The sequence below is a fragment of the Vidua macroura genome, chromosome 5, assembly GCF_024509145.1.
Source record: "Vidua macroura isolate BioBank_ID:100142 chromosome 5, ASM2450914v1, whole genome shotgun sequence".
Classification (NCBI taxonomy): domain Eukaryota; kingdom Metazoa; phylum Chordata; class Aves; order Passeriformes; family Viduidae; genus Vidua; species Vidua macroura.
Genome location: NC_071575.1, coordinates 19,279,998 through 19,568,355, shown reverse-complemented (window position 1 = coordinate 19,568,355; position 288,358 = coordinate 19,279,998). Strand labels below are relative to the sequence as shown.

The following is a 288,358-nucleotide window of genomic DNA, read 5'->3' as shown; positions in this document are numbered from 1 at the left end:
ATACTCCCCCACATCCCACAGGGGACTGTACTGCAGGCAGTTCCTGCCAAGGTGCTCTCTGCTGTCATTAGCCTGATATTGCTCTGTTTTATCCATTTGGGCTTTAGCGGGGGCTTTTGTTTTCTTTCAGAGGTTTTTGTGAGGCCTGTGTAAAGGACTGCACACCACCATCCCTCTGTCAAATTCTTATGAACTGAGCAGGACTTGGTGGGAGGGGAGGAACTGAAACCATTATTGAGCAAGAAAATAATTTTCCAAATAGAAGAAACATAAAGCAGAAAACCTTGAAGTGTTTCAAGGAATTTTGTACTTTTCCCACCAAAATGGCTCTCACATTCAAAATGCTCCCAAAGGCCATCACAGAGGTATTGTGGCCTGGTTGGCCTCTGGTGACTGAATCCTCAAGATCCCAGGCCAGTTGTCCACCTGATGGGACACTGAAGATGGGTCCCAGGCAGTGAGGTGCCTGCAGGAAATATGCCCTGCACACCCACTGTACAATCAGAGCAAAAGCTGTCCTAACAACTGGATCAGAAGCAGAGATTTATTTTTAGCTAATGTAACTAAAACCTCCACATTTATTATGGAAGATATGGAGGTAAGTGGCTTGGGTTCACTTGGGTTCATCACAAGAATTCCACAGAGAAGGAAAAAATTAAACCCTGTGGATTTTTTAAGTAGCTGTGACACAAAACACAGTGAACCTTGTAGGAAGAGCTTAGTAGCTTGCAAAGTCAGGCACCTGGATGTCTGCCACCCAGTTCAGTTTATCTATTTGTGACCTGACTTTCCAGGTGTCTCCCTTCTCTGCTTTTCACAAATACTTTATGAGATCTGCCTTGCTTCTCCTTTTTTCCATGTTATTTTTGTTCCTTGCTAGGGACTGGTTTACAGTAGGAACTCACTATCTCCATATCTTTGAGTTATCACTCATTTCTTCCACCTCATTTAGATATATATATATATATATTTCTTCTCTAGCACTTTTTCCTTCTTCTGCATATTTCCAAGCTCCTGTTTACATTTACATGAGATCCTGCCACACAGGAGCTGGAGCTGGCCATCTGCTATTCAATATTTATGCCTCCCGGCCACTTCTAGAGCAGATGTGCTCAGTTTACAGGGAAGGAGCTCTCCCCCCCACCAAAACCAGCATCCCAGACACTGGTTTGCAGCACACCTCTGCTTTTGTTCCAACATCAGCTGCAGCAATAAGCAATAACAATCTGCCCTTCCCCTTATGCCAGCGATGGGATTGCAAAGATGAGCCATACGGTGGGGTTCGTTCTCAGCCATGCTTTGCGTGTCAGCAGTGCTGCTGAGCATCTTTCATGCCCATGACATCAGTAAGAGCAGGGAGGACTCCATACCTCCTGCAGTTGCTCCCATGAGCAGCTGGGCTGTTGCCATGAAAAGCACAGCAGGCTCCAGCTCACACTCCCCTTTGCTGTGCAGTGCTGTGGACACAGAGGAATACAAATCTTTTTCCTTAGTGGTTTTGTCTGTACTCACCAAAGTCGACAGATACGACTCTCCCTTTGTCTTATGGTCCACAGAGCAGAATGATAGCAGAAGGAGAGGTACTGTTTTTCCAAGGACATTTTCAGACACCAGAGCACTTTAACCTTCTGTCTAATGGTGCTTTAACTATCTGCATTATTGTGGAGAACTTTGAAACATGCTGCAGCTGTGTTTTGTTGTTTTGTTCTGTTCTGCTTCTGGTTGCTGGGGCAGTGTCGGTGCACATAGTGCACCATGCAAACAAAGCATCTCTTCCTGCAGCCCTTCCCCTTTCTTTCCTCCAGCTGACTCATCCTGGATGAAATTTTTGAACTGTAAGTTACCTGCTTGTGCTGACCACAGTGAGATGGGATTTTTTGTAGTTCTTCTGCCACAACTTTCTTTCTGTTCTTCTATTTCTTATGCTGCTAAGGGAATAGCACTGTTCCTTCACAGAGTCTGGCAGAGTATCTTCAAAAAGCAACCACTCAGCACAAGCAGGCAGGCCAGCCACACTTCCTTCACTCAGAAACATTCAGAGAGGCTAAGATGCTGCTTCAAAACAAATGATCAGTGATACCATGGGGCTCTGTGGATGCAAATCTGAGGAGAAACTATTTTTTAGTGAAACATCTTTAATCCAAGATTTGCTCTTAAATTGAAAAGTGCCTGTTTAGGAAAGAGCCACCCACACACAAGGAGGAGAAGCATCATGCAAGAACTCAAGGTATGTGGTCCACACACGGGCAAACATTTTTATTACCCCACAAGTCCTTGGTATAAGACTTGCTTTTGAGCTATCACAGCTTTGGAGATAAAGCACCAGGTGGACCTTCCTCTAAAACTACCACTGTCATCCTTAGCTGCATCTAATAATCACTGGGATAACAATGAAAGTGGGTGATCCCATTTCTCCTGTCAATTACTTCACCAACACAGTTCATTTATTTTTTCACTTACACACTCCTTTTCTCGCCTCCTTATCTGAATCATATGAAGATTCATTTCAAGATGATCTACACACATATTCTAGTTAATAATAGATATTTCTAAGAAGAAGAGCTGAGTGCAGTGTAAATGGGGTTGTGTAGATAAAAGATCTGCTTTTGTGTGTATAATCCCTCTACATACATACAAATACCCCATCCTCCCTGTACACTAATATTTTTTGGTAATTTCTTTGAAATTACCTTACTCTGAATGTAGAATTAATAACACATGAGACTGTTAATCATCATTCGCCACTGATTAGTTTCTGCTGTTATTGTGAGCCCAGGCATAGGAAATAAATCAGGAAGGCAAAAAAAAAAAAAGCAGCCAACAACAAACAACATGGCATTGAATAAAAAAAAAACCAGAGAAACTATTCTGAAAATCCCTTGCTGTCTGCTCAATATTTATTCATATGCTTCCATAGTCACTGCTGCTTTGTGTATGTGCGTGGGCGTAGGCATATACTTGTTTCAGGTTGGCTGTGGCTTATAAACAGATCTCCCACTGGTCTCTTTTTTCAAGGATATATTAAAGCAGCCCAAACTGCTGACTCGGGACACTGCTCACCAGCAGAGCCCACAGTACTGAGACAGGCAATGTCTGGGCAACACTGTCTGTAATGAGTTGCAAAGGCAAAGGTCTCTGCTTGCCCCAGAGCAGTGAGCCCCATGTCCAGCCATGTACTGTGGGCCTGGGACAAGGGGCAACCTCAAAGTGTGGCAGCCTGAGGGGCTGAGCACAGCTGGGCTGCAACCAGTGCTAGCCCAACCTGCCTCTGTGGGCAGGGGAAAGAGGGGCATTGGGTTGGTAGGGAGCTGAACTGATCACGTGGTGGGGCATGAGGGGACCTGGGGCTGTGGGAGGCACCACGTGTGTGTTTGTGTGCGTGCACTTGCACTGTTGGGGACCAGCAGGACCCTCCTTATGCTGTATAAATTGCTACTCCATCTGCTAATCAGAACTGAAACTCTAGCACTTCAGCATCATTGATTTGCTCAGGAACCCAAAGAGGTCACAGATCCATGTCAAAACACGTTGAAATACTCTCCCTTTTGGGCAAGGATGTTCAGGCACCTACACAGGGAGGCCAGGGAAATGGCAGCTCTTCCTGAGGTAGAAACCACCAGTATGCAGAGCCCTGACTGGAGTGGGAAAGCGTGGCAGTCACCCTTGTGCTGCTCACAGATTTGAAAGGTTATTTATTGTCTACCAGATGATGGCTCCATCCCAGCCTGACTGGTAAAAAAACAGCCTTTCCTTTTAGGCTTCTGTGGAAACAGCATTTTAATGTTTATTTGTGTCCAACCAGCCTAGGTAACAAAGAGGTGAGAGGGCCTGAGGGGAATTTGCAGTAATGATGGAGAGAGCTAAGGGTCTGGAGAAGAAGATCTAACTCCTGGCTTCCTATGGATGATTGACCTTGAGGGACTGGACACACCAGGGGTGCGCGTTTCTTCCCTCCAGCCTCACCCCCGCTTGCTGCTCCATTTTTCTGCTCTGTAAATACCACAGGAGTCAATGCAGCAGCTAATGTGGCATTTTGACATCTGAGGGAGGATTATTTCACCAGGAGTTTATAAACCTGCTTCATCCAAAGCTCAGAGTCAGCAAGCAGATGCCACCTTGCAGCCCTTGCCTGTCTCCTGGTGGCAGCCTCAGAGGGACAGGCCCCACATGTGTGGAAAGCAATGGGGCTGTTGCAGCACTGGATGAGTCCAAGCATGCAGGTAGGGAAGGAAAGAGGCAGCCTGGTTGGTTGTGTTGTTTGCTTTGCACTGGTGATGATGCAGTGGTATCATTTTCATGCTAAATGCTAATTTTCTGCTTTGCTGGCCTCAGAATAGCCTACATTCATATCCTTCATTGCAGCAATTAAAGGGCTGGGTACTCAAGCTGAGGCACTTGTGATGAGCATGATTTTAATCAGTGTGCACGAGAGAGAAGGAGGAATGTGATTGCCTTGCTGCTGCCGTGGGAACACGTGACAGCCCATGAGGCATAGGAGAGCCCCTACCCTGGTATGAGCATGCATCAGCTCCAGCTCAGCACTGGACCGGGAAGAGTGGGTTTGCCACACCTTCCATTTCTCTGTCTGGTCAGGAATTGCTGTTTGACTTCAGCAAAACATTGGAACAAATCACCTGCTCCCCTGCCTCATGTTTCTACCCCGTGATACCACCCTCCAAGGTGCCATGCATGTGGCACAGAGATCCCCAGCCGCTGCAAGACAGGCTGAGCATCACTTGCCTGTCCCCCCCTGTGGAGAGGCAGGGCAGGAGGAGAGGGCCACACTGCACGTGCAAGATTTCCAGGTGTGCCTGTAGGCAGAAGGATGGAATTCCATAGATCCCTGCTGTGAGACTGCATCTGAGACTGCTCTGCACGGCTGGGCAGCAGAGTCCATTGTGAGAGTGCCAGGAGCAGTATTAGATGTAAGTACTTAAGCATTTACGCTGTTTGCCTAAATCATAAAGCTCATCCTGCTGGATATGCTCCCCTCTGCCTCTTCAGCTGGCTTAAATGTCCCTCCAAAGGGGAACAGGGACTGTGTCCCTTGAATCCCCACTGCTTTGCTTTTCCTCAGTGTGGTTCAGTGACCATGTTTGCAGGGAGGGGACCACCCTGCCAGATTTCCGAGCAGACCTGTACCTCTCCCTGCTGCTGCCACAGCAGGTAACATGGGTAAAAAATCCCTGAGAGGTGGAGTGGGGAGGAACACTGGGGCTTGGTTTCCCATGTCAAGAAATTTGTATGTGCAGGGATATCTGCAGGAAAGGAACATGTAGGGAGAGACCAAACTCGTATCAAAATTGCAGGAGCCACTGGGAAGGAAGCAGGGGCTAACAATATTTCTGGGACACCACAAGCTTGTTTCTACAAGTTTCCTAGTTCATATTTCAGCTCTTCTTTGAATATGTCCCAATTCCTTCCTACATGGGTGGGGACACCTTCCACTTGGACCAGGTTGCTCAAAACCCTGTCCAATCTGGCCTTAAATAATTCCAGGGATGGAGCAAGTCCCTGTCTGTCTCATCTCCCCATCCCAGTGCCTACCTACTATTTTTGGCACCCAGAGGTGGTAATTGCAGACAACACAAAAATCAGAGGAGTGGCTGGTTTTGTTCTCTTCACCAGTTCAGAGAAGATCTTGAATCTTTTCTCTGGATTAGCCACCATATCTCAATGCCTGTCTTGCTCCCACAGGTAAACATTATCACAGACATTTGAACACTTACCCTGTTTTTCTGGAAGTTTTAACACTGCCACTCCTGGTCAGGCAGAAGGCTGGGTAGCCTTTGTAGTCAGTCAGTGGCAGTCCTGGGCAAACAGCCCCCACATACCTACAGCACAGCTTCACAGAGAGAAGGTGGATTCTTTCATCTACTGAGCTCACAGCTCATGCCCAGCAGAACCCTCTGCCAGGCCCCATCTGACCTCTCTAAAAAGCTCCTCTTCTAGGCTGGCACTCCTCTCTGTCTAGGCTTGCACTCAAGAGGGGAGGACAGGCACAGCAGGCACAAGTGTGTCATAGGTGTATGTTCATTGTTTAAAGAAAAAAAAATCTGTTTTTGACCTGCAGCATCTGAAGCAAGCTGCTATTTCTCTTTTCCTCATGGATAGATGGGTTTCCAGGGCTCAGGTATCTCCAGGACAGGGGCAGGACATGCTTGCAGTGTGGAGTGAAGGGGCCACATTTGAACCTGCTGCACATCCCAAAAGTCCATGTCAGTGAAGGCTCACTACAACACAGGGAAGAACAGGCAAAACTCTGGCTTGGACAGATGGGCAGCAAGTTCCCTCTCCCTCCTGCAGAAGCTCAGGTGAGAAGGGAGTTTTCTCCCTCACACTGACTGAGCTTTGAGCTGTGTACTAATGACAACACAAGGAGGAGAGGAACTAGAGATTGACAGCCATGAGATTTTTGTTGCTGTTTAGGATAGACCTCTCTCCATCTCTTCTTCTGTCTTTCCATTTATTCTGCACCTCCCCCTTTTTCCTTCCTCCAAACCCTTTCCTCCAGCCCAGCCCTCCTCTTCCCTTTGTCCTAGTTCTCCTTGCCTTTTCAGTAAGTGAGGAATTAAATAAGCCTCTATGGAGACAAAACCAAATGCAATAGCATCCCTTGCCTCCCTGGCTAGGATGTTGATGAAATTAGTGAAGAGACATCTCCTTAGGATGCTGCTTTCATTTTATTATTTAGTCCAGCATGCACCAGGTCAGGACTTCAGGAGCATCCTTAGAGCCACATGCATGCTTGCAATAAAAAAGCTCACTGTGAAGTCCTAGAGCATCCACATACCCAGGTACCTGTCACCTGAAGTGACAATAACCTCCCCTCAGGCACTGCCCCACACACAGGAAAGTTGGGGTCTGACCAGCACCAAGGGCTCCCATCACTCAGATGAGGCCCACCTGGAAACAGCAATAAAGAGGGGTCTAAGGTACCAGCCTCAGGGTGTTTGTGTTTAGTAGGTAATGAAGGAACCAGAGGAGTAAATTAAAGAAGGAACGATGCAGAGGAAGGGCTTCTCTGCTTTACAGTGTGCTTGGCTGGGGCCATCCCTTGGTGCTGCTATCTTGTATCTGTGCCATCAGAGTAAATAAGCCTCCTCTTGTAAATGCTGACCTCAAGCTGTGTAGTAAATTCTGGTGCCAGCCAAACCTGTGTTCGGTCGCTTGCAGCAGTGTGTTCTTCTCAGTATGATGCTGCTGTATTGCTTTTACCACAAGCACCAAATGCTGTTAGATGCTTTCCTTTGGGACTCAATTCCAGGTACAGTGCAGCATCTTCTCAATTTTTTTTATTGCTTGCTCTCACTCCTCACATTTCAAAAGCAGCAAAGTTTGCTGTTATATGTTTTGCCATGTTTTTACTTCAGAGCCAACTTAATCTTCGTGTTTTCCTTTCTCTGTTAATCTCAGGATTAAGGAAAAGCTGTGAAAGTATGATTTGATCTTTTAGAAATATTTTCTGCTTTAAAATAAAATAAAAAAGAACAAATTAACCTGCAATGAGCAACCCTTTTTATTTAGAACTGAATTAATGAACTCCCGCTGAAGATGGGCATGTTGGACATTAATATATGTATAATTATGCAAAACCACTGTTATGCCTCTAATGAAAATTAGATTCTACCAGTGAGGCTGTGTTTGGTGATAGTGTATATCTTCATTTGTGCTATATTTATTCTTTTTTCCTAGCTGCATGACCTAGGATTACAGTTGCTATGGCAATAAGACAGTTAGTGAAGGAAGGAGTGAAAGGTAAGTTTGTGTGTCTGCCTGTGCTGCGGGGGCTGGGGGGGGGGGGTGGGGCTGGCAATCTCTGTCCCCTGTGCTGCGTCTGCCTCCTGCTACTGCTGGCACTGAAAGGCTCTATTGCACGAGTGATGATCGTTTCTCAATTACTCAGGGATGGGTGCTCAAGCAGCAGAGCAAATCGGGTTGGATTTTCTCTTCCCAGCAGTGTGTGTGCATAACCAGGCCATGGGACTGCTGTGCTGGGACTGTTTGAGTGGGGTGGGGAGCTGATCCTTTGTGTGCATCTTTGCTGCTGGCCTTGGAGGGATTTGGAGGTGGATTCTGGGGCTACTGGGACCAGAGTGAAAGCCTCCAACTACTCAGTATTTGTTGAGATGCATTTGTGATCTTGTGTGCCCTGGGCTTGGGGCTGGAGGTGCTGAGCAGATTTCAAAGGTGTAGCTGTGGTGAATTTGGCAGTGCTGGGTAAGCAGCTGACCTTGATGATCTTAAAGGTCTTTTCCAACCTAAGTGACTCTTTGGTTCTATGAGTGGCAGGTTTGTCTCCCTTCAGCTGAGTTACATTACCAGCCCCCTTGCTGGGGTTTGCTTTGCTGCAGGAGACGCAGCATTCTCCAAACCTTTCCAGAGCCAGTGCCACCTCCAGACCTGAACAACGGGCTCAGGAGTGCAGGACTTCTTTCAATAAGTAGTTGATGTGGAGGAGAGTCTGTCCTTGGTGCAGCTTTCTTTGTTGACAAGGAACATGTTTCCCTGAGCACAGTTGCCCAAACCTCTGTGTTTCTTTCAGCCTTAGCTTGTCCTGTATGTGTGGGAAGTGCTTCCCTGGCTTCCTGCCTGCCTCTCCCATCCTGCTCTCTCTGTTTTTCTCTGCACCCCTCCATCAAAACTGCCGTCACCATTTGCTTTAAGCTCCTGGAACGGAATGCTTACCATAGGAACTAGGGCTGACCAGCCTTGGTAATTGCAAGACTGATTCAGGCAGATTTTTTTTTTTTTTTTTTTTCCTTGCAATTGTCTATTTCAAAATAGCTGGACAGCTTCTTTTTGTCTTTTTTTTCCTGAAGGAGCAATGGCTGCTATCACCAACAACTTGAGAACTTTTCACCTGATCCTCCCAGAAGCAGTGCCTTAGACACTCTGCAGCTCTGGGTCATGTTCTTCCCTCAGAAACATTATGAATTAGTTAGTGAGTAACTCTCAGGCTCCCACCAATTGGTTTCTGTAGCCTTGACTATTTCCTTGGACTTGCTAAACTTTTAATTAGGTATAGATTTCCCCCCAGAGGTCTTATAACTTTGTTTAACAAAAGACAAAAGTATTTTAAAAGAGCCTCTCCTCTCCTGCCCTGCTATGCTTTGCATTTTTCCCCAAGTGAACCCTGACTGTTTGCAAATTATCAACAGTGCAACCACCTTAATGCAGGCAGACAGTGCTCTCTCACTCTCTTGGACAGGGGTAAGGAAAATGAGCTGTCTGACAGGGAAAATCCTGTGCTTGTACTAGTCTGTCCCCTTGAGGAAAACTCTTCCAAGCCACTGAACTTTGCTGGGGTTCTCTTCATGCACAGTCACCCTCTCATCCATGACAATCAGCATCCACAGACACAAAATGCCTGTGCTTACAGAGGACTCCACAGCTGGGGGAGAAAGTGGAAAAACCCCATGGGCAATGCTCATTGTTGATTTAGAGAGCAGGGGGAGTTCTTGTCAGTTCTTGTCAAGGTGGGAGCTTGAAGGATCTGTATCTTAGCCTGTTGAAGAGTTGCTGCCACGCCCTCATGGGGAAGAAGATATCCTTGTGGCTAGTGCTTTTCTAGCTCGAAAACTGGGGAGGAGCTGGTACCCTTGCTCCTCCAGCAGAGTCTGTCTTCCTTCCAAACCCCAACATCATGGGGCTGAGGGCAGAACAAACCTGTGGGACTGCTTAGCAATGTAAACTCGCTTGCATCTACTCCAAACCACAGGGCTCAGCAAAGCACAGGCGCTTGGCTTTCCCCTTGAGGACTGTTGTAAAGTGATGTTAAACGTAGCCTGGAGATCAGGAACGTGATTCTGTGCGCACAGCCTGGAAAAACGAGGAAGAATAGAGAGCTGAACAAGGGCATGTGCAGCTCAGATAGATGAGAAGGAGCAAAACAAGCTCTCTCACATTGACTCCCCTTCCTGAGATGAGGAAAACAGGATTCTGTTGGGAATCCATCCTGGCTAAGTCCTGCTTCAGCTGTGCTGTATCTCAAGATGCCCTTGCACAATAGGTACAAGGCTCTGCAAGTGGAGCCAAGAAATAATGAGGGATGATGGTTCATCTAGTTTGGAGGAGTCAGTGAGGTTAAATCAGCCTCCACCCTCCATCAAAACTGCTTCTCCATGAAAGACTTGGTCATTCTCATAGGATACTCCCTTCTGAGGGAACAAAATCACAGAAGACCCCATATGCAGGCTGGGCACACTTTTTAAGGAAGTCTGCTGCCTTCCTGGGGCCCAGGTTAAAGATGTGGAGAGAAAGCTTCCTACCCTGATATGGCTCTTGGATTTTCTTCCATTATTGATTTTTCAGGTAGGCAGCGATCAAGTTACAAACCCAAGGGCACTCAAGAGAGACTCTGGTGCCTTGGGACAGCTGGTTAAGGGACCAGGAGCACAAGTGGTGTCCTCATCTATCCTTCCAGTTGCAGGGAATGATGAGGGAAGGATGAGGGAAGAACTGGGAAAAACCAGCAGATCAATACAAGCCTGCTGTCACTGGCAGAATGTTTGGATTTTGATCATGGATCAATTTACATAATATCAGGCCTGCTGGTGATAGATGCAGTACACCTGATTCAAAACGGGGAAAGGATCTTTTCACAGGAGTTAATCAGACTTGTGGAAAGAGGTTTAAACTACCTTAATGATGGTGACAATAGGGTTGGGTTTTTATGGGTCAGAATCAAGGGTAAGGCCAAGAAGCCAAATAACTGCTGTTTGTGCCTTGGGTGGGTGTTCACTTTGCTGGGTAAAAAACTTGCTGGATGACCAACCCCAAAGCATGCTGGTGAATGGAATTGCATCCAGCTGGTGGCCACTTATCAGTGGTGTTCCACAGGGCTCAGTACTGGGGCCAGTCTTTAGAATCTTCACCAGTGCTCTGGACAAGGGGATTGAGTGCTCCCTCAGTCAGATTGCAGACAATACCAAGCTGGGCAGGAGTGTTGATATCTGCTTAAGGGAAGAAAGCACTAGAGTGGGATCTAAGCAGGCTGGAAAAAAGGAGGCTCAGGAGAGATTTTGTTGCTTTCTACAACTACCTGAAAGGAGGTCATGGTGTGATGGGGGTTGATCTCCCAAGTGACAAGAGGAAATGGCCTCAAGTGTGCCAGGGAAGGGGTTGATATGAAATGAGGAAAAATTTCTTCACCAAAAGGATTCTGAAGCACTGGAACAGGCTGCCCAAGGAAGTGGTTGAGTCACCATATCTGAAGGTATTTGAGAGGCATGTAGATGTTGCATTTAGGGACGTGTTTTAGTGGTGGACTTGGCAGTGCTACATTAACAGTTGGACTTGATGATCTTGAATGTCTTTTCCAGCCTAATTGATTCTGTGATCTCAGTTATGAGATGAAGCTTGCCAAGCCATGATTTTCCTGCAGCCAATGGCTGAGGTGAAAGTGAATGCCCAGGAAAGGCAGATTTATTGCATGACCCCTGGGGTTTTTGGTTAATGCCTCAGGTTGCCTTCTAGTAGGGAAGTGTCAGATGATAAGCCCTTGGAGGGGAGGCATTAAGCCTCTCAGGCTTACTTGTGCTGTGGGTCCAGCCCAGGTCAGCAGTGTAACAAGTCATCAACACTGGGCTGAGATTTGACATTGTCTGACAGCTTTGGGCTTCAGTTTAGAGCTGTCAGTGCCAGGTCAGAAAAATCAATACAGTATTAAGCAGTGTCTTCATCAGCCTCTGACTTTTGTACCTCCTCCCTTAGCCTTCTGCAGGGCAGTATTGAGGTGGGTGAGATGTGTGTACACACAAACTTGCAGTGCCTCAGCCAGCTGGGTATATACAGAGGGCTGGAGGCAGCCTGGATGCTCTCAGGCTGGCCTCTTCTCTGGAAGAAAACCTTCTGGAAAAAAAATCCCAACAGGTACTTCCATGATTTCTCCTCCTCTTATTCTGTAAATATTCAAAATAAGCATTTAAAAGGGAGCAGCTACAGTGGATGAACCCTGAGTTGTCACTGTCCTCTCAGGACATATTGGAGTCAGCACTCCAATATCCTTTCCCTCTCCCCAGCCCCCTGCCACCTCTGTGTGCTGCATCCTCATGCTGCCAGGGTTCCATAAAGAGCTTACAGACAGGGATGCAACAAACATATGCTGTGCCTGTAATCCCAAATGAGCTAGGTGCTTAAGGACAGAAGCTGTTACCAGTAGGAGCAGTTGGACTGCTGCAAAGTGTTCAGTGGGGAGGGATTGAGTTGCCATTGCAAGTTTTGGCGTCTAGGAGGGAGGAGTGGGCAACAGGGTCAAAAGAGGTTGCCCGACTTTTACATCTTCAGACATCAATGTAGCAGCATGTCTTCCTCACAGTCCTTGTGTTCAGTTCAGAAAAGTGACTTCAAATGCAGGCAGGTTGCATTAAGGACCAACAGGTAACCAGGAGCTGTGGGGCTGTGAGGGTCCTGTGTTCTTGTTAGAGAGATGAAGGAGCTGGCAAATTCTTCTCATTGCAGGACAAAAGGAAATAGTGGTGCTTGGGAGGATGCAGCTGGCTGATGAATTGCCCACCTGCTTTGTAACTGCAGTGTTTGCAGGCAGGTTAGCAGCCACAGAACACATCAAAGAGGTGGCAACTTGGGGCCTGGAGGTGTTTTGGCATTTTTGTTCTGTTTATTTCAAGAGCCATGAGATGTTGTGATGTCCCTTTGCATCGGATGCCTGTACTCTCAGGTTGTCCCAAGTCATCAAGTTTCTTCCTAGGCTCAGTTCTGGGCCAGCAGGGATATGGTGTCTCCTTACCCTCGTGGGATGATAGGGGGATACATGTTTGAGAGCTGCAGTGAGTTGTCAGGAAGGACAGGCTGATAATCTGTGTACTTGCTTTTGCATTTCTATTCCTTCTTAGTTGGCAGAAAAGAAGTAGCTGAAACCTGTTGATTTTTATAGTGCATCCTTTTTCCTTATCATGTGGAGAGATGGGAAGAAGAAAGGGATGCAGGAAGGACAGATGGAAAATGAGATGAGGACTACAGTCAGCTTTAGTCCTCTTTAAATAGCAGTTTACCAATGAGGGCAACTTCTGTGGCTTTACTGTGTCTCATGAATTTGTTTCTGATTTGAAGCACACAGATCACTTTGAGTGCTGCTTGTTTTCTAAAAATTGGAGTAAAGTTAAATCCATGTGAAAGATGGAAAGCCTTTCTTAACCCCCAAATCAAGGGAGAGAGTTCAGAACAGCCTACCCTGCAATGTAGTAATGTACCCTGTAACCCTTGTACTCATTGCTGGTAAGTGTTTGACACCCTGAGACTCCTGCTGAAAGCAAATAATTTGATGGATGTTGGGAGCATTTGGTATTTCTTTTCCTGTATCCTTTTCAAGCTCCTTTTGTCTTTGCTCTTTGGCTCCTATGTCTCAAGATAAATTCTAGTGGTGAGCTTTTCCAAAAGTGAGAGAGAAGCAGCATTTCAGCTCTCCCTATATCAACCTCTTTGGCATGCCTAAAATACAGCACCTTGTACAAAGGACATCTGATTAAATTAAAAGATGGCAAGCTTTGGAACCAAGCTCCAGATCATTGCTAAGTAAAAACATGCTGTAAAACTAACTCCCTGTTCCAGCACACCACTGAAAGCAAGACCTCTGCAAGATCCATTTGTGCTGGATGTGTGAGAGCTGACTGAGAAAATCCAGATATTTCAGAATATGTAATATTTACTGGTATTATGCTAAACCCTATGCTTCAGGTCCTTGGGCAATTCCTATTTACAAGAAGCCTGATAAGACTAACACAGAAGATCGATGCTTTTGCATCATTTACCTTCTCTGTAGCATCAGGCAGTGGTCAACAGGAAGACCAAACTTTGTGAAGGGCTTGACCTGGGACAGTAGAGCCATGCTTTGCCAGGGAGCATCTTCTTCCCTTCCTCCTGCCTTCCTTGTGCCTGCCAGAGATATTTACAGGAAGATGAACTGAACTGGAGGTTGGCTGATCCATGACAAGGTTTAGAGCTTCGTCTTACAGATGAGTGAGCAGCTCACTCATCTGTAACAGGAAGCTCTAAACTTTGTCATAGTAAATGGAGATTCCAAGGTTGCAGCCAGGACCTCTGGTTGGGTAATTTGTACATCTCCCCTTCAGGGGCAGGTTGGGGTGCCTGTAAAAGCAGGGGGAACCCTTTTTGGAGGTGGAAGCTTTTTTTTTTTTTACTGTCTCTCAGCAGCTCCCTGGGAACCAGAAGCAGCTTCCATGCTGGGGTACCAGGGGCATTTCTGAGACAAGCTAAAACCCACCAGCTCAAAAAGCAAATCAAATAGCCTGTGCTTTGGCATAGCAGCAATTCAGGAGGGAAGGCTCAGGAAATAACTGAGTATCAGTTGGCTCTCTTCGTGGGTCCTGAAAGGTGGCTGTAATGATGTCACACTAGTGAGGACAGTGCAAGGTGGGGAAGAAGGGCGGGAAGGGAGATTTAGGGTGGTGAGAGCAGATATAACCTGGAATAATGATGTGGGAAACAGAGCCTACGGGTCAGCAAGGGATTACTGCTTTATTAGCCTCTGGATTAGTGTCCCCGGGCCAGAGAGTGCAGAACAGACTGGATTGAATTATTCCTTATCAGATGGTGCTGACGGACTCGTGTCTGTCCCAGTAAGCTCCCTTGTTGAGGAGGTATTTTCTGTGTTCAGGATGGTGTGCCACAGTAAATAGCTTGGACAGGGATGGCTTTTAGGAACAAGAAAACCAACATGGAGATGAGAAATTATAAGAGTACTTGGAGGTGAAGGAGTCACACAACAGTTTTCTTCCTTGAATTGGAAGGGCTCTCTTATTTCCAGATAAAGTGTCTCAAGACATAGCTGGAAATCTCCAGTCTTTGATTGCGATAGCTTTTATTCCAGCACCTTTCCATGTTCCTATTTATTCTTCAAAGGTGAATTCAGACTAGTCAAATCTACTTTGATTACAGGTCTAAAATGTCTGGGGATATAATCTGGGGATACAAAAAACAGTCACCTTATTGATATATCTGTGAATGAGGAAGAGAAACAGACTGTGTAAAGGCAAGAGGGCAAATATACCTGCAGCTGTCCTGTAATTGTGCTGTGATGCTGGAGGAGGCAAGGACAGAGACGAAAGTGGCAGAAAGTGATACTGCTTCAGCAGGGCCTGCACCTCACTGTGAGCCAGTTCCTCAACAGACAGGAGTGTTGTGATGAAACACCAGCCCAAGTATCCCATTTACTTCTTGCCACTAGCTATGCAATATTCTCAGGAAAAAGGACGTGCAAAGTGACTTGCCTGGGGAACCTCTGGTTGGGAAGAAGGATAAATAATACTTGGTGTTTCTACTGTCTTATATTTCTGCAATCTTCTGAGCCTGCTGAAAGTGTAAAGAGGCAAGGGAATAGCTGTAAGAGGAGTTCTGGCTCCAGTGCTGTGATAGGCCATTAGAAGTGCAGCATATTGTAAGATAAAGGAAGTTCCCAATGCAGGACTATTACCCTTGCTCTGTGAAATAGATTTATGTTCTGCTGTATCACAGGTGATGTTACACTAATGTTTTAAGCTTTTGTTTGCAAAGGAAAACATCTACATGGGAACCATTTATAACCAATGCTCTTTGAAGCTTGAAATGGCGAATCACCACAATTAGGGCTTTTCAGCAGAGCTGACTCCCCCAGACATCCATCTTCAAAAGTTTCTGAATAAAATGCTGGACACTTGAATATGTGAAATTTGTTATGATGCAAATATTTGAGAGCTGGGCACTTGAAGACAGTGAGGAAAATGAAGAGCCATCTAAGAGCAAGGCTCCTCCCTGTAATGTGCATTTTGTGATGGAGAATGCAACAGAAATTTTCTATGTGAATAACACCAATTACCATCATAATTTTGGATGAGTGTGGTGCCCTGTCAGCAATCTTTGTGCGGATCTCCAAGCACCAGAAGCTAGAGGGGGTCATGCACCTTAACTAGCTAATGTGATCCACAGCTGGGAATATAGTCCCACCTTCTCCACACAGTCACACTGGAATATGAGGGACTTCATTCCCATCATGCTATTAACCACAGTATTTAGAGTAAAAGCAACCACATCCTGTAGCCTGACTGGCCTCTCTCTGAAACTCTATTGAGTGCTCCTGGCTCAACAGAAGTGTTAGAAGCAGTTTTGTGCTCGGGCTATGCTCAAACTGGCTCTTGAGAAATATTAATCTTCACCAGGCTGCAGTGATTGATAATAAGCTTTGTGGACACTTTTGAGAGAATGCAGGTGATTCAGTAATGAATGTTGACAACTCACTGGGTATCACCTGGGCCCTCTCTAAGGCTAGTTGAGACATTGTGCTGCCAGAGGTACTATATTTTCATTTAGAAGTAAACTCAAAGGCTGGGTCATTAGTGATGCCGCGATATCTTCCCCATGAGTTTGAATGCAGTCCTCAATGTTCCTCTAAATTTCACCTAGCTAGAGTGGTGTTCTGCTGACTTCACATTTGTTCTGTAATCTAACTAGAACAGTTGCTTTTAATTTTCCTCTCTCTGACTTTGCCATATAGTTTTATTGTCTGCGGTTATACAACTTAGTTCTGAAGTGAAGCCAGCTATATTTCAGCTAGATGAATGATCCCTATATAATATGCATATATGGCTGCAAAGCGCTTTGGATAAAAGATGCTAAAAAACCACAAGTTATTATTTTACCTTTTCCTGGGTTTTGCTTTGTCACATGTTATTTAGTAGCTTTGCTGAGGTTCCGTCTCAATGCATTGCTGAATGAAGTGTTCTGAACAGTTTTAGGACTGCTGGTGCATTTTATTAATTGCCTTTTACAGGTTGTTGTTCCGACTGTTTTTAAACTCCTTGTTTCACAGACATAATGAAAAACAAAAGTTTTAAACAGAAGTTTTAGCTATGAAGGCAGGGAGGGAAAGAAAGCTCAGCAAAATATTTGGCCAATCTTAAGCTCAATGTTGGGGATGATGTCATACCAGAGACTCCTCACAGTGAGGATTTAGGGTTCAGGAATAATAATAATAACTGAAAAGGAGCACAATGCACGGTGTTCCAGGAAGGGCAGAATAAGCCAGTAACCCATCTGGGTCTCTGACAACTTCTCAAAGAAGGGTTTTGTAGACTGAGATTTGTTCTGACAGCAGTGTTTTGAAAATGTTTAGGACCCTTGCCATCACATTTCTTTTAAGTCTGATTGCCTTATGTGACACATTCTCAGCTGTAAGTTGCTCCCACTTCATCACTCTAGTGACGTCTCGTCGGTGTAGGTCGGCAGAGGATTAGCCCTCTACTTCCAGACACGTTGTCTTGAGCTGGGTTGGAATCTCACCACGAGTCATTATGAGCCTGATAAGAATGTGCTGAAGAGAAGACATAGGCTTATAATAGGTTGTGGTGAGGACTGACCCAGTAAATGGAACTCATTTTGGATTTATTACTAATTCCAGTTTCTCTGTATGATTTTTGTCTCAGCACACATTATCTTCTGAGACAGAAAGTCTTGTAGCTACTGAGACCTCTGTGCTACCCTTTGTAAGAATTGGGCTGATGTTGGTTCTGATGTACTGGCCAGAACCATTGCACTCATCCTTCCATAATTCCCTTTGTAGATATTTAATACTCATCTCTGCTGCTTGTCATAAGGTCACTGTGCAACACTTATGTGCTGCAGTGTTTTATCATAACTCAGGTATAAGACCTTCTCTGTGAAAGACCTTTTGAAATGTCCTTTGGTATCCATTAGTGTGAAATGTGCCATAGAAATGTAAATCATGTCACTGGCTGCCAAGGAGCACCTGGCCTCGAAAGAGTGTCCTGCTGCATTACTGAGAAGGGGGAAGAGGAGGCCAGCAGGGCAAGGCAGAGGAGAAACTGAATTTTTCTTTTCACTTGAAGGACTCTTACTGGCAGAATGGCATAGCTGGTCTTATGAAACAACAGAGAGTTAGAGTTTGAAAATTTTATGATGCAGTTTTTGATGCAGTTTAGTCAATTGCCAGGTTGCAAAGTTCAGACTGGGGCATCTCTTAACACATGCCAGAATACTCTGAGTCATCTCTGTAATAAGTTTTAAAAAGACATATGAATTTTTTGGAAATTTTATATTATCTTCATCCAGTCTGAACTCCAACTTATGCTATTCACCCAAGAAATGTTATTACTGAGTGAGCCTTTGTGTTGACAAGCTGCATCTTTCCCTATTGGTATCCTATTCACATCCTTTCACCATATTTTAATTTTTGGCTGGCTTTAGGTCAGGTGGGTAAATTTGCTTCTTAGTGCTTCAAGGATTCCAATGCACATATTAATTTCATCAATATGAACTGCTACAGCCTACAACAAGTCTGGCCATCACAAGGATCACGAACTGAGGATATTTGCTATGTGGTCCCAGAAAATAAATCCTAATCTTCTAGGCTAGACACAGGCTTCAGGCTATCTTTAGGCTAAAGGAAATATGTTCAAGTCTTGCTAAATGGAGCATTTCCCAGTGACATTGGGAAAGCAAAGAGTGGACTACTCTGCCTTTATATCATGTATGTCTTGAACCTACCAATGCATGCGTGTCACTCGGGAAATGTGCAGGTCTTTAGGCAAGAATTCTGATTCATTCAGCCTTGCAAATGTCTCCCTAATGGAGTTTGCTTGAAGCCATATGACCTTGAAAGTGGGAGCTCCTATAAACGTACTGCCTAATGTCTAACAGTTAAACTAATATAGATGGGGACAAGTGCACACTACACTATGAATGAGGGCTGTTCACCCCATTAAAACTCAAGCTTATCAGAGAAGGAGCCTTTTCCCTTGGCAGAAGTGTTTTCCAACAATATTAGGCATGTCTATCTTACAAAAAGATGTCACAGCTGAGAGAGGATTTGAAAATATTATTCTTGCTCACATATGTGAAGTGTGTTGTATAACAATTTTGGTGCATCTGCAGTGTTTACTTATTGATCAAGCTACACAGATGATTTAGCAAAGACTGTTATACTCTTGCTAATATTGTATGTGCTTCTAATATGTCAAGTGCTATTAAACAAGTCTGGTGTTGTCAGAGTCTAATTTTTATGAGAGCTGCAACGAGGGATTCCTAATCATGTGTAGTATAATTCCCTCCTTGTCAGGAGAACATATTGTGTCTCTGAAGTAAACATTCCTGATAAAGTGGAATACTGTCTTTTACTTTCTCTCAGCCTGTTGGCCTTTATGACTGCACAACTGCAAGTGTACGTGTGCATGCAGTGTGGAGAATTGGCGACGCCTATGTGGTAATGATTTTAACTAGCTTTGCTTCCAATTTTGAAGCCTTCTAAATCCCCTCAGTAACAAAGTCCATTCTCGTGATTGTTTGTTTGTGTGATATGTGGCCAATAAAACATATTTCTGGCAATTGAAAGCTCTTTTGATGAAAGGAAACCCTAATATCAACTGTACTGTTTGTGTTTCGCAAATGCTTATTTCTCAGGCTCTATCTGAAAAGTGACTTGGCCTAGAAGTTCAGTTCTGCAAGAATCCTTGATAATATGCTGGCATGAAGCGTGACTTCAGATCAACTTAGGAAATGGGTTTTTTTAAGCATTTGCCAAGGCCTCTTCTAATTTTTGTAATACCGACTGCAGACCTTAAAGGCAGAATTTTTCAGAGCATCTGGCACTTACCTAACTTTTCTCATCCTCACCTGCTTAGCTTTCCACAGAGCAAATTCTGGACAACAGCAAAGCCTCCTTCAAGACCCTATCCAAAAATTGTTCCTTAGGCTGGTGCTTCTGGGCTATGGACGAGGGAGTGATGTTCTCAAACCATATAAGCCCTGCCTCTTGGTTTACAGAGTGGGCAGTTGTTCAAGCTGCACTCTTGCAGATAGATTATATTGCGGTAGCTGAACACTTGGGTCCAAAGTGGTTATGTGTTCTCCTAGCACTGCCTGTGAATTTGAGCCCTTCTCCCTTGACAGGGGACTACTGCACTCTGCCCAAGAAGTAGTGGAGTTTGTAAACAATCTTAGCCCAATTTTACATTTAATGGAAAAATTAATGTCTAATTTCAGATTTCTCTAGATCTCTAAACTCATTTCCTGCACATAATATCTCTGCAAAGTAGATTCAGGAAAATGTTCCTTTTGCTTTAACAATCTCAGAAATATCTTCAACTCAGTACAACAATTCTTCAACAACTGTACAATGGTACAAGGACCAGCACAAGGGTCTGAAATGGCATGAAAATCATGGGTTTTTCCTATGTGTGTTATTAACAGGCTATCTTTTTGGTGTTGCTAGATCAAAAAAGCAATGTTATTTTTTAAAGGGAAGCCATACTGCAAGGAAAAAAGACTTTTCCTTTGCCTCTCATGCACCAGCTTCTAGCCAGAAACATATCAGCTAAACTGAAGAAAGAGGGCTAGGGGAGTGTAGACTAAGAGAAAGTATGAGGATGTAAAGATTGTATTCTGTATCTCTTGTGCCTCAGATGTTGCCCTTCACAGCATTGCTTTGTGTCCCCTGCAGCTGTGCTCTGAGCTGAATCAGAAGCTGCTGAAAGCAGCCTGGAGTATTTGTTCTCTTAATAAGAGATGAAGCATATCCAGCCTGCTTTTCTCTTGCTTTCCCTACCTATCCTTCCAGCAGAAGAGAAAACATGAAATTGAGTGGGTCTTCTTCCCTGCATAATACCCTGCAGCCTTCCTTGGATCTTGCTGCTTAGCCCACTCACACCAGTACTACAGTTTAGATGCAGGAACAGTTTTGTGGTATGACATGTGAGCCAAGGCCAGGGACTGCAGGTGTCCCCATGTCAAGAAACAAGAGGACATCCCCACTGCAGTGTCTGCATTCTGCTCTTTGCCCATGTTCCTGGTGGGCTGTGCTCAGTCAGACACCCGTGACTCCAGCACAGCCACCTCACAGCACGTCGATGTGCCCACTGTAACAGAGCTGCGGTTTCTCTAGGCAGTGGCAGGAAGCCCAGCTGCAGCCCACAGAGGCGTGCCCCAGGTAGATTAAACCACAGGCAGGAAATATCTGCGAGGAGAGCGCGGAGGCGCAGCCGTGGCCGCAGGTGTCCCGGTAGCTGTCGCCTCTGTGGAAGCCAGGCCTGCATGGGTGGCAGTCACGTCCCGGCTGCAGGCCCAGAGGAGCAGGGAGCTGAACAGCCTGAGCCCCATCTGCACCTATCAGTGAGAGCGGTGTCCGCTGGGCCCAAGGCAGGGAGGCTTTGTGCCAGTCTGTCCTGCTGCTGTCCCCTCCTTGGGGATGGCATTGTCACTGCCATTGTCGGGCTGGCGGATTGCTGATGGCTCATTGCAGCAGTCAGCGTGTTGCATGGTGCAGCACAGTGCTTTGAGGCCAGACATCGGGAAAGATGGCTCCTAAGGGGAGATCATCATTGTTGGCACAACTAGGGCTGTAAAAATGTCAGTGGGAGAAGTGGCCAAAGCACGGTGCACAAAAAGTAATTTTTCTCCAGTTCTTTGCCAGGAGATGATGTGATTCTTCTAGTGTGGGCTGCTCTTTGAGAGAGGGTGACATCAGAGGCCTGAAGATTTAGCCATGGTTCTCTTTGCTGAAGGACACCCTTCTGTGTTGTTCTTGGACCTATTCTTTCAGCTCCACTCATCTCCAGGCTATACAATGAGATAACTTCCCACTTGGAAGTGCTTCATCGGGCTAAATTCAGTGATGCCAGTAATGGCACAGAGATGATGGAGAGCATCAAAAGAACATGATTGATTCACCAAAATTTGTGCAGCACAGGGGAGTTCAAGGGAAAATCACTCTGTTACACTTCTCTCTCTGGTCTGAATTCGTTCAGATGGTATGTTATGGCATAATTGTGTGTGTATATATATTTTTTTATATATTTTATTTTTATATGTATATTTATCATTTATTTCAACAATGTGGAAAAATGACCAATGTAGCTGGCTATATCTAATGTAGAAATCTATAGGTTTCTATCCTTTTTGCAAAGAACTTTGGATTTCCTTTTCTTCCCCAGAATGTAGCTAGTGGCGATATTCCTCTTGTCATCTAATCACAAAGGAATCTTCTGTTTTGCTTAGTAATTGAAATTGGCATTTTTGCTTTTGCTGCTCACAGGCACTGCACCACATGAATCAATATAATATCTGACAATAACAATTGATTTGCAAGCAGTTGCACCCACACTGAGGATTTCAGGCCTCAGGGATCAAACACCTTGAGAGAAGAGTAAAGTCACTTTAAATTGAGAATTACCACAAGTGTAACTTCATTATACTGTAACTTTTGCACCATCCCAGAAGCACCTTGAGAGGTGTCATGCTTGTTGCTTTGGTACTGACAGCTGAGGAGCATAAGCCAGACAGATTCTCAGTGTACACAGACACAATGTAGGCAGCAGTTGGCTGGAGGTGAACCCAGGCTCAGTGCTGGGCTCCTTTGCTCAAGGAGTTGTACCTCAGTGAGCTGGTAGGTAGAGGACAGTCCAACCTCCAAAGAAAGACTGAAAGGGGTTAAGAAAAAGTTTCTTCAGTTGTCTTCTTTTACTGAAACCATATGCGAAGGTCCATCAGCAATATGATTCTTAACTGTTGTCAATGAATGAATGTCAGTGGCAAAGTCATTAGATTTACAGATGCTGGTTCCTTCCTCCTTTGTCATGCTGGCAGCAGTCTTCTCTGATGAATTGTGCAGTACATAGCTTTTCATTAAATTTCTGTTTCTTTTCTCGATGGGCTTGCAGTAGATCACAGCATTTGGTGGTATACTCCAGGCTTCTTTAAACTGGCAGGGGAGAGTCATGGATAAACGGAAGGTGGAAAAAGCACAAAATGCTACCATAGATGTCTAGATCAAACTAGGTAATACTTCTACTGTTTTCAGCACTTCCAATTGAGCTATTCCTAGCCTGCTGTTCTTTTACATGTATTGGTATTATGCAACGTGGCCTCTTCAGATGAAGAAGCAGGGATTAATGAGCTGCAGAGAAACTCGAATTTGTCTGGGTTAGAGGAGATTAGCTTTGTTTAGACCATTAATGTAATTTATCTTGAGACTAGAAGTATTCATCTAGTATTGCAGTCTCACTGGGATTTGTTTCAGAAGTTGTAGCCCAACACTATTAAATGAGAATTTCAAAATATATTTCAAAACGTGATCTCTGTTCTTTGAAAGTATTTAGAAGTTATGTATGTTCTACAGTTATGTAGAAAAATATATATGCCATTGCTCTAATAATTTGTCCCAGTATAGTGTCTTGAGGGACTCCAAACTGGGCAGTTCCTCTGAGAGCTCCAAATCAAGGGCTGCATGTAAGGTTTACTACGTTAAGGACAGAAGGGAAGAAAAACCCTCAGGTAACTTGCAGAGCTGTAATACTTGGTTGGCTCTATCCCATCACACTGTCTGGGGAAACATTTATGTCTTTTAACATTTTCTCTCTTCCCCATTGCTAAGTCTTTTATCCCTCGTAATAAAAATGAGCTGAAGTCAGACCATGGGAATAATTTTTGGGCAACAGAAGGGGACTGCTATGAATCTCAGAAAGTACTCATAGTGATTAAACTGCTGCCTGTAAGGGACAAAGAGTTATGGTATAAAAGCTTCTTGTCCAGTTAGAGAAAGCCATTTTCCTTGCATTTTGTGGGGAAATAACTGGCTTGGAGGAAAACTAGAAAAAGAAAAAAGTGGGGCTGATGAGAGAGGGTCCATCTCTACCCTACGAGACTCCCAAGTATGGGTATGAAGTTAGACCTGTTTCTGTAGTTTTGCACCTCCAACCATGGAATAGTTTTCCTTCCTTACTCTTCTTGAGATTGGGATCAATGAAATACAGTTAGTTCAGCTTGCAACCAGCTTGGCTTAAAAAATTCTGTTTCAAGAATTCTACAGTTACAAATCTAGCTGAAAAGGTATAAAATATTAAGGCACTGGTGTTAAAATGAGTGTGCAGACTGCTGCTGCTATGGGAAAAAGCATTTGCAAAAATGATATTGGGATATAGCTTGTGTTGGTCTTTGATCTAGTTTGAGGGAATTCAGAAACTCTTCTGGAAACATTTTTTAATGTGGAGCTGCTAAGCAAACTCATTCTAGCAATTTTCCAAAATGGAGAGTTGTGCTTTATAACCTTAGAAATAGGGTTTTATTTCCAGCTCTTTGAGAGGAATGGGAGGAGCAGCTTTCCTTCTGACATTTACTTTAATTCATAAAAATTACAGGCATCTGCCAAAATATCCTAAATTGTGGAGGAGGTAGAAAATGGGTCATGGAGAAAGATTAATGTCGAGCAAAAATATTTGCCAGTAGTTTTATATGAGAAGGGGAATACTGTGTATGCTGCAGAAGAACTGTCTGGCTGTGGGGTTTTTCTGCACAACCACATCTGGTTTGTTACTTTAATAGAGAACAAAGAGAGGGGGCTAGAATCAGGATAATTATATTTGTGCTTGTTTGCTCTTCATCTTTTATCTATCATTAGATCCCCATGTCCTGCCTTGTTACTTGAATTTATTTTGGCCATCTTTTTGTTCAGGGAGAGGGGAGGCCAAATCCTCATCAGGCATGCCTTCCACAGGAGTCATATCTTATAGATGACAAAAGCTTTATGCAACACACTAGCAGTGGCCTCAGCAGAAACCTTGGAACTGTTCTCGGTGGAAGGAGGGAGCTCTCACAGGCTCTTTTGGATGGAGTTTTGTAACCTGCAGGGTGGAGTGTGCGATTTGACAGAGGTGGAGCTGCTCCACCAGCTGGTGACAGCTATGGGATTGAGGGCCTGTCGCTGGAGAGCAATGAAACATTCATCTCTTAAGGGTGGCCTGAGGGTATCAGAATAAGGGAAAGAGGGTTGAGAGTTAAATGGGAGCTGCTGTCAGCAAAAGTGCCTAGAGATTTAATGAGGATTTGGTTTCTGTTTCCCAGAGCAGCTATTCACCTATAGAAAAAAAAAAAAAAAAAAAAAAAAAAAGAAATCCTCAAAAAGTCTAGGCACAATAGTCTCACTTGTCACAGTGTGCCACACTGACCTTGGCACAGTCCCAGGCTTGATGTTGGCCTCACTTATATCCCAGAAAGAGTTTACCCAGCCCACAGCATACTAAACAGCAGCATATCGAGGTACAGGCAGAGCAGCTGCTTCAGGAGTCACGTATGATTTCATCTCCCTCTCCACCTGTGAGTTTTATCTCCTACACCACTCCTATGAGCACTGCCTTGCAACCCAGTGACAAGATTACACTGAGGACTAACTGTGCAAGTGGGAACACCACCTTTATATCCTTCCTCTACCTCCTAGGGCCAACTGGGGATGTGTTCAGCCTCTTAGCTAATTAATTATGCTGGCTTGAAATAACCCTTCAGTCATTTATTACTGTTCAGAATATTTCTTCTTTGGGATGCAGGAGGGTGTCTGAAACAGGTGTAATTCCCTGCCTGTTAAGGAATGCAATGATGTCTCTTTTAGACAAGTTTTATGGCTCCTTTTCACCAGGAGACATGACAGAGTCCTTGTGGGCAGTGATCTGCCCTTGTCACACTGTAATGTGCTGATTAAAGATAATGGTGCATAACAAGGCACTGATCTGTCTCACATGAGAAAGCACATGAGATGTAATAATTTTGTGAGTTTGTTAAGTATTTTTATTATTATATTATGCCTATTAAAATAATATTTGTAATTTAAATAGAAATCCATTTCTTAATTTCAAAGACACTTCAGATAGATGCAGATTTAAACTGTCACCTTGGCCTTTTCCAGCAAGCAATATTGGCTTTTTGACTGTGTACTTCCAAGTGCCAGTAATGATACAGGATGCTTTTTTTTATTTTTTATTTTTTCTTAGCAGTCTATTTGAGACAAAAGCTTCTCTTCTATTGTAATGGCTTCTCTTTTATTCTGGGTACGTGCAGAATTTTCTTGCTGGCGGTAATGTCTCTCTACTGGAATAAAGTGCATCTTTCAGCATCTTCAGAGTGGCCACTCTCCCTAGGATGCTCTGAAATTATTTTCTGCATGCTGCATAACAGCCATGTGAGGATATGAAAATTTATCTGGCAGAGTTCCCTCTCCTCCAGCAGCATGAGTGCTCTGAGTGCCACTGCCATTTCCCAGTGGTGAATGATGCTGTGGTGTGGCAAGGAGAAAGCAAGAGGCAGTTTCTGAGCTCAGCTAACAAAACAAAGGCATTGTTTGTTTTCATGTCAATCTAAGTACATCTCTCTCACTTTGCCAAATTAAAAACTATCATTTTGAACATTTTCAATACTTAATGTCTAGAAATAACTGTAAGATTTGAATTCCCTCAAGGACAGAGGAGTCTGGGGCAAGGAAGGGCTTTGTTGTGTCCCTGATGAAGCTGCTTATATAGTATCAGTAACTGAAGAGGTTTGTGATTGGTAAGCCAGAGCCTTCGCATAGAGTTAAAACCATCTAAGTGCATACAAATGCATCACCTGATTTTGAAATGCTCTGTTAAAGATTATTATTACTCATTTTCATTATCAGATTTTAGCCTTTACTAAAAAGACCTACTGTTGAAAAATTAAATTATAATGATTATTTAAACCCTGGACAGCCTGAACTGTCTTGAAGCAACTTAGCATATTCAATATTGCACTCACCTGGGGAGACGGTAAGAATTGCCTACAGCACAAAAGGTGATGCTGGTAACAGACACTAAACTGTGAAGGGCTAATGTTGTTAGCTGAGCTAGCAGAGAATTCTCATCCAGCAAACCCTAGGAAGTAGACTGGGAGCAGACAGATTTAAGAAATGCATGTAGCACTAACTGTGTAAACTCCCCTTGCCCTGGAGAAAGATGGAGAGATTTGCCAGATGCCTGCATGCTGTCCCAAGAGGAAGGAGTTGGCTTTAGAATCGCTTTGCTCGCTAAAGCGTTTCCAGAGATTGAGAGGCATTGAATGATATAGGCTAGATGGTCTTCACAGAAGCTTTGCTACTGTGTGGAAAAAGATCCCTGACTTTGGGTTTTTATGGAAATTGTGACATCTTTTGGCGCTGGCCATCAGGGATCGAGTGAGACAGGTTGTGTCTTTCTTTTGCTTGCTAACTAACTGTTTCTGGGAAGGAGGATTCAGGGTGACATAGGAAGCTGGGTTTGAGGCAATATTATCTCCTTTTCTGTTTAAACCCCCTGCTTGAGAGGTAGCTTGGTTTGTCTCTGAAGGGCAGGAAGTGGCACCTGCAAGGCAGCAAATGAAAATAATGTCACAGAAAGGGAATGTGTCACAGGTGGGGTGTGGGGATGTTTTAATCATGTGGGTCAGAGTGTAAGTGTCTCAACATAAAAATGATCATGTATTTTGATGTAATCTGCTAATAGGATTGTGCCAGAAGTACATCTGACCTGACAAACCAGACAACCAGCTAGCTCCATTATTGCTCAGGGACTTTCTCAGATAGAGGTGGTGCTTTTAGATATGGTGATACTGATTAGATTATTTCTCACACATGTATTCAGTCACTTTTTGCATCTAGGTAAACTTCTGGTGTTCATAGCATCCAGAGCTCCACAGATCATCTGTGCCTTACTGAAAGGGCTACTGTTTGGGATTTTTTTAATGTTACTTTTGTTTGCTTTTGTATTCAAGTCATTACTTATTATTTTACCTGTGGGGTCTGATGACTCTCTCTAGCTTTCACAGTTCTGTTACATGACTCTGGGGATAGCTTGGGGTGGGGAGAATGACACATCAGAACATGATGCAATATGCAAAATGTGGGCGCACCGTAAATGTGTACAGGTGCATAACAATGATCCCCTTTGGTCTCTATTCCATTCCTAATTTACTTTCTGGCCACTGATGAGCAATGAACTCATGTTTCCACAGTTCTCTTATGATGCTAAGCTCTTGTTTCAAAGGAGTGATTGTCAAAACTACTCACAGTGTGTGTAGAGTTGTTGGTTTTCCTCATGGGGGGGGCACCCCCTCTGCCTTTTTATAACACTTCTGTTCAGTATTTTGGCAGTTCTTTGTGGTCAGTCTTTGTCTTTAATAATCTGATTAATTTATGCTTCTCAGAAAAGTCTGTCATTACATGATATGTTTTTTTCCTAGATCATTTCTGTATCTGATGAGTAGGACATATCCCAGTGCAGATTCCAAAAGGACTTTTTTGGTGATCCCTTTCTTCTCTTTTGCCTGTTACATGATCATTTGAGGACTGTTATGAAATGGCAGGCAATATTTTTAAAGAATCTTTGCTGAAGATCTTGTTGAATTCCTTTGTATTTCTGGAGGAGGAAGATATGAGATTCCCACAGCAAGTGTCTGCTCCAGCTGTGCCATGCCACAACTGGTCTAAAACTGACTGCCATCAAGTAATTCTTTGGAGTAATTTAAGGGAAACTGAAATGAACAGCAAATTGCAATCGCTATAGCAAATTGCACAGAAGTATAAGTTGCTAAATCTGGGTTTATTTTCCATTAATAGAGCATCAAGAATCGAAAAGAGTTTGTTTTGTTATTCTGGTGCTGGATTACCTAAGAAAAATGAGATTTAGTATTGCAATTCATTGAGATTTAGTATTACAATCAGAAGGACAGTCCTCCTGATGTACTTAAATGGGGAGAGAAGGTGTCTCATCTGTAAATATTCTCTGTTAAACTATCTCAACTAATCAGGCTATAGCGTTTACATGGCTATAATCTTAAATTTATGCTTATTCTATGCATTCAGAATGAATTCTGCCTGCTAAGGTATTAAACTCAAAAGAGTTTTGTTTCCTCACTGATATGATCAGTCTGAAATTTAAAAAAAACATTGTTGAATCATGACCGGGGTGATCAGAGGATAAAGCCTGACCTGCTGATAAACCATATGGTACTGTATTATATTATAATGATGTCACTCCCTTCCCCCTACACACACAGTGACTGTTAAGGACTCATTTCTTAATACTAAGTGAACCCAGGTGGCCTTGAGAGTGACCCAAGTCTCTTTTTTGGTCTTCTCCAATGATGCATGTTAAGATCACTTAGATGTTTGCATGATGTGAAACGTGACTGGAATAAAACTGCATGACAGACTTCCAGCTGGAGAGACACTGAACCCACAGGAGGAAAGTGAAATATATTAAATGAGATGAAAATTAATCATTGCTCCCCATATATTATTGACTTATTCCAACTCCAGTCCTATCAATAGAGAATTTTGTGCAATTTTATGAAAAAGAGAGAGGTGAATGAATACTTATAACTGACATCAGAAAGGGATATTGCAGTAAGCCTCTACATGTTCAGAAATTTAGGAAAGTGAATTTTCTAGTTCAGCTACATAAATTACTTGAAAGCCACCTCCTTGCCTAATAAATGAAATTATGTAAGTCTTGTCAGTTATGGTACAGCTCAACAGGTTGGAAAGGCTTGAAAAGTATTCAGACTGCTGTGCAGTCTAAAGATCCCTGTTGCCAAAAAGTTACCTACAAGTAGTAATATTGATGGAATAGGTTAGTAAAAGGAAAAAAAATAACATAGTGCAGCAGTGGGGCACATCACTCTCCAACGTGCCTTGACAATCCATAACAATACAGGAAACATTGTGTTCAGGTGATTGTTGCTACTTCTCAAGATAAATCAATTTGGAAAAATTAAGTGTGGGGTGACATGAAGGCAATAGCAATTTATCATGCCAGTACTCTTGGTTCTTTCTGAAACAAGGCAGTACAGCTAAAAAGGCCCTTTTTAGTGAATTCTGATGAAGTTGAGAATGATTTAGCATTCCCTGGGATTTTCTTTTACTATTGAATTTTTAAAAATATGATAAAACAGCTATATTTAAGATAGCTAAATTGCCATGGATTAAACTGTCTTATTCTTCTGCTAAATGGTCTGTGTTTACAGAGAATGGAGGCTTTTCTTCTTGTAACTTAGTTACCATCAGGAAGACCCTGATGGCTTCATTACATTTCAGCCAGGACAGAGCTGTGCAAAATTTAGGTCCAGGAGGACAGTGAGGGTTTCTTTGTCATGGGAAAATTGTAAATACAGTTTAGAGATTTGGAATCTCTTAGCAATTTTATTTAACTCTCACTAGGTCAGGGAGAATTGTAACAAATAAATCAAACACAACTATGAAAGCGAGAGAATATTCCAGAAAAAAACACATTGGTTTTTGTAATTTGAACACCTTTTAAAAATACTTTGTAACTACTGAAGTTGATTTTTCTTATTCAGTATCAGTATGCCACTGTGGAGATAAGGAAAATTATGTCCATTCAGAGTGGATTAAGATGTTCCCAGACAATTATTTGTAATAGGATCCAGAGGATTGTTTAGTGCCAATAGTTCTTGACCAGCAAAACTATGAGAAAGCTTTCTTGCAATGGCATTTGGGGAAAAAAAAAAAAAAAGTGAAGTTTTAACCCAATTCATCCACAAAATAGATGCTTTCCACAGGGCTGCAATCCAGTATCTGTATAACAATAACTCTTTATGAATCATTTTTCATTATCTGTTGAACCAGAATTGCCATTATGGTGTTCCAATGCAGTGCCTGATTTGCTGAAAAAGGTTTTCCTTGTGGATCTCAGAGTGAGAAAAATAAGTACTTGCATAGTGTCACTACTGTGGGGTTTTATGATCAATGCTCCAGGAAGTGAGCTGAAGTGATCAAATTATTGCAAATTAATCTGCAGCTTCTGAACACAGGCCTCTCATCTCTTCATGATTCATCATCCTGCGATCTTTTGAAACAAACAGGTCTGCTAGTCTTGGTTAGACAACAGGGATAACAGCTGATTCAATTGGTTTTTATATCAGAAAGAGAGCGATGAACCTTTCCAGAAACTTCAGCGAAAATAACTCTCTTATAAAGTTTAGTGGCATTTATGTCATGTCTTAGTAGCTGACTTAAAGACATTAGGTGAACTGAATCCCAGGAGAAGGTGAAAGTCATTCAGAGCTGGTTTTTTCCTGGTGAAAGCATTCACAGTAGGACTTCTATGCACCCATGGGATCACAGAATATGCTTTATTATTGCTTCCTGAGGAAAATAAGGAAAATATATCTCCTGCTCCTCTAGACAATAACCTTGAAACTTATTTTGGAGAAATATTTTAATGTTAAGGAAGATCTCATGCCTCACATGTTTGTTCTGTCCTTTGAGAAGGCAATTCCAAGGCCCACACTTGAAAGCATTTGTAAAATGGCACATTTCTTTGTCCACCCACAGTTAGCCCTGAACACTGTGTGCCTTTGCTTATGTGATGGGACCTGTCATTACTGGAAGGGCAAAATATTTTTTTTGTCAGTTAATGTAGTGCACTGTGGAGTGATACAGAAACCTCTGGTTAGTTCTGTAATTCCTTTTAATTCAAACTATCAAACTGTAAATGCTTTAATACATCGTAATACAGGTGATTTACAGAAACAGTTGGCATGAAAACAAATACCCATCATGGTTTGGAAATAATAAACTAAAACCAACCACTAAAATTGATTTCACTCAGCTTCTTGCAAAAAAGGTTTTTCTGATTATTCTGTTGTGGTTTATTAATGGAGTAATTTCCATCAACACACTAAGTTCCAGCCAGAGTACAGAGTATTATGCATTAGCAGTGAAGTAAAATGGCAAGATTGAGGCTCCTGTTTGTTTATAAACTAAGCCACAAACATCAAAGCTTGAAGTCAAAGAAGATGTGTGTGTGTATATAAGAAATGTCCTAATCAGTTGACAGTACCACAGATGCACAGAATGTAGCTGAAGTGTGTTTGCTGTGAAATCTAATGAGCAATCTTGCTGTTGCTGATGAAGGTCTTGTCAAGACTGAACGATTTGTTCATAATCACTGTGTCCGTACCAGTGACAGCACAACTGTTAAAACCACCAGATTAGTTCTATTTTCCCCTAAAAAGTGAAACAGTAGAAAACATTCCACCCACTCATCCCACATTGATACAGCACTCTCACTAAGCAGCCCTGGAAGTTAGCTGCTGGCACCAAATGGTCTTAAATGTGATCGTTAGCAAACTCAGATCCATTTGGAGAAGGAAAGGTAGCAGAGATTTCCAGCCTGCACAGGAAATTCTCCCAGAGCAGGAATCATTGGAAGCTGCTTGCATAAAAAGACTAAAGAGCCATATATAAATCCAGAGGCTGCCCCACAGCATTGTGCTGTCTCACCATGACAGAATAAAATACAGCATGCAGCTGTAGGCATGCAAGGCAAGTGTGGAAAATAAAAAAAGAGGAGTAAACATAACTTCTCCTACTGTGCATACAAGGGATGTGTGCAAATTTTGTAGAATCTGTGTAAAAAATGAGTAAAATCTTTCTGTTTTTTCAACTGTGCAACAGAAGGTACCATCTGCAGAAATCCAAAAGCCATATAGCATATGGTAGTATTTTTTCCTCCTTTCATTTAAATGATAGGAAGTCTGTTAATGTGGCTTCTCTCCCTTACTAAGTTCTCTCTCTCCCTTACTAAGTTCTCTCAGTTACTTGTGTTGTCTCAGTTAAGAAAAAGTATCGTAAAAGGCTTGTCATGACTGATGTGCAGAAGACCCCAATGCAAGGAGTTTCTCAGACCTTCAATAGGCATCTCCAAACCCAGAATATCCCCTGTCACTTTATGCATCACTGCAACAGCAAAGCTGCATCTTCTGTGGAAGAGTTTGGTGGTGTTCATGGAGTGCTTTGGCTACAGAAGTACGAAGCACAAATTTACATGACTTGGAGCTTATATTCAAATCAAGGCTTCTTTAGAATTATGAGAAACTGTCCTTTATGGGGAGACAGCTCAATTTGTCATGCAGGAGATGACAAGTGATCCTGTGGAGTCTCTTCTAACAGCTGAAATGTAATTCTGGGCTGCACAAGCTGATGCCATGTGAGTCCCTGCACCTGCGGTTCGGGCAGACCTGAGCTGCTGTTTCCTCTTGATTGCTGATTTACTTTCATTATAGGCACACACCGTGGTGTTCTTCATGTGCTGCTAACCGGAGCTTGCTTTCAGAAAGCTAGATTTTTTCAGAGATTGTCTCTGTAAGCAATTTCTCCAGTAACCTGATATGCCATATCCCATTAAAGCTTACAAAGCAGAGCCAGCAAGGATGACTAGGGATTAAAAAAAAAAAAAAAAAAAGAGAGAGTTTATCTCTTGATTTGTAAATGTTCAAGTGAAGAAAATCTTGCCTTCAGTAATTATATTGCTGAAAGAAATAGAGCTCAGAGATAATAGAAAGGCCAGTGTAGTAATTGCTTGTAGTATTAAACAGTTGATACAGTGGGGAATTTGAATTGCTTAATGAACTGATTTAAAGGTAGAGATGTTATGTCCTTTAACAGTAACTGCAAATGTCCTACCAGACATCTCATTTGAGACAGGGTTTTAATTCTCTCTTTTCTCTATCTTCCACCTCTTACACAAAGATGAGGCAATGATATCCCTCCAGTAATGGAAAGATATGAAATAACTGTAAAAATCTACACATTTCGAAAAAGCTTTAAGCAAGTAAAATTTGGGTAGATGTTTTAACTCTGGACTTGCATGCTCCAGCATCAGCAGAAAACACATCCAAAGGTCTTTCAGTTAGGCAACAATATATATATGCCAGCTGATGCCTTCTGGCTTTCTTTCATGGGGTGAACCTGGTGTGAAATGGATGAGTATAACCTTTTTAAAGTAGAGTTCTGTCTGAGAAATGTCATAGGTGCTGGTCCTTTTCTCCTCTTGTAGTTCTTCACTGGACTCTAGTTCTTATGCTAGTATGTTGTAGTGTATCTACAGGCCTACCCACCCAAAACTTTCCTACAGAACATCTGATATCAGGAAAGGTGGCCTTGATTATTCACCTTCATTTAATTTGTCTCCTTCCTTTCTCCTCCTCCATCTTCATCCTTCTCCCTCCCCTCAAACACTCATTTCCTTTGATATTAGAGGGCAGCAAAGACAGTTAAGCAGGTAAATGTGCTATCAGACAAGCTTCTGCAATTCTGTGAAGCTCTATAAACCTCCTGAAAAAAAAACCCAAAAAACAGATTGTGTGCAAAGGGCTGGCTACAGCTTCTGTGCAGGTCTGTCCTGAACTTTGTGCTCAAGGGAGGTGGCAGCTGTCACCTTCTGTGAGCAAGGGAGCAGGCCTACTAGAAAAATATCAAGGTTATTAAAGATCAAATGTTTGAAAGTTGGGGTGCTAAATTCTTCTGTGGATTTTCAAGAGTGCTGGCAGTCTCAGCATTTCTGTCAAAGCTGAGGCAGGTGGGCTCCACAGCACAGTTTGCCCTGCTTTGTGTGCCCAGACCCCTGCCCAAGCTGCAGGTTTAGATGAGAACGTGTGTGTGGTCCTTTTTATGTGCCCAGGCAGGAAGGAGCCGGGGTGTGCTGTGATCTCAATATCCAAGGGATGAGATTGTGCAGGACACTTCAGGCTGCACCCTGAGCTCTGCACCAGCTCTGGGATACAGCCTGAGACCTGCACTGCAGGGCTGATCGTGGAATTCACAGTGCTTCAGGCTGGGCCAATGACTGCCAGGCATTCTTGAAAAGTCATGGTCCATTTATTCCTGCTTTTTGTATAAATACTTAGGCATCTAATTTTAGGCTTCCGTGATGGGATTGCAGGGGGAAAGGGCACTTGGAGGAGTTTAACAATCACTCACTTTGTTCTTCTGTAAATCTTTTCCAAAAGAACAAAAGGTATGTTTTAATCAGCACACAAAACTTCAAGTATTAGGGCTCAGTCCATTTGTTTTGGGTGACTCAAAAAGTGGACAGGAGAGGGGGAATGGCAGAGTATTCTGCCATTCATTCTGCTGCCTTCTAGCCCTGATTTTTTTAGTGACTTCAGAAGCTCTGGCCCAGCCACCTGAAACAATTAGGTCACTTTTCTTGTGCAGGGTATGCAGTTCTAATAAGAGACTCAATGAAGCAGATTTGTATTAGGTATTAAATGACAGCTAAGTGACAATAGTACTAGGAGTTAAGTGAAATTTTAAAATTCCCCGAATGGAAAAATGGCACCATTAAACGCCTCATCTAAGACAATTATTCTTTTTGCCTAGAATTATGGGAGAGAGTTGGAAAGAATTTAAACAGAACTTTGTTGCTGCAAGGAATAGATGCCAGAAATGGAAGGCAATCAGAATAGATCTTTATTTTCTGACAATAGCTGGGTTTGAAGCACTAGATGTATTAAATAGTTTCAACTCAAACAGTAAAACTCAGTTATGAAACCGTGTACAAGAAATCTGAAAGGTATTACATTTGCACAAAGATGGAAGTCTGGGAGATGTGAGGGTGGGTTGCAAATGGTTTGAGGAGGTAATCCATATTTTTGCCTACCTCTTGATATCCTTCATGAAAAATCAGGCAGTAGTAATGTTTCAAGGCCAAGAAAAAGACATCAGAGAACCAAAACTAATGGTTAAAAAGAGAAGTTTGGTAGCCCATACAACAGCTCATGGATCGTGTCCTTGAGATGTTGATTTTATTTGGATTGAGAGAGACTTGGACAGGTTCAAATGTACATCTATAGAGAAAAAAAATGCTCTGCTACACTTTTTGTGTGCAAAAGGTAGTTATAAAATTAGTGTCTCATTGCTAAGAAAAGGTTGGGCATTCTCTCAAGGAAGTTCAAAATGCTGTAAGAAAAGATACTGGAGAAAATAGAAAAGGCAGAGTCCACACAAAAAGATGTGTAAAGCTATTTATGTTATGAAAAACAAATAAGAAAGCCAAGACAATCCCTTACCTTTAGAAGAATAGCTGTGGTTCATACAGATTCTGTTGTTTGGCAGGAATTTAATTTTGGCAAAGCGTATTCAGCATAAACCAAAACCACAAGAAGTGTAACTGTCTCTTTGGGACTTGGGGGACAGTGCTGCAGTGGAAGATTAGTGGGCTATCAAAATGAAGTGTGTTCAGTTTCAGTTAAAGGCAAGAGCAGAAGCCAGCAAAGTGGGACCTTGGAAAGCAATTATAGGCTGTAAAAGCAAAACAAATAAAAAAGTGTTTATAGAAATGAGCATATACCCTTTTAAACAGAATGTGTGGTATACAGCCAGGCAGGAGAGAGGTGTATTTTGTGGTATCAGGAAAAAAATATCTAATTACTTGAGGATATTCAAGCAATATCCTCTTCTCAAAGCAGGAAGCAAATAACAGAGAGAATATTAAGTTTTTTTCAAAGGGATGCAGGAGCTCCCACTGAAAAAACATTTTTTGTCTCTGTCATTAGAAAAGTTCTCTTAAGCCAGAGGTGCCAGGAGGAGCTGGGTAAGACCTCCTGCTCTGTAACCAGAAGGGGTTTGGAGCCTTACTCTCTGCTCACAGCAGGCTTAGGGACAGCTGCTCGCAGCCTCTTGCTGCACGTGAAGCCTCAGATGCTCTTTTCAAGTACATTCACATGCTCTCCACTTGTGAGAAGCACAGGTTTGTTTGTCTATCACAAGCCAGGAGTGTGAAAGTGTTGTAAATAACACTCTGCCATCTTGCCCACGCAGGGCCCTCCCTTCTCTGGGCAAAGACCTCCCAGTGTTGCCTCCTTCCCTCGAGCTGCTATGTTGCCATCACCTCCTGCTTGAGTGCTGCTTCCACGTGGGCCCCAAAGGAAGGCCCCATGTTCAAACAGCCCTTGCAGTTATTGCAGGTGCTATGAGGCTTCAGCAAAGTCTCCTGGCAGCTTCTGAAGTGTCCAGAGTTGCCTGCCTTGGACTGAACAAATGAAAATGCAAACCCTCCATACTGTAATATAGTGAAGTTCTTCAGTGATATGTGATATGTCAACAAAAAGGTCGAAGTCATTGCCAATTTGTCTTTTTTCACAGACAAGGGTGGAAGGCAAGACTTCCCAGATTGCTTAAGTAGCTTCCTGCCCAAATTACCCACCGAATCAGCCACTTGACCATGCAAAACTTTCTAGTAGCCAAGGGGTTAGAAAGTCTGATAAAGAGGCTGCACTTCTGAGGTAATAAGTGACAAATCAGTTGTTCACACCTCTTTGAGCTGAACAGAACCACAGTCTTCATAACAGTGTGGTTAACATTGGAGGTTGGTGTTGTGCACATCACAGGTGCTAAGAAAAAATGAACATCCATGTGTTCAAATAAAGCAGAAGTCAGTGGCCATGATCTACAGGGGTAAGAAAGGGTCTTACAGTTACCTGAGAGAGGAGCAATAGCTGAAACCAACCACAAGGTGTAGGTGGTATTGTGATGGACAGAAAAAGCCTGACACAACTTACTTATTTGTGACCGGGAATAAAAATTGCTCCTTACAATAGTCTTACTATTTGAACACAAAGCTGGATGCCTCCTGGCATAAATTACTGTTTTTCCCACAGGTCATGAAATTAATCTTACTGACAGTATACATTACAAATGTTAGTTCCCGAGTTCTTTTCCTCTTTGGTGACATCTTGTTGTCTTGTGAGTACAGACATAAAGGTTTGGTGACTTTTTGTTCAGTAATTAATTTTATCTTTTCAAAACAACTTGAGAATTAACATTGAATTTGCTGGGCAAGGAATTTGAAGGAATTAGTGTTTTCCATTTTCACCCAGGATCATCCAAAAAAAGAAAATTCTTTTTCTTACCCGAGGAGACCTACCAAACCCACAAGGAAATCCTAGATGTCAGGGAGAGGCTCTATGAGACTAGCTCACAAATACATTTCAGAAATTTCCTGGTTTGACTTTTCTACTTTGCATGGGACAAATGAAATATTCACTGAGACAAAAACTGGGGGTGAATTGCCTGTCACTAATCTGGGAAGTGGGATAACTGTAGTTGTATCGTGAACAGTGTTTTAGTCATGAATGCTTGAGTGAACACATTTGTTATGGTTCATAGTCATTCCCTTCCTTTGCTTTAATTTTGGTTAAAGATGCCCAGAAGGAAAAAAAAAATGTGGTTTGAATTGAACTTTTAATTTTTTTTTTAAAGAAACTTGGTTTGGATCAGATAAAGGAAGGTACTTTTGTTCTGCATGCGGAAACAGATGGGTGAAATTTTTCATGCAACCCTAATACCAGCCCTTTTTCACTGGGGGTGAAAAAAAGAGAGACCAGGATTTATCTGTGTTCAGTGATCTTTCTGTGACTGCAAGATCCTTAGCTAGTGATGACTTGCCATAATCCATGATGTCAAATATATTTTAGGAGTCAGGTCTGTTCCAGTGGCCAGCCATTTGTGTAGCAAGAATTCAGCAAGCAAGGACAGAGATTACAGAGACAAATCTCACATTTGGATTTTATGCACTGCTCTAATTGCTTCCTTGTGCCTGGCTCACAGCCAGAACAGACAGAGCTGGGCATGGGAGGTGGCATGGAAAGAGCAGGGCTCTTTAGCCCTGAGTCAGCCATCTGTGGATGTGGCACTGCTGCTTCATCCTCACGAGCTCGTCTGCGCAGCGCGGCGTTGGGCTTGGTGAACCCTGCCTGCCCTGGCAGCAGCTGAGGGCACCCTGCACTGCACCCTGCTGCACATCCCCAAAGAGCCACAGGAAGTCAGCAGCCTGAACAAATGCTCTCTGCAGACCAGATCTCTGCATTTAACAGACCTGTAAAAATTAAAGGAAGGCTTGGCTCTGTCTTTAGCTGTGAAGTATTGCTCAACAGTCATTTTAGACCTTTTTTTTTATGTTATGAACAAAAAGGTATAACTGAGGAGAGTCTTTCTCAGAGAAGCACAGTGCTGGGGATGTGATCTGAAAATGCGGCTTTAGTCCCAATATTGATGATGGAAGTATTTGGCTGTTTAGACAGTTCTTTTCAGTTCTGTCTCTCAAAGGTACCTGGAAATTATTTTAAATGCTTCATAGTACAAGATGCAGAGCAGCTCACTGCACTTACACTGTCAGGGAGTTAATGTTTAAAAAACACTTATTTTTTGTTTTACCTCAGAAAAAATATATTCTCTTTTATCTAAATAGAAATACATCTGACAACTTTGCTTGCAAAAGCTGCCTATAATGTAGTTGAAGAGTTTGCTACTCATCCTTTTTCATTTTCAAAATGAAATAAAGAAGAATTAATTGCTCAGCTGCTACTCTGACATCAAGGGAAACTAAAATGATTGTGACTGCACTTAGAAATGGGCTGGGTGCCTGCAAGGAGACATAGGAAACTAAAAGCAGTATAATTTTGCTTTATGCAGTTCTCTTTTTGCTGCACTACTGCAGTACAGCATTCTGGTTAGGGCTTGAGTGTCTCAAAGTTGTTTTTTCTTGCTCCTGAGGCTGTGAGAAACTTTGGTGCATCTTAGACAAGGGTCAATGAATTTGGTATTTGTCATCTTCAAGCATCCTTCATGTCTCATGGGCTGGGAAAATTAATTAAGAAAAAATTTCATACTCAAGTCTCACTGATGTCCCAATAAAGCCAAAATTTTTAACAAATCCATAGCAACTTTTAAAATAAGAAAAGAACCCCAGAGTATAACTAGGTCAAGGAGAGCGGTAGGACAGTGGGTTTATTTAGACTACAAGTTTCAGTAGCTGAATCTGGTTTAAGTCAGGGAAAAGTCAAGTTGCTCTGGACATTCTGAAAAAAAAAAAAAAAAAAATCTTACTGTCACTGCCTACCTTGAAGAAAGCAGCACTTGTAGCATCAAACTTACCTGTTCTAGGAGAAAGCTTGGAAGACCAGGCCAGTGGTCTGACTACCGTAATTCATCTATGCTGAGTCTGAGCAGAATATTACAAGAAAGGCTGCAGGTCTGACTTGCCCCAATTTGCAGTGGGGAGAAATCTGACATTCAAACACAGAATTACTTCTTTAGTGTACTGGTACATGAAAAAAATTGTATCTATAATTGCAGCTGAAAGAATGGCTTCCCACTGCAGGTCTGTTCCAAGGCTCATGCTTCAAAAAGATACCTACTGGCAAACTTGGGGCTGCTTTTACAGAGCAACCACTGAAGATGCTGGGGGAAAAATAGAGGCTGAGAAGTCTCCACTTTAGTCATAACCGATCAAAAAAATCCCATTTCTGCGTCATGACTGGGGGCCATCTCCAGTGCTCATGATGAGTTTTCTTTAAGGGCAAGGCAGTTTAGGAGGCGATAAAATTCAAGTGCTGTGCTGTGGGTAATTTAAGACAGGGCAACTTGTGTTCTGGAGACTTTCTGGTGGCAGCCAGTGCCACCAGAGAAAGGCAAAAGTAAGCTGCTAGATCTGTTTTAAAAGTTACCCCTGGGAAATGTAACTGTTTCATTTATAACCCATTTTTTGTTTTGTTAAAGAGGCCAGCCTTGAATTTTACTGCAATGCACCGCAGGTAGCAAACCTCCAGCATGGGAAATGTGAGCAACAAAATTAATTTCATTTTCAAAGAACAGAAAGATCTAGAAAACGAAATAAAGGTTACTTAAGTTTCCTATGACCGCAGTCATACCTTGCTTACAGTGCATCAGGAGAGGCAATTAAATCTGCAGGTTTTTTTGGATGCGCTCCTGATTCTCAGCCATTCTCTCTTTGAGGTTTTAACTGTGGTTTAACTGCTGTAGCTTTATCTGGAGCTAAGCAGCTTGCATCAATTTCAGGTGGCTGCTGCTTATTAAAAATTGAATTATACCTTTTCTCTGTTCTTAAGGGATGTAGCTGAGGTTCTGAGATCACATTTGTGAGGAAATACACAGGGCAGTTACTAGACTGCACAAACAAGAGTGGCATTGGGGGCTGCATTTGCAAAGCTAGAATGACTTTAAATGAGAGCAATGCTAGTTTTCCACCATTTTGTCAGCACAGAAAACGTGACTGAAATAGAAGTATTCTTGTTTGTACTGTTGTTGTTTCTAGCAATGAAATTAGGTACTCACCAGTAAGCTGCAACTCAGGCAAGAACTGTTCAGGCAGCCACAGTCAATTCTGCTGTTCATGAATCTAATCAAAATCGTGTCACTTGCTCCCTTCCTCTCCTCATGATTTGCCTGTTACCTTCTCACAAAACAAAATTATGCTTTTCAAAGACTGATTTTTAAATCATGGCTCATAGCAAATGAAGACCTCATAGGAGTCCCTAAGTGCTACCAAAGTACAAGTCATTAGTTAAGTAAATTACTTTCCTCATCACTGGCTTTTTTTCCTAGAGTTCTTGCTTTCCTACCATAGTGGTAATCAGGGACAAAATGCACAGAAAAGAGTTTAGTGAAGATCAGGATAGAAAATCAAGAACAATAGCCTAATTTATAATAACCTGCCAAAATACAAGTTCTAACATTTAAAAATGGTAATAATTTAAAAATATTTTTAAATTTCCCTACTTCTAGTAACACAAAAACACCTTTTCCCATTTCAAGTGTGGATATTCATAAGTAAGCTAAATTGCTTCAAAGCCTCACCTCTTTAAGCTAATGAGCTAGCTTCACACTGAAGCATGGGAAAAGTATTCATATATTTTGTTTTGCAAGGTTCAAGTGTACAGGTCATAATCTCCACCAAAAAGATGGTAACAAACTGTTTGGGGAAGACAATGTCTTGATTTATTTGAGCTTATTGCCAAGTGAATGTGCATCCAGCAGTTAGATGCAGAGCTGTTTTCTTTCTAGATGCTGGTGATATAACTGGTAGTATATGAGATTGATGATCCAGTTTCCAGATTAATTCCAAGTGATGGCAACATATAAAATTTGAGGTATGGGAGATATATGAGAAGAAGTATAATTAATGCAGATGACGTGTTAGAGCTCTGCATTTTTTATTAATTTATTAGGTTATTTATGTTGCATTCCTCCCTCTGGCTAGATTCTGTTCTATGCTTTTCTTGTGTGGTGAGGGCAGGAATCTGTATGTGATACAGTGAAACTGACAATAAGAGAGATAAGCAACAATATATAGAACAAAGTGACAATTTCCTGCATTCCATTCAATTTACTGAAGGCTTTCTAATATGATAGAAAGATTATTTCTCTCTTCAGGATAAATGCAAGGGGACTGCAGTGCTATGGTGTATAGTTAAGCTTTCCCCATTCTTTTGGTTCCTTAACTGGTTTTTACTGCAGCAGCTTTTGTGATGACTTATTGCATTAACAGGAGTAAAAATGAACCTTTTTGTCATTGCAGCACCACCACCACCTCCACCCACAGTTTTTTCACAGACTTTTTGGAAAGAAAGTTACAGCCTGCTTTATATGCACAATTAATAGTAACACATTCTCCTATGTTTTTATAGTCAGAGGAAAGGAATAAAATTCAATAGGATTTTTTTTTCTGTATACATTTGCTGTACGCATACCTAAAACAAATTTTACAGCTAAGCTAAGCCTTCCGTTCCATATCTTCAATTTCATGTCTTCATTATGAATGTAAACAGTTACTGGAATTTCTCTGAATACATAAAAAAATTCTAAATGCAATTCACTTTCTAATCACTGAGATTTCCTTCATCTGACTCCTCCTCATTTTTCATCTCTAAGGAAACAAGCATTCATTTTGCCATGAAAATAGGCTCTTGGTTTCTTGATAGTTGACTAGTTCCCACAACAAATATTTTTTTCACCCCTTGCCTTAATTTATTGTCTAAGCCATCTGCTGGTGACATCATTGGTGATGTTCCAGAGGATTTTGATTGGAGGTGCAGGAAACAAGGCAACAGGAGGCAGAGGTGGACTGTCCTCAAAGAAGATGAGTGATTTCCCAGTGAAGCAGAAGGAAGGAAAGCACAGAACATATTGGGGAGAAGTTGAACTGCTCCTACATAAAAAGATATTTTAAGCTCACGTCAGCTGTTAGAAATCCATACACAGAAAACTCAGTTTCAGGGACTGCTTCCATCATGCTAACACTATGCAAAACTGATCTTAAAAATATTAACAATAATTTATTCTCGATAAACATAAAAAATTTCAGGCATCCTGGCCTTAAACCCTCTTTCATGTAAGTTGGCTCTGATCCTTGATTCTGTTTTTCTGCCCTGTGTTCCTCTCTCCCTATGACTGCTTCCAAAGAAGTTCCCCTGCTACACATCCTTCCCAAACTAGTCTTCATTATCTTTGGAGAATGCCCCCTGTGGTGTACTGGATGTCTCTAGAGGCTGAGTTTCATGAACAATACTTCAGTGTATTGTCCTCTACTTTGCAATATGTAATGTAGTGATAAGCTTTTGAACACGAGAAGCTGGAAAGTGTAAAGGTAAAAGATGCCTATGGGCAAGCAAAGATGTCTGTTTGCTCCAGGCACTACTGACAGCATTGTTAACCACCTTTCATCTGCAGAGCTTCTGGCAAAACAGTTTGATTATATTGTGGGAGTGGAAGCATTCTGCTCACCTTCACTGAACACTGTGATGAGAAATAAATACAGAAATTATAAATGACACAGTGAATGTTCATACACAAGTCACTCTGTTATGAGGATACCATTTCATCCATTTTAAGTTGTGAGAGGAGGAAGAAGGGCAAGGTAGTTGCAAATTGCAATGTATTTGATTGGTATTGGTGTGTAATGAACTAGTTGGCCCAAGTGCCAATGTTTGTAAAATGCTTAAGACAGGAGATGATTGCCTGTGTAGCCACGAGAAATTCACATGATGAGACACAGATATTTAACTGAGACAAAAATATTGACTGTTTATTTCTCTCCTCTGCAACAAGGGCTCAGGAGGAGTAGGATGTTTCCCCTGCAGCATGTAGTAATATCACCAGTGCTTCTACTGCAACTATAGCTGATCCTCCTTTGTGTTGTTAAAGAAGACAGCACCCTTCAGTGACCACTCACAGGCTTCTCTGATCACGTTTAAAACAAAAAGGGGATCTATTTAGTAGGCCTGATCAACTAAAGGGCATCTTTCATGGCTACAAAAAAATTATTCTAAAAGATATAGAATATTTGTAATGCTTTTTCATAGCTGTTATTGAAAAGCTAAATTTTGAGACAGTTGTCTTTGAGCCTGTTGACAGTTTTACTGCTGTTGGTAGTGCTTCTAATTAATGCCTTGCATTTTATCATCTCCTTTGGGTTAATGCCCTTCAGAATTAAATTAAATAAGCTGCATTGCACTACTGTGTAATATGCTATGAAAGGGCTAGACATATCTAGAGTGGGAGAAGACACTGTGTAATCACACCCAGAGCATCTCCAGTAACTAAGGAAGGGAATATAGTCTTTATCAGGAAATTCATACCTGAATAGGAAGCTTCATCACCTGTCAGTGAATTCTATCTGGAGTCACACAGAGACAGGTCTGATATCTCCTAACTCTGTCCAAATGGTAGACCAAGTCTTCAAGTGAAATGAGGGGGTATTGACCCAGTAAAGTCAGTCAATTAGTGTCTGTTTTCATGAAGTGAAATTCTAGTTAACTGGCCCTGGAGCTGGTTTGATTTTTAAAAGTAGAAACAGGAATTAGTGACAGGTTTCTCTGCTTATGTACTGGCTGATAACACACAAAACTATTATCCAAGCATGTAGTATTTGACATGTTTATCTCTGTTTACAGAAAAGACTTAAAATCTACAGCAAGCCACCAGTTGTTTAAATAGATTGGGTTTATCAGTGCACTGCTGACAGCAGTTGAACAGGCAAATAAGGCTTTTTTTTCTATGCTACAATAAAAGTAACTTGCTTAAAGGATGATAAGAAAGCAAATACAATTGAATCAATGGTAAATAACCCTTGTGTATGTCAGAACAAGGACCCTTCCAACCCAGACCATTGCATGACTCTACACTGCTAACACCTGTTATTAGCAAAGGATATTTCTGTCCTACAGTCGTGATGAAAGGCATAAATTCTCAGAGTAGGTGAAAGTGATTCTGCCCTGGTAACAAATTGACAGCCACCCAGTGTAGACAGGGAGTAACTGTGATTGACATATTACTGGAAGCAGTAGAATTTTGAGTGACATAAATGTGTATGATTTTATAGGACTGCAATGTGGGTGGATTAACAGACACAGACACGCAGAAGTGAAAAGCAGTTTCTTGATGCTGCACAGGATACAAGTTTGAACACAAAGCTCATCAGGAAGTGCCCTGAAATTCATACTTGTCTTGTCTTTGTTTATCTTTCTTCAAGACAATATAATAACAAGAAGAAAAGCTGACAAAACCCCAAAAAAGAATAGCCCACATCCTTGTCTGCTCCTTTTTGTCACAACATAGAAAGAGCATATCAGAGAAGTCCAAATTCTTTCACACTGCTCTCACACTGGCACAACTTTAAAGTCTTAGTAGTTTAATTCATGTAAGCATCTCAAAGTTTGGCTGATCTCTGTTTTGCCTCTTCCTCTTAGTCTTGAAAAATTAGCCCAGAATTACTGGGGAAAGAGGGGGATTCATTCCAGCATTTCTGTGTTTTGTTTCACACTGAAAAGAAAACAAAGAACTTCAAAATAAAAAACTAGTGGAAAACCTGACAAATCATTCTTGAGTCTCTGAAATTATTTGTTTAGGTTGCATTCCAAATTAAGACAATGGGTTGCTATTTTGTTTTGTTTCTAAATGAGACTCGGGCTACACTTGACAGGCATATTATTCCAATGGCCATGCTCTATCCTGTCAGGATCTGCTGGAAAGAAAAAAAAAACAAAGGAGGCTGCAACTTTTATGAAATGCTAAAAAAGATAAATTAACAATGTTTGGGATTTAAATCACTTTGTATTTTAAGGTCTGTCTTAGTGCAGAGTAGTTGTAGTTAAAACAATCTGAAGAACTGATATAATTACAAAATGATAGGTAGTAGATATTTTTAGTTAATATTTTGCCCAATGTCTAAATTTTTCATTTTCTGCACGTCTGTAGCTGCTTAATTCTAGACTTTAAGTCCAAACTTCTGGCTTTTCTCTCTGACCTGATGAGTTCTTAGAAGTCAGCAAAAGAATTCTTAGTTGTTTTTAAGTAAGCAGAAGCTGCAAAGTCAGCTACAAAAGTAAACAAGGAAGGTCAATACCAGTGATAACTCCCATGTTCAGAAGGACATCTTCCTGCAATTTCAGTTCTTCTCTCCAAAGCTGTCAAGAGCTGTGGAGTCCACTGCCATCCATCATGTAGCATTGCCTGCATTGGGACTGATGCACTGGGCAACAATTGAACTCTTTGAGTTCAGCACTGTAGTTTGTTTTGTTTAAATTTGTATGTGTCTATGGAAAGTCTCTTTTTGGAGTTGCCTGGTCACTGTTTGCATTTCTTTCTCATTCCAACACTTTCCTAGTGTTATTTCTGTTCTTCTGCCTGAAGCCTTCCTATTTGTCCGCTGCATCTTGACTCATCTGCAACAGGCTTGAGAACAAAAAGTCCAAAATCAGTTTTCTGTACATATCTGTGTTCCCTATAAATCCCTATAAATCTAGGTGGCACATCATGTGTGTTCTGAGATGTCTGCTGTCAATAAAATAGCTATGAGTCTGTAAAGGCTAATTCCACATTTGTGGCAAAATAGCCTTGTCCTCTGCCCTAGATTTCCAGTTCAGTGTGGAGGCCATTTTCAGACTTCCTAAGGAGATGTTTTAGAATTTACACAAAACAGTAAAGAAAAAAGAGAGTGTTAGATTTATATGAGAAAAAAATTGAGCCCTGGCCATGATCAACAGAGAAACCCTCAAACCATTTAGTTTTGAAGGTTCCAGCAAGAAAGCAAAAGCATGTTCCAGACAGTAAGGAAAAGGGCTGATCTGCTTCAAAATTCAGCATCTGTAAGGGTGATGTTGTAGGTCCAGCACTGTGTGGTTGAAATGTATTCCTTCAAAGCTAAATGTTTAAGCCAAAATATTTGTTTTTAATGTGCTTTTTTATTTTTGCCTTTCTTTCTCAACTTGTCTTCTGAGACCTGCACTGGCGAAGTAGGGGAAGTGGGAGATTTTATACTAAATTAATGAACATCTTTGAAATATTTAAAAATGAGTACTTTATGAATTGGTGTTGCTAGTTTAGAAAACATTATGATTTTGCTCACTCATGCTCTGCATTGATTGTATATCACTTTTCCAGTAAAATATGCTTCAGACTTCTTTTCACTAATTAAGCATCAAGAAAAATTTAAACCTCATTACAGAAGTAACAACAGCTAATTAGTTACCCTACCCGGAATTTAAAGATACAATGTTGTATAAACAAATTGTCCAAAATGTTCCTCCTGTTACTTCCTGTTGTAATAATCTCTTCTCTTGACACCTTTCCTACCGTGGTTTCTTTTTCCTCTGTAATCTTCCACCTTTTCTTTTGCTCATAATATTTAGTCTAATAATAAATAGTGTTAGTCTCCAGTTGTCCATGTTACAAAATATCAGCTTAGTGTTGCACAGAGATGAAAAAGTCAAAGGGAATGTTAAGAGTTACTAAGAAAAGAAAAGAATAGGATAGAAACCATCATCGTACTACTGTACAAATTCCGGGTGCATTTTCAACATTGACTATTGCAAAGAACTAGAAAGACTACAGAGAAGGAGTGCAAGTGTGATTTAAGGTATAGCATGGTTTATACACGATGAAGTACTCAATAGTTTCATTAGCTTGGCAGAAAAAAAAAAAAAAAAAAGCAGGATATGTTTTCCAGATCTATAGAAGACATGTGGAGCACAGAAAGTGAATAGGAAATGACTTCTCATTATTTCTTGCAACACAGGAAGTAAAGGACATGCAGAGAATTTATAAGCTCTAATAAATTTGCTTTAATACAAACTCAAAACAGCAGCTGTCCCCACAGCACATAATTGAAACTCAGCACCACAAGGTTTTGAGGAGGCCAAGATCAGAATGGGTGTCAAAACCAGCCTGAACAAATTCAGAGGAGAAATGCATTTGTGACTACTGAACATGATGCTCTACATTCACCCCTTATGTTAGTTCTTTAAAGCTATTACCTGGCTTGAAGTTACCAGATTATTTCAGGAAAAGATCACTCAGAATTTATCCTGCTTTTTGTAGTCCTTCCTAAAATAGTACTTATGTTCTCTTACTGCTGAACAGAGGATACTGAACTAGAGGAACCTTTGGTCTAATTTTGTGTCATTATTGTTACATTCTCTGAATGATGTCATTTTGACAGTATGCTCAGAAACCTGTTCCTATATTGAAGTGTAGTGAGTGATTTATCTCCTGGAGATTTGGGCTTCATCTTCCTTGACATCATTTGATCTCACCAGAGCAGACATATTGGTCTTGAGCAATGTAAGAATCACTAGGAAAAGTTTTGTTTGTGTGAAGTTTTAAAAAAAGATTATTATATTTCCAAAAACTAACAAGAAAATGGAAAGAGAAGTAACTCTGAGTAATCTGGGAGATGTGTTTCTAACTGAACTTTATTAATGGTAGTTTCCTGCTGTGGTTATTTTCATATATTTATTGAGCAGAGCTATTTTCCTCACTCTGGTTATGTCTTATAAAATTCCACAGTATGGAACTCTCACTCACACTTGCCAGGGATAAAGCATTGGTGTGCTGTAACTTAACTATAAACAAGGTGGTTTAAATAGTGATTATGGTTTGTCGGCAGGTTTAGCATATGCATTTTTGTTTTGTAGAAAATTTCAAATTTTCTTTTACATCTTTCTTTTCCCACTGCAGCAGTAATTGCCCATGTGCTCCTTAGTGGTCATAGGACCATGCAGCTCCCCAGAGGAATAGGCAGGGCTCTGCTAAAATGACAGTTGTATTTGGGGTAGGAGTCAGCAAAATAAGAGCCTGTATTTCTGAAGGCTGATTTTTGCCTTCAGAAATAGAGAGATCCTCATACAGTGTGAAGCAGCACTGTGTTAATCTCAACAGAGCTACTTTGTTTAATGGGGGGGTAAAAATCTGGACCCACGTGTGCAAGATTCTCTCCTTAAGTGGATGCAATTCTCAGCACCGTGCCTGGGTGAGGTTTTGCTTCTGTCTCCTCCTCTCTTTATGGCCCAGCAACCCTACAATTGCACTGTTTATCCTGTTGCTTTTCTGGAAGTTTACCCATGCTCATATAGTGAGCTGCATTTGTGGCTGCATGTCGCTGGTTGCACAAGTTTTGATACCACAGCCTTGGTGGCAGTAAAGGCACAGCAGCACTGCCTTTGCTGCAGCCTTACTGCTGTCATCATGTGACACTTGTTGCTGAGACTTATGAGTTTGAAGGCTAAATTTTGGCAGAAAATACCTTGTCAAGTTGACTGAAGGTAATACTTTACACCTTTGGTATAAGAGACATGGCAGATGCCAAACCTTGCATCCAGAGGTGACTGATACATTTTGTGTCATCAGCTTAAGACACTTCAGCTGCAACACTTGCATCTTTCTTTCCCTGAAATGAACCCAAGATTTTGTGAGGGATGGTCCTGTGCCACACGCTGCAGTTGGACACTGGAATGAAATACATGGATTGGCTTCTACCTAGCTGACTCCCTGCAGGCTACTCCATCCCCTTTAACTGACAGGACCAAAGGTAATGGGCACAAACTGAAATACAGGAGATTCCATCTGAGCTTCAGGAAACACTCTTACTGTGAGTGTGACCAAGGGGACACACATTGCCCAGGAAGGTTGTAGAGTCTTCCCCCTTGGAGATATTCAAAAGCCATCAGGACGTGATCCTGGGCAGTCAGCTCTAGTTGGCCCTGCTGGAGCACAGGTTTGAACCAGATGGTCCCGCAGAGGTCACTTCCAAACTCAGCCATTTTGTGATTCTGTGGCAGAGCCCCATAGAACATGAAGGCTGATATTTAGTTTACCAGCAAGTAAACAAACCAACCAGTTTGCTGCTGACAGGATTTCACACGTGCTCTGAGCCGCAGCAGGAGGGACTCTCAGGACACATTAGAAGAGGTGGCTCTAGGCATGGCCCACAGTCATATCTGAAATAGGATCAGACTCTCCTTACAAGAAGAACTTCTGCATTTGGCTCTAGCAAGAGCTCGGGAGCCTGCAAGCAGCTGGGCAGCTGGGGAACATGGTGCAGAATGCAAGACTGGGAATGAAACGACCTGATAGTGTTCAAACACATAAGAATCTCTTTATGTTGCCTTGCAGTAGTGCTCCCATCAATAAGAACTAGGCCCCTAACCTCAGGAAGAGTACCACTTAATGTCATTATTGTCAAAAAGTCAGCGTTTGCCTGCTGCTGTCATATTGTGAGAAATCACAGCGATTTCCTATTTTTAGAACAAGTGCAAAACATCAGATAACATTCTGCAGTACTGTGCCTTGACAACTGCTATATTTTTAGGGGACTTAGTATCGCACAGCGATATTTAATTAGACAGTGAGTTGAAACAGTAAAGTACTTTCTAATGCTAAATATTAGTATTCCAAAGCATGAAAAAACAGAAAAAGGAAAACCCTGCTTTCCTAAATTCCTGCAGCCTATGCATGGAAATCAAGATGGACTGAAGCAGATTTTATCACAAGCCACTTAAAAAGAGAGATGTGGAAGCTTTGCCCGTGCTGACTGGGCAACCATAAAGATGAAACCTTTCCAAAATCCCCTTTTGTAACCAGTCTGCACATCTTCCTCCAGCACTATAGATCATGTATGAGTCCTTGCACAGCACGTGTGGGCATCACTAATAAGATTTACTCTTTATCCATGCCAAGTTTCATCATCCACTGAGAAGGCAGCTTGCTGAGCAGAGGGAAGAGTTAGATTGTGTTGGATGCTGCTGATACTAATAAGAAACTTGGCAAGAATATGATGGAATATTGCTATAATACAATAATGATTTTAGAACAAACAAACAAAAAAAATCATTACCAAACCTCTTTGAAATGCAGGAGGCACAATTTATAGGAAATTATTTGTATTCAAGAAAGTGGCAAATCAGTTACAGCAGGTTTTCACAAAGCCCATTGAAATGATCATCACAGACAGGTAGGAATAATACTGAGATGAGTTTGCCCTCCTTTTTCTTATAAGTTGTAAAATATTTGGGGGCATATTCCTACCCTCCTGAGTGCACAAAAAATTACCTGTCTTGGCTGGAGACTATGTCCTCAGAGTCATAGAGCGTAGAGCTATAAACAGTTACAATTTGTTTAAAAAGTGCTCCTCTCAGGACAGATAAAAATCTTTCAGGCTTGAATTTTCTTCCCCTTTTTTTATTCCTCTCTTCTCCTGCTGCTCTGCAATTCAATGGCTGAAAATCTCATTTACTCAATGTCTGAATTCAGATCCAGCCATGGTTTGTATTCTCTACTGCAAAAACTCTAAGGAATGAATAGCTGCTTGATAATTTCATGGGTTTTTTTTTCCAGTTTACTAGTTTCAATATAGGTCATACCAGTGTCCTTCCCTAGTTTTGGCATCAAGGGAGGAACACAAGCATGTTTACCTTATGTGATGACTGTTGGTTCTCCACTGCTTTGAAGTCTTTCAGCACTCTGTTATTATGTACATACCTTGAGTAACATGGATGACATATTTATGTATAAAACATCTTCTAAATTGAACATTTTAACTAGGTGAAATATTTCTCACACATGACAGATGTAAGACACTGATAACTAGATACTAATTAACTGGTTTAAAAATAGTCTTGTGCAGAAACTAGAACCCAGGGATCCAATGCAGCATGAAGCAGGTAAAGAGTTTTTCTCTAGAATACCAAAGCAATTTTATAGCTATATATTATTATGCATTCATTCACTATTATTAAATGTAATTCTGAAAATTAGAGAGCATTTTACTTTCTAGAGGGCTTCAACTCTGCTGACTGGTAACCAGATGCCAGATTCGTCAACTCACATAATTTAGTGAGTTAAGCAAACACACCTTTTTTATGTTGCTGAGTCAAAATGTGATATTTTATTTGTATTAGGTAGCACCTGGTCGATTTAAACAGGATTACCAATGCTGTAAGACAGTATTAAACATGAGTGAGTACAGGGCACAATTCAAAATGGGTGTCTCACTGGGATCTCAGAGTACAATTTAGCAATGTGAAGGAAAATGAGCTCTAGCCCAAGATACCACAATGTCTCAGTAAAATCTATTCTGAAGTATTCTGAGCTGCACATTGTTCTTTGCAGTTCCAGCAGAGCAACAGAGGACATGGAGAAAGTGCTAATGCCCAGACTACAGAGTTTTATCTCAAACATAATTTTTAAATGGCAATTTTGTACAATTTTTGCAATGCATGTTTGATTGTTGTCAGTGGAAGTCAGGCAGGAAACTACCTCAGTCCCTCATATTCAGTATTATGGTAGTCACTCATGAAGACATGTTTAAATTCTTGTTCTTACTGCATTTATACCAGAGGGAATAGATGACAAAATCATTACATTGATTTCAATTGCTTGGGTCCCACCACTCTGCCCCTGAGAAACATTCTTATTTGAAGTATTTGGCTGCTAACACCATTGGTTTGATATTTGTTAGTTAATTACTTGGAAGGTAGGGGAATAGAATGATGATTAAATAAATATGTTATATATCCATCACCTCTTCTCTTCTAAGTATGTCAGTGTTACTTATAAAATAGGCCTCTGATGATTTCACATTTTCAGAGAACTTGTCTGGCTTGGGCTACTGCAGCTTTTGTCTAGGTGCTGGAGAAAGCTGATTTTGATATGACAGGGATGCTGCCCTGGAAAATGTTCTGCTGAGAAATATTTTTTTAATTACTAGGGGGAAGGGGTGATTTTTTTTTTTTTTGCACAGATGCTAAATTTCCTAGAATTAATCGGGTAGAAAAATGCCTTTGAGGCATCATTCGGTCCATTAACTGCAATGCCAACAGCCAGTGGCTGGAGTTGAATACTAACAGACTTTATAGCTCTTTACAGTAATAGATAAAGCCAGACAGATTCACAGCTCAGCCTGGCCCTCCTGTTCTTACCTGCTGCCTTCAGTGTTTATATCCCCAGTGTCTGCAATGTGCTTTCTTTTTGAACAGGGAGACGTGAATACAAGAAGCTGTGTTGGTTTGCTTATTTGTGTAAAAATTATACACTCAGCAAATCAGGATCAGGCCCTCCTCCTCCACTTTTTAGTAGGTACTACTTTAGTAGGTACTACTTTAAAATTAATGCTATTGCAACATTATGTCAGACACATGTGCTTCATAACACATGGAGCAAAACAGAAGAGTAGGCAACAGCTGAAAAACTAATTTTAAGGATGAAATTTCTGGAGAGAAATTTTGTTCATAAGACAAATGGGAAACAAATACCAAAGGAAAAGGAAAATATGTTGGTGTTATATCGTGTATGCATGTTCTTTTTTTGGCTACATGAAAGCTTTTACTAGTTTTTTTTCATACAGAATACAGAATTCAGTGTTCTGAATCATGGCGTCTTTCCTAGGGAAGGTAGGCAGTCCTTGTACACCTCTGCAGAACTGAGCTCAGCACAGAGGTGTACAGCAGTGGGGATACAGGCTGGCACAGGCTGTATGTGCACCTATTTTGGATTCTTACCTCCGTATTTCACTTAGGCTATTAGGACCATGCCTTCCTCCTTAGTTCTAAGCTAGGAGTCTCCAAGCCAAACTTGCTGCAATGGGTTATCACAATTTAGTATGCAGATGACTACTCTGAGTTTCTACTACACCGGCATTCATAGAACATGCTGACCTTGGAATCAACTTTGGATGAGACATAAACCCCAAAACACTTAATACTTTGAGTGGGTAATAATCCTAAATTAAACTTGAAAGGATAAGTGATTAACTTTAGGACCTTGATAATATTACATTATACACAATTAAGAGTTCCTCCCTCTAGTTTCTGTAGAATTTATGTTATTTCTTCTCCAAGACTTTGCATGTTGGGTGCTTGGATATGATAACAAAGGGACCAAATAGCTAATTATTTAATAGCTGTTTATCTGTTTGCTGTGTGGTATCCCTGCAGCAGTCTTATTTCTTTGTTTGAAGTCTTTTATACACATGCATTTATAAGACACTTGGGAATGTGAGGAGAAAAAGCAGCAAATAAATATGTTTGGAAAGCATATGTTGTACTAAATCGGCAAAGGGTAAGTAGCTTCAAAACGGAGAAGGGAAGAAAATGGGCTCCAACTTAGGAAAGCAACGTAAGAGATGCTGAGTGAAAAAAGAACAGTCATCCAGCTGGGATTTATTACGTGGCAAGCTTTGGGGTTTTTTTAACAAAAGCTGTGGAAGACCAGAAATCAAAGCTCACTATATATTTACCCGTTTTTTTTTAAAGTATCTCTTCACTGATATCAGAATATCTCATAAAGACTAATAACTGATCTTCAGAATATCCTTATGAGTTTGAGAGATTTAAGCCTTGTTTTATCATTGGAGGAATAAAGAGATTATTTATCTAAAACCACACAGGAAATCTGTGATACAAATAATAAAGCAGACCTGCATTCAGTGCAGTGACTCAACCATAAAACCAGCCAATCTTCTTTCGGGGTTACAAGGCACTAAGGGAGGGCTGTTGGTGCAATTCACAGCCAAAGGAGAGAAGCTGATAAGAAACTGCCCCCAGGTATAGATGGAGAGGGTTATATAATTCTGCTTGTCAGGGAAAATCTACCTTTTTTCTTATGTTTTAATTAAAGGCAATGCCATAAATGGATTTTCAGCTAGCCCTTTCTGGGCATCTCTGATGGTAGCCAGTCTTAAAAAGCCAAGACCCTTATAATGAAATATGAGACTGTTTTGAGCTTTGTCTTCATGTGATCATTTTATGAGAAGTTAGAAAACTGGTATGCAATGAAGATGATAACACCCGTGTAACTGAAGTTAAAACCCTTTAGATTGATAAACGACAGATATAACTGACACACACAAAGGAAAAAATGTCCTATTTATTGATCCAGCTGGAGTTTAAAGCAGACTTACTAATACTTGAAAATAGGACAAAAATAATGTTATTTGAATAAAATTTTCCTATTTTTTGTTTTCCTTCAGTTTTTAACCATACATTGCTAAGGTTGTATACAAGCATTATCTCTGTTAAAACTTTCAGTCATTGGGACTGCTGGGTGAGCTGACCACATTTTGTGCATAGCTCTGAAGGAGATAGCTGTCATGCACCGTGATCTGAACATATGTCATTATTTACGTTACCTCCAGTGAGAATCACCTTGTAACTGCATTCAATATGGTTAAGTGAGATTTTTATGAAGGACTTGCACATCCATATTGAAACTGCTGTAGTACATTGAAGAAGATTGATGCAGCTTTTATTAGCCCTATTAACTCCCTCTAATAAGGGGTTCTCTGTCTTTCATCCATATTTTCAAGGTACATCTACCAATTGCATCATCTGCTTCTAAGGGATCTGAGAGCTCAGAAAAAATAAGACTACCACCATCATGGTCATATCATACCTTTTCTGGGCAAAAGATTGCAAGTTAACTGTGCAATTGTTAGGACTCCGCTGATTAAAAAAGTTTAAATTCACCACTTCTAGGACTTCTGAAACCTAAAATAGAACTGCTATTATTCTATCCAGCAAAATATTATAATACTGCTATTATAATATCCAATATGATAATAATATTATAATACTGCTATTGTAATATCCAGTATATTCTTTAAGGCATTGTGGGGCACACACTGGAGGCTCTCTCATTCTTCAGTTTCTTAGTTTTGGTTTTTCCATAGATAAGTGAAAACAGAATTCAGTGTAGGCAAAAAAAAATCTAATGATTTCTAAGACTGTGGTAATTCCCAGATGGTTTGAAGTTAATATTACAATATAGAACTATTGACATGCAACAACAACAACAAAAAAAAGGACAGAAGATGTTAGGAATTTCTTTTATATCAGGATGACCTAATCTCCCATAGAAAATAAATTTCCGAAGTTTCTTCAATTAGGAGCTACACAGTGTTCCAAATATTTGAGAAACAGATCAGCTGAAACTACTTGTGTGAAAATGTTTCTTTTCTGGAAGAGGCAGAAGGTTGTAGCTCACGTCTGGTGGGAATAAGAAAGCAACTCAGGGAGGCAGAATGCAGAAATGCTGCAGATTATAGTGGTTTTCTCTGCCTTGGTTTAAAAAAAAAGAAAAATGAAAAAAAAAGACTAATAGTGAATAGCATTTTGAGTGTTAGCTAGTTTTTCATCAGCCAACAAATAAATTGTGCTGAAACATTAGACTCTACTCCCATGGTGATTAGATATTACAGTACATATGGTATGGAAGCATTAAGGGCTGTTTGAAGACCTCACAACGCCTAAACACCGCATGCCAGCCAACTGGTGACCATACGCTGCAGCTGACATGAACACGGAGCTGCCTCCTGCTTTCCTGCACCTGGATTTGCTGCACAGATAATTCCTAGATGTTACTGCAGAGCAATGCCCAGCAAGCACTTCATGTACTTCTGTTAGTAATAGATGCAGCAAGTACACCATACATCCCCCACCAATAAAAGCAGATATAATCTTCTGTTTGAATGGAGTTTGTCACATCACAAAAGATTTGTTTTCACCCTGTCCAAAAATTGCAGCACTTCTGTTTTTCTCTTGATGAAACTAGACAACATTACAACCTTTATGTTATACTGACTCCATCTAAAATACAAAAATGCTTAGGACTGATGGGTAAGGCTCAAAAGTGCAGCAGTAGACTAAATGCTGTACACAGTGACTTTGGTTGGTTTGGACGGTATGTCAACTTGAAGAGTCATGTCCTCTAACTTTGTATTCAATATCTGGCATTTCAGTCTTAGAAAATCAAGGCAAAAGTTCTGAGTAATTTTTTTCTCATATTAAAGACTGGACTGTTTTGAGAAGTTTCCTACTGCAACTTCAGCTCAAATGAAATTTACAGCATCTTAGAAGATTATCTGAACAAAACTAACTCCTGCTAACACTAAGTATTCACAAGCTTCTTCTTCCATTTTACAGTTTAAATGTTATGTAGAGTTATTGACTCATTAGTAAATAATCTTGATGTTTTTTAGACTTCTGTTGTATCCAATATATTCAAAAGCTGCACAAAAATAACTAAAAATATGCCACAAGTGGGCAATTTCTTTGTTTTGTGGCACAGAGCCATAGTGATTTAGCTAACACTAGCATCCTATTAATACAGACATCCTATTCCCATGTTACTCCACAGTGAATATTATCTGACATTTTATTCTGAAAGTAGTGACCTACCTGGAAAATGGTTGACTTTTTCTGAATCTTGCCTAGAACCCAAAGAATTAATTTCTCCTTTTATCTATATATCCTGTATAGTTTGTGTGAACACCAGTAGTCTAAATTACGTAAGACATCTGTAGCTGGAATAAAGCATAAAGAAAGCTGTTACAAATCTGCTGTAACCACTCTATTGATCTTTACCCACCTTTTCAGAGCATTTAGTATGGTTTTACAGCATGTCTGTTCTTGTAGTACTTTTCGGTCCCAGTGCTATTGCACAGTTCGAACAAGAGTCCATTGCACTGATTACTTGTTATTCCCTACTGATGCTCTATTTCTAGTTCTGCACGGGCACCTCAGTCTTGACCCAAAGCAAGACTTTGTCTTCCTAGCTGTGGGATCCCAGAGGACTTTCTGTCAAGCTATTTTAAGACTAATCATCAATAGGCTCTGCTCTCCCAGTTTTTTAATTAAGTCTTTTGGTCAAACCAAGCTTTATCAAATAGGAACTAATACAACAGAAAAATAGGTTGAGACAGAGAAATCTTTGCTAGATTTAAACACCCACAAGTGAATTTGTGACAAAAGAGTACTATAACAGGCCCATTACTTAATTCCTAAAGACTTCCATTTTTCCCTTTTTCTAAAGCCATTGATCTACCCTTTTTACATTTTGCATTATGTGGATTTTTAACCTTTATTTTAACAAATACCACTTTTCTTAGCATGGAACACTTTTTCATTTTAAAACAACTGAAAAATTTAGTAAAGATAGTTTTAAAATATAAGATTGAGTTCTTTAGGCTGAAGTTTGTAGAAAGAAAGTCTGGTAGGAGTAAAAAGAAATTAAATATTGGTGAGCAGCCTTTGATAGTAGATCTCCTAGGGGAGAGTATAATAAAAGAGATACAACATCTAATTATGTTTTAGTTGTCTTGATGCCTGTTTGTCATATTACTACTTCTGATACCATCAGAAACCACTGGAAAGGGAAGATAAGGCAGATTTTTTGGGGGCTTGGGATGCTGAGCAAAGTCATTAACACATGCTATAAAATGCCTCAAGAGACAGGTTGCAGACACAGAAAAACCTCTGGTTCCCTCCTCTCTTGCTACTGTAAACCTGAAAATTCAGTACTAAGATCTCCTTCTCTGTGCAACTTTACTTTTCCTCTTTCATTCCTGATCTCTGTTGTTAAGTTTTACAAGCCCTGAATCTGACAACATCAGACTAATTAAGTCCGGGCTGAGCTAAATACAGTGACACCATGGACAAATATAATGAGTTTGTAGATGGTAATTCAGGTGGTTACTTCTGTTACTGATGAGTACAGGGCTTTCAAATTCCTTCTCAGAGGGATTTTGAAGTTGGGATACTTTAGTTCACAAATGGGATGGAGTAAGACTACATGTATTGTCACTTAACAAAACTCAGATGAAGGTCAATAGCAATTTGAGACAGCAACTTGATGGCAACTTAGAACTGAGTGAACAAATGTTAGTTGTTTTTTTTCTGACTTGTTCTGAAACCACATTAAACCACATACTACTTTCAAGTTAAGCAGTGGAGATGGAAGCACATCAGCCTTCTTTTGCTGAGAGAGGGGAAAAAAAGGAATTGAAATGCAAATTTTTATGGTATAGTTAGAGTTTTCCTTAGTTTAATCTCATAGCCGCCAGATTTTTATACAGTCACCAAACAGCCTTGAATTTATCTCATCAGTATAAAACCAAGAAAATCATTATGTGCAGCTGTACTGTAGAAGCATCACAATGCAATTATTTCCTTGCACAGAGCAGATGCATGCTGCTGGTGTGCCAGAGCCTATAGGAGCTGCATGGAGTTTGTATCAGTGGGAATTCGTTTTCACATACATCACTCAAGGACAGGAATGTGCAACGTGACAGGCCCATCACTACCCATCATTAATCTCATTTACTATGGCAAGGAGGATACTTGATTGTGTCTGAAAGTCAACAGGTCAGTGGCTTCATGTAGCAGCTCATGCTGTTCCCAGCAGTGCTATGTTCTTACTAATCATTTAATCTTGTATTCAAAGTTCAGTTCCTATGGCTTACCTCCTCCTTCTCATTTTCTTTCACTTAAAAATATAATGTTCTATTTCAGCAAAATTAACTACAATTTCATGGATCACTACAGCAGGAATAAGTTGTATACATAATACTGTAATCTATCTATTTGTTCCCCAGAATGCAAATTGATTTGATAAGCAATTCCATGTGCTATGTAAATAACCCTACTTCTAATTGAGAGTGCTGTATTTTCAGTGCAGATGGGGAAGGGAAAAAAAGATTATCTCTGGCTTTGACTTTCTGATAGCTGTTGCAGGATATTTTGTTTACTTTTTTTTTTTAATCTATCATATAGAAAATATAAGCAACAGCTGCCTTGATTTCTTTTCTAACAAAATCTCCAGTGTTCTACTGATGCTTCATTCTCCCGTTTTCTTAAAAAAAAGTTCTTTATAAAAAGTTTTCAAAATCTGGTTCTGATATAATATGCCAAATGACAATTATCTAAAATGCACAATTCCTCTAGCTAGTAGATACCAATTATCATAGGAGTGAGAATAGAACATGACTCTTTTTGTTCCAGAAGTGTGTCGGTAATGAGTAAGAAGATACTAGGATGCATAACACTAGGATGCATAACAGGGAGTTTACTTTCCATGGCCCTTTAGGTTCAGATTCTCTGTGGGGTTTTCCAGCAACTGGAATAATTTATATGAACTGGATACTTGTTTTGTAGTATGGATACTTTTCTTGATTAGTATTTCCATTTATTTTCTCTATAAAGATATTTGTAATTATCAAGAACTTCTTTCAGGTTCAGAGTTAAAATCAATGTCTAAATATTATACTGAAAATAAAGACAACAGCTTTTATATGTTCTTACAATTTCCTAAACTACCAACTTTCTCAACCAATTTTTTAATTATAAAGTAGAAGTTACTTAAATGCCAATGGTAAAGATATTTGAGTGGTAAACACTAAATATTGTCTTTACCTGTAAACTTCACTGGACTACCAACTTGAAGTCCATTAAGTTAACATAACCTAATTCTTCCAGAAGAAACAAACTTATCAAAATTACCAGACAGAGTTTTTATACAAAAAGAAGTGTTCTAACATACCATGCAGTAAGTAAGGTGTCGCATTTGTTGCCACAGAATGCAACGAAGGACAAAAATGTAGACAAACTTACAGAAAATAAATGGCTCTTCTAAATAATTGTTCAGATACAATCTCTGGCTCAACCAGTCAAGTCAGATGTGTTGCAGTGAAGAATTCCTGGAAGGAATGTCAGGAAGGCTTGCTTTGTTTCCTTTCTTCCTGCTCATTTTCTGTAAACAGATCATATTGGCACTCCCAGCTAGGGGACACTGGGCCAAGTGGGCCTTTTGCCTGACTCTGTACACGACTGTAGTGCTCTTTTGTGCATTATGGCATCTTCAGTATGATTCCTTGGCAAAATCACATGTGCTTCAGAACAGACTTGTTTCTACCTGTGGCATCTGCCAAAACTGCAGAATGAGCAAACTTGCTGGCTGAAGCTGCTTCAGCACTTGCTTCCCAGCTGACAGACACCAGGGGTGCTGCTTGGTAACTTGAGTTAACTGGGCTCTCGTTGGACTGAGCAGCCACATTAATTATCCTATTCTCATATCAGTACTCTTGTAACTGCCTTTGGTCCAATTCCCTTCATTAATCTAGGAAAACACAGCTATGGGAGAGTAATATAAAGACCAATCTATTTTAATATGTGCTCTAGAGTCAGAAAATAATAGTTTGTTTTGCTTACTTTCAAGCCACTAATTTTCAGAAATGCCAAATGGACGCTAATTTCTTTTCAGTTTTCAGCATTTTAGCTCATCTGTCTTTATATTAAAAAAAACTTCCATCTAGATGTCAGCCTAAAACCAACAGTGATGCCATTTTTCCTAAGTTCTTATTCGGTAAAGGTGTTGGTATTTTTAAGTATTTTTTACTCAGAATAGAATGGAAAAGTTGTTTATTCTTATACTTTTTCTAACTTGTTAATTTTTCCTTGAGCAATTTGTTTAAATAATCAACTCCAAATTTACTAATTTTAATTGACAGGCCTTCTCAAGTCATCCTTGATTCCTTTGAGTGTTATCCACATATTGAAAATTTTGCAGTGTCTTGGTGTTGAAGAAGCCCTGTTTATATTGGTCTCTGACTTTCTCTGATGCATTATTTATAAAATAGTCCAACCATGTGAGGCACTGGAACACAAACCTCCAGGTCTTTCTGCAGCCATTCATCCAGTGGCATAACTGTGTCCATAATCCAGAAGGAGAAACTGTACTGTCTGTTAGTTCAGTGATCTCCCACATTAATGAACTTGGGAGGCCCAAAAAATTGTTAGTGGCTGCTTTTCTCACTTTTCCTTTTTTTAGATATTTTTATAATGGTTTTTGCACTTTTTCTAGTTATTTTCTAGTTATATCTAGTTTTAGTCAGTAAGTGGTGCCAGACACTTCTCATGGTGTTTATTTTATTCTCTAAATGACAAAACTCTATGCACACCTGCAAATGTAACAACTCAAATTAGGAATTAGGGCTTCTGTCCTGAAAAAGGTGGCAGGATGAATAGCCTAGCTGAAGTGCATCTATACCAATGCATGCAACATGGGGAATAAACAGCAGGAGCTGAAAGCCATTAAGTGCAAGACTGTGACATAGCTGCCATCATAGAAACACGATGGGATGACTCACACAACTGGAGTGCTTGCAGTGGATGTCTGTAAACTCTTCAGGAGGGACAGGTGAGGAAGGAGAGGCAGGGAGGGAGCCCTGTGTGTTAGGAAGTGTTTTCACTGTCTAGAGTTTAATGATGATGAAGGTAGGGTTGAGTGGTTATGGGTAGGAATTGGGGGAAGGCCAATAAGGTGGGAGTCTGTTACAGACCACCCAACCAGGGTGAAGAGGCAGACAAAATATTCTATAGGCAGATGGGATAAGTCTCATAATTGTTGGCCCTTTTTCTTGTGGGGAACTTCAACCCACCAGGTATCTGCTGTAAGTATAGCACAGCAGAGAAGAAACAGTCCAGGAGGTTCCTGGAGTGTGTGGAACAGGGACAGAGAGCAGAATGAAGATCCCACAACCCAAGGGGACATGGTCAGTGACCTGCTAAACCACTTAGACACACACAGGTCTATGGAGCTGAATGGGAACCACCCAAGGATAATAAGGGAGCTGGCAGGAATGCTCATGATATCCATAATTCTGTGATATCATTTACTTAAACTTCTGGAGAAAGAAGCAGAGGCAGAAATAATTTCATCCTCCATTTCTCATCTGTATAAGGAAGCCAAAATCAGGATTCCATGGTAGCAAAATTAACAAACAGGAGAAATGAATATTGCTTTCCGCAATAACCTTTTGGTCCCATTCAACTGTCCTTAACTAAAAATACAGCAACCATAACAGACCAGAGGAGAAAGCAAAGAGAATATGTCTAGCCTCTCCTTTTAGCAAGACTACATTTTGATACCAAACTAGAAGGAAAAGTGACTTGGTTCTACTCAATAATGTGTGCCATAATAATTTAGTACTTTGATGTTTACATTTAAAAACACAATATTCAGGTGTTCCACTATGAAAAGTCAATTAAAAGCATGGAGAGCACCACCAGCAAGTAAAAGAAGAAACGGAAAATTTTAGTGCCCAGTAAGTTTGTTTAAACACAGCCTAACACCTTCAACTGTTTAACCACTGCTTCAGTAGACTTATGGTGCTAATGTAGTTAGCATTTTGATCACACCTATAAAAAGATCCAAATGCAAATGTCAGAGTCAGTGAAAGTTACATTACAGCAAAAGAACAATATCTGCATCTAGGGAGAAGGGAAGGAAATGTCTCTTGTCAGTGCAGTGCAACCCTCCTATTTATGGAATTGTTGAAGGGCTCTAAAAAAGAGCAGAGAGGTAAAAGAATTACAAGAGCTTCCATTTGTCATTGAATTGCTCTGCTAAATGGTAACACCAGTTTTTCCAGACCAATAGGCTTGGATCCATCAGCTTTCCCAGCTCAATACTCAATAGGAGATGCATTTTGGTCAAGGCAGCAGTAGTATAAAAAGGGAATGCAGCCTCCAAATGATTAAATGATGCTTGTGAATTGTTATTTCACAGCTTTATGAAATGTTCCTGTTTCCATCCCTTCCTTTTATTGGTTAGCATAAGGCTGGGTAGATTTCTGTGCAATTCCCAGCTGAGTCACCAGAGAAGGTCCATTTTCATCATGTCTCAATTTGATTTCAAGCCCTGACAAACACCCAGCCTCAGGAAGGGAGACAATGTATGATATAGTTTATGAAAACAAAAAGTAAAAATATTAAAACTCCTAATAAATTTTGTTTCCCATGTGAGCTCCCTTCCCACAGTCCCCGTTATGAATATGTTTCTCTTGTGTGCTACCTACTACAGTCCAGATTGAGGGATATTTTTAATGCGAGGACTGGCATAAATTTCAAGCAAAAGATCAAAATGATACCTTTGGTACCATTTCCATTTCACTTTTCTAAAGAATAGAGCTAATTAACCTTTTTATCAAACTATACATTTTCAAATTACTCAAATGGGAAATATACTGGTTTAATTAAGATTTCACAGGGAGAGACAGTTGCAAACACTTGGAACAGAGAGAAGGTGGGATGTTTATGAGGAAGGTGCTGTATGCTTTACAACTCCCTGTCTTTTTCTTGCTTGCCCTTCAAATGGAGTCCATTTTTATCTGTCTATCTCCTGCTGAGAGAATCTGATTTTATCATGTGTTTCAAGGAAGCTATTAAAAAACTTCAATCACAAAATTCTTCTTTCCCTCTGTATATTTCTCTCCCCCTCTCTCTCTGTTAGAGCTGCATTGGTGGTATTGGTTATATGGCAGGATACATTGTTTTGATGTGCTTTACAAGTTGATTAACTAATCCTCCTGCAATGAAGCCTTGCTTTACAAAAACCATTGTCTAGGATTTTGATGTGTATGCCACACTTCCTTCTTTGTTTCTTTGTTTTTAGTAAATGGTGAAAACCTCAAGAATGACAGCTTGAAGGTCTATACACAAACAAAAGGAACAACATGAACAACGCCAGCATACTACTCCTCCTCATTTCAGGATCTCAGGAAAATTTCAGAGGTGTAAAAAGAACGTACTAACTGATATAGCATTACAATATCAGTGTTTTGGTGGCAATATATCAAAATAGTTGAATCATAATTAAAAGAAGTTATTAGCCTAAAAGATCTTCCTCTGAAAACTAAAAAAAAAACCCCAAAAAAAAAAAAACCAAAAAAACCCAAAAATAAGCCAACAAACAAACAAAAAAACCCATCCTGAAATATAAAATTTGGTAGATATCTGCATTTAAGTAATATTCAAATTAAGCCATTGAGACTATAAAAGCGTGAAGCCTGGATATAGCCATGCATTAACTTCCAGCCTTTTGCTTTTGTTTGTCAGGTAATGTCAGACACATCATGCCATATCAATGAAGCTGAACACTGTACAGGTCTTAGTGCTAGTAGAAAAGACATCAGCATTTGATTGTTGCATTCTGTGCCTCTGTTCTTGAGCCAGCTCCATGTGACTAATGCTACAATGGTACATAAGTAACTGATTTTTAGTTTGCTGCTAAGATTGACATCTCTAATGAAAAAGAAAAAAATATTTCTGCCTGAATAGCTAAGTGTATTTTATCTTAAGCCAAATGAAAAGTTGTGCTTTGCCCAAAAGCATTTTTTATTGTTTAATGTGTTTTTACCTTTTTATTCAAATCAAAGTAAATTGTGAGATAGAGAGCTGGTTTTAGCTGTAAAATCAGAACATTTCATATTCGAAGTACTTAAATTAATAAAAATGGCAAAAGAGTAATTTAATAGCAATTACAAAACACTTCAACTGGTCTCTGTAACTTTTTGAACATTTTGAAGATATAATTAAAAATACTTTTTTCAATACTAGATAGTTCAATTTTATCAATAAAATTTTGTCCATTTCAGTTTGCAACACCTGTGCTCTTTTGAAGAACACAGATGGAACCTCAGAAACCTGGCTGCTTGTTCTACAAAGTCAACAGCAATTATGTGTTAAAGTATTGGAGTTTTTTGGTGCTGCTTTTGAGCAACAGGCTGGAAAAAGCACAGACCATTTGGCCAGGCTCTGAACCATATCCAAGGAAATGGTAGAAAGAAAAGTGGCGTCAGGAACTCAGAGCCATGTGGATCTCACTGGCTCAGAAACTGAGTAATTTATGAATCTATTTCAGCTGCAGCAAATGGCCCTTTCACGGCTTACAGCTACCCAGCAGAATTTAGATGATGTTTTTAGGCTACAATTTTAAGAGGTCCTAGACTGGTGGCTGCAGGGGGAAATTTCACTTGATGTCAACTCCTTTTTCTTTCCTCTGAAATGCCTCATGTTAACGACTGCAGACACTGCACCAGGCAGGGCAGGGGCTGGTATCTCCGAAGGCGGATTTCTGCTCTCCAGTAGCAATCATTTTTCCAACCACCAATGGTCCTTCTCCCTCTGGGGCCCCCTGACCCCTGGCAGCCATCAGGCTGCCTTCAGGAGGAGGGACTGGAGCTCAGAGAGCAGAGAAGAAAAGACGAGAGGGAAACTGCCATTCAGAGGCCACCCCAATACACTCCTGGTAGCAACCAGACTGATGCAACAACTAAATCAGCAAATGTGCCTTTTCTGTGTTCTTTTAAGAATCACAATTTTATAGCTCTTTTTCTCACAGCTTGAAGACAGCCCCCTGGTTCACACTTATTGCAGAATCTGGTAGCATCCTAGTTTCTCTCTCACATCTACTCCCTCTCGGTCTGTGCCTACACAGGCACAAGATGAACCTTGTGCTCGCCTGCATTTGCTTACGGACGTCCAAGCTCACGGGTGCACTGTGCGTACACACCCATGGACTCTGTCACGTCACAGGGGTGTGTGGCACCAGAGGTGCTCCACGAATTCCCGTGCTGATGGCTTATGCCCACTGCTGTCCCCCCATAACAGAGAGGAGGGTACATTTTCGGACACCTGTTTTGGCTTGCTCTTGGGGATCACTACTAATATCTGAAGGGTCCAGTGCTTTCCAGACAGATATATTAAATAACTGAACACTGAGCAAGTTGTGAGGTGCCCCAGCACAGCTGTAGCATTCAGAGAAACTGCTCTCAAGCAGTTTCCCTCGCAGTAAGACAGTAAAACCACACTAAGCTGAGTCCCATACCCAGCTCAATAAGCTGCTGTGACTGTGAGTTCCTGTGTGGTTTGTGGTTTGCACTCTACCAGCTTGATTGGCTGCACTTCATGAGGGAGAGGCTGAGATGCTGGGCTGAAGATTTGCGTGTCCTGAATGGCTCCGCAGACTTTGGTCCTTGCTAAGCATTTGTGCTGAAGACAGGTTGTTATGAGACTTGTGCCGTTCCCCCACTGTTTTTTCCCATCACAGATCCTGAAAGACCAGAGTGTAACTACCTGCCAAAAAGGTACAGATCTGCTTGGGGGCTTGCTTCTTTTGCTAAATTAGCAAATGCATTGGCTAAATTAGCATTGCATTTTCTAGAGAGTTAAACAAGTAAGGGCTTATCTGCAAGGCTTTAGATTCAGCTGCAGGTGCATCAGGTTTTTCTCCTTGTCAGTGGGGAACAGGACTGTGCTCGGGAGGAGGGCATTTATTGGAACAGAGCAAAGAAAGTAATGAATGGGAATTTTTTTTTTATTAGTCACAAGTAGAAAGCTAAGAAATAACCAGTTTTCCCTGAAAATTTAAGGTTGCTCTAGCAGAGATCAGTCTATTGTGTCTCTGAGACACCCATTGTGATCATACAAAAGGGATAAAATGTCTAGAAAGAAAAATTCTTCAGGCAACTGGAGATTTGACCCTCCTTTTGTTCAAAACCAAGGCTCTGCTGCTCAAGTAAGCCATTTTTCCTGATCTCTTATGTCTTCTGTGAAATGTGGTGGTTTTTCAAGGGGTCAGACATGAGTGTAATTTTTCCTCAATTGCTTTTTAATTGCTTTGTTGTAAAGCTTTTTGATGCATTGCAAGCATAACAGGCAATATTGTTATGAGACACATCTTTAGACTGGAGTGCTATAGAGCTGTATGGCAAGGTCCTGCATGTGTTTCATGTGTGTTTGTGTGCATAAAGTTCATAATACTTGTCTTGTAGGAGCAAAAGGACATCAGACTCCAAGACATGATTTAGTAGCATCCTATCAGTACAACATTTTCTTAAAAAAACAATAATCTAAACTCTCTTCAGCAGCAGCAGGAGAGCCTCTCACATTTATAATTGTCCAGTGAATAAAGGTTTAATGACAATTGAGCTTTTAGTAAATGGGCATGGCAGGAGGAACTGAGCTTTGGGATGAGAAAGAGTTACCTACCAGTTATGTTTTGGCATATAAGACCATAGGTGATGCAGCCAGCAGTGCAAGTCATCCACTTGAAAGTGGAAAAGAGAGAAACTCATGCTTTAGCCTCTGCTCCCAGATTTCTGAATAGGACAGAACCTCTGGCTATCATGCGATGGCAAAACGAGTTGTGGAACAGATAGGGAGGAAACCTGTTTCCTTAGCAGTGGCTCAGTGAACAAGTGCATTGCTCTTGCAGTGAAGCAATTCCCTTTGCTTTCCTATTTAGTGATATTTATTTCTATTTCATTCTTGCATTTGAACTTGACAATCCCACAAAGAAGAGATTAGGCACAAACAAGCACTGTCATTCCTGTTTTTATCAGAAAAGCAAAATAACCTGGAGATGGATGGATATGCACTGTGAAATGCACACAGCTAAATTTAGCTTCGTTTTGCTGTCTAAATTTTGGATTTACTTTCATCTCTACCACACCCTTCTGCACACATCTCCTAAATTGTTAAGACTGACAGATCTGCCTGGGCAAAACAGGCAACTTTCAGAAAAACGGGGCTCTGCTGCTCAAGCAGGCTGTTTGTCCTGATCCCCTACGCTTTCTCACTTCAGTTTGCATAAGGCAGAGCAGGTGTGCGAGCTTGTCTGGTTTCTGTAAGTTATAGCCATCACTCTAGTAAGAGACGCCACTTTCCTCTTCAAACTTCATCTTCCTTTACCTGGTTACATGGAATTTCTTTTTTTTTTTTCCCCCTGATGATTACACTTACTCTCGCAACCATACACCAATGCCCTCCATTTTTGCTGATTCAAGGGCCGGCAGTGTGGTTGTAATGTCCTCTGCACAATGCTATACTTTGCCTTCCCAATCAACTTGCAGCTTGACAGCAGCTCTCCTTAGCCACAAGAAATATCTGAAAGTTTGGCAGGCAAGAGGTTGCTATTAAGCCACAGTACTGGAACTACTGCTGTAGGCAGTCTCTTTTGCTTTATTTTTATTGTCTGATACAATGAAAATTATTTTCATTCTCTTCCCTGTGTTTCTTCCCTTAACATTGTTTTCACTTGAAATTCTCCTGTAAGTGGAGCTGTAATGTATATATATGTGTGTGTGTGTGTGTGTATACATATATACATATTTTTATATGTATATATGTATATATGTATATACATATGTATATATGTATATACATATAAAAATGTGTATATATGTATACACACACCATAAAATACACTCACTGGCAAGTTCAATCTCTGGTATTAGTTGGAAGAACCTACCCACTGTGGCTGGGTACACCACATGTTTGACAAGTAAGGCAGTATTGCTACCAATGGTTGATACGCCTGGGCCTTTGGGGCTCATTTTAGTTTGCTTAGATTTATATAAATCTAAATCAGGCCCTGATTTCTTCTACATTTTGTCTTCATCTCCAGAGTATGGTTTTGGCCTAAGAAGAATGTACCAATTCTTTTATCAGTTCCTCAAATTGCTATATAGAATCATAGAATCATTAAGGTTGGAGAAGACTCCTGAAATTGAGTCGGACCCAGCACTGCCATGTTCACTGCTAAGCCATGTCCCAAAGTGCCACATGTATGTTCAATATAATGATGGCAACACACTTGATTTAAAGCTCAGGGTTGACTGCCAGCCATATCCCAGTCACCACAAATGTTATGCATAAGTCCCTCAATATCTTTCAAAAATCTTTATTTTGTAGCTCCCTTGAAGGAGTCCTCGGCATCTTTTTAGCTTAGCTTTCCACCGTTCTTTGTATATTTGGCCAGCAAGAAGGGAAGTATATTACCATCAGTAACTTTGCCTTTCCTGCACAACCCTTTCATTTTAATGTCTACACACATTTTTGCCTATTAATGGGTGTTTTGCCCAGCCTTTAACACAGGTGAGTGTGAACTCTTTCACTTTATAATCAGACCCACGTACATGAGCGTGGTGACATTGAGATGACAGAAGCACTAAAGCTGTACCAGCCTAACTTGACAATCTGCAAAAAAAAAAAAACCTGCTGCCCCGAGAAGGCAATATTATGGGTTTTGGTACCCCATTCGATCGAAATATCTCTATGTATGGCTGCACTGAACTTTTTAAATGTGTTCTACAGTTCAGAGAGGTGAAGTGACTTGCCCAGGAATGCACAGCAAATATTTAACTGAGCTGGACATGGAAAATGGATTCCTACTCTTCTTTTCACACCACTAAACAAGGCTGACTTGTTTCTGCATTTTCTAGTGATAATTTGATTTTAAATATGATTTCAAATGACTGCATTTTAAAGGTGAGGAGGAAAAGAGATTTGCACAATCATGAGTAGAACTGGTAGAGACATCAGCTAAGCTAACAAATGTGAGTCCCATAAATTTCATGGTTCAAGACACAAACTAATTCCCATGGTACAGCCCTTCTAGGGGGCTGATATTGTATTCAAATCCTTCTGATGCTTGATTGCTACTGTCCTAGGGATGTTGAACTTACCCCACTGGGTAATCTGGTGGAGGGGAAGGGTGTCTTCCTTTCCTTTTGACTTTTGCCCAGAATGCTCTCTCTGAAGCATTGTTGCTGTCTGTTATTTCTAGAAGGATTTCAGATAGATGAGAATTTTTTTTAAAATGTTTTGGAATGGTCTGAATTCTTCCTGTGGCCTTTTCTTTTTTTTCAATTGTTCTGCTAATTGGAGAACCACGCTAAAGTACCTTTAAAATAATATCTAAGCAGGAGGGATTAATCTTTGAGGAATAAGCTTGCTAAGAATGGACACATTATCCTGGCACTAAAATCAGAGGTCAGTACTGCAAAATATTATGAGGTGAAAGAAAAGTAGTTGAATGCCTAAATTAACATCATGTGCTAACACATGATGAAATTCTTTTTTACCTCTCCTGGAATTCTAAGATCCATCCTTCCTCTCTCTCCCCAACTCAGTCTTTTTTTATAAATGGCTTTATCTTTTTGGAGCAGTGTACAGTACTAATAACATGCCACTTTTTCTGCCTGAGGCATTATATACCTTACATTCTCTAGTCTTTCCTTTCCAGTTCCCCAGTTGTTTTCTTTTATTATCTCATCATGAAAATTCCACCAGTAACTCGTGGAGTATGACCTTAAACCCTTGGAACTCTGACATTCCTTTTTTATTTTTAAAATCTAGCTACATAAATAACATCATGTTTCTAGGTCAGAGGCACTTGCAATCTAAAGAGGGATTATCTTAAGATATGGACCAACTTCTGAAATTGTCTCTGTGCGTAATCAGGCTCTGGTAATTGTTTTCCATGCGAAGTGTAGAGAGTCAAAAGCCAGGACACTGGAGGCTTCTCTCTTGCTGTTTGTACAAGGCACCTGCTGTACCACATCAGACTGTTTGTCTGTCACATCCAGTATACTTCTCTAGTAGTGGTCAAAAATATTGATTCTGAGAAAGGTGACCGAACCCTCTATGAACCAAGCATGCAGAGCTCCACACGGGGATGGAAGAAATGCTTTCTAATTCTGTCAGGGAGTTTAGTTTACAGTTTCAAGTGGTATTATCAAGTTTCAAGCTGTATTGTCATTACACTGCTTGGACTGCACTTTCTTGATAATTCTAATAGTGTAACAGATCTCTGAGATTAAATCTATTCAAAACGGAAAAACCTCCCAATTTCCTCAACTCTCAAAGATAACTGAGTCTAGTCTGTAAATACTTTCTCATCTTAGACAGAAGATGAATCTTAATTCATTGAAGCCATCAAGTACTTCTACATTCTTCGTAGAAGGAAATGAACGACAGGCAATATTACACTGCAAAAAATTACATCAGCGGTGTCACATTCATGTTTTTACTTTCAGCAGAGGCCATGTGCAGCACTCGCATCTTTTACCTACTGGTTTGACATAGTATATATTGTTGTGCCCTGTACCCCAAGTAATGATACCTGTACTATGTGCCTAAAAGGTTTAATGCTCTTTTCTGCATTTGCTGTAACAAGCTCATTCAATAATGAAAATCTCTGAATGTTTGTGTTGCTAGATTAGCTTTAAATGATCTTCAAGAAAGTATTTTTCCCTTCCCATGACATCACAGCAAGGTAGTTCTCAGTGGGGCTGACACTGCTGCTCATGGAGTTTCCTCATTCCGAGCAGCAGCTGCTTCACTCTGTTTCCAGCAGAAGTGAAGCCAACTGTTCCTGCTGAAAGACGGTGGAGGTTCTACTGTCTATTAAGAAGCCCGGTGTGAAGTGAAGAACATTTTGAAATGACCATTCTAACTGTGGGCAGTTCAGGTGTCTTGAAAGCTCTATTTGTAGCATCATCAGAAGGAGTAAATCAAACTCCGAGTGTTTTATGAAGGGAAATTTTTAAATTAAAATTAAATTTAATTAAAATTAAATTTAATTAAAAGTACTGTAAGGGTAAAAAAACCTTGGAAAAAATCTTCACATATTGTCTATGCAAGATTTCTGTGATCTTTAAGCAGAATAAAAATCTGGATTAATTATTCCATTATTGAGGCCATAAAAACAAATTAAAGATCAAACCCAAAGTGTCAAGTTTCTTTAAAAAAACATATTTAAGAATAATTTTACTTAGTAAATTAATTAATAGATTTACATGTAACATCTCAGGAAATTTATTATGCGCCCATACAGTTAATACATTCCTAATGTATGCTGTGTTTCTCATACATAGCAAAACCACTGAATCTGTATTTTAAGTTCAAAGCTCAGCTGATGGTACACAGACATGACTAGTACCTCCATAGTACATACTAATTAATTAATTTTTATTTTCTAACTAGTTTTCAACATTGTTCTGACTGTTTCCCTTGACCGTTGAAGTCACTGGAGCAAACAAGGTTGAAGCAAGCACAAGATGATGTCTGTAGAAATTAATAACTCATTAATAACTGCAACTGTGAAATGGGTTTAGAAATACTTTCTTAAATCTCCAGGGCTTTTGAGGGTGAGTTATTTAAGCAACCTGAGCTTTATTATTAATTAGTTCTTTTACAGAAAGGCTTCAGCTGACTTTCAGACACTGTTGACGTTGGAGGCTCTGTACTAGAAGTTATATCTTCATTGCCAAGAACAAGCAGTGTTTAATAGTCAGGTGGTTTACTCCAGGAGAACTGCTCCATATGGAATCTCAGGGAAGAAAAGGCACAGGTGATTTATGGCATTGTAGCTAGCTGTGGCCAATGCAATATGCCTCCTTGGAGGTGTACCTCTAAGTACCTCAGTAATAATTTCATTGGCAATTTAATAAGTAGTGGTTGTCTTGATGTAAAAAAAGAAAACAGAAAACCAACTAAACACATCAGTTCATGAGATGTAGATAAAGTCATAGCAGAAGAAAACCCAGGCCTCAGCAAGCTCTTTCTAAAGAGAGGGGTAAAGGAAGAGTGGGAAGTAGAAGGGAGGAAAGATGAAGGGGCTTGTTTGGATAAGGAGCTCTCCCAGTGTTATCCCAGGGCAGTTGTTTCAGTACTCCAGAAAAAAAAAATCCTTTTTCTGGTTTGATTTCTGTTTCTTTGGTAGTGCCTTAAAGCTCTCCACATCTGATTTTATTTTGTCTCACTGGAATAAGTCACCAGGGCACCACCCTCAACTGAAGGATCATTTCATCTCCACAACCAGCTAAACAGATTTTACCATTCCTTGCACACCATACAGAGACACTGGGAATGGTAGCACACTTGTAGCCACTGCTTTGTGATTTCAGCTGGTAATTTTGGGGAGATTTCTAAGGAAAACCTCAGTGCTTTAGGAGATGCTTGACTCAAACAGAGTCAAGCCCTTTTCTTTGAGTCAATACTGAATAATGTGCCCGAGCACATTTCTTGCACATGAGACCCGCTGCTGTAGGTTGATTGCCTGTGGTCATCAATTATCCTTCAGTTAATTGCATAAGCCTAAAGGCATCTTGCCCTGATAACCGAGGCAGGTCAGTTTGATTACAGTTTGCCTTCTGCATATCTGACATTTCAATTTTAATTGGGCAGTTGTTGCTTCTGCTCCTAACCCGCTGTGCACTGCTGAAAAGCACTGGAGGATGGATTTCATTGTTAGGTGAAGGGATAAATAGAATCAGGGAAAGCAGCAGCCAAACTAGAGGTGTCCTCCAGGGTAAAGCTGGGGTCAAAGGACACAGTCATCAAATTTTAACATTCAGACTTATCGGTTCAGCTAACCCATACCAGGCATGTCCAGAGAAGTGTTATTTTCATTGAGGCTGCAGGAAAAAACACCAGAGCTCATAATAGGGCTTCTTCATTAAAGTGCTGCGTAGTTTTAGCAAGCAAAGGCAAAGGAACAGCTGTAATTCTTTAAAACACACCAGGGAGAATCTATACAGCAGAGTGTGGTCTGTGTCTAGTACTGCTGCATCCCCACCCCGATGGAGTCTATCAGGATACCAGATACACAAAGTGAGTCTGAATATAATTCATGATTTGTGAAATGCATTGGGAATCTCTTGGAATGAGCAGTGGTTATTTTCCTAATGAATTACTGCTGTTTTGAACAGTTTTTTGTTTGTATGTTTAACTTTTTTGCTTAAAGTGGTTTTTAACTTTTGAGTAGAATGTTCTTTTGAAATGTTATTCTCCTTTTCAATATAAATACTGGCATGATATTTTTAGGAAGTGGTTTTGAATGCATCATCTTCTGCTCTGCAATCTTGGATGCTTCACTGACTCAAGTTTTGGAAGGGCTGAGCATCCACCGCTTTCCTCTCTAAGCTGTAGAGATGAACAAAGTCCAACCACCATCAGACAGAGCAACCAAGAAAACAGTATTCCAAAATTCAGTAAAAGCTTTGTGGATACTGGTGGATTAGTTTCTTTTACAAAAATGATCACTTTATTAAGTATAATTGTTTTTGTAAAGCTAAACTAAAAGACAAGACTTATCTGTCAAGGCAAAAGAGACAGCCTACTGTAATCAAATATAGCAAGATATGCAGTAGTAATGAATCTGAACATTGTAGTCCTTAAATCTGAATGCAAGTAGATACAAGAAACTGATAGAGAGCAGAGCAGAAAATGGAAGTGCAGTGAGTATAACAGGGTTTTGATTTTTTTTTTATATGGAAGCACAATTGCAGTGTTGATAAAGTTTTTAGATGTATTCAATTTGGAAAAAATTCATCTCATTCATCATGGAAGTAATCACATTAATCCCTGTTTTGCTTGGTTAAATCCCCATGTAGCAGTGCATGGGCCCTGTTTAAGTCTCGTGACGAGTAATTCCTGCCGCTGGCAGTTTTCTCACTGCACAGCCTGTGAGAAAAGCCTTGCCATGATCAAAATGCATCTTGAAGGACAAGAGCTGCACAGTTTCTACAGTTTCTGGCTCTCAAAACCTTCTTCTGCAGACTTTCTAAGTATTTAGGAGAGGAATACCTTCTTGAAGGCTGTATGAGGTACATGACATGTAGTGTTTTCCAATGTGCCGAGTAAAGTAACTGTTTCTTCCAGTTTGGAATTTTCCCCTTCTTTCCTCTTCTGCGTTATTTCCTGAATTCCATCCACAAATAATCAGATTTTTGAAACTATGTAATGATGGTCTTCAGCACACAGAATTCAGGAAATAACAATTGTAATGATAGCCTCATTTTAGCGTGTGTTTTGATAATATGTGCTTTATAATTGGAGTCTAACACTGCAGTCAGTACCATCTTATGAATGCATATTGAAAGGAAATCTCAAATAATTTAATGCAGGTCTTCTACCTAAATGATTTCCATATGTCTTTAATCTAGCCATGTGTATGGTTTATATCATTGCCTGAATGAGACTTGTGTTTCATTAGAGTAGTCACTGTAGAAAGATGAGGTTATATTCTCATTTTGTGTGATTTCAAAATTAACCAGGCTGTGGGCAGGGGCTTGAACTGAACTATCACAACAAATTGCTTTTATTTTTACTTATTGTAGGATTCTATAGACAGCTCTGACCCACTGGTTTTTGTTATGGAGCACCGTATGGAAAAATGCCATTTGCTTCAAGTGATTTGCCATATGGATAGGAAAGACAGTGAAAGGCTAAGGAGAAAAGATGTAACACAATAAGTAGTCCAACAGACTAAAAGAGTTCAACAATTAAGATATCAATTCCCTGATTTTTTTTTTTTTAAATTTTTTTCCCACTCTTCGTCATGAGATGATCCTTAGATGACAGCACTGATATCAGCAGAGTGTGTTCTGGAGCATGTCTTGTAGGAACAACTGTGCAGGATGTTTTATTGTGTTGTGGAAGAAATAAATTATTTTCCTCCCCTCATAGACCATAATGTGATGTTGAATGTAACACCTGGCTGCTTTAAATACGTACACATCTGTTTCTTAGTCTTAGAACATAATCAAAGTAAAACAATCATACTTTTATGCTTATGTGAGCTGGTAGGACCAAAGCCAGTTCTCAGGGGATCTGTGAACTGGCTTGTAGCTGTTGTAGATCCTGTTGTGCCTCTGCCCATATTACCTAAGATATGATATCCTCAGCATATCTGGAGTTCCCACTGCTGCTCAAGACCCTCATGGGTTTTACAAAGGCCTTTGGTATGGAGTCTCCCCTAATTGCATCACAAGTTCCAGTAGTTGCAAGACCTTTTCCTCAAGAAATGTGCCATGAAGTGGACTTACTAATAAAAACTGGATTTTCACCTCATTCCATTTTATCTTCTATACAAAGCCAATACAAGCACAGTGGGTAAATAGGAATTGCAATAATATGCCTGCAATTGCCAGCCAAACAAACCTGAGAGTACATTTTCTCTAAACTTTTTGAACTAGAATTGCACTCGCTACTTAATGGGACATAATCTGCAATGACTTGGTCCAATGTTTGGGCTTTCAGATAATGAAGCTTACAAGGCTTAATACGAATACAAACGTCATGAATGTGCATTTTTGTTTTCATTAAAGCACTTTTACTTGGAGATTTAACTACCACTCCTCAGTGGTTTGCATGCAAACTGTGTCACTGAGCAAAAATGACTGAAACTGAGAGAGACAATGTCCACTCTGTATTCTGTCCCCAAGGTTAATTTAGTGTGCTATCAATAACGTGCAGAATAGTGCAGGGGCATCTACAGTGGAATACTTTGAGAGGCTGCCATGTATTCCTTCCATGGAAATCTTTAAGTAGGTGATTCACTGCTAATGATATTTCACAAATGTATAAATTCCAGCTTCAGCTGACACCTGCTCATACTCTTAGGTGCTCCTTGTCACCCACATGCACACAGCTCACACACCTACCCTTCAAGCGTACACCGACCAGCTCGTTCATATTTGTATTTGCCAAAGAAAACACAACACACATCACTTGAAGTATGCTCATGGGACCTCTATTCCTCTCTTCAGGCATACTGCCAATGAACATCTTTCCTTTATATTCAGCTCCCTACAGATAACACAGGTTCAAACATAACTTTTGCTGAGATGTGTTCAGGCTTGCTTGTAGGATGCCTGCTGTTGTATGAAGGTAGAAGAGGCACCTCACATGATGCTGTGTTCAGCCAAGCATGCATGTAATCTCTCATTCTCACACATGTGCAGTCTGCTGTGTTCCATGTATGTGTTGTAGCAAATAATTTAAATCTTTCTTCTCATCCTGCTTAATATGCAACTGTGGATAGCACATCAAGATTGGAAATAAATGTAGCAGAATGACTTCAGTCAACCTGAAATGTCGAATGACTCATTCACACCCTTTGCACAGTGTTCCCTTTTTGCCACATGCAGTCTATTGAGTAGTCTGAAGGCTGTGTGGCTCCCTGCTGCAGAGCAGCAATTGATTACTTGCTCACTGAAGGACTGGGTCCATGATTATTTTTGCAGGATGTACAAGGGTTATGCAGAGAGGTTCCAATGAACCTCCTTGCCATGATGGTGCCCATGCTGTGGGAAGGGGAAATGTAGGATGTCAGACTTGATCTGCCTATAAAGAATGTTTTGTGCTTAATTAAGTTTCAATCTAAATGTTAGTTCAGTAACCAATATTCTTACACTATGGTATGACCTGGTTTTATTCCAGATAATAAGAACCCACTCCAGCCTGATATAATTTAGTTTTGGATTAAGATAAACAAGAATTAGTTGTACCTAATTCAGAGTAAAAGTGTCTACATGTTAAATCATTCAGGAACTGCTGCTGCACTTTAATTTCAGAGGTATCATAATCCAAGTGAACTAAAAAATGCATTGACAAACATGAAATATGTTCTACACTTCTACTTAAAATGGTACAATCACTGTGCAGAGAAAACCCCAGGAATAGTAACAAGCTGGCATTCACACATCTTGTAATGAGAAGAAAAGTTGGATTGACTGTTGCAGTTGCATCTTTTTATGTATGAATTATTGTAATTGATTTCTTTTAAAACCCTTTCAGAACCATTTCCAAATGCAGATGCAAATGGCCTGACTTTAGTTTATAGGAAGGTTTTGTAGCACTTACACCTTGTAAAAGAGGTTCTGTGTTTAAATGGAAGTTGAGCTGCGAAGACCCATTAAGCAGAAAAAATATAGTTAATACAACAAAGAGGCTTCAAAAGTAAATATGCAAGTGGGGCCATTATGCAATGAAGGTATCACAACTGTGCTCATTATACCACAACACAGATTAGCATTTCAGTTTCTCTGTCCTTACCTAAATGTGAGGCTTTGTATGTGTATCAGTTTTTCAGTTCTTCTCAGAACTAAAGTGGCTGAGCTGCAGTTATGTGTAACATGTCCAGGATAAGAGGACCATGAAAACCAAATAATTACATTCCCCATGTTTGTGTTTACAATATCATAGCTATATGTATGTTGAACTAAACTTCCGTATTTCATTCTTTCACAAAAGCACAAGAGAGGAAAAACACAGAAAGGAAAAGAGGCAATGCAAACTTCACCCCACAAATTTTGCAGTCAGATGAAATTTTGTACAAAAATGGGTTTATGTTTAAATGGACAAAGAAACTTTACTTTTTCTTACTGACCTAACTGTAGTTTTACCTTTGTGCAAAATCATATCTGTTGCAACACAATCATACAATTTAATTTTAGTACTAGAATTCCAGATTTTACAGTTATCTGTGATGGCAGAACTAATCTTACACACACAGAGGAGGAAAAAAAAAAGGCAGCTGAATCACTGAACTTGCTCTTCTTCCCATTTTACACAAATTTTTATCACCTGGTCTTATCAAAGAAACCTGCAGTAGCTGATTGGAAACATAGTATTTTGTACCCAGCTGTATACACTAGCAGATTTTCATAGCATTTTGTTCCTATATCCCACCCAAATGAATTGCTCCAATGCAGAGTCCAATATAAGATTAAAAACTATTTTTACTAGATTGGATGAATGCCTTAATGTAATGAATTCTCTAGGCTGTGTTATGCCCAGAAATAAAGACATTATATCTGTTGCATCTTCCATCTTTCACATAGAAAATAGGAGTTTCACAAATGCTGTGGAAATGAGCCAATGACATAAGGTGAACTTGCTCCTATTTTAGTACAAATATTTACAGTTTTTTTCCTGGATTTCCATTTCACATTGCAAAGTGCCTGATTGCTCCTAGACAAAGGGAATTTAACATTCATGTGCACATCCAGTGTGAATTCATATACAGATCTGCATGAACACCAGAATTCTTCACCTCTTAGTTACAGTGCAAGAGCTCCGGTTTATAGAACAGCATGCTGGAAACTATATTTTTTGGAATCCTCTCTCTGACAGTCACAGTTGGAAATAATTAAATCTTGAGTATTCTTTCCCATATTTTGAAACCCAAATACGAGGAAAGCACCTTGGAATATCTGTATCTAATTGTAGGTGGGTTTTATTGCCTGTGTTTGGTTGTTTTTAATCAAATCTCATAGTGTCAGATTCTTGTTACTGTTTTTACTCTTTTGCTTTGGAAGTGACTTTTGAAAAGTCCTCCCTGATAGCATAAATGTGTGAAATATATCATCACTCTTCATCCCAGTCTCTTCTATGATTGATTTGAGAAATATAATTCTCCGTCTGACTTGCAGCTAGCAGAATTCCCCAAAGCTGGTCACAGCTTGTGTGATTCAGAGAAGGTTTGAAGGCACTTGAAATTATACCAAAGAGCAGTTTTAGGATAAGTAGTCACAGGATTTGACAAAGCCCAGGCATGGCCTGATGCTCACTTGATCCCTCTTGACTTCAGTCTTTTACTGGAAGTAGATCTCAGAGGATGAGGATTGTAAAGGGCTGCACCCACATAAAAGCAGGTGTATGGACATGTGCATAGATACATGAACAAATTCAGAGGTGTACATTTTGCTCTTTTTCTGCCCTGTATCCATTTATCCTTCAATGAACCTTCAACATTAGTGCAAATATGTTGCATGCAGGCAGTTCACTGGTATACTGATAAGGTGCATTGATCATAGTGGTCTGTTGCAGCCCTAAATTTTATGAATTCATGAAGCGCAAGCTCTAAGTGTACACAGAAGCTGATCCCTTGCTTGCATACACACAGGCACAGTGGGAACAGGGCTGGTTTTCTGATAACCACACACTTGCAGTGCACCATATATCAGTCAGTGCTGAAGTTTACCAAGAAAAGATGAGAAAAATTGAGAGGCAGTTAGCAAGACAAGGTATGAGGAGATTTAAAAGAAAGTAGCATAGAAGGAAGTGGCTACATTTTTCATGCTTTAGTTGTTTGTCTGGAGGGCTTGAGAAGGAGCTGCTTGACAGTTGTGCTAAAAGAAACGATTCAAAGCAACTTCCCATCAGGCAGCATTCCTCAAGTGTCTGCTCTTAAGGAGCAGTCAGGGAAAATTCATTCTGTAGGAAGCAGTTAATGGGGCTGCATTACCGACCCCTTATTGCTCTGTCTGACAGAGAGACAGCAGGTTCACTTTGGCAGCTCCAGAGCCCTGATCAGTTCAGATTAGTGGCCCATCATCTGTCTGGCTTAATCAGGCATGTTTAGATATATTAATCATGATTAGAGGGTGTAGTGCAGGGAGGGTGGAGAAAGAAAGAGTGAGATTACTTTTCTCTAGCTTCAAATGGAAGCTTTGCAAATCCCACTGAGCCAAAAGGTGCTCATCAAAGGAAAATTTAAATCCTGGAAAGGAGTGTTTGTTGAACACTCCAGCACTGGATTCAAATCACTGAAGAAGAGTGTCTTTTCCTTTCTCTCCCTTCTTTTCTCCATCTGCTGTCTTTACATGCAGCAAAGAAGAAAACCTGCAGCTCATGCAACCCACATTGATTTGGCTTGATACCCCATGCTTAGCTTATCTGTAGCTCAAATTTTAAGTGTTATTTTAAAATTAGCTATCATCCTAATAGCCGAAACCTCTGAATCCTGTGTTCTTGTCATGTTTATCTTTCAGGGATGCACAGGGTACTGTTGAAACTGAGTCCCAATTCTAGGACTTACTTTGGTACTTCCAGAAGGGAAGGTAATAAATTGTAAAGGCTGGGAAATTTTTCTTTTTTTGATCAGTAGCAGTGCTTCTAATGTTTAAAATTATAACACTGTAAAGAAAAATTACCACATTATATAGTAGTATTATATAGTGAGATGTGCCAAATTTGCTGCTGTTGTAATTTAGTATAGTCCACAGATGATGAGGGAGAGCAACTGATTAACACTTAAGAGTCTCTGAAAGAGACCAGCAAAGAAAAGAAAGTTTTGGCTCCCAAGAGAGCAGCAAGGAGAAGAAAGTTTTCTTAGACATCCCTCCATGGTGAGGAAGATCAGAAACTAGTCCTGCTGGTGGAAGGCTCCAGAGCAGAGGTGAGGCTACAGGATCTATGGTCTTTTGCCCTGAGTAACTGGCCCTTTTTTGCTCTTAAATGAGATAAATGTAGGACAGGTTTGGAAAATGTGCTGTTATGAGGAACATATTCTGTTCATCTTGTTCTGTGGCCTCCAGCCTTCTTTGGGCTTGGAGATCCATCCAGGTTTCCAAGTGAAAAGTACAAATTGCTGTGTATTGAACAGAGGCCTCCTTGACAGTGAGCTGGATCTTCTTTGGTCCCAACAGCCGATCCTTGAAACTTAATGGGCCTAAGCTGGAAACTCTGACATGGAACACTATAGAACACAGCAGGCATGCTTTGGCTATGTGTGCTCAGAGCAGCTGGCAACACAGAAGCTGTAAGGCAGTTCTTCCTGTCTGGGCTCTTGGGCAGCTGTGCAGCAGTTAAAGAAAATGTGTGGAAAACCAGAAGAATTATTTGGTAGTGGAGAAAAATAAATCAAACTTCCCTTTCTCTGTTGTAATCTACTCCTTCCTCCTCTGGTACTTCAGTCGGCTCTGTGACAGTTCAACTCTTGTGGTCTTGTAATTGCTGTCAAAATTATAATCTTGGGATGTCACAAGACTGGTTCAGTGTAATCACCATATAAATGCAGGAGGTAGAGAACCTGACTGGTTAGAATAAAGAAGCTGCTAGAGAGACACAAATAATTCAGTGGTAGGAATTATGGAGTAGGGGACATAGAAGAAAAAGTTGGCAGGTTTGAAAGGATTTGATGAAAATATTAAATATCAACAAGTTTGCCAGTACTTCTTTAGAATAGGAAAGTAGAGGATCTTAGCCATAAACTTTCATAGAAGAATCTCTCAGAAGTGCAGAGATGCTCCTCAACTGAAATGGTAGGGGATATCTTTGGAGATCAATTCGCAGAATGATGGGAAGCATTGTATGAACTAAGTAGCAAATTAACACTGATGTTCAGGATTAAAACCACATCTCCTTGCAATAAATGGTGCTACATGGATGGGACCAGGCAGTTAAGTCATACACTCTCCTAGTGGCTACACAACCAGAGAATGAGAACAGAACTCTTACAGGTAAAGCTTATTCCTGTAAGAGAATTGGCTTCACACCTTTAATTCAAATAATTGTACCACTTGTGAAAGCACAGTAGGCTGTAGTCACATCAGCTAAACTGAATGTTGTTTGTGAGGGTGATGGTGACAAGATCAGCACTAGAACAGCAATAGCTTTGCAACTGATGCTGATGATCGAGCTTTTTGAAAATCCTGGGACGTGATCAAAGAGGACTTTTGCAGGTGAGCAACAACACACAGAGATTTCAAGACAATTTTTGCTAACAGGAAGCACAGTAAATTGGGAAAGAGCTCTTCCCAGATCAGTTCATGGAGCTCTGCAGGGAAGCTTTTATAGCACTGCCACTTCCATGCACTCAGACCTGAAAAAAATAACTGCCCACTAATGACCTGTCACTGTGGACAGCCTGAGCAGCTGTTTGCAGAGAGCAAAGCTGTGAGAGGATGAATTGCTCTGTGTGCAGCATAGCTGAATGTGGGAACAGGAATAGATGGGAGCCTGGGAAAGACTAGACAGCTTCCATTCATAATGTTCAGCTTTATGTGGATTTACAGTCCTGATGCTCCCAAATCCACAGATGCTGGGTTATCACTTACAATTACTTACAACAATTGAAATCTCTCCTGTTTCCACACTTTGACTTCTGTTTCTCTTGTTGATGGTGTTACTTTCTGGAGGTGAACTAAGAACATGGGGAAGTAGTTTATCTTGAGGGTAACAAAACCTGGCCACTTAATTCTTCATGTATTATCAACTCAATTCAGAGTAGACAAAATATTTGATGTATATGTTTTGTTGGAAATTACCTTTTTTTCTTTTTTCTTTATTTTTTCATTTCCCTTTGGTCTTCTTTCTGGCTGCCCACATGCTTCCCAGCTAGGAACTAAAGTGAATAAAATGTCTTGGAAAAAGATTCTTCTCTTGAAAATTTCAGGCCAGCAAGAAGTCACTAAGATTTTTGTGAGACAGCGTGTTCCTAGGCAGTTTTCAGACACGTTTGCAGATGCATCTGTTTTGGGTCACTCACCTAAGTGCGAAAGCAGGTGTAAGTTTGTCTGCATCAAGGTTTTTAAATCCAGGTCTTCTCAGACTGCATAATAGCTATGGTTTGACCATCCTGTCTGGATTGTGTCAGTAGTAGATAATGACAAAGAAGTCTGCAGCAAGTAGTTGTGGAATAACCTGTCTGCCTGGGAGTTTAACCCAGTTTTCCAACAGAGATTGGCTAAAACACGGATGCATGGAGTCTTATGTCCTTCCCATTAGGTTTGTTTCCATTACTTATGGCTGAAGTATCTGGATATTTCTTCATATTTTTCAACATAGCTGTGATGAATGTATTCTGCAAGGTGAAGAGGTTAATGTGTTACCGTAACTGTGACAGAGGAGGAATATATAGAAATGGAGAAGAAAGAAAAGAGAGTTATTTCCTATTCTATCCTATTTCCTATTCTTTCTCAGTGTTGGGAGCTTGCCAGTATTGAGTGTTTTGTTTATAGTATAGAAAGCCACATCTCTTATGGCTTGACATTTAATAGATTTAATATTATAATGCAATAGTTCTGGATACATAAGAGGAATCTATGCAGTGTTTTGTGACATTGTCAGGCAACAAGCATGAGTGACAAGGCACCAGCAGCGTTCCTGCTGGGGGGCCCATTAGATCACATCATGGTAGAAAATAGAGAAATTAGGTCGTTCCAGTGTGTAACGTAATGCAATCTGTCATACCATTCACAAAAAAGCACAGAGCTTAAACCTAAGAAGACTGTGAGGATTGGTGTCCCACCTTCCTGTACAGAAATTTATATTTCTCATGTACTGATAGCCACACGGAAAACTTTTCACAACATGGCAAGAGTTAACTGCTGTACTCTTCCTTTAGCCCCCTGCCTGCTGAACCTGTATATTTTTTCAGCCATTATATTCAAGATTATCCCATTCAGAGGGAATTTTCATTGTATCTACCCCCGACTGGTCTGAGTGCTTCATAATTTTCACACTACCCCTGTTTTAACTTACAGATATTCCAGTGAGATTACTACCTCCCCAGAAGGTGGTGTGTGTAGGGACTACCACCTACCAGCCTGCTGCTGGACCAGTCCTCTTGGACTAGCACATTGTGGTGGTTTTTGGTGAAGAGCCACAGCTCCTAAGGATTAATTGGGTCAGGTTAAAGTTACTCACAATCCATGGTGTTGTAGCCAGCAACAGCGGTTTGGGGAAGGAGAGTGAGAACAGGACAAATACATGCCACAGCTTCTTTCCCTAGGGCCTCCCAGATTCTGACACTCTTGGAATGAACTCCTAGTGCTTATGTTGTAAGAAATGATGGATAAAACTTCCTGTTTGCCTTTTCCATGATTCTCATTATTTCCAATATTGTTTTGTATTTATCCCTCTGACAACTTTTTTTAAGGGTGAAGGATCCCAGTCCTTGATTTGGTCCTTTCTTGTCCAGAACCTTCCCATTCCTTCGGTCATCTTTAGTTGCTTTCTGTCTGCTATTTCTAATGTGTTTGAGATGGAGGGACAAGAACTAGCTGCTGTATTCAAGTGACAAATATTCAAGCAGGTGCCCCAGAGACTTGTACAGTGGCATCATGTTGTCTTCTGGCTTGTTTTCTATCACTTTCCAGACGCTTCTTAACCTGCCTTTTTTTACTTCCACTCAGCTGACACTTTGGTAGAACTGAAAGAGCATCTCAAAGGTGTCTTTCCCAAGTGGCAATTGCTAATTTAAGATCATTGCTGTGTTCACGTAGTTATGTTTGTTTTGTCCCAAGTCCATTGCTTTTGCAGCCCTCAGCACTGAGATTCATCTTCGATTTCAACAGTATTTTTAAAACCATGGGCAAGGCTTTGTGATGAGATTTGTATTACCCTAGATTTTTTTCTCATCAGTAAGTTTTGTCACTTCGTGTTTTCCAGATCATTTATGAATATTTTGAACAGTACATTCAAATTGTTTCCTAACTTTTAATCAGTTGTTAATCCTTTATAGGACCTTCCCTCCTAGTCTTTGAGAACTTAGGAGGCTTTTTTAAGAGTCTTTGATGAAAGACTTCATCAAAAATTATGTACAAATGCAAGTTTTATATCAAGTGATCACTTGTATCTACATTTTCATCAGCTGCTTCAAAGAACTCAGATTGTGCCATATGACTTCCTTCTACAAAAGCTGTGTGAGGAGGAATTGGTATGTTATTTCTCTCTTAGGGCCAGTAATTCATTTCATCATTCATCTTTTAATCCATTTCAGGCACACAGAAGTCAGACCTGGACCTTGCATCCCCACAAAACACATCTCAAACATTGGCATTGTGTTTGCTACTTTTTTCCTAGTACCGAGGCTTAGTTAAGTCTAGCATTGTATGCCACAGTTTAATTGCTCATCCTTTATTATTTCATGTTCAGTTAGGATTTCAATCAAGATTTCTAAAATATCAAATCTTTGAATTTACTCTTGTTCGTTTGCTGTTTTTTTCTAAAATCTTTTATTCCAGTTCTTCATCTTGAAATAGTTCTCCTGGCTTTCCTCTGCAAAGAAAACTCCAGTGTGGAGACCTCCTTATATCCCTATGGAAGAGGCATGGATGCAGAGAATTCATTTAGCTTTTGTGCTTTATCCTTATCTTCTTTGAACATTCTTTTTACATTTCAATCATCTGTCAGACCTACATACACACTCTGCCAGGCTTCCTGTTTCTGTTGTCTTTGAAAATTATTTTATTACATGTTTTTATGTCTTTAGCTACTTGTTCCTCAAGATATGCTTTTCAACAGACTTACGGTTTCTCAGTTAACTTAGATCTGTGTTCATTTCTGTTTTCCTTATTTGGGTAGAACTTGCACTTTTTGAGGGACCCTTCTTTCTTCATCTGTTAAACGACCTTGGGCTGAAGCAGCAGCCAGGAGCAGCTCCTTTTGAACTGGCACCACCATTTTAAATATGCAGGGTACCAAATATTTCTGCCATTAGGGACTGGAAACTGTCCACGCCCCGCTCAGTCCCGTGACAGACACAGCCGGGTTCCTCCGTCCCTCATGCCCACTCCGGACTGTCCCCAAACACGTGGCCCAGTGCCCACGTGTGACACGGGCGCTGCAGGGAGGGGCCTGAGCGCTCGGTCTCTTCCGTGCCTCGGGGGCAGCGCACCTCCTGCTCTGAGCGAAGTGCCGGCAGGGAGGAGAGCTGCTGCGAGGTACGGGCTGGGCATGGCTCCGCCACTCGAGTGGGGGGAGCTGGCTGGGACAAGGTAAAGGGAGGAAGGGGGGTTTTGGAAGGAAAGGTGAAGTACTGCGCAGTAGGGGCAGAGCATGGCATCCCAAGGCTATCTTGTTTATCAGCTTTCACAACAGCGCAGTGCTTTTGCAGGCCAAATCCCTCTGCCAAATCTGACCAGCTGGGATCTGAGGGAGGAGGTGGGCAAACAGAAGGAAGTGTTTCCCCACCAGCCCAGTCCCCCCACACCAACCCTTCCAGCACAGCAAAGATTTGGTATTTTATACTGTCACAGTATCATGCTGTGATATCATACCTGGTACTGTATCAGGTGCTCCTCTCTTTGAGCCTGTTGTTGCACCAGCTTCCCATGTTGCTGCACAACTCTACTCTGACGTGATGGGAAGTAGCACAGAAGACCTGTGTTCCCTGGGGAAATTAAGCACCATCCTAGTTTGGGGCATTTCTTACCAACTGCTCTTGGTTATAGAGCCCTGAAAGTTTGTTCTGTGAATCCAGTTCCTTGGAGGCTTATTTTGTTTGCACATAGGCTCAGCCAAAATGCTGTGCATTGCTCTGTGTGGCAGAATAGCCAAGACTTAAATGCATCATTTCTGAGTGTTTTAGTGACTTGTTTTCCCTTATAAATTTTACCTTCTTATCACCGACAGTCAGTGAAGCTGCACCGTTAACTCAGTACCAAGAGGTTTGTGTTTTTTGGAGCTAAATATTCCCATGCCACTTGTATGTGGCTTGGCTGGTGAAAACAAAGCTGTTATCTGCAACAGCTCTTCTAGATTACAGGTCCATTCTCCATTGTTTCTGCTGAAATGTCATCTGGAGTTTCTGTACAGATGCTCAGGGTTGAATCCTGTCCCCGGCTGCTCATCAATCCCACAGGTTGTTCTTGCAGAGCCGAACAAAGACACGGTAGCTCGTGCTGTATATCTTGGTGCAAAACCTCACTGGATGAAGCTTCAGACTGGAGACGTGTGCAATTTGTTATGCTTCTGGCATACAAATAGAACCTTTTTGCATATGGTTCCATTAAGTGAGTGCATTGTTGTAATTTTGCTCTCCTTCTGATGTAAGTAGGTGAAATTGGGAAAGGATGAGGCTGGGCAGTCCCTGAGTGACGAACTCTTCATAGGTGGTGAGCTTCCCTGGCATTGTTACTGCTGAATTTGGAAGCAACATGGTGTATGTAGGGTAACGCTGTTAAACTCTTTGGGACTCTGCTATCAGGCTGTATTGCTTGCTGACATGTTTTAGGCCTTGGCACTTTCCATCAACAGAGACACTGATGTTCTTGCTCAGGGAATGGCATTCCGCCAAACTAAAATGCCTACCTTGTGCTCTGAAACCCATGCTGCTTTTCACTTTTCATTTTGTGAACCTTCTGTTGCACCAGTCTCACAGAGCTGCTGTTGCCTTATGCCTCTTGAATCCACCCTGTTGCAAAGGTGAACCACAGAGAAAATTCACCTGCGTGCAGAAAGCCAGCATAAAATGAAGGGCACTGGTTCAGCTCACACCTGGAACTGAAAAAGCCCTCTTTGAACATTGCATATGTTTCATGATAAACGCTCTACAAAGGTGATTTTCACAGAGAACATTATGCACAGCGTAAAATTGTCCTTGGCTATCAAAAGCTTAAAGGAGTTGCACCATGCAGTAAAAGCAGAATTTGGGATAAAAGGTGCTTGAGAAATGTAAGTTATGATAATAGTGAAAATTTTCCTGTCTGTCTGTGTTGTGGGGTGGTGCTGGGAGTCACAAGCATGCAGAGAGGAAAAGAATGGGCTCCTGGCAGGGGAGTTTTCATGAGAGCCCAGCACTGACCCATGTGGAGTGAGGATTCTCAAGTTACACATGGAGGGAGGAACAGGATCAGAGAAACAGAACTGGTTTGAAGTTCAGGTGCTGAAAAGTGGTAGGCTGGAGTTCAAAGACAGGATTATTGGCTAGTGTTGCTTTAGTAGTTGGTGGGGGAAGAGCTTAAGGCCAAAGCATTACTGCGTTGCTGATTTATCAACACAGCCAACACTGTGGATGGTGTTTGAGCCACTTCTAAATCCAGCCGCTGGCAATGAAAGGCATATTTAATCCATGTGTTAGATTGTTTGAAGAGGTATCTCTCTCCTGGTCTTTCCCTGAGGCTGGGATTGCTGAAATTGGAAGGGAAGTGAGAGGGAAGATTTTCACTGTTTCACAAACTCTTCTCCTTTGGAGGGGGCCACATTCCAATAGCACCTTTAACATTTGGGTTATTGGAAAATTAAAGTTTTTCTACTCTCTTGCCCCTGTAAAGAGAACCCCCACTACTTCTTCTGTATCTCAGGGACAGAATCAAAGACAGGATTTGTATTTGAATAATTTCTATTTAAATTGTTCTTAAATGTGTTCTTTTCCTCAAGCTGGGATTAATGGTCTGCACTTAGGAGTTCTAGGATCCACCTGCACTGTTGGCTCTGATCTGTCTGCAGTAGGCCACCAGCAAGATAAAACACTGATAAACAACCCTTACTAAAGGAACTCTCCTTTAGTCTTTTTCTTCAATTGTCTTCCATGAAAGAGTATAATTGTTTGACCAGTTCCCTTAAGGGTTAATTCCCCTCCAGTTTAATATCCCTATGCTCTGTTAGCACAAAACGGGCCTGACACTGCCTGTGGAGGGTGACAGACTGAAGCTCCAAAAATATCTATGCAAGAATAGAGGACAGATCTCAAATCAGGCCCAAGCTGCATCTGCAGGGTAACACCAATGTCTTGGAATAAGAGTAAGACAGAGAGTGACCCTAATCTGCAGAAGGTATCAAAAGTAAGAATTAAAGAGCATTAGTAGATCAACAGGGAGAATAGGAGTGAAAATGTTTGGAATAGGTGGAAAGCTGAAGCCTGAGAATAAAGCACCAATGTGCTTTAGGGTGTTAGGGTTCAGCACTGATGCGTGTTGGAAAGCCTAAGGCAGCCGGTTGGAATAGCAGGTGTAGTAGGGTGGATCTCAGCTGAGCTACGTACTCAGACCTACATGGGAGGCCCTGGCACTGAAGCAACCCCAATTGCTCTAGAACAGATCCATGCTGAATAAGCAGAACTCTCTATGGGCTGCCAAAAATTTGCCTTGGTGCTTCATAGCTCTCGTCAGTCACATGGATATAAATTCACCTATAAGCAGCAAAAAAGAGAGTGCCAACAGAATCCACTAGGAAGCATATAAACAGGGTTCTTTTTAGTTAGAAGTGATTGTAATAAATATCAGAACTAATATCCAGTGATGTTCTGGCCCCTCTTCTGGATCACTTTATTCAGGGATCTTTAGTCAAGTGCAAAGGGACTCTGCAAGCAGGAAATAGACAATTTAGCCAATAAATAACTGCTTTATACAGTTAACACACACAGAATCTAGTTAGGATTTAATGAAATTTTAGGCTACACGTTAGCATACTCCTCACCTGTGTAAAGGCACCCAAAGATTCTTTGCAGGTATCAGTGAGAAATGAAGAGTCACCCTCCATGATTGCCATCTGCCTCCAGCTAGGTCAGGACTGATGGCACTGACAACTCAACTTAGTGACCCAAATGATTCATGACAGGTACTCAGCTAGACTGACTATCACAACTAAACTATGGTTTTGTTTTTCCTCTGAGATTTTATATCTTCCCATGTTGGTGGTTTCCTCTGGAATCCCTGGGCTAATGCTGATGCAGTCCTAGAGCTTTTGCCCTGCAGGCTTTCTCCCAGCTCATTCTCAGCAGTTTAAGTTGAGCTGTATCAGAGCTGGGCCCTGGATTCTGCTTACACAGATAGTTAAATCCTTGGACGGCTACAGCAGCCTCTTGATTTTAAAGTGGCAAAATTCTGGAGCTTGTTCAGCGTCAACACTTTATATTGTGGGGATCTTGTGTCAGTTCTAATTGATAAGAAATATCTAACCCTAATTAGGGTTGCTCATTTGTTTGTACAGTCTCTTTCTAGAGCTTTCTAGTTAAGAATGTTTTGGATCAGGCAAGCTGACACTTCCTCTGAAGCCATAAAGATTGGGTGTTTTTGTGAGAATTGAGATTAGGTAGTGGAACCTGTGGCTTCAGGATCTTTGTTCCCAAACAAACTTAGCTCAGAAATCATAAAAATTAATTCTATACTGGAGTTGTCTGATGGTCTTCAGAAGCTGTGCTGCAAGTGCATCTGCCAGCAGTGCACTTGCTTAAGGTGGTACTGCCTGGCTATTTCTTGGCTTGTCACTGGCAGCCTCACCACTGGGCTGTGGGGTATATGACCCAGCCATGGGAAATTGGTAACTCTTGATTATAAAAATGGTCCTGATGGGGTACATCCGAGTTATGTGAGCAGGAAGTGGTGAAGGAGCAAAGCCCATCTTGCCACTTCCCCTGCCACATTGCTCTGGTGCCAAAAAGCAGGCTTTGGTTTGCAGGCTGTCTGATACATTTCAGGCTCCTGGGTTACCAACACTGAGGTAGGCTAACTCTCTACCTGCTTCAAAATTGGGAATACAGCCTTTCTGCAAACAGTGTTTTCCTACATGAAAGTTGTGGTCACCCATGTTAAGCCATCACAAAGAAACCTCTTTCAACCTTCCATATTGTGCCCCATGTCCAAGAAAAAAATATATATATTTATTGCAGACCTGTTTGTTTTGTCTCCAATTTGACTCACTCTTGAGGCAAAGAGTAAGTCACTGAAGGGGGCAAATACATTTTTCTGTTGCAGGACAGAGTCACTTGTTTTATTGGGAACTGTGACAAAGTTGGTCTATACATGTTTTTCCCATGAGATTGCTCTAGAGAAAGAAATCAGTTGGAATAAGCATACACAATTGGTTATTTGTACTTCTGACTTCAGCTAATTATAGCCTCAGCCATGCCCTCTCTTCTATCTGCTTATATCTTCCCATGTCTAGTAACTAATGGCTGCCCGTAGGTGGTGCGTGCTGCTCCACATACAAATCACAGCACTGCCTGTCAGCTTTCCAAGGCTGGACTCTGCAATCCCAGTAGCTCATAGACACTGACAAGTATCTGACATTACTTGTTCCAGCTTTTCTCTGCCCCCAAGACACGATATGGAAGCCATCGCCAAGTTTGATTTCACTGCTTCTGGAGAAGACGAGTTGAGCTTCCAGGCTGGAGATATGTTGAAGGTAAGTACAGTCCCCAGCTTGACTAAACAGTGTTTCTGAGGCTGCTTCCAGATCTTTCTTGTGCTTCCATTTGCCTTGACAAAACAGATGAAGACACATCTATAAACTAGGATACAAATTCAGGATACTCCTCTCCCATAGGGTTTGCAATAGGACAACAATTTCCAGTTTACTTGAGTCTGTGTCCACTTTTCTTGATTTTATGTCCATGAACTCTGGATTTAGTTGCCCTCCAGTCCTCTGGTAGTCAGCATGGAAGGGTATGTATCTTTGCTGGACCACAGATCTTTGGTGACAGGTTTTGACGGTACTGTCTGTTTTCATTGACAAGGTAAACCATCCATAGTGACTACATCATGATGACTATGTCTAAACACAGGCAGGACCAGATCTGTCCAGAGGGATTGCTGTCTTCCTTATTTCCAGCCCTTGAACTGTTTAAAAGATAACTCTTATCCATTCTAGGATTTATATCTAACTTTTCATTGTTAGTAATTATTGTTAGGTGCTGCAGAGATCTAGGCAATTGCAAATAGGAGAGGAAAATTCCATGAGACAGACTGTTACACACATAATGGAATAGTTTAAAAGGTCCTGGTCTAATAACATTATATACACCCTGGCAGGAATTTAACAATGAGGCAATGGCAGAGGTAGAGCTGATCATATACAATACAGAACTTCTGGAAGTCTCTTTAAAGTTGATTTGTATGTGTTATGATAGAACAGTTCTTGTTAATGTTACCAAAGTCCCACAGATGAGGCCACTTGAAGTTTCACCCTAATTATTTATCCACTTCTCAGCCCCAGATGTTCTGTTTCCATTGAAAATGCCTGAGTATTACCCCTCCCTGAGGCCTTAACTCTTTTCCTGTCCAAAGGGATGATGTACAACAATAGAATGTACAGCCCTGTTTGGCGAGGAGCCTTTGCTACCCCTCTGTGCAGTCACAGATACTCCAGTTAATTATCAGATATTGGGTCTCAGCCTTGCCTTTTCCATCACCACCATTTTTTATTTTATTGGCCTTTCAATTCTTGGCACTTAGACAAAGTTGATAGCATCCAGAGTTCAGTAGTACCAAATCTTTCTAAAGAGCTGTGAGAAAGTTCTGGAGAAATCACTGCCTCTCTTCAGCACAGATAAACACTCTTATTTTTCCCCAGTCGGTCCCTACCATCACATGACCTTTACTGATGCCTTTTTTCTCAGGAGACTTCCATCAAGTCCCTGGCTGGGGTGATGGTGTTGGCCAGGTCACTTTTCTTTCTGTTCCTCAGTTTCCCTTCCTGTAAAATCATTATAAGCTAGAGCTTCCTTTCAAAGTATGCTGGAATCTTCTGATAAAAAGTGTCAACACTACACACCAGTTTTATTATTATTAGTTGTCATAGAGAATTCACTACCAGAAAAATCAAACTGCCTCTTGCTTTAATGTCCTTGAGGTAAACAAAGCAACACGTTAGCCACCCAAGCCGTAGTAGCAGTAAATCAGCCTGAGTAACAACTCTGTTCTGGAATAGGCACACACACATTCCTACCCCATCATGAGCCCCCTCGTGCTGCCTGCAACAACCTGCTGATTTATGAAGGAGATAAGATGAGATATTGATGTAGAGATTAAAAACAGGAAACATGAGGCCCTCAACCAGTAGCGACAGGAGGAAATCCACCCTCTTAGCCCCCCCTACATCCTTCTCTGAGAGGATGACACACTGAGAGAAACCTGCCAGCTCTGCAGTGGCAAACAGCTGGTGGGTCGTTCTGGAAACCTCACTTCCAACAGAGCAGGCCCCAAGCATGAGCAGGAAATAGCAATCATCCCCTGTGTTTGGCCACAGCAGTGAAAAAAGATCCTTAACCCAGCACCCAGGCATGAGGACAGCAGTGATTATACAAGTAGGGAATTCCACAGCTTTCTATTCCTTAACTTTTCTGAATCCAAATGTTTGAAAAAGGCCTACGTGGCAGGGAAGGCAATGAAGAATTGGCTCCAGAGACAGTAACATCCTGTTTCAAATACAAAACTAAAAATGTGCCTTAGGTTCCCAAAACCATGCGATTGGCTCACAAAGTAAGTATTATTGCTGTTAACAATTGATTTTAAATTAAGTCTTTTCCACTGGCTTTTTCCTTTTAAAACTGTCACAGCTCATGCTTTTAGGCTCCTCTCCAAAACCAGAAAGAGCAGAAACATGGTCTATTTCATACAGCAGAATCCTGTCCCAGGAGGTGGAATATCAAACAAAACACCAAAGACCACAACATTTGCAGTAAAATCCCAATGTGGTTGTATTTCAGTCCTCTGTCCTCTGTCCTCTAGCTTAGGGCTGTACCATGGGCCATTAGCCACAGTGTCATGAATTTGGGCCCTTCGTGGTCAGCAGTGATGTTTCTAAGGACCATTACAGTTAACATTAATGTGAGCACACTTGAAGCTGCTCCGGTGTGTGATGTGGACTCACTTCCACCTATCCTACAATCTCCAAAGTCTAACAGTGTCTCGAAAACACTTTTTGCCTCCTTCTTATATCTACCTTGGCAAAACTCAGGGCAGCTGAAGACTTAACCCACTAAAGAACCTCTTGTAAAATGACAGGTGAGAGTACATGGTAACATCTGTGCGGTCATAACACACACAGCTACAGCTGCATAGCCCTCCATATCCATATGTCAGAGGAGTTTTCACAGATATTTTCTTCTTCCCTTATGAATCTGAGATATTCCAGTACCAACTACAAAAGGCAGCACAGAGAATAATTTAAACCCCTACTAAGTCTTTCAAAGCTGAATTTCTCCATTTCACGGGCATCAGAGATACATGGACAGGCAGTCAGACAAAGGGGTAAAGTTAACAAGCAATCTCTCTAATTCTACTCAGGCTTTTTTATTGCTTGCTTGCTCTGAAGTGGTCATCAGCCGCTAACCTTGTTGCCCCATGGTGGAGAGTAAAGAATGTGTACCATTTTCTTTTATTCTTACAAGACATTCTAGGTTTCTTCCTGAATCTTGGTCACTTTTGCCTTTCTCAGGAGACGCATTTATTCCATCCATTTCTCCATTGCAGATTTTGAGCTCCCAGGAAGAGTGGTACAAGGCTGAGCTCAGAAGTCACGAGGGCTATGTTCCTAAGAACTTCATTGATTTCCATGTTCCCCCGTAAGTATGACAGAAATGGTGTCACCACCATGGCACATTTCCACCAAGTGCTGTCAGGACCACGTTTGCGTGCGCGCGCAGAGGTGAAGACAGGGGAAGTGCTGGGCATAACATCCTGCACTTTGGGGCTGGCAGGGATTGCCATAATGCTATACATGGTTCTGCCAGCACAGCATATTTCTACCCCAAAGCATCCTCTGCTCTCTCACAGCTAAATGGATCTCAATGATTGCTGTCAGTCCCAAGTGACTCTTTTGTTACTGCTGCGCAAAGGGATGCTGGGATGTGGCAGGAATTGCATTTAGATGCCCTCAGAGAGAAGGAGAATAATCATGATGTGAAGTCTTGGTAACAGAGACAGAGTCTAAGCACAAAAGGAAGAGCGAGAGATCTTTCTGAAAACAAATTACAAAAAAAATTTCCTCCCCTTCGACTCTTAACGACACTGACTCCCTTTTCCCACCCTGCCACCGCATTGCCTCCCCCCCGAAGTGCTTGTGACTTTCTGTCGGTGCACTAGAGGTCAGTGCAATGCTGTGCGACTGTGACAGCTGGTGTTACTCTGGATCGGCAGAGTTGATAGACCAGACATGCCGCCCTGCTCTCTCTCTCACACACACAAACAGATCTGTCAGAGGACAGGTGTACCTGCATTTCTCCCTTCCCGCTGAGGAGATGGAACTGCACTTTCAGAAAGGACTGATGAGCATTGGAATGCATGTTAAATGTGCTCTCCAGCCCTATGCCATAAATATGACAGTGCATGGGATTTTTACAACCTTTCAGTTAGCAGAAATGCTCCCAGTAGCACCTCTCATTGTCCTCTTTTTTCAAAAGTGCTGCAGCATTTCAGGGATGAACAAGCAGAGCATGCACCAAGCCCAGTACTTGTGGCTGTAATGCACCAGAGCCCTGAGCAATCACACTGGAAGCACACAGGGATTTTGAGGTTACAAATAAGTGCCTCTGTCCCCTTTGGAGGTGGCACTTACTGGCCTTTTTGGACATAAGCCAACTTCTTTGGCTGAGCTGAAGGACATTATTCGTTTGCTGTGCAAATACAGGCTTGTACTTTTGGGCCTCAGGGGGATGAGATGTTCCAGTCAGTTGTTCTTGTTCACTCTTTCACAGGGCTGTGCCATCGCTCAGGAGCACTGGCAGCTTCCTTTTTCACACACATTTTTGTCATGTTGCTTTCTCTGTGCAAGAGCTGCGAAGAAATATTTCCACTCTGACATTTTTCTAAGCGCCAGGTCTGCACTTTGAAGCAGTTCAGCCCAGATGACAGAACTAGACATAGGGAAGAAAGCTGCCTCCTATTTTTGATGGATTGTTTTGCCCATCTTTTTCTTGTCAAGTAATCATTGAGATTGATTATCAAGGCTTGTCACACTACGACACAAAATAACTCACAAATTCACACTAGATGCAAAAGAGGGAAAAGAGAGGAAGTTTATTCTTGGCCTTGTAATATATAGAATTTTATAGACATAATATAATATGTATATGTAATGTATATGTATGTATATAGTACATAATGTAATGTGTATGTATATTATATATATACATCTAATAATACATATACTTACATATAATATGCATATGTAATGTATATATGTAATGTATAAAATTTTATATATAGAATATATAGACAGTGGATTGGAGGATGAAATTGCTACTTCTCTAACTACACTGGTTAAACTAACAGTCTGTCAATTCTCTCTTCCCACAAGGAAGAACGTAAAACAATCATTATTTACATGACAGTGTGTGAGAAACTCTAGTAGAAGTATGTAAACATCAGAAGGCATAGAAAACTTTTAAAAGAACTTTAAAACTTTTGAAAGAACAGGGTGACAAAGGCTCATCTGATTTTTCTTTGCTAATGATACATAGGTAAACTGTGATGATAATAAGGAACTCCAAAGCAGAAATTACAGACGTTAGGAAGTTAACAGTCCTTAATTTTAATGCAATACAGGCAATTACATATTAGGTGAAGTCAAAGACTGCAGATTGTAGATCTTATTAGCTATGGAGTGGATATATGCAAATGTATGTGATTTTGTGTTTGTCTACTGAAAAATTCCTACTGACATCATATTATTTTACTGTTTATGGTGACTTTCTCATTATTAGTCCAGTGCCTTATGCTGTTGTTTGTTATGCCTGGCTAGATTTGTGTAAGTGTGTTTATGTATTCTGTGCTTCTGTGATTTTGTGATATTGCAACTCTTGCAGGAACCAATTTATTAGTAGTAAAACTTTCATGGCTTGCTTCTACTAAAAATTTATGTGTGTTCCATGCAATATATCCATCACAGCCCAGTAATTTTCCATCAGTTTGCCAAAAAGCAATTTGATGTATATGTCTGAAAATTATGCGTGTATATATGTATACATACATATTTGTCATTTAAAATCTCTTTGACTAACACCTTATTGTACTGTGTCTGTAATTACAGTTTCACCTGAGTGTTGCTTCTTAGCAGACCAAAGCTTACATTGTTCTCCTTGCATGTACATGTTTTTACTACTCTAAGAAAATGGTCTGTATCCATCAAACCTCTGTACCTCAGCATATACGTGGCCACTGGGAGTAGCCATGTGGGCTCCTCTGATCCTTTTGTTTTCTTCCCTCCACCCTGCTTATTCACATTCTCCCTACCTTCAACTTTTTTATTCCTCACCTTAATTCACATCTTTATTCACATCTCCATGATTTTTCCCATTTGACAGCTGGTTTGATGAGAAGATATCCCGCCACGAAGCAGAGAACCTTCTCATGAGCAAAGGAGTTGGCTGCTTCATTGTCCGAGCCAGTCAGAACTCTCATGGTGACTTCTCCATCTCTGTCAGGTATCTGCTTCTAACAGCATATTCCTGCTTCTTTTCCTGTTTAATGGTGTCCCTAGCCTCCTCTCATAAGGATTCCTAATGTGATGTAGGCTCTTGAGAAGTTTGCATGCTGCCAGTCACTGGTAGTGCTGCTGTGTTGTGAATGAGAACAAATTAGGCATCTGATTCCCAAATGTTTCTGCCTCTTTTCAAGTGACACGGTGAATGCCCCATTCCAAAGCTGCATCCCCTGGTGACCTCTTTCTCTGAAAGAGCTACAGCAAAGCAGAATGGTACAGAGAAAGTCTCCCACTGTGCTTAACATGTGTCTTCCCTTTGTTTTAATTCCCTGACAGCTTTGGTTACCAAATCCAAGAATTCAGCTACTACCTATGAAGAGATTTATTACATTGTTAACTTATTTCCCACAGGTCAACAGCCATTGGACAAGGACTGGTTTTTCATTAGTTGCAGCCCAGCTGCATTTCAGCAGCTTGCTGTAGCCCAGCACTTCTCAGTGCATTTGCTTCTAAGCAGAGCTCTTAAATGATGTTTGGTTTCCCAATTTTCAGTCAAATAGTTGATAACCAGTTTTAAATTAGGGTCATGGTTAACAATGTCTTTTCCAAGTGGTCTGTACTTGCTGATTCAGGCAGCTCAAAAAGTATCCAGGAGGAACTGCAGGAAAATATTCTGGTTACATTTGCACCAATTAACACCAACAAATCAAGTACAGTCAGGCTCTTTCTGTGGCCCTGAAGTCAAGCAGTGAGGCAGAGGTCAGATCTGTATGGCTACACCCTCTTCACCCCACCAAACAGAAGAGCTGTATTCAAACAGCTCCCTGTGAACAGTTCCTGGCCTCTTCTTTCTAAGCATGGCCCAGCACTTTCTAAGGGAGAGCTCTTCCATTTAAACCACAACCATGCTAACACTTCAACAGCTTGGGGCTGTAGCAGTCAAGGATAGCATTCAGTCCCTGCTCGTCCCCATTCAGTTTACTTGTGCAGATGTAGCCTCTGAGAAGAGTGTTTTGAGTGCCTGGAGTTGCACAGAGCGAGGAGGTGGGTACCAGAGCCAGATCACATCTGGTGCAAAGAGGAATTGTACACATCAGACAAGAGGTGAGAGGAGGGGAGGTGCAGAAGGAGTAAGGGGCAGAAGCTTGAGATTGTTAATTTGGCTTGTAACAGCATCAGAAAATTCCTTTTTTTTTCTTTTTGGATAGGGAGAATGGCCTGTAGTAATGATGTTACACTAGACTTTATACCATCTTAAAGTTTAGTGTATGGCTTCACATGACTGTGTCTGCATGTAGTGGTGATCCCCATGGTGTATAAGAGTGTATTACAGGTCTTCGAGTCAATGCAGACTGGATGTTAACAGGACCTGCAGAGGCTGTTGGGTAGACTACAACTGCACTTTTTCACCCTGGAAGATCCTGTGACCTTTATTTCAAAAGAGAGGGTTTAAAACCCTATGCTTTGCTCTGATAGTGCTTTGTGACTGGGCAGCCCTGGGGCACTCTGTGTTTGCAAATTGATGAGTCTTTTAAAACAGAGCCACGCCTGGGTCCAGTACACACAAGGACTGCCATTGCATGACTTTCCAGGAGTCTAGATTTGGCCAAGCAAGAAGTTTTGGTACCCTTCTGGAAAAGACTTTTACAAAAAAGGTATAAGTGCAATCTGTTGATGATTTCTTTTCCATTGGGATCCAGGCATGAAGATGATGTACAACACTTCAAAGTGATGAGGGATTCAAAGGGTAGCTATTACTTGTGGACAGAGAAATTCCACTCGCTAAACAAACTGGTGGACTACTACAAGACAACTTCCATCTCCAGGCAGAAGCAGATCTTCCTAAGGGACAACAGCCAAGAAGAAAAGGTAAACACAAACTGTCCTTAGGAGTTTCTCAGTCAGAAACCTTTCTGTGGAAGGAGTTCATCCCATGAGAATGTCTCAGGTTGAGGAGGAGGACAGTCTGTCCCTGGAAATCCAGCCACATAACTACACTGGTGGGGACTGAGACACGGATTCTTAGTGGATTCAGTGGTATGTAGAGTTGTATAATTGAGCAGAATTTTTTGATTCTTCAAATCTGAATAGAGATGCTTTGCTAAAGCTGTGCTAAGACCTCAGAGCTGAAATTCTAAGATGCCAAGGCAAGCAGGATTTACCTTACTGAAATGCTTAGATTTCCTGAGGACAGGTACAGAACTGACTGGTGGGTTGTGACTGAGAAGAATTTGAGTCTGGTTTCTTAGTGTCCTTGCATGCACCCAGAGTGCAACTACAACTGCAAGTTTGTCTGCTCAGAAGAGTTGTCTATCTGCTACTGAGCAAACACAGTAAAAGGAATGTGGAGGAACAGAGGGCAGAACCTGGAGCAGTTAACCTGAATGTTAGGAACTGGAAAGTACTACCGAGAAGAACATAGCAGATCTGGGAACAAGATGTGCCTTCAGGGAAGGTATAGTTGATGTTTGAGAAGGCAGACAAATCCCAGTCCAATGTACGCCTGGTTTTGTGCCAGGGGAACAAGCAAATGACATAGCAGAGGCTGTTACACATTGCACTCCCTGTACTGGGAGTGAACATGCCTGGTCACTGCAGCAACAAAAGTCCTGTTTTACTGGGAAACGGACTCTGGTATTAAATTACCAGGATGTGCAAGTAGAGGCAAGGCAGAAAGTATGTGACCTGCTGACTACAGCAGTAAAGTTTTACAGGCTGCATGTGGGTCATTCTTGCTGGCTCAAAATGAGAGATGATACATTTTTCAGTCTGAAGAATGGGCCTGGGTTGTTGTCTCTTTCTAGACCACTTATACAGACCTTTAAAAACACACTAGTAAGGTATTAAAATAGAAGCTCTGGGATCTGTAAGAGAGAGATTACAGTGATGAATCTCTGTGTCTGGGGAAGGAAAGAAAGACTGTATGCATGTATATCAGTATAACAAACTGTTTGGGCTGACTGTGAGCAGGAAGGGAAAGAGATGCATTTGCTCCAAGATGCAGACAGGCAAATGAACAGAACTCAAGTTTGCTTTGGCAAACTCTCTGTACATTTATTATGGTGATGGGCACAGCAGAGTATGTTTAGCACTCACCACAGTGAGGTTTCTGTTCACAATTCAAATTTTTAGATGCTACAGCCATATGATAAAATTATTGTAATATATAGATTTCAGTGCAGAGACAAATGAATTCTAAGGGCAGTATTTCAAGAAAGAGCTTCCCTTCTGTGCTGATCCTCACATCAGTAGCCATATTTTCCGCCCAGCACATCCCACTACCACCCTGACTTCAGATGGAGAGTGGCTACAACAAAGATCTAAAATACAGGATTCCAGATTTGTTCTTCTGTTCAGAGAGGCGGGGTCTTTTATTTGAAAGAGCCTCCAGATTAGTGGGTAGTGGTAGAGGTAGTACACACACAAGCTCAGTGTGCAATGATTGCACAGCTTTAGTCAAGGATGTGGTAGGAAACAAAACCTGACCTCACTTTCGTGATCTTTCTTCCATCAGGAGAGGCGTGGTGGGAGCCTGGAACGGATAGGTCGGGAAGGATTCCACGTGGGAGGAGCAGCTGGAGAAGATCATTCTTCTATATCCAAGAGATATGTAGAGCATCCTTTACCCATACTGCAGCAGCAACAGGTACTACCAGAAACAAGGGGCTGGGACATCAAGCCCAGGCATATGAAACATTGGCTTTTATTGCTTGGTAGCAAGCGAACAGTCATTTTGTCAAAAATCTACATCTCTTAGCTGTGCACACAAAAGAGAACTTGTTTCCTAGATGTTTCCTACTTCTTCTCTCCATCTGCCTGGGCCAATTTGTGTTGATATGACTTAGATGTTTGTCTCATTCTTCTTTGGCTAGTTTGGCTACTAGATTTATAGGCTTGCTTGCTGTCCTTTACAATATGGAGCAGCCCAAGACAAGTTAAAGCAGTGAGTGCCTCAGATAGAGTCAGCTGCACCAGCACAACTGATGTTTCCCCAGCGTATGGGACAGAGGAAGAGCAAGGAGTGGGCAGGACTGGGTCATAATAACTCCAGATTGGCTGAAGTTCCCTTGGCAAGCACAGCTTTTATGTGTGAGTTAGAACAACCTTAGTTTTTCTTCAAAAGTCTCAGAGACCAAAAAAGCCCCTTGCTGACATTTGTCCCAGCAGCTGTGAAACACAGCTGAGGACAGTCAACTTTCAACTCCTAAGAAGTAAAATCCAAAATAGAACAGTCTAAGCTGACCTGTTCCATGAGGGTCATTACTTGCAGAACTGGAGCACAGGGATTGGAAGCAGACATCTAAAATTATTAAAGTGGGGGCTTGCCCCTGACTCCTTGCCCACTAACAACTCTTAAATCCCCTCATTTACACATCTCAGAATATATATGTGTCATGGTTTAATCTCAGCTGGCAACTAAGTACCATGCAGCCACTCACTCACTCCTCCTCCTGCTGGTGGGAGTAGGGAAAGAATCAGGAAAAAGGTAGAACTCGTGGGTTGAGGTACGAACAAATTAATAATTGAAATAGAGTAAATGGTAGCAGTAGTAGTAGTAATAATAATAATAATAATAATAATAATAATAATAATAATAGTTGTTATTCTAGTTTTCTATTTATTTAAAAGGAAATAACAAAAAGAGAGAAAGGAATAAAACTCAAGAAAAAGAAGTGATGCACAATACAACTGCTCATCACCCACTGGCTGATGCCAGTCCCTGACCAGTTATTGGCTTCTTCTGGCCAACTCCCCCCAGTTTATATACTGGGTATGATGTTCTAGAGTATGGAATATCCCTTTGGCCAGACACTGAAATGTCTTTGATTTAGAATGAGCCACTACTTAGTAACAACTGAAACATGAGTGTATTATCAGCAGTATTCACATACTAAATCCAAAAGACAGCTACTATAAAGAAAATTAACTTTATTCCAGCCAAAACCACAACAACATGACTTTTATGCTGCTGTTTTCTTTCTAGGAAAGATATGGTGGGAGTCTGGACAGGCAAGACGTGATGCATAGACTAAGGGATCTTGGCCAAGGAAGTGCAGGAGCTATGCAACGGAGACACACAGACCCACTGCACCAGCAGATACCGGTAGGTGATGCACCTGGAAGGCCTCATCTGCCCAAGTCAGTGGGTGCCTTAGCAGTGGCCAAGCAGTCTGGACAGTGTCACCTACATGGAGGTTGCATGAGAAGTAGTGTATTTTGCCTGCCAGGCCATGTCTTACAAGACATTTCTGAGTCTCATGACTCTATCCCAGCCACTTGAATCTGCTTCTGGGACACTCTGAGGGTAGGACTATGGTGTTATGTGAGCATAGTTCTGGTAACTGCTCTCAAGGTCAGTCTTATGCAGCCTCAGTAGAAGAGGGAATTTAGCATGAGCACAGCAAAATAGGGACAATCCCCATGTGGGACACTGGAATGAGCACAAGCTCACCCATGGATTTTGATCAAGCACAAGATTAGTCCAGCAGAAGACATTTCTGAAAGCCTAATGATCTCTTGTAGTAGAATTTCATGTCCATTAATGCACAGGGCTTTCAATTATCTTTGCCACCGCAGCCAGGCAGTGACTGATGTCAGTAGCTAAATGTGCAGTACATTTTTTAACTTCTATGGAGAGCAGCCTCATGATACTGTACCATGCTACAGTGCTCCTTCTGTCTTGCAATGCACTTGTAGTCACACTGTCTCTTCCATTAATTTTTGCTGCAGTCCTGAGAAGGCCTGAGATCACCCAGCCCTACTTGTCTGTGCCTAACACATCTCTCAGACCTCCTTTGCTGTCGAAGCAGGGCTCACGTACCTGACACCCTTGACTGTCAGAGCCTCTTGGCACAGTGCATGTGGGTGTGATCCAGATGCGTCTCTGCAGACACCCCAGACCACTCCCCTACAGGATCCATACCTGGCACCTGACCTTCAGTCACTACCTGCTCTGCCAAGTCCCACTATGTGAATGCCCACACAGAATGTGGTGTCCTTGCCTCAGCCTGTGGTTCCACTGCCAGCTACAAAGTATTTCCCCATGAGCTCAGTGTGACCTAAGGCATGCTCCTCTTCCTTGAAGAAATGTCCAGCTTAGCCCATAACCACAGAACCTAGATGCAAGGAGAGAAGGAAGGGACAGCAGACCTTTCTCAAGAATGAGTGAAAAAGATCAGATTGGATTAGGAGATTTGGAACATGTTAAAAAATAGGGGCATGCCCCTTTTCTTGGCAAAAGCCCCAAATCTTTATTGTAATCCAGCTTAAAATACAGTGTTTTTTATCTCTCAGAGGCTGTGGCAATGAATAACAACATGCTTTTGCCTGCCACGTCCCATCAGTGATGTAGAAGCCACAAATCCAATTATAGGAAGGTCTATATGTCCAACCAAAAAACTAGGGTTGAGGTCTAAGCAGGGCCCAGAATGGAAGATTTATCAAAATCTGTCTGCCTTCAAACAGATCTCTCCATCTGTCCCTGCTAGATATACCTCCTAAATTATCCATGCCCTGCAGTGTGCATGCCAACAATTTCCCAGAAAGAAGCCCAAGCTATGTCCTTTAAAATATGATTTCTGGCCAAAGTTGGAGATTGACTGCAAAGTCCTTTAGAAGAAATATAACCATAGTGCACATTACAGTGCACACCCCAGATAAACTGGTATACTCAAACAGATGTTAAATCCTTTGGATCTCAGAGACCTGACCTTGGGGAGAGTCTGAAGAAGGTTTAAGACCCTCCCCTATGCCCCAAAAGTGCCTGAAAGAACAAGTATCCTTCTTTATCCTTCTTTACAGTGTTCTCTACTTTCGCCTGTGTGCTGGCTCTCTCAGTCCTTGACAGGCCGAGGACACATTTTCATATCTGCACCAGCACCAGGCCAGCTCCCTAGAGCCATTCCCTAATAGTTAGAGCCCAGCAGGTTTCAGGCAGGAGTCCTTCTGTGCTCCCATAACTGGCTTCAGATGTGGCTGTCCTGGCTGCCCTTACAGGGCAGAGGCAGTAGAGCCATGAGAACACAATTTCCTAAGGACCTGCTCTCAGTCTGACTTTTCACCTTATGGTGCAAATACCCACAAATACACTGAGGCTGCTGAGAAACCAAACACCATCCCTCAGATGTCCCAGTTAATTGGTCCCTCCTTCCTGGCATCTTGGCCACTTCCTGGTTTAATTGCAAGTTGGTCTAAAATTCAGCACTACCTGTCCTTGCTTAGTGAATGTATTTACTGGGTCTTAAGAGGGGTGGCAAAGATGATCTTTCAAAGTCCTGACTCCTTGTTCCCTGTGGTCTCTTCTGTCCTTTCCAGAGAACACTCTGGGTCCGTGCCTTGTACGACTTTGATGCGATGGAGCACGATGAGCTGGGCTTCCGCAGTGGGGACATCTTAGAGGTCCTGGACAGCTCCAACCCATCCTGGTGGAAAGGACGCCTGCGTGGGGAACTGGGTCTCTTCCCTGCCAACTATGTCACACCAGTGCTGCTGTGAGGGCACAGTATGGCCCAGAGGGCTCTGCTGGAGCTGCTCTTCTGACGTGACAGGGACAGAGAAGGAATGCATCTTCCCTTGCCACCAGGACATACATTGGTTTTTATTTTGTATTAATTTATTGGCAATTGATCTTTTGAAATGTTGGTATGAAAGAGAACCCTTTGAAGAAGAAATATTTTTAACCCTTTTTTTCACAGTCATGAAGGGGAGGGAGCAAAAATCTTGGACTGTTCATTGAGACTTTGCTGGGTCCTCCCTGCCCTGTCACCTCTTTGGCTAGCTATTGATAAGCTCCTGCAATTAGGTTTATTTTGTGGAAATGCCCCTTAGGAAAGTCAGGCTTCAGGTTAACTTCAGATTCAGTATTCAGGTAGCCTTATCCCTTCATTTTGGATCTGGTAGCAGTCATAGTCTCTTCAGGCTCCATTCTACCTTTCTGTCAGAGGCAGGAGGGATGCCCACATGCATTAAATGATCCTTGGCAACCACATTCATCCTTCAGTTAGGGCTTTAGGTTGAGGTCAAGACAATCTAGGTTTTTCTGAATAGTTTCTGGCTTTCTTCTAGTTTAACTATTTTCTTAATAGTTTCTGTCTTACCCACCTCACACTGTGTGTATCGACTGTATGGATATACCAGAGGAAGGGGAGGAGCCCTGTAAGCTTTTGTACCAACATGCAAGTGGTGAAGGTATGGGAGGGCAAGAAGCTTTCTTTGCTTCTTCTCATAGGCCTGCTCTTCTTTCTGTACCCCCTAACAACTTATCCATTTTCAAGCTGCTCTCTTAGGTACCTACACTTGAGCTAGATAGCCTGATTAGAGCAGATCAGGCCCTTCAGCTAAATTAGTATCCACTGGACTGGATAACAGTTAATATCCCTCACTGGTTCCTTTTGTAGAACTGAACTGGGGAGGGATTGGAGAGGTTTCTCTGGTTTGGTGGCAAAAGTTCTTTCCCTGAGAACTTGCTGTGTTGAGGATCACCATGTACACAACTCTGGCTTGCTAGAGAAATGTCTCGTGCATCAGGTTAAGCTGTTATTTTACAGTATGCAGAGAATAAAGCTGTAGCCATCTAATAGTCTATTCTCTATTCCAGTTTCTTTTGGATAAAATAAGGTAAATTAATAGGTTTTCAAATAACTGCTGAGTGAATGCCCAGATGTGATAGAAATTTATTGTAAATGCACATAACCTGTCCCCTTCACAAACCCTGTGAAGGAGACTCAGCTGCATAACCACTGCTCAGGCATGTTGATATGAAACAAGCTGCCTGAATTTTTCACAACATCTGGGACCTCAGCAGTCAGCAAGGAGAAGTGATGATTCATCATTATTGAAAAAAAAAAAAAAAAAGAACAGGCAAATGAAAACCTCTAAACACAAATCAGGCTCAGGGAAAAAAAAAAAAAAAAAAAAAAAAAAAGAAGTTCTTATCTTTTGTTAGTCCCAGTGGAAGAAAAAGAACCCAGGAAATGGGTTCTTGGGGAAGTCCAATTCAATGTAGCTGGCCTGAATAAAGCTGCCAGCTAGACAGAGTATTAGCACAAAAGAACTCATTTTGAGAGAACTCCTCCAAAAGGAGATTGTTAATGGGTGAAGTAAAATGGGAATATTTAACAAGGCATATAAGCTCTATAAAGAATAGAAAACTTTGAAAGATACATTAAGAACTTACTGGCTACCACGGTGGTCCAGGGAATACGACTGCCTGGGCTGGATGTGGCCCTGTTCTCTTGCAGGTGCTCTGTTCTGGCCCTTTAGTGTCTTCTTCTGAAGAGAAGTCCATGAGGCTTCTTTTGGAACAAGATCCCTTACCCTTTGTATGAGGATGTAACCTCAGTGTCTCCAGTTTGAAGAGTGGTTTGGTGTGATTTGCCCTTTTCTAACCTTTTTGTGTGTTGGTTGGTTTTCTGCTAAGGTAGTAACAAATTTGGAAGAGAGAGGGTTAATACTCAGTGAGAGAGAGGGAGAGCATTAAGGCCAAGAGGAGATGGAACCAAGAAACTGGAGACTAACAAAGGCAAAGGAGGGATAAAAATGAGGAATCTTTCATATTCAGCTCTGGTTGAAACAAAAGAAAAGGTGTATTCACAATTATTCCCATCATGTCAAATCATCTTTCAATTAATTCCCTTTTTTCTGTATTAGTTACTTTTAAAATTAGAAGCAATGTCTCCTTTTCCTTTCCTCAGCACTCTAAAGACCCTCTTGGTAGTGAAGATGTAGTTGCACAAAATTAATTGAAGATAATGCACTTAGCAGTTTGATAGCTCTTCACACATTTGAAACCCCTTTACAGAGATTAACTAATTAAGCAAGTCTAAGTAGTGCATTGTAAGTACCCCCGTGTTAACTCATGACTCATTTGAGGAAGAGGTAAATTTTCACGTGATTTTTTGAATTGATGTTTAAGGAACTAATACCTAAGGTAATCAGTATTAAAGGACTGCACGCTAATTATGGACAACATACCAGAACCACAGTAAAATCAGGATTTTTCATTATGAGCAGCACCTAATGACAGCAAAATTACCAGGAGGTGACAGCCTTACAGCATCTGTGATAACTCCACCAGTGCCTTGCTCTGCTGCCCTGTGCAGGGGTCAAGCTTAGGCTGCCTTGCCCAGTCTCTCTTGCCTCTGCTTTTGGCCTTGCAGTGCTGCCTGCAGTTACTGCACATGGCAAGAGCTGGGAGGCACAGGTGTCAGCCTGCATTTTTGTATCCTCCCACAGTAAAAGTCATTTTTTCTCCCAGCAAAAGAGCAGTGCTAAGAATTGTGGCTATTCCCAAGTCAGTGGAGACTCCAGATACAATGGGAGGTGTGGGCAAAGTGGGGAATTTTTGAGGGAATAGAATGGGCTGTAGGATGGAGATGTTTTCTGTGCCTCATGCCATTTTCTGCCCATGAAATTCTCTCTCTCATAGATCAGGCCACTTAATAAGAAAGGAGAGAGACACTCCTCTCCTCTAACCACATACCCTGCCAACCTTCCTGCTCTTTCTTCCAACAGGTTTTAATCGTAGCACAATCCTTATTAATATTGTGATGATTCACTTACACCTCAGAGTCTACTGTCCGTGCAAGAGGCACATATTAGCAACCTAGGACTGAAGCCTTAAGGTGACAGTGCTGCACTGACCTCACCTGACATTTGCCAACGTTTTGGAAAGAACCAGACCTCTGGAACATATCCCAAGAGAGTCTATTGTGAAACCAAAATGGGAAAGGATAAAGAGGAAAACCAGAAGAGTATTTTGTTCCTTATTAAGCAAGAAAGACAGTTCATGAGAAAAGAGAATGTAAACTGAGATAAAAGTAGGAAAAGTATGTGGGAAGGCAAACATAATAAATGAAACAGAGGAAGCTGGAATTGTACATGGTAAAATAAGTTTGATGAACACAGCTGAGCTGTGCTTTCTCCTGTCTGAATGAACTTTTTGCCTACATTCTGCTGCAAACCCATATTTTGCTTGGAAATGTCTCTGTGATTAATAAGACTGAGCTTAAAAGAGTAAATTTCCTTTCACGTGAAAGATGTACAGGCAGTTTTCTGCGCCACAAAAGAGAGGTCTCTGCATTGGTGTACATGCTTGCTGTAACAGCTGTGCTCACTGGAGCATGCTGCAGAAACCAGGGGATCAGGGCTGGTTCCCACTGGACTGCTCACAGGTAGGAGCACCAGGGAGATGATCCTCAGGGCTGCCACCAAGTCAGCACCTGCTCAGGCTGCTATGCCAGCCTCTTGTGCCAAGAAAACAAGTTCATGGGTGGTGGTTGTTGTTTTTAAATGGAAGTTTCAGTGGGCTGTGCAGGAAATCTGAAGCTTTTCACAACAGCCACCTGTTGATGATTCTTTTCTATTTAGCGGCACCTCTCATCCTTCCTCCCCAACAGGATCCCAGTGCTGCAGGCTCTTGAAAGGCCCTTCTGCCTTCAGCCCTTGTGGAGAGTAACCAAGGATGTCAGAAGAAAAGATACAGCAGGCAGTACTGCATGGCTTGAGCAGCCCTGAAAAGCAATGTGCCATCAGCTGGGAGATTTTGCACTGCAGGAGCAATGCCACAGCAGGTGTAGTCCAGCAGCAAGGTGAAGGGTGACCTCTATCCCAACTGGGAAGCAGCAGGTCTTTAGTAATGTCCATACCACTATCATAGGGACAACAAGGATGTCTGGTGGGACAGAACTGTGGCCATCTGGACTAGGCTCTGCTTAGACTCCTCTTCTGCTTCTGCAGCTCGTTGTGGAGGAGCCTGGGTTACACCACACTAGGTACGAGAAGTGTTTAGCAATGCTGCCCATCCCTGCCCAGTGCAGGCCCAGAAGTCTTCATGCACCTCCTTGCAGCTGCAGCCTATCACCTTGCTGCCCCTCCTGGGCCCACAGCCCAGCTTGTGCCTCTGTGATGAGAGAAAGTGCTCTGCAGACATCTCATTTCAAATATTTGTTCAAAGTAATTGGCTCAGGTGCTTTTAGATGAAACCCCATGGAGGTTAGTCAAAACCATTAGTGTTCCCTAGGTGATCCAGGCAGTTACATTTACTGGCTAAAATACAGGCTGAACTAAAGAGCTCTGACACCCAGCCTGTCCTTGCTGCTGAAAACTTTGCATTTCAGTGGGGAACCATGAACTGAGTGCGTGATAAAGCCTTTAACAGCCCTGAAGAAGAGGGCAGAGCATTGCCAATTTCTCCAATTTTTTTGAGGCAACTTTCATGTGACAGAACTCATGAGCCTTAATTCGCATCAAACACAAAAGAAGTTTCTTACATAAGCAGAACTGCCAGCAGAAAACAGCCAGTGACTTATCTGTGAGCTAGAGGGTAGCAGGGAAACAGGCAAGTGAATGAGGAAAGGTCACTGACCATTGTGTGCGGAGAAAATTCAAAGCACATTGTCTGCTGCCACTGTGCAAGTGAGAGGTGCTTGGCCCATGTCCAGCCTGCCAGCATGAAAATGCAAAGTTTCACAAATGGCAGGCATGCAGGAATCCTTGTAGACATGCAGAAATAAAATTAGCCCAGGCAACAAAGGGAGGAAGAAGAAACAAACAAATGAAAGATCCCTAGGTCTTTTGCAGCTTCTCCCCAGTAGTCCAAGTAGGCTCATTTCCACCAGGATTTGTGAAAGATACAGTCATAGTGAGTTTGTCACAAACAAAAATGAGAGTAAAAATGGGGGGGGGGGAAGCAGTTTATGATGTGCATCTACTACTGTGCACTTAAAGCTACAAAATGGTGACAGTGTCCTGATATAATGACTGAAGTTTGAGTCTCTGTTTAAGTGGTGCTTCTGAAACCTTTCAGTGATGTCTATGATTCATGCACATCTATGAATTTTGTGGTTCTATATCCAGCCACAGAAAAGGAGAAGAAAAAGGAAAACCCAGGAAAAATATGAGATACCTTCTCTCCTGATCTAGAGGTCATTTGCAATTTATCTTCTATGACTGTGCTGTACTGAATTTCCTTGTGCTACTAACCAGTCCCCTTTCCTGGTCAGAGTCCAAGATGAGTACTACTGCAGTGCCAACAGGTAATAACAAGCAGCAGGAATCAGTGCTTCTGCCCCTTCTTGCGACTGGATGTTTTCTGCCAGCGTTTTGTTGTTGGTGTTTTTTGTTTAGGCTGGGGGGATAGTGTTTATGCTTTTTGCAGCATACCAAAGGTTTGGTTGTGAAATGCTGAATTAGAAGTAAAGTGCACCAACGTGTTTTGTTTTTCTCATCAAAATTTTTGGTGAGAAAAAAAAAAAAAAACAACTGCAAGTTTGCTACCAGCAGTAGGGGTTTGGGAAACTGCCCTTTGCTCTGCCCCTTCGAGAGCCACTTTCATCAGAGCTGAGTGGGCGTGTAGCTCGTTCTGCATTAGCAGCTCTCCACACTCACCTGGCAGAGGTGCGAATAAGAGGAATGCGTGCAGCAGAGTCAGCTCTGTAGCTGCGTATCTCAGCCTGCCATTGTGAGGGCAGCTGTTTGCGCTTTATCGGACGGAGATGGTCTGCTAATAACAATGGCCGGGATTTCATCAGAGCGGGTGAGTCAGTCCTTCAGCTCGCTGCCGCCCTGCACAAAGCCATCCGCTGGGTTTTGCCGGGAGAGTGAGTTGAGTCAGCTCACCGAAGGGTGCACAAAGAGGCCCAGAGCCAGCGCAGGGCGAGCAGTGGGAATGCACAGCCAGGAGGGGAAAGGGGAAGACGCAGCCTCCCCGTCCTGGCAGCGGGAGCTCTTAGATTACCTCGTCCTAGGCTGCGGACTCAGCAAAAGGAAAAATTACCTGGCAGTGAGGTCGCCAGAAAGCTTTTACGTGAGATGGGGATCCTTTCTTTAAAGGTCGTTTGGGAGATCGAAGTGCAGGCAGGAAAGGGGGAGAGAGCTCAGATCTGCTGCAGACAGTACCTCTCCTCCATGGAAAGTTACAGAAACTCCAGTTCAACAGCTGTAGGAATTTTGGGTTAGTTTTGTTGTTTTGTTTTGTTTTTTTTTAACTGTAAACTAAAGCAGGGAAAATAATTTGACCATAGTCAAACTCTCAGTCATTCAAGCTATGCTCACCATTAACTCCGAGGAGAATGGACCACACTCAAGAGTTTTCAGGAGTAAAAGAATAAAAGCGAGAGTACACCTCGCTGCCCTGTGAAATCGCTCCATTATTAGTGCCACTTGTTGCTGATGCTTCTCTCTGGGTGCGGTGCAGCTATCGGTCACGTTTATCAGGTTGGAGAGCACGCCAGGGTTCACCAGTTGAAATCTTCAGCGTCAGCTGACCAGAATAATAGCTGCAGATTCTAATTTCAAATGTGCATCGCTTGTAGAGCACAGGCGTTTCACAAACACTGGAACACGTGGAATAAACATAAACATTATAGGCATAAACACCTGGAATTTAGAGCTCCAAAAATAAGAGGTAGGGCTCCAAGACAAAAATGGGCGGTTTGCATTTCTGAGAAATGAAATGAAAAAATCAAGCAGTGAAATGAAATTAAAATAAATGAAACTTCACTGAAAGAAATTAAACGAAATTAAGTTAAATCAAAATCAAGGAATCAAGTGAAATAAAATAAAACTTCAAGGAATGAAATGAAGTGAAATGTAACAATCTAGACATTTCCCTTCATGAGATGAATCGTCATTCAAGGATTGAAAAGGATATCAAGGAAAGAAGACGAATGAAATGTAACTTAAAGGAAGGAAATTAAATCAAATTAATTGAAAGGAAATTAAAAATCAGGAAATGCAATTAAATGAATTCTCAATATTTCATTTTCTTTTGTGAAATGACAAAGCAAGGAATGAAATGAAATAAAATGAAATTTCATGTAATATAAGGCAATTAAATGGAATTTTAAAATACAAAAAAAAAAGACAAATCAAGGACTGAAATAAAATAAAATTTAATGTATATAATGAAAATAAATGAAAGTGCAAAAAATGAAATTAAAAAATAAAGAAAAGGGAAAAGACAAAATGAAACTAAATAAAATATTGAGATTTAATTTTCTAAAAGGAACTAAAATTACAAGTTCCATTTTATTTAATTTTGTTCCATTTCCTTTCATTTTTTCATTTAATTTCTTTTCCTTTTATTCCATGAAGTTTCATTTCAGTTCATTTCATTTTTGAAATGTTTCATTTCATTTCATCTTTGATGTTTGATTTCATTTAATTTTTCATTTTTAGTTCATTTCATTGAATTTTCATTTCATGAAAGGAAATGAAATCTTGAGATTTCATCTAAATTCATTTCCTTATGTTCATTTTCATTTCATTGCACTTCATTTCATTTCAATTTATTCACTTAAGTTTCATTTCATTCCTTTAATTTTCATCTCATGAAAGGAAATGAAATCTTGAGATCTCCTTTAATTTAATTTCGTTACATTTCATTTAATGCAGCTGTCTTTTGTGTATGAGAAATTCACATTTGTGTTGACCACTCTGGTACTTTGAGCGTGGTTGCAAAACTCAGGTTCATGAGGGGCTGTCCTCTTTCTCATAGGACATTTATTCCATGTATGGGCAAGGCCAGACTGGCTCAGCTCAGTCACCTCAGCCCCCTGTTAACATCTTTCCACTGTCTCCCTTCTCACTCCCACATCAGCTGCGACCGCTTGTCTTCATCACCGTAGCTTCTAATATCTTCATCCTGCATCCACAGCTTAAATCCTTCATTTGGTTCTTAAATTCATTGTACAATGTTCCTAAAGTTTGCCATGCCCATCACTTCCTTTCTCAAGAGTATGTAGATTTGTAGATTTGCTTTCCATTTCCTTACACCTACCATGGACATGAGTGTTCTCTCCCTTTGTGTGTGGGTGGGTATTTTTCATTTTTTAGGTTTTGCAAACATTATTTTACTATTTATTCTTACTGTTTCCAAGTTGCTGTAAGCACTTGGGAATGCTAAATCCAGGCCAAGGCCCTGTAGTGCTGGCACTGTGGCTGTGCCCCAGAGCTCTTGCAGCTTCCAGCCGGTGATAAGAGTTGTATAGGCAAGTTGACAGGAATAGCACAATTGTAGGACCACAATTCTTAGGGGAACAATCATTTTGTCTCACTTTGTCAACCTGTAGTTTGCTATACAGGGCTGGCCTCCCCTCAACATCTGCATGGATGTTCAGGTCTTAAACCAGCCTGGAAGTCCAGGCCATTCCTGAGGTATGAATGCTTGATCCAAACTAATAAGGGATGAAGCAGAGAGAACCCATGAGATGCACGAATCTAGAGTCAGCAGCTTTGGAAGAACTTTGTGAAGTTTCAGCCTTGGTGTCATTGTCTAAGTTTTAGGAAGCAGCAGTCTGTGCTGGTTTAGTGGCAGAGCTCAGGCAGCAATTTGAAATTAAAAATAATAAAATGTCAACTGGGGAGGAAAAACAAAAGGGATCCTAATTAGAAAATGCAGAAAACTGACAGAGAAAACCAAATACATCAAGGCCATAACCCTGACTGTAAAATCTTAAAACAGTAAAGGATTTTAAGAAAATTTGGAATAGGAGTAACTCTAGCAATGACACAGACTTAAGAACATTTAAATTGATATAGGGAATACAGGGGGCCTTGAGTAAGTTTTTATGGAATAAGTAATGTATGTTAATCTTGGCAAACTCTGTTCTATAGCTTTGTCCCTGGTTATACCCAAAACATCAGGGGTCAAAGGAAGACAACATGGAATCAATTCCCTGGACATCTCTGTGCTGAGAGAGGCAGTGACAGGTTCAGAAAATAAGACAGAATCTAACAAGGGAAGGAAAGAGGGTATTTTTCATTGAACAATGACTTCAAGTCCATGAGAGCCTCAGTGTCACACTGAACGGAGGGCAATGAAACAAGAAGTCACAAAGCACCAAATCCTTACACTGGTCTTTATTTTCCATATAAAATATATTAATGGCATCTCATACTCATTAATGGCGTCTAATGCTTAATAGTTGCAGCGGAACTGCATTGCATAAGTGGGAATTCAATGTCTAACTGCACTTGAGCATCTGAAATGGGCTCTGCCAGATCCTGCAGTGTCCCTGGAACCTCTGCAGTGCAAGGGCTGCTGTGGGGAGAGCACCACTTAGGATGGGAACAGAGCATCCTGTCCCTGTGGTGGAGGGGAGTTGCTGCACGCAGGATATTCTGCTGTGGGCAGCTGATATCCTGGACCAAAGGTAATTACTCAGATCTTCATTTTCGTTCTCTGACTTCCCCACTAATGTTTCTTCCCTATTTCTATGGGCTTGTGTGTGCTGCTGCCTGTGGTCCAGAAGGTCTATTATCTTCCCATCCTGACATCTTGATAGGCAGTAGAATAAGTGGGATACAGCACTAAGAGGTTATTAGCATTCAAACCGGTCAGGAGCTCACTTGGGGGTTTTGCATGATAGTGTTTTCCCAACTTCTTGTCAGAAACAAATGTTGATAAGCACGAGGGCAGTCGCCAGTGGTGAAACTGCAAACATGAAATCAAACCTTGGTGGTGCCTGGGGGCAAGGAGGAGCTCACCTTGCACATTTGTTCACCTGCAGGAATGGGAGGTCATGAAATGCTGCCCAGAAAATACATGGTGCTGTGGAGAGCTGGCAGTTTGCTTCCAGCACCTCTCCTCTGCTTTCCAGGGCAATGTCACTGTCTGAGAATTTCCTTTTCTTGTGTATAATATGCTGAGCAAGCATCTCTCTCCTGTCCTACACTGAGCTTGTGGCTCCCTAATTTTCAGTGTACACTAAAATGTTTGTGGACAACTGTGTGTCTGTAGAAGATTCAGTTAGTGCCTGCTTAGATTTGTGGGTATATGTGCTTGTTAGGAATTTCATCATTTCACCCAGAGTTTCCTTATGTGTAAAATGGAGATAATAACAGGTAATTACCTACCTGTCAGGGCTGCTGTGAGGACAAATTAACCAATGCTTGTGTGGGTGTTTGCAGATGAAAAGCATGATATTAGGACTAAATATAATGATTGAATATTACAGAAGAGAGTTTGTATTTACTATGTTGATTGAATATGAGTTGAAAGCACTTGGTAGGTGTTTATTTCTTGTGCAGTACTGGGTGTTTGTGGAAGGTGGAAAACTGGTGGAGCCAAGTTTGGGGTATGTGTCAAAGAAATGGTTGAAGTTCCTCTTTAACCTGAGAGCCAACTGACTTTCTTCTCTCAACTAAATCTAATGCTGAATGAGGGACAAGAGAACAGAGAAATGAAAATGTGGGCAAGCTAGGGAGGAAGGGAATGAAAATGAAATGCAATTGAAGATCATGATTTCAAAGAACAAAAATGTAAAAAAATGAAAGGGAAAATAAAAGCTAGGGGAAATGAGGACAGAGAAAGGAAAGAAACCTCAGGGATTCATGGGTGTTATATTTTCTCAGTACATGGAATTATGAGAAAGTAAACACCAATTTAAAAGAGGCATCAGAAACAATAGATGAAAAGCATATGCAGGGAAAGAAATTAAGTAAACTGGGAAGGAAGCAAAAGATGTGCTTAATTATTTTTTGTTTTCATATTGTTAAGCATAATGACATAATTCTTTTATTTCCTATGAGTTGTTGAGAGGCACTTCTTTGCAAATCAAGAAGATGGTGCCAAGTATTTCAGATGCTTTTTGCATGTGTTCCATGGGCAGGCTGTTAAGGCGTGGATGCATTTGTCAGCGTGAGAATGGCCCTGTCTGGTTTCATCTGGCTTTCATGCTGTCTTTGGAGAATTAATGGAACAAATTCATTTCCATCAACTCCAGTGAAGCTGCACTGCGAGTGAATCAAAGCCACTCTCACTGCTAAATGTAGCTGTTGCCCTGTGAACCCCTGGTCCAAAGTGTTCTTCAGGTTAAACCTGGAATGTTTTGTGATTAAACCAAAATAATAAGACAAAAGCTTAATTGTTATGAACACTCTGAGTATGGTATGTTGGTGTGCAGGCTGCCCAGAGGAGTGGCAAGGGGAGGTAGACCATGAGAAGAGCCAGGTGGAAATAACCAATACACAGAGGGTTCAGGGAGCAGACTGCATTTCTTTGTAAATTGTCCTGGGCTGCAATGAAAATCGTTGGCAAACATCCTTGCAGGGTCTTGTGGCCTGTTTGCTTTTGCTCCCTCAGGTTTGCCCTCACTCATTCCCACCCTCCCTACTTCAGCATCTCTCCAAATCCAGGATGGCTCCAGTTCTTCACCTTGCTTCATATGTCTTCTTTGCACCCCAAAACTTATTTTGGGCTGAATCACTCTTACCTCAACTCATTGGCCTAAATTAATCTTTTGTGTAATTCAACTGACTAAAATTGACGTAAATTGAATTACATCAGAGCTGAAATTAACACAGTCTGACTAAAATAGCACCTGCCTTTTCTACCAAACCAATGCCTGTCTCTTCCCCACCTCCACCCACATACCATGATATTAACATTTCTTTCTCCTCATTGCTCTTTCACTTATCCCACTGCCACAAGCAAGCTGTGCTCTCAGTGGTCGGCATTGTCCTCCCAGCTCCAGCATCCTGTTCTCCTTCCTCCCACAGCACAGGCTGTTGTTCCCTGTTAACAGCTTTGCCTGTGTCCAAGCCCTTGCAACAGCTTTGCATCTTCTGTTGGATTTTCCTGTCCTTCACCACAGAGATGCACCATCTGAGTTCAGAGCCTATTTGCACTGGGCACTTCCTGTACCTGTAGAAATTATAGTCTTACTCCAAAGAATTTGCAAGTCAGAGTGCCATGATGTACAAACAGGAGGAGGGAAGTTAGATGAAGTTATTTGCCAAAGGTGGCCTACCAGGACAAGGGCAGAGTTGTGGGTGTCACACTCAAAGCCTCTCTTCCTTTTCCATGACTTTCTTTAAGCCAGCATGGCATTTTTCATCACCTCTTTCAAGCCCTGTCTTTGGGCCCTTACCCTCACACGGTGGCAAAACATCTCCTCTGCTTGCTTTCTCATCCCCTCTGACTTTCTGACTTCCTTCAGCTTGCCCTTGGAGCCTGCTCATGTTGGCTAGGCTTTCTTCACTCCTCTTGAAAAATCTGGGTGTTTGCAGCCAAAAATAAAACATGGCTTCTCTGGTTGAGCTGTACTTTATGTCTGGCAGCATACTCCACCCTTTGCATCTGGGTATCTCTTTGGGGCAAGGATTTATTCCATAATTGCTCTAAATTATTTATTATCATGGCATATGTATCTGCAGTATTATGCAAACTGTAAAAGCTCCTAGTTCTAAAGGTCACCATGTGTTTACCTTCCAAACACAGATGAGCTCAGAACAAAAGGGAATGGCTGGCTCATAAGGAGATGAAAACAGGGAATCACCCTGATCTAACTAATTTGCCAAGGCACTGTTCACAAAGGTAAGTTACCTAGTGCTGCAGACAAACAACCCAATCCAACCTCTCTGTCTTCCAGATGAGTGAATTAATTTCCCAGCACTGCTGTGTAGTCCCATAGTAGTGGAGAGCAGCATGTCCTGAACACCCAGAGCAGGATGTTTCTCATCCTAAATGTCAGGCTACTGAGTCTCCCATGCTGGGACTTACACATGGAGCTTCTCGTTCTGCAGTGTTGGGTGCCAGCTGTAGCTTCCTGGAGGGGGTGGACAGAGGCTGGAATGTTGTAGAGGCTGCTGTGGTAGATTTATCCCCAAGCTCACTAGAGCCTTGCTGCAGTTAATGGCCTTCAGAAGCTGGAAAGCCACTGTGCTACCTGATGACCAAGGCACCAGTACATCCCACACATGGCTTGTCACAGTGCTACCCTGTGCACTGGCATGAGTGATTGCTGAGCTGTGGTTTGCTTTTCACTTTGCTCTGAAGTGTTGAAAGAGGGTCACAAGGTAATTACCTTACCTGAGCTCATGAATTGACCCCACTACATCCTATATGTGACTTCAGGAAGACTAGGGATAAGTTAAATGCTTGTGAGATATGCAAAATGCTAAGCCATTATTTGCAGTCCTTCTCAAGATCATCTTCTGTCTAGTCACAGCATTTACTGTGACTTAGGACAATTGTCAGCATGAGGGGAAAAAATAAATTCAATCATTGCTTCCTCTCCTAATTGACAGCCTCAACTAACTGGAATTAGAGCCATGAAGACTGGAGTCTCATTCTGATTGTCAGAGCAGAGATGCTCTGCTAGGGATAGGGATCTTCCACAGGTTGCACTCTTCCCCAGGGGATGCAGCTGCTTCTCCAGTAGAAGAATGTAAATACAGGAGGGTGGGAAGAAGGTGTGGGGGTCTGCCAAGCAGAAACCTGTTCCTGAGCCAGCCATGCTGGAAGAGTCAAAGGAAAAATGCCCAGGGTCACTCTCAAGGGAAGAATTTTAAAAGATCCCACCTAAGTATGACAGGGCAAATAGAAAACAGTAGATGAGTAGGATAAGCTAAACACAAGGGGAGAAATAAGAATTCTTCATCATCAGGAGAAGGGGTACAGAAATATGGATAAACTTAGAGTTGTGGCTTATTTCTGCTGCAGCGTCTCCTCCCTCCTCCCCCTTTCTTCCTCCTATGTGTTTTGCATGAGGGTGCAGCACAGTAACCTGTCACAAGCTTAAAATAAAGAGTACTGGGGGACAATCTGTCTGAAAAATACCCCTCTGCCAAAAAAAAAAATCTTAAATATGATGATCAAAGTGTTGAGGTATTAACAGATGAGAATGGTTTATGAATCTGGATTAGCTCAGAATCCATGTGAGTATTTTTAAACCTCTAAGACTGAAAGCTATAAACCTTCCTAAGAGAAATGCCATTTATTTTAAAATGAGCAGCAAAATCTTGATTAATTGAGTTGCAAAAGAAATGGATCTAAAAACAGGCACTGGAGGAACATGAGTGCATTATGCATTTGGGTTTTGCTTTTGGAAGAATTCAAAACCACATCTCGTTGCCAATGCTGATCCAAAAATATGATATTCTAAGCCTGAATTCAGGTGTCCATAGACACAGGGAGGGATTGTCCAGGTCACTAGTCCTGTGACATTATCTCAGGACCAGGACCATCATCATGCCTCTGGTTGGTTGGCTGAGTAGTTCTTCCCTACTGAAGTCCAAGCAGAAATGTCTCCAGTATCAAAACAAAGGTGCTCTGTTGGTTTCCCTGTGCATGGCTTTGGGGTGCCCAGGGTGTGCCCCTGCTTGGAGGGATGCTATGGCCTGGGACAAATTCTGCTGTGCAGTGTCTCAGTCAAGCCACATGGTGGTTTGGCCGCACAAAGAGCAGCTGGAACAGAGGCAGGGAACGTCACCTGGTTCTTTTTCTATTACCTTATTTCAGCATTTATAAATAAAAGGGAAAAAGGCAAATTAATTTTGAACATGAATTCCTGTGAAGTTTTGCTTTCACACCTCCGACATGTCTGTCTGGAAACAGCCTTTCCAGGGGGAGGTTTGATCAGCTCCTTTTATTTGCCTTCTCTGACTCACGGGAGTCACTTGCACCCACTTGATCTGCCTGCACTGTGGCACTGCTGGACAAAAGCACTGACAAGTGAAAGGCAGGGATCTTCTGGAGCTAGTAGTGCTTCTGATAAGGTCATGAGCAGCTGATTTCGCCTTTGCACTGCTTCACTGGATGTTTTTAAGCTAAGTACACATCCAAGTCCCATGTATGCTGATCAATAAAGGGTATCTTCAAAACCAAATGAACACACTTCTACTACATCTTAAAATCTTCTGTATTATCTTCCTTTATATTCATGAATCACAGATCAACTTGTTCCATCTCCAGGTCTAAGCCTACGCTTCAGCCTCCTGCATCTCTGCTCAGAGGGTTCCCTTTTTCCTTCCTATGCCCCTCCCTTCACACAATTCTGCATTTTTTGTGGGGGCCAAACTTCCTAACTATTCTTTTTTTTTTTTTTTTTAGGGCCAGCTTCTAACTTCACTCCCCCTCTAGTCAAGCCTCACAGTTATATTCTTTCCCCTTCCTTATAAAAAATAGTTTCCTATTTTGCCATGGCTTTTTTTAGCCATCCCCTGGGGTGTCTAAAACTTTGTAGATACCAGAGCCTCTCCTCTGCTTCTGACTACTTTCCTTTCCTCCACTGAATATGCAGCTTTTCAAATGAATTTGTTCACTCTTGAACACTTCATGTCTCTCTTGCATCCCCTCCACTGACTCCCTCTTACCCACCACTTTGGTTATAACTTTGCCATGTCTCATCATCAGCACATAACTCCATCTCCCACTTGCTCTTGCTGCACTGGCTGGAGGTCTGCACCACAATATCTGGATAGTCCCATTAATCACTTCCTGCCAGTCTGCTACTCCTCCCTCCAGTGTCTGCCTGGGACACCCACCCCAGACTTCCTTGCCTGCTGCACTCATCTTCCTGTTAGCTCTCACCTGAGCATTTTCTTTCCCAGAGAGCTGATAGCAATGCACACTGACAGACGGCCAGTACACAAATAAGTGCACAATGCTGCAGACTTGTTGCTGTCTTAATTTTTCAGTGCCCCCATTCCTGGTGTTTCTTTGTCTATAAAGCACACCATGATTTGAGTGCTACAGAATTATAGCTACAATTAAGCATCCTATTCAGAGGTTGTATTGCTGGTTCCTTACTGTTTTCTTTAGCCAGAGCTTCCATTCAGGATTTGGCTCATCTGCAAAGGGACTCTACAGCTGTCTTTCTTCATTTCTTCCCCCCACCTCCTGCAGGAGAAACCAAAGAAAATGCAGGTGACATTTGTTGGTTTGAGGTTTCATTTTTTTAAGCTCTTCTCTATACCAGTCCTGTGAAGTAGATTAGTATTTTCCTAATTTTAGAGAATGGGAACTGAGGCACAGCGGATTACTTGGCCAAGGCCCCTCAGGGTAGCTCGGCTGAATTGCATCCAATTTGAGTCCCTGCCGGTATGGCTGTTGAAAGAGCAAGAGGCCAGGGTCAGCACTATTTCTTACAGGAAACTGCCTAAAAAGTGCTGCCCTGTGAAGAAGAGCAGACAGGGAAAACAAGTAAAGGTCTTTCTGTGCATGCTCAGTCAGCAAATACCTCGCTGCAAGACATGAGCCTGCAAACGCAGTTCCTTTCTGCTCTCTTCAGAGGACTCTCTTACCTATTTACTCTCACACGGAAACATGTGAGTGGGAGGCCAGAAGCACTCGACTCATTTGCGGCAATTCTCCAGTTCAGCAGCTAGGTTTTCTCCCTGAGGCAGTGTAATGTGACAGAAAGGAAGCTTCTGAAAGCATTTCTTCATCCTCCGGATTGCAGTTTGTCACTGCTGCTCCAGAAGTGACACACCTGCCTGCCACTGCCTGCAGCTCTTTGGGGTTGCTGGAGGGTGAACAGGGAAGGCAGGAGCTTCTTCCTCTCCACCTTGAAATCCCCTTGTTTCGGGCTTTTTTGCTCTGCCAGTACTTGGACATGACTAATGTGCCCATTCCTGTGCTGGCTTGGCAGCCCTTGCAAATGGGATTTCAGACTCGGGATGAGTGGAGCACGGCTCGCTGTGCACGTAGCAGTCTCCCCACAAACTCCTGGATGCTGATCCAGAGAAGAGAGTCAAGAAGGTGCAATCTCCACCAAGCCTTTGTGAGTCTTGCTGTGGTGTCAGCCAGCTCAGGGAACGAGTATAGTGTTTAATAACAACCATGGCACAGGCACCTATTTATTTACTTGTCTACTTCAGGACAGCAAAGCCCTGTCACCTCAGGCTAAGCTGCAGCTGACACAGTGAGAAATGGAAAACACTCTCTTGTATCCTCCATCACATGAACAATTAGTTGCCTTTGCACAACTAATTTTTAAGCAGTTGCTGCTTTTTATGGAGGGAAAAAAAACAAACCCAAAGAACAAATCAAATAAAAAAATAACCCAAAAATTAGTATGGTTGAATCAGAGACATTTTGGTAAATCATGTTGGTGTTTTTTTTTTTTTTTTTTTTGGAGGATACCACTCCTCACAAAAAGACTTCTACTATACAGCTCTTGAACACTGTATCACAAAATGATACTTATTTTAATATCTGCCCCTGTTTTTACTCCTATTTTGCATGTAGATGGTAACTGTTCTTCAGCAAAATAAGATACAGGTGAGGGGGAAGGCATCAGGATTCTGTTCCTAAAGAGCCAAACACTCTAAGGTTTATAACGAGAGCTTGTAGCAGTTTATACCACACAAGAAATACTGCTGGGAAATTTATCAAAGAATGTATCATGAGGTGGACTATTTAGGGACTGAAATTACATAGCAAGGACTGGCAAGAGAGATGTGTGCTCAGGACAAGTGCAGTCACAATTAATGCTAAATATAAGGTGTCACATCTTTATCTAATGCACAGCCTGCACTGCCTCGCAAAGGAAAGTTAAGCAATTAGGCCCAAATAACCAGATTATACGTGGGAGGTGTTTGAAGACATATTTAAAACACTGTAATAGGGTTGGGGGAGGGTTACAGCAAGAGGTAATATTTCCTGATAGGTTAGTTTACATCCTTTGGAAAATATTCTGGAACCGGACCAGAAGGTGAGCAAGGCCTTAACCAGGCCTCGGCCTGGGACGACACCCAAACAGAGGTGAGAAGTAAAGAGACCCAACCCTGCCTGTGCACACGCAGCCCCTCCAGCAAGTAATCCCCGGGAGCAAAACAAACCCAGTGATGGACAGCGTAGTTCTGTGTGGATTTGCAGCTGCCTCAGCACAATTCAAAATCAGCCTTCCCCTTTCCTGTTTCTCTTGAGCCAGTGCTAAGGGTAAAGAGGAAAACCTTTGCCCAAAGAATAATGACTCTCTTTTAGAGTGGAAACTGGAGTTCACTCCTTGATCCCAGAGGGGCAGGGCCAGGTGCAAGTCTTTTCCCCACTCTGCCTGACAAGCTGCTTCTTCTCCAGTCCTGAAGGGTTGGATTGACTCTGTGGCAGAGAGAGCAGTTTGTTTGCACAGCTCTTTTTGCTCCTCTGAGGTGAGGCTGTCAGGTGGAGGATCGGGGAAATCAAAAGGAACTGAATCATCTGACCTTACAAAAACTCCAGATCAGGAAAAGACTTGGTTGGAATGTACTGATGTGAGAATGGAGAGGGGGGATGAGATGGGACATGTACTTGCTTTGGGAAGGGGTCTCTCTCAGCTTCTGCAAAGCTCCTTGCCCCTATTTATTCTATCAACACACAGACAACATTTTGTCTTCTAGTGTGAGAGGTGGGGGCTAAACATTTCATCACAACAAAGTAAAAATAATCTCTGCTGCCTTTACTTAGATGTGGGAAATATTCGCTTGCTTTTAAATACAAAACTATACATATATTTGTGAACCTACTATTGCTTTCATGTGGGAGCCTTAGGTGAACACCAAAGACTACATTGTGCAGCTACAAATGAACAGAGCATCCAGGATTAAAGAGATTTTATTTAGCCCCACATGAAATAGCAGAGCTGATGGCAGCCTCTGGTACAGAAAAAGAAAATACAACCAACAAGTAATTTAGTGAGGATTGGAACTAAGAAAGTCACATCTCCTGTATATTTGTATATTGTGGTTGATTGACCATGGTGTCTAAGGTGGCAAAAAATTAATTTGAAGCTCTTCCTACAGATCAAGCATTTATTAGCATTCTCAATTTTATGGAATATCTGAAATCTAATAAGGCATGAACCCACATTGTAACTTGCACTATCGGAGACTGTGATAGAGCCTCTTTTTGCTATCAGGCCTGTTATTTTTCATAAAATCTGTAGGGATGTAATTACACCTCTGCCAAACTTGTTTGAAATCAGACAGTGGGCTCAAAAGTTTATTAGAGACATGGGCAGACAGGCGCAGACACCATGACCATGTAAGTCTTATTTCCATCAGAAATAAGGCTAAAAGAACTTACATGGAAATTAATTTTTAAAGGAGACTTGATAGGCAGAGGAGTAGACCTTTGCAAAGTGTAATTTCAAATGTTAAGTGAATTTCATGCTATGAAAAGCTACTGAAGATAGTCTGGAATACTAAAAGTATCTTTTTTTACCTAAAGGAGAGGAACAGCACAGGATGAGCTGTTGTGGCTCATCAGATCCTTGTTTTTTTAAACTCGCTCATACTGAGAGCAGGTGATTTTTAGAGAGAGGAAACAAAGAGCAGCTTCAGAAGCCCTGTCCCCTATAGTTTTTCTGCATGTGAGCACTTAGGGCTAATCACAGATGTAAAGCATTGTAAATGCCTCTGAATGTTTGTATTTCACCACTGCCTTTGACTTTGTTTGTATTTCACCAATGCCTTTGACTTTGTTTCCTTGCTCATTCCCTGCCAGCTCTGTCCCTGGGCTGCAGTGGGGAAGCCCTGCTCTTTATCCTTTGTGCATGCAATCTGCAGTGGGCCAGGAATCTTGATTAGGGCCCCAGCAACAATCACACACCTCGCAAAAATCGTAATTTAACATTACAGCCCCGGTCTCCAGTGGGATGCATGTGGCTATTTATTCATGCTCCCAGCCAGAGACTGGAAGCAGCGCTGTTTTTCTCCCAGCTCTGACACCAGCCTGCTGGGCGGCCTCTGGCACATGGCTCTGTCATCTTCCCCTCTGTAAGCTGGGTACCCCACACCACCTGCTTTTTCTGGAGTTCCTGAGGTGCCAGAAGATTCAGAGAGAGCCAGCTACCAGCTCTCTGCAGCCAACACGCCACTGCCTGTGGCCACCATGGTGCACTGCCCACCTCCCTGGCCCCAGTTGTGTCCTCCTCTTCCTCATGAGCATCCATCAGGTAGCTGCCAAGTCTGAAAAAGGGGGGCAGAAAGTCTTAAATAGACTTTTGCATTTGCACCCCAAAATACACCTGGGGCCCAGGCCTAGTTCTCTGCCAAGGACTGCAGTCAGGACACTGGTGCCAGCCACACCAGGATATTGTCCCAAATATGGATTCTTTCACTCAGTGGGGAAGCTGATCCACACACAGACTTGAGATACTCGATTTTATTTCATGTCTGCGCAGAGATGGGTGAGAAGTGGTAAATCCACAAAGCTAGGAATTGTATTTATACATACATACATACATACACAATGTACATATGCAAGCATATTTATACAATCCTATTCAGGCAACATTTGCATAATGAATCTAGATCACTACCTGGCTCAGCTACTACTGCCTTCTCTTTCCCCACCTCGGTTTAAAGGCACAGATTTAAATTCATGTGTTCAGTGGGTGATGGTCTTCCCTTGGAGGTGCGGTTTTCCCATTTCAATGTACCAAGTTCACTCTTAGGATACAATTTCACAAGTTAGTTAAAGATTTCTATCCCACATCCCTCGAAGCTGGTTTAGGCCGCCACATAACCAGTCTCTTCCCTTTATCTTACATCGCATCCTGCATCTCTTAGGTCAGATTGTTCTCCTTTTCGCAGAAATTGTTCTCCCCGCAACTCGTACCCCCGTCCCCGGGGGCCAGGAGTCTGGGAGACGGGCCGGGCGGCGGGGACAGCCGTGTCCCCAAGGCCCGGGGGAGCGGCCGCCCCACCCGTCGGGGCGGGCTCGGGCAAGGCAGGTGAGGCGGTCCCGGCCCTGCCTCTCCCTCCTGCCCTCGCTCCCGGCCGGCGCTGCGCTGGGGGTGCCGGCGGCATGGCGGAGTCCCAGGTGCTCCTGCTGGACGAGCTGCACGTCAACGAGAAGGTGACAGAGGCCCAGGCCCGCTTCTACTACAGCGAGGAGCAGCGCCGAGCCCTGGAGGCGCTGGTGACCCGCGGCGAGGCCGCGTACCGGGAGGCGCTGAGAAAGGAGCAGCTCCGCGATTTCCTCTCCGGCCGGGAGCTGCAGGACCTGCGGGGCGGCTGGCGGGGCTACGACGACCCCCGGGAGGGCGGCAAGGTGGCGCGGGGGCCCGGCGGCGAGACCCTCTCGCTGGCCTACTGGCCCGAGTGCTCGGACACCGAGGTGCCCCCGCTGGACTTGGGCTGGACCGACAAGACGTTCTACCGCGGCATCAGCCGGGTGTCCCTCTTCACGCACCCGCGCAAGGAGGAGAGCGCGCCGCACCTGAAGGAGGTGGTGCGGGAGATGATCCAGCAGGCGCAGAAGGTACGGCCCGGCCCTCGACGGGCCAGCCTTGCTCGCTCTCACCCGGGCCGAGGGTCTGGCTCGGGGCATGGGGTGGAAGACGGGCGAGAGCCGCCGCGGCCGGGCTGCTCTCGCTCCGAAGCAGGAGCGTGCTGGCCATGCAATGGTCGGCGTCCACCAGGCAGGGCTTTCCCTGCGCCTCGTTGCCAGTCATGTTACGCTTTGCCAAAGCTGATGCCTGTGATGGGGTTAAACCTCTGCACATCCCCTCCACGTCCCCCCAGTTGGGGTTCTGTACCTGTGATTCGCGTTGTCCTGTCCCGGCCTCATTCCCCGGTTCAGAGGAAGACAGGTCGTGATGCTGTTACAGCCACCCCTACCTGGTGTGTGCAGGTGTCCCTAGTTAAAGACAGGGCAGCGTGTTCGTTTATGGGATGGTGTTTTTTGGGTTTATTTTTTGTGGTCTCAACACCGTCCAGCCTGAGCTGCAAGTAGACCAAGTGCACACAATATGCGGCTGCTCCTCCCGTTTATTTTTCCCTGGAAATGACTGCTGGTGGTGACAGGGCACCTCTGGCAAGGAAGCAAACCAGCCAAGATACTACAAGAGCTTGCTTTGAACAGGTGGGGGCAATCACGAGGTTTTTCGTCACCCACCCCGGATGTGGGTGAAGTTCCCGGGGGAGACCACCCAGGAAAAGATCTCCGTCAGAGCTGACACACCCCTTGGGTAAAGGGGAGAACAGTGTAAGAAACTTCATTCCTGTGCTTAGTTTTGCAGCTTTCTGGTTTTTCTGCTTTGTAATTCAGCAGTCATTTCCTCCTCTACCTGTTCCCCTCTGCCAGCACACACTATATGCACCACTTTTGCAGACTTGTTCAAACCGAATCTGTTGGGAAACACAGAAAACTTTCCAGAGGCATTAATCTGGTGGGTGATGTTCTCACCTCCTTGCTCTCAGAAATTGTGCACACCCTGTAATTCTGTTCAGTGACTGGTGTGTTCAGTCACTTAGAAGCTGTAAAATCCTTACACTCTGATGTAGTGCAACTTCACCTCCCCTTTGCGCGGCTACAAATGCTTCTATAGACCGTTCAAGAACTGGGAAAGTTTGCTTCTTTCAATAGCTCTGCCTGGCACCTAGAAATAATTAATTCCTTTGTAGATTTTTATTTTTCACTGACTGGACAAACTGTGCCCCTCCCAGCCCGAAGCTGGTTTCATGTTTAACAGCCATTTGAGTGTTTAATAGTCCTTTTCATAGATAACTATGCCTATTGTGTTCAGCTGAGCTGGCCCTGGCAAAAAAAGTCTCCAGGTAGCAGCTTTTTAATCAGGAAATGAGAGTAGGGGATTGTTGGGTTTGTTTTTTTCTGAGGGGGGGTCTAAACAGATACTGGTAATATGTGGCACATGTCTGTGGGTGGCTTATCGTCAGTATTTTACAAACATATGTTAATTAAGCTACCTAGCTGCAATGAGATTAGCAAGCATTAACTTGCCAATCTTAAAATTCCTGTGAAGAGCTAGGCACACCTATGGGCCCTACAGATAAGTTTATTATCCACAGGATTGGAAGAGAAATGGGGAAAACCTCTTGCAGGGGTAGACACTCATGCTCTGACTTGCTGTGCTTGGGAACGCTCCTAGGTGATCTTGACAGATCACCAGCTGTGACAGGGGTTTGAGATGGCAAACACAACAGGCGTTGCCCATGGGAAGTTTTGACTGCTGTTCTCATTGGTCCCCAGTCTTGGAAAGAAGCCTGAACTGACCCAAGGCCCCACAGCCTGGAGGGAGCCATCCCTTCACAATGCAAAGCCAGTACTGACAATTAATGGTTTGTCAGGATGGGGTGTCATTTCTGCAGTCATTACACTCATTGCAAATGGTGGGGATGGAGACAAAAGAAGTTCCTGGTTCTGCTATCCATTCTCTATGTGGATGTTCTTACTTCAAATGAATATTATTTGGCATCCTTTCTCCTAAATAGCTCATCCAACCACTATGTGTGAGGGGAGAGGGAGCATAACAGGACTGAGTTAATACATGAACTGTTCACGCCTTTAATTATGATTTGCCTGTATGTGGAGTTGTTCAGAAACAAGGTGGTACAGGTATTTTAATTTTTAGAGATTCTGGTAACATTCCTGTTACATTCCTGCTGGGAAGGGAGAACTAAGGCAGGACCTGAAATCCTGCCTAGTAGAAGTTACTGTGGGATTTAGTATGATAGAGCTGCAGCACAATTCACCTCTATCAGGAACTTACATGTTAATGATGAGCATAAATAAAATGTCAGCTCTTTTTTCTTTCTCTAACAAAGGGAAGCTGGTGTAAGCACTGTTGACAGAAGGAGCCTGACAGAGCAGATGTGTTGGTTGTTGTTGGCTGTACAAGCAGGGACTCAGCAGAGATTCAGCAGATGCAGTGAGGGATGTTTACTGTGGCATCACTTTCCTAAAAGCCATTTGTACAAGGGCATTTCTCACAGGAAAGAGGCCCTTGAACAAGGGGGAGAATTACTCCCCCTTTCTTAGGGGGCTGCTGCAAGAGAGCTGCACCTTTTCCAAGCATCAAGTGAAGAAAGTCCTACAGTGTGATTCAGTATTTAGCTCCATTCACACCTGTATATGACATCCCTAGCCCAGATGGGCTTATTGCTGTGATTCCCAACACCTGGGAAATTAAAATTTAGACAACTCCATTCCCAGCATATTGTCAGCATGGCAGCTCTGACCTGGCACGCTGATGTTATGCGGAGGGACTAGAAAAACAGTAGTTTCCTCCATTGATAACCTTTAAAGTGTTGGGAAGAATAACTCAGGCAGAAAAATTAATTGGTATTTCTAATGGTATAAAAGATACATGTTTTGTCTTTCTCTCCCTTTCTGTAAGATCAGCATTAAAGTTACCCATAACCTTCTTGGTTTTGTTGTTACTCATCCTGTAAATGTTCAGGCTTGTCTCTCATGTCAGTGAAACCTTTTGGTTTTATGTAAAATCTATGCCTGGAAAGAAGGATTAGTTTTATACCAGAAAAACAATACATGCAAAGAGAGGGAACAATCATTTTGCCTCCAAATCTTGAATACACTCCAGTCCCTTTCTGAGAAATATGAGGTATTTATGTTTGAGCTCAGTAAATAATTCCTTGGGAAGCGAGCCCTGAGAGCAGACTTTTCACAGGGATTTGGGGGAAAAAAACGGAAAATAGAATTTTTGTTACTACACTATGCATCATGGCTGAGGATGCAGGCCCTGATTCCTCTGCACATTCATTCTTCCATTAGACACTTTCAGGTTAAGTGTTAAAGTTATGTTTTCAGTCTTTTTTTTCCAATCTATTTTCAGTGTTCTTCTTCATTAAGTGAGTCCTTACAGAGACAATGGAAGTTTCTCAATACAGCGGAAAAACTAGGTATTTGGCTTTGGCATTCCTCAGGCTCCTAAAATAAGTCATTTTCATCTGGAAGAAGGAGAACTCTCATAGATATTTACTAAGTTCCTTCCAAAGTGCAGCAGCTAACCCAGGAAATTATCATTAGTGGTAGTGCTTGGGCATGTACATCCCTGTATTCTTGTCTCCCTATGGAGGCTTCTCCTCCATTATCTGGTATCAGTGCTCTCCTTTATTTTGCACCAGTGGGACGGGCCTTCCTTTCAGTTCCTAGTATTTATTCAGTTGTTTGTCTACCACCTTCTTGTTTCCAGATTATTGCAGTGGTCATGGATGTATTTACGGACCGGGACATCTTCCGCGATATTGTTGATGCGGCGTATAAGCGCTGGATCCCAGTCTATATCATCCTAGATGAGGAGGGTGTGAAGCTCTTCCTGGAAATGTGCAAATGCCTTGACCTCAGTGACTTGCAGATCAGGGTAAGGTATTCAGTACTAAACCATTATCTCCTGCAGGTCATTGGCCTTTTGCAGTTGTAGTGAACCTTGGAACTTGATTGGACCGGCAAACGCATCTCTTTCTGCCTACAAGTCCTACCACAACACTTAAAGTGATGGAACACAGAGGGATAGTAGCATGGCTTGATAATACAGAAGGAAAGAAAAAGGAAAGATTTGGATTTTTTTGCCTTTCACCCAAGACAGAGATCTGTATAGTTCCCTGGCTCTTGTGACCTAAAAATTCCTGTCTGGGGAGAAAATTATCAGAGAAAATTCCTATAGGTCTTCTGTGTAAGGATTCAACCTAGAGTCCCAAGCAGCTCTTTGCATTGCTTGCATGGATCCCTCTTACAGGACACATATACTCTGTGAAATCAAGACTTTCCTACCCAGCAGTGATAATCTGGGAGTGAATGAGCTTGTAGTCCTCCTCTAGGAGGACTTAAAGGAGAATTTAAGGGATTGAGGGCCACAGCTGCTGCCCAGTCCCATACCAGAGTATGCCTTCATACAATGTATGCAGCACAGCAGAGTAGTCAGTCTAGCTTGGTTAGCAGAAGCAGCCTCAGAGGGATCTCACTTCACTGCATACAGACTGAAATCCTTTGTACGTTTCTTGTTAGTATTGTATTCCTTCTTTTTTCCCCCATCTTTTTTAGTCATTGTTGCTACTACAGACTTGTTCTAAATCCTGAAAAAAAGCTGCTAGGTTGAAACAACCTATGGGATACCAGACTCACCTCTCTTTGTGATTCAACTGTTCTGTGCAGCGGCGGCGCAAAAAAGTGCTTTTTGCCTGGAGGAGGGGTGGATTTTCCTTAAACACTCAATTAATAGTTAAAAAAAACCCCAAAACACAACCAAAACTCAAAAAGCTCTGAAGATTATAGAGTCTCATATTAATCATTTTAGGAGAACCATCTTAAATCTGGATGAAAATTACCTGCATATATCTGAAGAGTTCCCCTGTGAACTAACACTCTGTTCTGAGTTTCATCAAAAAAGACATCCAGCTGAGAAGTTTTCTCATTTTTCTCCATAACAGTGGTGGAAGTTCGTTCTTTCTGGTGTCTTTGAAAGCAAGACACAGACCTCATTATAACAGACATGTTTCAAGTGCCGGTGGTATTGTGTGTCCTAGGTTTGTGTCTCTTTGGTACATAACTGTGAAATCACAGCAGCAGTTCCATCTACTCTGGTACTGGTTTCCCAGTACTTTTCTTACCATGTCATCATGTACAAGAATCATGTCTTCAGTACTACAATATTTTAACTCCTGGACAGAGTGAATGAAAAGATGTCCTGGTATTTTAGAAAGAATTGTGTTACTATTGGAGAGGTGAGTTCCTTTCAGTCTGTTTTTTCTGTCTCTAAAGCAGTCCCCTTCTGCTCATCCTCTTATCCTTCTACACAGGCTTGACACTCCTAAACCAGTGATCCCAGTGATGTGCTACAGCAATGCCTAGATCCTGCAGCAGTCTAGTTGTATGGCTCTCTCTAAGGAGATGCAGTTTGAACTGATGCAATCAAAAGAAGGAGAAAACATTTCTGTGTCCCTTCTGTGATTCCATTCTTTCATGGCAGCCCATGCTGTTTTCCTTTAGATATCTTCAGCTAAAAATAGTACAAGCTGAGTAGAAGTAAGTCCACTGAGAATAAATTTTTAACATCTTTTGACCCAGTTGTTCACTATTCTGCAAAGCTACAGCCTGCAGATTTCTGTCCTTCAAATTTTCCCCCTCTTTTCTCAGCTGTCTCATACTGGATCTTAAATTCCCCTGAAGGTTGTTAACTTTTTTTTCCAGTATGGCTTAGGTTTTTGTTAGTCGTGCTAAGGTCAATGCAGTTAATTCCTGTATATGGTTCTATGGAATGACCAGGGAGATTCTTCATAGCATGGGGAAACAAGTAATTTGCCTCTCAAGGAAGATGTTCTCTTAGTATCTCACCCAGAGCTGCCTTGGATGTGCCTATGCTGCTGCTTGGGTCAGTGTAGCAGAAACCATCATGTAGGGATTTCCCTGGCAACAGGCTTTGGATACCCAAGGAAGCTCCAGAAAGGTTAAGGTTTCCCCCTGAGAACTCCCCCCAGCCCTTCCTCTTTGATGTAATGTACCAAGGGTTAAAGATCCAGATTTAAAGCAAGAAAGCAAGCTGGGCCTCTGGTCTTGTTCAGGCAGAATCATTTTGTCCTACGTTGTTTGATCACAAAAGCTACTGAAATTGCTAAGTAAACTCTATCATTCACCCATTTCTTATCTACCATCTTTCTCCTGACACCTGCTTTGATGTCTGAGTTTCTTCTACAGATTTTTAGCAACAGGGAAAATATTATCTCCTTTTTGAATTACCATTTTGCTTTATTCTAGAAGATTTTTCCCAGTTTTTACCAGACATAGTTTGCCAGCAAAGGAATTGCATACTCTTCTTTCCTGCCCTTCTGCCCACCTTTCCTTTGGAATGCTTGTGCGAGGTACAGAGGCAGAGGATGTTTTTTTTTTTTTTCCTCAGGAAGTTGCAGCCACATGAGATATAACTCTAAGGTTTAGAGACAAGTTCTGATCCCAGGGGGAGAGAGATGATGCACTACCATGAACCACAGGGTCACAATGTTTATTCTGTCTTCTGTCACCACCAGATACTTATTTTGTTCTGTATTTTCTGCCCTTTTGGTCCCATTGCCCTGTTCAACCAATGCAAAATGAACACTTCAACAGTCCTAATACAGGGAGATTTACTGTTAACACTGGGTTTTGCCCTTTGTCTACGTACAATGATGAACATTTTCACAAAATTGTATTATTTTTGTAGAGATGGCAAGGTATCATGATCTGCTGACAGTCATGGGAGGGAAACTGCTGTAGGAAGACAGTACCTCACCCAGCAAAGAGTAAAAGTTCTTAACCAACTCCAAGCATGAAATGAGAAAACCTCAATTTTTGTCTGAAGGCCAGAGCTCACCAGAAATGTATTTAAATTCTATCATCAGATCATTCATGGGTTGTTCATAGGACCATGTCTTGTGTGTGTGAGTCATATGGCTTCCTGAGCCTACAGGACATGGTTTGTCAGACTTCTGCTGTGTTTGACACAAGAGTGTTCTACAGAGATCACAGTGAATCAGAGTTTTCATAGACACTAAATTCATAGCCCCTCAGAAATTCCTCTTTTTTCAGGACCTGAGGGGGAATGTACTCACCAGTTTTTAGATAAGTTTTTTGTCCTCATGTTCCTGTTAACCCTGACCACAATAACAGACACTTCTGCCCAAAGACAGAGAATTCTCCTAGAGTTCCAAGCAAGCCCAGGGAATGATTTATCTGCAGGAAGTTTACCTTCACATTAATTTTTACATTCATTTTCCTAACATGTAAAAAGCTTCTCCTTTCACTTCAGAAAGTCTAAAAAGCTTCTGCCTAAGAAACTTTTGGAATTTCATTTCAGTATTTTATGGTTTTTGTCATTGACTCCTACCTGAGATGAGGGAGGAGCGGAATGTGATGTGAAGTAGTGCTGTTGGTTTTTTAATGGTCTGCTACAGTATTCTTCTAGACTACTTGTGACCTTCTGAGAATGGGAGCTTGCAAGGCTCCAAACTGTCCAGGGCAAACAGAGGATTTCCTAGTTCTAAGACGGAAGGTACACATAGGATTCTTTGGTGGAAGCAGTTACAACACCTCTCTTTAGAGTCTGTCTTGTGTATTCCCCCTACTCAGCCCCAGTTTGTTAGCACTATGGCCTAGGTCTGTCAAGTCAGTCACAGCATTACTGACTTTCTAAATTGGGTCTGATTTAGCCTTCTGTGGATTCTGACTGAGGTTTAAAAGTGTCACAATAAAGCAAGGAAGACGAATTCCTTACTGTTTGTATTAGGATGCTCTGTCAGGCTTGACTGTTACCAGTCATATTGAGTTGTAGCCAGGGAGATGTTAGTCACTGCTTGTGATGAGGAGGGGTGCAAGTCTGTGGAAAGGAAATATGGAAATTTAATGCAGACTGCATCTCCCATAAGCCAGGATATTACAGAACAAACCTTAAGCAGGCTTCTGCAACAGTATAGATCTGGAGGTGTCACTTCTATCTCGTCCTTCTATCTGGAGCTAACTGGTCCTCTACTCAAAATATTTGTTACTACTGTAACTCTAGTACCCTCTGAAAATGCCTGCAATCCTACCTCATTTATGTTTGTCTCTCCTCTTTTGTTACCATGCAGTCTTTGGTACATGAACCCAGGCTCGTTCTTCCTCTGTAGCTTGACTTAGCAATCTACAAATGTTCCAAGATCCTTCAAGGCAGAAAATTGTATACAAATAACCTGTTAAGTGACTTGATGTTAATATGACTTTGTGCTTGTTTTCTGCATTTCAAGATGTATTCATGTGCTCTTGTACCTCTTTTATTCAAGGAGGTTTATGTGCTCAGCTGCTCAATTCTGTCCCCTCTGTGCCTTTCTAAGTGTTACATACAGCTCAGTTACTGCAGAAATTCAAGTGTGCTTTCTTTCCACCAAAAGAAGGTGATAGAACGTACAAACACAATAAGATCACACTTGATATATGCTGAGAAACTTTCTGCTCACACGGGCTGATACTTCTTGATTCACAGGAGTACATATCACGTCAGAGCTGTTGACTGACTTCTTGTCTTGTGCAGTCAGCATAGCATGATTTGGCAAATCCCACATCCAACATTAATCAGCAAGGAAAAAAAAATATTTCAGGTGATCAGGCAGCCAAATTCAAATGTTATTTTAATTACTGGAAAGGGCACCATTTCTCCTGTGCTCTACCCACCTGTCTTCAGCATCCCATACGTATGACTCACTGCTAGGCCTTGGGCAAGCCACTTCATCTTTTTCTGTCTTAGGCTCCTCATCTTTAAAATGGGGTAATAATACTTTCAGCAGTGTTGGGAGCATTAATTAGTTAATGCCCACACAGGACTCCAGACAGATCAAGCAACAACTGAATGCAAAACAGTGTTATCATCAGTTACTGTTAGAATTTGTACTTCCATTGCTGTATTCTAATGGGGGAAATAGCAGCGGATTCAAAAGGAGAAGTTATATTTAAAAAAAACAGCTTTTGAAAGAAATCTGCATTCTCATAATCACTCATTCCTGCATGCTGATTTCTATAGTCTATCAATATTTAAGCTGTCAATGAGGTTTGTAGTAATAGGACTTAGCTCCTTGTGGGATCTGAGGCTGTGCTAGCATTAGCCAAATCCTCCTGATTCTTCTGCTCTGCAGATGGAGAAGAATGAAACAAAGGTGAATTGACTTCCCAGAACATCATAGGGAGCAGTATCAGAACTGCAGTTATGCCTGGGACTATCTGACTCCCAGCCCTGCATTTATGACTCCAGTTCACAATACCTTTTAGCTTTTCATTCTTAAGGAATCCTTACATAAAAATATGGTGGAATGAAGAAAATTGTCTAGATTTGTGTGTCAGAGTGACAAGATAATTTGCTCCAAACTTATACTGACATTCAATGTTTTTGGGTTTGCGGGGAGGGGAGGGGGAATGTTTCATGTTAGACACTTTGGCAGTTCAGCCTTGTGCAGCCAGGACCCATGAGCAGAGTAACACTCAGTCCAATGTGCAAATATATCCTTATAGTATGCACAGGCACACATCTATTGTTGAAAATCACGTAACCTTAACTTTGTGTTTTTTCTGTGTCTGGTAGTGCTTTGTTTCATTACTTGTAGGTTTGTTGACCAAAGGGTGTGAGATGTGAGGTTTGGGGAGAAGTATTCTTTTTCTAACTACTTCCATTCATTTTATGAAAAGATTCTCTTTCCTCATCCTCAGAAATTCTTCTTCGCTGATGTATTCAGGACATTAGTAGGGACACTTACCTGGAAGCATTGTCTTGCCAGTGGCTCAAGTGAATAGCTGAAGACAGCAGGCCAGGTTTTGATGATGCCGACCCTTTGGACAGCTATAAACTGATGGAGAGGAATGACCTGTCTAGACAGGGGATGACAACAGGACTTGCAGCACTATGCTTTCCTTTTGCAGCCCTTTTGGTGGCTGATACAAAATGAGCTGTAGTCCCAGAAGTAGTGAGACAATGTGAGTGACATCTTAAGACTTGGAACTGGCAATTATCTAACTTTCTGCCCTATTTATTGTGACATTTTGTCTTTTCACCTCCCTGTTAGAATATCCGCATACGCTCTGTGACAGGAGTTGGGTTCTACATGCCATCGGGGAAGATCAGAGGCACACTGGCATCCCGATTCCTGATGGTGGATGGTGAAAAAGTGGCCACTGGATCATACAGGTGGGTTACTCTTGTTTAAGGCATTAAGGCATTTATTTAAAGAATGGTCATGACTTTCTTGAGAGTCTTCTTCACATGTCACCCCCCTTCTATCCCAGCTTCTGTAATCTGTGTGGCATCTGTAGAAACTGGAGTGGGACAACAGAGAAGGTGGCATAGAGCCCTTCTTCAGAGAATCGAACATACCCATGCTGGCAGACCTTTTCAGAGGGCTAGAGACAGTTCCACACTGCATCAGGAATGGGTCTGCAAGGACTCTCCACCAGTCCCTGTACTCAGTTCTCTTCAGTGAGGTTTTCAGTCTGTTGATTCAGTGCTGCTTTTTTAAAAGGGTCCTTCAGAGTTTCAGGGCCTTTTCTCCCAAAGTCTACTGGTCTACATGTCTAAAGAAGGAAAAATAATGTTGTGTCATGTATCTCTGGGGGCCCATCTGGCCAAGGACATAAGGGCAAATGGCATAATACTACATATTCTGCTGTAGTGTCTTAGGTTTTGTTAGGTGGGCTGGGTCAAGTATGCACCCCAAAATCTAATGTTAATTCTGTTTCCTCCTCTTAGCTTCACATGGACTTCATCCCACATTGACAGAAACATCCTGCTAGTCTTGACAGGACAGCACGTGGAGATGTTTGACATTGAGTTTCGTGAGCTCTACGCCATCTCAGAGGAAGTTAATTTATACAAGGAACTGGGTATTGCTAACCCATTCCTCCTTGGAACTGGGAAGCCAGGTTTTCATTCCTCCACCGTGGCTAGGAAGTTCATTAACCCGAAGTATGGTTTAGTAGCAGGGGCAACCCGTGGTGATATGATGCTCTGGGCTTCACGGCACAAGCAAGACAATCAGGGAAATATGGAAAAGGAGGAAACAAGTGAGTCAAAGAAACGGTTAAATCAGTTCCTGAATGACTTAGTCACATTGGAGCAAGTGTTCCCAGAAATAGATCCACCTCTGGAGAACTTGAACAAGCTGAATCGGAGCCCCCAGAAACTGTTGTCCCGGCTCCACATGGACCTGAAAAATAAATCCAAATCAAGAGAGTCTATTCGTGACATAAAGAAAGAAGATGCACAGAGCAATGCAAAGCAAGGAAAACGGTTTGCCAGTGGGCTTTTCAGTCGCAAGGCCAAGCGATCTCCAGGCTCAAGCATTGAGGCCAATTCTTTTGCGAGTGAAGGACATTCAGGAGAAGACCTTGGGAACATGAAACTGGAATATGAGAGGCTCAGCATTGGCCATGCTAGTGTTCGGAGCACTGGAGGCAACTCAGGTAAAACCTTTTACCAGCTTTTACCAAACATACTCTGCTTTCTGTGTCCTTTGTTCTGAGCTTGGCTGATTGATGCAAGCATACCCACTATAGGCACTTGTGAGTAGATCTTCTAATTTCCTCTAAACCAAAATGAGTGAGAACAAAGTGTAGAAGTTGTATTAAAAGATACAGGCAATATAAGTTGAAAGCAATTTAATGGCAGTCTTACTGTAAGGTTGGTACTTCTCATGTGGATGTTTCTTGCACTTTTGAGCAGCAAAGGGAGAGAAAGGTAAACATTGCCTTGTATAAAACAGTGCTCAGTTCATGAAGTGCATTTGCCTAATAAATAGCTGCACTATGTACTCTGTTGTAGTGGCTAGCAGGCCACAGACAGATTTTCAGTGTAATCCCTCCTTTCCTCATTAGAGTTTAGGCAGGTGTATTTCCTGTGACAAATTCCTGGTGGAGAAGAGAGGAAAATGTGTTTATGTTGAAGTGAGGGGACAAGGAGTGGAGGAAAGGGTGCAAGTCTTTTTTATTTGCTCCTTTACCACCTTTTTAAATGGGGGAGAAGGTCATGAAAATAGAAGCTACAAAGAAGTAGATCACTAGTCTCAACTTTTCTTTCTTTGCTAATGCATGATTGATATTTTCACTAAATCCTTCCAAGGCTTCAGTCAGTTGAAGACACAAATGATAAAGATTTCTAACAGGTTGTGGGTTCATAGCTAACTCCCCAACATTTTACATGTTTTGTGAGATTGAAGTAAATCTTTGGACTATTCAGCCTGGTTGTCTTCCTCTCAGTGAGCTGTGTTGGGTGTCAATACATCCTGCACCATTGGGAAAATAAACTAATTGCAAGGAGAAAATTTCTCCTCCTCTTGTCTGGCCAGAAACCATTCTGTGCTCTGATGAATGCAAAATGCAGATGTAGAGAGACTGAATTCCTTTGCAGTTACCATGATGTGAAATGGAAAGATGTTCTCTTGGGACCAAGAAGAAAAGTAGGGTATTGGGACAGTCAGCAACAACAATTAATTAGTTCCTGGAAATATTTGTGCCTAAATGAAGGACAGACTCAAAAATGCCAAATGAACACAAGAAAGAGGACCTGTAAGAAGGAATGGCTAATTTAATTAAGATTGTAGTAGATCCATTCTAGAATCTGCATTTGGCATTTGGGGAGGCAGAAGTAAACCTGGGTCTAAAGAGGTCCTCTCCCAAATAGGTCTTGAGCACAGACATTATGTGCTGGTGGGCCCCATTCCAAAACCAGGAAAAGTAAAATCAGTGAGGACCTGTGGGGAGTTGTATGGGCATTTCCACTTACAGGAATGGACCTGAGTGCTTGCACTACCCTCTAGTGACAGAAGGAGAGAATTGTGTTATCTCTGATTCATCAGCACTTTGCAGTATCAGAGATTCTCACTGTCACCTGTTTCAAAGCAGCCAGCCTGGCATTCCCACAATGTCCTGATGAAATCAGGCCCAGCTTAAGGCACAAGAGGTTGATGTCTTTGGCTGGACAGTGGGGCGCTGCACCCTGCTGGGGCATTGCACCATCCGGGCAGCAGGGATGTCCCTGTTCTTCCTAACACAGTGGATCTGTGCCAGACAGCCTGATGCTTGGTCTAGACCATTTCCACAAATACATTACCATGCTATTATGTTCAGGTTTTATTTATTGCCACTGTTACTTCCTGCAGACTGCCAACTCTTTCAATAAGGGGGAAGGAAGAATTGAGAACAGGTCCAGGGAAGGCGCTGAGATCCAGCAAACCAGTCTTCCCTTGTCCTTTTTCTGATTTGATAAATCTTTCCAGTGAGTCCTTGCTAGTATTTTTGGTTTATGCAAATTGAGAATGCCTGTTCATGGTGACAGTGGGAGACTCCATAGCTTTTGAACTATGGTGTAAGTAGACTTTGTCCATCTGGTGTCATCAAAGGCTGAAGGAAGATCATGGATTGTGTGTTGCTTTTGAATTAAATCACTTTATTGTGAGAGAAAACTCCTCTAGTCTAATAGTCCCAAAGTGGCATGTGAACAGAGATGGTAGAAGACATATTAAATAGATGGAAACTCATGAGGAACAGAAAAGAATTTAATAAAAAATTCTTAAACACACCCATGGAATAGAGTTCCAGCCTCAGTATAAAGATAGGAGGCACTTTGTTCTTGGGTAACTTTAGGGCCGACTTAGTTTTAAAAGTTTAAGTTGTCTTTGAGCAAAGCTAGTGAAAACTGGTGCTATGATATTCTGGATGACAGAAGGGAGGTAAGAAGTGGAAATGAAGGAGAAGGTACTTCGTATGCAGGCAGGTTAGAATGCAATTACTCAGAGCTTCACGGTTTGAAAAAGCTGCCCTTAGCTTTTGTAAAGATTAAACAGCACGCTTAAGCCCCATGGGCCTGCCTGTGCACACATCCTTCAAAGTCACTATTAATTCTCTAGCACCACGGAGACACATCCCACCTTGCAAATGCATGGAGAGACCAGATCCACACCCCAGTAGCTCATAGAGTAGTTGAAAGACATTATTCAAGCAGGCTAAAAGTCAGATTCAGTCTTGTAGGAGCAAATGGTGATGAAGAGAATCTGAACTGGGAAGGGAAATGATGGAAGTGTGTGCTGTGATGGAGTCTGAAAATCTGATGCAGTCTTTACAGGCTAGAAGAGGATTCCTATGAGTCAGAATTGGGAGTCTGGAAAATGCAAGGGCTCCAGATAGAAAGTAATATCCCAAACTAAGTATCTGAATTAACACCCTGAGGTGTTGTCCTAGCACATGGGAAGTTGTACATTGTCTTAAAAGGTTTTCTCAAACCGCATCATGAAATTAACAGAACCCTTGGATTCCACTGTTGCCCGCTGAGGAACACAAGAGCAGCTCTGAACCTGACCAGAGTCTTGTTAATTTTAAGCTGATGTGGGCAGACTGTGGCCAGCAAAGACAGTGACTTCTATGTGCAGTTTCTGGGAAACACTGCAAAAGTCTGAAAGCCGTGTGCCTTCAGAAGGCACAGACTTTTTGGTTACTGTTCTCCTTTGGAGGAAGCAAAGTGGGCTTGTTCAGAAGGGTCTGCTGTCCTGAGGTGCTCCATGCATCGACTTCATTCCTCATGTTGCAAAATACATCAATACATACACTTAGTAGAAGGATTTTGTGTTTCTGTTTTGTGTGCTTCTTGCAACAAGAAATGGGATTTACGCTGGGTACTGCGATGGCATTGAAATAGCTGCTTAGTTATGATCAGCATTTTTCAGCCAAAGTAATATCATGGAAGGGTGGTAACTGGAATTTTCAGCCTCTTTTCTAAAGAGAAAGAGGGAAATGTTGTTGGGTACTTGTCATAGCACAACGTCCCTGGCCAGGTAATAATTAGCATTGACTCCATGATTGCAGAAGGCTGATCAGTCACTTTATTATACTGTATTTGTTAAGAAACTCATTGCCCTTACAGACAGTTCGATTAAGTTTGACCTAAAATTGGTCCTTTGAATCCAAAACACCATCACCATTGACCAATTAAGAAATCACCCTTTGGTAAACAAATCTCCATAACACATTCCACATGTTCACAACAACAGGTGCAGCAAGTGAAGATAAGAATTGTTTATCATTCTTTTCTCTGGTCTTCTCACAGCCTTCCCCAGGACAATGCCTGGGAAAGTTGTGCCTGTTGCTCTCTGTGGAGAGAGCAGCTGCCACAGGTACATACAAGGAAGGTGTTTGCTCTAACTGTAGTGGGATATGTAGAAAAAGGTCAGAAGACAAGAGTAGAAAGTGACAAGAATAAAAGGCTGGGAGTTGAAATTAAGCAGAGAAGCACAGACATCTTTCAAAAAAAGCATGAGGGTCTTGAATGTGATACAGACAGGGAAGGAAAGAGGGGTGGGGAGGAGATATGAGTAATGATAATACTAACATGCAGGATGTGTCAGAGGGGGACAGGTAGAATGAAATGCCACAGGGAGATGTGGGAAGGAGACAGTAGCACACAGAGCAGCCACAAAAGTGAAGGCAGGGTGCAGTGCACCCTGCCAGGTAAACATCAAGAAGATGCAGTGTGGAAGAAAGTGGAGAGAAGGAGGGGGAGAAAAGAGAGCTCTTCTCTTCCCCATCACCTACAGGTAAGGGCAGCATTGATCAAATGCCCACAAGCAAGAGAGTGACGTTAAAAATTTTTCACTTCAAGCCCAATTCAGAGGCAGTGCTTGGGTTGAATGCTCCCTAAACTTAGTAAGGCTGAGACTTCTCAGTAGCATGTCACCGTGACCTGTGGCAGTTTTCACTCACTGTTTTCACTCTGAACTAGCATCTGGCTCCAAGTGCTTGGGAGATGCACATGTACCTTCCTTCTGTACAAGTACATGAGCGGCGCCTGCCTGTGTTCAGAGTGATTCCAAGCCACATGGCAGCCCCTCTCAGTCCCTGCTGCCCTGGGCCAGAGTCATGCAAGCTTTGCTGACTTCAGAGCACAGATGAGCTCCCTTACTTGCAAAAGCCTTTAAATACAGTTTTGTACAGTGCTTGAAACAGATATGCTGGGGCATCCATATCAACATCTGACTGTAATGATGGACACCAGACAGAAGTGAAAGCATTGAAAGGTACAGATACTGGGAGCAGAAGAAATTCATAGAGTAAGCAGTGAAAAAACCTAGGATTCTAGAAAATGGAGGCAGCATACTCTGCCCCTTTAGTGAGAGACCTTGAGGCCTTTGGATTTGTCCTGCAAAGGCAGTGGTGGAAACATTAGCACTAGAGATGTTTGAAACAAAATGTGGAAAAAAAAGCTCTACTGAGAATGTGCATGGGCATCAAATAGATGAGATGTCCTTGGGTTTTCAGGGTTTTTTTCCATACCTCACTCTTTGGAAAACTTCCTACCCAAGACATGACCAGACTATTTATCAGTGCCAGCTGGGACCTAATGAAGCTCGACTGAGTACAAACCAAAGCCTAGAAATACTTCTCCAGTGATTTTCTCTACAATATAATCTGCATTTGCTCTTATTTTAATGTTTCTTCATTTCACTGCAGCAGAAAAAAAAGCCATGAGAGAGTGCAGAATAGTGTAGGTCTAACACAAGGTGTATAGTAAAAAATGAGAGTGAAGCATGAGTCCAAATTTTATCCAGGGCTTATTTATTTAACATTAATACTACTTTAACTTCTTTTCCTTCCAGGTAACCTGAATCCAAACTCCACTATGAGCGACAAAAACAAACAATCTACCTGTGTGTTATCTTGATTGGGAAGGATTGTCTGGAGAACTAAAGACTGAATCTCAAGCTGGAACAGTAACTTCTTGACTGATTTTGAACCTACAGCCATATCCTCATGCAGTGATCTGTAAAGCCACTGTGGGTCCTGGATGCATCTGGCACTCCCAGCTAAAGCACATTTACTGGGTGATGAGCAGACTTTGGATAGTCAGTCCCTTAAATGAGGGTTAGTGATGAATGTATTAGTCCATATGTCTATGTGCACACATATTTTGTATATAAAAACAACTGTGATGACTGGTCTCAGAGCTCACTCTGTGCCCAGAGAAATGCAGGAGATTTTCTGACTTAGTTGTGCTGCTACTTTGGTCTGTCTAGCTGCAGACTTGGAATCACTGTGTTGCATTGTTTACTCTACTGCACTGCAAAAATGTATTGATCTGACTGGCTGTAAGGCTGAATCCAATTGAAGTGGCAAATTCTGGGTGAAATAAGGATGTTTACAGACAGTGGAGCAATCCTTTGTCCATAAGGAGTCTTCCTGTAGATTCCTGTTGTCACTTGCCCAAGCAGAAATGAGTGGACTGGGAGAAGGGTTTAGCTAACAGTAGCCTACAGAGCAGTATCGGAACTGTTTCAGGTCATAATGTAGCAGTCGAACAAGAATGTGGCAAAGAGAAAAAATTGATTATAAGGCAATGTTTAACATACATTTGAGACTGGGTCAGGAGAAATGCCTGATAAGGGGCCTGGGCAGGATCTGGGAGCAGTCACATAGACTTCAGTGGCTGTGATGAAATCCTCACTGTTGCTAATTCAGCAATACTTCTACCATTCACGGAAACTGAATTATTAAGGAGCACGTCTTTGAGGATTGAAATAGGAAGCAGAGGAGGCATGCAGGCTTTTCAAATGTCCTTTTTTTTTTTTTTAAGTTAACCTTTCCAGAATCTAAATCATGCTAAAATTGAGAGCTTTGATCCATAAGAAGCATTGTGTGCAATCAGACTAAAGGCCATCTGATCTGCTGTTCTGCTTCTGAGAACAGCTTGTAACAGGTGATCACAGAAGCATAAAATACAAGGCTTGTATATACTGAGGTCTTTCTCTGACACCATTCCAGCAGTCTATGGATTTTCTCAGCTTTCTGGCAGTTCTTTCTGGACCTGACCTTAATGAATGCGCTTAGTCCCTTTCTAAAAATTGTTTTTTACCTTTGGCCTCCAAAGTGTTCTGTGGTAACAAACCCTAAATTCAGTGCATGATACAAAAAAAACCCTGTTGTCAGGCTGTTTTAATGGTTTCCTTGATGATTTCCTCATAGCTACTATGGGATCTGACTGGCATTTCTGTCCTCTTGTTCACTATCCCTTTTCCAGTTCTGCTCACTAACAGAGTGGATAAACAGATTGTTTTTGTCTCTACAGTGGGAAGATTGACATTTCACTTTGCTTTCTTGCCATTTAAATTACATATCCTGCTGTCATAAGTAAATCCTCTTGTGATACCTAAAAAAATTAGATCCTAGTTATTAGAAGAGACCTGAAAACTAACATGTCTACTTGCCAAAAAAAATATTTAAGCACCAGAATACCACAGGTTTAGTTTTCTTGGTTTTTGTTTAGAGAAACCATCTCGGTTTTTAGCTGCACAACAAATTCACAGCAAAGGCAATTGATGCACTCCCAACACAGAAGCAGCTGATTGAAAGACTCTTTCAGGTGCTGGGTTGCAGTAGAGGTTGTTACATTCCAACAGCTGTCTGTAGTTGATGTTAAAATGCAATTGATTGATTCACTGATTGATTAATTGCCTTTCCTTGAAGAATATTTAATTTAAATGGCAAGTAGGTCCATTTTACTCTATTTACCCTGCAGAATGTCTTGAGATGCTAAAATACCAAAGGTATTGTGCCCTCTGTTAAACATACTCATCCTCATTCCATGGGTTAAATGCTTGCTACTCTATATAATATATTCTATATAGCCTTCTGGGAATGAGCTGTAGTTTTATAGCTGGGTCTGTCAGCTCATATTATTAGCAGTGTTTCATAAAATTCTTCCTGGTAATGGGGGAAAAAAGAGGTGTTGGAAATGACACCACCACTTGGATGTAGAAGTGACTTGATAGCTGAGTTATCCTGTTGGCTGCATGTGTGTAGCTCGTGTGCCTAAAGCTACTCACTGTGTTTGCAGGGTTCTTAAAAGTGGTTTGATTTTGCCGTACTTTGGTTACCACTCTGCAGACATTGGGAGACTTTTTTTCTCTCTGTGTTTATTTCACTTTATTAGCAAAGTTCAGGTATAAATTTATTAGGCTGATGTTGTTCCACTTTTTGTTCTGAAAAGAACAGTGTCATCTGGTGCTCCCTTTTTCTCCCAGGCTTTTAAAATATTTATTTTCTTAATTGTGCAATAGGTTAATTAACTAATTAGCACCATGTTGATATATACGGTCAGGTTTTCCAGGAAGTCCTTTATCTCCTTGTTGCTTCATCTTGGGTGAAGTGACTTCACAAATAGTCCAAGAGGCTGATTTCACTTGTCCTTCCTTTCCTTCTGCGCTTGCGAATTAGTGTGCTTTACTTTCTCTTTCCTATGGTGGATGTCAGAGCTCTTTTCTTTAACCTGTCAACTAACAGGATATCCTTTCCAGAGAAAGTCTCTCGTCTGCTTGTCTTCTGTGTTGCCACACCAGTTCCTGAAAGCTAATGTTCAGTTGTTTTCAAATTCTTTCCATGGAAGTCAGTCTCATGCCTGACTCCAGGAGCTAGTAGAATTCCTTAGGCTTATCACACGCTGCTTAATTACTTAATTTGAGAGAACAAAGTTGCATTTTTACATGATATAAATCTGCTCCTTAAACTCAGCATGACTCTGAGGAGGCACACAGCTTTGTTGATCCAGAGTGGAGGTTTCAGGCTCTGGTGGAACTAGTTCTTCCCTGAAGATAAAATCTGCTGAACTTGGGCTATTTACCTGCTCCTATGGCAACAGAAGAGAGTCTGTGTGAGGTGACCACATTTATTTTGACTAGTTTTTGCTAATTGTGGTTCTTGATGAGAAACCTGGGGCTGTGACCTGCAAAATGAACCTCTCTTGCTCTCCAGATAAAATGTGGTTGGTGGTGCTGGGGGTCACAGGGGCGAAGAGCAGTGCTTAGGAATTGTGTTGGAAGTCTGCCATCAGAGGTTGAAGGTACAGCAGTCTTCAAATAAGCTGTCAGTTGGTGCTTGCCCAAGACGTCCCCTCTTGTAATTGTGTCACCAGCCTCCCGAGGGGGTGGGAAAGATGGGAATTGTTGTTCTCTTGCTACTCAAAAGAGCCAGATTAGCTCTCTTTGGCACCTGTATCCTGACCCTGTACGATCCCAAGAGGACACCTGTCCTCTGGATCTCTTTCCCTCATTGGCTGGTCTGTGTGGAGCACCGTGGAGCCTACAGCTGTGGTCCTGGTTTTGGACAGAAGGTAACAAAGCTGGGGCTCATGGCTCTCTCTTTCTGGCCTGCAGTGGTGAGTGGTTCAGAAAAAGCCACTTGGCTGAATGTGTGCCTTCTGTGTTTCTTTTGGTATGCGTTTATATATTTAATGTATATGTGTCCAGTTAATTATGTGGGAGACCTTTTCTAAGTCAAACAAATAAACTCTTTACTGCGTTACATTTAGATACTGTATTCATGATGTCATTTGTAATTTCTCTGCTACAGTTCCTGGGTTGGGGGCATTTTTCTCAATTTGTCAAGAACCTGTACTGTATTGATTATAGCAGGTTCACCAGTGTAACTGGTGAACTTCTTTGGTCAATGTTTGGTGGTATTTGTTAAAAGAAATGTGGGGCAGCTAAATTCTCCACAAGTTCAGTGTTTTGTGGCTTTGAGTACCTTAAGAGAGACTAATTCATTCCTGCTTTCTCGCTGCTGGAGTAGGCTGCAGCAGATGTCCACTTTAGTTGTTTAGGATTTTGTTGTTGTTGTTGTTGGTTGTTTTTGTTTGGTGTTTTGTTGTTTTTTTTTAAATTATTTTGCAGCTGAAATGTATCTTGCTGCAGCTATAAATGCATCTGACAAAGTGCCACCTGGGTTTTCCTTTCCATCTTTCTTATATAATTTGTACCCATCAGCAATGACATTTAATTTATGAAACTGAGTCCCTGTGCTACATTTCAGTTTTACCTGGTACAATGTAATCCTTGACATTTAAGTAACTCACAAGCTCTTGTTTCCCATGCTTCCTTTATTTGTATGTACAAAAGCCTGTTTTAAAATTCCTGACCATGTTTCAGAATAAATCCAGCATCTATTTTACTTTTGGGCATTAGGGTACATAAAAAATATTTGCAGTAAACAAAATCTTCATCTTTCAGTGTTTTAAATCCATGTAGCAATTGCATTTGTACTGTTTAAGAGGAGTCTGTCTAATCCAAGCTTGTTTCACAGGGTAGCTCAGGGCTCTGCAGATCCTGAACTTCTTTCTGTATAGCAATAGCACCACCATGACTTTCTGCCTTTTCTTTTTTGTTTTAGGGAGGTTCTCCAAGAAAGCAAGATAAGACTGTCCTTCCCCTCATTTCTCTGCTACTTTAATATTACACTTTTGTTTCTTGACACTTTTGTCTGTGCTCTTGCAAAACCAGGGAGCAGTCCAGGATTGAATGACCTCTTTATGTCTCTAGAACTTATGTTCCCTGTCCTTAGCCTGCTGAAAAAATGCAAATTTGGAAATCCTCGTTAATAAGCAAGGCTTAGGAAAAGTAGAGTCAGTGACTGTAGGAACCAACTTGGAAGAGAAACCTATGGATGTAGATGAAATAGTAAAGCTTTTATGCCTCTAGCAAGGCTGGCACAGCTTTACCTAATTCTTTGCACAACACGTATTTCTCATCCTTCTCGCAAGTCTGGGCATGTGTGCTTGGGGAGTTTGGTTACAGAAAACCACAGCATGACATACAGCACTCAGCATCCAAATGTGGGCAAATTTGCAGGACTTTTCAGCAAGATAAGTAAGTAAGAGAGTAGGTGGAAGTGTCTGCACAAGAACTTAGGGGCACAGTAGCTGCTGAATCCTAAACACATCACATAATGTGTTAATGTCTTGAATTTTAGACATGTTTCTAATTCTACTCCTTTCTCCCTTTCCAGCCTATCTGTCTGCAATATCAACTTCAGCCTTTCATCTGACTTGTCAGGTTTTATTTTCTTTTTCTAAAACATTAGAAATGTCACTGGTAGGAGAACTGTAGGCATAAAACAGCCCTCCTGCCTGCCTTGGGTAGAAAGCAGCAACTTCTTGATGACAGAGAGTGCTGAAAGCAATGATTTCATGAACACTGGACAATTTTTTTATAGAGGCTGAAATTTCACTGGACGTGTGAAATTGCACATAACCAGGAAAACACAACCAAAAGAATTTCTGCAGAAAGCACAGAGGCAAAATACAACATTTGCATAATGGCTATTACAGAGAGCTTGAAACCTAGAACATAAAAAATGAGAGCTGATTTCGATGCATTTACAACCAGTAGCACAGGGAAGGATCAGGGAGGTCAGGTTAAGGATATTTCTGAGTATTGACTCTATTCAGGGGGGCCTTTGTCTTTTTACTTTATTTAAAGAAAAAGAGCTTCTGATTTGAAAATTTCCAATGTGTAAGAAAGAAAGGTGTGTTGCACCAGTGGGCTGTGGACTGATCAGCATTTTGCATGGGAGTGGATTTGGCACGTGCCTGCTGCGTGTTCAATGAACACCCATGTTTCTTGAGCTATTTGATTTCCCAGACTGGAGTGGCTTTTCTAGCAAGGATATTGCTCTCTGTAATCAGACCAACAGCCAATTGATTACAGGATGCAGCACTAATATCAAGATGCTACTGTGATACTTCTGTTTAAAAGTGCCCAAAGGGTAAGATATATAAGCTAAATGTATGTGAGAACACAGGGTAACAAAGGAACAGGAACATGTCTGTGAGATCTGGCTGCTGGAACACATTGGATTATGTTTCTCCTGAGCTGGTTACAGACTCATGGCAGCATGGAGAATGGGGGGAAAAAGACTGAGCACACAGGAGAGCAGTCTGCTTACTCCAGAGCTGGATCCTACACCAAGCATTAGAAACAAAGGCTATGTCTTTCACACCACCAGCACATGTGGAGTAGGAATGTCAGTTGTCTATGACAGCAGGGTTGCAACAGCACAGGTCTGGGGTTTTACACACTAGGCAAAATCATGGGAACACTAGTGAGGAATATAAATGTTCTAGCTGAGGGTTTATAGAGGCAAACCCTTGTGTCTGAGGTTCCCCCTAGGATGCAAGAAAAGGTAAGTGCTGCTGCTTGGTTATAAAGGACAGAACCCTGTTTGCCCCTACTTGCATTGCTTGGTGGGTGTTGTGGTTAAGAAACAACACAGCAGGGGCTATTTTATTATTGTTATGCTGTGGCTTTTCTGAATCTTCTCTACTAGTGGAAAGGATAAGTAACTTCCAGGTACCTGTGATGAAACTTTTTTTGAAGGGGATGCTTCCACAAAGAAAGATTATTTAAAAGAAAAAGTTAGTTCCCTGAGAAGTTACAATATATTTGGTGAAACTGTGTGAAACCTTAACATGTAGGTGCTAGACAACCTTGGGAAAAGGGCACTTACTTCAAGTGTTTGAAAAGAAAAGCTATTTAAACTTTGAAGGAGCTATTGGTTTTATTGTTGCAATATTTATGATCCTCTCTTTATAGGTCATGCAACCATTTCCTTAGTTATCTTTAATCTCCTACCAGAAAATCTTTCCCTTGGCTGATAGTCCCCTTGTACTGAGCACTTGCACTACAGAAATAGAAAACAGCAAATCTAAACAAAGCGTGATCATCTATAGCTGCCTTGCTAAGTGCACAACACATCTGCAGAAGGATCAATTGCTCTGATTTAGCACAGCTATTAGTGACATTTTGCCACTGGAAGGAAGAAAATGTCTGTGTTTAGTGTCCTGAAGTATAACAGCAATAATCATAGACATTAGAAATGGGAAAGGTCACTAGGTCATCTAGTCCATTGCCTCAGTACAATGCAAGGCAATTCACCAATATAACTTTTCTAGGACTTTGTAAATTATGCTACCACTTGTTTAATGTTCTCCTTCAAAGACTAACAAATCTCATAGGAAGGAAGCTAAAAAATAACTTTTTGGAGACCTACAGTGGGCAGGTGTTCTGATGGGCATTGCACTGAAATAATGACCTGTCTCCTAGTTTATCAAAGCACCTGCCATTGCCCTTTTACAATGAGGACACTGTAATATATTCACTTCCTTTGTTCTGTATTTATGACTGCAGCAATTCAACAAATCAAAGTTTCCTGGAAGGAAAAGTTGGGACTATCTCTACTGATTTCTCACCAATTTCTACACCACTTTTAAAGATGTTGATTCAGCCACAGAGATAAAGTTTTGCTTCTGCGAAGTCATATTAATTTCCCTGCACCCAGTGGGGTTACTCTGGATTTAAACTGGAGTTACTGACAACCCAGTATGACCAACAGCTTCCTCTTTGCATCCAAGGAGACAGACTCACAAGAACAAAGAGAGAGACAGACAAGCACAGGCGCCAGCTACAGATGCTGCACCCTGCAGCCAAAATGAGGGTGTTGTTCCAGGCAGGTTCCATCTTGTTTCAAAATCTTCCACATAAGTAGTGCTTGGTATAAGTAATTGGGAATTCACCCATGCACAGCGATGTTGTTAACATGAGGACACCCTTGGAAATGCTGTAGGGTGTTTGCATTGAATATTGCTGCAAATGCAATTCCTGCAACAGAAAGTCTTCTGGAGGAGTTGGGCTCCCTCAATAAACAGTCTCCCTGTCTTCTTGAACACCTCTCTGGTCTGGAATATCTTGGAAAAGAAGCTTAAATGCATATTTACCTTGTTCTTTGAGCATTAGCACTACCCTGTGGAAGCAGGACCATGGGTTACGACAGATGCCAGGCCTGGATTAGGCTGTATAAGATCCTCAGTGACAATAAGCAATCCAGCAGCAGAAATTAAGGGTGGTCTAAGCAGAGGAAGAAAACAGACTGTAACTGAACTGCTGAGGGCCCTTGAGAGTGAACACACTTTCTTTTTAGCAAGGTCTTTGAATCCAGAACTGCAATCATAAAAGAACATTTTACTCTCTTTCAGGGAAAAAAGAAAACTAGCCTCATTATAATGTTGACTTTCCTCTGCCAATCCAAAAGTCTCCTTAGAGCAGGACTAGGAGAAAAGCCCTGGGTTTATCTGAAGTGAGGAAGAGAGAAGTTGGTGTTTTTAGAAGGGCCATTTGTGCTTGATGAAATCCACTGGAATTTTGATCACCTTTCCTTCCTCATGCAAAAAGAAAATAGGACAGTGGACCCAAATACTGTTATAGCTCGTGAGCAAATGCGTCTTTTTTCTCCAGTGGTGCCTGCACGCAATTTATCAGTGTATACAAAAATATCATCTCCCAGTAGCAGGAGGTCCAGTAATTGTTCCCAGGTGTGGTCCTGAAGGCTTTGCCCACACAGCCCCACCTTGAACTCCCAGGAACTGATCCTGTGGCAGCCATGGGGAAGCTGCTGGCAGATTTCCCTTGAAGAGGTGGCACAGAAAGCCATACTCACAAACCTGGGTTGACTTTGCTGCTAACTGCTGCAGAAGCAGAGCTGGGACAGTGAGTGAGTCATGGGGTTTGCAAGTAATTAGCTTTGAGTAGTAAAGAAAAAAGAGCTTGGCTTACCCAGCCTGACTGCTCTTCGTTCCCAAGCTGCTGGAGGCAAAATTATGGGAACAGCTCCTGCCACCTTCCTCCGGGTTCCCACCACCTCACACAGGGTGACCCTGGGCCATTTTGCTTCACAGCTCTTCCTCCTGGCACTCACGCCCTGCTGCTGTCATCATCTCCCTTCTGCCTCCCCACACAGCTCTCTCTGCAGGGTCTTGGCCAGGGTCACCCTGCAGCTGATGGGGAGAGGAGAAAAGTGCAGCTCCTGAGCGCTCCGTGTGAGGACAGAACACGCCCTTCTGCACGCAATGCTGGTCCATGATCCAAGAAACCTCCCAAAGAGCTTCCCACTCCCTGCCACATAAGATCCCCACATTTTTTCCCACCATCACCTTCATTCTGTAACCACATTTTTCTACCAATCTCAGTTTTATGATGTCTTTCAGCAGGTTTTTTCCTCTGTCTTACTGATGATTCCAGAATTATTCTCACTTTTTGTCCTCGGGTCTTGCCACCCTGGCCTCTGGCCCCTTTGCAAGTGTCAGTGAGCTGTCCAGTTAAAACTCAGATATGCATGGAGTTTCTGGTGAGTTTTTTTGTTGTTTTGGCTTTTATAAAAATCTAACTGAATGCTTCCCCATGAAACACCAGTTTTGAGAACTTTGGGAAGGAATCCATGAAGGGGGAATAATATAACCACATTCTAAAGTGTATGACAGTACAAATAGTTATGCTGTATCTTTGAATTCCTAATCAAAACTGACAGCAACTTTTGTTGTTTGGAGGGAATTTTTGGGGTTTGTTTATTTGTTTTCTGGGTTTGTTTTTTTTTTTGTTGTTGTTGTTTGTTTTTTGCCTGGGCTGCCTGGAGGAGGCACAATTTTTCACATATTAGAAATGGAAACTTTACTTTCCCTCCTCAGGTTTTCTGCCCTGCATTCTGCACAGTCCATTGCCCTACCCCACAGTAACTTTTCAGTCTGTCCCCTGCTCTGCAGGTGCCATCCTTGTTTCTGCATCTGCTTTTCTGGTAGAGCATTATTCCTGCTCACTGTCTGTGTCCAGCTCAGCAGACCAAAGAAAGGCAGCTGCTTTGCTATTGGTATTGCTTTCAGTGCTGCTAACAAGTGCAGGCAGCACTGTGCTTTTCTACTAGGGATAGTTTCACTCCCAGACTAAGGAGAAATGGCAGCCATTCTGCTTGCTTTGATCTCATTAATAATAAAGGCCAACGGGAGCCCTTTTGAATATGAGGAAAAAGCTCGAGTTAAAAAATTAAACAGCATACTCAATTAATTTAGAACCACAGCAAAGCCTTGGAAAACTGCCATCTTAAATCACTACACAGATACAACTCCCAGAAAATAATAATAATAATAATTTAAGAAACAAAAAATAATCCCGTGGCCTTGCTGTCCTAATAGGAGTTTGCTATAGAAGGACAGGTGGGAGCATTCCACAGCATCAGTATTGATCATATCTGTGTGATATTTCCCTTTTGCAAGAGCATATATATTCTCCTGTAGTATAGGGAAGGAACTAGCAGGAATGTGCCCAGCCCTCTTTTTTCTTCAAAACCTGTTTTTTCTGTTGGGATGGAGCTGGGTGACATAAATGGGTACATAAATAATGTTATAGTTGCTTTTACCTACTTATACTTTAGTTTCCATTTAGATTCAGCTAAAGGGGACTCAAAAGTTTTGCACAGGCTGCTACTGATGTTGAGTATCATAGCTCCAACCAAGTTGGTGGAATGGGAACATTAAAAGTTAATTAAAATCTTGTCTGAAGAACTGCACTATTTCTAGCCTCAGCAAAACTGCTAGCTGATAACTCCTGTACGCATGTTGGTTCACTTTCAGGACTGAAAATAGTGAGAAAAGGCAAAAAGAGACTGTGTAAAAGATTACAATATTTTTCAAAACATTTTCCTAATTGTCTGTTTTTTTCATTAAAAAAACTCCACGTTAGCATTGTTTTGCTGAAAATAGCTGTATTTAAAATAGCTTCAAATAATGTTAATGAAGCATTGTTTTAATTTTGCCTCCAGGAAAAACAAAACGAAGTCGTAGCATGAATTATTCTCTATTTAAAACCACTGCCGTCACATTAACAATTTTTTCCCCTTTAGCTGTGGGCTGACAAAATTCTTTCTCCCTTTTCCTTCCAACAATATAATGTGAGCATGACAGCAAAACAAATTGAAACTTCTGCTAAGCACTTTGCCCAAGATATGCATAAACTGCTCTTGTTTCTACTGCAGCTGCATGTCTTTCCTGGGTATGACACATAAAAATAGGTAATGTCAAAATAAGCCTACTATATTAAGAACAGTTAGAGATTTGGAGGTGTCTGACTGGGACTTAAAGCTCAGGTCCTGAGCACATACAGTCATTAAAGATATTTCTACAGTTTTTTGTAAAGCAGGAATGCTAGCACTAATCACATGACTAACATACAAATTTGAAAATTACATCTGACATCTCCCTAATTTCCTCTTGCTATTTAACTTAATTCTAGTATTCATTACTTTCTTTTTACTTAAAATGTTCTTTTGTGTTTCTTCTTTGCTGTTATGGGTGGCTTAGAAAGGAAAAAATAATCACGCTGAAATCTGCTCTTCTCTATTTTAAACACAAATTCCTTTTTTCTATCCTGATTTTTACAGCTTCCAGGCATATGAAGTATTACTTCCTCTCTCTTGCTTGTTCCCTGAAAAGCTCCATGCACAAGAATGGCTGAGAAAACTTCTCACCACTCAATTGAAGGAAATAGGAAATGCTGAATCCTTAGCAGGTATCTCTGCTGAAAGTAATTATTAGGATAAATATTTTAAAATAAGGATAATAGGCATTTAAACAGGATCATAATCCTTGTAAATATTTATGTTTCATTCCCCTTGTATATTGATGCCATATGCCTGCTGAAACTTCCCTGAAGTCTTCTAGGAAAAGGATGGATTAAAAAAGAGCTTCCAGGGGAAAGATGTAAGTAAGAAAATAATCTAATCAACCTGTGTTTATATAAAACAAGAGAACATAAGTTCTTTTATTACTTTTTCTATGAATCATCTTTTAAACAATGGCAATGTTCTTTGTCAGTGCTGCCTGCATTTTAGACACAGATAAAGTACAGCATTGTATCATATGTTAAATGTTACATTTCACATGAAAACACTTAAACACAGGACATCATAAAGAGCATCAACACACACTTGACTATGGCTTTCCAAAAAGTAACCTTTCTCTTAATCACCATGCAGGTAAGTAGTTGGTTCCTTTCTGTGTCCACAAGACAGCTGCTGCTTAGGGCATTCAAAGCAGAAAAAAAGGCAGGGTTAGCAAAGACCATTTCTAAAAGTATCAGTAGTTTTTAGTGACTGACTATCCAGAGTTCATTTGGGTACATTGATTTAAAAACATATCAAGCCTATAAAAAATCATGTCATGGAACTTTTGGAACTAATAAACCAGTGTCAAAAACTCTGATTACAAAATCGAAATATCAATGCTGTTTCTAAATGCTTGTCCTCTCTCATTCTGGCATCCAGAACTGTCCTAAGCTGGACAAATAAAGCACTCTTTATTTGTTTAGAGAAGTACCTTCATGCAGGCTTTTTCTGGACTGTCTCCCTGTCAGATGCAGTATTTATAACAAAAAATCTTAATTTTAAAAAAGAAGAGATGAGGTATTTTCATAACCTAAGCGTCAAAAGGCTGTGGAATTGACCCCAACTCTGAAGTCTGTCTGTCTGTCTCTCTGGCTACAGTCTGTGTGAGGTTTGATATTTGGGATGTCTGCAGGCAGGGTCCCAGCCTGTTTCTGCAGGGGTAAAAGGGAATGCTCACACTGCAGTGAGACCACTCCTCAAAGATATAACGGTTTTTCTCATCACTTCTCTATCAGAAATGAAAGACTTTCACTCCAAAGAAATCCAACCTTTCCCAGCACCTGGAAAGGCACCACAGTGGTAGTGTAATACTGACACCCAGTGGATGAAAAAATGCACTGTCACTGCCCAACTTGGTCCCATTTTTGTATAGGATCGGTAGTGGGGAGGTATGAAAAAAACAGGAAGAACTATTTTGTACCTAAGCATTTGGACTATATGAGAACCAGAACCTGTCTGGGACCTGTGATTTCTTCCAAATCCACAGGTGAACCTGAGTGGGAACTCCTGAGTTATTCATTAGAATTTCACACAAACCAACAAAATCTGCTTGCTTTCTACTGTTCCAATTTGTTTGTAGTGTGAAACTACAGGAACAATGGAGAGTGGGATCTTTTGCTCCTCCAAAATTAAAATATCAGGTTCCCTAGGCTTATGCAAAATAAATCATATTCCTTTACGTGCTATATGCACACCAAAACCCTGAGCAAAACATGGGAAGGAACACTCACAAAAGAACACCAGTAAGGGGAAAGAGAATTTAAAGAGGGAAATTATTTTATTGTTTTTTACTTATGGCAAAGACAAGGTCAGCATCGTGGTCAGATCTTTCTCTTCCAAAGCATGCAACCTGTACTCTTGGTGTACTAGTGATTTCTGCTTACAGCATGAAAAATACATGTGGATAGACAGGATACAGACCGTTCTCAAACATTGAATAAACAATGAGGAAGAGAGGCAAAGTGCATCTAAAAGTTATATTACTAATTCAAACTGATTTATACAGAGCTTTTTGTATTCCTTACAGCACCACAGGAACAAGTATGTGTATATCCAGTATGAAATCTTATTCATATTAATGGGGCTCTTTTCCCACCAATCAATGTAAAAATCAATTACCGTTACTGAATGGAGAAACCACCAAAAGATTCATTGCTCTTTACTGACTTGTGTAGCCTGAGTTTGCAGGGATCTTGTCTGCTGCCTGTGCCACCAACCCACATGGCTTTGCTGTGCTGGCAGCTGTCCCTCCTGCTGGGGCCTAACCTGTGAAGAGCTCTGTGGCTCTTCCAAGACAAGAGAACGTTTTCACCAAACACCCACAGACCTGTTTACTAAGGTGACAGGAAAATCACATGCCTAGAGTTCTGTGTTCAGCTGCTCCACGGCTCTGCTGATCAGGTTGTAACAGGATCCTCTCGAGGAGATCAAATGGAAACATTGCACTGGCTTGCAGCCTTGGGCGAGGTCAGGAAGTGACACTCATCAATGGAACAGCAGCCGTCAAATATACTGGAGAATAAGGAGAATGAGATTGAGCATAGAAATTAGGTACAAGGAGAACCTCTTGCTCCCAGTTTATCTTCCACAGGCTTCTGTTATTCATGTACTCCTCCCAGTGATTTCTCAATGCTCCTCTGGCCCTGCTCTTCCACTCTGCTAATCCTTTCTGCCATGCAGGTCCTGCTCATGTACCTGCCATTTTATCCTTCCCATTCTGCGATCCAGCAGTGCTGCCCCACACCTGCTCTGCAGTCCCAGCACCTGGAAAGGGTGCAGGCTGCTCATCCCGGCCTTCACGCCACCTCCCAGCTGTTATGTGTAATAGGCATAATTCGCGCCTATAAAGTGATATATGCACAGGAGTTTTTATATGATTAAATACAGACACACAGCAAGCGAGCCAGGGCAAAAGCGGGGGCTGTCACACGTATGTCGAAACCATTGTAGGCAAGGCTTCATTTACAAGTTAATGCAAGTGGCTCGCTCGGAAATGGGCTGTTTCTTGAGATAATCGAGGAACGCACAAGCGATGATCGTCCCAGTAACTACCTGAGATTGGAATCGCTGGAATCTTCGGGGGATGCATCTCAATGTCGGGTTTTCATAACTCCATCATCGATGTACATCGCTTCCCGGACCCGGCGCACAGAAAAGAGACTTTATGAATATGTGAGACTTTGAATGGAAAGAAAAGGCTGATCACCGAAATCCCGGCCTCAAGCCAAATAAACTGTGTAAGAACTGCTCGCGCAGAACGGGTGATGTGAAGCACACTGCTAGAGTGGTTGAACCTGTGTCTCACCCAGCGCCGATCCCGGGCTCGGCACTGTCCTTTTCTTTGTGGCTGGCTCAGATAGAATTTAATCTTTATAATAAAAACTTTTTTTTTTTCTTTTTTAATTCGGCTGGGTCAATTTTTACCTATAACACACGGAAGCGTCCCCGGGCCCGCTCCTGCCTCAGCCTCGCACCGACCACCCCCCCACCCCACCCCGCAGGTTCTGGCTCGGCCCACTCCACGAATAATGAAGATCAGCGTGTATTTGTAACGATTACATTTAGGAATGACGCCGTGGTCACCGCAAATGCCTTTTCCACAAATTTTCCCGGTCGCGAGCCCCCGTCACGTGCGCAGCTGCTCGGGCCACGTGGGGCGCGGCAGGCACGCGCCATCACCCCGCCCACCGTGCTCCCTCCAAGGAGATTGACAGTGAAACCAACCAATCATAGGCACGGCCCTGCCTTTTCCCCACCCCCCCAGCCCACGGTTGCTGTGTCATCCGGCGGGTGACATCGGGGGGCGGTCGCCGGTTGGCTGCGCAAGCGTCGGCTAACGTCCAATGAGCTTCGCGAGCTGCACGACTGACACCTATGCTGCCCAATAGCTGTCGCGCGTGGACGTGCAGGGGCGGGACGAAGTGGAGAAGTCGCTGGGGGCGGCGGGCAGTGTGGCGTTGGTGTCGCGGCGCCACTGAGCGGCCGCAGCTGCGGCCATTCGCGCTATCGCGCCATCAGGGCGCCCCGCCCGTGCGGCGGCACATGAGTGCACAAACTGATGTAACCTCGCCTCGGCTGAGGAGGGTTCCAGAGGCCGCCGCGGAGCGCGGCTCGGTGGGCGGGTCTCCGCGCTGTTACGGTGTAACGGACAGATTCCTTCTCTAATGGAGTCGGAGGGTGCGACCCATAACCCAATCCGTAGGGCGGAAGGGCGGGACAAGTAGAAGCGGGCGAGCGAGTGCCCCATTTAAGGGGCAAATCTCGCAGCTAACTGGCAGAGGAAGAAGGGGCGGGAGCCAGTGAGAGATGTGAAGGGGGCAACGCTAACTAGTGACAGCCAGCAAATGCAGCCAATCAGTGAGCGTGTAGTGATGCGAGAACCCAATCAGAAGGGCCGAGAGGCGGTGCTCCTCTGTGATTGACGTGCGTCCTGGCTAATGGGCGGAGAGATCCCCGAGACTCTTCCCAATGGACAGCGTGAAGGGGCGGAAAGGGGAGCGGAAGGAGAAGACGAGCAGGCAGAACGACCAATCAGCGTGGGGGTCGGCGGGGCGCCGTCCAATGGGCGGTGCGAGGGGCGGTGCGGGGGCGTGTCCCGGTGTGTTTGGGTTCGTGCTCCTCGGGGGAGGGAGAGACGGCGGCGAGGAAAGTTTGGTTTTGTTTTTTTTTTTTTTTCCCCCCCCGGTGGTGTTTTTTTGGCGGCGCCGGCGGAGCGGGGAGGGGTACGCTTTTCGCAGCTTCTTCGCCTTTTGCTTCCTGGGGTTCGTGTTTCCCGGGCGGGCGGAGCCGCCCCCGGCACTGAGAAGAACGGGGGCTCAGCGCACCGCGGCGGCGCCTCGGCGGTGAGTGCGGGACGGGCCCCCCACCTAGTCCTCATCCCAGCTCCCGCCGTGAGACTCCCTGGGAGCCCTTCCCGCCCTGCAGACCCTCGCGCCGCCTCTGAGGGGCCTCTGGCGCCGGGCCGCGGTGCCGTGGGGCGGGGGAGGGACGGGGGGGCCGGGCCGGCGGGAGGGGCCCCGAGCGGCGGCGGCTCAAGGGCGCTGCCCCGGCGGTGGCGGAGCGGCCGCTGCTCCCGCCCCGACCCCGCCGAGTCCCTGTCCCAGGGCACAGCCGGGCGAGCGCTGTCCCCTCCTCGCCTCACGTGCGGCCGCTGTTCGCCGCGGCTGCGCCCCGGTGTTCCCCACCGCCCCCTCCTGCTCCAGACAGGGCCCCGGGGAAGAGCCGCCCTCCCGCCAGATCACCCAGGCAGGGCAGGAGGTACAGCGGCGGAAACACTCCGAGGAGCTCTTGTGTGGATGGGGGAAAAAAAGTGCTGTAGTGTGGGGAGAGAGCCGAGGTTGCGTTGGTACCACTGCAAACCGCGCTGGATGAGTGGAACGTGATGCTGGTTAAAATGTGTGTGTGTCTGTGTGTGTGCATATGTGATGGTGGGTGGGAAGAGTGACCGTGTTCAGAGGTGTGTCCTGAGGGGGGAAAAAGTTTCCCCAGCTGTTTGTAGCAAAATGAGGGAATGTTTGTTTCTGGAGACGCTTCGCTGGCTGTGGATAAGCGCTGCTTGCAGCGTGGTATCTTGCAAGCTCAGATCCGCTTTATGAAAGTGCATGTAGGAGGATCTACTACAGCATACAGCTGAGGCTTGTTGAATAAACCGAAGACTCAACAAAGTGTTTTCCTAGCTAGAGTAGAGATGCTTACTGATGTAAACAGTACTTGTTTTTCCATGGTAACGTTTCACTAACCTCATGAACATTTGTTAAAATACCTCTTTGTAAAGTTAACTTTTTTTTTTTTTGTTTTTACAATCCATTAATTACTATTTTTAAATCACGACTTGCTGGAGTTCAGTTTACAACCTCTACAAAAGGTACGACGTTGTCGTTGACGTGTACAAACGTTGTCATGTTTACAACCTCTACAAAAAGTGTGACTTTTTCTGCAAAATAGTAGGTCGGTCCTTGGGGGTTGTACAGCTCTGTATTTGAAAGGTCTGTTCCACCTAGTGTTTTTCAGTAATATCGCTATCCATATGAATGGATTTTGGAAATTAGTTACTGCTACAAGTGTTGTAGAGGTGATAACTTCGGTTCATAGGGTTATTAAATATGTGCACAAGTTCAAGCAGCTGTGTAGTTAGCTTGTCCACAGTGACGTTGCTCAGCAATGCCCTCCTCTCCTGTGGTGACTTTCTAAGGGTGCAGATTCCTTGGAATGCGCACTGTTGAAACGTGAGTGAATGCTCTCATCTGCTGCATTACCCAAGGCCCCGAGCTGCAAGATAAGCTCCAGTTTTTCTACACGAGCCGTGGATAGTGCAGGGTCTGCTGGGTAGATGTATCTCGGGGGAGGAGTTTGCAGGAGTGACTTTTCACCTGAGTTTTATTGAGTTGCAGATGTAACTAGACAGTTCCTCAGCGAAGAAATCACCTTGCAAAAGGCTGAGGCTGGAGATGGGGGAAGGGAGCCCAGAGAGTTGTTAGCTGTGTGTTAGATTTTCTGCTGTGAGGTTTTGGGGCAGTAAGGTACAGGCACATCTGTCTCAGCAGAGAATAGGTGGGGTCATCATTAGACATTTATCTTGTTTAGCTGTACTGCATGTGTGCTGATGCGCAAAATGTTATTGGGATGCTTACAGGGAATCACCTGAATCCTGTAATATGGAAGTCCCGGTAAAAATGTAGTGATAAACCAGTCAGTGTCTCTTGATTAGGCAGACTTTTGAATTAATGCATTATTCCAGTTTCTGTATACCTGCAAATTTAGCTAGAGATCTACACTTTCATTTAAATAATAAGTTTAAACGTTTGGACATAGAAGTCTTGACAAAGCTTAATCTGCCAGAGTTTGTGTGATTGACTAGTCCCATAAAACATTTAGGTTAAGTGTGTGTCATGGCTTTGCTTGGTGATGCTTATTTCGTCATTAAAACTTGATGTTGGAGGATGACTTCAGAGAAGAAGCTTCAGGAGAGAATTTTATGTAGCTCTGAGGTAGTGTACTTTACCTTAGATCTGCCTCCTATCATAGCAAGTAAGAAATTAGAAATTATTTTTTTTGCAAAAGTAATGCATAATAAAAATGATATGTAGAGATGGCTGTATCTAGAACAGTGGGATGAATAACTGCAGCCAGAATGATGGAAAGAATTGAAGTACTGCTATAAAATTAGTAATTTGAAAATATGTTCAAATGGGGTTTGTTCTCTGGGGTTTTTGAGTGATTTTTTTCTCTTTTTTCCCCCCTCTGGTAAAGCTGGTGTATTTCTGCTCACAGAAGAGATTGGATTTACAATTAAGCAGTATGAACTGGAGATCATAGAATAAGTCTAAGAAGCTTAGTTATTGACTTGAATGAGTTTATTAATAGTCTGCTTAATGGTTTGGTTACTCTATTCTCCATTTTCTGCAAAATGCTTGAATGCAGAGTCTGTTCTAGTCACTTATTGCCATTATTGTGTTTATTTTCTTGGAAATCTTTATACATAAATATTGTCTGCTTTGTGCAGTAATAACAACTAATAGTCATTTTCCAGTTTGTTTGCGATGGCTTTCGTCATTGCTCATAGTGCTGCTATTAGATTCACGAAATCTGCAATACTTCTTCTTACAGCATACCTAGCATCTTACAGCTGTTCAGTTCTTTATCATTACTTCTTATTTTTCACTCAGCTTTAACCTGTGTATAATTTGGGTCAGTAGGTGCATTTTTTGTGAAGAATTGGCATTGTTTATTTTCACGGGATAAATTAAACGTGTTTAACACATAGATCAAGGAGGGAAGTACCTGATACTAGCACATATGTACCATTGGTTTTCTTTAAAGCTTAAAGTTTTCTGTTACCTCAGTGCTTATAAAATGTACTTGCTCTGGATTTGCTTTTTATGGTCTGTTTCTTGCATTTTCAGAAATTTTAATAATGAAATGTTTCACTGTCTTAGGAAAAGAATAGCAAGGGAATGTCAGTCTTCAGGTCTAATTGCAAGAACCTAGTACAGAGATGTTGAGCAAACAGTAACATACATTTCTAATAGTTTGACCAGTTGTGGTGGAAAAATACATGTATTCTTGCTAACAGTCTTCCTTAGCTTAGCATTTATTGTCTTTCTCCATTTTCAGATAAAACATATATGGTAAGGTTGCTTGTTCTTGACAGCAAATAGAGTGTGGAATATGGACGGAAGAATTTATGTTAATTTCTTGTGAATCCAAACAAAACTTTTGGCTACTATCTGGTAATAAAAATAGGGGCACTTTTTGGTACTTGGGCCAGCTGTCACTGTCAGTTGCCTGCTGGTATTTCAGCTTGCGAGGTGACTGAGGTGACTGGGGTGAGAGTAATCAGGATATTCTGATTGCTGTTCCCTGTCCCTTTCAGTGGATAATAAAACTCTTATATTTCCTTACATTTGTCTTCTATTCATGCATTCTTTGTGTTGCACTTCTACTCATTATTTTTATTTCTTCAGGGAAGTAAACATGCTTTGCTGCAAAGCGTTGGTGTCACTTATTTTTTCTCCTTTAGAGCAGTAGGCAGTGAGTACGTTAAATTTGTTTTTTCCCTTTGCCTTCTTATAGCGGTTAGAGGGAGAGGGTGTTTTTGCACTTATTATGGTTTGCATCATGTTGTAGGGGAATGTTCTGAGGTTTTTAAGTTTTCATCAGCCTAAGGGTTGTGGTTGGAGTTTGGATGTTCTCCGTGTTTACCATGTAGTGAGCTATGGAGATGACCTTTTCCAGTTTCAGCTAGTCAGTACGGATTGCGTTTCTGGGCCCTGCCAGCTTTAGTAGTTCTGAAATTGGATATCGTGCATGTATTTCCTGATTTAATGTCTGTGGATCAGAAAAAACTCAATAGTTCCTCTGGGAAGCAAGTTAATGTTCTATTGAGACACTGTTTAAATTTTTTTAAATATCTACTTAAAAAAGTAAAATGGATCTGAAAGCAGCTCTTAGCCAGTTTAGCTTTTAAGTCTGGAGAAACATCCTGCTTGTCAGGAGAAATGGGAGGTATCGTAAGGCAGCACTTGTGCTGTGTGCTACGGGATACTGCTCACAATAAATCCGTAAAGAATAACCTGGAAGTTGGTATATTTTGACCAAGTTAGACAGAAGATGGGAGGCTGGAAAGCTAATTAGCAGATGAAAGGATAAGAAGCAAAGTTGCAAAACAAAGAGTTGATAATTTTAGATAGCCTGACAGAGGATTAGTCAAAAGGTGATACAATGATATTACGTTGCTTCTATGAGGGGAAGTCCTCTAAATGAGTAATGAATTAAAAGTCATTTATGTTTTTACTTGCATTTAATTTCTATACTTTTATCATGACTCTTGACAGTGTCATAAAAAGTGCTATAAGAAAAACAACCTGGCAGAATTTTTCAGTAGTGTATTGGGTTTTTCAGCAGTAAAGTCTGTTCTGTCACAGGAGAAATTTATGCCCTTTGATTTGGTAGTAGTCTACAAAGAACACAGTTTTTGCAAGTACTGTTGGTTTTCTTCTGGTAAGTTTGAAGTTTTTTTCAGATTCTAGCTTCTGTTTTGCTTGTTAGAAATGCTTCTTCCTGTTCCTCTGATCATCTTGTATCCTAGGGTTGCAGGGTTTCTTTCCCCTACTTGAGTCCCTCTTTACTTTCTTACCACAAACACTGGTTGTACCTGCAGTTCTCTGATGTATTGTTCACGTGGCAAAAGCAGACTTGGTGAGAGAGTTTCACTAGTTCAATTAAGTGTAGGATTTTAAATGCAGAAGCTGAATGTTTGGAAAGGTGTTTGCTGCCCTCCTTGTTTTAGGATTGGTCCAATAGGTCTCCACATGGTCAGAACTAAGGAACTGCTGGGCTGCTCCATGGCAATCTCATTACCAACTTCCCTGACCCTGTGACCTCTCTGCATTAGTCTCATGATGGTACCACATGAGTGGTAGGAAACCCATCTCTGGGGAATAGAAGGAACTCTTCAGGGACTTGCCAGTCTACTGTGGACTAAATCTGTTTTGGCCTTAGGGTGATCCACCAGTGATAATGGGAGCAGATCCTCTTGTCTCACTGCTTTTACAGCCAAGAGATACAAATTACTCAGCACTTTGGTGCCAGTGTCTTCTAGTTAGGAACTTCTGTGTCTTAGGAGCAGAAGAGACCCAGGTTGTCCAGCTCTTCTCCTGGACATTTGAGAACCTTTTAGCTCTCTCCTGGGACATTTGGGTTAGAAATAATCTGATATCTCTTTCTGGAGAAGATGGAAGTGCCACAGAGTACATTTTATTTTCTTATTACAGCTGACAGTATATTCTGCTTTTCATACAGCAGTACAGTAACTTTGTGATTTAAAAGCTTTTCCAGAATGTAGATTTTGTAGAAGATTAAATCACCTATACACTCACATATTTTACCATTACAGTGAAACACTATTTCAAACCTCTGAGGTTTCTGTTGCTTGCACACTGTGACTTGAGAAACCGTAAGTTAATAGTATTAGAGGGTAGAGCTAGCATGAGGAATGATGAGGAACTTGGGTAAAAGCATTAGGATAATATTTTGATTTAAAAAATTTGCCTCTGAGATAGAGAAAGAGAATGTGTCCCCTCACCCCAGCTTCTTACAAAGATCAAAATATATTTCAGAACGAATTATGAGCCCTCCTTGATCTGAAGCAGCCCAAAATCCCTTTAAGAGAGAAGGCCATAATACATATTGCTCTAAATAGTTGCTTTAAAGCATTTTCAGCTACTTTTATGGGGTTTAGTATCTTTCTTTGTGACCCTCTCTGGGATTTTTATGTATTGAGATTTTTCCTGGATGTATCAGTGTTATTATAACAGCATTCTTACATTGCTGTAAATATAGCAGTTTCACTCTGTGTTAGGAATGTGTTTATTCTGATAACGATGTTTGGGGCTTTTATTTTGGAGTTTTTGTTTGTTTGTTTTTTAAGTTCCGCATAAGTGCTTCAAGTAAGAAGCTAAAAAAAGAGCGCTTTGGCACTAACGTGTGTCTATGCAGGATATTTTACTGTTACAGACATTGTAATTTATATTCTTATCCTTCCATTTGTATTTTGATTCTGGGAAATTTTTGTTTAAAGTTTAATTTTTAGTATTTTTGTTTGTCAAATGGCTGAGATTCTGCATTATCAGGTTTGAGTTGTGTTGTATCAGATGCCTATTCTGGCAAATTAAAAATGCAGATGAGTCTTCTTTTGAAGAGAACAAAAATGAGAGTCAAGCCACAGTGCTTATTTGTGACTGTTCATTAAGATTCATACGATTTTTCATTGACACTGCAAAAAAAAAAAAATCAATACTTAACATTTTCTCACATTTGAAATGGATTCTCACATTTAAAAAGGATCTTGCCTTTACTATTCCATATAATGCTATAGTATTTCCCTGCCCCTCATAATAAGTGTCTTTTTGGTGATTTCATACAGGCTCAGATCATGTTTTTCCTGTCCCTTCAAGGCAAGGTGGGATAGTAAAGCTAAAATTGAGTTTTTGTTATTAGAGCTGTGCTTTTTGCTTGGATAAATGTTTGGGTGCTTCAGGATCTGCTCGTCTACTTTCTGCAGCTGGTGTGGTGGCAGCCTGAAGAACAGGTGTAGATTTTAGTTGGTGTTCAGTGTTCCTGCTGTATTTAATAAAAGCTTAGGGGGAGTTGCCTATGTTTCTGATGGCACTCACTTTGCTAAATGGTACTTGAAAGGGGAAGATGTATTTTATTGCAGAGCTAGGCTTTTCCACACATTTTTCAAACTCTATAGTTGTTGTAGATTAGCCGTCTATAACTTTCTTTGCTTGGCCTTTTTAAATTTTAGAGTACTCAGAGACACAACCAAAACTGGCTGATAATACTTTCATTTGTTGGAAGTTGACTGCTCTGGTTCTTTCATATTCAAAGTCCAACTTTCTCTTCCCTGTCAATTTATGTATTGTGGAAAATAGATTCATATTGAGAGGAGTTTCCTGTTGATTGAAAACTTAAATTAGACTCTGGAGAAAACAGAGAGAAGTTCCATTGTATCAAATACTTTTTAACATTGTCTAATAAGCAAAGGAAGATGCTCCTGACAGTGTTACATTGTGGTGGCCTGAGGGCAAGAATACAGTGACATAATTAGTCCGTTCCCTCTCCAGCCCTAACCCTGTACTTAGCCAATGCTGGATAATGTTGCTTTCACCAGTTGAAGGTAACTAGATAAACTGGCACTGCCTTGTGTATGGTTTACTGTATATCAGCTTATCTCACCCCTGCCACAGCTGGGTACGTAAATAAACTGAAAGCAACTTTAGTCTTACGAAGTTTGGACAAAAAATAGAGATTTTGTGTTGCTGCATTTTCAAATTTAATAAAGGATGAACAAAAAGTAGCATGCAAGTGAAGAACGTTCAAAACTAGGAGCAAATTTCAAGAGTTAGGTTTTAAAATGTGGTGTGAGAGCTTGACAGTGAAAATCAGTTGTCGTGTAGTTCAAGTAGTAGCCTAAAGGCAGATGTTTTTGGTTGCAATAGTAAACTGGGTTACTTTTCTTTTAAGTACCACTTTCAGAGGTAAGAAGATGAGAAAGTTGAAGAGCTCATTTTACGCTGAAAGACTGAACATTCAGGGCTCTGACCTCACACATAGTTGAGCAGGTCTGAAGCTCTTCTTGCACATAGTTCCAAATTCAGTAGTACTAACTAAATATGTTCAGCAAAGATTGCAGTGTTGAGGACTAGCATTGTATCAGTAATAGTTTGCATTGTGTTTTTAAATTTATAAATTAGCCATAAAAATGAGTGTGTTGCCTCATTTATTTGAAGAAAAAGCTTTGTTGAATATAAAACAGATTTTTGAAAATTAGCTTCCTCTTCCTTTCTTAGGTGCTGAAATAGCTGAAAAATACAATTCAGACTGATGTCACGCTATAAATATTGATGAAGTTCTATTTGGCAGCTGGTTATGTTCAAAGTTGGTTTGCAATTATAGTTTAGAATTATTTGCTTAACAACTCAGCATTTGTTTTCTTTGACAATAATAGTGCTAAGATCTTGGACTTCTCTGCATGTATAATCATGTTAGTGAGAAGTCAAAACGTCCTCGTATAAGAGAAGCTCTCTGTTACTAATCATTAGAAGTGAGATAAATATGGAACGTTATTTTGGAAAATTTCAGGGTGTAAGCTGAAAGCAAGTTTAAAAATCAGAAAAAGCTGTGATTTAAGCTTCATTCTCTTGTCACGCTCCCCTGGCCTTTCTCCTGGCTGTGTCCTGCCTCAGCCTGGTCATAATCTGCCCGAGGCTGCATTACAGAGTGCAGTGCCGAGACCTAGAGCCTTTCTTGGGCAGCAGGGGATGCTTGTCTGCCTTCATGGCTGCTGGAGGACTTAGCACCAGTATTGCCATGCCAGTGTGAATTCCTTAACAACGCAGCTCTTACTGTAAAAGCAAACAAAGCAAAAGGATAGTTTAACACAGGAAACTTTGATACTCTTCCAATTAAATACAGGAAGATTGGAAGAACTAGACAGTTTGAAAGGCACGGTATCTTCCAATCCTGTCCTGCATGTGAATGATTTTTAGTAATGTTGTCTTTAGCTCTTGTAATTGCTGCTGTCAGTGAATAAGCAGCGTTCCCCCTTTCCCCTGTGCAGGGCTGCTTACCAAACCTTATCAGTTTTAATTTAGTTACTGCTGCTGGGTTTGATAAACATACTGCTGTATGGGACTTGATGAGTTACTGGTGGTTCGAAAGGAAACCTTCGATCTTGAATTGACTTTAGTGGTATGAATAATCTGACAGGATGATTCTGTTGGGATTATCAGCAGTAAAGGAGTTATTTATAGCTTTCAGGTTTAAAGTTGAGCTGTTGAGAAGCAGGCTTCTCACTCATCACAACGTTTGGTTAAGGTGGAGAAAAATGCTTCATGTTTCTGGTCTAGTAAAACATCCACTCTTCACCTCTCCTTAGAAAACTCTGGTCCTCTGTATTCTGGATACTTGATCGCTTTGCAAATGCCCTGAAATAAAGGCTTGGTAGCACTGGTGTAGCTCCAGAAGTGCTGAATCCTTGAGAATGCTGGTATACAGGGATTGCTGGCATTTTGAGCATGTTGATTGCGGGCCATTTTTGCCACTGGGGCGCCATTAAATGCCATGATAGTTGTGATACTTATGGTAATGACTGCTTTTGTGCCATTTGGATTCCCATCATTGCTACTGTTAACAAGTAATGGCAGCATTAGCAGTGTGAGGAGTCCTTTTCTGTGCCTGAAAACGGATAATTTGCAAGACCTAATAGAACCAGATATGAACAATTGAAAAGAATGGTTGGTTTTGTTTTTTTTTTTAAGTGATAGTTTGTTTTCAGCTTTGCAAAACAAATCTCTTGAGTGGGTTAAACTTTGATGTGGAGTGTAAAAAGCAGCTGGTATTCTCAACTCACTATGTTTTAATTCCTTGCTGCTCTAGATATCACCATAACTCTTACTGTGATGCTGGCTGTCCAGAAGATGCTGTCAGTCAGTTAAGATACAGTACTCCAAACAACCTCAGTTTGATAGTTTCCATAAACGTTGTGGTGTAGAGTGTTGAAGGTCTTGAAGAGAAAAAGTGAAATAATTTTGAGGGTGTTTTGTTACATACAAATTGTATTGTATTGTATCTACACACATATCTGTGTATATGTACATAAATATGTGTGTATATATGCTTCAGTCACAGTGAAAATACAGGGTGGAACAAAGCACAAAGGACTTTGGAAAACTTAACCACTTGGCAGCCTTTTGCTGATTATAGTTGGGATGTCATCTTGATTACAGTTGAGAAGTGATGTGTAGTGTTATGTAGTGTACAATAGGTTGCTGTAGCAAAGTAAGGACAAATACCTTTTATGTTCACTGTAACCTTTAATGGATTCTTTAGCCTAATCGGTATGAGCAGAAAAGAAGTGGGGTTTGTGCTGCTTTGTACAGTAGAAGGTGGCAAAATGTGTAAGCAAAGCATTTTTTTAAATAAGCTTTTCAGTTTACTTTTCCTTTACTGGGAGGAGAAACATTTAGCACCTTAAATATTGTTTATGTAAATGGTTTGGAGCACTGGGAAGATGATGATGAAGTATTCTGTTCTTACGTTTCAAGACTGTCTTTAGACTCAAAAGCTAGAGCCAGGATTTTCTAAATTGCAAGTCTGATTTAGGGCCATTTGAGAAGTAGCCCTTTGCATGTTTCGCATGTTTCCCTTAACGATGAATCAAAAAGGATGACAATTTTTAATGAGAAAAAATCACAAATTCATTAATGATTGGATTTTCTTGAGCAGATCATGTTGTGTAGTTGTCCATTTTAAACCCCCTAACATCTTCAGGAGCACTCTGTTTTATGAAATGGTATGTATTTGAGTTGTTCATGTAAAAAGACCTATGTGCTGTGAAGTGAGACTTGTGTTTTGTTCATATAGGTTTTCTTTAACTTCTTTTTGGTCCTTCTGTTCTCATGTTACTTTAGAAGAGCAGTACAGAGTAATGTATATGATATCTATTCCAAGTTACAGCTATTTATCTTGTTAAAAGTACTTGTGTCATATCTACATGAACAGCTGGAACATTTCCCATATGTTACCAAAAACATCAGTGCAAAGAATTAAATACAGAACAAAATACGAAGTTGTGCAGCCAATGCTAAATTAGACATAATGGACATCCTTTCTCATACCATGTTTTGCTTTAGAACACCACAGTGATTTTGTGGGATATGTGACTGCCCTTCCTGAATATTCCTCTGGATTTTTTTTCCCATGAGATTGAGGATTTCTGCCTTTTCCCATTCCTCCCAGCTGCTTTGTTTAGAGTGATATCTTTAGTTCATTTTTCCTTGAAGTATTAATCCTTCCTGGATTTCCTTCCACCTAAGTAATGCAAAGAGATTGTTCTAAACCATGTAAAATAATGAGGTTGTAAATCTTCTTCTCAAACACCAGTAAATATCTCTCCTACCAAATTATTTGGTTACAAGTTATGTTTCCATCTTCAGCCTTGAAAAGTGAAGTGGAGAATTTTATCATCACAGTGAGACCTGGGTTGTCCTGGGTAATTTTTATAGTAAATCATGACTTACACTGCTGCTGTGCTGTAGATGAAAAACCATGAACTATTTCTGTGTTGTTTTGAAGTTGTGAATGACTTAAAGCCAACTTCCCATATCCTAATTGAGTATGTGATGTTTTTGTTTATTTACGTCAGCAGCTGATTTTTGTAAGATGATGTTTTAAGACAGCTTGAGGCCTTTTGAGCAGAGTGTGCTCTTGGTTGCTTTATCAGAATCACCCAGGGCATAAATCAGAACCAAGTTCAAAATTTAAGTTTGCATCTGTAAAACATTTACTCACTAAGCAAAGGGACAGGTAAACCACAGTGGCAGGTAAGACTCCCTTTTATCACTAAATGTATTTTCTAGTCAGAAATTGTGTGAATGGAAATCATGCCCAGACAGCTCTTAGTTAATGCTAGAAGATGAGGGAAAAAAAAATACTCAGTTTATGGCAGTTAGTCCAATGACAGGAATGCTTTGTTCCTAAATAATGCTGTACATTAAGGAGTAGTAGCCAAAAAAATGATGCAGTGAATTTAGAAAAGTGTTTCTTGTTCATATACCTTACAACAAACCTGAATAATGGCAACTGGAATAATTTAGATTTTAATGATGTTAAGTTGGATGTGTAGTGGTAAGCTAATGGTTCTGGACTTCTTTTAATATCCTGGAAGTTGGTTATGTTTTGCAAAACCAAAACTGAAGTATTTAATACTAGCTGTGGTTTAGACAGATTATGTATGATTTGAAATGGACATGATTTTAAGCCATTGCAGTGCTGCTATGTTACTCTTTCAAAATAGGATTGAATACCTGACAATTAGTAGGTATGGGGTTCATTTTTACACATAATATTTAATATTCAGGAGTTACTGTAGGATTACATAATCTCTTCCCTTGCCTGCAAGGAAAGACACTTGTGTGTGTTCTCTCAGTTGCTGTACAAGTTCCTGTACAGTTTCACCCCATGTTTTTCCCAGTTTTGAATAGAAATTACGTTTCTAGAGCCTCCTACTGTTCTGTTGTATCTCATAGTCAGTAGGAGATTCTCTCACACATGCTACCAGTGTTGACTGTTTTTCCAGATTTGGACGGGAGGTTGTGGGGAGAATTTTAAGAAAATATTTTTCTGATGGCAGCCTATTCCTTTCACTTCTGTGCACCTAGCTTTGCTGAGCTTTGGAGGCAGCTGCCTTTTGTTTTTATATTTGTTTTTTATTTACTAATGACCACAGTTGGTTAATGTTTTAACTTTTTTTTTTTTTTTTTGTCTCCTTTTAGGGTTTTCTTTTTGCACTGAATGTAGCCAGGACGGATCCTTGTGGGCTTTGGCAGCCCTTGGAAACTGTCAAAGGTAAAAATCAACCAAAGCTCAGTATTGTGATCTTGAAAGTTGGAGGTGAGAAGAACAATAGCCTATGCTGGTTCTTAGGATGCTGTAGGATGTAGATCTATATTAATGTGCTTTCTAATGTGTTATTTCCTGTGGGTTTGCGTGTGAAGTTCATGTTATTGCCTGATGTGATTTGCTTCTGTAAGCTGAAGTTGATATGTATGATGTATCATTTTCTTTAAAAATTAGTTATGTTGAGATTTTTTAAGTTACTGAAATTGGTGCTTATTTCCTATTAGCAATAAAGTTATAGTCAAAGTTTTTTTATTTTCTGAATGCTCTTGCTTTCAGAGCAACTTGCATTTAAAGTGACAAAAATGCTCTGTTCTTCTTCTGTACATTAAATTTTATGCTTTTGTACATTCTTAACAGACTCAATGTAATACAATGCTTTAGCAATTAAATACAACATGGCTGGATGGTGTGTTAAAAATGAGTATTTTGTCTGTACCTAGAGGCTGGTGACAGTGATGATGTGTCGATACAATTGCGTCAAATAAGCACAGTCTCATTTAAGACACTGTTTGGTCAAGTAGTGCCTTGTTCTAACTGCTCTTGTTTCAAGTATGCCATGTATACGAGTTCAGTGCTTTGTGAGAGAGAGTTTGGGACCTACCTTCAATTTTTGTTTAATGTCTGTAATGGTCACATTTGGTGCAGCCTTACTGTCATTCAGGGGGTTTCTAGTGGGCCATATCCAATTTAGACTTGGGAATTCACAGGAATCATGATTGGTTGTACACTAATAAGTGCTTCTCTCGCAGCTACATTCTTTAGAAGCTTGAAGTAGGTTTATTCTTCATTATCAAATGAAGAACAGATTTTCTCTTTAGTCCATATTTGATTCCTGCTGCCAATCCAAAAAAGAAAGTGTTGCTGCTAAAACGACCCTTGAATTAGACAAGGTGCTTAGTCCCAGTGATGCCTGTTTGATTAAACCAACTTTGAAATCATTGGAATTCCAGCTCTCTCTTGCTATTGAGGACCGTGTATTTTTCCATGCTGGAGCTACCTATGTGGAGGAAAAATTAGGCTTAGAGCAAGTACCTTGTTCACTGGTATTGGTTTTGAGGGATTTATAAGTATATGGAAATCTTGTTCAGGTTTTGCTTGCAGTGTGTGTTAGAATGCAGTAGTGCAGAGATGGTATCCATAAAGACACTGCACTGTTCTGCTTACACTGAGTGGCTGGTAGCTGCATCCATCATGCTGATCCAAGTAAACAAAATGAGTACATCTTTGATGCAGACAGACATGAAGCAAAAATAAGACCAAGTATGAAACTGGATTGTCATAAAACCATACTGTTTAATTGTAGGACGGTATTGTAGTAGGCATTAAAGTTGGTAAGAAATCCAGCTGGTTCATACTAATAAATGCTTTTACCTTTGAGAACAGATTCTCATCACTGTATTACATTTTAAAGAGTTAAATAAAATTGTTCCTAAGTTTAGATGTGCATTTGCTACATCGTATGTGGGCATACCAGTGCATTGCTATTTGTCAGGCCTTCCTTGGTGTTACCTTACTCCAGTTTTTTCTGAAGGACATCAGGTGAATAAAAAATTGAAGGATTTCAGTCACATTTCAAGTAGTTTGGGTGGATATGTGCAAGGGTGGAAGAGGATTATCTTACTTTTGACCTTTTCCAGGAGTGACTTTCTTGATAGGTGTTGGATCTGAAAATCTAAATGGGCTGTCTATAAACTTCCTTTTAATCATCCGGGAACCTGACATACCACGTTAAGTATTAAATATAAGTAAACAAATGCCTTTAGGCTTTTGGCATTTTCCTGATCCTATAGGATGCTAGTACAAATTCTTACTTTCCATCCATCCTCCATGTATAAAATAAATGACCTTGTGTGTCACCTTCAGGACTCTGGTCAGAAGCTGGTGAGCTGAAGAGATGATGTCTTGTAACATGGAACAATTATGTTACTTCTTCATGTGCTGGCAATAAGCAGTCTCTGTTGGCTAAGAAGTCACCCTCAGCTGTAAATGACTGCTACAAAAGTCTGCCACAGAGGTAGTGTCCCATGGATTCAGAAATCTTGAAACGTCTCCTTTTGGCAATAAATAAACTTGCAGCATTCTTGTGCCAGTGGCTAAGGGAATCAATGATTCATGTATGCAAAAGAACATAAAAAATATTGAATTGGGCTCTTAGTTTATTGCAAGATGTTTGGTCTCCTGAAAGAACCAAGTAGCAAATGCAATAAAGTATTGAAAAAACCCAAACCAAACAACAAAAGTACAGTGTTCAGCAAAACTTCCTCTTGCAACACCTTTTCTAGTCTGTGGCTTAGGATTTTCCTGTATCGGTTAAAAATTTTCGTTGATGGATTTTCTTTTTCCCTTGTGAAATTTTCTAGTAAATTACTGAGCCTTTTAGAACTTCTACCTTTTTACCATCCCATGTGAGTGAGTTCACTCTAAGTATTGTATGACATACTATGTTTTTTTAAAATGTTAAAGCAAATAAAATATTAATTATGGGATAAATTAAGAGAGAAGATAGAAATTCTAAAAAAAGAAAATACAATGAAGAAGGAAAAGAGTTTATTCATTCAATTTCTTACTCTAATCTCTGAGTTCTGGATAGTTCCAATGTATTTAATCTGTTGCCTGTGGAAGAGCTTGCTTTTCTTTGTTCTAGTCACCTTTCCATTTTTTAAAATTTCCTAGTTCTACTGGCCTTTTCTTTCCTCCTTTGAGATGCACTGGTTGGTAGGTTTTTTTTGTCTTCTTCCAAGAGTAGGATATAAAAACTGGAGTCAAATACTGACAATTCCTCTGGTAGTGAAGGATCGCAGAAGATAAAACACGTCAGATTTTCAAAGGCTTATGTTTGAGTTCTTCCAGCACTCTGAATGAAAAGTGACTTCCCCTTGCAGTGCTCTTGGTCTGACCTTTCTGGTCTTGTTTTAGATGTAAGCTTTTTTTAATGCTTCTGTAGCTCAAGTTCATTTTTGCTTATTTCTCTGACTTCGAGGCCAGGTAAGTGCCACAGGAATCCTTCTGGCCAAAGCTGTTTTGGCTGTTAGACATCAGACTGTCTGTCTAACAAAAATCTGAGGAGCTTCCCAATGACTTGACTCTGATACTGCAAAATCATGCTCCAAAACTGCTAGCTTTGGAAGTTCTGGAGTGGGTTTCAGAAACTGAGCATGGCAAAGAAGTACCATGGACAGGGACTGCCCAGCCTGGCCTCCTCCACTCTGGGTGCAGAACAAAAAGCTAGAAACATTTGTTATAGGCAGGAGGATCTTGGCATAGATGTCATTCTTAGCATTTGATACTTCTGATTTTTGATTATGTGCTGAAGGCAGAATGCTTAAGTGAGGATTTGGGTAAGCGTTTGCTTTTCTCCTCATTCCTTCTTTTCCCAGAAAATGAAATTACTATGCTCCAAGTCTTTACAACTCTTGTGCCTTGCACTAGAGTGTATGATATTACTGAATGTAACAGCTTGTTGTTTGTAAGATTATTAAGTTGTATGTAACATTTTGTAGCTTCAGGCCCTTGATGTTTGTAGAATGTGTTCTTCACTCCTTGAGTCAACAAAAAGATGTTGTTTTACCTATGTGAAACATACCAGAGGAGGCTGGAGTGCAGACACCTTACACTCTGAACAGGCATTAGCAATGAAGTGAAGGAGGTGCATCATTTAGAAGCTTTCTGTTGTCAGTTTCCAGGTTTGGAATTGCTGCTGTGAAGATGACAGTCAGCAGTTCTGTAGCCGAGGTGCAGAAGTAGAGAGACTTGAAATGGATGTTAAATGCTGGTGCAGCTGAAGAGTTACATAATCTTGAGAGGGACAACTGTTAAAGGCTAACAGCTCTTGGCTTTAAGAGAATTCTTAACTCGGTGTACTCATTGTGAGCCCTGACTTTCCATATACCTGGAATGTTAAGAGATCTGGTCATGGCTTATGTCTTGCATTTTAAGTGTGAGAGATTCCTGCTGAATTTATGCTGGTGCATTTGATCTCTTAAATTGATTAATTTGATCCATTACCCCTGAAAGATGCCTCATCCTCTGGAGTAGAAGACATTCTAATTTTATACACCAAAGGCTCCCTAATTGTATTGCATCCTTCCATAAGTTAGTTTACAATTTGAAGACTGGAGTTTGGGGTGCAGGTTTTGTTCAGTTGGAACTGCACTGATACTGTCAAACAAACTTGAAAATAGATTACCTAGTAGTGTTGAATATTGGAAACACTGGGATCATTTGACCTGGGTTAAATTGGAAATGCCAACCTAAAGGTGAATGACTTTATCTGTTCCCTGAACCATTTAGATTCTAGAATGTATTTATTCTTAAAATGAAGTCGAGGAAAAAAATCCTGAGAGTAAGACTTCAGAGGTACTGTGAGATCACTGGAAGTCTTAACAATTTTTCAAACTAATAACCTTTAGATTGGCTTTAAGCTGTGCCTTTAAGGCTTATATTTGCACAAAAGCTATTTCCTGGTAAGAAAAAATTGCTCAGTTCTGGTCTGTGTGATTGTTCCTTGCTGACTGTGACTTTAATGAGTAAAATCAGTGACTACATTAAATACTCAGCAATGACACTTTAAAGTTATAAAGAAAGTATATTCCTGTTAAGTGGATTTTTTTCTTTTAATAAGTAGTTTTGTCTTATCCTGAATAACAGTTCTTGTTTGTGTAAAACATTATTTCAGCAAATACGTGCAGAATGGCATCATTAAAGGTCATAGCCGAGAATTGTTGTTCATGTGCACTGCAGTCTCACATAACATTGTTAAAGGCAGAAAAAGAATTGTTTTTAAAATATATCTTTGTTGTTTATCTTTTAGGCAGTATTTTGCATTTCTGCAGAGCTTTGCACAGATCCTGTTCCCATGCAAACTGATGAGGGAGAAATACTGGAGGAAGGCAGTCCCAAGGTCAGTGAGGTAAATACCACTGTGTTTTGGAGGAAGAAGAGCTTGTTTGGCTGAAATGGGGGGCAGGGGAGTACATGGAGTGAACATTGACTGGTGGTGGTATTTTTAATAAATACCTTCATGTAGATGCATATTATTTATTGTCATGGAGATAGTTAAAAAATTAAACTTTGTAAAACCTTTCGAAAGACAGGGTTTTGCCACCTACTAAGGATTGGAACATGTGTTTTCAAGCACTTCCAGGAAGGAAAGAGAAAACTTGTAAAAAGATACTAACCCTGATTGTATTTAATTTGTGATAACTGGAAGGACTTTCTTTCCTACCCACCCACCCTCTGAACTAACTTAAGGAATTAGACATGTGGGCCCTTAGGTGCAGGTGTTGGTGTCTGTGGATTACTGACTGACCTATGTTGAAGGTGGCTGCTTCTTGTTTCCTTGTACTTGCCAGTGTGTGCTGTGTTGCGAGACTGGATTGTGTGTTGCTTTTAAAGGCACCTCTGATTCTCAGCATACCTTTTTGGGACAGGAGCATGTGAAGTGTTCCGTTGAACACAATGCTGTGTCCTGCTTTTTGCCTTCTTCCTGAAGATGCAAATGTTAAGATGTGAATTACTTTGGTTTTCATAGTGACATAGTCATTGTCATACTCTTTATGAGTAGGTTTATACATACAGTTTATAGTCCTGACTGCTCAATGAGTTAGTGTCAACTTTGCAACTGAATCTGTGTTTAAAACATGCTCCCTACATTTCACAAAAATCTGAATCATTGTTAGTTTGCTTGTAGCTTTGTGTAAGAGAGAGATTGAGAAATTAAAAACTAGAAGACTAAAGTTAAAAATCTGTTTCCTAGGTAGACCTTTGGATAGATGTCTTCATCATTTTAAGACCTAAGAAAAAACATTTTTTTAGCTGTAAGCACCAAGTTAGGAAGTAAGTAATTATTAGAGAAAGGATTTGGCAATTGTGCTGCAGGTACTTTAGGAGTTGTGTTAATTTTAAATAGCTTTGAAGGAAGGTTGGCTCTAAATTGGGAGCTGAAAAATGAGAACATATCAGTGGATGTACTTGCAGCAATCCAGGCTATTGAATGCATCTTTTGACAAGGATGTGATTACAGGTTTCAGTGGGGAATAAACATGAGAGAGGAGACATCATGGTGCAATTAATTACTGATTATAGCACAGTTATTGGTGTCTTCTTTTCACCACACAGAGAGGATCTGTGTGTGTGTGTGTGAACACACATTTATGTGTATACAAACAGGTACCTGTGTGTATATTTATGGATATACAGCTTTCTTTTGTTTTTGCCTGTGTGGCAGAAAGTAGATTGAAGTAACTGTCTTTTCCTCCAATGAAGGGTATGCTTTTCTTTGGGATACTTAATTCTGGATATAATGGTGAAGATTGTGTATCTGCTCAAAAAATAGAATGAGCTTAAATTTAAAACCAAATTCTTTATACCAACTACGCCTACCTAAATGTGTATGAAGTATTGCTTTGAAACAATTAGAGAATGTGGGAGATCAGGAATTGTGCATCTGGTATTTAGTGTTATTAATAAAGGACTATATAGGATCAGTGTATATTAAGCAAAAATGTCATCTAGTCCTTCTCCCAATTCTGTGATGAACAGGACTACTCACTGAAGCCTGTTTTTCAGTGTTTCTTCAATCTGTAAATGATTATTCTTTCTTTCCTTGTCTCAGGAGAGTTCTGAATCTATAGCAGTTGAAGATTTGTCCTAGAAAATTTTAGGCAAAATATATTTCACTATGTTGTCTACTATCATTGAAATGATTCCCTCAATTTGCAAATGTTTACATGATCCAGTGACGCATTTTCATAAAGATACATTTTCCTACAAAATACCTTTATTAGATATTCAGTAATGTAGTTCAGTTTTTTCCCTTTTCCCATCCCTCCCCACCCACTACCAACTTTTTCAGGCAGAAGACATGAAGTATACTTGAATGAAGTATTCTGAAAGAGAGGAGAGCAAAATCATCTTCTGTGGAGATACCATGAATATCAGGATATAAAGATTTGGATACTGCAAGAAATAATTTTTTGTCATACCAGCCTGAAATTAACCTAAAAATATTTACATGAAGATTCTATCATAGAGTGGAAAACAAATGATATGTCATGCTGTATGCTTGTGATCTGGTTTGGTTCTATAACTCAGATTAGTCTGATTTTCTGGTATCCTAGACTGTATAGTATTTTGAGGCATGCTGGTCAAGACTTGAAGATAAAAGGAGATTTCCTCTGGTTTTGAGGAAAAAATTATATTATACCTTATGCAGAGCCGAGTAAGTCATTTTAAAGCCTAAATATTTATGGCCTTCAAACTAATTAACAGTATGTAAGATATGATCAGAAAATTTATGCCCTGCAGTCAGACATAATGAATAATGATCTTCTTGCTTGACTCCTGACAACGTGGTGAGACAGTTGTAAAGCTCTTGAAATGAGTGGCAAACTCAGTGGCAACTCACTGGAAATTAAGCTTAAGGACGGTTATTGGTGGACTTATTTCCACTTCAGTGTTTTTTTCTACCACTGTTGTTAATGTATACATTTTTATTTAATTAGTAATTTAATTTTTTAATATTGTGGTTGTTGAGTTGTGCTCATGTTCTCAATTTTGCGTACACTTTCTTTAAAATGGCCTCAACATGGTAAAGACAGCTGGCACCTGACAATAGCATGCTCTTGATTCCAGTAATTACCTAATGTTAGTGCTATACAGAGAGGAAGCAACCTGTGCAGAAGTCAGTTATTTCAAATGAGCATATGGATTTTAAAAATTAATTTAGTTTTGGCAGATGTGAAAGTTTTATTTGATAATAATATCCGGTCTATTTTATCCAAATGACCTTCTAGTAAGTATCATACAATGAAGTATCCTTTCACTTTTTAGAATAGTTTGGGGTGGGCTGTCTGGTTTCTGGCTTTTCAGGGTCTCTTTTCTTCCTTTCAAAAAATAAAAAAAAATAAAAGAATCATAGGATTGTTAAAGTTGGAAGAGACCTCCAAGATCATTGAGTCCAAGCTTTGAATACCACCATAAGGTGGTAAAGGCTCACCAGTGGGGTACAATCAAGGGAATTTTGTAGGACTCATCTCTTCAGAACTGGGAATCCAAGCAAGACCCTTATGGTGTTCTCCCCAGTCATGTTTGCTGGAGCTGCCAGTGGGAGGCAGGAAGCACTGTGTCATTCTGGTTCCCTGATACCAAAGTGAAATCTTCTGCTACCTCTCCATTGCAACAAGAGGAAAAGAAAACCAGTGTTTCTGCTTGGAACCTTTTACCCTTTTCTATTATTTGGATCATGACTTTAATTTTTAATTATATTTTGTGGTAGCTAATTAGCTACTAACAATTACTAGGCTTTTTCCATTAACAACCTTGCTACCCTGACATCAACAAGCACTGAACATCTTGTTTGTGACTGATGTCAACTGGTGTGATCCATCAGTTAAGGATTACTGCACAGGCAATACTTAAACTTGGTTTCTTAGTTGTTCCTTTGCTGTAAAATATTGCAGGAGGAGGCTAAAATTTTATGTCTGATTTGAAGTACTTTTAGATTTCTTTCAGTGTTGGCAGGAGTTTTGAGCTTATGCAGAAAACTTCTTTATCAAAAAAATGCAATTAAAATGCTCATGTTAAAAGTAGAATTTCCCACTCTCCTCCTAGTTGTTTCTTCATGTCTCAAAGGAAAAGCCTATGAATTCAGAGGGAGTGAGGGACTTTGACAAAAGTAATTTACAGAAAGGTATTTATGAATTGTGGTTTTGGTTCAGTGTTGTAGAAGGGAAAGGAGAAAAAATATATAGTTCTGCCATTTTAATGTTTTGTATACTAAAAATTTAGGTACACAAAATTTGGATGAAAAATGTGACTGCACAGGATATCTAATAACACTCAATTCCTAATAAGAACAGGAAAAGGGGGAAGATTCTGTATTTTATGGTGTTAGGTAAAAGTAATTTTATTCAAAGTTTCATCAGCATTTGTAGAAATAATTATTGAACTGACTCGGTAGGACAGGAATTAGGCTACTTTTTCATACTTTGGCTCTTTCAACCAGTGACACAGACACTGAGGCTTGTCTTGTTTTTCAGTCTCACTGTCCAGTGCCATTTAATAGCTGTCTTGAGGCCACTTGTTAATCCTTATTTTATTTCAAGTTGCTACACTATTCATATCTGTCAATGAGAATCTTTACCTTACCTTATTGAAAACTGCCTGTTCTCAAACTGGTTAATTCTTACTTTTCTTGCCTCTTGGTGTCTAATTGTGAATTAGTACTTGCCTTCTATTTAAATCACTCTTCAGAACTCCATTGGCACTGGCTATGTTTTGTTGTGGTGTTTGGCTTTTTGATCTTGTTTTTTTGTTATCCTGACACATTCACACAGAGATGATAAAAACGTTTAAAAGTATGTGACTCAAGTATCTAAACACTTGCTTTCACTTCATACATGTTGAGAATAAAGGAACACAAGCCGATGTTAAATTAGGTATTTTTATATTTATAAACGGAATCTTAAAATTCACAAGGCAGTGCTGTTAGGAGTTCTCTTTCCTAAAAGCAGGAGTGTTCCACTGACTGCATTTATGGGTAAGGTATGCTCAGTTCCTGATGTGAATGATGTATAATGATGACAACAGTGCAAAAGTTAGGTTGATGCTTTCATTTTGTGGGATTTCGAATTAATATAATGAAAAAAACCCTTAGGTAATTAAACTTAGAGCATCCAAAACCTTGATGCCTGTATCTCTGGGGCTTATAGTCCTACTCAGTGATATAGAACTGGGTTTCTATTCAGATAGCACTAAATAATTTAAAACATTCAGGCCTATACAGTAATGAAATAAACCGTCTGCTTTGTGACTGTAATTATAAAAAACATGTTTTCCAGTCTAGTAGTGGCCTGGTACAGGGTGCTTTCAGATGGTGGTTCCCTGCACTATGAATCCCTGCACTCTTAGAAAATTTTGGCTTGTTACAAGAGGTGAGTTTTCAACCTCAGTGTAGTTTCTTGTGAGTACCTGACAGTTCTCAGTATGTTTCAGTTTATTCATGTGGCTGTTGCTTCTTCACTGGATCTGTGACAGTAGGCTTTGGGGCTTTTTTTATTTAGTTATTTTATTTTTCATGTCCTCTGGTGAGTTACTTGTGGAGCTTTCAGCATTTTGTGCCTTGATACACAGGATATATTTCCATTATTTTTCCAGAACATGAGTTGTAGGAGCAGCTAGTCTTTGTAAAGCTGACTTACAACTATACTAATTTCCTGGAGTTTTTGCATGAAGTATCTTGTATAGTCTTTGAAAAGTAGAGAGGCATTCTGTCTAACAAGGCAATTTGTGCTTCTCCCAAAATGCAGCAGCTTAAGAACTAGGAGGATAAAGAATTTTTCACAACAGAAACTGATGTCATCTCCATGCTCTGCTAGCTTCATTTAGTTAACCTGAAAAAAGCTACAGCTCTTTAGGAGAATAATTTCAAACCCAAAATATTTGCATATCATGTATTGAAATAAAAATCCATTAACCTCTCAGTAAAAAATTAATTTATTTAGAATTCCTTTTAATTATGTGTTATAAAAGCTTGTAAAAGTGTTATGATATAGTCCTCTTGTTTTAAGCATAGATTAACATAGGGAATCAAGGGAAGCTGAAGTTTTGGGATAATTTTTCTCTGGAACTTCAACACTGTTGGAAAAGAACCTAAAATACTTTCCTACAAAATGCTACATGCTTGGACCTCTCTACATGGGGTAGAAAACCCAAGCAAACCTGCTTGTGAGTTTATAACTTCAAATTTCAAAATTTCAAGGCATTGTAACAGAGTTATAATTATGGTATGGGGTCTAATCCTACCTGGCAACTAAGCACCACACTGCTGCTCATCCACTCCTGCCCCTGCAGTGAGATGAATGGGTAGAATTGCAAGGGTAAAAGTCAGAAAATATGTGGATTGAGATAAAGGCGATGTAATAATTTGGGGGGAAAAGCCCAAACCAACAACTAAGAGGAGAGGAAAATAAAGCCTGCGAAAGAACAAATGATGCAAATGGAAAAGAATTGCTTGCTGCCAAACAGTAGATGCCCAGCCAGACTCTGACCAATGTTAGCCCCAGCTAACATCCACACACGCCCTCACTCCTCAGTTTTCATGCTGAGCATGATGCCATGTAGTGTGCAGTGTCCCTTTGGATTGCTGGGGTCAGCTGTCCTGGCTGTGTCTCCTCTGGCTTCTTGTGCACCCCTGGCCTGCTCACTGGTGGGGTGGTGTGAGAAACAGAAGAGGCCTTGATGCTGTGTGAGCCCTACTCAGCAGTAACAGAAACATCCCTGTGATATCAGCACTGCTTCCAGCACAAATCCAAAACACAGGCCTCTACCAGCTACTATCTGGAAATGTAGCTCAATCCCAGCCAAAACCAGTACAGTATGTTATCAGGGTTCACTATAAAAAAAGCAGTTATAAATAAGGTAAAATTGTTGAGGACTTTGAAAAAAAGAACATGGAATTAGACAGTACTACTTGAACTATTGTAAAGGAATGCTGTTGATAGCCTAGGTGCTTGGACATTTTAAAAAGACAATTCAGGATCAAGTTCAGGATTCTGCCAGTTGGATGTACTGTTTTCTACAGAGGCAAGATGGGTTGCTCATTTGAAACCTACTTATCCATAGTGAAGACTGCTAAAATATAGATGCTGAACTGAAAGATGACTCTCTGTTTTCTAATCTCAAAATACCCTGAAGTGCTTTTGAATCACAAAAGAGAAGGTTAACACAATGATGTCTTTTCTTTCTCTTGGAAAATACCATCATGTGCCAAGGTGACTTTGAGATCTGTAAGAACTGTCACCATGTGTTCTTTGATCCAGTCTTTTCCTATGTAGAGTTCATGTGGAGGAAGTGTACTGGCGTGGCATGTCACTGCAGTGAACAAGTGTGTCTCATTTATAAAGGAAAAAACCCTTCAGTCTTAAGAAAACATTCAGTTTAAAAACTCATCTTTTCCATTCTTTAAAAGGTTCTTTCTTTTTCTTAAATATTTTCTCATTAGTTTTTTTCCTCAACCAATAGCATCTCTTCTTCAGTTGACTACAGCAGTTTATAATACTTTGCAAAGCAGACAAAAAAGCAGATATTTGCTTAAAGATTGAAAAAGTGGTTCTGCATTTGGGAGCTTATTCACTGTAATGTGAATGACAGTCAGGGAAATTGATTTGTAGCTTTGCTTACAAAGCATCTCTTCTCATGCAGGTGTACTGTTGGCACACAATTTGAGGGCTTTCTGCCTTTTAAGAATATTGTCTTTTGATCTCTTTCCATTTGGTATTGGCTTTAGAGAATTGTTGGCAGTGGTTGTAGTCCATGTGAATTGTGACAGAGTTCTTTTATATGAAGTCTTACAGATGTGGAAGTATTGATGAGTGTTTTCAATTTTCCTGTCTTATGGCAGACTTGAGGGGGATAGGTATTTGGGGAGAAATTTGAGCCCTGGGCATTAAAACTTAGTCTACCCTACTTTAAAAGATCTTATATTTACTTTAGAAATATTTTGTAGAATGTTAGTCTGGCTGAATCATTGAAAGGTGTAAAATTCATGGCCTTGTTGACTGCATGCATTTGCAAGACTGTACATTTGCATGACCCTACAAGGACTATTTCCTTTTCATTTTGTGAACTAGATGGGTATGAATTTTTTTTCACTTCCTCAAAAATTTTTTTTCATTCACTGGATGTGGAAGAAGTGCATGTGAGGTTTGATGGGAAGAGTGTGGGTTGTTATTCTTGTGATGGTAGTAGTAAAAAATAGTAGTGATGATTTTCAGCATTTGAGTACATAAGAGGGTGACTGGACAACTAAGGACACTGGAATTCTGCAAAAACATATTGTGAGATGTCAGTTCCCCTGAAGAGTAGAAGCAACATTGAAAACATGTGAGCGTTTCCTGGCACTTGTTTGAAGTCACTGAAGCATTTGAGCAGTAGGCAAGAGGGTGTATCATAAGAGGGGAGAATGTAGTATTGTCTACAAACACAGTAGTGTGGAATTAGGTTGAGAAATATTTAGAGGTACTTTGAAATCATGTTGGTTGGTTTCAACACATAAAATTTCCACATGTAATTCTCAGAGAAACAGCGTATTCCCATGGCATCTAGAGGTTTGTTGGGGATTTTTTGAGGGCAAGTTGTGGAAAAGCCCAGGCTCTGCTCCAGAGATGAGTGGCTATATTAATGGTTTGGTGGTCTGTCAGATAGCTAATCTTTCTAATAATCTTGATAAATTTGGAAAAAATTTGTAAGCAAGCAGCAGTGTCAGTGGCTCCCCTGTGACTAAAATGAGTTTGGATTTGTGTTCTGGTAACTGAAGAAACTGGAAAGCAGCTGTGTACTGTGGGTGTGGATAGCCTGTATTCCTTCTCCTTTTTGACAGTGATCAAAAGTGGATGCCTAATACAGACCTAAGGCAGAGTTAATATATACATATAACAGATTTGTTCTCAGCCTCCAGCTGTTGAGGAACTTTGTGGGCCACTGTTAGTTTCTATTTAGAACCCACACAACAGATTTCTGTGAACACAGAAAAGAAAGTTCTTCTTTCTATTGTTTGCCTGTCTGGTTTTAAGGCAGAATAACTTCAGCACCAATTTGTGTGTGCCTGGCTTATGTCACTTTCAATCATTCCTAACAAACATCTAAAACAGTATTTGTGGCAGTGAAGGTGATTAAATGTGTAGTGCAAAAGTGTAATTTAGTTTTCTGTAATTCTGATTATCATTGGCTGTCTTAAGCCTTTGAAAATTCTTTTAGCAGTTCATGCCTGTTGTCCTTTTGTGGCAATACATCATCTAGATTTCCAAATCCAAGTGGGAGAAAGTTAATATGTTTTCTCTCTTGTGTGTCAGTGTGGTTAACAATGTGGATATCATAATATCAGCCACTTACAGATGTCAGTTTAAACTGCTATAACTTGCTCATCTGTGTCTGCACCATGAATAGGAAATTGAGTAAAATGAGTTGGATAAACAGAATTACTAGATTGCATATGGGTGGCTTCTGAAAGTACTGGTGGGTGTGAACTGTTCAAGGGCTTTTGGGTCAGATGTATCCCCTAAATGGAAAGTGTAAAAATTTTGTTATGAAAGTGTAAAGGTGGCTGAAATTAGCAAGAATTCACGGCCTGTGAAATGCTTTTGGTCTTTAGCTGAAGAATAATTTAAAAGGTTAATTAAATAAAATTGGGGATTTTTTTTGTCTTACTAAATGCATATTATCCTGGGCTCCATTCATACTATGTTTGTGCAGAACACACTACAAAATGGATGGGAGTGTATGGATGGAACACACTAAAGAATAGATCATCAAAAGTGGAACAGGAAAAGAAAAGCACTTTTGCTTAAATTCAGAGCATTTTATTCATTTTTTGTGTCTGAGATGGTTGAATTGTTATTTGAAGCTGCCTTGGCAGCTTCAGAGTTGAAGTTTTCAGATGGTATTTCTGGATATCCTGTCATACCATGACTTGAGTAACTTTAACATCTTCAGTGGTTGACATAGAACTGTATCTTCCTGCAAACAGCTAGGTGGTTTAAATTGCTTTCAGAGCAAGATATATACTAATTATATATATATATATATATATATATATATATATATATATATATATACACATACACACATGCTGTTGTATTTTAAATATTTAGCAGTTTAATGATGCACTAAAAAGAAGGAATGTTTCATTAAGTAAACTTTTGTATTTGTACAGTATGAAATGTGGCTGGGATCCCAACCTTTTTAGCATTTCCAAAATGCGACTGTTGTTTTCATGATATTTATAAAACTGCTTAAGCTTAGCAGGTTATTTCTGCAATTGCTTAGTGACTATCTGGTGACAGCTGAAACTAAAAGCAAAACTTCTGGTCTTTAACCAGTGCTGCAGCTTTTGTGCTTGTTTAGCTGTAGCATAAATTACATATTCTGAGTTCCATAGGTTAATGAAGTATTGAGTTCCCACTGACAATCTGTCCTGCTGTTCTGTACGCATGATGCATGTTTTAATGATGGTGTATGTTAACATGTTGGCATTTCTTCTAGTTAATGTTATGTTTCAGTGAGCCAGGTGTTAAAGTACCATTAAGCTGCATATAACAAACACCAGTAGCAGATTAGTAACTTTTGAACATAATTACCATGGTCTAAGTGTGTTAGCATTCAAAATGATTAGCAGGGAGTACTGAATGTGGAATGTGACTTAGCAGAGGGATTATGTTAGTAAGTTTTCACGTCTCCTGTAACTAACAGAAAACCGGTCAGAACCGTGTGATGGTAATAACATTGAAATGCTCTGTCTAGATGCTGCTGAAAAGTTTCAAGAAAATACTGATTAGGCTAGGAGATGGTTCACATATTTTGGTGGTGATTTTTATATATCAAGACTATGCTTTGGCAAAATTGAGGAAAAAAAAAAAAGGTAGAAGTAGGTTCAAGTGCAAATTTAGTTACATCACAATGATGCACAATACAACAAAGTCCTAGAAGAGACCAAAAATTCAGCCAATATTTCATGCATACCTTGTCTTTGACTTTCCTCGGTGTGATTCAGAAAAATACTTGGTGCTTTCTCATTTTAGGAGCTGTTTTTTCTTTTTTTTTATTTTAAGTTTAAATCACAAATTCTAAGGGTTTTTTTATGCTTTCATTTGTGTACTGAATTTAAGATTTAATCTAAAAAGTACATTTTGAAACTAATTTTGTTAAACAATTTGTGCTATTCTATGTGTATTTTGAAATACTAGGTCAACATTAATTTATTCCTAAAAAAATATTAAAGTGTTAGCAGCTAAATTGCATTTTTATTAAAGGAAGGTAAGTTAAAAATTTAATTAATCTGTTCCTAGTGAGTACAATTTTTCCCAATGCAGGTTGTCCAAAGTGCCTATAATGAAGCCAGGCAGAGAGAGGTGACTCAGCTTTCCTTTCATTTGTAGTAGTGATTACATTTCTGTCAGACCTCAAATGGTCTCTGAGATTTCTTTTTTATAGCTCAACTTCCACCACTGTTAGCAGAAGTGACTAGTGACTAATTGCTTGGATTTTGAGGACTGGGTTGTGCAACACTCCTTAAAACAACTATTAGTGGGAGAAAATAAGTGCTGATGGCCTGTTTAGTAGTGCGGGTGCTGCTGATGATTGGGAGGGACGTTGGTGTTAAGCAGTAGTTGTGACAAATCATCGGATTTGTCCGTCTTAAGCTGGGCCTGGGGTAGGCTGTGAGAAAATCACTTCACTGGCCACAACCTGCAGAAAGCAATATTTGACCTTGGCTGGTCCCCACCAGAGTGTCTGGTCATGTGCCAGATAAAGCTTTGATGTTGTGTCTGCTTGAGATGCTAGTCAGTGAAAAATTTGGAGTCTTCAGACCCTGGCTGGCTCAAGTCCTTTTGGTTTTTGTTTGTTTGTTTGGGGTTTTTTTAATTGTTGTTTTGTTTGGTTGGTTGGGGTTTTTTTGTTTGTTGGGGTGGGGTGCTTGTTTTGGGTTTTAAATAGGAAATAAACCAGCTTTGAAAAGGAACTATGGAATGAGTAGGAGAAGGCAGTGATAGCACCTCTCTGAAGTTGCATTAGTACATTTCTTTGTACTGGTGAAGACAAGACGACTGTTTAAAATTAATAGCCTTTCATAAGAAGTAAAGGATTTCTCACAAATATCTATCTTTTTTCCCCTGAGAAAATGTTTGGTTTCGCTTAAGCACAGTTCATCTTTGGTGGGCTAGGGTAGCTAATGCAAGAGCTGAATCTTGTTAGGAAAATGTGCTTTCTGACAAGGGGATTCAGGAAAGATGAGGCTTTTGCCCTTGAAACTTTCTGACCCTTCAGAGTGTTGCTGACTTTATCTAGGAGATAAGGTTTACTCATTAATCAAATCCATTAGGGTCTCATTGAAGATATTTTTAAAAAAAGTAGTATGAAACTGTAGTAACATGTAACTTCCGGACAAAAAAAATATAATCATTTATTACATTGAAGCTCATGATAAATTTCATTTTCTAAAGGTTAAGTATTGAGTGTCTAATACGGAATACATTTTCTTAAATAAAACAGATTGTCTCTTATTATTTAGAACACTCAATATATTTGTGTTGAAATTTGGATATTCACAGGTGCCTGGATTTTTAGAGAAAAAGACTTTAAAATAATAAAATACAGAGTTCAACAACTGGCAGTTCCTTTTTGAAAAAAAAAAAAATAAAAGTTTTCTATTGAATTCCTCCCCTGCTGTTTCAGGGTCTATTTCTGGTTCCTGCTTCCAGCTGCCAGAATCTTGAAGCTTTCTCCATTGCTTGCCAGGAGAAACAGGTGTGGAGTGTGCTTCCTTTGATTCCTGCTCTTGGAATCAATGGCTCCCTCTGCAGTCCTCTTAAGAGAAGCTAAAGAGTTTCAGATCCTCTGCCATTCCACCATTTCTTCTTTCCTTGGGAGCAATAAAGGGGATCCAGGAGCTCTGTCTTATATATCACTCTCACTCTACATATCACGGACAACTGTTTCCTACGTATGCTGTGAGTCAAGAGAGGCTCAAGGCTTAGAAAGCAGCACCTTTTCCAAATGCTGCAGTGAGCCAGATCTGGTGAGGCTGTGGATGGCTGGAACTTCACAAGAGCTCTGGGCTCCAGTTTTCTTTAAAAAAAGACTCAAAGGGTGATGACAGAATGAAGGGAAACTGAGAGACTTGTGGGGAAGAAATGTGCATAGGAATTGTATAAGAACTGTGGGTGGAGGAGAAAAAGAGGATTCTCAGCTAACTGTGGCTCTTATGTGCTGTTCCTCTCTTCAGTTCATCCTCAGATAGTCACTTAATCAAAAACTTAAAATACCACATTCTCGCTCTTTCTGTCGTATGACGTCATTATTGTCAATGGGAAAATAAGACCTAAACTATTAATTTTGAAGTATTTTTTAATCTTTAATTAATAGATAGCTGGGCCTAAGAACAAACTTTATGCATATGTAAGCAATGCTTTTTGAATTTTATTGTAATTTTACTTGCTCTTAAATTGTTTTCAGAAGGCTCTTTGTCAGATCTATTTGAATTAAGATTAAATACCCAATAAAATGACTTTTAAATGTTGCAGAAAGATGTAAATGGGTATTACTTTATGAACTTATTCTAGAAATTTTAGACCATTAAATAAGCTGTGTATCACTTTCTAGCAAAAATTTTAAAACCAGCAGAATTCCAAGTGCAAAACAGAGATCACTGATCATCAGATTGTTTAACATATGCAGGCAAACAAAAGAAAGTTAGAATCAAGGTTCTGCAAATAGAGGAAGGCAGAAATTGCTGCACCAGATCAGGCCTGTTGAATGATCTTTATATATAGCTTCTCCTTTCACTTTGTAAAAGTAATGTCATTTCTAGAAACAGAAAAGCTTATACTGCTATTGTTTCTAATCCTCTAATACACAGATAAATCTTTGTACCTATAGGTACATAAACCATAAAACCTGCAAAGACTTGTGAAATTCAGTGTTGCAATTTGTTTGTTCAAGAACTAATTTTTTGTCTGCTTAGTAGTACATTTTCTCTCTGTATCCTCTTACAGGTGTTCTTTTGAGAGTGAATTGGGTTTTGTTTATATTGTAATAGCAAAGGGGTGATGTTTCTTACAATACTGTCACACTGCTTTTTTTTTGTGTCAGTGCTGTGTTTTCTTGCATTGAGGGAGATTTGCAGGCCAAATGTTGGATTTTATTTATATGAAATCTCCCCTCTGTCTATACCATTCTCTACTCTTGAGCTCTCATGTTTTTGGAGTGTTGTGGAGGGGGTTTGAGTCTTCATTGTCTCTGCTCATAGACACTATTCTAAGAGAGGGCATACTGTAGATCTGCTGCAGACTTTTCAGTATTTCTTTTTTCAGCATAACTTATTTTTTCCTGGTGGTTGTTTTATTTTGGTGTTTTTTTTTTTTTTAATTATTATGCAACTTTTAAAGATATTTTTCTTAGACTTTTCCAGATCAAAGTGCAGGTTCTTGCTGGGTTGGGAATTCAGTAGGGGTTTTTGTCATGGATGTTACCTCTCAATATTAAACTGAATCTGTTCTTGTGTTCATAGCATTGCTGGGAAATTCAGGTTCAAAGGGACCTTCCAAGGTCTTCAGTCTGCCCTCCTGCTCAAAGCAGGGTCATCTGTGAGGTCAGACCACATTGTCAGGGATTTTACCTAGTCAGTCCGTGAAAAACTTGAAGGAAGCAGACTGCAAAACTACTCTAGGCTATCTGTTCTACTCCTGCATGTCCTTCTGGTGAAAATCAGTTACCTTGTATCCATTCTGGACTTCTCTAGTTTGCTCATGGTCTCACTGCTTCTTGTCCTGTCACAGGTACCCCTATGGTGAGCCTGACTGCTTGCTGACCTCCTTGTAGGTACAGACACTTACTGTTAAGGTCTGCCCAAAGCCATCTCTTCTCCAGGCCAAATCAGCCCAGCTCCCTCTTCCTTTACTCACAGGACAAGTGCTCTGGCTCCTTGAGCGTCTTGGTGGCTACTGTGTCCACGTTCTCAGTGTACTTCTTGTATTGTGGGGGCCCAAAAGGAGGTGCATTAGACCATGTCTGGAATAATAAGCACTGAGTAGAGGTGGCAATCAGTTCCCTCATCTACTGGCAAGGCTCGTCTTAATAAAGCCTGGGATGCTGGTGACCTTTCCTGACAAGGCACACTGCTGGCACACGATCAGCTTGCTTTATGCCAAGACCTTTTCCATGGAACTGCTCCCAGACACTCATCAGCCTGTATTGTTGCCAGGGCCTCTCAGGTGCAAGTGTTTTGTGTTTGTCCTGTCTGAATTCATACAAATCCTGTAGGGACCATTCCTCCAGGCTGTCTAGGTCCATCTGAATGGCAGCCCTATCTTTAGACTTATTGATTGATCCTCTTCACCCCAGTTAAACTTTATCTTAAAATTCTGACTAGAATATACCTTACTGGCCCTGCAAGTCATTGGTAGAGATATTTGATGGACTTGTCCTATACTCTTGCAGCACTCCACTTGATACTACCCTCCAGGCAGCATACAGCACTTTGTCCTCTGAGCCTGACCAGCCAAATGTTTCCTACAAGTCTAGTTGTTTATCCATTCTCAAAAGAGATATTTTCTAGTTAACTGATAGTCAATTCCTTGACCTTCCCATGACTTTTTTTTAGTGTGTTGATACATTTTATTATTGGCTTTATTTATCAATGAAACCCTACCAATTTTTATTTTGTACGTTATATAGTTTGTGTTCCTGAGTTCTTCCTCATTCAGTGATTACTTTTTTTGTGAACTTCTTGTGAGTGTCTGTGCTGTTGTACCGTATCTTCTACTGTTTTATTATTGTGCATATTTTAGTAATTTCAGGTACTTCTGTCTACTGTCTGAAGTACAGCAAACTGATTTAATATTTCTTAAAGCAGATGGGGTTCTCTAGTCATTTTAAAAGAGATTGTGCCTGGACCTACAATCTTGTTCTTAGCTCAGGTCCTTTATTATTTGTCATTATTTGCCCACTTCTCTTTGAAATGAAACTTTGCTAGATAAGCATGCTGGAACTGGGATGTCACTAGTGTTCTTCATATAAAATTCATAATAAAACAACAGTTCTATCAGCAATACTTCAGTGATTGATTTGTTCTGGTGGTGGCCTACAAGATGTTCTAGTTCTCAGATTTCCTGATTATCATCTAATAAAGTAATTTCCCATTCCTACGGTAATTTCCCATTCCTACGTTTTTGGAGGGTTGGGTTTAAAATCATTGCCTTTTACACTTTTTTTTTTTTTTTTTTTTTTGTAATGATAACTCCTTTTCTACAGCTTCATTATATTGAACTTCTGTTTTATATGGGAATCTTGTTAGTTTAGCACTAAATATGCTGTATGTAGTGCCTCTTTACTCCCAAAGGCTGCATTTTGTCTTCCCACTACTGGCCACAAACTGTTCCCTTGCTTACCATTCCTGAGAATTGTACTTGTCTCATACCAGCAACAGGCTAAAATACCTCCTGTATAAGAGTAATTCTTAAACATTTACTCTCACTTACAGAACCATGCTGTTTTGCAATGTGGCCACAAATCTGTAACTATTTTACCTATTGACACACTTTGGTGTTTCAGCATTCTCAACAACAGAATTAAGTGGAATGGATGTCTTTCTCTTCAGCTGGACAGGTGTGAGTCCAGCTGTTAGAGCTTTTGTGAATCAGGTATGGGCTGAAGTACAAATAGATTTGTGTATCTGATATGGTGGGAATACATGGATAAAAGTCCAAGTTATTTAATAACTGCAAATAGAAATTGTCTTGTTTTCAAACATTGCTTTTACATGAAAATACTATTTGGACTGGGAGACATGGGGGTAGATGTTTACAAATGTGAATTTACGTATATTTGATTGACTGTCTGTCTTAGGGATGTCATTAGCACCTTACAGTTCCCCACTTTGTCGATTTGTTAGTGGTTTTGCTTGGGGCTGTGCCTGGGCAGTCAAATAACATAATTTCTTGTATCCTTGTTAGATGTCAATATGCAGATTTCGGGGTTTTGAAAGTATTTTTGATCTGCCAAAAGTATTAATGTACAAATGAGTAAACTTGACTCTTTTGCGGGGAGGGCAGGGGCACAAGGGAAAGTGGTTGAACGATTTTGGTTTGGTTTGGGGGGTTTTTGCTCCTTCAAAGACTGACTAAGCTGTGTTATCTTAACTGACTGAATAGTGCTTCTCTTCTCTTTCCAGTTCAATGTAGTGGCATGGATTTGTGTGTGATTATGATTCAGTTCTTTTTTGTGTGCTTTATTGACTATTGCAGTGGGACCTGTTTGCTGGCTTCACATGAAGTAGAGCATTGCTAACTGTACCTGGATGTTTATATAAAATACTAATTCCATGTGTTCAATTTTTATATAAAGAGAAGAATGTTTTTGCTACCTGTGCAAGAACTTCTGGCTGAATTAAGTGATTAAATGAAGAGTGCATATTTAATGAACGAGCAAATATAATGTAATTCTTTATTCTCTCCAAAGAAATTACTGAAAATCTATGCTAAAATTGATATTTTAAAAGCAAACAATTAAACATAAGACTTCCTTACTGCTCTTGGAATCTTCTAACAAGAGAGCCAAAGGAAATGCCTACCTTATGTTGTCATTGGAACAGCATCTATTTGAGGTTTCCTTAGGCCTCTTTTTTACCCTGCTAACTAAGCTGCATGTGCAGTTAAAGTCTTTTTTGAAAGAAAAGTTATTTTTCACAAGAAGTACTCTGCTTTTGCAGCAATTTCTTTCTGTGCTTAATCAGTGTCTTCTAAAATTTTAAATTTTTTCTAGAGATGTTTCTAAAACTTTTTTTTTTAATTCCTGCTTTATACGTAGGGAAGAAGTGGTGTAAATAATACTTAGAATGACAAGGGAAGCCTTTAACAGAACAGAACTTAAAATCTGTGTACCTTGACTTATAGTATTCTGCTATAGCCATTAAACCATTCTTTTTCCCTTGCAAGATTTTTCTGAAATTTGTGCAGTGAAATGATACCATAGCAATGGGGTTGGAGATGTACATATGTTGCTAAGAAACTACGTGATCTGTTCTGGACCAGCCACAGTGATAAAGTGGCTGTTTTGAGTTGTTGCATATGAAAAGGGCCACTTTAGGTGATGTGCGTTTTGCTCCACCGATTTCTGACCTGCAATGCTTGCCTTTGCAGATGGAACATGAGGATTTTGTAATGGAGGGGCATGGCAAGACTCCACCTCCTGGTGAAGAAAACAAACAGTGAGTCACGCGTTTATTTCAAAAGGGCCTTACCGTAGTAAATGAAGCACTCTCGTGCTGGGAGCATTGGTTGGTTGCTTGGTGCTCACCCTTTTGATTCCTTAAATATCCATATATATAAAATAGTGGATGGTGGCTGAAAAAAAAAAGAGGCAGGATGTTTATTTGCTTTAAATGTAAAAGCATAGAAAGATGTATTGCAATTTCAACACATGAATCAGAAATTGTTGTAAAAGGGAAAATCATTCTGGAAGCTTGGCATTGACGTAGTGAGTTTGTACATTAAGTTTCTATACAGCTGCTCTTCACTGAAGTAATGTGAAATATGAAAGAACCGGGGCCTTCCTTTTGGTGTGCATATGGCAGATTGGTCCTCTTTGAGCCTTATTTCTTTAGAATGCATTTTAATAAAGGATCAAAAATTACAAACAAAATGCTCTTTGGAGGATGAACAGTATAAGATGCTGGTACACAGAGCTTTAGGGAAAGCAGCTTGATCAGAGAACAAAATGACTGATTTCTGTTGGGAAAAGGCTTTTTCATATGATTTCAAACTGAAATCCAGTACTGGTTAGACTTTTCCCTGGGTTTTTGTTCAGATAGGAAGAAGAGGGCCTTGTCCTAGAAGTACTTCAGTGATGGCTGTATTCTGTATTCTCTTCATTAGTTAATGCAATGGTAATTCAGTTTTGATACTGTAATTAATTTTTTTCTTTTCCTGTCATTTGGAGCAAGCAAGAAGGTGGTCTTTGGAAAATCTTGAGAATTTCTTGTTGATCTGCGCTACACCTGTTGCAGAAAGGCTGGGATGTGACTTGGGGTGAAGGTCTACTTTGCCTCCTAGATAAGCTGGCAACTGTAAGTGCACTGCAATGTGACAGTGAGAAGCCATTTCTGAGGTAGGCAAGTTGAGGTCAGCAGAGTTCTAGTGCTGAACATGCGCATTCTTTCCATCGTGGACATGAGCCAAACTTCTCAAAGTAATTGTTGTTATTTCTATCTATTCAGACTGAGCAACTTACTGTGGTACCAAGAGATACAAAAGATGTTGAAGTAGAAACTTTCAGAAAGTTCCAGAAGAAAAATTCGAGCAGAAATAAAAAGTAGGAGTTAGATTTCTGCTCTCCTGAATTGTTTCTTTATATTGCTAGTAGTTCAATGAAATACATTATTATAGTGAGTAATACGAGGGATGTTGTATTTGATTTGCCATAGCCTTGTGTTTGTTAGGTGTCTTATTTTAAGTGCAAGTGGAAACTAGAATTACTTTAGAGTTGATTAGATTTTTAACTGGAGCTTTTCAAGTGGTTTAAAACATCATCTCTCTTCTTGAAAACTCTGGTTATTAAAGAATATGAGATTAGTGATAGGCAATATTTTTAATTCTTAACTAATATATTTGTGTTCAGGTGGCATCTAGAACCTTGTCATACAGATTCTGCTGTAGGAGTATAATTCTTAATAATATTTTGATTGAAGTCTAAAGGTGATATTTTAGTAATGCAACAATTACAAAAAGTAGCATAATGCCAGCAAAATTCAATTGCGGGTATTGCTCTTAAATTTAAATAAATCACTTGAATCTTTTTCTACCCATAGTATCAAATTTTCAGCTAACTAACAAAATTGTCTGCCTTGACAGAGTTTACTTCTTGTTGTAAGAGAAGAAAGGAAAAAATCTGAAATTACTTCTTTGTATTATTACTTACTTGCAGTAGGGATTAGCTGGACATCAACATACTGGACTGGGTTTTTGAAAGAGGACAGAGAGGAGCTCTGGAGCATCTGACAGAGGAGAAGCAGAGAAAGCTGTGGCTGTTTAGCCTTGAGATAAGAAAACTTGGGGAGGATATTATTGTCCATGTGTATATCTGATGAGGAGACTAAGGAAGACTGAGCCAAATTCTTCACAGTGGTGCCTGGTGGAGAGGCAAGAAGCCATTGGCATAAACTGAAATACAGGAAGCTCCACTCAAACACAAGGGAAAAAAATTTCTTTTTTTTACTGTTAAACATGGTCAGACCCTTAGAAAAGGTTACCCAGAAAAGTTGTGCCTTCATAGCCCTTTAAGTGACTCAAAACTCAGCTGAGCACAACCCCAATTCTGCTTCAACCTGCTCTAGTTAACCATGCTTTGAGAAAAGGCATGGGATTGATGGTCTCAGAGATCCCATCCATCTGCAGTGATTTGGCGTACCCATGTCTACTGTTATCCTCCTAGTTGGTTTGAAATAAAATTGGAGCTTGTTAGTGGAAGGTAGATTCTAAATTTGAATGTAGAGTCAGATGTTCTCTACAGAAACAGCTGATCCACTGAAGATGCTTCATTCCCTTTCCAGCTGTCGTTAGACTTAGTAGGATTTACTTCCTCTACAGGTATGCAGATGGAATGGTTTTTCTTTGACTTCTTCTAATTTACTGTTCAGGAAAGTTGACCATTGTAATTTAATTGCCTTTTGTTAGGCAGCCTGATCTGGGTAGCTCTGCACTGAGATTATTGAAGAAGTGTTCAGAAGATATGGTTTCAGCAAGGGAGCAAACTTGCACCAGAGCTCCAGAGCAATCTGCCAGTATTGACCTCCTAGGAAAGCCCTGCAAATTTCTTACTATTTATCTGCATTTCAATGGGCTCAAAGCTTTACTGGACAATGAAAGAACAGAAATAAAAAGATGCTTCTGAGGGACTTTCGATGGATGCAATAGTTCTTACCTAGACCCTGTTTGGTGTGAAATTTCCTTTACTAAAGTATAGCTTCAAAACTGAATACAAGGAGCCAGCATCCATGGATGATTTCTGACACTTTATGAAACAGATTATTTCCCCAGTTTGACTCAGAGATAAAAACTTGGCATTTTTGCCTTCTAGTATTAAACAAACACACACACACAAAAAATGCAAACAAACCCAGCAACAACAAACAATCTTGCTGCAATGTTTTGAGCCTTTTTTCTGCTGTACTGGACAGTTCTTTTGGACAGATTTACCATACTAAAGTTACAGCATTTTAAGATTTTTAATTGAACTGTAGGTGAGAAGTACTGTCTTTGATACCTGTCATCTTTATGGGAAGGAATTACCATAAATGGTAATGGTTAAACTGTATACAAAGTCTTCAGAAATATTCAACTTATCTTTTACAACATGGATATAATTTATTTCAATTTAAGCTAATTATGAGGAAGTTACCTATTCAAAATCCTTAGTACAAGTGAGAAATGTAATGTGCACAGTCATCTCAGTCCTGTGAAAGATTTGCAGTTTATGTGCAGTGCATATGCCACAAAAGGTGTCGTGGTTGTGCAGCAGTCAAGTGATTTATGCTAAAAACTGAACTTCAGAAGAAGTGAGCCTGCTGGGACTGCTGGAGCAGATCATGGCCATCTCACACCCTGCTCCTGCTCTGGCTGAGGGCCAGTGACTCCTGATAAATTGTTACTTCTCAGTTTTTATGTACTCTGTAACCTTCTCTCTTCTTAGCTGTCTGGCATGGGATATCACTGTGTGTTATACTTGGTCACATTATTTTGTTATGCAGCTAATATGTTTAGTAAGAAACTAGTTTCCTTCCCTTCCTTCCCTCCCAATGGAGAAAGAGGTCGTCATGCTTAATTACAGGTGAACATTTTGTTAGACGTATTCTCTCATATTTTCATCCATTATGAAGAGGTTGACCTGAACTGGCATACTTAGGGAGTAAATATTATCTCCCCCCCACAAAATACTTAGATTTTACATGGCAGCAGCCTATCAGTGCCCTTATCATTTGTAATAAGGCTTTTACTTTGTTACTGCTGGAGCAAAGATTAAGAGGCAAATGTGATCCAGAAACATCTTTCCAAAACAGTCAAACTTCTGTTCATGAGCATGGGGCAGGCACAGGGGCAGGAAGAAGAATTCTGCCGAAGTCCTTAAATTGAGGTTCTGGTCCTAGCTCTAGCAGCATTAATTAACAACTCTGCTTGTGCTAATAAATTACCACCAGCTGCTTCTTTTTATAAGATAAATGTAAATGTTTTACTCTTCCTAACTGACACATGGAGAGGTCTGTTTGACACTAGCAATTCAGACAAAAAGTGAGCCAAGTTCATACTCACATTTAGTAGGAAGGTAAGCCAAGCTGCTCCTGCTGTTTGAAGTACCTCAGCTGGCTATTCCCTACCTGCTGTATCGTAGTAATGGGAAAAGTCTTCAACTATCTTGACAATTTGTACATCTGGAAGTGATTCACATTTTAAGAAAGGTATCAAAATGAGATCATTTCTGTAATTTAGAAAGTGTCATTAGTTAGATCTACTGGATAGGCTTTTCCCTGGCTTGATAGTTTAATGTACAGATTCTAAGGCAAGTGTTTTTAATGAAACCTTTTAAATTGCAGTAATGCCAGGATGAGATTGGAACCACTGAGCATCACAAAACTGTTGAACATTTGGTAATAGTATCTTATTTTCCTTTGACATTTCAGCAGGAAGGTTCAAGGTCTTCTTGGATTTGTGTGACACTACAGTTAAAAGAAAGTAGTATCTAAATTGGCCTAACCTGGAAACAGGAATTGCAGACTCCAAAAATCATCTTGTTCAAAGAGGGGGCAGATTTGAAGGTTAGATTTAACTTCTAGGTTGTATCAGGCTTCTCAGGTTTATTTGAGAGCTTTTCTGGACAGTCTGTTGCAATATTAATCACCCTCACAGTGAAGAAAATTTCCTACTGTTCAGTAAGAATTTATGATCATTGCCTTTCATCTTTGAATGTGTATGTCTGAACATGGCCCAGTCTTCATTAAAACTTACCACTGTGTTCACTTACACAGCAGAATAGCTCCCCCCTCCCCCGGCTTAGTTTTGCTGTGTGGAAACTTAAGTGAAATCAAGAAGCCAGTTTACAGGCCAGTCTTTGTTTTCAGCAACCTGCTATGTCAGGGGCACATGTAAACATTGCTGCTTTAATGGCACAAAAGAGCCAATCTTACTCTTTCATGGTGTTGCTGAAAACTATAAAAAGGCTGCAGTGGTATGTCCTGAAGTTGTCTGGTTTGGTTGGTGATAATGATAGGCATTGTTATAAACTACTGCAGTGTTCTTTTGAACAGTTGAAATTCCACAAAGGTCCCTAGCATAGCTTCTGTTTCTTTAGGATAAAACATGGTTCTTACCAAATTTAAAGTAAATAATTAGCTGAAAGCTTTTGTAACAGGGGTTTGTTTGATGTTTTAAGGACATGCAATATTACAGAATATACTGAGACTTGCCTTGAGTGCCATTACACTTCTTAAATTTACTGGTTGGTTTTTGTCAGAAGATCCATGCTTTGATTTTCAAAGTAGTATCCAAATCCTAATTCAGATTATCAACTCAGATTTGAGGTACCTAAATTTGCATATCAACCCAAATTCTGTGAAATTAATGGCAAGTTATTTCTTTAATTGCATTAAAGAATTATGTAAAGGCATAGTTGTTTTTATATTGCTGATTGTTCTCTGTGTGTAGAATAACTAGCCCATGAAAGAAATGTCCCCAAACATTTAAGTCCTCTGCCCGAGATCCTAACAAGTCACCACAGGGAGATGTGGGATGTGTGTGTTTGCCATAGCAGACCTCTCTGTCACAGGGTGTTGCAGGTCTGTTAGCAGATCAGACTCTGCTTCAGACCCAGTGGTAACTCAGGCTTGGTCTGATACCAGTATGTGAGTAGCAGAGTTCTAACTTTTTTCTTTTATACCTTTAGAGATTTGATAGGGTAGTTAAGGGTGTGAGACCATTAGACTAAAACCAAATGAACACTGGTCCAGCTAAGGATTAAGGAATATTTTCATCACCTTCATACTGTACAGATGTTTTTAGTCCATACAGTGGAGTGAGTGACAGGACAAGTTTGCATTTGAAGGCAGGTTTACATGTGTGTTTAACAGGGCCCTGAGGCATAAAAAATTGCCCTTTGTTTTGCAATTGAGTGAGTAGAAATGAATGAGACAGGAGCAAAATCTGTATCTGTAGAGGCAGCTGTGTTTTAGTTGTGACTTGTAAGTCAACAAAGTTACAAAAGCTGACTTGCATCCTTAGTATGTAGTATTTCTGAAAAATATGCAGAATTTATGCACAAGCACTTTAAAATGGCAAAAGTTTCATTGTCTTCCATATTTTACCACTTCAGTGTTAAATGTTTTGAAGTTTTTGTATTTAAAATTTTAAGTATTACCCACAGAAAGACTCTTGTCTGAGTATTCCAAACAAAAATATTTTAAAATTAGGCATTTGCTTCTGAAAGCTAGACTTGAAAAGGTTTTCAATTGTCATTTCATGATTTTTAAGACTCTGCATTTCATGTCCTCAGTGATTTTATCTTCTTTTTTTCCTTTCAAACCATGAACAAATACGGGCTTTTCATACACCTCAGCTAACCTACAGCTTAGCATACTGCTGTTTTGCAAGTATTTTCTTCATACGTGGAAAGAAACGGAAGCCAGATGACTGTTAAGGCAAAAAAAAAGGAAGTCACACAGAAAAAAGTCAACTTTGGAAGTGAAGTTCCCACTTATTATCACAATGTGTTTAGTCTACACTACTGCTGAATATTGAGAGAGGAAAATATTTTGGATAGTGTACATGCTAAGTGCAAATGCTTTGGCACTTCTTTGCTGAGGATTTTATGCTGCTCTCTTCCAGATGTCCTGTGGTGAGATCAGGCTAGTTTGATTGGGCTCTCCCCACCCCTAAGATCTGTGTTTGTCCTGTGTAGGAAGTGCACAGAGCCTGCTTCTGAATTTGCAGTCTCATCTGATCAAGAGACTACTTCACACTTGTCTTAGTGAAAATATATTTTCCATTCCAGATTGCTTGATTTATAAATATGATACTGCAAAATACCCATAGTGTCACATATCCTTGATACTTTGATTGTTATCTCTAGTTATTCCAGTTAGTAGTAGTTGTGATTGCTAGTGGAATGGAGGATATCCTGATTTGCTGCTGTCTTAGAGAGCTTATTGTACTTCAAAGGGGAGAGGATTTGCATACTGATCAAATTCCTAAAATCCCGAAGCCTCTGTATTCCAGACACCACCACCCACTTCTCCACCTACTACTGTCCTCTAGTCCCTTTCCAAGAATTCCAGGAAAAACTGTCTGCTGGATACTCTGTTGACATCTGGAGTTCCTTGTCCAAGAAGTTGGGGGCTTTTAGGTCTGTTTGATTAGTGGCTGTTCCTTTTTTTTCTCTCCCAAAGTTGCCAACTTCTTCAGGAGCTGCCAAGGTGACTGCTCTCCAATGTATCATTTATATGGATGGCTGAACATTGTTCTCTTTTCAGCATTTTGTTGCTATTTAGATGGCAGCCCTTGGATGACACCTACCATGGGAGTCAGCTAACAGACTTAAAGAATAGCAAGCAAAATCATCTAAGGTGTAGTGGTAGACTTGGCAGTGCTAGGTTGATGGTTGGACTTCATGGTCTTGAAGGTATTTTCCAACATAATACAATTCTGTATGGGTTTTTAATAATTTTGAGTCCTGTCTAAATTAGCATTTTGTCTATATTCTTAAAGTAAAAATACAGTTTAGATTAATTTCTATGGTACCTACTCCAAGTTAGTGCCACTAATTTTGATTTGCAAAGGATTTAGTTTTCGGACTGCTAGCACAAGTCAGTGGCATCATAAATGTGTATGAAGTACAGTCCTAAATTTTTTTTACTCCATTTTGCATCAAATTTAAGATGCTCGCTGCCTTTTTCTCTGCTTCATTCTCTCAAAAAACAAATTCATCAATTTTTTGGTATTTTTTGTGTGTACACCCACAATGGTTGAATGGTTAAATCTTCCTTTCAAGGAGATGAAGGAAGGAAAGGGGGAAAAAGCACTACTGCTTTTATGTTATGTAAATGAGTTTGTGATGTCTTTTTGTTTGTGTGGAAAAAATAGAAATTTTGATGACTATGTGCTGTGCCTTAGATATAGGAGAGGTTAAAGTAGAGAAAGGTCAAGGTCATGATTCTAAGATGCAGATACTAGCCTTGATGAAGTGACCATTATTGGTTAAAGAAAGGGAGGTAAGGAAAAAAAACAAGCTCTTTATTTCCATGCAGAAGATAGTACTTACTTTGTATGACTAAAAATATTGTACTGTGTGGTAAACGTGGTATGAATTAAAAACTTGTTTACAGAGATATTTTAGAGGTCTTAAGCTGCATTGCTCCTCTGGCATGCTGTGATCTGGAGAGTTGCTATGATTTCTTTTTCTCCTACCTAAATAGATTGAATTTGCTGGACTCTTTGCCCTAAGTCAAAGTTGTTAATATTTGGGAGTCATACTGTTTTGGGGTTTCTGCATACATTTCAATATTTGTGACAGTTACAGCTTGTAGAATTTTCTGCCTGGATAGCCAGCTGTTCCTTTCCTGACATTTCAAACTGAAGGACTGTACATGAAGGCAAATTACTCAGGGAAGATGTTCAAGTCACTTAGATCAGTTTACAGATTTTTGCAGCAATATATACTGCTTTTATTTTAAAAAAGTCAATTTAGGAAAATCCTCTCTTACAGTAATCCACTCAAAATACATTCTATTTGTATTCTTCTTTTACATTGGGTGTTTTGTTTTGGGCTGGCTTGCTTTTATTATTATTATTTAACTTAGCATATTATGGTTACTTTAATGAGAACAAAGGAAAATGGGTTGGTGCCAGCTTCAACCAAGATGCCAGAAATTCCTTTGCTCAAGAGGTTTCCGGCCCAGTGATTGAACTCTCCATGCTAAAACTAAAGACAAGTTAGAAAATCTTGTAGCGAGATAGTGGGCTATCTCACAAAAAATAAATTTAAAAACAAACAAACAAAACAATAAACCCCTCTAAGCTTCTTTTTAGTTAGGGAAAAGAAAGATTGAACTACAATAAGATTTTCAGTCCAAAAATCTTCCTTGTCTTGTCTTTTATGAGATATCCTAAAAGTATTTGTAAGAAATCTGCTTTTAGTAGAGTTCAGGAGCATGTCTGAAGGCACCATATAAAGAATGGGTCCTGTTGTGGTAAAGTGTTTGTAGACATGAAAGACATTTTTTCTTAAATATTCTAACCTGGTCAGATGAAAAAGCTTGCTGCTGTTTTCAATTGTGTGAAGCTCCAAGTCTTAAACAGGCTGAAGGAAGGCTTTAATGAATGAAATTACTGTTCCTTTTGAAATTTGTAGTAAGAGCTATGGTTGATGGAAAGTCAGTTGGATCAGTCATGTAACTGGCATGGTAATTTGCATGCTGTAAATAACAATTAGAAAGCAACACTTGCTGTATCTATGGGTGGGATGACATGCTTTACCATTTCCCTGAACGTCTGTTTATTTGAAAGATGCATGGAAGTGTTTGAGGCCAGGCTGGATGGGGCTTCAAGCAATCTGGTCTGGTGGAAGGTGTCCCTGCCCACAGCAGAGGGGTTGGAACCAGATGATCTTTAAAGGGCTTTCTGAACAAAACCATTCTATGATTCTCTTTTAACTCTCATTCATATAATTGCATTAAACAGATAACTGTCTCCCATTTCATTGATATTTTGGGAGTTTATAGGATTTTAGGAACCTGTTAGGATAGAACTATAGCCTTCAAAATCAAGATGCTTCTGGGTTGATAATGAGCAGGTTAAAGAAATTCTAAGAATATTAATTTACACAAATTTAGTTGCATGTTATGTTACTGGAAAGTACTTATTTAATGTCCAAGGATATGGATAGAAGGACTCAATCAGCATTTAGATGTAGACATCATTGGTGGAGATGATCTTGGGGGTCAAATCTTTCAGTTCCTAGAGTAGTTAAGTCTCATGCAATGCTTTTCTTGTCTATTTTTCCCAAATAAGTTTGAAGTCTGTTGTCCAGTTCTGGTCGAGTGAGGCAGAGAAGAAACTATAATATAATTATCCATATATTAAACTTCTGTAGCTTCCTAGAGAAGAGACCAAAATTGATTTCTCCACTAACAGAAGGGTTTAATGACAAGACAAATAATTATCTATTCTGGTTATGTCTTCTAGCAGCTAATCATGTGTGTGCTTTGGGATTAGCTGCAGTATCTGCTAGTTTTTGCCCAGACACTGAAAGAGGTGAAAACAATTTATGGGAAGAGCTCTGCATAGAGTTCAATATACTGTTAGAACCTTGGCATCAAAGGAGACCTGGCTGTGCAGGAAGCTGGGATTAGTGTGGAAAGTAGAGGTGCAGTCATGTATGACAGAGATTCGTAGGAAATGAGCTTTCAGTTCTGTTGTTCACCCAACAACATTGTTAAAAGGCAGATTGAAAGCTTTCTCTTTCTCCAGTCTGGAAAGGGCATTTGGGGAATTGAAGAAGTGGGGGCTTAGTGGTAGATTATTTATAGGCTGAACAGTGAGGGAAAGTATTGCAGCAGATTGAGGAGAAATTAGGTGGAAAAACGAGAGTTTGCAAAATTTGGTGAATAAGTTTTGCTTCTAACTCATTATCTTTTCCTGAGCACTTCACTAATGTATGGGGTCAGAACTTGGCTTGGGCTTGAAGTCGTGTCATTCTTAAACTGAAGTTTTCAGACCTTGTATTTTTCTTTTGTTCCTGGCAAAATATGAATGAGGTCTGAGCTTAGTATGACTCCAAAGCAGTGTTGCAATATGAGTTTTGAATAATAATAATAATAATAATAATAATAATTCCTAAAATGTGTTGATAAGGGATGCAAAAGCTGCTGTAATATTTTCAGAAGCCAAGCAAGCTTTTCCTTTGTTGGATGCTTTTAGTCATGATATTGTTCTCGGAAGAAACTGTTTACATTATACTTTTGTTTACTATCATTAAAAACCATTACCAGCTTGGTGTTCACAATTCTGAAGCATAAAATATCTCGCTATTTACTAAGTGTGGAAGGGGAGGACCCCAAAAAAACCCCTAGTTTTCCTTAGAGTGAGTGAGTGTTTTGTCCTTGAAAAATCTTTGAACACTTGAAAGTTTTCCACTCCTGTAGAAGGAGAGGTCATTACTCTTGCACAATGGCTTAGGTGAAATTAGGCTTAGGTGCTGTGAAGACTAAAACAATATGTTGGTACAGCCAGAATTAGCTATCATCTTCAATTTTCAGAAGTGTTTGGCCTCAGCATCTCTGTCTAGTCAGAGAAAATAATTTAAAAATTGATCTGAACCATCCATAATCCAGGACTGAGACTGTTTTCATTAGAAAAAATAGCTTCCCTTGCAATAAAACATACGGTGGTTTTAAGAGCACCCAACGAAAAGTTAAGACTTTTAATTCTATTCCTTAATTTATGGGGTTCTCTGCTTGCTTTTTATTATTAGAAATTGTGAAATTATGAAACACAGTCCTTGCATACATGTCCCAACCCTGAGTTATGTTTTTAGCCTGATCTCAGGAAAGACAGGCATTTTTCTGATCCCATTTAACTTGAAGAGTCATGCTTGGTGGGATTGTAATCCCGGGCAGTTGACACTGCTGGAGACTGGTGGGGAACTGGTGAGTAATGTGCCTCCAGTTATCTTGCATCTCTTACTGCACCACACTTCTGGGGTTGGGAGAAGGAGATCTGGAGAAATCTAACTGATGAGCTGCAGTAGGGTAGAGGACATGTAGGCTTCAGTTCACTTTGGCAATAAAATCTGCCTTTTCTCCTCTAATATTTCAGGAGGCAAACTTCAACAGCAGTAGAAAGGACAGTTGGTGACAAGGCATTCATGCTATGAGAAGCTTGTTAATATTTGAGGTTTCTGCTGAGGAGCTGTGTTACTAGATTAATTTACTTTTCCACTGTCATAGTATCAGCTATGAAGGACTTTCTGGGGGAAAAAATAAGTCTTATATTTATTGCCATGAGTGTATAGGTAGTATAGAAAGCCCAGTGGGTGGGGTCCAGTGTTGTGACGATGAGGGTGCAGCCTTCAAAGTAAGATATGACATCAAACTGTAGGACTTTGAGCCCAAACAAAATGCCGGCTCATGAAAGAGAGAGTTTTGCATCTAGACTGGGATGAACTCAGATCCTTTTAAATCTGAGTAAAGATATACAGGTCAGACAGACTACGTCTCCTTTTTGAGATGACAGCTGGAGGGTGTGGATACCTCAGTTCCAGTGGACACTGGAGCATGTCTTTGTACATAATATTGAAGCCTAATTGTTTGATTCTTATTGATAGGTCATCAAAAAGAATGAGCTCTTACTAAAACACAATGCAGCTTAATATGAATTAAAAAACCTATTCTTCTCCTGTCTCAATTGAGATACTAGTACAGGGAATCCACAATTGTAAGCATCTCTCTTAATGTTAATATATATGTCTGCTCATACTGGATACTGTCCTCATAGGAGCACTGTGAGGCTTCATTAAAGATTTTAAACTGCTTTATGATCCTCAGATGGAAGGAGCTTAGAAATTAACTGTTTGTAATCAGATAAGTTAGTAGCACATAACGAGGCTATAACCCATTAACACTGGCTATTAACAGCCTGTTGGCATCAGAATAATTAATGGTTAGGTTTTTGAAATGCAACTGCCCTCTGAAAAGGAATGTGCATGTTTTGGATATGTTTTGTATTTTTATGCTTTACTCCATTGTTTTCTGAACTACTGTGCTGCATGACAAACAAACAAACCTCCCAAATCAAACAAAACCCCAAAACCTTTTTGTTAGCCATCTTAATCAATATGCCAACAAGAATAGGTAAAGAATTGATGCCTTTCAAATGGTAGTTTAGTGGAAAATTTTCAATTAAAGCTACAGTTATTTAAGAATTACCCATACAGGCCTCTCTAAATATTTTTGGTTCACTGATAATTTGCTTGCTTTCTGATTTAAAAAGCTTTGTTGATAGAACACTGTCAAGGTGAAATTTTATAGCAATTATTTCAACTTGGATACATAGCAACTCAAGTGGGTGCTTGCTTCTGAAAGTCATCACAGTATTATGAGCTCCTTGAAGTAAAGGCTTCCAGGATTTCAGAATGGAGAGTTGGCAAACCCTAGTGAAGTTAAGAGGATTTATAGGTCTCAGTAAAACAATTTGGCTTTTGAAAGAGAATAAAATTGTCTGTAGCTTAATGCATACTGTCATACTCAGTGTGAGCATGCATAGAACATATAGCTGCAGTACTTTATGTATTTTTTCAGGAGTGGGTAGCTGTTTCATAGATAGGCATTTACATTTGCTTTTATGAAAGTGTGTGAATCGGATGCCTAGCAGTTGGTTTGGATTTTGTCATTAGGAATTTAGAGCGATTGTGGTGTTCTTCTTGGGATTTGCCACAAATAAGATGTTCCCTGACTTTTCACCACATTTCCTAAATTGCTATGTTTGAATTAGACCAGCCACAAAAAAAAACCACTCCAATCTGCTACATCCAGCAGGGCAATTCTCTGCTCTGGTTTAGGCAGAGCAACCTGAGCAGTTATATCCAGCTGCTTCTATTTCATTAAGTACCCCAAAATGCAACTCGCATTAGCTATTGCCAGAGTTTCTTGAGCCTGCAGAGACAGATAGTTACAGTGCAGGTTGTAGTCCTGTTGAAGAAATCCTGTCAGTGGCAGAATCCCTGTTTGAGTTTCTGTACCTTATCATGAGGATGGGAGCAAAACGCATCAGAACCAGAGCCACACTAGCCTTTCATGGCCTCCTGCAGGGGCCAGTGGCTTATGTTCTATGATTATACATACTAATGATTTTTATTTTCATTCATAAGACATGCAGCTTCTGCCCCCTTCAAATTAATTCCTTTGGAGTGCCCTCCCATGGATCTCCAAGTTGGCTTCATTCCATGGTATTGTCATGAATGAGTGATTTAGATGCTTAAAGAATTCCTGTCAAAGTTATTGGCAAAAGCACCATGTCTGTGACAGAGTTCAAGATGTGTTTGGATAACCCTCTCAGGCACACAGTGTGATTCTTAGGGTGGCTTGTGCAGGGCCAGGAGTTGGATTTTTTTTCCTCCAGCTCAGAATATTGCTTACTACCTGGATGAAGCACAGCAAGGAAAATCAGATCATAATCAATTTGAAAAAATTTTTGCAGGGACAGGGAACACACCAAAAAAAAAAAAAAAAAAAAAAAAAAAAAAAAAAAAAATCCTTAAAAGTGCGGAGGGTAAGGGAGACCCATTAAATCACGAGGTTCAGAGTGGACCCGCTTGCCAGATTTAGCCTCACACTTGATCAGTGGTTTTATGTTTAAAGGATTTAGCAGCACTTAATCTTTGGCTAATTTTACACAGAATGATTAAGTAGAAGTTAGTGTAAGCACAGCAGCAATGTTAACTGTAGGTTTGAGATGGCTTGCAGTAGCATATTTAAAGCAATTTGCACACACCCAGACACAAAGTCTGTACGAAGGTCTACATGTTGAAAGTTCTCCTGGCATTCAGGTGTGTTTTGGCTTTTTTACTTTCTTCATCATTACATTGCATAACTGTACAGAATTAAAAACTTGTATATTTTAAGGGTTCGATCCTGAGGGTGCTCCCAAGAGCTTCCCGAGCGAGCTGTGAGTTCCCTCCCCAGGCACGGTTCCATTACATTGTCAGCTCCAGTATTTCCTACCTGTGTTGGGCTGACTCAGGAGCAAGTCTCACAGCAGGATCATACCCGCGTCACCATATCCTTTTGCTGAACTGTATTCTTTACTGTTTCTGCACATTCAGGGTAACATCTGGAAACATCCCGCTGATTCTTTTTTTTTTTTTTTTAAATGTTACAAGATGCTGGGATTCTCTGTTTCAGCCGCTGTTAGAGTGGTTTTCTATGGAAATTGTTGGGAAGAGACTGTGGAGTGTCTGCCTAATGGCTGAGTTGCAGCCTGAGACTTAAAGCAGGCAAGGCAGCCGGAGAGACCGAATTTGCTCTGCTGTCCTGCGGGTGTTCCCGTGTCTGGACCTTGATCTCGCGTTTATGCGTGCGTGTGTTGTGGGCAGTCTGGTTACAGCCTGGATTAACTTTGGTCTGAGCATGAACCTCTTGTCCTTGAGTCAGGAGAGCGGTGTGTCTAAAATGGGGGTTCCTCCAAGCGAGCGCTGGGGTCGGTGTTCGCGGTGCACCGCAGAACAGCGCGTGTGGCTGGAGGGACTTAACATTCACCATTCGCCGCCTGTCGCCTCCGCAGCCCTAGTGTGGAATTAGCATAATTGGCTGCTGTCTTTTCAGCCGGTTTTAAAGAGAGAAGCTCCATCTGCACCGCCCTCCGTACTCTCGGGGCTCCCCACTATACCCTCCCTGTGCGTCGCCTCTGCCCGGCGGGGCGCGGGGCTCGGCGCGGGAGGCCGGCCCGGTGCGGCAGGGCGCTGTCCCTTTAAGGCGGGGGGGGGGGGGGCCGGGCCCGGGCGGTGAGTGACAGCGCGCGCGGGGTCACGTGAGCCGCCCGTATTTGAAGGTCACAAAAAAGCTGCTTCCTTTAGAGAGAGCAAGAGGGAGCGAGAGGGAGGGAGCGAGAGGAGAGAGCGAGGGAGCGCAGCCAAAATGGCCGACGGAGCGTCTGCTGGGTTCTGAACGTTTGAAATTAAAAAAAAAAAGAGAGAGCAAAAAAAAAAAAAAACCTAACAAAAAAGAAAAAAAAACCTAAACAAAAAAAGCAAAAACACAAAACCATTTTTGGATCTTCTTTTTTTTTTTTTCTTCTTCTTTTTTTCATTTCCATTTCTACCTTGTATGCCTCAACTCGCTGGATTTAAGCACTGCTGCACTTTATGAGGTTAGTGGTACGTTTATGTTTTATTGTTTTTACCTATCAGTTGATTTCTTTAAGAGCCTGAGCTGACCGTGTCCATCCGTGGTTTGGCAGAGGTGTCTTTTCTAGCACAAAGACTTGCTTCAGATCTTGTCTGCTTGTACGTGTACGGCACTTTTAGTAGATTTTTGGGGTTTTTTAGAAGAAGCTCTCCGTACAAGTGTGTCGTGGATTCGGAAGATATTTGTAATTTAAAACACCTAGGCAAATTACAGAAGATCGTTCCTATTTTTCGAGCTGGTGAAGTACAAGATAGTGCTGAAAATCTTGTTTTATTTAAATAGAGGCTTTTAAAAGAGAGATTTCTTCCTCACAGCACCCGGAGCTCTTAAATCTGCTGCAAAAATTTGCATGTATAAAACCGGGCTCGCATTCTTTCTGCTGCTGGGTCGGAGCGGGGCCGGCCGGGGCCGTGCCTTCCGCGGGAGCAGGGACGGAGCCTCCCCGCCGAGCCCCGGGGAGCGGTGCGGGGGCCGGGGCTCCGGCCGGGCCCGGCGCTGCCGCGGGGCTCCCGCGCGGGCTCGGCCGGGGCTGGCGGCCCATCCGGCGTGCGCCAGGTATTCAGGAATGTGCGGGATGCTTGCCACTGCCGGGGTTTTGTGTTCTACGGGAAGCAAGCGTTCATCTCCGCCTTAGTAAATGTAGGTAAAGGGCTGCGCTTTCTCGCATTTTTTTTCCCCCCCAGCCTTCTGTGTTGCTAAAAATTTAAATCCGAGTTATTTTTGCAACTCCCTCCAGAACCAAGCAGAAAATTAAAGGGAAATAGCTGGAGCTTGCTTTCTGAGAACAGGCCCCTCCTCCTGCATTGTAAGAGTGTGATGTAATGCTCCTTTCTGTGGGGTTAAATGAAAAAAATTCTGTGGTGGTATACATTATACTTCACCCCTTCCTCACATGCATTGCATTGTGATTTTTTTTTTGTAGCTGAACGTGTAAGCAACAGATAATTCTGCAAATAATCGTGTGAATATACTCCTCATTGCAGTGTATTAGTGTAATGATTGTGGTTAGCAGATCAACTTTGTAAACCTACAAGATGGCTCATATTTTATATTTTTGTGGCCTTACATGCATACAGTTAAACACAAATAGAGGAGACAGATTTCAAAAAGCTTATTGAAAATGTATCTGGCTGTTGTCGTTATAGTGTTGTACATATTGGGACTTTTTTTTCCTGCACTGGCTAGCAAATATTCAGAATAATTCTGCAGTGTGTTGTTTGTCATGGAAATTAAGAGATGGTGTCTTTGGAGTTTTCTTTTTTTAATTTTAAATTAGAGGAAGCCGGTAAAAGAGAACTCTGTTCAAATTTTGTGTAGTGTATTTTGCTGGTAATTTTGGTCATTAAACATTTAATAGTAATTCATAACCCAGTTAATACATGAAGTAATACATGACCTTTGCTTAGGGTTAATGAACTTACTAGATTCCACCCTCATGTTACTGGCAGGTATCTGAGGAAATGCTATAAAAACGTTCTATGTCTTTGACATGATGTACCCTGATGGCTTTTGTTATTCAAAACTTTCTTGGGCTCAGTGGAGATGTAGCCAGAATATGCTGAATTTACTTGTTGATTGACAAACAATAATTAGACATTAGAACTGTTTTCAAATGCAGCCTAAAGTAGGAGTATTCTCAGATTTAATGCTTACTGGACAGAAACATCAGTTACTGCAGTTTGTGATAATTGCTGTAGAACGGGATGGCTGAACTGAGCAAGTAAAGAAAACCCAAGTTGTGTCCTGAGCTGGCAGTATTGTAGGATGTAGTCTTCCCAGAATCTGCACTTCAGAACAGTACTTGCCTTTTCTGTATTTTTTTTTTTTTTTACCTTCATGCCTTACTGCCTATGTTACACACTTGCAGCATGTGTAGATGTTTGCACATGTAGTTTGATGGTTAAGGTGATGGAATACAGGGTGGTTCCCAATAACTGCTACTGCTCCTAGCTACAGAAGCTGTTGTGGGTCAGACAAAAGGCAGCTATTGAGAATAATAGAAATCATTCCAATAAGGAGTCTGTCAAACATTTGAGCAGCTTTGTGAGACTGTAATTGTGAATAGGAAAGACCAATTAAAATAATTCCTCTTATAAATATGCTTTTGACCCCTCAGATCTCACTGCAGGCTGTGTTGAGTACTGTGCAGTCTGTGCAGCCATAGGATTTTAAGTGTGAATCTGGGCAGTTCTCAATGCTGTTTGTATTCGGTGCATTCCTGCAGTACAGCAGGAACAAAACACTTAAATTTGAGAGACCTGACTTGAGTTGCAATTTCTAGATCAGTTTGAAGCTTACAGAGGCATGGGGGCAGGGGAAATTTTTTTGCTTCCTTCAGTTTGCAGTGATGGTGATGAGTTCAGAAGCTTTATTAAATTTTTCTGTTTGCATTTGCATGTCAATTGTTGTTGGTATCTACAGGAATCACTCCCTTTCCAAAGCAGACTGTTTTAGAGGGTTGAAAGCTAGAGTGAAGTCTGTAGTCAGCAGAACCCCTGGAGATTTTTGCACTACATCTAAGAGATTCTTGAGAAATAATTGACAAGAAAAGCCTTATTACCATTGAGCTTCAATATACAGGAGTCTGCAATTCTAATGGGAAAAAATTCAGGGAAAACAAGTGACTGAAAGATCAGTATGCTTAGTTGCAGTTGCTTTTCTTTTAGCCTCTTTCTCTCCTGCTGAGAAGGAAGAAAAAGAAACTTTGTGAGATTATGCAGTCTTTGCCAGCTGATTTCAGCTGAACTTAACCTTTTTAAGATTTTTTTTTTGTTTCTTACTTATTAGTAGGTGGCTTAGTAGAGGAGAAAGTGCCAAATCTATGAGGAAAAAAAATCCATAGAAAGAGAGTATTTCTGGAAGAGAATTTTTATCCACAAGTTTCCTAGTACCCCTTTAGAAACTTGTCTTGTATCTTGAAACAAAGTTCTTTAATTCTGGTTATTGTGGATCTACATTCCTTTGGACTAGGGTGGAAGGTGAGAAGTTTAATTTATAGTTTATTTTGAACATTTCTTGGAATCTGCACCCTTGGTACTCTCTTCAGCTGGTAGTAGCTCATAACTGAAAAGATTCAGTGGTTTGTTGCTTTAATTGATTAGGAAGCCATCTACAGCCTTCCTAAGAGTTGTTTCACCTTGTTAAGTATTGGTTTCCTGTTTAAAAAATTTAAGATTTGGGGCAAGAAAATAAGATCCGTAGGATGTTTAGCTCCAAGGACCTGTATTTCATGTCCTGTCAAGGGAATCAGGTGTATCAGGGTTCTAGCTTTGTTACCTTAGATTTCAAGTAGTTAAACTTTAACTATTGGGCTAAATTATTGCTCCAGAATTAATGGTGTAAAATTCAGGTTAGATTAATACAAAGATATATTTCTTCTGAAATCTTTAGTTGCTAATGTAATGCTAGCATTAGCAATCTTACATGGTATGATTGCATGTGCTGTATTTCAAATATTTGACAAACAAGTTGCTTAAAGTTGGGCGATAACAGTTCATGCCATTTCAGCATTAAAGGCAAATGTGGTGCTATCATGGAGATAAATACTACATATTGAGAATATTTATATTTTGTTATTGTGATGCTGCCATAATTGTTCTTCAGAACACAGGAGGAACGATGCCCTTCTGTATTTGTTGTGAATTCCAACTCCAGAGCTGTACATTTAGCACTTGTCACTGCTTCAGTTCTCCTTTACATGTAGGCTTCCTACTAAAGAACACAACGGGGGGTTTTATGTTTTGTGTTTGTTTGGTTGGGGTTTTATTTTGGTGGTTTTGGGGTTTTTTTCTTGCTGAGACAAAACATATGTTCTGGGAGCAGCATGAATATATACAAACCCTGATTATTTTTTTCTTTGGTTTTGGTGTTGTTTTTTTTTTTTCTGTGCCATCAACACGCTTCTGAAGGGAATTCCTAAAGTTAATGGATATTGGCATTTTGAAGGCTGTTTTCCTGTCTGTATACAGTATGCTGGCATTATAGTTTAGGGATGAAATGCCCTGCTGTTACTACAATTGTCTATTTTTTAATAATTTCTAAGAAGTTGTGTCTTAAGAACTGGCTGATGTGATATTTGGGTTATAGCATGACTAAATTGAAGGACCTCTCATTCAAGATGTTGTACTTTAAGGACTACTTTTAATTAGCCTGTTTAGTCACGTGAGAAAACATAAGATATACAACCCATGGAGTTTTTTCAGGTACCTAAGAGAAGATAGATTAATACAACACGAGATGTACTTTAAAGGCAGAACAAACCAAAACGGGTTAAACACCATGGAAAAATGTGTGCTAATACAGCTGGAGATAAACTAGTGAGGGCAGTTTTGTTAAAAAACACAGTTAGTAAGAATGAAAGTTGACTACTGCTCCTTACAGTGGTACCGTTTGTGTCTGAACTCAGTTAAATGGATGTTTGTACATGTTAGGCAGAGAAAATCATCTAAGAATACCTTGACACTGATAGGTGGAAAAATGCTTAAAAGTATAAAGCGTGTTTATATTAATAAAAACGTGTGTTAAATTGAGACTTTTAAAAGTGAAATGTGACCTTGGAATTTACTACAGCAAAACTGAAATAAGGTATCAAGATACAATTGTGTTTGATTTCATGCCAGCAGGGGAATTCTTCTCTTAGCATGGGATGTGTGAGGCCACATTTTAGCAGTGGGGGAGATGAAATTTTGAGGTAGCTCCAATAAGAGCAGCAAGAAATAGGAGGCAGTCTAGCGAAAAAACCCTTCAGCTTTTTAATGTTTATTTTTATAGATACATTCTCTGCAAACAAAGAAGTGTCTAATTTTTGTCAGAAGAGCATCATTTTGACATAGAGCTCCATTGTAGTTGGGTGTGCTTCGGATAGCATAGTTACTTCAGCAACTAAAAAGCAGAAAGACATGAATTTTTTAAAATCAAGGTGACCATTCTTTTTTAGTTCCTTAAAATTACATGAAACCCCACTGTGCATGTTAAAATAAGGGAAGCATGCTTATCTTTCCCAGTGTGCTTAGCAGATGTAGATATAAGGCTTCCTGAAGTACAAGTCTGAGTATAGCAGCTGAACCATTTTGAACTAAAGCAGAATATTGCCTTAATTTCTGAATCAGAGAAGTATTTCTTTAAAAAATAAAAAAAACAGGAAAAATTACTTCTGATATTCTCAGTGGGGTTTTTTTCCCCCTTTTTAAGCACAGCATTTGCTGAATAACATAGTCATAAATCTGCTGTCCACTTGTAATCTCAGTGGCTGCTGGGCACAGCCTCCGTGTACATAGGAAATGGCAAAATTTAAGCTGCAGTGAAAGTGCTGGAATTGGGGTTTTTAAAATGGCTTTTGTAGATTCTGAGTTTTTTGAGCTAGTTGACCTATATGAAAATAGGAAAGGTTAAGTGTATAATCTGTTAATGCCACTTAACCATTAATTAGAGTCGAGCTTAATTGTCCCATTTTACATGTGCTCTGTGGCAAATATACACAAATGTGTTGTCATTCTGGTTCATTGTATGTTTGTGAACTTGGTTGTGCCTGAGCTATCCAGTTTTCCAGGATGCAGAGTCCTGTGTCACTTAAACCGTCCTTAAATTAAGTCTTCAGTATTTTCTTCCACTTTTTTTCCCCTGGTTTGAATTTTAGTGTTGGTAGTAGAAGACATTGCAACTTAATATTAGGGTGCTAATGTAGCAGCATTCACGCTCTTGTTGCAGCTTCTGTATTAGTATTTATATTTTTAATTGTATATAATTTTGCTTAAGCAATCATGCCAGATTCAGGGTCTGATTTAAAGCACATGGTTCTAATTCTGTGTTGATACTCTAGATATACTTGACTACAAAACAGCTTTATTTAGCAAGAGGTTGGCTACTACGGAGAACTTCGTCAACTAAAGTGAAGCTGAAATATTCTGATACATCACTTTGCCTGCTAAATATACAGCATGTTTGTGCTCAGCCTTTTGCTGAGCAGTTCACAGGGAGGATGATTTGATTACAACATACAAGTGAATTTTGGTGTTATAATGCATGGAAATCCTAATCTGGTAGCTCTTGCAGCATTTTTTCCAAGCTGTTCTCCTTCTTATTTGGAGTGTGTTTGAGGACAATAAAAGTGAAAATGGCTACCTTCTATATGCAGGGGAAGAGAGGACAGAAGGTACCAAAACTTAGCATGTTTTTTTCCTAGTGTATTCCAATGTACACTGAAAACCAGTTGTTCTGTGAAGCAGAAAATAGTAGATTGTTTCATTCCCATGTGAATTTTTAAAAATGAATTCTTCTATATCCTAGTTAAGACTATATAAATAAACCTTACCTATTTTGCTAGATTTTACTTGGGTACTAGTAGCATTATTGCCTCACTGTTTTAGTTAAGGGGTCTTCTATGATAAATATAAGAAAAGTACAAAATAATGCGCTTAAAACTGGATAAAATATGGCACATGGAAATGGAGGATGTCCTGTTGAGGTTATATATAATGTCATTTTATATCTAGCTCTCTTTTTCTTTGCAGATGTCATTACAAGTTCATGTGCACTGGTTGGAATCTAAATGTGGGCTAGGTTCAAATTGTCTCTAAAAATGCTTGGTTAACCTGAGGTAAAACCCCAAAAGCTTTTTTCAGCCTACGATAAATGAAGGTTCCAGCTGCTACAGAAGTCAGTTGCAGCAATATTAATGGGAATTTTAAATTAAATAGCCTTGTGTTACCGAGTCAAGATTTCTGTTCATTTGCAGGTAATGTTCACATTATCTGCTTGATACATATCAACCAAGCAATGCTGAGAAAGAGTACAGGGCATTAGGGTTATTTTTGTTTGATTTTTGTCTTTGCCTGTGTCCTGTAATCTATTCAGAGCAGATCTAGATCACCTGGGCAGGAACACTTGCTAACCAGTACACTGGCCTTGCTCTGTAGCATTCGTGACTGCCTTGTCCGATGGAGACACACTGATGGTGGTGTGGGAGACTAAACAAAATCTCATCTGGGTGGAGATTAAGTCTTCCTAGTAAGTTTGGTTACATGTACTTCTTCAATAAGGTGTTTATCCTAACTTAATTGGAAAATATGTTTTTAAAGTCTCTGAATTATAGTAGGAAGGCTTAGTAAGTGACTTGGGATGGGAGAATCCTAAGCCTTGCATGCAGATAATTTTTCAGCTGTTGGAACCAGTTTAGTCTTCTTGTGCAAAAGCTGTCTGAATTTGCATTTCACCACCTCATCTTGCACGGTAGCTGTTCTGGAATGGTGACTTCTGATGAAGTCCTTGAGTGACTGTTTTTATCACAAAATAACATATTATTCTACATCAAATTAACTCTGCTGTGTTGTTAATTAGAAGATAGCTTTGCTCTACATTTTTGCCAGTTACTATAAATAAAATATATATCCTGACACAGAAAAACTGTAGGAAGTGTGGTTTTACTAGATTTTAGGTATAACAAGATGAAAAAGGCAAAAGCAGACAAAAGCTAACTTCGAGAGTCTAGAATTTACTTTTGCAGCTTAATGTACCCTAAAGCCTCAGTTGCAGAGTTCTTTAAGCTAGCTTGCTGCAGTTGGCCTATTAAAATCCAAACAGGTTAATTTTTGGAAAGTCAGCCTGTCTTAATAAAGTCTTGGGGACAAGATTTTTTCTCAGATATGAATTTAAAGGTGACTGTTTTAAAGATGATGAGCTGTATTTGGCTGTTTCATGCTCAGAAAAAACTGAGGTTGGCTGTGTCAGTCTCTGTAATGTTCTGCTTCAGTCCAGGTAATGTGAAGTGAAACTCTCCTACCATGGACTGGCCAAATATAGGGTCAGCTTAAATTTATGTAACTTCTCTTGATCTTTTTCTTCAAAAAACTTTATCTTTTAAATGATGCATCAATTAGTGTTAGATAACTTGGTTAAGCTTAAATGCTTCCTCCCCTTTGCATTCTTAGGCCATTCTTCTATTGTTTAGGTAATATTCTATATATTAGTTGTTGTTAAGCAATCTTGAGTATTGCTTACTCTATTTGTTTTATGCAAAGCTGTTAAAAACAGGCTTCATCACTGGATCAGTGCATTAAAAAGAAAAAGGTTGTAGATGGCTCGTCATTGTACGTTGAATTATAGTATGTAATTCAGTTTCATTTTTTCTTCTTATTTGTTAAGAAACTTTGAAATAATTGTCTATTTTCCAGCTTACTAGATATTTTTCTATTTGCATGTGTCTCATATGGGTGTGTGTATGCATATATGTAGTAAGTGCATGTTGGCAGTTACTACAGTTAAAAACCACCAGATATCAACTGACAGGTAGAGAGACTTTTTGGCAGAGCATGGTGTTCAATACACAATAAAAATGGCTCTCAAAGTAAATTTGAGTTCTGTGTTTGGGAAAAGCCTGTACAAATGAAGCAAGTGCCTTTCTGTAAGGTAAGTGTACAGACATTAGAGGAGCAGCAGAGAAATCTAGAGGCCACACAAAAAGTCAGAGGCAGAGCCAGACTTGAACTCAGAAGTTCCTGGCTTGTGGCCTGGGGTTAAAGCCAGTCATGCACAGCTGTATTGAATTGTGAATAGAATTTTTTTTTTTCCCCTTCATGGATTTAAGGGAACAAGGCTGATTTAACCAAAATCATAATGTGGGTAAAGAGATGGAATTGTGTCATTCACCTTTCTAAAAATTTCAAGTGCTAAAACTTTGGTGTTAAAAGTTGGTTCAGCACTTGTGGGTTTCTACTTGCCAAGGAGTGTGATTAACATAGCTCGGTCACAAATTGTGACAAACCCTAGTGCAGTGCCTTGAGGTCAGACTAAGGGCTTTTTCTGAGTGTAGAGGAATTCAGGCTTAAAAGCTACTGCTCTGCATGCTACCTTGAGAAACACTAATGACATAAAGAAAATGCCCTGAAATTTGATTTTCTTTGATGTTTTAAAATCAAGTGAAACCTAGTTCAGAGATGGTGTGCCTGAAGTTGACTGTTTATTAAAATGAAACTCACATCTGTATTTAACACTTGTAGAGTTTTTAATGAGGCTTTAAACATTGTTATCCTTCAGTGCTGTATGAAAGAAGCGAGAGCCTGCTGTAGGTTTGCTGCCCAGTATTTTCTTCCTGAAGTAAAAGCTTGGAGTAGCTTCTATTGAATGTATGGGCAGCTCTAGTTACTTCCAGAGCTCCCTTTAGGAAGAAGGCTTTGATCTAAGATATTATTATAGAATGAACATCACCATTATGAGTTGTTTTTCTTTGCTGTTAAAAATCTTGCTGGGGATTTTAAAGTCCATTTCACAGGACTTTAAAGGGGCTTCTTTTCCAGCTAAAATGTCATTAATAGCAAGCTCTAGTAGCAATGTAGAGGTGTTGGGGGCTTTTTTGGGGGGGTTTTTTGGGGGGGTTTTTTTGGTTTTTTTTTGGTTTTTTTGGGTTTTTTGGTTTGGTTTTTTTTTTTTTGTTGGTTTGTTTTTTGTTTTTGGGGTGTGGTTTTTTGGGTTCTTTTTTTTTTTGTTTTTGTTTTTTTTTTTTTACATGAGGTGCCTTTATTAATCTGTGTGCTGTGTCTTGCTAACTGAGGCTTTATGCAAATGTATAGTAAGGTTATTTTCCTAAATTATGAACATGGAACTTATCCAGAAAATACAAACTAAAAAAAACCCAGAACCAAACAAAACAGAAGTGGTTTTGGTTTGCTTACCAGGAAGTAAGTTTCATTTTGTTTGTTGAAAGTAACAAAAACACTAAATAAGTTTTAAAAAGAAGTCCAAGTATCAAAAGCTTAACAGTAAAATATCTCACTCCTGATGAGTTGAAGCACTGATGTCTCCTGGTGTGTGCAGTGTGACTATGCCTCATTCTTTGGAAAGAATTGACTCTGAGTGGTGTGCACTTTGAGGATGCATCTAAAAATTTCATTGGTAGTTAATGAAAATCAGAATAAGTAATTTGAGTATTACAATGGTCTGCTTTTTTATTCACCCTCCTTTTTTATGCACTGTCATGGTTTAAACCCAATGAGCAACCAAGTGCCCCACAAGCGCTTACTCCAAACCAAGCCCAGTGGAAAATCCTTTGAGTTTCCCTTTTGGTTTCAGCTCTTTAAGTGTTTACAAGTCCCACTTGCCTTCAGCTGTGGCTTCAGAAGACATTTAAATTGGCATTGTCAGGTTTGTTGTATAAGCCTGGACCACTTCAGAGGTAGATTTTGTTCTGGCAGTTCTTGCTTTATTCACCTATTACAGTTGGTAATATATTGTAAATAAACTGTATAGTTCTTCCCAGCAGGTCTTCCAGAAATACTGTAACCAGGTAGTGATGACTTGCTGAGTTTGAGGTTGCTAACCAGTCATCACCAGTAACAGTGTTATGGGCTAGATTCTGCAGTGGTGAGTGGGAGACCCAGATGAGCTTGTTTCATTACGAGCTGTGTTGCCCCTTAAGTTGGTAGCATAGCCTCAGTGGCTGTATAAAGTTTACCCCACTCTTTTGTTAAAACAAGGTGTTAGTTAAAAGTAAGCATATAAAGGGCTGGTTTAACTAAGAATTTTTCCAGTGAAGCCAAATGCATTTTTTTCTTTTATACTCTTTAGAAAGAGCATAAGAAGAAGTTGGGTGAGTCTTACTTGGTGCACTTCGCCATTTAGGTCAGTCAAGTGTAGGTCACATTTACTGATAATCATAAGTCCAGTTGGCACTTCCAGCTTAGCAGATAGATTTGATTAAAGCTAAAGGTCTGGTCTTTAACCTAAAATTTGGAATTTTAAATGCTTACATGTGTGACTGAATTCTGTATTTCTTCTACTATAAGGTCATGCTAATTTTCTGCTAGGTAGCATTAACCATTTATCCAAAACAGTGGCTTCACAGAAAGATAGACTCTTTGCACTGGCAGTACACATGGAAGCATCAATAAGCTGACAAATTAGATTTGAGGCTCTAGTGTTTAAAGGGCTTTTCTTTCAGCAGGAAATAGTCTCCCACATCAGCTTATGTATTTTAACCTTCAACTTTATATAGCAGCAAAGAGTTGACCTGTCTTTATGCAGAGCTACCTTTCTTAAAGAGGATCGAGAGAAGGTTTAACTGAATAGATTAGCAGTGCAGTGCTTTGTGGAACGGTGAATATCTTAGATCCGTGTTGTGATCATACACTGGTTTTGTCTAGTATGTAAAAAAGAAACTGCTCTGTTGCACACTTCTGACATTTATCGCTGGTAGATAGGAAGGGGTAGTTGTTAATTAAAGATAGGAGTCTTCAGATCTTCTGTCAGCAGAGGTCAGAATTACATTCATCACTGGAAAGATGCTGAACTTAGGTGGCTCTGTGTGCTGAACGCTTTTCTGATTTAGCAGTTTCTGTTAGGAAAGTTTCTGATGCTGGGAAAGAGTGTGCACTTCTAACCACTCAGAAGTAAAGAATGTCTGTTACTCTTTGAAGATGATAGTGTGTGAGTTTTATGCATTTATTTCTTTGTGTCTCATGACATCACTGAACATGAGAAATGTGTGGTTTTGATTAAAAATTATCTTGTGTAATGTAAGAAGGCAAAAAACAACCTAAAAGTAGCAAACACTACTTGGATGGAGAATTTAACAAGACAAATCAGCTTAATCTTGATACTTCAATAATATGATAAATGCTAAAATTTCATTTATATCACTATAATTTTTACCTCACTTTTTCTCTTGTAACTTAACATTTTTATTTTTTGTGTACCATTGTGGTCATGCTCTTCTGTAATCTCTGAGGTGGCAGTTCAGTGGTTTCCTCATTCTGGATTATGTTCTGGATTACATCTTTAGAATTTCCCTCTTTATTAACAGAAAAAGAGAGTGGCCATTCCTGGACAATTATCCATAGCCATGTTGTATGTGGTCTGCAAGTTCCTGTCATCTTAGAATTTTTGTATGTTGCAGCAACTTTGATGAGAATGTCCATGTTGTGAAGCTTACCAAGAACATGAGGAAAAATTACAGCTTAAAAACCTTCAAAGAGTGAGGCATTTCTACATTCTGTACATTATGTGCACATAAAGTGTGCTTGTATGTATGAGAAAAAGAGGTGGGATTTTTTTCCTAAGTGTGGAAACTGATTTATTTGCTTTCTGAATTACACTGCTGAAGTTTTCCTAGGAGGTTGCTAAAATAGAAGGAATTTTCCTTGATACATACTCAGTCATATCATAACATGTAGATGTATGATACAATATGCTTAGGAATTTAATGTTGGCCTTTAGAATTATTGTTAAAGAATTTGTTCATCATGGGGAAAGAAGGGTGCATAGCTAATGTTAAATCTGGTGTTCTTCAAAAGCACAGCAGCAATTTTAAGCCTTTGAAATTCGGGGAAGTGTATAGTAATGCCACTTATGTTCACCATTATGTTTTGGTGGTCTGTGTCTTTTCCACTGTTTTTTACAGTATCCCGTGCAAATAGCAAACCAGTAGATTACAGAGAGCTTTGATGTGATGCTGTTAACTGGGAAGAGTGATCAGCATTGCATATGAGTAATGAATTTGAAGTTGAGGATAGTCAAAAATAAAGTTATAGGTATTGAGAGTGCAAGTGGTGTTTGTAGACGCTGCATGCCTTGGTGAGGGTATTTGGTTCTTTGTGGTATTCTGAAATCTCAGGTAATAATTTTCTTAGAATTCCAGATCAAAATTATCACATCTTTGTCCTCAAAACTCTAGTGATTATATGAGGAGATGAGTTTGGAAAGGCCTTGATTTTTTTGGCTGCTTATGTAGCTGCAGAAGGAAGGATTTTTAGTTTCTTTCAGTTCAAAACAAGTCACATCTTGCACTTCTGTGTTGTTTTCATTTTTCCTGTTTCCTACACACAGTTTCTTTACAATTCTCTAGTTTTCATTCTGCATGCCAATGAATAATTTCAGATTACATCTTAATAAGGCACGAGTCATGACATGGAGTACTGAGTTGTGATGTTTTGAATAATTTACTGATCTCATTTTTGAATGAAAAATGACTAATGAAGAGGATGGGCCAGCTGGTTGCAGTAAGAAGGGTGAGAAGCAGCCTCTGGGGATGAAATGCTTCCACATCAGGCTCTGCAAAGAATCTCTGTGCTTACCATATAACCTAAGCATCAAACACAGTCATTTTTCAGTGCCCCTGAGATCTTGATTCTTTAGAAGTGGCTATCAAGTCTAGCATATCTCTTTATTTTAAGCTGATTCACCAGAATAAAGTTCAGTTTTCTTCAGTGTTTGAGAGTGTATCAAATTTCTTAGTAAGTGCCACCTTCCATTTATTCACTCATGTTTTAGGAGCAAGTCTCATGCTTTGGTCTTCAGAAAGTCTGTAGCAAATGTAGCAAAGAGAATACTTTAATTCCCTTGTGATTTACCTACTTTCTTGAGCAGGGTGTGCAGTCTGTCATTCTCACAGAGGATCTAATGAGATCTGATGCCTGCCTGTCAGCCTTTTAAGAGCAGGTGCAAGCTCCCAAACAAGAAGAGGGCATGGTGTGTTAGCAGAATGACTCACTTCAGTGTCGTGTGCATCTTACAGATATTGCTCCATCCTATGAATGGTGCAGTGCGTCTGATTCTAAAAGCCATTTGAAGGACATGGTTTATGTGATTTAATTTATCAAGGTAACATTTATCAGTGTTTAAATCTTCATACAGAAGTGGGGAAGGAGGAAGTTTATATCCATTCTCATATTGTAAAGAAACCTTGAAATGCATGCCAAAGTTGATGTATGATAGAACAGCATTTTAATTACACATCTAGAGTGATAAATGTATTTAAGCTTTTTTTTCCCCCCCCACTCTGAAACACCTGGCTTGCAATTTAACATTGCTGTTTCACCAGACTGTAGTTTATCACCTGTGGTTACCTATGGACAAAAATATTGAATAGTAGCTTTATAAAATAGAGTGATTTCTTGATACAGTAAATACTGTATCTCTGCTACTGGCACGGGGAATCCTGACCTTATTTAGTCTGCAGTGGAATCTCGACCTTACTACAACCATGGTCTGTAACAGTATAGTTGTAACTCCTTTTTTTGTATACATGCAGTCCTCCATGGCTTAGAGTGACTCATAAAAGTGTGAGAATATGCTGCAATACAATTAGACATTTTGCACGGGATATCCATTACTAGATAAAAGCTAGGGATCAGCAGCTTTGTGAAGTGGCTTTCTAAGTGGCAGTGCATTGATTAGACTCTTCAAAATTTTTTTGTTGAGGACTGGGTGATTAGTTTCACTCAGGAAAACTCAGCAACTTTGGGCTGTTGATTTTTGAAGAATTAGTTGGGGGTGGAACACCATTTATAGAAGCCAAACTGTTAAATTTCATCAGTCCTCTGTTGAAGGCATAATGCTTGAATGATAGCATAAACTATTTAAAGTAGCTGTTGTCCCATGTAATGAGTAGGAAAAATTGCTTTGTGTGATGAAAGCTGCGTACCAAACATAATAATGAATTGGTCTTGTGCTATAGGAGAACTTGAGATAAAGTTATAAGGGTGATACACACCTTTATTGCCCAGAGACTTAAGTTTCTGCTGCCAGATTATGTCCTTTCAAAAGGGTGAAAAAATCCAAAACACGATGTCCAGGCATTCATTCAGTAGCCAAATGAAAAACATACTTTGTTATGTAAAACACAAAACACAAACCCGTTTTCCTTTCAGCCAACTAACTCTTTGTCAGCCTTCACTGAATCTTGGTTTTTTTGGTGCAAAATAAAATTGGTTGTTGAACTATTAAGAATATTTAAATAAAAAACAAACCCATGAAAAAACTGAAGGGCTGTTGGAGTGACACCATTTTTCATTTAACTCCTTTATTAACATTGCAACAACAGTCTCCTTTTCTCATACAGAGTTCACTGCAAAGTGAATGTGCAAATATTTTTAGTGCTACTTGTTTTGTCTTACATAAAAACAGTAGTCTTTCGCCAAAGCAAAAGTATTTTTTGCTGACATTAATGTCAGATTCTCTTTTTTGAGGGGAAAAATGAGTAATGAAAATTAAACTGAATTTAAAGTGCATTTTTAACAGGAGTTCAGACCTAGTCATCTTGGGGATTTTTCAGTAGGTTAACAACAATTTTAAGAGATATAAAAACTAATTTCTCTTCTGTCATTAAAGTCTGCAAATGTGGCAGTACATAGAAGCAATTAACTTGGGTATGTTTTAGTACGGTCAGCTTTCACAATAAAACTGTCAGTGTTACAGATTGGTTTCTTGTGGTAGCTATAGTCACTGGAAAGACAAAATGACTGCAAAAGTCATGTTTATTGCAGGTCAGATGTGGACATGGTATCTCAAGTTGTAAGATCACTGAGTACTCATTAAAGTGATGACTCCATTATAGTTTGTAAAACCAGTACTTTTGGACTTGTGGTTATTTCTTTAGAGAATGGATATTGAGTTCTTAAAAAAACCTGGTATTTTGCTTCCTTAATTACTGGAGTACGTGATTGAATGTTAAGAAGTAGCTTACTTGCACTTATGAGGCCTGATTTCATATTTGAATTGTGTCTGAGCTCAATATTACTGGGTAATTTTAATTTACCAAAGAGTATCACACTCATACTTATCTTCACTAAGGAAAGTTGCCAAACAAACACAGAATTTAAAAAAAAATCTCATGAGAACTGTTTGCTGTGTGTGGAGGAAGACAGAATTAATGTCTTCCTGAGAATGCTGCCTGAAATTTAGTGTGGTCTTTGCAGGATTGCACATGACCAGGTTTTATAGTAATGTATTGGTGATGAAGGGCTCTTCACATCACATTTGGGGCATTAATTATGTCCTTGTTTCTAATGGAGTGTTCCTTAATGGCAAGAGCTGTTTCTCTCCATACTGCTGACTTGTCCTGCGGCTTTGAACATAGTTATTTATTCTTTGCTTGGGTTTACTCATGTGCGGAATTAAGTTTTACGTACTTCTTAGTGTTGTTGCAATGCTTAATTAATATTTATAAAGGCCTTTGACATCCTGTGATGAAAGGAACTCTGCAAGTGTTCAGTAGTGGTATTATTTTATTAGTGAAAATGCAGGAGGAGTCAGAAGGATACCAGTTTTGAATTCAGAGTGAGCAATGGAGTCATTCTGTAACCTTGAGCAGGTCATGCAGTCTCTTGTTTTGTAATATATCCTGGGAAAACTCTGTTTTGCAGCATGTGTTATTAAATGCCATCCTTTCTTCCCCCAAGTCCATTCTAAGGGAAAAAAGGTAAAAAGTAAACAAGCATACACAACTTTGCTGAGCTGCTAAACATAGTATTTCTTAAGTGAATAGATCATTAACAAGGGGCAGAGGGTGAGAAGGGAGTGGATGTAACAGTTGCATTTCAGAGTCACCAAGAGAGCCTGAGCATGTGTTACCTAGTCACAGACCAGACTGGATTCTGCCTGTTACAGATGTCTCTCGTTTGAATTCAGTGTGCACCGAGCTTAACTGCAACTGCACTGTGAAAGGACTGCATATAATCTTTATTGAATTCTAAGAGCTCACTAATCCATGGTACTCAGCTGGTAAACAAGTTCTTTCTTCAGACTGAATCTTGTCTGTATTTGAGCTTTGTGATTGTCAAGATTGATAGTCAGCTCTTGTAGCATCTTGTATTTGACTATTGCATAATAATATAAATCTCAGTCACTTGTGAGGTTTTTTCCTCAACTGACAGAGGAAGGTTATGATTACGTACTGTCATTAAAATTACAAGATAGTGAGGAACTTTTGAGAAGTATACATCTGTTTTAAGACTGAGCCAGCTAGGCATTTGCCTAATTATATAAGGCACAATAACATTAAATAGTTATTTGCCATGCTCCACACATGCAAATACAGGGTTTAAGTTTTTTATTTAATACACGGTGCTATATCTGCATTTTACTTGTTGCACAAAACACATGATGTGGTTTAGAACAAGGGGCATCAAAACTTTTATTTTAAGTACTTCAGCAAGGTGAACAGCTTGCCCAGTGAAGTGTGAGGCATAGCTGAATGTAAGTGCCAGTTTATGCTTGTGCAGTATGTTGGATTCAAATTGAAAGCACCTGGATCTTTGTCCTGCTTTATTGCAGTCTGGCTGGACAGCTTGTTCTGGGGGCTTTTTACTTGTCTTTAGTCCTGCTTCAGCTCTCAGCTCAGCTGGCCTAAGGATGAAGAAGAACAGTGTTTGTCCCTACTGAGAATAAACAATGGTTTTTGTAGTCTTCAAGAACAGCAGTTATTAAAATCCCCATGCTTTATATAACCCTTGTTATAAGCCTTAATTTATGGAGCATGCCTTGTAATAATGGAATATCAAGAATTTACCTGCCTGGCTTCAACTGAATATGCTGAACATATATTTAGGTAGATTTATTTCAAGATAGAGTAATTTGGTTATATATATATATATATATATATATATATATACATACCATTTTCCAGACCTCCAAAATATGTTACATGCTTCTGCCTTTAACTTAGACTTCCTGATAAGGATCATGACAGTCCTGAAAGTTTGTAACTGAATATTTGCAGCAAGTAACTGAACGAATTTTCTTACCTGTTAAAAATAAATATTACCTCAGGTAATAAATGCAGTGGAAAATACGAACCTTAATACCTTTGCCAAGAAAATCTGAGCAAGCTGTACAGAGTTGTTTGAACTTCTAATACATTTTAAAAAACAACCTTGCTGGTTCTTCCACCTTGACCCACAACCAATGAATAATAACTTAGTGTGGAAAGCCTTGTTCTTAACTTCACACTGATAAAATTAACTACATTCTACCTTTAGTATTTTGATTTAGTATAATGAAAATAATTACTTACAGTTTGATAAATGTTATTTTCATTACTACAGTGCCCTGAAGCACTGCATGTGGAAAATTTTATAATACACAGTTCTGGAGGTATGTAATATACTTGTCACACTATTAACTTGCATAAAGTGTTTTGGGTTTTATAGCATATGAATTTAGAGTGTTTCTTTGGAAACTGAATAAAAGTAAACAATCAGATCCTTTCCAAAATGAAATGTAAATTATACCACTATACAACTGCGAGGGTATCCTTATACTATCCCCATGCAGGTAGAATTCAAGCATTTCACCATTCAGTAGAAGCTGCCTGTAAGCAGTATGACTGTGTCTGGGCTTGGTTTGGTGAGGGATTTTTCCCCAATAATTTAACAGTCACTAAATAGAAACTGCTTCACTGATATTTATATTTTAATTTTTTTCTTGATCTGAAGTGCTTTCTGAAGTGCCATATCATGAACATTAAGAAAGCCTCCAGTATTTTCAAGCATGTTAAAAAGTGCAGCAAGTAACACTGTAATAATGTTGTCTATGTTTTCTTTATCTTTTACCTTCCCCTATGATTCTGTCCAGTATCTGTAGATAGTCTCTACCAGGATGGCTTTTAGGTCCTGGGTTTTTTTTTTTTTGACCGAAAACCACAAATACATATAAATGTCAAAGTTTAAAATAAATATTACTACTTGTTAAAGGTTCTATGTAATCCAGTTTTTTTACTGTCTGTACAGCCTCTGCTGGTGCCACAAATGATGCTCTGGCAGAAAAGGTTTCATTTGATTAAATTGTATTATACTTACTCGGTATTTTTTTCTGAAATGTCACATTCTGACATTAAAACAAGTGTCATAATTGTTGTGTGCACTGTGGCATAGTTACCATGGGAAATAGATACATTTCCTGCGACTTTTTTAGTGTTGAAAAAGAATTCTTTTCTTGGCACTTAAGATAGAAGTTTGTAATCTAAGAAAGTACAGAGTTCTTCTTTTAAAAATCAGATTTATGCTGTAGTCAGGAGTCAGCATTTCCTTTTTAACTGCAGTTATATTAATAGTAAGTATTCTTTTAATAGTACTTCTTGTGCATACCTACAAGAATGGACTGTTAAGGTGGCAATAATACTTGTGTCCCAGTTTGTAACCCGTTCAAAGCCCCAGTAAGACATTGGCAAAGCTGCCAGTAGAGGTTTGAGCTTCACTTATGGAATTGATCTGGGCTGCTGAATGCAGTGGTGTCCTGGTACAGACCTGGAGTGGAGGGTAGCTCGTTTAGCTACTTACTGCAGTCCTTCTGCAGAGGATGTGTCAGTTATTAGTTTCCTGCTCGCTGGACCACTAAGTACAGAACTATGTTTTTGTTCTACTCTAATACATTTTTTGGAGGAAGTATTCCAGATCTGCATTGCCAGTCAGTGACACAGAGCTGGTTATGGTCAGCAGTGCAAAGTACACTGGCAGCTGGGCAGTCTGGTGCTGGTCATGTTCAACATCTGTATTAATGATGTGGTTTGTTGGGATGGAACAAACCCTCAGCACCTTTGCAGGTGATATCAAATGAGGCTGAGTGGTTGGCTCCTCTGGAGATTAAGGTTGCCATTCAGGGGGAACACAGTAGGCTGGAGAAAAGGGCCTGACAAACCTCTTGAAATTTAACAATTGTAAATGGAAAGTACTACACTTGTGTCAAAAGAGCCCCCTGCTATATAGCACAGGCTAGACATCCACTGACTAGACAGTAGCTCTGCAGAAACAACACCTGAAGGTCCTGAGAGAGAAAAAGTAGAATGTGAATCAGCAGGGTGTCCTTGCTATTAAGAAACCAGCCATGTGCCGTGCTGTATTAGCAAAAATATAGCCAGTGGGTCAGGAGAAGGGATTCAACACTTTAAGTCCCTCTTTAACATAATGTGTACAGTTTTGGTTCTCATAGAGGGAAGACACTGATCTTGAAGATTGCCAGCTCTCTCTTCCCTGTGAAATAACTGACTCGTGTCCCTGTAGCAGGCACAGGTTCTTTCTTGATTTTATTTTGGTAGCTGTTATCCTTTTACTGGCCCATGGTGTTTCTTGCAGCTGTCAGAATGACACAGGTATTCTTCTTGGCAAACACTTATAGTTAATGCAGCTTTCTACATGTATGAGTAGTTTTAGAGGAAAGGAAGACTTTTTGATAATCACATAAAACCTTAAAGTCCTGAACGGAACTGTGTCTTGCCAAAGGGATGTCCTGATAGGATACATTACAGGACATCTTAATTACAGGCAAATTTCTGACCTCATGTTTTGCCACTCTGGGGCTAATTTTACCACATTTCACAGTTGTCTAAACACACTTTACCTGTGTCTTTGATGTGCATGATTGCGCATGCTATGAAATAATAATTACAGATCTGCAAGAGCTCCAAAGCGTTTGAAGCCTGAAGTAGGGGAGAAAATGTGCTCAGGTCTTACATTCTAGAATTTTGGCTATAGTTCTCCATTCTCATAAAGCTTTCCTTTTTATCAATTGGCTAGCATTTAGGAACTTTAGATTGTATCTGGAAGTCAGTTTTTTGATAGATAGAAATTGTACAGCTGGAAAGAGTAATTCTGCTTAAAGGAGTACAAGCAAGAAATACTCTATTTTTTAAAATAATTTTTATCTTTTTAACATATTTCAAGGTTTTCTTATGAACAGGTGACTCTTAGAATTGAAATTGGCCCTCTCCCTCTTCAGATGATACTCTTGCCCCTTCACTTGCTGAAGAGCTGAGAAAAAAACCTCCATTTCTGTGAGCATTTGTTGTTGTACTGTAGGGCTTATACCATCCAGTTCTTTAAAGTAAAGAGCCCTTTATGCTCAGTTGTTGTCTATCAATAGATCATTGGGCATAGGTATATATATATATATATATATATATATATATATATGGAACGCACCACAAAGAATTAATTTAACTCTGTTAACAATTGTAGTAACAGTTGGTACGGAGCATTCCTTTAGAAGAGTGTACTTCCAGCTGACAGTTTGCTGATGTTGTAAAGTTGGTTCTTCTCTCCAGCAGTCCAGTTGCTGATGTTGTGTTGTGATAAAGGCGTATCGCTTGGGCCAGATGCGCTGTTTCAAGTATGCAGCTTTCTTGCTCTGACGCTGTTTTGGTTTTTGGCCAAAGAGAAGAAAAAGCAGCTTACTCCTGAAAAGGAATAATCTTTTGAAAATGCTGCTTTAGAGCACTTCTAAAAACACCCTTTCTAAAGTCTTTTTATTTAATACATGGTGAGTATATGTTGTGTTTGTATAAAATCCACAGCTTTCCTTGGGAGAGAGAGAGGACAGGCTTTTATCTTACATATGGTGTATATACTATTTACACATGTTGCAAATATGAAAGTCTTAATTTCATACTCTGAAGGGCTGAGTTCTGCTGTTGTCATTTCACTTACATTCAGAAAGTGTGGGGCAAGAATCCTTTTACTAAATGGCCAATTTGGAACTGCACAGTTTATCCCTTGAATCGGTATTGTAGTTCTTCAATGATGCTGTGAATTTCTGTCTCACTTCAAGCAAACAAATAATTTTCCCCCCTCTTTGAAGTTTTTCTATCCTAGGTCTTCAGGAATGCTATTCTAAAGGATCAGTTGTTTTTCCTTGTAAACATCAGAAATCACTTGGCCTAAAGTAATTTCATATTCCAGTTTTGTCAGTTCAGCCTAAAGACTGACTTTTGAAATGGCTATCTCCCATGTAAGCATATTTTGTATGGCTGTCTACTCTATGCACTGCCTAATAACAAAGAAAGCTGTGATGTTGAGTATTTTAACTTTTTTAAAATAAAATGTATTAATCCCATTTTGACTCTTTTGATCAGCAAGATCATAACTCTTTATTTACATGGCTTAGTCTAGTGGAAGTCATTTTACCTTTTAGGAATGTAGGGTCTGTCAGCCCTGGGATTTATTCCATGCTGTGTTACATCTTGCTTCTGTTTGATGTTCTCTTTAAATGCACTGGAGCACACTTGCATGTTTGTACATGCCACACTCTTCTCATGCTGCTGAAATAATGGAGCACGCCTGTTAAGTGGGATATGTTAAATGAAAGTGAAGTAAAATTGTAAGGATTTCTATGCTCCAGTTGTGGTGCATTTAATTTTCACTTTTAGTCTCTGACATCCAGCTTCCTGATATGGTTTAAAAGCTTTCATCCATCTTGAGCATTTCAAGCTGTAGATTGCCAGTGTTCATTGCTGCAGCAAGAAGAGCTTGCACCTCAAAGAACTCACTTGGGAGTTTGTAGTATGCCTTTTCTTCACTGCTTATGACCCTTTGTTCTAATCATCTTATGCTTTTTAATGCATTATTGTGAGTTGAATTTGCTTCCCATATGCTCAGCTAAGTTCCAGAGAAGGTCCAAACAAGTGAAGGTCAAGGAGAGAGCTTGATTAAGAGAAATAAAGTGGAAGAAAATGAAAACCACTTGCCAGTGGCAGCAGCAAAGTATTTGTGAAATAGCACTGTTGAAGACATTTTACTTTCCTCTAAGAGATTTTGTCCCTGTTTGGATTGAGGGGAACTTCTGTTGTGAAAGTTGCACCTGGACTCGAGCTTGTTAAAAGGTGTTTTTTAACATCTTTTAACATCTGAGACACCAGTGTGTGATGTCTAATTCTGCTGGTATCCAGGCTGTATAACTTATCACAATACCGAGAAAACTTTCAGTAATGTTGAGAAGCTAGGTGCTTAGAGTTCACTTGAAATCCTTTTGCTTCAAATCTTGACCACTATTGGATACCTTATTGTTGGATAAATTTCTGGTTTAATCAAGTTTTGAGTCTTTCCATCCGTTTCCAAAAGACTTGAAACATTTTTGATATTTTGGATCACTAGAGGCTTATTTTGTAAGAAAGAGTTATTCATAGCTCAAGTTTTGCTTCTAAGTGACAGTGGTCTGTGCATGCAAATCATTTTCTGCATATGGTGAAGGCCTTTAGCTCTGGCTAGTTGTGACTGATGCTAAATCTTGAGGGAAGATTTAACAGTTGTTCAGGTGACATGGTAGCTATATAGATATAAAAGTGCTTCTGGTCCTGCAAGTGTGGTTTCAGAATCCCAGTGTTCTGAAAGAAGATACACAAGTTGGCTCACAATTTGGAAGCAGGTTTGTAAATTGCCCTGTGCTTATCACAACACAGAGAACAGGGAGCACCTATAGAAGTTTACTGCACTCCTGTGTCATAGTGTAGCTAACTCAAGTTGACTGTACTGAAATGAGGTAAAGTGTGAGGTCAGGAGGAGGGCAGAAGACTCACAGTACTGGTAGTGTACATCTTCACCTGTGAGGAACTTCCAAACTCTCACACCATTGTCCTGGGGTGTTGCAAAAGGAACTGGGAGCTGTGTGCACTAATGTGTCATTCTAGGAATTTTCATTTCTTACATTTTTTTCTGCAGTTTTAGTTTGAGGGTGACCTTACAGGATTATGGGGTTTGTGTAGACTAATACCGTGTGACACTTTATCTCTGCCTATCAAAGTGTGTTGGCAGCAGATAGTGTGCAATATGTTGCACGTCATCTCGTCTCACAGTTCAGTTCGTGACAACAAGAGCTTTGAAGGCGACTTCTGTCCTCTACTTGTGCCTTAAGCCCACAACGTTGTCAGAACAACTCTCTAAAATAGAATTTTCTGGAGAAACTAGTATTAGAATTTTACAGGAAATTAACGATTTCCAAAACAGGTAAATTGTTTTGAGGAAGAACACATTTCTTGAATGCCTGTTTTTGCTTCCCCCCCCCCCCGAATTGGATGTTTTAATAATACGGACTTCACAACTGTTTTCTGTTATGTCTCTAGTTAACTAGTGTAAAAAAATTCCGTTCTCTAAAATAATTTCTTTTGACTTAGCCAGAAGAGGTTGTTTTAAGAACATAGATAAGTTGTAATGGATCACAAGTACTGGGTTTATTTAGGTTTGGGTTTTTTTTAGAATGAAGATAACATTTTGGATTACAACTTACAATTTCTCATAATTTGTAAGCTGTTAATTTGCTTTACTTTAAATACTTGGGATTAAAATCTGTAATATGCTTTTAAAATACTTTTCAGTAATGTTGATTCTAAGATTTTGTGGGAGATCTTCAAGTGCAATTAGGTCACCACATGCTTTATTGAAAAAAAAACTAGATTAATAAGCTGGCTGCTGATTGCTATTTAGCAGACTTCCTCTTCAGGGTTCTGGTGTGTCCGTGTTCCCATTACAGTGTGCTCATAACAAAACCTGGAACCACACCCCATTGTATTACTCTAAATTCACTCTGCTTGGAGTTCATGGGTTTTCTCCCCTTGTTGATCTCCTCAGTGTGAGCAGCTGTTTACTGGAAAGCACATGATGGACCCCTGAGTTTTCAGCAGGCCAGGAAGAACTGTCTTTTGGCTAATGAGAAGCTAATGGGCAGCATTATCTCTGGAATAAATCAAGGAGGTGATTGATGTTGAATTTCTCAGAACATTTAACACTGCAAGTTGTATTCAACAAGCATCTTGCATCCAGCTGAAGAGGAAAATCATTGATCATAAAACAAATGTTAGTGAAATGCATCGAAGAGTAGAATTGGGAAGACAGCTCTTGTGACACCCAGAATAACAGTAAGACACTTACCCTTCTAGTTCAGTGAACTTTCACCATAGTTGTACATTGTTAGTGTGTCTGTAGCATCTGTTCAGCTTTGTACTTCTGAGGTACTTGAGGTTTTGCTCACCGCTTTGTCACGAGCTCTATGGTCTCGTACCTGTGATGTAGCCCAAGTGTTCAGATAGGTCCCTTTCACCTTAGTAGAGCTTACATGAATTGAAGCCTAAATAAAGTTTTGGTAAATGAAGTAAACCAAGTGTTGGTTGCTGCTGTATTGTGGTTGTTGAGGATGCACCCAATGGAATATTAAATCTCTACTAAAAGAGCAGAAGGGGAGGTTGTCATGCAAAACAACAAGGCTTCTCTGCAGCCTTAGTCTACATAGATCAAAAAACAAGGCAGCAGCAATAGCAATCTCCATATCCTAAATTTATCACAAAGGCAGACCATAACCAGGTGATTACTTTCAGGCTATGGATCTTTTGTCCTGGAATCCTTTTAGGGCTGCATGTCACTGTAAGCCATAGTTTCAGCTGTGATTGTGAATGTGGCTCTTTTCTCTTTCTTTTCTATTCCCTTCTCATCTGCTCACAAAAGTAAGGAAAGTGCTTTTAAGTAGAAAGCTGCCTGTGTGCCAAGCAGTTAACGGAAGTCATTTCGTATTTTGATACTACCATTTTTCGGCAGCTCTTTTAAGAGATCTCTTTTTAAACTTCTTTTTAAACATTTGCCTGCTTCAAGAAAGTTGTTTGGAAATTGTGTAGTTATAACTTGCACTGCAGCCCAAAAAGCATACATAGCTTGACAAGATAAAAGTAGTAAACATAATTTGAAGTCATAGCAACTTTGAATGATGAGGGTGTCACAGGAGGGCTTTTTCATCTTGCTCACAATCTATGACTCAAAGAAAATGAAAAAGTCTGTCTCAATGCTACGACAGACAATGCAAAATACACCAAGCTCTCCAGTCCTTCACTGAAAAAAGTGTAGTAATTGTATTGGGTGGTAACCTCAGAACTTTGTTGTTACTAAGGACTCATCTTGCCCTTATCAATTTTATCCATCCATGAAGCAGGGGAGCCCAGCTTCAAGAAACCAGCAAGACATTTATTACTCTCTATAGGACCTTTGTCATTTAGAGAGTTCTTGAAGTCCTTAATCAGGAAGCTATTAATACAAAGCATCTCAAAATATTTTTGTAGGAATCAGTTGCGTAAATGTCTCTTTGCACTCTGGCTTCAGAGTATTTAGTGAAAATGAAAAGAAGGTTATTTCTTTTACTGTAGAGATGCAATTCAAGGAAGAGTGTATATAACTTGACAGCAAAGCCAACTCAGCTCTTTTTTAAACTGGTCAAAAAAGTCCTTTAATTTAGGTGTAAATACAAGAATTCGTTCAGTACTATTATAAACTCTGGTTTTGTTTCTAGTACTGTTATGGTTTTTATAAAATTTTCTTCTTAAAGATTGTGGATTACAGTTGTTACTTGGTTCCCATTTGTAGAGTCTCTGATCCTACTCCTCATCTGTTAAATCATCTTTTTACATTAATGATCTTTGTCTTAATCTTTCCCTATAAAAAGAAATTACTCTAAGTAAGCTGGAAACTTGGCCTTAAATTTCTTTTTAAGGAGATGAAGAGAACTGGTTAACGAAAATGTGATTCACCATAGAAACAGCTCAGCCAGTAGTATGTATGCAGTAAATTAACTATTTCATGGTACTTTCATATTTAATACAGAACATAGCAACAAGATGATGGCTTGACAACAATAGCAGCTGCATGTATTTCTTTTTTCCTTTTTTTGAAAGAATGTTCTTGTGGGAAAAAATAGATTCCCTGGAAAGTAATTTATATTACAAGTTTCATCACAAAAATTCTGTGGGTGGATACAATAGCCTAGAAATTAAATTAGAGATTTGTATAATAAATGATAGGTTTGATTTGATATGACACTTCTAGTCTCTTACAAGTGACATAGCTACAGGCAATAGAATAATCTCTTCCCCTTGTGAAGATAAATGTTGTATCAGACCAAACTATCTTATATTAAATTACAACTTCCCTTTTTATGTTTTTACCATATGAAAAGATTCATGAGACTCTTCGTTAAATAATAGCATGACCCAATTATAAGACTACTTTGTCCAAAATATCTTGAAGATATTTTCTACTATCAGGCATGTGATTAATTTATGTAGGGAACTGCCATAACAGACCTGATCTGAAAAAAAGGAATTTTCCTTTATGCAGCACGTGGCATGATTGTGGCCATACTGAGCTAAAAGGTGCTTTTCTTATCACAATTCGACGAAACACTCAGATAGAAAAGAAGTATGATAAGAGGAATCTGATAATTTGACTGTCTTCCTTGCAGGGAAGAGATTTATAGTATGTATGGCTCTTATACAACTTGGTTGTATTCAGACCATTGTTTTTCATGTTTTGGCAGAGAGAAGGAGCAAGAAAGGGAAGAACAGTTAATGGAAGACAAGAAAAGGAAGAAAGAGGATAAGAAAAAGAAGGACTCTGCTCAGAAGGTGGGTTTTGATATTTTAATTCTTTCATCCAGCTGAAACATAAACAGTATTGGCAGTAATAAGATGTTAAATTGTTTATATTTGGACTTAAAAATTGATTGCTTAGAGTGTTGCTTCTTTAAAGACACTTTTTTTGCATCATTTTGCTGGAACTGAAGTGTTAAACTTGGATATCTCTTCTCCTTAGAGTGCTGTGTAAAATAAAAGAATTTTTTTGATCCAAAGTGTTTAAGTTACTTAATATGGCTTCTTTGGATCTCTCTCTACACAACTGCTACTTGTTTGAGGTGTTTGTGGATTGAAGTACTGATGGGCTTTTTCAATTTTTGCAGTAAAACTGAGTAAATATTTATTAGAGCAGGAAGATGCTTTTTTTTTTTTTTCTAAATCCTTAAGGAAGTTTATATTAAAAACTTACTACTGAAGATCCCATTTACGTTTTTTGCTAAGTATTACTTGCATTTTACATTTTCTGTAGCTAATAGCACTTTTGCTGAAGTCTGCCAGTTCAAGTCTGAGTTGTGGAGAATTTGTAAGTCACCAAAAATTGGTTCTGCTCAGAAAACGAGTTTGACACTTGGTGTACTAGAAGGTCTATATTTTGCAAAAAACATCTGGCAGGTTGTTCTAGGAATTAACATATGAGCTTGAGTCTCTTAGGGCGTTACCCATGCTATTTATTGGTAAAATCCTTTTCAGGCTTCCCAGTATAGGATAGGTGCAACCACCCTGGAGCAAAGTCCAGCAAAATGCCTTTTAGGTGATTAAGGGACTGGAGGATCTGACAAATGAGGAGAGGCTGGGAGTGTTATGACTGTTCCTCATGGAGGAGAGGAGGCTTGGGGTCTCATCAATGTATATTAATACTTTGTGGAAGGGAGTAAAAAGATGGAGGCAGACTCTTCTCCACGGTGCCCAGTGGCAAAGCATAAGGCGTTATGTACGTATCAATAGTCTGCCTAATCATAAAAAGATTCCTTTTTTGTCTATGTGGCTGGGCAACCACTGGAACAGGTTTCCCAGAGGGGTTACGGTGGCTTTGTCTTTAGATATTCAAAACTGAGTTTCACATGGTCCTCTGCAATCCGGGTTTGATGATTTTGTTTCGGATTTGGAAGTCTCTTGGGGCCAGGTGGAGGACAGGGTTGGGAACTGTGGATTAGATTTCCAGAGGCTATTCCTTCCAACGTCAATGATTATGTGAAACTGAGAGCAAAAGGCTTTACTTTCTTTCAGTACTCTGTTTTTCAGTTGCTTTGGTAACAGATCAGGTGATGAAAGATCGCAGTGTTCACTCATACATTCTGTGAGTTTCTGCTGAGAACAGACAGCACAAACTTCAGTTAAATCTTGGCTTATCCAGGGTCTTTTTTAATCTGGCTTTTTCACCAATTTGAGTCTATCAAATTAACTGGGTGCAGATAAATGTGTATCAGTTGTCTTCATCCAGTTGATACATCCCCAAATAACAGTGCAAAAGAGGAGTTGCTACAGATAAGGTCTCTCCAGTGTCTTTTTGCCTCGGTGTTGGTGCAGTTTAATGTTCAAGTTCAAAGAACATATATAGAAACCAGAAAGAGCAGACCCTTATGAATAAAGAGTAGAGACTTCAGGATTATGTGCTGGTATTCAGTGATAAACGGGAAACTTGAAAAGGCTGTACTGATCATCTTTATAACAGTGCTGTGTTTACCGAGGAATTGGTGCTTTGAATACAAGAGATTTGCCAGCTTTCCTGTGTGGTCTCTCACCTAGTAAGTTGTTCAGTACATATTTTGCCACGCTCTCAGGAAGGGTAAAGACTAATTTAATCTCCTAGAAGGCAAACTTGACAGTAATAGCTAGAGATAGCTAAGAATAGCAAAGTAGGCAGCCAAATGGACAAAACATAAATGAGTATGTTGATTCTTACTGACTGTGGAGGTGTTCACCAAATAAGCAGCAATGATTTCAGGGTACCATTTTCAAACTAAGTTTGTTTAACATGAAACAATTGTTCTGTCTGGATTGTCTGAAACTTAAAAAATAAAATTAAAAAAAAAATCACGTTAAGGAAAGTTATACAAGCAAGTTCAAGCTTAAATATACCTGTTGGTGTCCAGGGAGCTGTTTGGTAGCTTGTCAGTAGGCTGAGATTTATTCCAGCTACCCATTCACTATAGCTTCTCCTGCCCTGCTGATGCTCACAGGTTGCCCACAGAGAGATGACAGCTGTAAATATGCGATATTGTCACATTTTTTTCAACGCTTGAATTTTAGACAAAAGCAATCACAAAACCAGATCATTTTGACTACGAGAAAGAGACATTATAGGCAGAAGGTTTTTTTGGTGGTGATTTTTGTTTTTTTGGGGGGTTTTTTTGGGTTTTTTTGTTGGTTTTTTTTTTTTTTTTTTTTTTGGTCTAGGGTTATTTGTGTTTATCATGTAGAATTTTTCAAGGATTCAGTAAAATCCTTTTATCCAAATTTTTTTTATCCAAGTGGACAAGTTACTAATTTACTAAATGTGTCTACTGTTGACTGTAGTAAACTTATCAGCATTTCCAGATTGTGTTAATTAATATTTTTCCCCCTTTCCTTTAGTAGCCAAGCATCAGGGTCAATTAAGTGTGTAACAGAAATTTTAACTGTTATGGAAAATGATGTAATTTGATCCATACAGGACTTATCGTAAGTGAAGTTGAAAATTGATGTGTGGCTTGGTACAGACATGGTTTTGGTACGGATACATTTTTATTGTCTTTGAGGCTTTGGGATACTGTATGTCTGTGAGGTTACAATGCTTAAGATTTTGTATTTTAGTGAATGTTCCACTTTGCATATTGCAATTTTCATCTTTCCAAAGTAAATGATGCCACAGCAATTTAATGCAGTTTGTCTTTTTATTCTTTACCGTACAAAGGAGTTCTGGCTTGGTTAGTTTCAACAATAAGCTGCTTTTTACTTGTGCTTTCATTATTCTATACTGTTGCTGTGTGCTTTCCAGAAATATGGACTAGTTCAGCAATTTCTTTTAAGAATAGGTGTCATAGAACCTGACACATGATGATCTTTAGATTTTTTTCATTATTGTGTAGTGGAACTCACGATGGACAGGTTCAAAAAATGCTACAATACACACTATTCCAGAGAATATACCAGTGATGTGTTTGTCACGACTGTAGCTTGAAATCTGCTATGCTGAAACAATGTAGGATACAGGTACAAATACAAACCCATATTGAGTATGTTGGCCAGCGTGAATGCTCATTTCAGTCATTGACTTCTTGTTGCTTTCAGTAGATTTACTTTATAGGTGTTGCTGGTACTCTTTGTGTGGAAATGAATCCACTAAGGTTTAGAATTACTTCTCCTTGGAAGAGATGTTCTGGGAAAGATGAAATGGAAAGATGGCAGAGAGACAGACTGCTGTGGTGGCTTCAGGCCCCAACAGTCTACTGTAAGGATACTCTCAACAGAAGGAAGGGTTTGCTACACTTTAACTGAAATACTTAATCTCCAAAATCTGAGAGAACTGTAATGCTATAGCATGTGTTTATTTGTGCTTTGGAAGCCCATGTTTGAGATGAGGAGGAGGATTGAGTACTTAAAATCACAAGTGAGGTATGATTGTTTCCACCAGGGACTTTTGCATCAGGCAGAGTTACTACAGCAATTGTAGTACTTTTGAAAACCTTGGATATATATGTGTATATATAACTAGGAATACTATTTAGACTTTTCTAGTTCATCAGTTGGTTGTTTTCATTCAACAACAAATTCCGTTCTTTTGCTAATATATTAAGGTTGTGATTTAGCACAACATGTTCAATGTTTGTTTTGCACTGTTTAAAACTGTATTTACATTCTTGCTCTTAATTTGCAGGTCACAGATCAAAAAACCAAAGGTAAGAATCTTTGATCCTAAGGAGTACTTTTATTGACTTGAGCCAGATCTTGATTCAGATCTTTACTAAAACTGTTAGAAAAGGCTGGGGACATATGAGTAAAGATGAAACACTGAATATGAGTATTCAGAAGAAATAAGTTGAGATGATTAAAATGGAGAAACTACAACTATTCTGCAGATGTGTTGTTAGCATCAAAATACTTCAAGGAAGATTGAGGATTGTGGATGAGATAGGTTAGCTGAAATACTCAGTTCTCTGTTTTACAACTGTTTTAGACAAATAACCAAGACTGACACCACCTTTATAAAGGGAATGAAAGACAGCAGAAGTACTGCTTATAGTGAGGTACCAAAATAAATGAAAATTACTTGGGTTTGGGAACTTAAATTCAGCCACAGAAAAGTCCAGTAGAGAGGACAGGACTGATGAGTGAGCATCTTGAAAGTTGGACTAAATCATTTAGCTGTTGTAAAAATATATTTAATCTTGCTTTGTGTATCAGTTTTATGATAAATTTTGTGGGGAAATTGTGAAAGAAAAGTGAAAGAAAAACACTAAAATAGTAACTTGATTTTATGGCTAACAAGAACTTTTTGGGGTTTGGGCAATGAAGCCTATCTAGAGAAATAGGAAAACCCTTTTAAAAATAAAATGTGGAGAATAATGCATTTATGCTGCCAAAGAGAGACTCACTTGTGTTGATCTCACATTTGTAAAAGTTTTGCTAATTGTGCTTAGTTTTTCTAGAGTCTCTTAAGCAGATTTTGTGATGGTGTCAGCTCCTCAAGGATTTGTGGTTTTCTTCTCCAGTACATAAATAGTCCTCAGGAGCAGCTTGTCTTTGCTTATAGGGGCACCTGGTGACCAGCAGGGTAACCTTAAGTGAGCCAAATACAGTTGCTCTGTGTAGGACTATCTTTTGGGTGAGAGTCAGCTATTACTGCCTTGCTGAAGAGCAGCACAGACAACTCAGATTTGTTACCTCTGAATCCAAAAGGAGGCAGGTTATTTCCCATCTTTTTGTTTGTTTAGGCAGTGGCTGTGTAGCTTAGTAAACTGGTGAAAACTTGGGTTCTGATTTCAGATTTCCCATGAAGATGATGATATATAACAATCCAGAAAACAGTTGTAGATCAGGAAGGTGGAGGCAGTTATATTTGACTAATACTTTAAAATTAGTCACTCTCTGGGATATATTCTTAGCCAACTTTATGTTTGCAAGAAATTTTGGACTTAGAGCAAAATTGCTGAATGTAGAGTTTCACCCTAGACTACAGAGTTGCACACGGAAGCAAAAGGTCTGCTGCTACTGCTTATTCCTGCTTCTTTAAATTGTTTTTGGTTGTTGAGAAGGTGGAAGCTGCACAGTATTTCAGAGATAAAATAATATAAGCAAAGAGTCACAATGAGTTCTTGTAGCTAGCACAGGTTTAAGTGGAAAAACTTCTGATTTTCATCCTTCCTGTTTTTCAGTGCCCGAAGTGACGAAACCAAGTTTAAGCCAACCAGTGGCTGCCAGCCCAATTGGCAACTCTCCATCGCCACCAGTCAATGGTGGCAACAATGCCAAAAGGGTGGCAGTGCCGAACGGACAACCGCCAAGCGCCGCCCGCTACATGCCTCGGGAGGTGCCGCCGCGATTCCGTTGCCAGCAGGACCACAAAGTGTTACTGAAACGTGGGCAGCCCCCTCCGCCATCCTGCATGCTCCTTGGGGGTGGAGCAGGGCCTCCCTCCCCAGCAGCACCAGGAGCAAACCCAAACAACGCACAACCAGTGACAGGAGCACTGCTGCAGAGCGACAGTGGGACTGCAACAGGCAAGTGATAATAAATAATATTAAAGGAAGGTGTTGGTGCATGGCTGAAATTGTAAGCCTGTCATTATATAATAAAACTCAGGTTGCTTTTCGGGAGCTTCTACCGTTTCAGTGTACAGGCTTCTGTTGGCAGCAATGGAGATCATTTTTACTACTAGATGGACCAAGAGATTTAATTTTTTTTCAACTATATTTTGGTTTTAATTGGTTGCTGAAATGTTCTGCAGCAAGGGAAACACAAGGCATAAATAAACAGCATTTTATGGTTGTCACTGAGTAGTTCCTAATGGCTCTTCAGATTTCTTTGACGTGAATTTCCTGTCTTGTCACATTTTTGTATCATCTCATAAAACAGACATATAGATGCCAGGTCTGCAAAGGGCAGGTGTCTGTCACGTCTTGTCTGGATGAAACAGAAAGATGACCTGTTGTTCCTCACTTCCATTTTTGGGTAGTAATCTTATTTTTTGTACTTAGATAAGCATTTTTGTACAAATGGTGACTGTTCTTACTTTTCCGTTCATTTTGTATTCCAGAAGATAAATTGATTTTAGGGTTGTTTGGTGAGCATGGGGAAGTTATAGCTGCTCCTGAATTTTTTAGACCCTTGGTGAATTGCAGTAGCTGTAATATTTCTTCTTTAATTATAATAGTAAAACAAACAAAATTCCACTCAAAATATCTGCCTTTTAAAGAAGGACTTAGGTAACCTGTCACCTGTCAAGGACAGCTTCAATCCTAACAATAAGACAATGTTAAAATATTAAATTTAATGCTAACAGTGTTAAAATATTAAATACTTGAAAGTCAAGAAGAAAACTCAGACATACTGGTATTGTTATTTTCTTTGAAAATCATGAAGATCAATGGGATCATGATTTTTTTACCATTGTAGAAATCAAACTTTTTTTAGGTCTCTGTGGTTTGGAATTAAAAACAGAGGTGACTTCTACAGAATGAAGTGAGCTAGGTGGGATGGCTGCCCTTATTAAATAGGATTATAGGAAAATTAATAATTCCATTTGTTTTATGGCTTTGCTACTTGAATTCATTTGTAACAAATCCCTGTTTGACAGAATATTTATCTTGTCTTTGATAATTGCTGTGTAATAAAGGAGAAGGTGAACGTCAAACTACAATGGCAAAAACAGAAGTCTTGGAGATAACTTATTTTGGTAAAACACCTGAAACAAAGCATGCACTGAAGTCTATGGTTTCTATATAAAATCCTGGTACTGGCATGCCTTCACAGTTATTGTAGTAGACTGACTAAGGAAAGTTTGTGTTAGTGAAGCATTCTAAAAGTTTTCAAAACTTCTCATGAGCAACATTTTTTTGCTGTTGGATGTACTATATGAGGACCATTTTGAAGTATTTTGAGAGGCTCTTTAAGTTGTATGTATTTATTTGACACTTAATATTTGTTTTTCTGAGGTTAAAATTTGGTCTTGCACATTCTCATATTTTTACACTTCATTTAATGGTGCATTAACAACTAAGAGGTTACGTGGCTGTATTAGCCAGTGGTTAGTTGCATTATCGTGATGAAAATCAGGAGTGCCAGATAAGGGTCCTTGAGACCTGCCTCAGCCCATCCATTTTTCTGCACCATAACAAGCTAACTGGACTGGGGATCTGACTTGTATTAAAATTAAATCAGGTTGGTTTTTAAAGCTGATTTCAGTCTGGATGACTTTTACCCATTGACCCAACTGAATATCAGTGAGAACATAGATGCTAGCATGTGAGAGTGTAGGTGTGCCAGAGGAGTGGGAATGAGTAGGTGAACAAGAGAGACATTGGGACTGTCTCAGGTGCTCCATCAAAGTGCTTATAAAAGTGCAGTGTTATCTGCCTCATACATCGTTTATCCCACCTCACATCTGGCTGTTGACAAACTGAACTTCAGTTTTGACCCAATTTGGTCGAGCATGTATGCACTGATATTGTGTTTAAATTCATGCTACGTGAAAGAAAATAAAAGCAGGTTTCCCATTGGGGAAGATCATGCAACCTACCTACTTGCTCACATTTTTATATTCACCAGATGGTCATAGGTGGTGTTGGTGAGGACTTAATATTAAAAGTCAACACATAGTCCTTCTTTACATCAACCTTTTTCTACCAGGCTTGAAATCCTTCTGGCAAAAACTAGTGTCCTGAAAGATGACACCAAGTATACTATTGTTTCATACCAATGCAGGAGTATTGATGGGGAGATGATGGGTGTTCTATGTAATTCTTCCAATACAAATGATAATTCAGGACATACAGGGCAGTTTTGGACAAAAAGGTTTAAATTTTATTGGTGAAAGTCTTTCAATATTTATGATTATTGCCACTGTCAAAAACAGCAAGGGAAGGCTGGTTTCATATAACAATCCATTAAATTGTGTCTTAGCATGCTATATGTGAGCAAGCACTCCAGTCTTAATACTTCTAGAACGTCTTCACAGACATTAAATGTTCTGTTAAAAGTCACTGATTGGAAGGTCTTGCTAAGTTCAGAGCTGCCTATGCACCATTCATTGGTTGAACCATTTCTAAGTTCAAAACCTTGCAACCTTGCAGTCTTTTGAGCTTGTCTTTGTCTGTCCTCTTTAAGTTCTTCCTGTGATCTGTGTAATCAGAAAGTTTTTTAATTGGAATGAAAAAAAAAAGGGTTGCTCTGTGCTAAAAAGATAGACGGATAAAAATATCAGTGGAGTCATACTTCCTTGCTATTGTTCAGTTTGCATTTGAGGTTAAAGCAACAGAAGGAACAGAATGTACTTGGGAACTGCTTGATCTTTTGGATCTTGGTGGGTGGGACTTAGTGGTTGAAGACAAACTACTGTTCATCAATATTCAAAGCTTACAAGGGAGTTTTAACCATTGCTGTAAAGTCTGGATCCTCACTGGCCCTCAGTGAAGGGGAATCCGGAAGGCATTCATTGGATGTTCATTGTTTAAGCTAATGAACTGGAAGCCTAAGACAGGCACTGAAAGCTGATCTTATCTTCTCTTGAAAGTATTGGCAACCAGAAACTGTGATCTTTACTTTGGAATATATAACATAGGAATTGAGTCTGGGAGGGGAGTTACCCAGTTTTTTAAGCTGTTTGCCTTATTTTCATGGAAGCTGTCATATGAGCTGGTACTGGGAGTAACAGTATATATTCACTTACGAATACTGCTGCAGCTGTTACTATGGAGTTTATGCTCTGCAAAATAAGTGGGATAACTGATGTCAAAAATCTGATGTTTTATACTTGTAAACAATATGGATTACTAATGACATTTTTGGGTGTTTTGTTGGGTTTTTTTTTCTTTTAGATTCAGCAATTGGAGGTGCTGCTGCTTCAAATTATGCAAATTCCACTTGGGGTCCTGGAGCCTCCTCCAACAGCGGCACCAACGCCAACCCAACTCACATCTGGGACAAGGTGATTGTAGACGGGTCTGACATGGAAGAGTGGCCTTGTATTGCCAGCAAAGATGCTGAGTCTTCTTCCGAAAACACCACCGATAACAACAGTGCCTCGAACCCTGGCTTGGAGAAGAATGCTCTGCCAGGAAGCACCACTAGTAACAAAGGAAAAGGAAGCCAGTGCCAGTCTGGAAGCGCTGGAAACGAATGTAATCTTGGGGCCTGGAAATCTGATCCCAAGGCTAAATCTGTTCAATCTTCCAACCCTGCTGCCGAGAGTAACAATGGACTAGGTAATTGGAGGAACTTGAGTGGACAAGACAGAATCAGTCCCGGTTCTGGTTTCAGCAACTTTAACCCAAATAGCAACCCGTCTGCTTGGCCAGCACTGGTTCAAGAGGGCAATTCTAGGAAAGGAACTCTGGAATCTGATAGTGGTAGCTCCAATGCACAGATTAGCACAGTAGGTCAGACCTCTAGGGAACAGCAGTCAAAGATGGAAAATGCGGGTGTTAACTTTGTCTCTGGCAGAGAACAGGCTCAAATTCATAACACTGACGGACCAAAAAATGGAAACACTAACTCCTTGAACTTAAGTTCACCAAACCCTATGGAGAATAAGGGAATGCCCTTTGAAATGGGCTTGGGGAACCCTTCCAGGAGCACTGACACCCCTTCTCAAAGCACTGGAGAAAGAAAGACTGGGAGTGTTGGATCTTGGGGTACAGCTAGGGGGTCTTCTGGAACTGAAACAGTCTCTGGGCAGAGCAATTCTGGAAACCATGGGAACAATGGAAAGGATAGAGAGGAGTCCTGGAAAGGAGCTTCTCTTCAAAAACCTAATGGGTCAAGAAGTGATTCTTGGGATAACAATAACCGGTCTACGGGTGGTGGGTCTTGGAACTTTGGCCCTCAGCATACAAATGAAAGCAAATGGGGTGAAGGGAACAAATTAACATCTGGGGTCTCTCAGGGAGAATGGAAACAGCTGTCTGGGTCTGATGAACTGAAGATTGGAGAGTGGAGTGGTCCAAACCAACCAAATTCTAGCACTGGAGCATGGGACAATCAAAAAGGCCACCCTCTTCCTGAAAACCAAGGCAATTCCCAGGCTCCCTGTTGGGGAAGATCTTCCAGCTCTGCGGGAAGTGAGGTTGGAGGTCAAAGCACTGGAAGCAACCACAAAGCAGGAAGTAGTGACAGTCACAATTCTGGACGCCGATCATACAGGCCTACGCATCCTGATTGCCAGGCAGTCCTGCAGACTTTGCTGAGCAGGACTGACTTGGACCCCCGAGTGCTTTCAAACACCGGCTGGGGCCAGACTCAAATTAAGCAAGATACCGTGTGGGATGTTGAAGAGATGCCACGACCCGAGGGGAAGTCTGATAAAGGAACTGAGGGGTGGGAGAGCTCTGCCACACAGACAAAGAACTCAGGGGGCTGGGGCGATGTACCCAGCCAAAGCAATCAAAACAAGTCTGGATGGGGTGAGCTCTCAACCCCAACGGAGTGGAAGGACCCCAAAAATACTGGAGGATGGAATGACTATAAGAACTCCAATTCTTCTAACTGGGGAGGAGGAAGGCAAGAAGAAAAATCATCTTCCTCTTGGAATGACAGCTCTAGTAAGGATCAGGGGTGGGGTGGACGGCAAAGTAATCAAGGATGGTCTTCTGGAAAGAACGGTTGGGGAGAGGAAGTTGACCAAACAAAAAACAGTAACTGGGAAAGTGCAGGAAACAAGCCAGTGTCTGGTTGGGGTGAAGGTGGGCAGAATGAGATTGGAACTTGGGGTAATGGTGCAAATACAAGCTCTGCTTCAAAGGGTGGATGGGACGATTGTAAAAGAACTTCAACATGGAATGAGACGGGTCGACAGCCCAACTCCTGGAATAAGCAGCAGCAGCAGCACCAGCAGCAACAGCAGGAGTCTTCTGGTTCCTGGGGTCCACCGCCCCAAACTCCAAGTAATGGGCGGCCTCCAAACCCAAACTGGAACAACGGACCACAGCCAGCTGCCCCCAAAGAGGAGGAGCCTAGTGGCTGGGAAGAACCTTCTCCACAGTCAATCAGTCGAAAAATGGATATCGATGATGGCACTTCAGCATGGGGAGATCCTAGCAGTTACAACTACAAGAATGTGAATCTATGGGACAAGAACTCTCAAGGAGGACAGGCCCCACGGGAGCAGAGCCTGCCTACTCCAATGACTAGCAAATCACAAGCATCAGGTACTAGTCTTGTCCCTTTCTTCAGCAATCTTCTATATTTGATTGTAATCTTAATGCATAATTGTAGCCACCAATTCTTGATAGTTTTATTCTATAAAGAAAACCAAATACTTATTTGAATATTTGGTTCTGCATTTAAAGTGTCTTTAAAATTTGAATCTATCAGCTTGTTATGCTTCAATAACTGTGATCTGAATACTGGTCACCTTGCCAGGAAAAGAAATGTTTGTTAGCTGACAAATCTGCATATTTAATTTGAGCTCTGAAAAGCAGGTTGAATTTCAGAATCAAAAACCTTTAAGACTGAGTCCAGCCATAAACTTAATAAGCTCAGCACTGCTCAGTCCATGACTAAACCATGTTCTTCAGTGCAAAATCTGCAGGTCTTATAAATATCTCCAGCTCAACCACTTTCCTGGGCAGCCTGTTCCAGTACTGGACAATCCTTTTGGTGAAAAGTTTTTCCTAATATCCATTTGAAACCTGCCCTGGTGCAACTTGAGGCCATTTCCTCTTGTCCTATTTCTTGTTACTTGGGAAAAGAGACTGCCCCCAGCATGGCTACAGCCTGCTTTCACATATTTGTCGAGAGCAGTAAGGTCTCTCCTGAGCTTCCCTTTCCCTGGACTAAATAGCATTTTTTATATTTAATTATTAGAGAAATGGGGAGAAAATCTTTACTTACCTTAAGTCAAAAACCTTTTGCTCTGAAACACTCAGTTAACACTTGAAATTTAGTACAGTCTGTGACAGTTCTTTTAGTCAGGTTTGACTTTGCTGTATGATAATACTTGGAGAAATATTTTCTTCTTTGGAATAAGGACAAGAAAAAGTTACATAGCCTGGAAATGTATTAAGAAATTATTGTTATGTAATCTTTTCCTCAGATTCAAAGACACTTTAAAGAATTCTATCTTGATTTAATATGTACTGCAAATATGTGCTATATTCAGCATATAAAACCCTAAGTTAGATGCTTGTAATTAGTCATAAAAGTTCACAGACACGAGGACAGTATTACATGTGGGGTTCACATTTAATCTAGGAAAAGAGTATGTATGTAATGAAACCTCTTTCTCCTTTGTGCAGTCTGGAGCAAAAGCACTCCACCTGCTCCAGATAATGGTACGTCCGCCTGGGGTGAGCCAAATGAAACCAGTCCCGGGTGGGGTGAAGTAGATGATACAGGAGCATCGACTACAGGCTGGGGGAATGCACCTTCCAACGCCCCGAATGCCATGAAATCTAGTGAGTATAGGCCAGATACCAGTTTCTTTGCAGTTGCTTTGGAGATTTTTGCGTTTGACCTTTTGACATAGGTCACATGTGGAGGAATTGTTACCTGAGGCCTAAAAGCAGTGTTGAATGTTTTTATAGGATTTTGATGGATGAGTATTAAATGTTTGTAAATGACTGAGACTTTGTCTTTTAAGGTAGTAAAAATTTTTCTATCTAAGCAATTAAATGAGCAACTCTGATTCTGGAAGTGCTGAAACACAGTAAGGAAATGTATATTTTTCTCTTTTTCTCTGGCTGCCTACTTGTTACATGATAAGTCACCTTTTCTGATCATATCAGGAAAAGGCATGCACAGTACTGACAAATTTCACTGTGGAGGCCATTACATCATTATCTATGCTTTGATAATGCAACTTGGCTTTGAATGGATTTTTTGAATTGCATAAGTGAGAAAAATTGTAACTCTTAAGGGACTGTACTTTGTAGTAGAATCTAAATGCCTACTGCAGTGTCTTTCATGCATGAGTTGTTGAAATATTTTGAAAATTTACTTCAAAGTTAAAATTTTGCTATATTAAGAGTTTTTGTGGGTATTATTCTTGGTGATATAAGTTGTTTGTATAATTTTTATTTCACTCTTTTTAAGGAAAAAACAACAAACAAAAGCAATGTTTTTGCCAAAGTCAGTAACATTTGGACGTGAAGTTTCCTGTAGGAACTAGTGATGATGCACAAGTGTTACTGAACTTGACTTGATGATGCCCATGTAAAACTGTTTCCAGCCCAGAAGTTGCTTTTGCAACATGTAATTTTTTGAGATGAAGTGCTGTGTAGATAGTTTGCTGTTGGGTCATTCTCCCTTCCTCCCATCCCAATTAAATAATTTGGCCATTTCTGAAACAAAAAAGCTTTGCTTCCTTAATGTTGTTGTTACAGCAGGTTTTTGTGGATGACAGGCTTCCCATGCCTGCCACACAGACTTGGCATTTTGAGGATACTAAGCTGATTTTAGATGGCTGTCATCTTTTACCTATAAAAAGATATCATACTAAATATGACCAAAATAAGAACTTCTGAAACTGATCCACTGAAAATTCTGTTGATTGGTTAATACTTAATACAGTCTTTAAAGACTATATATGGTCACTCGCTTACCATGACTGGTCTGTATGTGTGCCATAACCAAAGAACTGCAACCTACACGTGCTGTTCTGTATGTGAGCTGTCCCCAGCTCTAGAGCAAAATCTAGAGATAGGATACAGACTAGCTGTGATCAGAAAAGGGAAAAAATCAGTTTGGAGCCAAAGAAGGAAGCACAGATCAGTATCCACCTGTTTAAAAAAGTACATTTACGTAGTTCTGCCAGCATTGCATAGAATATTCTGGCAGAAATAGGAGCAAATTCAGTTTTCTGTAACACTTTTTTTTTTTAATCTTGAAAATTTCATTTGTGTTCTATAGCTCTCGGTATCTCATTACTCAAGAAATGCAAAAAATTAAGCCGGTGTCACACAAACAAGTAATCTTTACATCACTGTCCAGATTCACGTTCAAGAGTCCTAGAGAGCAGTCGGTGCAGAAAAATAATCTCTGGTCATGTAGTAGCATAGTATATATTTAAGCACTGTCACCAGAAATAAAGCTGCAGGGACTACCCAGTATATAATTTCCAGATAGTGTTCTTGACTCTGCAGTCATCATACTTTAATGTAGAGGTAGACCTTTTGCACTTGGACCAGTATGTTTCATAAGCAGACCTCAGTTGAACAGTCTTTAAAAAGCTGTTTCCTCTGAAGTATCTGAGTGTTTATTTATGATGCATTTTAAGGTATCTCTTAAACCACCATAATATGCTGCTGTACTTATTTTCATTATAGTCAAGGTAGAGATCCCCATGGTAGACTAAGTGCAGTTCCTGACTTTTTTTATATTCAGACTTTCTTCTATGTATGCTAACATCCTCCACACTCAAGCTCCAGACAATTAAAAAAATAGTTATTACAAAGGAGATAATGATGATAGTGGAAATTTTTTTACAGTAGATAAATACTAAATAAACAAGTACAGGAATAAATGTGCAAAATGAAGAAGTTAGAGCAGGAAGAACAGTTGGAGAGTGGACAGGATGAAGACTTGGGCTCCTGATGGCATGTCAGTAAAGGTTAGAATTCCAAGTTGCATGACATGCTAGGGAGTAACAGCAAGAAAAGAAGCCTTCAGGGAAAAGTCTGAACTGATACAGTAAAGAGGTGGTAGCTTTGTGATGTACTGAAACAGCTCTGCTAGTAAGTCTCTTTAACATTGTTAGGAATAGAATTTGTAGTAGAGGGTGTTTTGGGTTTTTTGGTTTTCTTTTGTTTTGGTTTTTTTGTTGATGTTGTTTTTGTGGATTTTTTTGGTTTGTGTTTTGTTTTGTTTTTTTGGTGTTTTTTTTTTGTTTTGTTTTTTTTTTGTTTTGTTTTTTTTTGTTTTGTTGTTTATTTTTGTTTTTTTTCCTTTTTTTTTGTTTTTTTTTTTTGTTTTTTTTTTTTTTTTTTTTTTGTTTTTTTGGTGTTTTGGTTTTTTTGGTTTTTTTTGGTGTTCTGTTTTTTTGTTGGGTTTTTTTTGTTTGTTTTTTGGTTTTTTTGTTGTTTTTTTGTTTTTGTTTTGTTTTGTTTTTTGTTGTTGGTGGTGGTTTTTTTTGTGGTTTGTTTTTAGTTTTGTTTTTGGTTTTTTGCATTAAACTACTTTTGGTGTTGTTTGTACCAGAGGACAATGTTGGGTCCTTGCCTTCAGATTCTACTTAGTTGTTATTCCTAAAAGTCGTTTCTGTAATTTTGTGGAATAGTATAGGGCAAGGCAAGTATTAAGGTTTTGAAGTGAGAGAGGAAATAATTGATAAACCACCTGAATCAGAGTCTTCAGCACCCCTGGTTTTTGTGTGTGCTTTGAAGGCTTTCATTTGCATTCAAAAATAGTAGATTGACATTTCTTTAAAATAGTTGCACAACATGACATGTGAACATGCCACCAAATCTCTTGGGTTTTGGAATTCGTGCACAAGTTTTTACAGCTGTTAGAGTGAAGACAGGTTTTGATTTTTTTTTTTCGTTCCTTTGCGATTTTGATGATCTCAGGCAATGTTGCAGTGTCACATCACCAGCTGCATGGTATTGTACGCTGCTTTTGAGCTTTTTTTTTGTTTTTTCTAAAGGTTCTAAATCTATGCAAGATGGCTGGGGAGAGAGTGATGGGCCAGTGACAGGAACACGGCATTCCAGCTGGGAAGAGGAGGAGGAGGGAGGAGTCTGGAACACAGCAGGCTCTCAGGGAAGCAGTTCCTCCCACAACTCAACGAGCTGGGGACAAGGAGGAAAGAAAACACAAATGAAGGTAAAATGCTTGAATAATTCATTACTACTGTGTTGTCTGAAAACAGTCTGATATGTTAGAGCATTATGTAGTTATTTTTTAAGCAGATTTTGCAGAGTTACATCAAGGTGCCTCTTAAACTAGTGTAAAAAAATGGGAGGTTTTTGGATTTGCTTTAATATATCACACCTGTTATGACTAATAAATCTTCCAGTAGGTGTCAAATTCTTTTGGTTTGTAAGCTGCACAGCCATTACTAAATAAAAATAAGTATCCCAAGGCTATTTCTCTTCTCTCGCTGACACATCTTTTTTAGGCCACTGCTGTTGTTCTTGCATAGCCTGCTGAAGTTTGCATTCCACAGTCCCTTTGGCACATGAGCTTCTTATTTCTAACAACTGTTGGATTTATGTCTGACTTATGTTTGTTGTTGTTGACATTTGGCCTCAAAGTAGGAGCAGGAGCTTGGCTGTAGTCCTGAGTAAATTTCTTTTTAAGGTTTGTTTGCATTGACGTTCTTTAGTACAGTAACCCTTGTTACGGTATTAATGTTAGAAGAACTATGCTGTGTCTGCTTCTCATGAAGTAGGTAGGGTAGACTCAAAAGGCAAGGTAGAGCAGTTTCCTAAGACATGGAAATACTACTGTGATATGGTAGGGAGTTTCACATTTCATGTTTTGCAGAAATTATTCTCAGGGACTTTTTTTCTCACTTAAAGCTTTTTTATTTGAACCATCAAAACAACTGAAATTTTTTTCACTGTTGAACTGTTAGTATTGGTGTTGGTGATGTCTAAATTACACCAAGGCCAAAGAGAGACCCAGGTCAGCACAATGCCTGTGCAAGAGACACCATGCTAAAGGGAAGAAAGGAAGAAATCTGCCTCTGAATGCACTGGATTAAATAATGTATTAAACTGTAACAGAAGAAAAAATAAACAATGTTCACAAAGCTTTCCAGATTTTAGAATGAAACTGAAGGTGTGATAAACACTCTACATGACAATGTTCAACCAGTTTGGAATACCTAACAGTAAGCAATTGTACAAGACACAATGTTTGGTAAATGTTTCTGAACATGTAGATACTTAGAGTTAATTTTTCAGGAGATTAATTTCTCTGGTACCAGAATTTCCATTTTAAACATGCACATCTCAGGGATAAAGAAGAATTTAAGGAATCAAGAAGTTTCTTAAAAATATTTTTCTTTTTTTTTCAGTGTGCATTAAAAGGAGGAAACAGTGATTCGTGGATGAACCCTTTATCCAAACAGTTTTCAAATATGGGCTTGCTAGTAAGTAAATTTTTTTTAAAAGAAAGTGCAACTTTGTGAAAGAGCTGTAAGCTTTAAATAAGTCAAAATATCAACTGTTTCACAGTTATTTGCATCTGCTGTGCTGGTAGGTTGATTATAATACCTGTAGTAGCTGGCTCAGAATGGCTTCTCAGAAAAACCCTAAATCTACTTTGATTCCTAAAGTTACTTTATAGTAGCTCCTGCTCTGAGATTGCAGTTTCCTTACAAGTAACAGATTTGGGAGGGGGATGTGTGTTTTCTTATTTTGTTTGGTTTTGGGGCGGGAGAATTGTTGCTTTTTAGTGTGGGGTGGTTCTTTTTTGTTGCTTTGGTTTTGGGTTTGGGTTTTTAAATTTTATTTTCATAACATGCTGTTTAGAGCACTCAAGATAGAGGCTCCTGCCTGTAGTCTCAGACATCTGTGATAAGTCCAAGGTATTTATTCTGAATCTCAGCCATGTATCAGAAAAGGAGATTTACAGCTCTGTGTCTGTCTTGGCTGAATTTACGTTTGAAGTACAGCAGTGTCTTTTTAGAAAAAAAAAAGGGCTCATTATGAATTCATAAGTAAAGATTGTTTGGTAAAGTGAATAAATAAATATCACATCATTTAGAAAAAGACGGAGCTGTAGGGAAGTACTTGAAAAATAATTCTATATAATTTTTCTTAGGAACTTTCAACAAGCTAATTTGTAAAATATTTTGCAGAATATTCTGCCAGTTGTCATCTTGTGAAGCAGGAATACTATGTAATACTGGCTAGCAGAAGATAATACAGTTTGTGTGAGAAGTCTAAGGCTGCACAAGCTGACACTGACATGCTTAGGATTATTTTGCAATGTCTTTTGGTTCTCAAGCTCTAATTCAGTTTGCTGGACAGTAGATGCTTTTGAAAGCTATGGGAACACCCTGTCCCAGACTGCCAACTGAAGAATCCCGTGGCAATACATTTCAAGATTTGATGGCATGACAGTTCATGAGGATGAGCTATCATTTTGGCCACTATTTTCAGTGTTTTGTCACTCAACCACTGGAACATAAGGCCAGAGTTTCATTTATGGAGCGGCTCCCTGTCCATCTTCCTCCCTCACTGCAATCGTGTGTCTGGTGTCACATGGGTAAAATTGCCACACAGCATTAGGGGGTTGAGGCAAGGTGTGTCCAGGGTGATATCAGAAGTCCTTGTGTTCAGTTTTAGTTTGAAGTAAAACTTGATTAGCACAAGCATGTTCTTCCTATATTCCACCTTTCTGAAATATTTCTCAGCATTGAATAGAAGTCAGAACTGAATTGTGGTTTTTTTTTTCCCCCAGAGTCAAACTGACGACATTCCAGGCAGTAAGATGGACTTGTCTGTAGGTGCGTATATTTTAATTGCAGTGCATTTGAAGTGTGAGATCACATGTAGTGTTGTTATGAGGATGACATGCTGTACTCTGGAAGGGTTTGATTCTTAGTTTTAGCACTCCTCACAATATAAGGGTAGAGTAAAAAGCATCTTCCATCTTGGCTGTAAGCTTTGACTCTGGTGTGCAAGATTGAGATGTATACCTGTACATAGCAGAGCTATAACTGTTCTAATATTTTAATCTTTTAAGTTTGTATTCATTGTTATCGTTTCAACAAAGTGAAAATCTTTTTCATTTGGTGGTAGAGTACTGTTTTCCCTCCTGCCAGTAGAACATCCCATTTACTACAGCTTCATGGAGGTGATGTGAGGGGAAAAAAATTACCCTCTATCATTGATTTTTTTCAGTTGCATGCCTCAAGTTATTACAAATTACTTTTCAGTAGAACTAGATTTTATGTTCTGGATAGCTTCACTACAATTGTTACACAGCTTAAGCATTGTGGGCTGTGTGGTACCAAAGGTAGAACTGTGGTAGTCAAGACTTACTTGCATCTAATACCTGGTGTGAATTTGGTATTCTGATACAACCCAGACAGTTTCAATGTCTCTCAGCTTAGAATCCATTGCATTCTTAAATTTCTATCACACTTCATAAAGGATTCAGTTGTTCATTTTTCCCAAAATTGCTGTCTTCCTCTGAAGTAATTAAGGATCTCAGTAAGAGATGAGAAGAATGTTTATTTATATGGTATGATACAGTTTTGTGAAAGGGTAACAGTTTTTTGATTTCTCCAGTTTGGCCTCATGCATCCTCTCTAGAATTCAGGCTCTGATTTTATCATGCTTCTCTAAAGAATGTCTAGGTGGAGATCAGTCACCATCATGGGTGTTCAGTTCTCACCTGCCTTCAGATGCTGCTGGTAAAAATCAGATCTAAGCATATACAAATGAAGAGGATGGTAGCCTGGATTATGTTGATTATAGCTGTCTTAGTTTCTTATCTCCAAATTAAGGATCCTTTGGAACTTTCAAGGACCCTAAGACCATCAGAGCTTCTGAGGTGACTGTTGCTCAGAATATCCTGTGAAAGGGTGCAGAAAGGCTGCATCTTTTACCTTGATATGTTGTGCTTCTTTAAGTTTAGTGTGCCTGTGAATGGTGGCATCCCTTGATCTTAGGTAGGGCCATTTATTATGGCTTGTATTCTGTTTCAAAGGCTGAGAATGTAACAGATCTTCATAAGTTTTTCTGTTACTTCTGTATTTAGCAGTTTTGCTCTTGTTGCTTATGGCATTTGTTTGTGAAATGGCATTTGGAAAGCTAAAAGCTGTTTTGCTCAGTCCAGGCCTACTTCTAAACTTTAAAAGTTGGACTGACTTACGAAGTAGGCTTGTTCTTCAACTGGTTTTCACTCAAGATTACAACATAGCATGTTTTTCTGACAGATAACTGCCAATATGATGTTTTCCTGGTTTATGGATAAATGCACAGAGTTAAATCTGTGCTTGGAGACCACATATGTCAAAGAAAACTTAGGCTTTGGTATGTTTGGAGCGCCTTGGCTCTGATCATTATGCACTGTTAGTAATTCTTACTACATTGGTCTCAGTCTCCTTGTTTTAAAAGCATGTTCCCTTTATTTCAAGTGCTAGAGTAATACTTTTATTTACTGACCAAGATAGAAAAGAGATGGATCAATGATGTACTTCTTTTCTTCTTCTGTCAAATCTCTTTAATGGATATCTTGTCTACTTTGAAAATAGGATAGAACTTTTCTTTTCCCCATTGAAATAGCTCCTATTCTGTAAGTTCTGAGATATAAAGCTTGCTACAGTAAAGTAGCTTGTCAGAACCACTTAATATTTTGTATTTTCTTTTCCCCTGTTTGACCATCACTTTTGTATATTTTAAAATACATTAGTTAAAACCTCTGCAGATCAGGGAATTCTCAAATCACCTGTAAATACTGAGAAATTAATTTAAAATTTCTATTTCTAAGTTACATTACAATGTAATTTGTGCAGCTGGTTATTGTAAGTTACAAAGCTGTAACTTACGTAGCATTCAGAAGAAACACCTCAATATCTAAGTGCATGTTGTTGCTCAGTAGACTTGGATGATGTAAATTTATGGTAAAGGTATAAAATCAGTATCTTTAAAATGTTTTTGTGGTCAAGAAGAAAATGTTTCAAATGGCTTTCTTGATTTGGCTTACCCCACTGGGTGTATCTATTTTCACCATGTTAAGTCTCTTTTTGGCAACTGTTTTGGGTAACTTTACTCAGCAGCAGTTTGTGTCTCCTACTTCCCAGTGCAGGATCATATTATATAATTCTGCATTGAATTCAGATTTCTTTTTCTTCTTCTAGCTCTGTGCATGTGTTGTGAAAGATGTACTTCCTATTTTTTCCCACACTAGGGAGTGAATGTCATCTTCCAAGTCCTTGTTTGATTTTGCATTTTTCACAGTGGTTTTTTTGACTCTTAATAGTGGGAAAAATCCAAGAAATGATAGGGTCTTTTTTTTTTTTATGAAGACGGAGTAACTTTTAGCCTGTTCTATGTTTCTGCATGTAGAGAATTCAGGGCTTCGTATTTATTCATACACAAGTGTTTTTGCCTATTGTAGAGGGTAATTCAAACTTTTCACATTTTGTCAGTTGCTCTGTACTACATAAGGTAAAGCTATTCTTTAGCTCCCTCCATTATTTATAGCTTTAGTTCACAAGTTCAAAAGACAAGACTCACACGACATGTTTCAAGACATGTTTCAAGGTTGCATTAGAATTTTCTGTGAATGGGATAAAGGAATGCAATAATTTCTCTGTGAGGCCTTGTTTATACTGAAGTTTAAGCAGCTGCCTCAGCACTAAGTGACATGCAAATCTGTGCTTCAGGCCTTCAGAGGTGCTCTTTTAATGCTCTGTGTATTTTACAAGGCATCATTCAGTAATGTTTGAGGAGTTGATTGGATCATCAGGATAACCGAGAGACAGGAAGCGTGTTTCTGTGGCTTAGTCATCTTGTGTTGGCATTGACCCAGTTTCATTTCAGACAGTGATGCAACTATGCCTTGCTTTCAGTTTCTTTTCAAGCAACTGATGGCCAGGGCTTCCTGTGTAGAATTAAAGCACATGATCCTTTTAGTAGCACATTGCTGGCATTGTGTGCAGTGGTGTGATGTAGGTATGACAGCACCTAGCTGTTCGTGACACTTCGTGAGTGCTTTTGCAGAGCCAGTTGTAGCTTTCAGGATATGACAAGCTCATCCAGGTCAGTATGACTCCAGTTACAAGCTAAGATATGTAAGTGATTTGTCAACTGTCTTGTGATAAATGATGTTGAAGGCACCTGAGAGGATGAAGCTGGATCAGCTTTGAAAGCTGTGGAGGTAAGAAAAACCCATGCAATTAGTGGTCAGTTTCATAGCTTCTTGGCAGTAGCTTCGCTGTGAATATTAATAGATTGGGATTGGACATTAGGAAGAGATGCTGGATTTGAGAAGCTTTTTTGAAGAACACTGTCTTGAAGGTGTTAAAGTGATTAGCTGTCTGCTCTGATAAAGGTTTAGTGTTTTGTCAGTGGTAGGGTAGGTTATCTATCACCAACTTCCTTTGGAAAAGTCATAGATTTTCTTGTTAATTGTGCTGACGTGTTTTTAAAATGATCCTTGGAAAGACCATCTGTGCTACTAACTAAACAGTATTCTTTAAAAATACCAGTAAAGCTCATTTCTATCACATCAGTATTTTAAAATGAATATGTTTTCCATCTACTTCAACATAGCAATATGCATCTGATAGCTTACAGGTGTCACATCTGACCAAAAAGATTGTTCCTTGGCAGCAGTTCAGTGTGTAAGGTGGAAAACTTCTTCCAGTCAGCTCTTTGGCTGTTGATAAAGCTTTTAGAGAAAGTTGATGTCTTGTTCACTGTGTATGTTTGAGTTTGGTCATCTGCTATTGACATTTCATACTTCACCAGGTTACTGACTAAACAATAGCAGGAGACTTTAGATGTTGTTTGAGAAGTGTCTGTTACTGATTGTGTTATTGTGTACAGGCTGAGGGAGATTGGTTGTCTATCTGGAGTTACAATATACCAGTTGATGTCTTGTGTTAAAGAATTAAGTTCATGTAACTTAATTGTAGGACAATCTTGACCAAATTATGTGCATGTGACCAAATATTTCAAATGATCTCAAATAATTTCTCAATGTCAAACCCAGCAGAAGCTAAGCAGAATATATGCAGAACTTAAATAATGGTCTTTCTACATACTGAATCCCAGAAAATTACAGTGCAGGTTTTGGGAGACATAGAGAACTAGGTATTAATTAATGTAATTAGTTGAAATGTTTGTGTTTATATCTCTACATAAATTGTGATAAATACTTCACATTAAACTCTATAAAGTAAATTGGCATGTTCAGTGTTAAATGAAACTTCTTGCATTTATTTTTCAACACTTTTAATACCAATTGTATTTGTGCTAAATTATAAGACAGATGTAATTAATACCCTGATCTTAAAGATTATTTCTTTGGCTGTGAACCTGCTGTCATGAAAATGGTAGAGATTATTTGCACTAATTTCTCTTTTTTTTACAGGTGGTCTCCCAGATAAGAAGTTTGAGGTAGATAAACGAGCTGTGAATCTCGGGGATTTTAATGACATGATGAGAAAGGATCGATCTGGGTTCCGTCCACCTAATTCCAAAGACATGGGAACCACAGACAGTGGGCCTTATTTTGAGAAGGTGAGAGAAATATCTTTAGATAAATTAATATCAACCTCTATATTCAAGATCCCAGTTTTTACCCTAGTTCTCTGCAGGTGCTAAAAATTTAATAACCCTGAATGAGCTCAGTAGTAAAAGGTGTGGGGTAGTTTTATTGGTAGAAGAAATGTATGTATAAAACAGGTGTCAGGTGTGCCTAGACAAAATTGGTGAGAGCAAGGCTTTTTATTCTAGAATAGACTGGTTTTGATGTAGACAAATTCCTTTCTTTTTTCTTGGAAAGGTAAACTACTGGTAGCAATAAAATTTGTTATAGGTTTCATCATGGTGATTCTTTTGGCTACTAACTACAGTCATCTACTGTAAAAAAAAAAACTGGTTGACATCTAAGTAAATATAAGTAATCACAGTCTTCTAAATTTTTTTCTTCTTTCATGTCTGGCATTTATTGGAAATACCCCTTCTAAATTCCACAACCCCTTATGCTGTATGTCCGTGTACTGTAAGCTTCTGTACGACATCTGTTTCTTTGTGACATCTGTTGTATGTTATGACAGTGTTTCTTTCATATTCTTGCCTATTTTAAACAGAAGCTTTCACTGTTATTATCAAATATTAATTGCTTCACATTATGAATTGGAGAGTGTCCAGTAGATGCAGAATGCTCTAGGGCTGTTTTGGGTTTTTTTAGATACAGTTTATCACATGTAAAATGGAAAACAAATTTGGTTTAAAAATTCTGAAGGCGTGTTAACTGTCTAGGAATTTAACTCCTCCATTTTGGTATAACAAGGCAAAAAGCAGTTTTGTCAACTCCCTCTGGTGGCATAATTAATAAATACCATGAGCAAAGCTACTGCCTTTCCTAACAAATTATGCTGGTAGGTGTGTGCTAACATTAGGAATTCATTCAAGATTTGTTTGCTTGTGTAGTGGTAATAGCCACTATCAGAAACTAATTTCACGAGAGTTCAAAATGTATTCTTAAAAAGAAAACTTAAGAGTATCTCCTTGGACCAAAATCTTAATTGTCAAGTGATTGTTTGAATCAGAAGTTTTGTCCTTGTAACTGCTATTACAAATTAACTTTGCTTCTTCCTAGTCACTCACCGTCCCTCTTTCTCTCTTCTTGCATTCTGTTGCTTCACTAACCAACTCCTGCTGTTGGCTAACTGCTGCTTCAGCTGACTTTGCCTTTCTCCAATCAAGATGGGTGCCTTGGGGATGAGGCTCCCTGCTCTCCCTTCTCCCCTTCTCCCAGCTACAAGCTGTCTCCCTCTGGTTCCACACTATCCAACGTCGGCCTTGGGGCAATCGGCTCAGGGCTCAGTCCCCAAAACTTCGCTGCTAGACAAGTAAGCAGGCCACCTTATAAGATGCATTGTTACAAGGCTGCAACCTGGGTATAATCCTAGTTAGTTGGTTGCTTGCATTTGTTTTTCTGCTGAATAGATTAAAATTGTTAATGGAAATTTCAGCTGTCTCAGGCCATTGAGAATCAGTCCACTTTGGTTCCTAGCATCAAAACATACTCTGTCTGGTTTTGTTGGCCTCTTCCTAAATCGCAGTGCAATGTGGCGCAAAGCAGGCGGATGTGCTTTTCAGAAGTGGTGAAGTCAGTAGTATCCTTCATTTTAATTGCTGGCTTAACACCCAGTTAGAGGCTGTTAATTTGCCTCATCAAACCCAACACTGAAGTTTTTCAGACTCCACTCAAAGACCTTGTATGTAGAAATGTGCCTGTAAAAAGTTGCAGTGATTTAGCATGGTGCCTGTTCCCTTCTCCCTTCCTCACATTTCAAAGTAAGGATTGATTTAGTAGCCTTTAAAAATTCTTGAAGTAGCAATATTTTTACGTACCGGGAAATGGTACGTAAAAGAAGTAACAGTGATTAACTGTAGTTCAGGAGAATTTCTGGCTATTATGTTCCGCATTATTCTAGAAGAAATATTTTAGGAATACTAGGAAATGAAAGAATAGTACCTTATTATTGCAGCTGGTCTAGCTTATGTAGTCATATGCCTAACATGATGGTGTTTCTTTGTGTTGTCTTTCTGTTTCTATGTGACACAGTGTTGAACATCAGATTAAGTCCAAAATTTGCAGGCATGTTGTTGATCTCAGTGTGCAGAACTCTTGTTATAGAGAGGAGTTATAGAGAGAGCTGAAAGTGTAACTGCAGCTTCAAGGCCTCTCAAAAATTTTAATGTGTAGTTGAATCCTGCTGACTCTTTCCAGAATAAAACCTCTTGTCTTTTGGGTTTTTTTGTCTTCCTGCATGCTTAGGAGTTGCTTCTGAAGGAGAGGATACTTTAAGTGGTGGGGGATGCAGGTGAATGAGGCAATCCATAGTGCTGCCAGTGTAGAAGCAGGAGGAGAGATTTGTGTTTGAGCAAAAGGATAGCAGAGGATGCACAGTATTAATGGTAGGAGTATTATGCACAGTGTTATGATAGGATTTAAGAAATCCTGGTATATAAGGGAAGGAAAGGTTTTAGTGAAGGCCTGCACAATCTCAGTTTGGAATAATGATGGATTTATGTTGGGTACAGCAATGCTAGCATGGACAGACAGAATAGGGAGTGATGGGTGAAGAGTGGGAAATACATTCTTTAGAACCCCAGGTATCTGAGGATCACAGACACCCTGACAGACAGCAGGAGATGGGAGGGTCTTGAGACTGAAAAGACAAATTCATGGCACATAAGGATGCTTTGGAGTATAAGCTTCAGCTTTTAGAAGCAAGAGAGTGTAGCTTAGTTAGTGTCAGAGACTGTTGATAACATTTCTTGCTTTTTTTTTGAAAAATAGTACCAAAAAAAGTCTGCTCAAGAGGCTAAAATCATGAAACATAATCACAAATTTTCTTGGGTCTTGTTCATGCATTAGGGTTTATTACAGAAGTTACTTATAAATCAGTAAATGCTTCTCATTAAAAAACTCAAGTAGCAAGTATTCTTGTGTTAGAAAATAAATCACTGGAAAAAAACCATACAACTCTTTCTCACTTGAAAATTTTCTTCAAATTTAGTGGGAGAAAAGGGGAAGGAAAATACCCAAATCCAGAATGTTGAAGTTTTCATGGCTGAAGGGAAATCTTTAAAATTAGAATTCTAAAATATTATTAGTTAATAAAAGGCCTACAGAGAAAAAAAAATAGCCTTGTGAGTGATACCTTAGCAACCTGGAAACAGGTACTCAGGAAAAGTACCTGTCTTCTCTAAAATAGGGGACCAGAATTCTTGTTGACAGTCTTACCATACTTTTAAGCCAATGGAATGGAGTTTTTAGTTTGTTGTTTGTACTCCAAGTTTCCATTTCCCGATATGTAAAGTGCAGAATATTAAAACATTATATTTGTCATATCTTGAATTAAGTAGATAACCATGACCCTTCAGTGTTAGAGGAGAAACAACCTGCTTCTCAAATATGTAGTACAGTGGCTTTAACCCAGGTAGAATATTACTGATTTTAGCCAAACATCTGTAATTCTGAGGGAACTCTGTTTAAGTCAGTAACTTGGCTCATTGTTACTGATATGTAGTTATTAGCATAGAAATCCATTATCCTGCAAGATTCATCTTCTCACTACTGCTTTAATTTTATAGGGTGGCAATCATGGTTTGTTTGGAAACAGCACAGCACAATCGAGGGGCATGCACACACCAGTGCAGCCACTAAATCCTTCCCCCAATATCCGGGCGCAAGTGCCTCCCCAATTCCTTTCTCCCCAGGTAAGGAATTTATAGCAACTGATTACTTGTAAAAGTAGAGCTACAGCCTTCAGAGCACATCATTGAGGTTACTTATGCACCTGTCTTGGTCTCAATTTGATGTTAAGAAATTGAAAAATTAAATAAGATAAAAACATTAAAATTCATAGGAAAAGTACTTAAAATTCAGTGCAGAAGCATTAGCATTCTGTCTTATTCCAAGGCAGTTGATGGTAAATGCTCGCTACCAGTATTTTTAAACCTCGAAAGTGAATTTGGCAATCTTATGTCTTATATAGGCTTTTGCAAAGTATTTTAAAAAGAACAAATAAACGTGAAAGCTTAAAGTGTTTCTGAAGTGTGACAGGTTGCTTAATTTTTTTAAGTAGTCTTGTCCTGTGCTTCCTGTCCCCCCCAAAAGAGAGGTTTGATGAAGGGGCTACATGTTACATTTATATTGCAGAGCTTAATCTTAAGACCTCAGGTTCTCCAAATGTACAAGTTTACCTTTTTCTTTGGACTTGATGAACGGTTCTTGAGATTGTCTTGAATTGTACTTGTGTAGCTCTCCAATAATGCCGGGAAAAATGGGGGGATTCTTCTCCACCTACTCCTGTCTTTTACTGTATCTTACTCAGTGTACAAAGAGCTTAACTCTTTCTGTGAGGCACTGTTTCTTTGCTCCAGTGACTGCCTGAATGCCTTTCTTTTCCCTTGTCAGGCAGTACATTTTTAATGTGATAATGCAGTACTGTGATTACTGGTTAGCTGCATATATACCAGCATTTAAATTTAGTAGAATCTCTAGCACTTTACTGGTTGGGGGAATAACCTTTGTGTGTGTGTCTGCATCTGCACATGTAATACTGTTTACTGTCAATCAAGTGAGGTATTCACTTTGCCCAAGTTATAGACTATGCATGTTTAAATGTGATGTGTTAATAAATCTGTAATGTCTTTCCCAGAACACCACTGAAGATTAGTGTCATACTTGTTCCTGTACAGAAATACTTGTACTTCATAATCTTTTCCTCCAAGCAGTACGTTCAGGATATGTTACTGGTTTCCATGCAGGTTTCGGCCTCCATGCTCAAGCAGTTTCCTAACAGTGGCTTGAATCCTGGTCTTTTCAATATGGGCCCCCAGCTTTCTCCACAACAGATTGCCATGCTGAGCCAGCTTCCACAGATTCCCCAGTTTCAATTAGTAAGTAGCTGTAATCTTGTGAGACAAGACAGTTTGCAAATTGTCTGCTGAAAGAGTTTTCTTTTTATGCTTATTCTAATTCTGTTTTGTTCTACTGATGTTATTTTGTACAAGTATTCCCTCTTTGCTCTATGGGGTAATAAAGTCCTGATAGAAGGCAGCAGATAAACCAAATAGGCCCATGTAATTATTGTGGATTACAGTGTGTTAGTAATGACTCCAAGCCACATTTTTCTACAGAAAGCAGTTGTTTGTTGATTTTTCATGAAGTTTTCTTCAGACTTATAGTCATAGTGATAGTAATAAAGCAGGTACGAGTAATTCTGTTGCACAGTGTTAAATTAGAAACTCTTTAAGATTTAAGTGAAGGATGTAGTATTCTTCTAATGCATTCATTGTCATTTTATTTGAGTGAGTGGAATGAGAAACAGTTTACCTAAGTTCTGAGCAAAGCGTTTGCTAGTGAATAGCTCCTGGCAATTATATTTCACTTGATGAGCTCAATATTTTCACTCTTCCCATCCCCCCGATCTTGTAGGCTTGTCAGCTCCTCCTGCAGCAGCAGCAGCAGCAACAGCTGTTACAGAGCCAGAGAAAGTTATCTCAAGCTGTGCGACAACAGCAGGAGCAACAGGTGTGTGGCACTGCTTTTGTCAATCATATGAAGTATGAAGTTTGCTGGGGAAATGCAGTCTGCAGTAAGAGATGGTGCTGGCTTCAGTAACATCATCTGCTCTCTTCACATTGCACTTTATGGAGAGCAGGGTCTTTTGTATCTCCTCTAATTCACTGTTTCTTCGTGTTTACTGGAATTTGCATTGCAGTATAGCATAGATGAAGCAGGTTTTTCTTTCATTTGCAGATTGCTCGTATGGTGAGTGCCCTCCAACAGCAGCAGCAGAGGCAGCCTGGCATGAAGCATTCGCCATCCCACCCTGTTGGGCCTAAGCCACATTTAGACAGCATGGTACCAAATCCTTTGAATGTGGGTCTCTCAGATTTACAGACCAAAGGGCAGATACCTGGATACGGTTCAGGTGGTAAGTACTTTGTGGAAGTAGGTTTGGTGCATTGCCTGTAGCTTCCCTATTATTAATATGGTAAATGTGTTAGTCACTTATGTCTGGGTCGAGAAATGAGTAATTTATGTAAAAGCATTAGAGCAGAGGTTATGACAAGTGTCAACTTTGAATCAAATTGCATTATTTTTCATTGCATGGGAAGAAGACAAACCTAAGAAGAAAGAATATCATAGCATACTGACATAACACACTTATTTGGAAGATGCCCCTTGAACATAACTTTTGCTGTTGCTGATTTCTTTTTCCCATCTTTTTCTTATGATTGCAATGACTCCCCATTTAAAGATGGTCAAAATCAAAACAAGATGACAATTGAGTTTTATTTCGTTTGTTTGTTTCACAGGCTTTGGCTCAAGTGGCATGGATTATGGCATGGTGGGAGGGAAGGAGGCTGGAACAGAATCCCGCTTTAAGCAGTGGACTATGATGGAAGGGCTGCCCTCTGTGGCTTCACAAGATGCCAATATGCACAAAAATGGTGAGAGGGGGAATTTTGGGAATACCCTTGTAGGATCATCTTGCCAGAGGTGAAATAGTTTAGATGAAACTGTCTTGCCTCACCAGTATGCATTTTAAATATTTTTGTGTTAATATATCATACTCCTGAAGATCCCAACCTTTCCTGAGTGTAAATGTATGTTTTTAATGCTGCAGGTGCAATAGTGCCCCCTGGAAAGGCTCGCGGAGGATCGCCCTACAACCAGTTTGACATAATCCAGGGCGACCCGCTCAGCAGCCATACAGGCCCTGCTGGTGATAGTTGGTTACCTGCCAAATCTCCACCAACAAACAAAATTGGAAGTAAATCCAGCAATGCCAGCTGGCCTCCAGGTATTACATAAGGGCAGGGGTTGTGTCATTGCTTTAGGATAGATGTGCTGGACCTTTCCTCATCATACTTACTTAAATAACAATTGCAAAGAAAACACTTGGGTGGCTTGGCCTATCTTGGTTTTGAAATTTCGCTCACATGAAAGTAGAACATAAATGCTGAATTTCCAGTAAAAAATGCTGGGCTAAATATGAACTAACTTCTGAATTGTCTTGAGTAGTCTTTGGTTTTTGTTAAGTGAACTCATATCTTCTTACATTTACAGAAAATTTAGTGAAAAGGTAGAATATACACCACCATCTCCCTTCTTTGTACAGATTCCTTATTTGTGCTGTGTTAGACTGATGCAGTGAAAAATTATTGATAGGGTGGAATCAGAAAGAAAAAGATGTGAAGTAGGGGTTTTTGTGATGGTGGGAACACCACACTGTTGTGGTTCACTTTTGTTCATGTCGCATAAAGGGTAGAAGAGTGTTGCAATGCTTCAGTTATGCTCAGGAATCTTGTGCCTTGGGTAGAAGTCTCTTGATTTTGGGGCAACATGCTGGTGCTCATTTAAGTTTTCTAGTTTCACTGGCAGAATTTTATGTTTCTGCTAGAAAACTCTCTAGGAAAAGTACATATATATTTGAATACACGCATAATTTTCTATATAAAACATTTGTTTAAACAGAGTGCTGTCCTTGAAGTTGCACAGATTAATCACCAATGCTGTTCAGCAAATAGTGGGTGCTGCGATTTTTCTCTTGTCTGGAAGACAATTGCAATCCAGGAAAACATTACTAACTGCAAACCCTCTACTATGTATCCTCTCAAGCACAAAAAAGTAAAAGTCCAGGTACATCTCTTGGGTAAAGCAGTAGCACAGACCTTGCATAAGAAAGTTAGGAATCTATGTGACAGATGTAACTGCAGGAAATCTAGAAAATGTAGTTGAAGATTATTGAGGGAAACCCTCAGTGTCTAACTCCAGCAAGAAAACATCTTCTGATGAGCTAACAGAGCTAAAGAATTAGTTACCTCAAAAACATCTGCACATCCACAAATTTTCATACTGCTCACTGCATTCCGTACAGGTATGTTTGTGTTACACTTCTGTCAGCCTGGTTGTTAAGTATGGAGCTTTTTGAACTGGAGTTGCTGTTCATAATGCCAGAAATGCAATCTTTTATCAGACTTCACTCTCAGACTCATTGTTGCTGAACTTGTTTCCTTAGTCACCATTCCACTGTATTATACTGAGAAACACAGTACTGCCTGGAATAGACACATGAGGATCAGCTCTGCCATGTTTCCAAGTTTTGGAGCAGCCACTGGCTTTGGCAAGGTTCTTGGTGCCAAAACTGTTACCGAAGTTAAAAGTTTGATGGCTACTCTTTGCCCCTTGTTGATACTGTAAAGCTTCCCTAGTGATATCTGATAGTCCCATTGTCAGTGATAAGTAAATTTTTTTGTTGCTGACTGCCTCACCACTGTGAGAGGATAAGTGAAGTTCACAAGTTTGGAACATAAAATTTCACTGAGATCCTCAGTACCATCCGTCATTTCTTGTGTGAGTAGCCCAAGACTATGATTGCAGCCCTCATGTAACAGATCCTGGGTTTTGGCAGGTGGCATTTATTCAGTTATTGCTATTCCACTCTAAAAAGATCCACAGGCTGCTGGGACAAGTTACTGTTCCATGACCATCAGCCACTTGAGCTGTCTCATAGTCTTAACTTGTGGGCTTCATTGACAAGGAAAACTGAAATCAAGATCTACCTTATCAATACAACACCCCTGATGAAGAATGAAGACCTAAAATGGCTTTACACTCTAGGTTTTTCTCTACAAGCTTGTAGATGAGGTCCTCTCGCAGTTCCTGGCATGGAGATAGAATTCTTCCTCCCAGTGCTGGAAAAAAAAGTTGTTAACAAAAATGAGTTTACAAGAGAAACCCTCTTGAAATAGGTGCATTTTTCCTTTGAATGAAAACAGTGGTCACTCGGCATTCATCCTGACTACACCTTTCGCATTTTCCTCCTAAATGCTATCTGCTGCAGAAATTCTGCCATTCAAGAGAGCAGTATTGTTCAGCACAAAGATAAATGAAGTGGTGCCCAATCAAACTGATATCACAGCTGGAGGTGAGAGCAAGTTTTGCTGCATTGGTGAGAGCTATGTCGTTTGGTTATGTTGCACAGACTTGCATACTTAGGTCATACTTAGACTGTAATTTTCCCATTCAAGATCAGTCATACTTCAGGCAAACTGGCCTGGATGTGTCTGTCATGGTTTTCACAATAATCCTACGTTTGAACTTTTTGAGAGGACCTTTCAAATCTCTGTGGAGAAATGCATTTCATGTCTTCTTTACTGCCTAGAAATAAAAGAGCATGTCTGTAAACAAGAATTGGTGAATGTGCATGATAATGACTATCTGCCCCAAAGGAGAGTTTGGAAATTTGTCATGCTGTAGTTCAAGGAAATGCTTTTCCAGACCAGGGTCTCATTGATAAGTGAATGTGTTCATAAACAATAATACCCTTGGATCCTTGGAGCCTTGTTTGTATATTCATTAACCTTCTGATTAGAGCTTTCTGTGCACTTAATTTTCAGTCTCAAATTCTCAGAATCTTTGCAAATAGAAGAGTTGGACATCCTTTTTTTTTTTTTCTCCAAACAAGTTCTAATTTCCAGGTTCTAACTTGTGTTCATGGATTCTTTATCTCAGAGCAGAGAAGATATTTTGAGTAGACCCAAGAGCTGTATTGCTTCTTCCTTAACAAAAGGGAGGTCCTGCTTGTCAGTGGATGGCAGTGTTTTGGTAGTAGCTGAGCAGAGTCCTTCCATGATGCAGTGCTGATTGCTCATGAAGTGTGGATACCTGGATTATTTTGTTGAGTTACTAAAGATGGGGAGATGTAACTGTTGTTTATAAAATCATTAAGGCAGGGAACAAGATAAATGCAGAATTGTAATTCCGTGACTCCTGCAATGCTAGAACCGTGGTACAAATGCTGAAATTAAGAGAATATAAATTTTAAATAGATGGGAGCATTTTTTTTCCATCAGGAGTGGTGAACTTTCAGGTTGTATTGCTTTCACAGCTTTTTGAGACAGATGATACTAGCCAGTTGAAACAGTGATTGGATAAAATTATGGAAAAACAATTTCACAAGCTGGTGCTAGCAGATAGAGGGTATTTCTGCCATCGAAGTTAGGACAACTCTGGGTACTGGGAGATTGTGAGGCTGGTAGTCCACAGATAGTGGCCAGGTTTGTGTTCTGTCCCTTAATGGTATTTCTCCTACTGCTGTTGGCCAAACACTGGACAAGATGGACCATAGTTCTGACCCAGTAGGGCATTTCTTTTGTCTTCTCTCAGATTCTCACGTGCATTATCAGTCTAATACTGCCCTTGCTGTGTCAATAATTTGAACCAGTAGTATCATATTTTCTTCTGTATTTGTCTGTGAAAGTCATAGTCTTGACTCTAGTTCTTCATTACAAAGGTGATTGGAATGAACCCTTCCATGCCAGATTCATCCTATGTTGCTTCATTCTAGAGAGTGCATCTTGGATCCTGATTTTAATAATGGATCTTTAATTGTATAATAATAATCTATTATTAATTATTTCAGAAATTTTGGTTGGGAATTCTATATCCTGGACTTGTATCAGCAAGGGATGAATCTGCCACTTTTGCACTCTTCTCAAACTTACACAAATTGTCCCATAATAGATGAAGCTTCTTTACTTGTTTTTGTGTTCGTCAGTTTTACTTTTGCACCACTGCTTCCAGAACTGACCACAGCACTTTATTCATTGAAGGAACCAAGTTACTGATTTTTCTTACAGTAATTGGAGTCTTTGTGTGTTCATATTTAATATAATTCATCCTCTTGTCTTAAAATTCTGGCATGCCTGGAGCTGTAGTTCAAACTAAAGCATGATAAGTATATCTCATCTTAGTGTGAAGCATGAAGAATGTCAATGAATATATACACATTACTTATACCACAAGGCATATCACCTTAGTATTGATAGGTAATGTATATAGTGTGTGTGTACATACAGTGTGATGTGTCAAATGTGTTTCCAAACTCCTAAGGTAGGTACACAAAGTATGTGTACTGATCTAATCTTACACATCTTATATGGAATTTGTTAAAACTGTTGAAACCTCATCTGAATGTAGCAAAGCAGAAGCGCTTAAAGGGATCCCGGATGCCCTTGTACCACTTTTTTGTAGTGTAGACTTGTATTCATATGAAACCAGAGCTAGTGCTTTGGGAGGAACTGTGAAATAGATTATGATTCTAACATGTAGTCTTTTTTTTGCCCCTAAGGAACAGTGTAGAAGACAGTTGTTTACCATCCTGAAATACCTTCAGCAGTTACTTCTAGTAAATAACATTTCCCTGATTGCACCTAATTCCTTTGTCTCTCCTGTCCCAGAGTTCCAACCAGGAGTGCCATGGAAAGGTATACAAAACATTGACCCTGAGTCTGACCCCTATGTGACCCCTGGAAGTGTGCTGGGGGGGACAGCCACATCTCCCATTGTAGATACTGACCACCAACTTCTGCGGGACAACACCACAGGTAAAACAGTGAACACCTGGTCTGTGATTGTCAAAGTCGCTCTGATACTTGGGATTGTTGCAGTGTTCCGCTCATCACTGGCAAACAGTCTGTTGCATTTTTCTGAGAAGGAAGCTGTGTGCCTTTGCACTGTGGCTGGGAGCACCTGAAAGCTTGGCATTGGTACAGTCATAGCTGTCTTGAGGTTCAGTGGTGTTACAGAAACTCTGTGAACTTGGGCTCCTCTTTCTCTCTCCTTTCCTCTTTGATAGGGTCTAATTCTTCCCTCAACACCTCGCTGCCTTCACCTGGTGCCTGGCCCTACAGTGCCTCTGACAATTCCTTCACCAACGTTCATAGCACTTCAGGTATGCAGGCTTTGAAACTTACCCAGATAAAGCATTTTTCATTTAGCACTAGTTCATTGTTGTTCCATGTGGAGTGTTTAGTCCATCATGTGGGAGAATTTGCTGTCTGCCTTTTTTAAGAAACTGGTTTAGGCAGAGCTCGCAAATATTCATGACCAATAGTGGAGTTTCGGGGAGCGCTTTTATTTTTCTTTTTTATTGCATTTCTTTATAAAGAGTTCTTGAAATGTGTTAAGGATATCCACTATAGATCTTCTAATAAGCACCTGCCTACTAGTAATACTTTCTAGTAAAAAAATGCGCTATCAAGATTGTTTAGAAGTCCAACCATCACACAGCTAAGCAGCCTTCTTTATGCAGTTCTGCTGTGTCAACATTGTGTGGGGTTTGTGACTCTCAAGAAAGCTTTGATCTTGTAGGGAGGACATCTTTAGGAGGCAACATTAGCTTAGTAGACCAAGAATGGTGAATACTCCTTTCAGTGCTCTGCAGGTTTTTTTTTTTTACATGAAGAAGGTTCAGTTTTATTAAAGGTCAGTAGTGCCAAAACTTTTAAGAAATTCTCAGATGAAATGTAGTGTGGACATAAAAGTTGCAGTTCATCTAATTAGTGATGTAACATACTGCAATCAGCTACATTATCATAAATGATCCTGGTATATTACTTTTTTTTAATCAGCATATATAAAATAAGCAAATACTAATTTACAGATAGCATGGGATTTTTTTGGTATGATAAATTAACTATTATATGGTCCTGTGTTTTGTGCTTGTCTCCAATATAAATGCAGTCAAAAGACTTAGTGTGATAGGGCAGGTACTTAATCTCACAAGTTTCTCTAATACATACAATTTCTTTAATCTTCTAGCAAAATTCAGTGATTACAAATCAACATGGTCCCCAGATCCCATAGGACACAATCCCACTCATCTCTCCAACAAGATGTGGAAAAACCATATTTCCTCAAGGAACACTACAGGGCTGCCCCGCCCACCTCCTGGCCTGACCAACCCCAAACCATCATCTCCATGGAACAGCACAGCACCCCGATCGGTCAGGGGCTGGGGGACACAGGACTCGAGGCTTGGCTCTGGTGAGAACAAATCAACTGGTAGCACCACTGATCAAACCTGAGCAGTGTATGTTTTACAGCACCAGTGGTGTGGAGGAAAGGAAGTTGCAGTTGTCTGGGAAAAGGAAAAAAGAGAGTTTCTTCTTGAAATGGAAATTTGCTGTCAGTAATTGGGGCGGTGGGGGGTGGAATCCCAGGTCCGGCTGCAGGGAATGAGTGAAGAAGGGCTGAGAGCTGCCAGAAGAGAATACCTGCTACATAGGGCCTTTCAAGACTAGATGCTTGCTGTGTGTGAGAAACTGCTTAAAGATAAACTCTAATAAAATTAATCTTGATGTAAATTGTGATCAAAGGTGTGGTTTTGCTTTCAGGACTGAAGATTAGACGTTCATGTTTTAACAGGGCTGGTAATGCTGACTTTTTTTGAAAGACTTGGCTGTAAAGAAAGATGGTTTTTCTTTGTATCAGATCTGTCTTGATTGCTCTGTCTTATAATTTGCAGCATCTACTTGGAGTGATGGTGGCTCAGTTCGTCCTAGCTACTGGCTGGTTCTTCACAATCTCACTCCACAGGTATTTTCTGTGGTTGTTTCTGGGGACTTGTTTTCTTTAGCAAGGACTGTGAATTCTTCAGTTGTTTCTTTTTGAATAAAATCTGACAAAATCAGATTTGTCAGCCTATGTAACGTATTTCTACTAAACTGAGCTGTAGTCTGACTGGTTTTCCTATTGTAATCTCTTCAGTTAATTTTAAGATGTTCAGGTTTTGTTATGTGACTGTTAAAACATTTCTTTACTTAAGAGTTATAAAAAATAATTGAACAGAAAGATTTTTCTTAGAAGTGAGAGTAAATTTCATTACTATAATGTGAAGTGGTTTATAGCTGTTCTTTGGGATGTTGTCAATAAGAAATTAGTGTAACTGCCAGTTTTCACTTCAGTGTTTCCATAGTGAAACCACAGAATTTTTCCAGTGTTCCTGCCAAAACCAGTCTAGTTAGGTTATTTCTGCAAGTATTCTCAAAGCTTGCTGCCATTCAGAACGAATTCTGTGGAGATCCTGGTTTCAGCATTCCAAATTAGTATTCAAGGCCTAGGAACAGCTTATATGATTATCAGCAGTACACTGAGATCTAGACAGAGAGTCCTCTGTTCAGCCAGATAATTTACCGTGTTTCTACAGTTTACAAAAAAGGGTTGATGTGGAAGGAAAAGCTGAGGTCTTCAGCAGATCACCCAAAATGGCGAGTCTTTTGTAAAAAAGACTGTTTACCTTGATGCGAAAGAAGTGGTGTGAGGAAAAAGCACAATTCTAAATCTGGCTTGTGTAAAATACTTCAGTGCTGCTTTAAGAATTATTTTATGGAAGAAGAATATATTTTGGAGGCATTTAAGTTAGTAGGAAAGAGAATCAGATCATAACTGTCTCATTTTGGATTCTCTCTTTATTGTGGATCAGTACAGTAGAGAGAGAAGTGTAAAGGTTCAGATGGATTCATAGATTTATAGAATGGTTAGGCTTGGAAAGAACAGTATGTTCAAGGTTCTCTGTTTTAACCTTGACCATATTTGTACTACCACACAACTTCCTTTTCCCTCATTTGAAGCTATATTATAAAATAGGGGGGAAAGAAGGAAGAAAGTAGCGCTTCCTTAAGTATTTGTACATACGGATCCCATTCATATGTCCCTGTGGCACACCAGGAATGGAATCTGTCTGTACAGAACACCTGGGAGAACAGCTGTTACTGGAGGTAAGTAACAAGCTGTTACTGCTGCAGAAGGAATGTAGGCAACAACTGCTGTGAAAACATTAGTTCAGATGGAATGAACATTGGTGGGTTTGGCAGCAAAATCACTGACTCTTTCTGTCACTGTTTCATAAACCATAAAGACAAGCACCAAAATAAATTTTCAAAAATTTCATTGTAGAGATATTTCCAGTTTTACAAAAACCTTTTAAATACTGGTTTATCTACATTCAACTGAAGTCAAAGAGCTGCAGACTAAGATATTCTGGTTCCTTTGGTAGGAATTCTGATGACTGAAGATGGTGAGAAGTACAAGTTGTATGTAATTACTGGAAAAGCTGTCAATGTTAAGGGTAGTGACAGTGTAAGAAACTCATTGAAAGAAGGAAAACTGGACTCAAGCTGTAAATGAACAGGAAAGATAATTTAGATTATTCCATACTAAAGCAAACTCCATGTAGCTGTGAGAAGTCAAGACATACCAGTTCCTGTTTGAAAATCAACTTCTGTCACCTTTGCTTACTTCCCACTGCTTTCATCTGTTTTTCTTTCTGAGAGCAGCATATCTTTCAATTACTGTGACAAAGTCAGGATTAAAGTATGTTTGGAGAAATAATTACAAACATCTGTTTCGTCCTGGCTGTTCTTCCTCAGATTGATGGGTCAACCTTGAGGACGATCTGCATGCAGCATGGCCCACTGCTGACATTCCATCTGAACCTGACCCAGGGCACCGCCCTCATCCGATACAACACCAAACAGGAGGCGGCCAAGGCCCAGACTGCACTGCACATGTAAGCAAGGTTTTGAGACAGAAATCTTTGGGGGTGTGGGATTAGTAGTGTGAGCCCCTAAACTCAGTGAAAATTTTTGAATTTTGCTAATATCCTGAATTCCAAGGGCTTTTAACCTGTTCTTCGTCTGTGGTGTTTTAAAGGCGGCAAATGTGCATTTACCTACGTGGTATAGGCACTTTTATTGCTCTTGGTGTTAATGTTCAGAACCTTAGTTTAAATTTATTAAGATTTTGTTCAGGCACGACTGAATGTTGGGGCAAGGGGGTTGGGGTGTTTTTGTTTTGTTTCTTCCCTGTATATAATGGAAGTTCTTTTGTTTTGAGTGCGTTACACTGTCAAAAACAGCTGAAGTTTTCCATGTCCGTTCCATTGTAGCAATGTAGTTGATACCTCCTTTGGTTTGGGCACCTATTAGTGTTATTCCCTTGCTTTCTGAATCCCTTGCCCTTACCTTTTGGCTCTATTTCTTTTTCTTATGTGTACCTTGCCCTGTAGGTGTGTGTTGGGAAACACTACCATCCTGGCTGAGTTTGCCACAGATGAAGAGGTTAGTCGCTTTTTGGCACAAGCTCAGCCCCCTACACCTGCAGCAACCCCGAGTGCACCCGCAGCGGGCTGGCAATCCCTGGAGACAGGACAGAACCAGACAGATCCAGTTGGACCTGCTTTGAATCTCTTTGGTGGGTCAACAGGGCTTGGGCAGTGGAGCAGTGGTGGCGGCGGCAGCAGTGGGGGTGATCTCACTGGCGCTTCATTGTGGGGGCCCCCAAACTATTCTTCAAGCTTGTGGGGGGTCCCAAGCGTAGAGGATCCACACCGAATGGGCAGCCCTGCTCCCTTACTACCTGGAGACCTTCTGGGAGGAGGGTCGGATTCAATCTGAACTTAGAACTTTCAACTCTGACCTCGTGACCTTTTTTGGAACAGCAGCAGCACTAACTTGACCTTTTTCGTTTTTTTCAACTTGCAATAAATACATTTATAAAAGGAAAAAAGAAAACGGAGAAAGAAAAAAAGGTGGGTCATTGACAGACTGTCTGAGCACATAGTTGCCTCCCTTATATAACTTCAGTTTTTTCGTTTGGAATATGAATCCAAAAAGAGAACATATCACTCTTGAAATACTTGAATCGTGAACGCCAACTTAGAAAGACAATGTGAAGCAAGTACACATACCATTTAAATTTAAACAGAAAAAATTAAAAAAATTAGTTTCTAGTTTTTCACTTTTTCATGTTATACGGAAGTTGTTGCTAAGAAACATATATACTGAAAAAATAGCTTTTTAACTTTGTTTGCACTGGGTGTGTTTCCGTCCTTAGGTCTACCATGTTGGGTTGGGGTTGGGGAGGGGTTTAAAAGAATAAGGGTGGGGAGGGAAAGACTTGACGGAGCCTCACTTTAAAAACAAAAAAAAACCAAAAAAACCTAGAAAAAAAAATTAAAAATTAAAAACCCACAAAAAAAAACAAAACAGAAAAAACAAACAAAACAAAAAAACCAACACTTTGTGATTGGCTGGTTGATAAGTACCAGTGTGTTCTGGCACATGTAACTGCCCACGTGTGCTTGTTTCTGTGTGAGTGCGTGTGCACATGTTTGTGTGTGTGCATTTTTTTCTCTTATATATATAATCTTGAAACGCTGCATTGCTGATGGTCTACGGGTTGGCTGGCCATCTGCATGTCTTGATTCTGAAAACAAGACAGGCATGGTGGAGTCCCTGTGGCTGAAGCGGAATCCAATTGGGCTGGGTTAAAATTTGTCAGTAGATTTTTTAAAAATTCGTTGTAGCAGGGTGCTATCTCAAATTTGCAGATCATACAGAGTGGATAGTTGCTTCCTAGCCCTTGTTCTAACACTGCCATATCCAAAGGATTTGGTGAGAGGGGAAACAATGTTGTCTTTTGAGTAACAGTATCTTTATGTCTGCATGTGGGGTTTTTGTACTGACTGAACCCTAGAGTATTTGTTATATAATGCAAGCCATTTATTTCTTCCAACAAGGGGAAAAGAGGAAAGAAGACATTGCCATTTTTTGTGCAGATAGACAAATGTTCTTTTTCAGTCTCTTGCAAGCTTCAGTACCTTTAAAAAAGAGTGTTTCTTTTCTCCCCAAACCTAAATAAGCACCTGTACTCATTCTAGAGGAATCCATCAAAAGCTTGAAAATCCAGCCCAACCAAATTAGCCTATTAGTTGATTTACTGCTTCTACTAAAACTGACAAAAAACTAAGTGGTGTCAGCAAAGTGCCGGCCAGCCTGCCTCATCTCCTGAAAGCACATGCAGCTAACTCCTTCCTGCGTCCTTCATGGTGAGCGTTACCTGTGCCAGGCCTTGGTGTCATTACAGCGCCAGACCATCACTGACAGAAACGTTTACTTACGAATGTTCTTAAACCAGTGTGTACTTCAAAGGTTTCCTTTTGTTTCTCTGTGTTGTGTTTTTTCCTGTGTATGTGGTTTTGCTTAGGGAGGTATATAACTAGCAAAGACTTTTTTTTAAAAAGAAGTATTGCACCTTTTTGTTTTTTGTTTTTACTTTTTTCTGTACTGTTGCTTTTTAATTTCTGTATTTAAGGAAAGGTTTGGGGGTTTTTTAGCATCAGTGTAGTAATATTCTGGGCAGGATAGGGGTGACCTATAATCCACAGTGATAGCCAGTGTGTGCGTGCATGTGTGCGCTGGGAACAAAACTTTTAAGACCTGTTGTTGTGAAAAGAGTTGTAGCAGACTTGAAGGAACATCCCTTGACACAAAGCAGGAAGTCTTTTGTGGGGGAGGGGGAAGAGGGAAGAGAGATGCCGGTACTTTTTCCATAAGTGCTAGGACTTCCATGCAGCATTGTCCAGCTGTTACACTATCTAACAAAGTGCCGACCTTCTGTACCAGCACATACCTGTCCATTCCAGCCCTCAGAGGGAGCAGTGCTTTATCAGCTGGAGAAGGGGGGCAGATAGGGGAGTCTGTTTCTTCAGCGTTTTCATTGAAGGATATGACCATGTCTGGTGAATTTAACGCATGGGTTTGATGGGCAGAAGCAAAAACAGATGCAAATCGGGGGTGGGGGGGGAGGTTGGTGCACGTGTGTGTGTGTGTATGCCTGTGTGCTGGGGGTGGGAGGGAATGGCTAGGGAATTACATGGCTGTTTAATTTAATTTGCCCTTTCTGTGTAAGCCCCAATGTCACTAGGAAGACTGACTGAGGGAAATGCTGCATATACACATGCCTGTAGATTTGTATGCAAAGCGTTATGTGGTAAAAAAGTATGAGTAGGTTTGTATTTGTTTAGTAAACTGGAGTATGCAGCGTACTCTGGCCCCTTTGGAAATACTTTCCTATCATGTCTCCTCGATCATCTGTCCCACCATGCACAAAGAAACAAAATGCTTTCAGCTCCTGCTAGCTGGCTAGTAACCCTCGTGTTCAGGCATCTGTACAGCTTTGTTTCTGCTCAAAGACCAAGCACGCTCGGACACGCAGAGCAGGTTCTTAAAAGTCCTGTGCCAGCAGTACTTCCTAGTGAAGCACCTTTGGCCTGAGCAAGCCAGTATCTGCTCTGTCACATGATTTGCTATACATGCTGGTTCATTGCTGTGTTCCACCCTCACTTCTCTCTCCCAACCTGCCCTAAGGTCCCTTTTCCTGCACTTTGGGCTAGTTAACTTCATTGCGATACTACGGTGAAAGCCGGGTGCTAGAGCCCCTCTTGTTTACAAGACATAATGAGGGATTTGAAATATTTAAAAAGAAAAGCTAAATTGTTCTTCCATTGTAAGCTTAAAGGGAAAAAATTAAAACATACAAAAAAAAAAAAAAAAAAGACCAAAAAGTGCATATATATATTTTAGATGAAGACTAACTCTGGGAGCATTTAACAGTGTTTTTGTTTTTATTTTAACATTTTATTTTCCTGCTTTAAATTTGCAAGCATTCTCAGGAATTCTAGGGTAGGAAGCCAGTTTTTTGAAGATGGTTTATTTAACCTTATCCTAGATAGATGGCTGTTTCTTGTTGATAAACTTTTACAAGTTCCTGAATCTTCAAAATGTTTGAAAGTTTTTACTTTAAAATAAAAATGCTAAAAAAAATTAAAAAGAAAAAGAAAAAAAGAAAAAATCTCCAAATGTTACTGTCAAGCGAGGGATCAAGAATTTTAAAGACTTTCTAAATTAAGATACATTAAGAAAGCTTCTCAATATCAGCAACAGGAATTCATTGTAATCTTAAACAATTTGTGGGAGAAGGGTTATCATTTATTGTGCTTTGTTACTCATGCAGACGTGTGCAGTTGCATGGAGAAGAGAAGTGTGTGAATGGAAACCTACTATTGCCTCTCGATTGAAACTAAATAAAAATATTCTTTCAAGCACCTTTTTGAAGCAGAGTGAAAGTATAAACATTATTAAAATGCAGTAGAGTTTAACTGAAAGAATCCTCAGTTAGGACGACTAGCAGGAAATACACGATGGTGCTTCTTTGAACCACTTCTGAGCAGTGCTAAAGAAAACCAGTGCTGACAGAATACTCAGTAATGAAGTAGTTCTATTAACCTGCCTTTTTCAGTACAGAAAAAAAAAAAAATATGGAAAAACTTCACAAAAATGTACATTGGAAATTAACTTTCCTGTTTTCAGCTACTTGGTCAATTTAATTCCCCACTTGGAGATTTGCTGCTTGCTTTTCTTCATCCACCCCACCTCCCAGTCTTTCTGTTTCATTTTATATGAGGGAAATAGCTGTTAAACTCCTCTGTTCACCCTGTTGCTGCTGGCTGTCAGGGCTTACTGTCTTGAACTTAAGAGTTCAGTGTTGGGATGGCCAACTTCTGCCTCCCAGCTCTAGGGGTAAGGGGCTTACTCCGCCTGAAATGGCTCGGCTCAAACCACAAAAACCACGCTAGTGCCTTGTTACATGCACCTGCATGCCCTACAGTAGGGGAGGGGAGGGAAGACGAGGCAAAGTGAGGCAGTGTAGCCACTTCATGGAAATAGATGTGCCCATTCTTAAGGGAAGAAGAGCATGCCGTGTGAGCAAGTCGTGCAATGAGTTACTTAATAGTAGTTGAGGTAAGTTGTTGTTATTATTAATAAAAGAAATCAGATGCCAAATTCTGTTTTTCTCATAGCAGCTGCCCAGTGTTTTTATGTTGTGCTGCGTGTGCATGTGAGTCTATTGAAAATAATGCATCAGTAGTAATAATAATGTGCTTCAAAAATCCTGTCGTGGGCCAGTAGAAAGAGGGTTTAGTTAGAAAGTTTAGGATTCTATTTTATTTTATTTTATTGGTTTTTTAAATGAGAGAATTTGAGTGCTTTGCCAGAAGCTGTGTTTTATCAAATTATCAGTGTCCTAAAAGAGAGGAAACCATAGCATTTAGTCAAAAAAGCTGACACACTTGACATTCACTTGCAAGTGGATTGTGATTGACTGCTGAAGGGTTGACAGTCATAAATTTCAGCAGTCTGCTGGGTCCAAACCTATTGTAGTACAACAGTCTGCTCCTCGTTTCCTGAATGTGCATCCTGTAAGTGTTAGTGACTGTCTCCTCAGTGACAGTTTCCCTACATTGTCAAAGTAACATTAATCTATATTCCAGTTACAGTTGACAGATCTGTGTGGCTTAGTCATGGCACTCCCAACCATTGCAAGTGGTGTCTGAGACTTGTGCTAACCAGACTCAGCTGCTGGGGACACCCATTGCTTAATGTTGTAAAAGTTCTGCTACCATTTGAGCTCCAAACAGCAAAAAGTCAGCAGGAATTGATGTTAAGGTATTTCTGGGCTTTTACAAAACTGTTCCCAGGAGGGAATCATTGGCAGCATCCTGTTTAAACATGTTGGCAAGGTAGGGAGAAGAGGCTGGGGAAGCACAGCTTGAAATAGACTAAGGGCATCTCTTTCCAGATAAAAATCCAGCCACTTTGCTTACCCTACCTTTCAGTGTCTGTCAAGCTGAGAGTTTTTAATCTGTTTGATAATTCTTTGCTCCATTTGAGGATTTTGTCTTAGCAGTGGCAACAGAGTCTGGCAAGCGAAACAAAATGTGGTGCAGCTCAGAAACCTGTGTTTAGACTTCTGACATTCATTTTTGAATACTTGCCATCTGTTCCCAGTGTTTTTATGTTTCTACCTGGACACTTGCCTAGAAGTCTTGACAGTGGGGTTTTCGTTGGTTTGGAGGTTTTTTTTAATCAGGATGTCAGGTTTTTCTTATTTTTTTTCAATTGTGCTTCACATTAAGTGGCTTTTGTAATGAGTAAGAATGTTAAGTCAAGTATGTTTTTACCTCTGCAATGTAAACAGGTGGTTTGCAAAAAACTGGATGGGATAACCACCTCAAAGATTAAATAACAATTAAAAATTTTTATTAAGTTGGCCTCTTTTTTTACCATGAAATTTCTAAGCATTTATTCCTCAGAACTTTTGCCCTATTGTTTTCTTCTTAGAAATGCTGCCTCATCTTCCACTGTGTCCTGATAGTGCATCCAAATAGTACTGTAGTTTTTGGGGGGGGGATATTCTGGTTAGGTTGGGTTTTTTGCTTCATTATTATGTTTAGCTCTTAAGTTTCGTATTTTGTTTGTGCATATTGTTTTCCTGTTGACTTTAAAGAGGAGCACTGTTTGTATATCTGAGGTACCCAAATTTGACAAAGTCTGGTCAATGAAATGAGCTGGATCAGAGGTAACACAGCAGATGAGGACCTGTTGTGTTTCTAGTGTGTGTTGCATATATCACCTTTGCTGTAAATCATGTGACCTTAATATCCAGGTTCTCAAATGGATTGAAATGCAGGTTTTGTGGAGGCTGGTTAACATCTCAGGGTAATAGTCCTGATTGAGTAGAAGATAGGGTTTTTTTTTTCTAAAGATGTAAAGTTCACTTAACAGAAGCAGCTTTCTTAATTGTAAATATGCATGCATGCTTTGTGAGCAGGAAAGTAATACCAAGACAACTATGTTGAAATTAATTTTTTAAAAAACCCCCAATAAACAAATGCTATTGATGTGCAACTTTGGTCCTGAATCTGAAGCAACATATGCAGAATCTCTTGGTTTGTCTAAATTGATTTTGCACACAATTTCATTTCAGTTCTGTTGTTTATTTGCCACTGTTTTGCAGTTTTAGGAACTGATACTGTTAGATCATATGGTCATTCCCACTGTGATCAAAATACAGCTATCTAAAACGCTAACTCTTTCTTCCCTTTTATCTCCAGTACTTGGCTTCCACCTGTGGCAGAAGGATGGTAACAGTAATGGGGAGAAATATGTGAAGTTTCCCAATGTAGGCAGAGTTGGTACTCCCTGTTGTCCTGAACTCGCATCCAAACCTAAACCACAAAGCAACTGTTAGGCTGTAGTAGACCTGTTGGTTGGACTAAATGACAGGAGCCAAACTGGAGATTTTTAGCAGCTTTGCCTAATCCATGTCCTTCACAATGTTCTGCATAAGCATCCCATCACTGTAAATACCAGTATTGCTGAATTTTACCAAAGTTCCCTTGCAGTAGATAATAGGAAACAGGTCCATTTTGTTGTGACTCACCAAGCAGAGCTTTGCCTACCGTAGACTTTAAGGGTCTGCCTACATTTCTGTCAAAATTGAGTCAGGGTCCTGTTTAAAATTATAGTGCTCTACTTTGTGGTGTTACGTGACTTTAAACTTTGTGATGTAGTAACTATAGCTTCTGATCCTTGTATGATAAGTGATTTGAGGTTTCATCTGTGCTACAAAAAGCGCCACAGCTCCTGGTCGGTTGGAGCCTACTTTTAAAACTTGTCAGGTCACAATAGATGCAGTTTCATCTGTAGCGTGCAGCAGACAACATCTGTTTGCAGTAACAGTTTGCCTGCACGTTGCTTTTCATCGAGCTATGCAGGAAAGCTTTTCTCTAGCAGTCTCCCAGAGTCCTAGCAAGCTTTTAGCAAATCAAAGTGCCCTCTGCAAAAGAGCCATTTTTGCCCTGTTTGTGTGATAGTTGGGACTGGTGACATTCAGCAGTGTTAGGGTTCCTGTAAACTTTGTAGTGAGAAAGGGAGTTTTTTGACTTGATTCTGACAGCCTTTCTATAAAGTAATACAGAGCACTCCAGGGAAAAAGAAAAATAACAAAAAAAGGGAAGAATGCATTATGCCAGCCAGCGTTAAGTATTTAAGTATTTTAGCAGCAAACATTCTTGACTGGTGGGCAGAGGGGAAGAGACTGGAGCACGCAATACAAGGAGACTGTGTTCAGCACACAGTGTTTCCTTGAGCACTAAATGCCTCTTCTTGGCTGTTAGTGTGTGTTGTTACCTACGCAGAACTAACTTCCTCATTTTTTTATGTTTGTTTTTATTAATTGAGACAAGGTGGAAGCTCCTCCTGTTTCAGATGAAACACAACCAACCATAAGTGATAATTTTCTTCATCAATTTCTGTTGAGCAGGTTGCACAGCTTGTTAGGATAGCTGGACGTGGTTATAATATTATGGTCTTTCTTTCCCCTCCCTCTCCTTGCCAGATCTGGCTTATCCTTTCTATATAAGGCGCTATGTGGGTTTTTTTGTTTTGTTTTGGGGACATGAGGAAAAGAAGCAAAATGAAGTAAAAATGCAAGCCAAGGTAGAACAGCCTTACTTTAGGGGGTAGCCTTACAACAGAGCTTTATAGTGAGTGTGCTGTATTCCAAAATATGTAAGCCAAAAACAAACAAAAAAAGCATTCATTTATGCAAAAAAAAAATTAAAAGAGGTGTTGGAAGACTTCTTTAATATGTACCTTCTAAAGGTGGAGTAAGGTCTCACCAAGTGACATGTTATTGTGATAGTTCTTGCTGGGTCAGTAGGAATGGGTCGGGGTATAAGCGCTTAATGTTTCCTCCTATGTTTTTACAAGCAGTAAGTTAAATGTGGCATTTATGAATGTGCCTTTGTGAGTATAGTGACTGTCTAATTGAGGAGACCGCTTGGGCTGGAGGGGAGACAAGGGTCAATTTATTCTTTCAAGAGGTCAGACATTGAGACTGCAGCCCACTGGTCCCTTTTGACAAGCAGCATTGTTGGCTGGTCTCTACACTGCACAATACGTATTCATATGTGGTAGAGATTGGGGTAGGGGGTGCGAAGGGATGTCATGTGATGCACACAGAAGCTGTTGATAGTTTTAGGCTAGTCTGCGTTGCAGGTTGAGTTTGTATATGTATTATGTGGCTACTCTTTATGTTTGTGTGCATGAGTGTGTGTGTGTGTGGCTTTGGTTTTTTGTAAGCACTGGAGAATTTGAATACAGTGATGTTTGAGACAAATTTATACCTGTAGAGAAGATGATGTTTTGTAGCTTCTGTTAAATAGTGGGTGCAGGCACACTTTTACCCTCTCTGCCCGTGTCCTGATAAGCAAAACAGGATTTTTTTTTAACCCTTTAACTTCCAGCACACTTAACGTTGCCATTTAAATGAACAGGGTATTACACAAGAAGAAAAAAAAAGTTTTTGAAATGGTGAGGTAGAAGTGTTTTAAAGGAAAAAAATCTGAAGTAATTTTTTGTTTCTTCAAAGCTGTTTGTAGCTAAACATGGGAATCTGCAGTGTCTCCTTCCATTTGTTTTTTTTTTTTTCCTAATAATTCACCTCTTCGTCCCACCCAAAACATGAGGTGTACAAGATCAAGAGCTGTTGTTGTAGCGCTTTGTAATTCCCACCCTGAAAAGAAACTCCAGTGGGATCCCTCAGCTCTATTCAGGAAGACAAAGAGAGGAGAGACTCTGTAGTTTTCTTTGCTTCGCTCTCATTCCTCTCTAATGGCCTTGAAATGTATTATTATGCAAATGTGAATTTTGATACTGAACTTAAGAAGAGGTTGTTTGTTCTTTTTTCAAAAAAAAAAAAAAGGTCCCATATGTGGTCAGCATTGCTTCTTTATTTTGTAAGTGAATTGTAAACTATGCATTCTGCAAAGGGGGTGTAGGGGACAAAGATACTTTGCTAAACTGTTCAGGAGTTTCTGTGTCCATGGCATATCCATTATAGTTTGGGGAAGTGGGGAAGTGATAACTTTGAATTAAGAAGGAATTGATAAGAACCTTTTTTTTGTCAGAAGCTGGCCAATGGATAACTGGGCAGAGATTTGAATAACCAATGTTGGCTGCAAAACAAAATCATCTCTCAGCCACACAGTGTTAACCCAGGGCCAAAAGGGTGAATGGGACAGCAGGTCTACCTGGGGAATATCTACCACCTCCTGTGCTCTGGCCCTTGTTAAGCTCAGGAAACCCACTGCCACAGGCACTGGGTTTTTTGTTTGGTTTTGTTTGGTTTTTTTTTTTTTAATTTACTACTCGTTTTCCATTTCAGCAGCCCTTGTGCTCTTCCGGGAGAATTGGAATATGGCTAGTCCTTGATATCCACACTTCCTTACCCCTAACATTTTCTTTGCTGCTGTTTCTGGTACTCTTCATAAAGTGACAGAGCACCTGTGGGCAGGATGGTGGAGATGGTACTTTCTAGTGCTGATCAAAGCCCAGCTATGAGGACTGTGTATTTTCAACGTCAGCAGCTATTGGTGTTTTGTTGTCTGGCGTTGCTGCCAGTGACTTCACACTAATGTTGACAGCATGTGAAATTTTAGGAAAGTAGATGGATATGTATACCAAGTCCCCTCTATTTAAAAACAGAATTTACTGTCCTATTTTTATTATTAGGTGGTATCATAATGGTCATTTAAAAGGATTTACTTCCTCACATCTTCAAAATGTAATAATTGTGAATTATGTGCATTCCTTGAAGCTTGCTGAGCTTCCAGGAAGACTCTCCTCAGAAAAAAATGTAGATCTCACTGCTCTCTCCATCATTATAATAGGGACCTTTTGACTTGACTTTTTCCTTTGTCCATGGTGAACCATGGTACTGGCATTATCTTAGGTGTAATATCATAAAGTGAGAGTTTATCCTGCCTGTATTCAGTGTTTTCATGCAGCAATTTTATTTTTGTTGACATTCACAGTACTGTAATAAGTAATAGACTTGATGATCATTTCTCGCATCTGTGCCTGCCTTGCAGATGTGATCTTATCAGGGTTCCACTCTGTCAGAATGCCTTTAAAAAAAAAAATCAGAAGCTTAAACTCATTCACAAAAATACCTCGTGGTACATTTTCCCTTCTGATGTAACCTTTTAAATCTTAGTTTTTCTTCTAAACTTGATAGGCTTTTATTTCCGTCTGTTATCTCCTTTGTAAAAAGATATTTGAACTAGTGGCTTTGAGCACAGGTTTGCTAAGCCTGAAACTCCTGGATTTTAACATTGGCCATTACTCTTCCCATGCCGTGGGCAAGTCATTTAACTACTTTGCCTTTGTTTTTTCACCTGTAAAGCGGGGTTGTTAATAATACTTACCTACCTCACAGGGGTTTTGTGAGGATCAACTAGTAATGTTTGTCAAGTGCTTTAAACAAAAAAGCATGATAGAAGTATTATGAGGTTTCCACAGCAAGATCGCTAGTTCTTTTTAGATTATTTTCTTGTGTGGAGGGAGATAACCCTTTTGATTTTTTAAATTATTGAATCCATTAGACACTCAGATCCTAAATAATAGAAGTTGATAGAGATTCAGTTACTCATACTCTTCAGTCTTTATGCCTGTTTCCATCTTCTTCTCTTCTTTATATAGTTATGCCAGTGTTTCTACAGGTCACATGTCTCCAGTATTTTTAGGTAAGCTTCAACATTGAAGTACTTTGAGCTTGCTGCTTCTTTCACCAGACCACCAAATCAGAAAAAGTTTGTGTACTTCCTCCCTGCCGTTAAATGGCAGTTTTGGTAATGTCATCTTTCAAGTAGACACATCTTTTCCTGCCATCAGGAAGGGGAAGTTGTGGTGTGTAGTTCCAGAGAGGGGACTGTAAGATGAAGAACCTGGCCACTTTATGCTGCTGTTCCAGGGATGAAGGGCAGAGTAGCTTCCTGTGTCCTTCCCTGAGTTAATTTCAATGTGTTACCAGTCACACTTCAAATGCAGTGTCTCTTCTTGTCCACAATATACAGAAGCCATCACCTGCCAATAGAACGTAGGAACAGAGAGAGTAATAGTGGATGCTGCTTGTCTATATGCCTTACAACTCTCCCAAAATGTCTCTGGGAGGGTGGTGGGGATGAGGTCTTCATTGGGTAAATCCCACAGCTGTCAGGGAACCTCTGCTACTTTCTCCC

At 40.2% G+C, this 288,358-nt stretch overlaps 3 protein-coding genes and 1 long non-coding RNA gene across 18 annotated transcripts; 3 read left to right on the top strand and 1 right to left on the bottom strand.

The window, feature by feature from the left end:
• Positions 1 to 87,350: 87,350 nt before the first annotated feature.
• GRAP2 (GRB2 related adaptor protein 2) lies at positions 87,351 to 106,104 on the top strand. Its single transcript, XM_053977876.1, has 8 exons — positions 87,351 to 87,419; positions 91,428 to 91,530; positions 94,599 to 94,690; positions 97,430 to 97,549; positions 99,249 to 99,417; positions 101,063 to 101,194; positions 102,533 to 102,652; positions 104,863 to 106,104. The coding sequence occupies exons 2-8, from the start codon at positions 91,453 to 91,455 to the stop codon at positions 105,040 to 105,042; spliced, it is 891 nt and encodes a 296-aa protein (XP_053833851.1). The 5' UTR covers positions 87,351 to 87,419; positions 91,428 to 91,452; the 3' UTR covers positions 105,043 to 106,104.
• A 19,942-nt stretch (positions 106,105 to 126,046) lies between these two features.
• FAM83F (family with sequence similarity 83 member F) lies at positions 126,047 to 143,624 on the top strand. Its single transcript, XM_053978010.1, has 5 exons — positions 126,047 to 126,517; positions 130,212 to 130,379; positions 136,573 to 136,694; positions 137,253 to 137,965; positions 143,146 to 143,624. Exons 1-5 carry the CDS (start codon positions 126,062 to 126,064, stop codon positions 143,208 to 143,210), a joined length of 1,524 nt encoding a protein of 507 aa, XP_053833985.1. The 5' UTR covers positions 126,047 to 126,061; the 3' UTR covers positions 143,211 to 143,624.
• Positions 143,625 to 156,337: 12,713 nt separating this feature from the next.
• Positions 156,338 to 157,714, bottom strand: LOC128808207 (uncharacterized). Its single transcript, XR_008437399.1, has 2 exons — positions 157,631 to 157,714; positions 156,338 to 157,090 (listed from the first exon to the last, which is right to left on the bottom strand). It is a non-coding gene; the product is annotated as an uncharacterized LOC128808207 (long non-coding RNA).
• Positions 157,715 to 159,223: 1,509 nt separating this feature from the next.
• Positions 159,224 to 277,392, top strand: TNRC6B (trinucleotide repeat containing adaptor 6B). Of its 15 annotated transcripts, none has more exons than XM_053977144.1 (27): positions 159,224 to 159,420; positions 171,916 to 171,988; positions 176,853 to 176,942; positions 194,734 to 194,801; positions 237,357 to 237,444; positions 241,310 to 241,331; positions 242,808 to 243,152; positions 246,468 to 248,795; positions 249,885 to 250,043; positions 253,229 to 253,407; positions 254,606 to 254,680; positions 255,997 to 256,042; positions 260,644 to 260,792; positions 261,959 to 262,129; positions 264,384 to 264,509; positions 265,563 to 265,694; positions 266,233 to 266,328; positions 266,557 to 266,734; positions 267,120 to 267,254; positions 267,431 to 267,607; positions 269,651 to 269,734; positions 272,049 to 272,195; positions 272,447 to 272,542; positions 273,412 to 273,636; positions 274,118 to 274,188; positions 276,021 to 276,160; positions 276,659 to 277,392. In XM_053977144.1, the coding sequence occupies exons 3-27, from the start codon at positions 176,898 to 176,900 to the stop codon at positions 277,044 to 277,046; spliced, it is 5,670 nt and encodes a 1,889-aa protein (XP_053833119.1). In that variant the 5' UTR covers positions 159,224 to 159,420; positions 171,916 to 171,988; positions 176,853 to 176,897; the 3' UTR covers positions 277,047 to 277,392. The 15 variants fall into 15 exon arrangements, with proteins under 15 accessions (XP_053833119.1, XP_053833118.1, XP_053833120.1 ...); XM_053977143.1 differs by having other exon boundaries at positions 176,853 to 176,951; XM_053977145.1 differs by lacking the exon at positions 176,853 to 176,942.
• Positions 277,393 to 288,358: the final 10,966 nt, after the last annotated feature.

Excerpts from the sequence above, each read along its gene's own strand:
- GRAP2 (XM_053977876.1), top strand. The coding sequence starts at position 91,453 with ATGGAAGCCATCGCCAAGTTTGATTTCACTGCTTCTGGAGAAGACGAG. Across the intron at positions 99,418-101,062 it reads ACAACAGCCAAGAAGAAAAG|GAGAGGCGTGGTGGGAGCCT; the intron begins GTAAACACAAAC and ends TTCTTCCATCAG. Across the intron at positions 101,195-102,532 it reads CCATACTGCAGCAGCAACAG|GAAAGATATGGTGGGAGTCT; the intron begins GTACTACCAGAA and ends TTTTCTTTCTAG.
- FAM83F (XM_053978010.1), top strand. The coding sequence starts at position 126,062 with ATGGCGGAGTCCCAGGTGCTCCTGCTGGACGAGCTGCACGTCAACGAG. Across the intron at positions 130,380-136,572 it reads TCAGTGACTTGCAGATCAGG|AATATCCGCATACGCTCTGT; the intron begins GTAAGGTATTCA and ends CCTCCCTGTTAG. Across the intron at positions 137,966-143,145 it reads GAGCACTGGAGGCAACTCAG|GTAACCTGAATCCAAACTCC; the intron begins GTAAAACCTTTT and ends TTTTCCTTCCAG.
- TNRC6B (XM_053977156.1), top strand. The coding sequence starts at position 193,174 with ATGGATGTCTTTCTCTTCAGCTGGACAGGTGTGAGTCCAGCTGTTAGA. Across the intron at positions 194,802-237,356 it reads CCTGGTGAAGAAAACAAACA|AGAGAAGGAGCAAGAAAGGG; the intron begins GTGAGTCACGCG and ends ATGTTTTGGCAG. Across the intron at positions 241,332-242,807 it reads CACAGATCAAAAAACCAAAG|TGCCCGAAGTGACGAAACCA; the intron begins GTAAGAATCTTT and ends CCTGTTTTTCAG.